A 288358-nucleotide genomic window follows, 5' to 3' on the forward strand; every position below is an offset into this window, starting at 1 on the left:
AAAAGTAGTGTTTCTCAGATAGATAATAATCTCAGTAGATAATAATTAACTTTATTGAATTATTGGTAATTAAAAAACAAGACTAAAAAAGAGATCAAATCTGAAAATAAGAAAAAATTACTTCTAGTTTAGAGCTAAGAATCCACAAACATTTTTTATAAATGTATATTTTATAAAAATAGAGAAGAGTACATTCATCTACCTAAATATTGGTGGTTTTATTTATTTGCTGTACTTTATTTTCGATTCCTAATACTGGAACTCTTAATTGTTGTAATCAGTAGTAAATTTGACAATTAAAAAGACACAAATATTCGGAATAAAAGTTAAAGAATCTACACCAATAAATCTATGTTTTATTTCAGAATATGAAATACGAAATCACTTAAGGATTCGTAGACAAGTTTAAAATAATTCGATAGAACCAGTATCTGGCAGAGTAGAGATGTGCACAGTTAAAAAGAAGTTCGATATTTAATTGAGTTATAAAAAGTGGACTGAAGGTGCTCATAGTCACCCAATCATAAATTATTTCAACTAGAAAACATCCATTTTATTAATCTCTTAGAACTTCAACAATCTGTCCGTGGGCAATAAGTATTATAATATGATTTCCGTTATACAATATAACTCTATTGACATGTAGAACATCGCTTCAGTAGGTGGTCTGCTGTACAAACTTATATCTACATCTTATACATTATATAAATATTATTCTAACTTATTTTAAAGTCAAGCCTAACTTATTCTAAAGACTGTTCTAACTTATTCTAGAGATTATGATATCTCACTCTATGAGTTTGTTAATCAGTTCGTATAGCAGTTTAGGTTTGACCCTACGCACTTCACTGTCATCGCGTGTATTTAACTGTTTGGCGAGTGCATTGGGATGCACTAGCAGTCGTTCAGGGTACTTGTCACCAACACTTCGAATCTAGGGTTCTAAGGGGATATCGCGCTGAATCAGTTTATTGGAGACAGGATATCTATGTTGCTAGTAGTATCTTACAGTTCAATACCATAGGTCCAAATGGGCCTAAGTCTAATTATACAACAAAACCTTGTTATCTAAGGATAATTTAGATTTATGCCCTATCAGCCAATACATTTGATTTAGTTTAAGTTCAAGTTGTTTGCGTTTTTTCACTATATGTTTTTTCCATGTTAACCGTCGATCAAAATACATTCCCAGATATTTAACATTATCTGCTTGCGGGAGTTTATAATTATTTTTTTTTTTACTGATAGAAAAGTTCTTCTACAAAGGATGAATGTCACATGGGTAGATTTTGTCTCATTTGCTTTGATACGCCATGTTTTCAACCATAATACGACTTTGTTAAGATGAAGTTGGAGGTTTCTTGTGGCTGATATTGGATCCTTCTGTGATGATAAAACCGCTGTATGGTCAATATATGTTGCAACAGTAGTGTTTTTGAGGTCGGTAGGTCAGCTATGTACAGTAGATATAACAGTGAACGAAGGACACCGCCCTGCGCAACACCTGAGTATATTGGATGAATAAATAATAAATAATGAGATAGTCAAGCAAGAGGTTATGTATTTTTTCCATGTTAAACGCCGAGCAAAATACATTCCCAGATATTTAACATTATCTGCTTGCGGGAGTTTATACTTATTTTTTTTTTTACTGATAGAAAAGTTCTTCTACAAAGGATGAATGTCACATGGGTAGATTTTGTCTCATTTACTCTGATACGCCATGTTTTCAACCATAATACCACTTTGTTAAGATGAAGTTGGAGGTTTCTTGTGGCTGATATTGGATCCTTCTGTGATGATAAAACCGCTGTATGGTCAATATATGTTGCAACAGTAGTGTTTTTGAGGTCGGTAGGTCAGCTATGTACAGTAGATATAACAGTGAACGAAGGACACCGCCCTGCGCAACACCTGAGTATATTGGATGAATAAATAATAAATAATGAGATAGTCAAGCAAGAGGTTATGTATTTTTTCCATGTTAAACGCCGAGCAAAATACATTCCCAGATATTTAACATTATCTGCTTGCGGGAGTTTATACTTATTTTTTTTTTACTGATAGAAAAGTTCTTCTACAAAGGATGAATGTCACATGGGTAGATTTTGTCTCATTTACTCTGATACGCCATGTTTTCAACCATAATACGACTTTGTTAAGATGAAGTTGGAGGTTTCTTGTGGCTGATATTGGATCCTTCTGTGATGATAAAACCGCTGTATGGTCAATATATGTTGCAACAGTAGTGTTTTTGAGGTCGGTAGGTCAGCTATGTACAGTAGATATAACAGTGAACGAAGGACACCGCCCTGCGCAACACCTGAGTATATTGGATGAATAAATAATAAATAATGAGATAGTCAAGCAAGAGGTTATGTATTTTTTCCATGTTAAACGCCGAGCAAAATACATTCCCAGATATTTAACATTATCTGCTTGCGGGAGTTTATACTTATTTTTTTTTTTACTGATAGAAAAGTTCTTCTACAAAGGATGAATGTCACATGGGTAGATTTTGTATCATTTGCTTTGATACGCCATGTTTTCAACCATAATACGACTTTGTTAAGATGAAGTTGGAGGTTTCTTGTGGCTGATATTGGATCCTTCTGTGATGATAAAACCGCTGTATGGTCAATATATGTTGCAACAGTAGTGTTTTTGAGGTCGGTAGGTCAGCTATGTACAGTAGATATAACAGTGAACGAAGGACACCGCCCTGCGCAACACCTGAGTATATTGGATGAATAAATAATAAATAATGAGATAGTCAAGCAAGAGGTTATGTATTTTTTCCATGTTAAACGCCGAGCAAAATACATTCCCAGATATTTAACATTATCTGCTTGCGGGAGTTTATACTTATTTTTTTTTTTTTACTGATAGAAAAGTTCTTCTACAAAGGATGAATGTCACATGGGTAGATTTTGTATCATTTGCTTTGATACGCCATGTTTTCAACCATAATACGACTTTGTTAAGATGAAGTTGGAGGTTTCTTGTGGCTGATATTGGATCCTTCTGTGATGATAAAACCGCTGTATGGTCAATATATGTTGCAACAGTAGTGTTTTTGAGGTCGGTAGGTCAGCTATGTACAGTAGATATAACAGTGAACGAAGGACACCGCCCTGCGCAACACCTGAGTATATTGGATGAATAAATAATAAATAATGAGATAGTCAAGCAAGAGGTTATGTATTTTTTCCATGTTAAACGGCGATCAAAATACATTCCCAGATGTTTAACATTATCTGCTTGCGGGAGTTTATAATTATTTTTTTTTTTACTGATAGAAAAGTTCTTCTACAAAGGATGAATGTCACATGGGTAGATTTTGTATCATTTGCTTTGATACGCCATGTTTTCAACCATAATACGACTTTGTTAAGATGAAGTTGGAGGTTTCTTGTGGCTGATATTGGATCCTTCTGTGATGATAAAACCGCTGTATGGTCAATATATGTTGCAACAGTAGTGTTTTTGAGGTCGGTAGGTCAGCTATGTACAGTAGATATAACAGTGAACGAAGGACACCGCCCTGCGCAACACCTGAGTATATTGGATGAATAAATAATAAATAATGAGATAGTCAAGCAAGAGGTTATGTATTTTTTCCATGTTAAACGCCGATCAAAATACATTCCCAGATATTTAACATTATCTGTTTGCTGGAGTTTATACTTATTTTTTTTTACTGAGAGAAAAGTTGTTCTACAAAGAATGAATATCACATGGGTAGATTTTGTCTCAATTACTCTGATACGCCATGTTTTCAACCATAATACCACTTTGTTAAGATGAAGTTGGAGGTTTCTTGTGGCTGATATTGGATCCTTCTGTGATGATAAAACCGCTGTATGGTCAATATATGTTGAAAGAGTAGTGTTTTTGAGGTCGATAGGTCAGCTGTGTACAGTAGATATAACAGTGAACGAAGGACACTTCCCTGCGGATCACCTGAATATATTGCATTAATAAATAATAAATAATGAGATAGTCAAGCAAGAGGTTATGTATTTTTTCCATGTTAAACGTCGATCAAAATACATTCAGAGATATTTAACATTATCTGCTTGCGGGAGTTTATAATTATTTATTTTTACTGAGAGAAAAGTTGTTCTACAAAGAATGAATGTCACATGGGTAGATTTTGTCTCATTTACTCTGATACGCCATGTTTTCAACCATAATACCACTTTGTTAAGATGAAGTTCGAGGGTTCTTGTGGCTGATATTGGATCCTTCTGTGATGATAAAACCGCTGTATGGTCAATATATGTTGCAACAGGAGTGTTTTTGAGATTGGTAGGTCGGCTGTGTACAGTAGATATAACAGTGAACGAAGGACACTGCCCCGCGGATCACCTGCGTATATTGCATGAATAAATAATAAATAATAAGATAGTCAAGCAAGAGGTTATGTATTTTTTCCATGTTAAACGCCGATCAAAATACATTCCCAGATATTTAACATTATCTGTTTGCTGGAGTTTATACTTATTTTTTTTTACTGAGAGAAAAGTTGTTCTACAAAGAATGAATGTCACATGGGTAGATTTTGTCTCATTTACTCTGATACGCCATGTTTTCAACCATAATACCACTTTGTTAAGATGAAGTTGGAGGTTTCTTGTGGCTGATATTGGATCCTTCTGTGATGATAAAACCGCTGTATGGTCAATATATGTTGCAACAGTAGTGTTTTTGAGGTTGGTAGGTCAGCTATGTACAGTAGATATAACAGTGAACGAAGGACACTGCCCTGCGGATCACCTGCGTATATTGCATGAATAAATAATAAATAATAAGATAGTCAAGCAAGAGGTTATGTATTTTTTCCATGTTAAACGCCGATCAAAATACATTCCCAGATATTTAACATTATCTGTTTGCTGGAGTTTATACTTATTTTTTTTTACTGAGAGAAAAGTTGTTCTACAAAGAATGAATATCACATGGGTAGATTTTGTCTCATTTACTCTGATACGCCATGTTTTCAACCATAATACCACTTTGTTAAGATGAAGTTGGAGGTTTCTTGTGGCTGATATTGGATCCTTCTGTGATGATAAAACCGCTGTATGGTCAATATATGTTGAAAGAGTAGTGTTTTTGAGGTCGGTAGGTCAGCTGTGTACAGTAGATATAACAGTGAACGAAGGACACTTCCCTGCGGATCACCTGAATATATTGCATTAATAAATAATAAATAATGAGATAGTCAAGCAAGAGGTTATGTATTTTTTCCATGTTAAACGTCGATCAAAATACATTCAGAGATATTTAACATTATCTGCTTGCGGGAGTTTATAATTATTTATTTTTACTGAGAGAAAAGTTGTTCTACAAAGAATGAATGTCACATGGGTAGATTTTGTCTCATTTACTCTGATACGCCATGTTTTCAACCATAATACCACTTTGTTAAGATGAAGTTCGAGGGTTCTTGTGGCTGATATTGGATCCTTCTGTGATGATAAAACCGCTGTATGGTCAATATATGTTGCAACAGGAGTGTTTTTGAGATTGGTAGGTCGGCTGTGTACAGTAGATATAACAGTGAACGAAGGACACTGCCCCGCGGATCACCTGCGTATATTGCATGAATAAATAATAAATAATAAGATAGTCAAGCAAGAGGTTATGTATTTTTTCCATGTTAAACGCCGATCAAAATACATTCCCAGATATTTAACATTATCTGCTTGCGGGAGTTTATAATTATTTATTTTTACTGAGAGAAAAGTTGTTCTACAAAGAATGAATGTCACATGGGTAGATTTTGTCTCATTTACTCTGATACGCCATGTTTTCAACCATAATACTACTTTGTTAAGATGAAGTTGGAGGGTTCTTGTGGCTGATATTGGATCCTTCTGTGATGATAAAGCCGCTGTATGGTCAATATATGTTGCAACAGGAGTGTTTTTGAGATTGGTAGGTCGGCTGTGTACAGTAGATATAACAGTGAACGAAGGACACTGCCCTGCGGATCACCTGAGTTTATTGCATGAATAAATAATAAATAATGAGATAGTCAAGCAAGAGATTATGTATTTTTTCCATGTTAAACGCCGATCAAAATACATTCCCAGATGTTTAACATTATCTGCTTGCGGGAGTTTATAATTATTTATTTTTACTGAGAGAAAAGTTGTTCTACAAAGAATAAATGTCACATGGGTAGATTTTGTCTCATTTGCTCTGATACGCCATGTTTTCAACCATAATACCACTCTGTTAAGATGAAGTTCGAGGGTTCTTGTGGCTGATATTGGATCCTTCTGTGATGATAAAACCGCTGTATGGTCAATATATGTTGCAACAGGAGTGTTTTTGAGATTGGTAGGTCGGCTGTGTACAGTAGATATAACAGTGAACGAAGGACACTGCCCTGCGGATCACCTGAGTTTATTGCATGAATAAATAATAAATAATGAGATAGTCAAGCAAGAGATTATGTATTTTTTCCATGTTAAACGCCGATCAAAATACATTCCCAGATATTTAACATTATCTGCTTGCGGGAGTTTATAATTATTTATTTTTACTGAGAGAAAAGTTGTTCTACAAAGAATAAATGTCACATGGGTAGATTTTGTCTCATTTACTCTGATACGCCATGTTTTCAACCATAATACCACTTTGTTAAGATGAAGTTCGAGGGTTCTTGTGGCTGATATTGGATCCTTCTGTGATGATAAAACCGCTGTATGGTCAATATATGTTGAAAGAGTAGTGTTTCTGAGGTCGGTAGGTCAGCTGTGTACAGTAGATATAACAGTGAACGAAGGACACTGCCCTGCGGATCACCTGAGTATATTGCATTAATAAATAATAAATAATGAGATAGTCAAGCAAGAGGTTATGTATTTTTTCCATGTTAAACACCGATCAAAATACATTCCCAGATATTTAACATTATCTGCTTGCGGGAGTTTATAATTATTTATTTTTACTGAGAGAAAAGTTGTTCTACAAAGAATGAATATCACATGGGTAGATTTTGTCTCATTTACTCTGATACGCCATGTTTTCAACCATAATACCACTTTGTTAAGATAAAGTTGGAGGTTTCTTGGGGCTGATATTGGATCCTTCTGTGATGATACAACCGCTGTATGGTCAATATATGTTGCAACAGTAGTGTTTTTGAGGTCGGTAGGTCAGCTGTGTACAGTAGATAAAACAGTGAATGAAGGACACTGCCCTATGGATCACCTGCGTATATTGCATGAATAAATAATAAATAATGAGATAGTCAAGCAAGAGATTATGTATTTTATCCATGTTAAACGTCGATCAAAATACATTCCCAGATATTTAACATTATCTGCTTGCGGGAGTTTATAATTATTTATTTTTACTGAGAGAAAAGTTGTTCTACAAAGAATGAATGTCACATGGGTAGATTTTGTCTCATTTACTCTGATACGCCATGTTTTCAACCATAATACCACTTTAAAATGAAGTTGGAGGTTTCTTGTGGCTGATATTGGATCCTTCTGTGATGATAAAACCGCTGTATGGTCAATATATGTTGCAACAGTAGTGTTTTTGAGGTCGGTAGGTCAGCTGTGTACAGTGGATATAACAGTGAACGAAGGACACTGCCCTGCGGATCACCTGAGTATATTGGATGAATATATAATAAATAATGAGATAGTCAAGCAAGAGGATATCTAGTCTACAATAAAAGAAGTCAGAGCAGGTGTACCACCAGGAAGTTCCCCAATTCCTCAATCGAAAGAAAATTATCGAAAATACTAACGTGATTATCGATATTACCCTAGTATCGATTCGTCGTGTGCATCCTACACAAAAAAAAAACTGGAGATCCGAAAAAACGAAAACAAATGTGCTAGTAAAATTCCTGCTAATCAGTGTTTTTCAAACAGGAGCTCGTCAGTCCATTTCTCATCGTAGCGTCGACAATAAATCGACGCCCGTTAATTTCTTCTACTCGTTCCCGTTAAAAGCCTCTTAAATTTCGGCACGCCATCAAAAGCCCATCGTTTACGGCGCGTCGCTTTATTTTTAGTTGGGCAGCGTGTCGCTTAGTTGTTTTGACATGTTTCTCTTGGGATACGCGTCAACTGTAAATCTCACGCGTTTAGAGCGGCTCGTAGCGGAAGCTGATAATTTTTCGGGTCGGTTATCTTTCTTCCGATGCCGATAATTCTTGTCGTTCGAATTTAAATGGGTTAAAATCGAGTTTACCTCGATAGGGAAGCGACGAGGAGGCTATGTTTAAATCATAGAGTAAATATAGAGGTTTAACTTAAATAGGCAAAATCGAGGAAATGTTTTGCGTGGTCCATTCAATGGCGGCTCTGAGACCACTTTTTTGATTTGAATTGGCCTACGAAGGCATTTGATTGGTTCATTTCTATAACGCGATTGTTTGCTTCAGTTTGTTTACGATGACATTTTTGTGTGCCTAAGATAAAATACGATTAGCATTCTTGTGTCTTAAATATAATCACTATTATTCGATTCTAATGTATCTTCATTCTCAAAAGTGTTGTGTATCCAGTGTTTGTGCGGAAATAAAAACCGAACGTAGTTTTCCTAGGAGGAAACACCCCAAGTTAGCAAGATTAAGGATTTGTGTGACTTAATATTGCTTTTACCTGGTATACAATTATTACATATATATTATTATTCACAGCAATATAACAAAAAAAATTATGAACATATTACCCACACTCTAAATCCAAAATGTGTCCAAATGAGACAATGGTAAAATTACATTGAAGGTAAATGTAATTGTACTACATGAAAAGATTTTGTTACCCTTTAAAAAGCTATTTGTAAAGTGCCATCAATTTAAAACTTAGTTATTTTGAACGGGTTCATTTACTTAAAACAAATGTATATTGGTCAAGATACTTATAGTTAATATTTTGGCTTAAGGCTCCTTAACCGAGATAACTTTTTCAACAAGATGATCTTGATTTTATAAACAAGAGATTATCATGCTTGTTTTATTATGTTGTTAATAGATGTCTAAGCTGTCATTTAAACTCCTCGATTTTACCATAATAAGAACACGGATTTTGAAATATATCATGTTTTATCCATTCTGACGTATAACATGCGATTTAACTGTTTTAATTATCCATTCCATAATTTTCAATCTATTCCATAGACTTTCAGTTGTGCTGCTTTGGTTTCAGTATGAGAGAACAATAAGATATAGATAAATATAGATAAACTTTAGTCAGAGGTTAGTCTTATAAAATATTGTCATTACAGATGCCTGTAAAGGTAATTTAAACTAACCAATGAGATTCAGCGAAATGATGTTCTCAGCGGCTTTCTGCTGAGACCACGCAAAACAATTCTGAATTTATTTGTATTAAGTTAACACTCTATATATTACTTTATGGTTTGAATCGGCTCGTGTCGCTCGGTACATGTGTATCGGACGACTTTCACGATAAAATTAATGACAACAACAATATTTCCACTTTAGCGTTATGGGTTTTTTGAAATCCTTCAACTAATATCCATTAGTTCGGATGGATTGGTTTGTTTTGAGAAAGTCTTTCGGGATTGATGTACTTTATTTTTATCGATACCGTGAAACGTGGAAATATTTCGAAGGAGACGATGTTAATGCTTTACTAAACGGATTAAGTAAATTTCAACTGTATTACTAGGCCTATAAATTAGTTTCAAAGTATATCCGGTATCCCAGTAGTATCCCAGCTTCTCCGTCTTCCAATCTTCCATCTCGAAAGAACAATGTATCTTTTGAGGTTATCCTCGGATCGGGGGAATACGGCGGGTGGGATAGCACTTTCCATTTTAATGTTTCCAAGTATGTTTTCGCCGGATTTGTTACATGTGGTCGAGCGTTGTTGTGTTGAAGAATAACAATGTCGTATTTTTGCTCGTATTCTGGTCGTTTCTCGGGTAGTGCTCTGTTTAAACGCGTCATTGTAGTCGATAGCTGTCCCTATAGATATTTTTAGGTTTAGTAGGACATAGTATACCATATCAAGATGATCCCATCAAATACAAAGCATTAGCTTTGACAGGATATTCGGCTTTGCCGTTGTTGTTGATGCATGACCAGGTGGTCTCCATGATATTTTCTCTTTGGATTATTGTAAAAGATCCACATTTCATTACCTGTAACAATAGGATGCAAAAACCATTCCGTTTTTGCCTCTGAAGCAGCATTTCTGAAAGCGATCAAACGCCTTTGAATGTCTCTTAGTTTCACTTCGTACGATACAAAATATCCAAGCTTTTGGATCATTACCACGTTCTTTAAGCGAATGGAAATGGTTTCTTGTACTACTCTCAACAATTCTGTATATTCCTCGTGTCTTTTACATGGATCATAATCAACTAATGCCTGCAAATATTCATATAAACTTTTTATTGCTTTACAGAAGTCTTGTCTTTCCTGTCAAAATTAACACATTTAAAACGTCGAAATTAGTATTCGCATGTTGAAATAAATGTAACATGATTACCATAAGCTTCAAAGAGCATTCGATGATCTTCAGCCGTTTTTTCTTCATTTATTTACTATTCAGACATATTCAATGTACTGAAAAAATATTCTGTTCACAATTCTACGAAATAACCCATACTGAAAAGCAAAACCTGTCACTGAGGCTTCAACATGAAGTTAGTTACAAATATATCCGATGAGATTTAATAACACAGTAATACCATCTCTTGTAAATATTTAAAAAATAATATTTAGGTTTAATGTATATATCAGTAAGAGTTTTAACGATTTTTCTCATTTAAACGACCAAACAACATATTTTTTTCTTTCTGCAATCATCATATATTGTCATCTTCAATCGTCTTCAATTTTACACTAAAATAAGAGCTGGTTTGCTTTACAAAATCTTCTGCTTAACATTAGGTACTTTCATTCATACTGATTAGCGATATTTGTTAATATGTTATCTCAAGATCTAGTATTATTGAGTTATTGAGTATATATCAGTCGCTAATCATCCAACACTCCAAATTGTATTTTCTATTTTCATTAATTTCGTTGCTACTAATCCAACATCGTTCTTTGGACATATTATCATCATGTTGTCCCAAAATATGGGAAAAAGTTGAAGGAGATAATGGAAAACACTTTAAATATTACATAGTACCAATATTTCTCAATAAAGGCCTTATTAATAGAAAAATGTTCACAACAAAAATCAACAAGTATCTGATATAACAGGTAAAACTTCTCGAAATTCTCGAAATAAACGTTAATCTAGTATAAAGATCATCTAGTGCTACCGACATACAAAACTTATTAGAGAGATTACAGTAAAATATGGTTTATATTTGTAATAAAAAAATATTTCTATAAAGAATTACGATTTTCAGTATCTATTTATAATTTAATAAATCTTAATGGTATATAATGATTGTCCTGTTAAATGTATAACGAAGAATCATATGGACTAATAAACTACAATACATTATAATAACATGTTAACAAACAATGGTTTTAATAAGAAAAATGCAAATACTTAATAATGTCCAGTTCTATTTTTATCCAAATCTACGAATTTTAAAGTTGTATAATTAATTTCAGAGGAAATTGCGGACCAGAGGCCTTGAAAATAACCGATAGTTCAGTCATATGTGTGAGTAACCATTCGTTGTATGTTTTAAATACTGTTTGACAGTTTGAAGTCTTGCGTTATTTGGTGTTAAATATTTATATTTACATGTTAACGATATGACGTGTTGTTATGTAGAATGTAGAAGTTATTTTAAGATAGATGTACTATTGATGTATAATGAAGTGCAGAAAAATGGGCGTGAATCCTTGTTCAAGTGATAGCGAGGATCATATCATTTAAAAGATCTCGTTTATTACTTATTTATTCTGGTATTCTGTTTTGACATCGGTGTTTCGATTCATTGTAAAAAATACTGTTTTCAATAATTCAATACAACAAACTAATATGACTGCTAGACAACACGTAGGAAGTCAAGAGATTGAAGTGAGTCAAACCACAGAAACTTATATTGGCGTGTATTTTATAAATTGAGATTGAAGCGTGTATCTAATGCAAGAAAATTACTACTTGCTATTCTGATTCGCTGAACTATTTTAGTTTTAGAGGTTACGTAATTCATGTAGATATAAAAAATTACATCTAATAACAGTCAGTTGAAAAGTCCCTGGCCTACCATAGAAAAACACATTTTTTTGGAAAAATTATTTTTTTTATTCCCAACATAATTCCCTTCAAGGGTGATACACTTATTATAGTGACCCTCCAACTTTTCGATACCATTTTTGTAGTACGATTTGTCCTTTGCTTCAAAATAGGCCTCAGTTTCGTCGATCACCTCTTCATTCCTTCCTTATTCAAGGCAGTTAATGAAAATTATTTCATGTGCATCCCGATATACAGACGCCATAACCTTGCCGGTAATATGTGATGAGTGTATTAGTGAAAAAAACTTGTTGGGAATGACTACAGGGGTTGCACTCATGCGATTTTTATGTGGTAGACAATGTCCCAGAAGCTGTAAAGAGTTTGAAATTAGAGTGGCTTCTAGACGAAGATTGTTGCCAAACTGTTGCAAGTACTTGCACAGTCATTAGGGGTTAGGATTTTTTTATTAATTATATCTTATTAGATATGCTTAGTAGGTCCATAGGTCCAGATTGGCTTTATGATCGACTGATAAACCAATCTCTTTAATTTTAAGTCAAGCTGAGACTATCTTCCGACTTACCAGTAGATTTGTTCGATTTTGATCTACTCTGCTTTGTGTTTAACATGGTATTTCCAACTTAACCTACTCTCGAGATGGATGCTGATGTATTTAGCTGATTCTTCTTGAGGAATCAGGCATCCATTAAGTGATATAATTAGGTTTTTGTCATTTCACCCCAACTCAAAATTAACATGGACAGATTTGGAGTTATTAAGCTGTATTTTAGAGTTTCTAATCCATTTGTAGATCTTGTTGACTGACATTTGTATCTTTCTGCAGCCCTAGGCAGAGATATATCTTTTGTCATGATAACCGAGTCGTCAGAAAGTGTTCCAAGTACTATTTCTCTTATTGTTGGAATATTATCATTGTAGAGCAGATACAGGAGTGGCCCCAACACTGTGACACTACCCTGAGGAACTCTATAAGAAATAGGTTTAAATGTTGAGAATACTCCTTCATGCAAACACAAAATTTTCACTCTCATGCTATATCCGGCCAAAAGCTTGTGAAACATCTAGGAATATTGCAGGGTAGTATTTCTATTTTGCAAATACCTTGTCAACAACCTCTGTTACTTTGTGCATTTAGTAAACTGTTGAGTGGTGATTTTGAAATCCACATTGTAAATCTGCTATTTCTATAAATGGTTTCTATAAACGTTTTAAGGTTTTTAAAATTATATTTGGGATTAAAGCCATTTTCTACAACAATAAATTTCTTTATTTCAGGGTTTCGGATACTCGTCAGAATCATCTCTGAAACTCCAACTCCGATCTCTGAAAGAGACAAAATAGATAGAGAGACGGAGAGAGAGAATGAAACAAGAAACTACGCCATGTTTAATCTCGTAAACGAAATTAACCCTGAAAGTTAAACCCAGCTACTGATTAAGCCGATAGCAGGACAATAATAATGAACCTAAAGGAGCGCTACGTATTGAACTGGTGTCCGACCACCGTGACGCAGGAAAACTTCGACAATCGCCAGCTTATAAAAAACAAATCTGGCTCGAGGAACCCGTCCATTATTGATATATGCACCGTCGACTCCATTAGCGCTGTTTCGACGAGAGGAAGGAGATTTGCGCTTTGATGGGGGCCCAATTAACGGAGGATTAGGTCGGTGGCGGCAGTTAGCACGTGCCCTACATGGGTGGCCACGTGACAAGATAGAGGGTCGCTCCGATCTATTATTAAATAGATTCCATGTGTCGGACCCGGTTAGAACGTATTGCCTTCCGAAATTTGTTGCGTCAAGATGATTTCGTTATTTTCTGTAGCCTATAGGATCAAGATATTATACCAAGAACGAAATAATTTCTGTTTTAGGAGTGCTGGTAACATTTTATAAGGAGTACTAAAGGTTTTTCAAATTCTAAAGCTTTATTGTACAGTAACATGTGATATGTATGCTTTCCTGGACATATTTTAGGCTTCTGATGAAGTATTACATGTAGGGTTATAGGTTATATTAAAGAAACTCCTCACCCATTCTCATTTTTACTTACTAGAATCTTATCTCACACATAGACATTTCACTATAATACAAGACGATGAATTCACTGAATTACAACCAATATATTCAGAAATTATGCAATGCAGTGTACTGTGCCTCAAACTGCAACTCCTATATACAGTCGATCTACCGACGACCAAATAATTGCTGTGGAAACATATGTAAACGACATAACCATCTTAGCATCTTAAGAAGATTCAATAACAGCAATAGCCTCTAAATACACCTTAAAAAAATACAATTGTGGCTGAAGACACGTCGTAGAAAAGCATTTTTTTTTTATTACTCTTCGTGAGTCCACAATCTGCCCTATTGGCAATAAGTATTTCTTCTGTCTATATTATATATACATGGCATGTAGAAAATCACTTCATTAAGCAATCTTCTGTATAAAATATTATCCTAATTAATTAGTCTTATTCTAAAGTCTACATATGTCCAGTAATCATATCAGGTGGTGCTAAACGTTTTAGTCTACGCACTTCACTATCACGTCGCATATTTAGCTGATTAGCGAGTACATTGGGATGCACTGACACTCTTTCGAAGTACTTCACACAAACACGTTGAATTACACTCGTTATAGGTTCTAGAGGAATATCGCGTTGTATCACTTTATTTGAAATACAGTACGGAACATCAACAATGGCACGCAACACCTTATTTTGAAACCGATGAATGATGGATATATTAGATTTGCTAGCGGTACCCCATAGTTGGATTCCATATGTCTAAATGGGCTTGAGTATAGATTCATACAGCAATACCTTGTTATCTAATGATAACTTGGATTTGCGCCCAATGAGCCAATACATTTGATATAATTTTAGTCCCAGTTGTTTCCGTTTAGAGAGTATGTGCTTCTTCCAGGTTAGGCGTCGATCTAAATGCATACCAAGATATTTAACATGCTCTGCTTGGGGGAGTTGACGATGATTGATATTCACTGGTGGACATGTTCTTCTACGCAGGGTAAACGTTATATGCGTGGATTTTGATTCATTGGCTTTAATGCGCCATGTCTTCAACCATAATTGTATTTGCTCCAGGTGGGTTTGTAGGTTTATTGATGCTGTGACTGGATCTTCATGGGATGCTAAGATTGCTGTATCGTCTGCGTATGTTGCCACAGTAGTTGTTTTTGTGGTGGGCAAATCAGCCTTATACAGAAGATACAGTACTGGACCCAGTACACTACCTTGCGGAACTCCTGAATATATGGGATTTAATTCGGTATGTTCATCGCCTTGATTTACAATAAAATGTCTGTCAGTGAGATACGATTTTAGTAACTGATAGTCCGGATGAGGGAGAAGTTTCTTTAGTTTAACCTGCAAGCCCGTATGCCATACTTTGTCAAAAGCCTGAGATATATCTAGGAAAGCAGCCGAAGGAAAGCAAATGAAAAAATCTATATAATATTCACTCTGCATAGAAGAACCCAGTGAATATCAATAATGGTCAACTTGATTCAAAATATTTGTGTTAAGCAATTTAAGAGAGTGTTACTGCACCTCAATGTGCTTGCTACCCAGCTAAACGTATCAATTGATAGGGATTATAGGATTATAGGAAGAATCATTAGAATAGAAAAATTGGAATAATTTAGAATAGGATCAACTAATTAAGATAATATTCTACATAGGAGATCACTTAGCTTTCTACATGTCATGTATATATTATAATCATAAAAATGCTGTTTACCCACTGAACAAATTACTGAACAACTAAGAGTAATAAATTAAAAAATTATTCGGGGAAACACTGTGCACCACTATTCACAACTTTGGCTCGAGCAACATGTAGAGTCCGTGCCATTCAAATTCCTCCTCTTCAGAGACTCTCCAAGAGTTAATATCTTCAAAAGTAGTCATTTGGTAACAGTTCAAAAAATATTGTAGATAGATAAATGGGTTTAAGTAATTATTGAGCTAAATTATGTGTAATTATATAGTAGAATATAAAATACGTGTAGTATATAGTGTAAATAAGTTTTTTGTTTATTTCTATTTAGTTATTACAACGATTATTATGTACATATTTTCTTTTAAAATGTGTCTTTTTGTGTTAAAAATGTTTGATTTAAATTTGATTATTTTTTACTTTTTAGTGAATTTCTTATTTATTTTTTGAAGCCGGTTCAATTATTTTGTTAAAAATATCTTGTGTTAGACTGAAATTATAAATAGTGGTAATTCTTGACTAGGAATTATAGGTTTTAGTAAAGCTGACGTAATTTCTATGATCAATATATTTTGATGTTTTTTCTTTGAAAATTCATCGCTATCCACTTGATTTTGAAGCTGTCCGAGAACATTCTGAAGAAAAACATGAAGAAATACTGTTATACGAGAAACAACGCATCGAAAATCAAGACGAGCGAAACAAAATCGTACGATTTTCGAATACATCTTTTTACACTGCGCTAACTCACAAAACGACCCCGTTTTCCGACGAAAAAAGGGTGAAATAATAGATTTCTCATGCCTACAATCCTTTACCGTCTCTACAATTTAATTTTTTCCAGTTTGCTGCCCTTGATTCCGCGCCGACGGCTTTAAAACGGGCGCGTTTAACTTAAAGGGCCCGCCACCCCTTCCGGCTATTGTGCCCATTTAATGTCTTGGAAAAATCACACCAAATTAATTATGTAGTTACAGATACAATGGCGAAGCTCCGGGCCCTCCCATATGGACCATTGTTACCATTTCTGTTTCTATTTTGTATCAGTTGATGAGCTTTAAACTAAAACGAACACATTGCTGAAGTTTTCGGAGATTAAACACACACATTTTTGAATAAGTTTCAATGAAATAGAATATTAGTAATCATTAAGTAAAAAAAACTTGTGTTAAAACAAGAACTGGTCGATTAGTAACTATTACAATATATTAAGAAACTTCTTGGAGTTAAACCTGTAAACTTAAAATTTAAATTACCAAAATAAGTAAACATGATTAACAATTATCTTTTATGTAGTAAATTATGTTATTAAGAAACTTAATTATTGTATTATGTTGATATTACTTCTCGCAGAACTGATTTGTTGAGTGAATTGCGTAGGTCCATATAGGTTTTATTAACTGCTTGTGCAGCAACAAAATATTAACAGTTTAATCGAAGTTCCCGTCCCACCATAGTAAAACACATTTTTTTGCAAAATTAGTTTTTGTTTATTCAACATAATTCACTTCAAGGGTGATACACTGATTATAGCGACCCTCCAACTTTTCGATACTATTTTTGTAGTACGATTTGTCCTTCGCTTCAAAATAGGCCTCAGTTTCGGCGATCACCTCTTCATTCGACAAAAATTTCTCCCAGCGACCATCCTTTTGAGATCTGAGAACAGGAAATATTCGCTGGGGGCCAGATCTGGAGAATACGGTAGATGAGAATGCAATCGGAAGCCAATTCATGGATTTTTGATATCGTTTTCACTGACTTGTGACACGGTGCATTATCTTGGAGAAGTAGCACTTTCTTTTTCTTCAAATACGGCCGTTTTTCGGAGATTTCGTGCTTTCAGCGGTCCAATAACGCTATGTAATAGTTGCCGTTGATGGTCCTTCCTTTCAAGGTAGTCAATGAAAATTATTCCATGCGCATATCAAAATACAAACGCTATAACCTTGCCAGCCGACTGTTGCGTTTTCCCACGCTTTGGAGCGGGTTCATTGTGTGCAGTCCACTCAAATGACTGTCGATTGGACTTCGGAGATGGAGCCATGTTTCATTCATTGTCACATATCGACGCAAAAACTCGGGTATATAACGCTTGATCATCTTTAAATACTGTTCTAAATCATCAATTCGTCGTTGTTTTTGGTCAAAAGTGAGCTCGCGCGTCACCCACTTTGCAAAGAGCTTTCTCGTACCCAAATATTCGGGAATGATATGATGTACACCTTCAGTTGATATCTTTAAAGTGTCTGCTATTTGATTCAATTTCAGTTTACGTTCATTCAAAATAATTTTGAGGATTTTTTAATGTTTTCGTCGGTAACAACCTCTTTGGGGCGTCCACTGCGTTCACCGTCTTCGGTGCTCATTTCACCACGTCTAAAACTTAGCATACCAATCCTTGATAGTTAATTTTCTTAGGACAGTGTCCGGAAACTAGACATCAAGTCAAGTCATTGCTTCAACTGTATTTTTTCCCTTCAAGAAGCAATATTTTATCAGCACGCGAAATTCCTTTTGAGCTCCTGAGCAGTTTTTAACTGGTCATCAGAGAAATATGTAGTCAAACATTCTCGTAAAGAAGACAACTGCTGTCTCGTTAACACTTCAAACCAACACTAAAATAAAAACATCGCTGAAAATTTCGGAAACTAATCATAACCAGAATAGTGTGAAATATTAGTAGATGCTGTTTTCTTTGTCTTTTTTTATCGTTTTAAGATAATAAATAGATTAGTATCTTAACGTAATTTACGTAACAGTTCGAGGAACTTTTGTTAACTTTATAATCCTTGATATATTATTGATTAATACCAAGAAACTTAGTTATCTTTGTATAAATTAATTTAATTAACGAAAAATTCATTTAGAAATAAGGTCTTTTATAGGGATAAAAGTAAGAACATAAATATTGAATCGACGAAAGACAAGAGGGTGGGGATACTTGGAGAAAGGTACAAGACAGGTGAAGATAATATGGGAAGTAAGGACAAAGGGAAGGAAGGAGAAGGAAAAGAGGACGACCTAAGCGAATCTGAGATGAATGTGTCAGAGAAATATTTCGGAAGAGAAGAAAACCCGACCGAGGCAAGAAGACTGAACACAGACAGAATGGTTGGAGCTTATACATGGAGCAAGGGAGAACAAACACTAAATACAGCACCCCTACACCACTATTTATCTCATCACAAGGCCCAAGACCGGGATTATAAGGTGGATGCAATGCAATGAAATTTCCTAACATAAGAGGTTTTGTACAGGAATACAGATTTTTATTGATGCTGCTGTTGATGTTAGGTTGACGCGTTGGTTTGATATTGATTAGTTAAAGAGTTAATTTTACAATACGACACTTGATATATAAAATAAGAAAAAACCTGAATTCTCTCGACAGACAAGGTCTTACCAACCGTATCGATACGCCAGCCTTAATCCAATTCGAATTCAACTCTTTGAATGAACGTCATCGTGTCTAACTGATCTTTTATTTTCGGTTGAACAAGAGCCTTACGACTGCTATTTGACACCTATTATCAGCGGACCTCTGGTCCTGGGCTTAATCCCCGGATGTTTTGCGATCCTGGGATTATAGGAGCCCCTTTAAATGCCAAGTTAGAACCTGGTGTTGTCAAACAGGCGTTCCTTCTGTTTAGCGAATAAATATCCGTTCTATTTATTAACTGAATATCGTAATGTGATCCTCAACAAGGTAATACATTAATTTATAGGTTTTTGGTAGTGTGTTTTATTAGTTTTTGGAATCGGATTTATTTTTTTTGATATAATGCAAAGATATAGCTTATATATTCTTTATATTAGTTGTTATACTTATGTCTTCAGAACAATTAATATTTACTAGTTATTCTTGTATTTCTTATAGAGAGAAAAAAACATTAAACCGACACACTACACACGACTACTGTAACTGAGAAAGCCCAAGAAGGTAAAAAGGTGTGTTCAGCTATATTCTTAGATATAGCACAAGTCTTTACACATATTTCTTTACCTACTTGTCTACACATGTGATATACTACCAATGGAAAATATCATGATGCCTATATTTACTGCGATTCTTGCTGTTGGAGATAATAACGAAAAAGTTACACGAAAATTACAACAGTCAAGTGACAATATATATAATTGGTCCCAGACCTGAAAAATAAAAATTAACGAAGATAAATCTGTGCATATGCAGTTCCAATATAATCAAACTGTACAAGCACCAAAAAAACACAAATAATAATTACGCTAACGCTAACTATCTCGAAATGCATCTTGATGCAAAGCTTCGCTAGGAAGAACATATCAAAGTAATACAACTATTGGATGCCACCAGAACGGGGCACAGGCTCAAAAGAATCAAACCATTTGATCTTAGGTATAGTGAGGTACATTTAATAGAAAAAAAATAGTGTTAATATATAAACCATATTTGAACAGAGACTAAAATAGAGCCGATGAGTCCTCCTAACAGGTCAATTGAAAAGTCCCCGACCTGACACATAGATGGCGCTACTAGAATTAAATCTATATGTTTTTTTAGTTATCCCTAACTCTCAAAAGATGCGTGTATTGTATAATTTGACAGCTGTCGGATCATGGTTTGTGAATTATAGCATTTTGAATGAAGCAACTTTTGTTATTGTGAAAAAAATGGATAAAAAGGAATTTCGCGTGTTGTTAAAATATTGCTTTTTGAAGGGAAAAAATACAGTTGAAGCAATGACTTGGCTTGAAGTCGAGTTTCCGGACACTGTCCTAGGAAAATTAACTATCAAGGATTGGTATGCTAAGTTTAGACGTGGTGAAATGAGCACCGAAGACGGTGAACGCAGTGGACGCCCCAAAGAGGTTGTTACCGACGAAAACATTTAAAAAAACCTCAAAATTATTTTGAATTACCGTAAATTAAAATTGAATGAAATAGCAGACACTTTAAAGATATCAACTGAACGTGTACATCATATCATTCACGAATATTTGGATACGAGAAAGCTCTTTGCAAAATGGGTGACGCGCGAGCTCACTTTTGACCAAAAACAACGACGAATTGATGATTCAGAACAGTGTTTGAAGATGATAAAGCGTTATATACCCGAGTTTTTGCGTCGATATGTAACAATGGATGAAACATGGCTTCATCTCCGAAGTCCAATCCACAGTCATTCGATTGGATTGCACACGATGAACCCGCTCCAAAGCGTGGGAAAACGCAACAGTCAGCTGGCAAGGTTATGGCGTCTGTATTTTGAGATGCGCATGGAATAATTTTCATTGACCACCTTGGAAGGAAGGACCATCAACAGCAACTATTATATAGCGTTATTGGCTTGATGCCGAGTTTCCGGACACTGCCTCAGAAATATCAACCATCGAGAATGTTAAGTTTAGACGTGGTGATATGAGCACCGAAGACGGTGAAAGCAGTCGACACCCACCCCCCGACGCAAAACATTTAAAAAATCCACAATATTATTTGAATGCCTATAAATTAAAACTGAATAGCAACAGTGCAAAATCCGACAAGAAAAATGATCCCAGTCACGCTAGTAACCAGGCTGGGTAAAACCGGATGTCTTCTGGGATAATTTCTAAGTTGGTTACTCGCCAGTCAGTAGGCTTAATGCCGAGGGCCGTGGTTCGGAGCCCACGTTAAACTGTTGGTCCAGTTCAGATTAACTTCTAGTTGATAAAACTTTAAACTATTTAAAAAAAATCTAAGGAATATAAGAGAGGTAAAGGGGAGTTATTATCACTGCAAAATATTTTCCGAAAATATATATATAAAGCATCTAACGATACAATATTACATTTAATATTTCTTGTGCGAACTTGATACAAACACATTCGGTTTTATTTAAACTAAATTCTATTCTTGTTTCTATAAATACAGTTCTGAAACGATTCCTAGACCGCAAACACTGATAACTCTAACATAAATAATAATCCGACCGATAACTCGTACGTCCAAATCACTAAAACCGAAACAGACATGAAATTGAAAATTGCTTTTTATTTGTTATCGATCCAGTGAGCTCTAGCGGGCATTACGGCAGTAATTGGATGTCTCTGCAGGCTCAGGTGTGGTCTCGTGATCGGGGGGAGAATTATATTACGCCCCACGTCGATTGGCATGGGCGACTTGATCTGAAGAGGACGATCATTGTTTCACGCTCAGCTGCCTCTGATTATTAGGGAGTAAACAACATTTCGAACATGTAATTACCTGACTTCTGGGCTGTCATCGAGTTCGCAGTCATAGAGGACGTAATTATATAGTCAATAATAACAAATGTGTTAGAAAACAGATAAATATTAAAAACACATTATAGTTTGGTACAATACACTATATTGTTAATTTATAAACTATACGATACACTACACTATACCAATACACTATAATGTTATCCCATTATTGTACCTAAATAACTGCCAATTACTTCAATGATGTTGTATATGGAATTCTACTCTTCACTCTCTATTCAAAAAATCCCAAAATGGTTTAAATAACAGGTCAATTGAACAGTGCCCGGCCTACCAAAGTAAAACACATTTTTTAGCAAAATTAGTTTTTTTTATTCAACGTAATTCCCTTCAAGGGTGATACACTGATTATAGCGACCCTCCAACTTTTCGATAACATTTTTGTAGCACGATTTGTCCTTTGCTTCAAAATAGGCTTCAGTTTCGGCGATCACCTCTTCATTCGACGAAAATTTCTTCCCAGCCAGCATTATTTTATGATCTGAGAACAGGAAATAGTCGCTGGGGGCCAGATCTGGAGAATACGGTGGATGAGAAAGCAAGATTTGAAGCAAAATTCACTAATTTTTTTCATCGTTTCACTGACTTGTGACACGATGCATTGTCTTGGTGAAGCAGCACATTCTTTTTCTTCAAATGCGGCTGCTTTTCGTCGATTTCGCCCTTCAAACGGTCCAATAACGCTATGTAATGTTGCTGTTGCCTTTTCCCACGTTTAGAGCGGGTTTATCGTGTGCAAACCACTCGGATAACTATCGATTGGACTTCGGAGTGAAATGATGGAGCCATGTTTCATCCATTGTCACATATCGACGCAATAACTTGGGTTTATTACGCTTGATCATCCTGAAAAACTGCTCCGAATCACCAACTCGTCGTTGTTTTTGGTCAAAAGTGAGCTTGCGGGGCACCCACTTTACACAGAGCTTTCTCATACTCAAATATTCATGAATGATATAATGTTCAGTCTATAGATCAGTTGTGGATCTTGTTGAATAGTACTTTTAGTAGTTTTATATAAATCTAGACAGATATGTATATGTTGTCATAATGCCTGTCTGCTCAGCAATGTTCCAAGTAGTGTAGAACAGATAGTGATAGTGGTTCTAACACATTACCCTGCAGAATTCTACCATCTATAAATGAATAAAAGTTATATTTAATTTTGTTAGTTTTGAATTTTATGTAAGCTTATGAAAAAAAGTAAAAATATGTAAACGTTCAATAAAAATAATTTCACTAGCCACTCTAGAGCTTCAAGCTCATCGACTCTAAACTCAATAGCCACGACCTCATCCGTTACGTATGGTTTTCAATTTCGAGCAGAATCTTTATTGATTTTAAATTGCTTCGCGGGCTTCTTGTTTCGAACTGAGCCGTCCACACTCATAAAAAACGACGATCGCTTCGAACCCGAGCTGGTTTTCTTTCGATACAGTTTGATTAATATCGTTTTTGTCGAGTCCCTTCGGATCAATCTTAATTTCCATTACGCTTCGGACCAGAACAACAGCAAAAAAGAATGAATGAGACAGAAACATCAATTCGATGGTGATGATTACTAACTTCGAAAGGCCATTCTATAATGTTTCTACATGAAAGAAAGTTTTTGTTGTTTCAAGATTTAAGTTCTCCAAATTCGAACTCTCGTTGGAATCATATGACGTCAGTGTGTGGATAATGAACAATAAACTTGGGCTCTAAACTGTCAAAATCTTTTTTGCCTTTAAATTGTGTATTCTAATGTGTATAAGTTATCTGTAATCGTGTACAAAAGCAGATAAATCGACCAAAATATTAAAAACTGTAGAAATTGTTGATGTTCTCACAGAAAAATAATGTTGGCATGGTAGGCTTTTTGAAAAAACATCGATATTTATAGTTCTTCAATAAAACAATTAATGCACGTCTTAGACAGCGTCAAATGTACAACGTCAAATGTAGTTAAAAAGAGATAGAATGCTGTTCTATGCATCGGAACCAAATCGGTCTAAAAAATTCTGTTTTGATGTGTACTGGTCGACCTTGTTGTCAAATGTCTCCAAAATTCTTTAAAACATTAGTGATAATAATTAGAGTTTACAAACTGTTTACGTGATGACACTTTGACGTCATACGTTTGACGACTATACGTTTTTTTGAATAAAGGTTGCTTTATTTTTGTATTGCATTTTGTATAAAATTCGACCTAAACCTATGTAAATTTGCAATAAATGACAGTTGATGACATTGGGGTCGATGATATTTTGCAAAACAACCAAATCACCGTCAATAAATATTCCTAGGGTCACTATTGATGCATGGTGATCCAACACTCCACAAAATCCTGCTTTTACTTTGTAAAAGCTAGAATTAATGGTTAAATTCATAACTATTTTAGAGTAATAATAAATAATTTGTTTTTACAATAATTACAAAACTTGGTATATGTCTACGGGAATAAGGATCGATGACTTATTTAATCTGTTACTTAATTTAGACCCGTTGCTTTTTCAGTGAAATACGCATAATTCAATATATAGTGGTGAAAAATTGCGAATTTTTGCTATTTTAAAGATATATGCTGTCACGCTCGTTTAAATAACCACAGGTTAATGAAAGTCAAAGGTTATGAAGAATTTTACTCTAAAATTCCGATAATATATCAATTTTTATACACACTTTAGTTTTAAACTTATACAATGAAAAATATTTTTATTTTTTTTTACTAATCTCCTAGCACGTCAACAATCTGTCCATGGGCAATAAGTATTATTATACGATTTTATTTATATAATATAACTATACTGACATGTAGTAGACCACTTCAGTAAGTGATCTACTGTACAACTTATAATCTAAGTCTTATTCTAGATACCATTCTAACTTATTTTAAAGTATATCCTAACTTATTCTAAAAACTATTCTAGCTCATTCTAGGGATTATTAAATCTCACTCTATGTGTCTATAAATCAGTTCGTATGGCAGTTTGCGTTTGAGCCTACGCCTACTTCACTATCATCGCGCATACTTTACTGTTTGTAGAGTGCATTGGGATTCACTAATAGTCTTTTAGAGTACTTCGCAGTACTAACACTCCGAATCTCACTCGTTATGGGTTTTATTGGGATATTGCGCTGAATCAGTTTGTTGGACACGTAATATGGGAATCAACGATGACTCCCAACACTTTATTCTGGAACTTCTGGCGGATATCTATGTTAGATTTGCTAGTAGTACCCCACATTTCAATACCATAGGCTCAAATGGGTCTAAATATTGACTTATATAGCAAAACATTGTTATCTAATGATAATTTAGATTTACGCCCTCAATATATCAGCCAATACATTTGGTTTAGTTTAAGTACAAGCTGTTTGCGTTTTGTAACTATATGTTTTTTCCATATCAAACGTCGATAGAAATGCATTGCCAGATATTTAACGTTGTCTGCTTGCGGAAGTTTATGATTATTCAATTTTACTGAGGGACATGTTCTTCTACAAAAGGTGAATGTCACATGGGTAGATTTTGTTTTATTTGTTTGATACGCCACGTTTTCAACCACAATTCGACTTTGTTAAGATGAAGTTGGTGTTTTTTTGTGGCTGATATTTAGATCCTCGTGTGTTGATAAAACCGCTGTATCGTCAGCATATGTTGCAACAGTAGTGTTTCTTGAGGTCGGTATACAATCGGAGCTGTATACAATAGATATAACAATGAGCCAAGAACACTTCCTTGTGGAACACCCGAATATATCGAGTGTAGGTCAGTGTATTCGTCACCCTGTTTGGCAATAAAATGTCTGTCTGTGAGGTACGATTTCAGCAGTAGAAAGTGCGTATGGGGCAAAAGCTTCTTCAATTTAACATGCAGTCCAGTGTGCCACACCTTGTCGAAGGCCTGAGAAATACCAAGAATATGAGGGAGCAATATTTTTTATCGTTCAAGTTTTTGTTAATTTAGTTGACTAATCTATATATTTGTTCTGTTGTTCCGTGTTTAATACGGAAGCCAAATGGATGGTCTGAAATAATATTTCTCTCTTCTGCGATTATTTTGAGTCCCTTAATGTATAGTTTTTTGAATACTTTAGAGATCACATGTAACAGGCTTATAGGACAATAAGAAGAGACGTGTTCTGATTTTTTCACAGGATTAAGAATCATAATGATTTGAGCCACTTTCCAAGTGCTAGGAAAGTAATGAAGTCTTAGCATCGCATTAAATATGATTCTTCCAGTTACTAGATCAAAACCAGGAGCTTTTTTAGAATTGATTTCTTTATGTATTGTTTGTTTTACTTCCTTAACAAAAAAAAAATAAAGTAAATTTCTAATGTGGCAGATCCATTTGAAACAAGTGAGTGTTAAGAAAGTCAACTATGTTATTTTCTGTTGCAGATATTTCAGAACGGTACGGATTAAATACTCTTTTTAAATGTTTAGAGAAAAGCCAGGTATTGCTGTCAATTTTAATGGCTGGATTATGTTGTTGAGGTTTTTTAATTGTTTTTTTTTTGTTACTTTCCAGAGGGAATATTCCGTTGCATCAGTTGGAGTTAAATTTTCTAAATAATATTGAATTCCTTGATTTTGTTCCTTATTTATTAGCTCTTTTAGCTCTTTTGTGTCCTTGTTGAATTTTTTATTGTTTTCTTCTTTCTATTTCTATTGTGTTCTGTTTTCGGCAATTTTTTGTTTAGTTATAGATTAAATATAAATAAACTTTTGATATGTAGCGCTATTAGGTGTTGCTTATCATGCGTCCTCTTTCTGTTTTGAGAGGTAAATTTAGAGGTATTAAACTGTCTAATTTCTGCCTAAATAGTGGCCAGTTGGTTTTGGTATTATGCAAAGAAGGTGGTTTTGTTTTGTTGAGAATACTTGGGTTCACTATTATAATAGCTGGTGGGTGATCAGATGATAGATCGAAGCATGATTCAGATTTGCACGTTCTGGTGTCAATATTTGTTGTAACACAAAAGTCTATGGTATCGGGAGTGTTATTTCTATCTGACGGTCAATATGTTGGTTTACCAGTAGAGATATACTGTAAGTGATGTGCCTTCATTGCTTTGACCAATTCTCTACCTTTTGGTGTTATTAATCTAGAACCCCACATAACATGTTTTGCTTTGTAGTCTCCTCCGGCAATGAATCTATTACCCAGAGTGTTAAAGAAGCCGTGGTATTGTTCTGCCTTGTTGTTGTGTTTAGGTGGACAATAGATAGCGCTCATTGTTAATGGACCGTGCACTTCTTCAATGGTTACACTTGTGGCTTGTAAATATTCCTGGCTGAATTTCTCTCTTTTACAGTGTTTTATGTTTTCACGGATCATTGTAGATGTTCCTCCATGTGCTTTACCATCTGGGTGTTTTGTGTGTTACAGCTTGTATTTCGCAATCCGTAAATAATTTCTATCAATGAAATGTGTTTCGGATACCATCATGATATCAATATTTTGTTCATATAATGAAAAATATATTTTCGAAAAATTATTGTATTTCTGTTTATGCCCAATATTTAAAAAATTATAAATTCTATAGTAATCTGGCATGGATATTTTGAGATTTTAGTCATGAAAATTAGCCATTCGAGCTTGTCATTAGCTGTTTATATAAATCTTCTTAAAAGAAACTATATAAGTAACTATATAAAAGCTCAAGAGAACACCTTTTATTAGACCGGAAATTTCTCAGTCCAAGTGTTAATTTTAATTAAAATGAGACTAGCGCAGCCTTCTAGATTTATAGCGGAACGTTGACGCACCTGCTTACGTCCGAGATTAATAATATAATCGGCCTAACATTTGCATTGCTTCATTGGTGTGGGGAATTCTGATTTGTCAGTGCATTAGCATATTTATTGTTGTCGTTTGTTGATTCATCGAATTTATAGCACTTTCGTGACAGTAACTCGAGTAATTTGCATCGTAAATAACAAGAAGACGGAGCTATAAAATCGAAAATTGGAAATGAAAGATCGCGAACAACTAGATTATCAACATTAGCCAGCAGATATTTGGTAGCGAATAATTCAGATCAATGTTGGAGTTATAATAAAAGTCATTATGGTTTCCTTTAAACAACAGTTCTTCAAACTATGATCATCATTATTCAGCAGTTATTTTGTTTTAATTTATGCGTAACTATGAAAAGAAGTTGGGACTCAATAAAGTGACTACTAATTACATACAGTTTTATTGATATTGAGCTCGATTGAGCTCGGCATCGACTTCAAGTTCAGTCAGTCAGTTGGTAGTAGTTAACATAATATTGTGAATAGATAAATAGGTTTAGGTACGTATTAAGCTAAATTGTTTGTATATAGTAGAATATAAAATACGTGTATTAGATAGGTGAAATAAGGTTTATGATTATTTTTATTTAGGTTTATTATGTACATATTTTATTTTAAAATGTTTTTTTTGTGTTAAAAATCTAAGTTTGATTATTTTTTAATTTTTTGGTTAGTTCCTTATTTAGTTTCTCTTTTTAGTGTTTGATATGTACTCAGTAAATTAGACAGTTATTATATTTAATATTACAATGGGTAGGCCAAGTAAAGGTGCAGCCCGTATGAGAAAAAATAGGAATTAAAAAACAATGATTGAAATTAAGAAGCGCTTCAGCCCCAGGGGTCCGCTACCTAGCCTAGGTGATTTGATAAATGTTCTAATTAAACAATAACAAAATGTTGTTATGCCCGCTGGGAATCGAACCTGCGACCTCCGCTTGGGAACTAAGCGTTTCAACCATTGCACCATAGAAGCAGCTGTCTACAATATCTCTACTAGGTCTTATATGCTTTAGTTAGTGCTTAAGACTTCCGATTTTTCGTTATATCAGCTCAGCAATAACATTATATTATTATAAAGATAAAATATATGTGAAAACATTGTACGTACCATTGAAATTTGAGCGTTTCCTTCGATTTCCCCCCCTTCAGCCGATAAACAGATACAGCCGAACATAGAACCTCCTCTTCTTTCGAAGTCGGTTAAAAAGACTCCATTTCCATGCCAACCAAGAGAACTCCAAGATAATCAAACCGTGTCATTTTGTATAGTGAAGTGTACTAAATGGTAAAAACACTGTAAAGACTTGTTAACTTTTATTTTATTAGAGACTAAGTAAAGGCCAAAGGATCTTCCTAAATAAGTACCTTTATTGTAAGTCAACGTTGACACAAACTGTAAGTTAATTTAAAAATAATATAATAAAAATAATAATTAAAAAGAATATTTTATATCTTAATGTTTTCATATATAATTTTCAATGTTGATATGGAAAATGAACTAAGAAAATAAAAATACTGTAACACTATATACTACAGTATGTCTGAATACCTGCAATAAATATCTTTCTAAATATATATATGTATATATATATATATATATATATATATATATATATATATATATATATATATATATATATATATATATATATATATATTGAACAAGCATAATAACATTTTGTTATTGTTATTATTATTGTATTATATATTGTTATTATATATATATATATATATATATATATATATATATATATATATATAAATAGTGCATCTATATTCAGAAAATATCAGCATATATGTAAAATTTCATAACAAATTTATGTTAGAAACTATGAAGATTAGTCACCGTCATTCTAGACGCAGACAAAAAAACAATTTAGAATTCCACACAAAATATACTGCGGGGATATAGTCGGTCTTCATACGAACTTTAAAGACAAAACTCCAACATAACCATAACAAGGAACCCACCTATTCGAATGCTTCCCCATCATTATTGGCTTCAAGCTTGGTCTATTCAAAAGGAGTCCTAATAAAATTATAACCAATTACCTATAATTTCCCTATTCATTCGGGTCCCTGTTTACAAAAGTTAATTGGCCTTGTCTCTGCGTTTGCGTGGGTGTTTGCCCGAACAATGACTGTTTTCTGAATGACTGAGAACCCTTTTTATCCGTACTAATAATGGGTTTTGTTGACCATTGATCGATTTGATCGACAACTACTCCACTATTATTATTTAACCTTCGCCGTTTGACGTTTTCGGAAGGGAGGGAATCATTGATTACGAATTGATTGTTATGACGGATGCTTCAGTCATTATTTGTAGTATTAGTTGGCGTAAAATTAATTTTAATTTAATGTTCTGCAAACGAATGTACTAATAACAGTGAATCAATTGAAAAGTACCTTATCTGACATATAGATGGCGCTACTAGAATTAAATCCATATGTTTTTTAGTTGGCCCTAAGCCTCAAAAGATGCGTATATAAATCTGACAGCTGTCGGATCATTTGTTTGTGAATTATAGCATTTGGAGTGAAGCAACTTTTCTTATTGTGAAATAAATGGATAAAAAGGAATTTCGCGTGTTGATAAAATATTGCTTTTTGAAGAGTAAAAATACAGTTGAAGCAAAAACTTGGCTTGATGCGGAATTTTCGGACACTTCCCCAGGAAAATCAAACATCAAGGATTGATATGCTAAGTTTAGACGTGGTGAAATGAGCGCAGAAGACGGTGAACTCAGTGGACGCCCAAAAGAGGCTGTTACCGACAAAAACATCCAAATACCATAAAAAAACCCACAAAATGATTTTGAATGGTCGTAAATTGAAATTGACTGAAATAGCAGACACTCTAAAGATATCAACTGAACGAATATTTGAGAATGAGAAAGTTCTGTGCAAAGTGAGTGCTGCGCGAGCTCACTTTTGGCCAAAAACAGCGACGAGTTGATGATTCGGAGCAGTGTTCGAAGATGATCAAGCGTAATAGATCCGAGTTTTTACGTCGATATGGAACAATGGATGAAACATGGCTCCATCATTTCACTTCGAAGTCCAATCGACAGTCATCCGAGTGGACTACACATGATGAACCCGATACAAAGCGTGGGCAAACGTAACAGTCGGCTGGCAAGGTTATGGCATCTGTATTTTGGGATGCGCATAGAATAATTTTCATTGACTACCTTGAAAAAGGAAGGCCCATTACATAGCGTTATTGGACCGTTTGAAGGACGAAATGAATGACGCATGAATTGGGCTTCGAATTGCTTCTTCATCCACCGTAGTCTCCAGATCTGCCCCCCCAGCAACTATTTCCTGTTCTCATATCTCAAAAGAATGCTTGCAGGGAAGAAATTTTCGTCGAATGAAGGGATGATCGCCGAAACTGAGGCCTATTTTGAAGGAAAGGACAAATCGTACTACAAAAATGATATCGAAAAGTGGGAGCGTCGCTATAATCAGTGTATCATCCTTGAAGGGAAGTATGTTGAATAAAAAGAATACCAAAAAAATGTGTTTTACATGGTAGGCCGGGGACTTTTCAATTGACTTGTTAAATAATATACTCTACATAATCGAGCTGTACGGGTGCATGTTCCTGATTGTAATTAAGTATCATAGATGCCCTAGAGAAGCAAAAAAAAACAGAAGAAGCTAGCCATTATAAATTGTTATTCCTCAGTTCATCAATCACTTATAGAAAAATATAATATTAGATAAAAGGTAGACCTGATCAGACTCAAAACCAAGCAGCTATAATGGTTAGTCGGAAGAGATTGTCTTATCAGTTAATCATTAAGCGAATTTGAACCTATGATGTGCAAATATGGAGTTGCGCTAAAACATCAAACCAATTAGCAATCTAACATTTCCAAAACATAGTTCTACAATTACTATCAATGTTGCTATGAAATCAAATGGATTTACGAAGTTATACAAGATTTCAACTTAAAGCATGAAATAAGGTTGCTAAATCACAGCAACGTGGAAGCAATACAGCTACTGCAGAGAAAATATTGCATAGTGTAATAAATAAGATTGTACTAAGCATGTCTACTGTAAAATGAGAGACACTTCAGTTCACTGTCAAGGGCCAATTTAATAGGAACTAAGATCAATAAAATACTTTTGTTCATTTAGAAAAAACCAACGAGTTCACAAATTTAGAGTTATTTTGTTATGAATAATATTAAAATAATCGCTATATACATTATATATTTATATAGAGAACAATAAAGAGAGAAAGAAAAAGAGAGAGAGAAAGAGAGAGAGAGGCCTATTTTAACACCTGTCTCTACGGAAAACAAAAAAAATCCAATAAGATCGACTTAGTCTCGCTTTTAAAACTAATCCTGCTGGCTGCGGGCGTTTTTTAATGCGTTCGGCGGCAGGAGGAGGTGCAGGATCATTATCCAGCTGCTGCCGATATGCAAAATACACTTGTCGCCGCGTCTAGATAACGAAATCGGGCGTGACGTGTTAATTTCGTTCCGACATCGGCGATTTGCATAAATTTTAATAAACGCTTTGCATAATGTTTTGTTTGGAACGGCAGGAGGGGAGGTAGCGCGTTTTTTAATCGTCCGGGATCCGGATCGATATCGGGTCATGAATATGTCTCGATCTACGGTGGGTGAGGGATTAAGGAATCAGTTAGTCGAATTATGTAAAGAAGTTAATGTTGATTGAGTTCTTTGGGGGTGTTCTGGTCTAGAGGCACACGTTTCACATGCTTTTTCAAGTGCAATAAAAGCAGACCAACAACATTTTGAGTATTTTTTAACAGATTCATTGTCTCAGGGAGTTTGTCGAATTCTAATTAGAGAAAAGCTGCTATTGGTGCCGCCAGAACTAGGCAAAATACATGGTTTGCTTTAATTAAAATACAAATTACAAAATAGTATCTTGCATGCATTTGAAATACGAAATACAAAATACTTCTAAGTCGTGTATTTAAAATTAAAAATACAATCAAATGTTAGGTTATATAAACAGAATAAAACTAATCCAACCAGCCTATTAAACAGTAAAAGAAGTAAATTTCCTTTCATGAACACTAACATAGAGCGTCTTGTTGGGACATGAAAACAAATCTCTTTCAGGTACCTTCAATCCAACAGGATTTCTTCATAAATTTGGCTATAGTTGGGGATTGGAGGTATTTTTTTTTATTTATCTTTATTAAGTTTTCTCGTTGAGTTTTTCAACCAAAAGTTCGATTTCGCTATATAAATCTGTAAGGTATGCGTTCGTCTTTCATTTTACAGACATGCACTATCAACTATGCACTGATTGTCAGTTCTTAACTGAATAACTTCGTTCTTAATACGATCTCAGAAGGAAATACACAGAATTTGTTTAAAGCATCACTTGTGAAGCTGATTTTTACTCTTGATTGTAATATTTCTTCTTTTTCAATACACCCTCTTTTAGCCATATTAGTTTCAACTATGGATGCTATTTTCTTCTTCTGTTTTATTGATTTCAATTATTTGAACTATGCACTTATTTTAACTGGATTCCGTTGAGATTTATAGTAGCAGATTATCCACCAGTTGTCAATAATATCTTGGTTCTCACAATGCAAACTATATCCCGATGAATGTCACAAGAATCAACATGTTCTGTTGATGTACAAGTTCTGTAAACTGTGTAGTACACATTCCCTTGTCTGTTGATCTATTTGGAAAATGAATTAAATGAATTAAAAGTCATTTTTAACTATCTTTTGAAGTCTCTAAATTGTTCAAAACTACTAAAACTAAGACCAATATAACAGGTCAGTTGAAAAGTCCCCGGCCTACCATAGTAAAACACATTTTTTTTTACAAAATTAGTTTTTTTATTCAACATAATTCCCTTCAAGGGTGATACACTGATTATAGCGACCCTCCAACTTTTCGATACCATTTTTGTAGTACGATTTGTCCTTTGCTTCAAAATAGGCTTCAGTTTCGGCGATCGCCGCTTCATTCGACGAAAATTTCTCCCCAGCTAACATTATTTTAAGATCTGAGAACAGGAAATAGTCGCTGGGGGCCAGATCTGGGGAATGCGGTGGTTGAGGAAGCAATTCGAAGCCCAATTCATGGATTTTTACCATCGTTTTCACTGACTTGTGACACGGTGCATTGTCTTGGTGAAGCAGCACTTTCTTTTTCTTCAAATACGGCCGTTTTTCGGCGATTACGTCCTTCAGACGGTCCAATAACGCTATGTAATAGTCGCTGTTAATGGTCCTTCCTTTTTCAAGGTAGTCAATGAAAATTATTCTGTCAGCCGACTGTTCCGTTTTCCCATGCTTTGGAGCGGGTTCATCGTGTGCAGTCCACTCGGATGACTGTAAATTGGACTTCGGAGCGAAATGATGGGGCCATGTTTCATCCATTGTCACTTATCGACGCAAAAACTCACATTTATTACGCTTAATCATCTTCAAATACTGCTCCGAATAATAAACTCGTCGTTGTTTTTGGTCAAAAATGAGCTCGCGCGGCACCCACTTTGCTCATATCCAAATATTTCGTGAATGATATGATGTACATGTTCAGTTGATATCTTTAGAGTGTCTGTTATTTCATTCATTTTCATTTTGTCGATTTTTTAAATGTTTTCGTCGGTAGCAACCTCTTTTGGGAGTCTATTGCGTTCATCGTCTTCGCTGTCCATTTCACCACTTCTAAACTTAGCATACCAATCCTTGATGGTTGATTTTCCTGGGATAGAGTCCGGAAATACGACGTCAAGCCAAGTTTTTGTTTCAACTGTATTTTTTCCCTTTAAAAAGCAATATTTTATCAACACGCGAAATTTTTAACCTTTTTTATCAATTTTTTTCACAATAACAAAAATTGCTTCACTCAAAATGCTATAATTCACAAACTAATGATCCGACAGCTGTAAAATTGAAACACGCATCTTTTGAGGGTTAGGGCTAACTAAAAAACATATAGATTTAATTCTACTAGTGCCATCTATGTGTCAGGCCGGGGATTTTTCAATTGACCTGTTATTAGTGAAATTTGAATTATTATCGTTAAAATTATATGCATTTACAAAAATTACGCGAATTGTATATTTTGAAAATTGTAAATTAAATATTGAATGAAACTAAATAGGATTTCGATTTCAAGATACATCGATATACCTCCGGTACACCCCAATCCTTTTTTGTCTCGGACAGAACACGAGGGAGACCAGAAAATGAGGGTGTGACAAAATGAGAAAAGAAAGAGAAAGGAAACGCTGCCCTGTATACCATTTAGCGTCAATGATACATCAAATTTTGATGAAAGTAAAAAAAATTGATCGATTGGCAACGCACACTTGATTTATATCAAAGGATTAAAGGGGAGTGTTAGACTGTTTACAGGTCCGGACTACGGTTAATGTGTGAAATATCATTGCACCAATATTGTTTCCTTATATACAATTTTGTTTTTTAATTGATTATGTCTAACATTAGATATGCTTAATATAATCTTAATTTACAAATTAATTTATTACTACTGTTTTGTTGTACTTGTATTATTACACAAGCAAAACGAATACGAATTAAAATAAAACTAATCTACTTAAGCTAAAGTTAAGAATACTTAGACACTAAACAAGTTCGTGTGGTTTGGTTCGCTTGTATCTTCTGATTCCCTGCGTGGTGTCCAGTAGCTATATTGCTTCCACGTTGTTATGATTTTGGCAACCATATTTTATGTTTTAAGGCGATATCTTGGATCATTTCGTATAACAATTTGCCTTTGAGGTCATCGTGCAAATCTCGTTGATTACGTAGCGATAAGCATTGGTAATTAATCGTAGAACTTTGTCTTGACTGCGTTGGATTACCAGTTGGTTTGATGGTTTAGAACAACCCCATATTTGCAACCCATCAATATCTTTGATTTTAGGCCAAGTTATCTTTCGAGAGTGTTCTTCGACTAACCAGTACAGTTACTTGACTTTGAATCCATCTGCTCTACTATTTGTTCAACATTATGTGTCCAACTTAGCCTACCATCGAGATATAAGCCGAGGTATTTAGCCGATTCTGCTTGAGGAATCGGGTACCCGTCAAGTGATATAATTAGGGTTTTGAAATGTTGACCGATTTGGAACTATTGGCTATATTTTCCAGTATTTAGTCCATTTGTAGGTATTGTTAGCTGCTACTTGTACATTTTCTACAGCCTTAGGCAGTGATAAGTGTCCTCGGCAAATATTCAAGTATTTTACTTAGTACTTTCATTTGTTGTTGGTATATCAGCAGTATAGAGTAGATACAGGAGTGATCCTAAGACACTACCCTAGAGAACTCCAGCCAAAATAGGTTTAAGTGTTGAGAATGATCATACGAGACTAAATTTTCTTTCAAAAAATATAAATGCAACAATCGACGGTAATTCCGTGGTAGCAATTTGCTGATTTTGTAGATTAACCCAATACCCGATCAAAAGCTTGTGAAACGTCCAGGAATACTGCAGGGCTATATTTCTTTTCTTCGAATGCCTTTTCAACAACCGCAGCTGCTTTGTGCACTTGGTGGATTGTTGAGTGGTAATTTGGAAATCCAAACTGGAAATCTGGTTCTTCTATAAATGGTTTAATACGTTTTAATGACAGTTTCTCAAATAATATTGATACCACAGGTAGCAGCGTAATAGGCCTGTAAGATTCAACTTGATTTTCCTTATATACAAATGAAATACACTAGAAATTAGTTATAAGTTTTTTATCATTCTGTTTGGAACATCTATTCGTCAACTGTAGATATAAAATGCCATTTTAATATGTTATCAGTTTTTTTAAGAGATAAAAGGAATTTTCCTCACGGATTACCTCCAAAACTGGCCAGTGTATAGAACGGACATATTATTCTTCATCGACACAATCCGCCTATTCATAAAGCTCATAAAGCCATCGCTGGAATCTAAACAAAATAAATTATAATTCGATTTTTTTCCATATCCAACGTATTCGGCAGATTTAGCTTCCTCTAACTTGAGATTTTCCTCACGCCATAAAATATTCTTCGGCGAATAAGAATTTATACGATTGCAAATGGTGCAATGTGCTTGACAAAATGATTTTGGACTCAGGCCGCAAAAGAACTACTGGAACGTCCTGAAATCCTCACTATTCACGTAAATCCACGGTTCAGCCCGATAGTTTCTCACTAAATCATCCAAAATTAACAAACTCGTGGAAAACATTGAAATAAGTGTCATTATTTCAACATGAAATTCGAAATGCCTTGAAAAAATGTAATCCTTTAAAATTAATTTACACTATATCAATTTTAACATTTTTGAAGCCAATATTAATTTTTATCGTGAATTAATGAAAAAGACTAATTGTCAATAGTTTTTCCCCTACATACGACCCTGTGTGTTCGTCTAATAGTTTCCCCATATCAGTATGAGATTCTGTTATGTTCTCCCGTTTTGTCATGTTAAAATCGTCCAGCGGCACCGCCCTCGTCCACGTGCAGTAAAAAACTGAACGACGATAAGAAACAAGAAGAAAGGGGCATATCTCGACATTTTCGGAAATAATATCATCGATATAATGGATCGCTTTTTTATCAACAATGACAACTAGCACAAAATGGTATAAAGTAATTCATCATTTTTTATCAGTTTTTTTTTACCGTACCGTAAGTATATTAAGCGAAAATATTGTAGTTTTGTAATTGGTGTGTAATAGTATCGACTAAAAATTCTAAAAATACAAATAGTATATTAATAGTCTAATTAATTTTAAAGGATTTAATTTTTTCAAGGCATTTTGAACTTTCAGTTTAGTAATTTAGCAAGATACTATCGGGCTAAACCGTGGATTTCCGTGAATTGGTGTGGATTTCAGGACGTTCCAGTAGTTCTTTTGCGGCCTGAGTCCAAAATCATTTTGTCAAGCACATTGCACCATTTGCAATCGTATAAGTCCTTATTCGCCGAAAAATATTTTACGGCGTGAGGAAAATCTCAAGTTAGAGGAAGCTAAATCTGCCGAATACGCTGGAGAAAAGAGTATTTTGAATATTAGCTTTTTATACAATAAAATATTTTTATACATATTTATAATTTGCAAACAATTTTATACGATAAAATATTTTTAATGAAAAAATTGAACCGACTTCAAAATATAAATCAGAAACTCTCTAAAAATTGAATAATAATCACACCTAGATTTTTCACACACAAAAAAATCTTTTAAAATAAAATATGTACATAATAATCGTTGTAATAACTAAATAAAAATAACCAAAAACCTTATTTAATCTCCCTACTACGCGTATTTCATATTCTACTATATATACACTATTTAGCTTAATACCTACTTAAACCTATTTATCTATGTACAATATTATTTTACCAACTACCAACTGACTACTTTGAAGTCAAGATTGTCGTTAATTCAAGACAATTTATTCCATTTACATTAATATTCTTCAAATATACGTATAATTTTCAACAACTGGCAACTTTGCAAATTGAAATCCGTGTGCTTATGACAGGATTCTCAAGAACTAGCCTCTTGTTATTATGACTGGCGATAAATCTGGATCTACTACGACGTACCTAAGCTTAAAAAGCCATGGGTTAGTCCAAGAGAGTCATAGCCATAAAGTATTGCTCTATATGGTAGGACTAATAAGGTTTAGTGTATTACAAGCTGCTAAAACCGTGTTAAATTGTTGATGTAGATATATACCGACATCAATTGAGTAAACTGAACAATATGTTGTTGCAAAAAAGCCCTGCAAGTAATAAATGTAATACTACGGATACACTTTCGAAATACCCAAAGAGTATTGTTCCTTCGATAGGACAGGGAAAAATGTTTTTTAAAAGTGAAATAATGGTTATAACATATTCAGGCACATAATAATACTACTGTAAACTCCAATATATATACTATCCAGAAATCCCCAGAACATCCAAATGTCGTTATGTATATTTTAACAAGATTGAACAACTAAAAATACTATCCAAGATGAGTGGTAAAAGTTAGATGAATCTTGATATTAAAAACCTAAATAAAACGCTGTCGAAAAGAGACTATTTCATCGAAAGTCGTTACGAATAGACGAGTATGTACTCTTTTTTTAACTAAATGTGCTATAGTTGTGTCGCGTCGTTTGGGTATCATAATCTTACGCGGAACCTATAAGTAAACAACAGCGGTCTCTTTGTAATGTTTACATGAATACCTCCAACTAACTCGTACTAACCGTCTTTAGTCATATGATCTAAAAGCTGCGGATTTAACAAATCAATTGAAAAGTGATTTTGATTAAGCGTAAATTGAAATTGAATGAAATAACAGACATTCTAAAGAGATTAACTGAACGTGTACATCATATCATTCACGAATATTTGGGTATGAGAAAGCTCTGTGGAAAATAGATGCCGCGCGAGCTCACTTTTGACAAAAAACAACGACGAATTGATGATTCGGAGCAGTGTTTGAAGATGATCAAGCGTAACAAACCCGAGTTTTCGTGTCGATATGTGACAATGGATGAAACATGGCTCCATTATTTCACTCCAAAGTCCAATCGACAGTCATCCGAGTGGACTGCCTTGATGAATCCACTCCAAAGCGTGGGAAAACGCAACAGTCGGCTGGCAAGGTTATGGCGTCTGTATTTTGGGATGCGCATGGAATAATTTTCATTAACTACCTTGAAAAAGAAAGGACCATCAACAGCGACTATTACATAGCGTTATTGAACCGTTTGAAGGACGAAATCGCCGAAAAACGGCCGTATTTGAAGAAAAATAAAGTGCTGCTTCACCAAGACAATGCACCGTGTCACCAGTGAAAACAATGGCAAAAATCTATAAATTGGGCTTCGAATTGCTTCCTCATCCACCGTATTCTCCAGATCTAGCCTCCAGCGACTACTTCCTGTTCTTAGATCTCAAAAGAATGCTCGCTGGGAAGAAATTTTCGTCGAATGAAGGGGAGATCGCCGAAACCGTGGCCCATTTTGAAGGAAAGGTCAAATCGTACTACAAAAATGATATCGAAAAGTGGGAGCGTCGCTATAATCAGTGTATCACCCTTGAAAGGAATTAGGTTGAATAAAAAAAAATAGTTTTGCCAAAAAAATATGTTTTACTATGGTAGACCGGCGACTTTTCATGTGATTTTACGCCAAACCAAAACCTGATATTAAAAGACCGCGAAACCATACAACGCGCCGTATCTTTCTCAACGGATCTCTGCGAAAGGGTAAACAGAACTCGGAACGTACGTAGGCACACATAAAAAAGAATCGACGTATTCATGGGCCCTATCTGCTTATTTAAATTCGCAGTTTAACGCCCCGAAAGTGTTTGCCTTTGGGCTTACGGCAATTTCTGAAACTGGAGCTTCGTTCATACACGGGGGATCGGGCGCGCGAAAGGGTACGGGATAGCATCGACCCCCGGGCTTCGATAAACAGCCCTTAATCACGTCGGCGAGGCAGTCGTCATATTTCACGCGATTAAAATATTAAAACTATCGGGATAATCTGAATAAAATCTAGGGCGGCCGTGCGGTGCTGAGCCGGCAAAAAAATGTGTTTGAATCAATCATGAATATATGACATAATTATAGTCACGATATAGTACCACTGTAGAATAACTACATCGATATATGACAACCAGTTTCGATAAATATCGAAAATGAAACCGAATAAGCGATATCTATTGGTGAAAATGCGAAGCAACAATGTAAACAAACTAATTTAATTATCAAATTAGATGATTTTGACATTTCTCTAGATAAAATAATAGTTTTTTATTTGATACTATTGAGTTGTTTAGTATATATAGACGCTAGCGATGGAACTCTCAAAATTGCATTATTTTTATAGTTTAATTTGAAGAAATCTGTTATCGAAGCACGTCAAACACTTACAAACTTATGATGATGCTGCTCTGTCATATTCCAACCGTGCGTTTTGCTTATTATGATTTAATAGTGATGATTTTGATGTTAATGTTTACCAGAAATGTTTGAAGACTCGGAAGGATCCAAAATTTAAATAAAATGGTTAGCATACGAATTGGTTGAAAATTCCATTTCAACATACCAATTTCATTGCCAGTCAGACAATAAAAGAAGTGTTTTCCGTGGCGTAGGTACTGTGACTGATGAAAAGTTGATATTTACGGAAAGCCCAATTGCAAGAGTCATGTATTTGTCCATGAAAGACATCCGGTGTTGAGTATATACATTGTACTGATTTGTCTCAATGCTGCCTTTATCATGCCTTCTTTTGCATGATCCTCAAGATCCATCTTAATATCCTTAGTAATATATAGTTGTTCAATATAACTAACATTATTGTGTACATATTTTAATATATCTAAAGCTAACTAGATGATGACTAGTTATTGATTACTAGTTACGTCGTGATATAAGAAATACCAATTAATAATTCCAAATATTATAGATTAACTACTTCGACAAACAAAAAAGGGCCGCAAATAAAAGGTAAATATCTGAAAAATATCTTTTGATATTGATATTTTAGAAATCCTTATGTTAACGACACAAAAATATTTATTTTTTAATGAAATATATCAGTTTCAACAGTTTTTAGTTTTGCAACAAAAATGATTAATTTACGAAATGTATAAGTTTGCTGAAAAGTATCGATATTTTCTAGATTTGATCTGAAAAAGATATCGATATTATTTGGACAAGCCTAGAAGTGAACGCGAGTTATTATTTACCCTTACTATATTTATCGAATATATATATTCTGCTTACCTTTCAAACCAATCATTTTCAACGAAAATCAGTTACTCAGTTACATTTTCACGTAGATCTCAAGAAGTCTGATTAGAAGTTACTGTTCTTTTTTATTTTGTTTTCTTTAAATTTGTTTTTATTTCAAGCCTAAATTAAGTCTACTAGGAAATATAAACTGAAAAAAATTATTCTAAATTAAGACAGTTGAAATGACCATTTCTCTTTGTTAATTTCTTTATTACTTTATTTATAAATATTACAGATCAATCTTGTGTTACAATACCCTTACGGCTAAATACAAAACTAAAATATTCTCGCGTTTAAGGAATAATTAAAAGTTAAAGTGAACCAACACGAATGGCACAAAATGGAGTATTGGTCGCTGTAAAACGAAAAAAACAAAACAAAACGTCTTCGTTAACCGGCAAGATACAATCAACAATCATTATCGAATCCTATTTACTTCCTTCGACTGTTTTCGTATAACTCGAACAACAGAACAACAAAGGTCGACGGTTAGTAGTATTTTATGGTATACATGGATACATGTCTTTGTGTGTGAAAATACAAAATCTACCAGATCCTTACTATGACGATACGTTTGGGGCACGGGAGGAGGGGATAGGGAATATGGGTGGGAGGTGTGTTACATCACTATGGACGGAACTTGTTCTCTTAAAATACTCGAAGTCTTAAAATACGCGGATGTCATGTGGATATAATCGGAAAAAATAAGTTTCCTTCCGTTCTAGCGACTCCGGTGGGGGTCCGCCTGGTCCAAGTCGGGCGGCGAGGCCCCAAGAACCTTCAGGTCTCGATGACTGTCGTATTCCGCGACGAAATACCCTCCGAGGTCCTTCATCAGTCCAGGGACAGTGCCATCAGCGACTCCACCTCCCTGAAACACAGGCTGGCGCGGCCCGGTAGCGATAGCTTCTTCGAGATGCAGGTGCGCAGCTGGGACAAGAGCTCGTGGCACTTGACCGACTTCTGGTAGCGCTCCTCGCGCGGTATGTCCACGCCGAACGATCCCACTGGAGAGTTGATGTTACTCCGGATCACCGGGCCGAAGTGTTTCAGTATCAGCTTGATGGCGTCGCAGCCCAATGTCACGTATCTGTAACAATATGGAATTGGATGTAATCAAAAATATAAGGTCGGAACACAAATCATGTTAGTTCTTCGTTTTGTTTGATCGCCCTGTGGTTGTTTAATCTATAAAGTTTATAAAGTTAATCATGTTCCCTCATAACAGAGTAAAGGGAATAATTTTAAAATGTATATATGTATGTATGTACAGATCAATATAAGTAGAGAAAACGACAATATTTCGTGAAACCTCCCTGTAGTAACAATTTTTAAGTCCAACACAAACTTTCCAGTTGTATTCTTACTATTTAATTAAGTAAAATTAGTTGCATTTTTTCATACGTTTCTTTTAAAATCACCGAATATGCAATAAGTAGTATGGAAGGATATCGACTGCCGTTGTGGAGTAATACAGCTTTTAAGCGTAAATAGTAGTGTTGGGAACTATCGACTGAAATTGACCATCGACTGTTTAGTAACTGACTACTTTTTACTATCGACTGTTTCTGTCGCTATTTTTGGTTCGACTGATTTTACTACTTTTTACCAGTGACTGTTTCAGTCCGCTGTTTTCAGTCGCTATTTTCGGTCCGATTGATTTTGTTACTATTTACTATCGACTGTTTCAGTCGTACTTTTAGTAACTATCTTTGGTTCTACTAGTTTCATTCGACAGATGTTTAACGTTCTGGCTCGGTCGTCCTAGCCGCGACCTTGACAAAAAAGTACCCAATTTATGCTTTTCGGTCGCTAGTTTTTTGACTTTCGACTGTTTTCAGTCGATTGTTCGCAACACTAGTAAATAGTATTCACACTATTACTAAGGATCGTAAAGTATTAGAAAACCATGTCAATAGACAATGTTTATAACTATGGAATAAGGAATTCAAAACACGTAATCTTATTTATGTTAGAAAAATTGTTATCACACGGTATTATCAACTTACATGCAAGCACCCACAACATCTATAGGCCTACACCTCAATAGATGTGTGTGAAAAATGTGGTTAACATTCGCTGGGACATTAAACGGTTCGGCCGTTGTCAGAACAAAAAATTAACAACTCAATCGAACAATTTCCATTATTAACCCCTTCAGCACCGGTTAGTTTTCATCCGTTAAATGAGCAGCGTCACGTGCCCGACCCACACACCCATGAATAACCCACGGAAGCTGACCGGACCCAGAAAAAATCGCCTCATTTACATTTAGAACCGTGCAAACCGATTCACCTTCCCTGCCCCGTCCGTTCCCATGACCGTGGCGCGATCGTCGATACCCCCTTCGTCACCGTCCACCGCGGCGAGAGTGTCGGATTGCTCCGATAACGAGTCGAGAGGACCTATCGAGAAAATATTTCAATAACGGCAACGACGGCCTTATGCAAATCCAGGTACGGCGAGGAAGGGTCTTAATGAGGCGTCGAGTGACACTTTTGAAGCGATGAGGCCGACGGGGGGCAAATAAAATGTGACAAAACATCGCGTCAAACTTTGAATGATAAATATTTGAAGTGTCAGTGAAGAGCGTCACGGGGATGACACTCTATTAAGGGTGAGACGGTGTTTAGAAACAACTGCGCGATAGTTATTGTAAACTTAGGCTCGCTAGGTGACATGAATATGTTAATATTCGCAACCCCATATGTACATTTTAGCGCAGATGAAATCCGTAAATATGTTTTCTGCAAACACGAAGGGAACATCAACGAAAAACTGCACATTTTGTTAAATTTCCTCATATTTACTCATTGAATAGTTTATTTTATTTGATATGATCGAAATACATATAGAGTACTGGCCATAACAGGAGAAATTTTCAAACAATAATAATTTATATGATCCAGGTTTCTTTGAAGATCAATAGAAAAATGTCTAATCATAATCAGAAGAAAACAACAGACCAATAAAATTATACCAGCCAAAGAAAATATAATACTAATACATTATACTTTATTGCTCTGACTTAATTCTCAATTTATGCAATCCTCTATATTTTAGGTCTTTCAAAACCAGACAACATCCTGAATACATTTTTATATTCGTTCTTTAATAACCAGATAAAATTTTGAAAAACCATTAACCTCACCCTGACCAGGAAGAAAACAACAACAGACCAATACCACTAAACTATCCAAGAATACATAAATACTGAAATAAAATAGAATCTCAGTGTTTATCTGATCTTATTATAAATTTTTATACACATATTTTATTTTACTTCTTTCAGAATTCGCTAATATCTTGGAAAACCATCAACCTACCAGGAAGGAAACAACACACCAAGAACAACAAACTGTCCCAAGTACATAAAAACCCAAATAAAATAGAATTCCAATGTTTATGTGACTATAATAATTTAATAACAATTCAACATCTTGAAAAACTAACAAACTAACCAAGGCCAAGAAGAAAACAGCCCAATAACACCAACTACCCAAAAACAGATAAATACCCAAATAAAATAGAATTTGAATGTTATCTGATTTTTATCTCAATCTACACATATAATTTTATAATAGTTCTTTCATAAGAGAAAACAACAGACCAATGACACTAAACCCAAATATACAGAAACACCTAATTAAAACAAAATTTCAATACTTATCCGACTTTTTCTCAAGTCTTATAGAAATATTTTTAGTACATTTCTTCCAGAAATCAACGACATATTGAAGAACCTAACTATGACCAATAAGAAAACAACAACAGACCAATAACTAAATCACCCAAATAAAAAAGAATTCTAATTTTTATATGACTTTTTTTCTCCATTTTTATATATATTTCTATTTTACTTAGTTTAGAAGTTGCCAACATCTTAAAAGACCATCAACTTAACCGTGACCAAGAAGAAAACAACGGTCTAATAATAATCAACCGTCCAAAATACATAAAAAGTCAAACAACATCGAATTTTTAATGTTTATTTGACTATTTTCTCAATATTCACATACATTTTTATATCAGTTCATTCATAACCCGACAACATCTTGAAAACCCATTAGCCCAACCATGACCAGGAAGAAAACAACAGCCCAATAACACTAAACCACCCAAAAACACATAAACACCCAAATAAAATAGAATTTGAATGTTTATTTCGGGCGTTTCGAAGGACCGTCAGCTGGCTGATCGGCACAGGAAGACCGAAATTACGTGGAAAAAACAAACGTCGAAAATGAACCGATACCGGAAAACAGTAATTAGGACTAGTCGGGCGCGGGGGGTAGTCATCGTCTCCACCGCCCTCCTGCCCCTGTCAAAGGACACCCAGCGTCCCTTTTTACGGGCCGAGAAAGAGTTGCGCGCCGGCCTGCTCCCGATTTATTTCCCCGTTCCAGTTCGTTACGGTAATGCCGGGGGCGTTCTATGTTGTTATCGCCGAATAATGGCCGTGCCTAGATGTACGCGTGTCGTGTACTTATTCAAATTGGCGGGCGGCTCAAATTGCGCCGTTTTAATGATATCCGACGCCTGCTCTTTCGTGCCGTTGGCACCAGAACTGATTAAAAGTTGACCGAGGAAACGTTCTTCTTCCAAGCAATTTTATGTTGAATATTTTCGTGATAATATGGTGGAGGTTATTATGATAAAATGGCGGAGGTTCCGCCGAAAACAAAGTAAAAAATCAGAACAATTAACACTGTAAAAATCTTATGTTGTACATTATATTGCTTTCCGTGTCCTAAACATTTTCCCCAAATGGATAAGAACAATTATAGAGTGGCTTGTCCGCCTCATATACAGACAATTAACGACATTTATTCAGTGTTTATCTCGAATCGGTTACCATATAGTCTGGAGCGCATTATGTTCAGTAATCTTAAAGGCACAATTAATACTGGCACGTGCTGTGAATCGTAAACCATTCGCAACCGCGACGGTATATCGAAAAAAAAAACAACAAACCAAGCGACCACCAGGATCTTGACCCCAGGAGCGATTAATAACAAGCAATTAAAGATTTGCGACAGAACAAAAGTTAAATACCGTGAATATCAATCGGGGTCTTGTTCGAACAAAATAATCTTACCAGACGTCGGTATGTACTCATCTCATCTGTCATAAATATTAAATTTCACTACCGCAAATAAGTAATTGGTATTATTACTTGCCAACAATCGATTCTTTTTCACTTCTTTAGTTTTTTTGTTTTCATCGAGGACGCGACGGGAAAGGAATTTAATATAAAATTCGAAATACGTCATAGCCGAGGAACCAATTATACCAAATATATAATAATTAATTAACACAAAAGGATTCCTTCCCTTTAAAATATATAATTCTTACTCACACCAAAATGTATAGCTCAGCGCCATCTGCCAAGTAAGATGTATATCAATCGAAGTGTGAATGTTCCTTCACCATAATATCATTAGAATTTCAACCTATAGTCATTACTGATTTTAATGTTTTATAATTTTCAGTCAGTTAACTGTCTCACTCATACGCAAATAATTTAGTACATGTGTACATCATTTTACATATTATTAGTTTAATTAAAAATTGAAAATAAATTATCTCCCTTCACCATAATAATTATAACATGAAATAATTAAGAATTCCTTCACCATAATATCATTATAACCCCACCTCTCCTCTCGACCTTATCACATGTCATTCTAAATCCAACTTTATGCTGCATAATATATTAAGACCTCTCATTCCAGATAAATATGTTTCACTTATATGCAAAAATAAATATCTTTACTTAAAATGTTAAAATGCTACTCAAAGAGTTAAAAACATTTTATACTTAAAAATATTTTTAATCATACAGATATGCTTTCATTCCTAATAAAGCAAAAATAAAAAAAAATGTATAATGTTTTACTCATTTTTAGAGACATGCTTTTAACTGAGATAAATACTTAAAAATAAATTGACCCAAATGTAAAAACTTGCATAAAAATATTTTCACCAACAAATACATACTTTTCACTCAAGAATAACAAGGATTTTATAAAATGATTGATATGTTTATTAATTTGATTACACTTAACACAACAAAAAATAAAAAATGGTTTGTACTTACTGTTCATATTTGCTTTGGATGAGCTCCATCAGTTTTGGTAAAATGATAACACATATATCCAGGTTCCAGTTGGACCTAACCAAAAAATCACATCAGTGAGTCATCAGCCTTAATTTCTGCACATAGAACTTACGATTTTCCGTTCAAAACGCCAAGGATGTCCACCAAAGCGCTGACGTCGTCCATTGTAACCGCCGTCTCCAGGGCTCCTTTCATACCCTTGCTCCGGAACTGGGTGAACATCAACTTTAAGTTTCTCATTCGGTTGTTCACGATGCTGACCATGGGCTGATGACCCCGCATCAGTACTCCCAAGCCTTCAGCTTCCGACATTTCCGGTAGATGTTGACCCAAACCAGGAATATCGTTATTTTTCTGTAAATAAAAGAGTACAAAATCAACCAAACAAAATCTAAACTCAGGTGAAAACTTACCGGTAAAAAATCATCGAATTGAATTCCAACAGGTCGATCATTGTAGACCGGTATGAATTCGTTCTCGTCTACCGGGAAATCGTCCGGCGATAACTTGGTACTGGAAAATAGCTCCGCGGGAGGCGACGTCTTCTCCACCGTAATCCGTGGAGAGCTCTTTACCGGAGCGACATTGGGAACGCTAGTGTTGCGAGTCGGTTTCGAGAAGGAATTCTTCCTCGACGCGTTTCGCGAGTTGTAACCGCCTTTCGTTATGTTCGCCTCCGAGGAACTGTGTTTGATGCCGCTGTTCAGCGACTTATCGCGAGTCCTTTCCGAAGCCTCCTTGACGCTAGTCTGTCGCTGATAACCGAATCTCATTGTAGGCTTGACCTTAACCGTGGATACATTGTTATCCTTGTCTTGTTGTTTGGCTAGTCGACTGATATATACCTAAAACAACGCAGAACTTGATAAAACTTATCAATTATGATAATCAGGTAGAGGCTCTGATGATATTATGGCGAAGGATCCTAGTTATATTCATTTTATGTTATTAAGATGACAATACTTAAAATTATTAAATATAATAAAAACATCGATCCCTCAAATAGATAAATTTACCTAGATCTTGAGCCAGAATACTGAGAGTTTTACCATTTTAAGTCATTATAGAGTTATTATTTTAATGACGGTATGGCGAAGGAACTTATTTGTATATTTTTAAAATCTAATTGACATTTACCTGATCCAAATTAGATTTGGAACGTGAATATTGTACGGGACTCGAGACTATCTGCTCCGAGTTACGGTAATTGTTCACGCTTTCGTCCAGGGAGAGGGCCTCGAAATTTTCGATCGGCACGTTGCTCAGTACCTGCGGTTCCGACGGGTCTTGGTAGATGGCACTGGTGTCGGGAATTTCTACAAACAATATAGGATACAATTACAAGAGAAAGACAAAAAAAGCGTATTTCTTAGTTCGAAAAAGTAATGGATTTATGACTCCGTGTTAGTTGGAACTTTTCAGACTCGACCTTGAGCTTATCGTATTGTTGGGTAAACCAGACCGTGAATAATTAACTTTAAAGGGGAGAAACGATAAAAACAGAACGAAAAACGGGTAATCGTGTTACGAAAGTTTCGTGCATTTTAGTACCTGGTAGATCCCTTTCTGGTTCCTGGAAAGGTTCAGGCTCAGGTGGAGGTGTACGAGCAACTGTAACAAAATTTAAGTTTAAATAACTTAAATTATTATTCAGTTTATTATTTCGACACAGAATTGTTAAGTATGACAAATGCGATGTAATATTTATATTGTTAACAACATTAAGGTATGTGAATATAGAGTAGTAAATATAGAGAGAATACATTAAACTAGGTCAATCTGTCAATTCCAAAACAAATTCAAGTATAACAAAAAGTTCTTATATAAAAACATGGAAAAACTGCTTCACAATATCTGATGTGATATATTATTGTGATTATTGTGATATATCCTATAGTGCTAAATAATTCAGTGGTATTATTGATCATTAACTATGATAAAATAGTGAAGATAATGTGAGAGAATCTGCTCAAAGCATCACATCTAACAATTTATTATTATTATCAGTAGAGACAATTTCATAACTAATGAAAATCAGTCAAGGCACAAGGCATCAACATGGATTTGAGAGCAATGGTTAATAAAACCCCTGAAGAACTAATCTATCAATAATCAATTATTCTTCGGATTCATTACCTTATTCTTATAACTCAACAATACATTTTCTTTTGAGACACCCTGTACTTTCAATTTTTACCCAAACCTTCATTAAAAAATTAATATTAATAATAAATGTGTAGCAACAAAAAGAACCGTTATATTCAAGTTGAAAGAGGTACGTTAAATTTACCGATAACACCGTATCAATCCCGGCAAGTAGCAGCTGGTTCCACTTTTTTATTGTTTAAGATTACGTACCATCGCAATACGATTATAACAAAATATGCTACGTTGTTAAAACATTATTACATCAAAGGTTAAAGCGATTTTACGTCACAAGAAGTGTAAAATTCGGTTTTATCAACAATTAGTTCGCGGATATATGATAAGAAAATAAAAATAGGTCAGCTGATAGTATGTCTCCTAATTACTTCCAGTTTTGTGAAACTACTGTTGTGTTCTAGGTTAGTTTTATAACAAAATTTAATATTTCAAAAATCAGTTCGAACATTAGGGTAAATTAGTCAAATTGCATACTCACTATCAGCTATTATCAATTATTAATTTGTGGATTCTAGATATGCGAACTCATTGTTTTATTTTTAATCCAAATAAAAAATATTTCATTCAGGGCAAATATGCCGCAATAAACGCAATTTAATATTTATCTGATTAAAATGTGATTCATACAATTTGAAATATTTAAATCAATTGAATTTAAAAAAGACAAAATTATTTATATCCCTAATTGTTTCTTAATTTTTTGACTCTAGACTTATAAACTCATTGAAATAGAGATTTTGTAGATTTTATATATAAACCTAACTATTTAAAAATCATTTCTTGGTACGTTTACTTTTTCTTTTAACAAAAAGTGATACGAATATTAAAGAAGATTGAATCGATGATAACAAATGGATATCTTTTTGTTTTCACTCTACGGCGTCACGTTAATTAATACAAATCGTTTTGCGATTTACTGCGAATAACTATTAACAAGCCACCTCTGTTATTAAATGTAGATTTATTTAAATCAAAATGTAATTTTTCGCTACAGTTATCGTTTGTTTTTTTTTTATTGAAATGAAAGTTAATTTCGATTTCTGCCTACTGACATCATTATCCCGGTAAAATGATGGCGTTTTTATGCTTTTTATTCGATCAAATTTGTTGAATTCCGATGATTTTCCTAGGTAATTATTTATATATATATATATATATATATATATATATATATATATATATATATATATATATATATATATATATATATATAATTTAAGTCTACTTTTTACCAACGAGGTAATTTACAATTACAATCACAAACATAAAGTACATCAATGACCCCGGGTTCGAACCTGCGGCTATCACGACAGTAGGGGGACCGTCCTGTCGCCTTGACCACTGCGCTAACGAAATCGGCCGGCTTAATTATTTTTTGTTGTGCGAGATAATGGATAAAATTTCAGATATGTATTAGGCATCGAATATTCAATATTTATATTATATTATTAAAAATTTAAATTCATGCAATTTAAAATTTATTAAAAAAATAATCCGTATATAGCCGATAAATACTAGAACATATAGTGTAGTTCTATGACAACTTTAATACAAAACGTATACACGAAATGTATATTTTTAACAAAACATTTTTTTAACTCTAGATCTATAAACTCGTTGAAACAGTTTGCCAAAAAAAATGAAAAAAATTAAAATATCACAGGCTTATTAGTTAAATATTCAACTAGTATATTTCTACTTGTTCATCACTGTTTATTGCTCAATGTTTTTATGAATATACGGACTATATTGTGACACTACACTGCTGGCATTAACCATATCTATTTTCGATATATAATCGTCGAACCAAATACGAAATCAAACGCGCCGTTTTGCATTAAGAAAAGGCAGTGCCGATCGCATTTGCATATCGATAAAAATTGAAATGATATTGTTCTGCGTCAGGTGATGAACGGTCGGCAATCGACCATCGGCAGAGCCAATACCGAAATTTTCTGATGGAGCGTGATCGGTGAACGTTTGGGCCATGGCTAGTACTGGTACAACGCGCTAGATTATCGCACGAGATAGATAGTAATCGTTTGATACCGATTGCTTTAATGCATATCCAGTGATATGCATACCGTTAACAATGGAATCACGGTTCTTCTTCCTTTTATTGTTCGAACGGTTTTAATTTCGGTTGTTTCGACGTAAAAAATAGTGGATCCCATCAATGGCTATTGTTTATTACGTGAAGTTCTATTTACTATGTAGCGTAGTAGAGTACTACGGGATAGGAATTTAATTTCTATATAATAAAAATGGATTAAATTTTCGAACTCTAGATTTCTGAGCTCGTTGGTATTTGTTTTCGAATTCAATATTTCCTTCATCCATCCTATATTTAACAATTTTCATATATATTTATATAAATATTTTTTAGCCGGTTTGGTTGGCCCAGTGGTGAAGGCGATAGGACGGTCGTGCTAATGTTGCGACAGTGGCAGGTTCGAATCCTGCTGGGGCATGGTCGTAAATTTATGTTTGTGAATGTTTACAATTGCGATTGTCCAAAAGGCAAGAGTACAAATAAGGTCCAATCCAAATAAACCTTAGTTCGTATAAAGAAGTCTTTAAAATACAATAAAAAATAACAATTTTTATAATCTTAAATATTTCTATGCTGCAATTTAATTGAAGTACTGAGGAAGATTAACAATAAGAATCAGATATAGCATATACTGGCTCATTTTTGAACCCTGTAAATATTTTAAAGTTGTTATTGTTTTATGCAATAGAGCGATTTATTTTGGAAATAACATTTATTAATGTTGGTTAAGACTAAAATAATTGAATTCGTACACATACAATGAGACAGACTCGGAATATTTTTCCCAAAAGAGAGCAATTTGTGCATTTTTATACATAGCTCTGATATATATCGACATAACCTCTCTATTTAAACGTTCTGCTTGAACAGGCGCTTTAAATGTCATACCGTTGACCGTTACGGTAAGCGATTGTTTCGCGTCCACGCCAGGCCAGATTTCTGAGTCTGAAATGCCGAACGCTACTCGAACGGGAAAAAGTTCTAAGGTACGAGAGGCGCTATTATCGCAGCACGAAAACTCCTGTTAAAAACGGTACAAGAGTACAAGCGTCCTCGAGTTTAAACAGTTTTTTTTACAGAAACGTCACAATTGTATCGTTTTCTTGGTAAACCGTGGAGACGTAACATCGGTGCGACACGCAATGAGAAAATAAATGTCAAAGAGTTCATACACCTAGAGTTCACAAAATTATAAATATAAGAATGCCCGGAACTGTTGTAATTATAAAACAGCTTTTAATGTCATCCTTCATAAACTTTAATTGGTTATTCAAGTAATATTTTTGAATTCGATATACAACCTCATCATTCGATTTCCCGGTCCCAACAGTTTTTGATTAAACGATTTTAAATATTTAAGAAACAATCTTGATGGAGAAGATATTATTAAATTAGTTGGAAATTTCCGTTTCATGTACGAATTTTTATATTATAAAAATCGTCTAAAAATAACAACACAGAAAATATTTCTAAATGTCAGAACTCGTTGGTTTTTTTCAACGACTTTCCGGTTACAATACCAAACTAGCAGCCACCACGGACTATTGTCTGCATACTGAGTAGCTGCAGGCTACCAAAACTCGAGGAATTGATGATGGCACGTCGGAAATGTGGTTCTAGGTACGCTCTAGGCGCAGATTCCGACTACACGAAACCGATTTGTGCTTCCACCGATCCCATCGATTAGCATAAACGCCTCCATGGAGGTTTTTACGCGCCAAACCACGGAATTAGGTTAGATCGGCGTGGGTAGGCGATTTTGGACCGATTATTCCGATATGGAACGGTTTCGGTTGTGCAAGAGACGTCGCTCGAGAACTATCAAACAGGAAACGATAGCTAAATCGGAGACGAACGTGGGAGTAAAAATATTTACTTCAACACAAAATGAACAAAATAACTGTCACCAAAGAACAGAAAAACTTTTTATTCTGATTTTTGAAAATTCAGCGAGTTAAAAAATTTAGAGTTCCAAAACAATGTATCAGCTTGGATAAAATAAAATATGATGAATTTTACGTCATTTTAAAATTGTGCAAATATTGTAAATAATACCAAACCGCCAATCCAGTAATACTAAAATACCAGATAAACCTGAAAGTTAAATTGTTTATTTTAGAAGATAGATAGATCAACGAGATTATAAATCTAGGGTGATTAGATATTAATACTATAATACACCATTTATTTTAATTTAAAAATTTATTATCAATTTATATAATGTTTTGTTTTTAAATAATAGAAATATCAGAATACTACTTTCAAAACTTTTTTTTATAAAGAATTGCTCATAATTTAGTAAAATTAAACAGACTGCTTTTAATAACTAAAAACACTAGATGCAACAAATGCCGGCTTAGTTGGCGCAGTGCTCAAGGCGACTGGGCGTTTGGAGATTCTCAACTTTCATGTTATAAAGATTGTCGAATGGTATACTATTGAATATATCACTGTACGTGTAAAACAAAATTCCAGCTGAAATAATTAAGCTATTTCATTACCAAACATGACCCTGATGATATAAAACGGAAGAAACAACCACCATAAGTTAAACATCCAACTATAAAACCAAAAGTTTTACCACGATCATTCAAGCAAAAACATTTAATTGCTGTGCGTTCGAAACAGATCCCTGTTAAACTGTTACTGTTTTACCGATATATGGTTGAAAATTTATTGAAAAACAATCCAATTAAAAGTCGAATCAAAGTTAATCGCCTACCATTTATTTAATTCAATAACAGAAACAAGACATCGCTTATACAGATCTCGTTCTGCCATTTTAAATCATCAACGACGTTAATTATTCATATTAATGCAACAGAAAGACAATAATACGATAAATAAATGATTATAGAAACATTTACGTGATTCATCAGTTCAGCAAATTACACAATATGTTCAATAGAAAATGTAACGTCTACAGATGTGACATTAGAACGGTAGACTTTCACCATATAAAATTGAGAAAAAAAACCATTAACACCTGCTATCGGTTGTAATTTACGCAACCCGATGTTTTAATCACTAAAAAGGTGGATGCTTCAATCCCAATCCCAATTTTTTTATGTACGTCATTCGACGAGTTCGTATAACTAGAGTTCGAACTAATTGAGATTATTGGATATTAAATAATATACGATGGGAAGAATAAAAATGAACAGGAAACGGGTTATAATGACGGCAAAACGTCGATAATGATGCTGAATCGGTTGCCATTTACCTTGCACGCCCAGAGTGTTTTCTTTGTTTGCCTTTTAGAGTTCCTCGCGTTCTAGGTCGATGGAGATCGAGCCGAGCGTCTGCGTCTGTTGTTGAAACAAGAGAAAAAATGGCGTTTTGCGTAATGGATAGGCGGCCTACGGCTTTTACTCACGAAAATAGCCGACTTATGTCTTCCAACAGGTGACGACCTTGAGAATTGATTTTTTTTTAATGAAATGAAACTGATATTTTTAGACTACAGCGTCAGGTCAGCTATGCATATGTAAGTGTTTCTGTAGGAACGACGAAAAATGAAAAAATCGTTCACTATTTAAGTGGACTAAAAGAACTGGTCGTTGTTTTTGAGATAAATGCACCAGGCTTCGAAATATGTCAATAAAATGGCAAATAAAAGGCCAATGAGATTGAACTCTCGTTATTTCACGACACGACGTTAAGTAATACCAGTGGACAAATGATTTTACGCTAAGAAAAAACAGTAATCGCGATTTTACGTTTCGAAGCCTTACAATAGGCTATTCGATCTATGGTTGGTTCGCAATAAATGGTAAAGTTTTCGGACAAATTTTAACGTTTCTTCGCAATTTAGTTGTTGCAACACCACGCAAAGCTAAATAAGTTATTAACCACGCAAGTAATGAAACAATATTTATAAATAACTGCTAGTAATATTATTGTATATTGGCAATCTCTGTCTGATGGCTTATTGTAATACAACATTCAACAAATATTTCATCTTCTAATTAATGAACTATTAAATTGTCGTATCTGCCAAGAAATGTTAAGAAATGAGAACCGGCTAGGTAAACTTTTTAATGCACTTGGGAAAATGGAGGGCTTATTATTATTAACTATTTATTATCTTAAATATTGTATTTTTTTCAAATTTTTAGTTTGACTACTCAGTTTTGTTTTGATATGATAGAAGGTTCACGCCAAATTTCGAGCATCAACCATCTCGAAAAAAGTACTTTCAAGAAAAGCGCGTTAAAAGTTTCACTTTAACAAATATATATTAAAAATCGATTTTTTAAAATGCCTAGACTAGAATACCCACTTATCTTGAAGCGATATTTTAAGTTTGCACTAAAATACTAAGATTTCAACCTATAGTCTATTAAAAGTTATTTTGTTCATACATCATCTAAATTTGGAACGTTAAAACGTCCCTATGTTGCCGAATTAACGCTGAGTTTTACTTCATTTGGCATTGATATGCAACAAAATTATAATCTAAATAAAATAATTGAACAAAAACATTATCAAATATAATTTATTTTAACACTATAGTACGTCTAAACGCTACAGTTAATTATACAGCCACAATAGTTTATAGGTTAGAGTTATAACCTCTTATCACTATTGCTTTCAAGAATTTTGTGTACGTGTGACAACCGGACGACTTTGACAGGCTTACTCGTTTATGTCTTCGAATTAATCAGATAGCATTGTGTCCCTTTTTAGCTAGAATAAAATGCGAAGGAAAATATTATCTGATTCTAAAACGAATTTACAAATTGCGACAGGCAATGTATTAAACATCTTGATCACGTATATATACAAAAACATAGAACAGACTATATATGAATCAGGGAACCGTCTCATTTCCTTGATTTAGCTCCATCGCTTCTTCCGGCTAAAAACTAAACTCAACAAACGCGTCGAGCTTATCGTTCTAAATCGATAAATGATGTTCAAACCCTATTTATATATAGAGAAGAGGAGTGACGGGAGACCAGGTTAGTTTCTATCACACTGACAACACATCACAAAACAAAACAAAAAGAAATAATGGAATTCATTAACTGAAATAAAATATTAATATGTGATATGAGCATCCGTTTTACAAAACATATCAATCCGCTACCGATCGATTTCCTCTTGACATATTTCACGTATTCAGCCGCTATCCGATTCTCATGGCGGCAGCGCGAACGCTTTAGGTAGAACCGACCGTTTATTATGCAACGCGGGATCAAAAGGTCCCTGGGCACCGCTTCCTGGGCGCTCCTCGTGGAGTTGAACACGAGAAACTAGTACGGAAGCGGCCCAGCCAACAGGGTTTCGTAAACGGCTATTGTCGATGCACAATTTAGTGTTATTATAAACGATTATTCGGATTACTACGTGTCGCGAAAGGCCCATAGCGCGAGAGCGATTCAAAAATAACTTTGGCTGCAATTTTGTTCAAACCCACATTCGAAAGCTGCTGATTCTTTGAGTGGGCCGGGAGTGCACGGTATCTCAAGCGTTATTGGAGATGATTCCATCCAATTATCTCGATGTGACGATACTCTGATTACTTTCTAGGTTCCTGTTTCGTTGCTCGTTGCCACTCAATATTGTAAATATCAAAATAACTTTTCGAAAAAAATTAACCATATGCCTCGTACAAAATAGCAGTAACCTCACGTCATTACTTCGTCGAATTTATTGTCCATTGCAGTTTGTAAATTCGTTTTAAACCAGACCCTATTTTTCGTTCTTATTTTACTCTAGCTAAAAAGACATAAAATAAAAACCTGATGCTTGCGAACATGTAACCAAATTGGCTTATGAAATTCGCCTTGTTGTCAAATGCCGTGAAAATTCTTCAAAACTTTAATGGTAATAATTGGAGGTTATAACCGACAAACGTCTTGAACCTTTACAATAGTCATAGTCAGTCACACTCATAATATAATATAAATATTATTTAGCACAATTACTTCAGAGAAAACCGTTAGTATGGGAAGTATCCATAAAAAACTCAAAGACATGTGATCCCTTCATACACTGTTAGGAAACATAAGACTTAAATGGTATAAAGATAACTCACTAAAAGGTCTAATGGAAATTTAAGACATTGTTTTTTTAAAAAATACCATTCTTAAAAGCATACAATAAAATTAATTGAAAGAATGGAAGATATTATTGTTTCAATTTATGTACCTAGATGGAATATATATATATATATATATATATATATATATATATATATACATATATATATATATATATACATATTAGAAACAACACTGAAAAAAGTTACCCTGTAGAAAGGAGCACTATCTACATTAACACCTTCGGTTAGGAAAAACCACATCAAACAGACAGGAAAATAAATGGACGGATGGTGGTATGAGTTTAATATTCGGTAATTGACTTGAAGAGTGATTCTGATAGTGAAAGTAACTGAATGAACCTTTTTTGTTGTGTGATTATAGCCCAATGCTGATAATTACCAACAGAGTGATAAGAGCAGTAGCTACCAAAAATTAGTATATAATAGTTTAGAATACACATGAGCATTAAGTCGGAATGAATAGAGATAATTAATAATAACTATTTTACAGACATGGCAAATGAATTAGGGATAATGTAGTGATTAATTCTAATTTTATAAAGGAAAATGTAGACAGGCAGTACCAGAGAAATAAAGAGATATCAAAATGACTTAACAAGGAAAAAAGAAAAACTAAAAAAAGGTAAATATGCTCTCTAATTAAATTAAAATACATTACTTGGATATACAATTGTTGATAAAATAGATTAAGCCTCCACCAGACACCACTAGATAAAATAACGTGTTTAGAACTCTACCTCATAGGTGGCGTGGAAAAATATAACAAAACAACTCTAATCTACAAACTATTGTGGCTGTTAGATACATTAGATGTACTACAATGTTAAAATAAATCATACTTTATAAATTTTGATGACGTGTGTTGGTTGTTTTATTAGAAGGATTATATTAATATTATTACTTATTGACACTTGGTCCAAAACTACTGGTTTAGTCTATTAGCTATGAAATAAAGATGAATTAAAATGACAATAAAGAAAACACCCATCATTCCACCCAATTATTAAACGTTACCATTTCAAATGTGCTATGACACATCATAAATGACTGCGAAATAATTTTACCGACAAAAACTGTACGATCTTCGACGGATGGGCATTGAACTGTCAAGACTCACATCAACGTGACGTCATCGCGGTGAAAAATAATCCGGCACCCAACAATTTTGGCGCTGATAGTGCATGTGTTTTTCCTCAAACGCGAAAATCTATTCGTTCCTTCCAATGATCTTGTGCCTACAATAACAACGGCGAATGATCTGTAGGAAAAAATCATTCATTCGCCGTTGTCTATTACAATCGATTCGATTTTTTTGTTTGTATCGAAGAACTTTCACTAAACCCGAGTTACGGTTTTTTTTTGGTATATAAATATCACGATTTCTATATCAATTACTGATATCGTTTTTAATCTCGCGCGAAATTAACGTATCTGATAAAACAAAGCTTCGCATTGTTTATTTCGCAGGTTTGATAGCGATAATTAGTGGTCGAATGACCTTGCTTTAAAATAAAATCTACCATGTATTTTCGTGAGTGAGCTTGACTCGCTACCATCATATAAAAAATCGTTTGGATAGACTAACATGCTGTATTTGCTAATTTGACCTTAGGTATTTGACCTTATACATACTTGGAGTAATTTTTTTTCAACTCTGTTTTTTTTGTTTATTTAAACATTTGTGGTTCATCAATATGTCCAATGAAAGTGGACGCTTGACTCACGCATCAATCTTAAAGAGAAAAATGCAGTTGTTAGGCCTATTAATTAGTTTTTAGAATTTCTTTAATTTGTACTGTAGCAAGCTTGAGGCATGTCGAATTTTACATCGTGGAATAATGGTCAACGCCAACTATTATGTGATAAAGAATATCTGGCAACATCGAGACATTTATGTATGAGATTATGGAAGGGTACTTCATTGATCACCGTTCAGTTCAGACGTGCCACTATCGCATCGACTGCCCAAGCCTCGTCTCCACGGACTTTTATCTATTGTATTATTCACTTTTTTATAGAACTCTAGAAGATCTGGAAAATACTTCACTTCCACTGGCATTTCCTATTTTAGTGTTTCCAACTATGTTTTCTCCGGTTTTGCGACATGTGGTCGGGCATTGTCATACTGGAGAATAACACCTTTGTATTATATAAAACCAATCGATGGAGCATGGTTGCCACAGAGCATTCGATGACTTTTCAGCCGCCTTTTTATTCAAATTGAAGCTAATAGTAAAGCTTCCCGCAAATACGATTTACTCGGTACAAATTCAGACATTTTTAGCTTAATTTACAAGTTTGCAAAGTGGAAAAGACTAAGAAATGTGTAAAGAATAAGAAGTACTTACTGCTTTTTCCCCTAAATATTTCATTGTAGTCCGTGACGTTGGTGATGTCGGCCAGCGACTCCTCCTCCGGGTCGGTGCCGGAGGTGTTCTCCTCGATGGTCTTCACGTCCGGGTTCGTGGACTTGAGGCTGATCGGCCTCTCCGCCTTCGAGAAACTCTTCCGCAGGGTGGAATGCTGGCTGAAGGAGGTGTCCATGTCGGGCGACTCGGGCACGGCGATGCCGCCCATTGGTCGGCATTTTTTCAGGTCCACCACGTAAACCAGGACTTTGGTTAAGTGGAACGACGCCCCAATCTGAAAAAACCAGCGTCAATAATCATCTAATATTGAAATAGGGAGTGTTTATTCAGCATTGACAACGCTGCTATGCTTGACATTCGCGAATGCAGGCAATCCAATAAAACTGTCAATGAACGTTATCAAAATTTATGACAATGTTGCCACATCAAATTGGACTTTTGGTTTACAACGTTTGCCGGTTTATAACACGTAATTATTATCACAAATTAGGATTTTGTAGACATTTGACAACAGAGTTGCTTCGAAAAATATATTATATAAGCAAATTAAGCCCGGAAGCAGACAAAGACTACTCGCTATGGAAATCAACTCGGATATTTAAAAGAGTAATTATTAGAGTGCCGCCTATTAAAAATGCTCGAAATGAATGGATTCGACGCAATGATAAAAAAGCTAAATTTATCGCAGAACATTTAGCTAACGTATTCCAATCGAATGATATAGAATCTACATTAGATATAAATCCTGTTTATCAGCCCGATGTTCATGTAAAACTGATTTCTCCAATGAAAGTTGTCAAAGAAGTTGACAACAATTTCAATCCTAAAAAGGGTCCAGTAATTTATGATATTTCATCTGGGTTATTGAAAGAGCTGCCATGAAGAGCAATAATCATGTTGACATATATATTTAATGCCTGTTTGAGACTGAAGCATGTTCCGGAATGTCCTAAGGTTGTTCGAATAATTATGATTAAAAAACCTGACAAACCGGCAGGATAAGTTGCATCTTACAGGCCTATTTGGCTGTTACCTGTGATATCACAATTATTTGAGAAACTGCTGTTAAAACGGATTTATAGAAATACGGTATAGGCACCACGCCACTCTGGTCCCACCAAACACACATTATTGTCTTGCAACCACAACGATTTGGCCTTGGAAAAGCCAAAAGAATGCTCGCTGGGAAGAAATGTTCGTCGAATGAACAGGTGATCGCCGAAACTGAGGCCTATTTTGAAGCAATGGAGAAATCGTACTACAAAAATGGTATCGAAAAGTTGGAGGGTAGCTATAATCAGTGTATCACCCTTGAAGAGAATTATGTTGAATAAAAAAAAACTAATTTTGCCAAAAGTGTGTTTTACTATGGTAGGCCGGGGACTTTTCAATTGATCTGTTATATACTACTATGTTAAAATAAATGGTATATGTTATATCGATAAGTTATTATTTAAAAACCCCTATAATTAACGCCAAAAAAACTTTTATTTCGCTCTACAAAAGACGACCTTGAATCCATTCATATATTCGGTCCCATAGCCCATTTTCTCAATGAAAAATCAATTCCTATCACGGGCCATCACAATGCATTAACCCCCTTTTCACTGTCACCATTTCCGATTTTTTCTCCGCGTACTTGAAAACGAAATAACGTTAACCTACTTGGAAAAGTGATAAAATCGTCTAGATTCGAAACAATTTGCCTTGGAAATTAACCGGGGTGGTGTCCTAGTTAGTAGCGCGTATTTTTTTTTAACATTCGATAGTTGTGCAAGTATCGGAAACAATGCATAAAAGAATGCGTCGTTATTTTGTTTCTTTCGTCTAGAAATGTTGCCCTAAATATGATTTTACGATGCATAATGTTGGAAAACGACATCCTGTATTGGTAGAGACAACATTTTATCAACATCTAGTACAACCAGCATACTTGACTGTTTAAATTTTCACATAATTATCATTTTGATAGAAAGTGCTCACTATAAATATTAATTTAAAATTGTAATTCATTCAATTGTTTACGGATTCTCTCCAAGCTAACGCACGTTTCTTGCTATAGTAGTATTTAATGTATTTTATTTCCTTTAATGGTAATTAAACGACCTTGGATACTGATGCAACCATTAAGCCTAAATTCATCTTTTATGATAATGAGCAAAATGGTAATGGTAAATTTTTCGTATAGTTAAAGCTAGTATATTAGTAGACCACACAAAAATTATATAGGGATTAAACACACACAGCGTTGTTAAATGTTGTTCTGTAAATTTTAGATATGTCCGAAAGCATTTTTATTATAATTAAGTAAGTCCATGCGGACAAAGTCGTCATTGAATCACTAGGATTTGCCAATTCACACAGGCCCTGTGTAACCATATATTTTTACATAAACGTATTACTAGAAAGACTACTATGTGACTCACAAAAATATACAAGTACAAAACATATGTACAACATCAAGTTCTCCAACAGTCGAAGACCACAAGTTATGTAAGACCATCACTATATAAAAATATGTATTTTTAATTTAAATACTTATAATATTAAGGCAAAGAGTGCCGTGAACATATTCACCTAGTACTATGTCGAAAACTTTAAAATTTTGGAATAACAGTGTGAAGTAAAAGTAGAAAACGATCAACAAAATATAATTATCGAGAGTAGAAAAATCCCTACAAGTTTCCAGAATGTTTTCTCTATCAGCTGTCTTTCTCTCGCGACTGTTTGTATACAAATGAGTTAGTGAATGTCGTGAAATTTTACTTGAACTCCTCGGCAATATTCACTGCAACAATATCTTGGAAGTTAACTAGAGGAAGTCCACCGAACAACTGTTCTTTCTATTATCTACTTTTTGAACAAAAAAACTACATTATCACAAAAACACGTTTATACATGAGTTATTTCTCAAAAAAATATTCACTCTAATTTTACAAACTAAATACGAGCACTGACAAATAAAAAATTACTTAGTTTAATAAACAGCAGTTTGTTTGTCATGTTTGTAGAGTAGGAAAAAGAAGACAAAATAATGATCACTAAACAATATAAACCAATACGTTACATAAAAATGTACAGGAAAACCATTAAAATACTTGGTTAAACCAAACATAAATATGAATTCATAAAAAAGTCGCTAAAAATATCGATTATCGGTAACATAGAATGAAAAAAACCCAGTGACGTAGTCGATTTTTCTGAACTGTATCAAAAGTTGACTGGAAGAAGTTTATTAAATACATTAAGTAGCGATTAAATGTCGCAAATTAAATTCACAGTCATTACGTTTATACGATTTTCATTCAGTTTTAACGAACTTATAAAACAAAAGAAAACATTAGCGACAGTAAGAAAGTGTCCTTGAGTTTCTTTAAAAAAAAACATCTTCCATTTTAAAATAGTCGGTAATCACACCTAAAAATAAAATATTCGCGAAAAAACATTCTAATTTATTTTTATCTACTAAAAAAATTTATGCAACTTTCCTGGAGTTAAGATGATGTCAGACCGATTTTTTTCCCGAGCAGCCTGCTGGAAGGTTCAACAGCTTTTAAGCATTGTTTTAAAGAAAGCCATAGAAAACAATGCCGGTTTCAGGATTTACATCTAACTTGTGTCCTGTAGGTGATTTCAAGGTTGTCTTACATTACGGGCTAAGATTGGTGAAATATTAGCGGTATACATAGCTAACAAAGTTAATATGATAACGTAGCTATATATAATTTATTTTTACCTTATCAAAAAACAATAAATTTTGACGGCATTTAGAAGTGAATTAAAAAGAAAAACTATGTTTTTTTTTTGTAATTCTGTTGAGATAGTATTACTTAATGCTATAAAATAATATTCAAAAAAACTACAAGGTAATTTTCAAGGTAATGAGTTATGATCTTTCGAAACGAAATAAAAACATCTGAGCAGGAATAATGATAACCTTGTGCATTACTCACCAACTGATTTTGAGCAATGGATATATCACAGACTCTGCCCCAGGAAACAGGCACTGAATCATGTAATCTGCTGGGTTCCCAACCTATGATTTTCAAATAGTCTTTTACACCAGCAAATATTGATTCACCATCAGGATGAAAACATAGAGATCTTACTGGTCCTAAATCACTTTCAGTGGACACTAAACTGAAATGTTCCAAGTCAAAAAAGTGCACAGAACGATCCACACTACCACTTGCCAAAAGGAACTCTTGCGGATGAAACTCTAGACATGTCACAGCCCTTTGATGGTCGCTAAACTCCTTAAGCACTCTGCCAGAGCGTAAGTCCCAAATTTTTACAGTGCAATCTTCACCTCCAGAGGCAACCCACTGTCCATCTGGACTAAATTTAATACTATTCACTGTACCTTGATGGCCGTTGTACGTACATATAACACCTTTCTTTCGGGCATCCCATACTCTGATGGATGCATCACCACTTCCAGAACCCAAAATGTCGCCATAGGGATAAAAATCTACACATTTTATTGCATTCCTATGGCCATTCAGGGTACGGACAAGTTTTGCTGCTTCCAAATCCCACACTTTAAGAGCACCAGCTCTTGAACCGGCACAAACTAATTCTTCAACTTGATTAAATTGTACACATTCAATAGGAGTTGTGTGACCACTAAGACTCATAAAGCAGCTTTGTTTGCCGACAGCCCAAAGATTCACTTTTTTGTCGTCGCCGCCCGTCACCATGACTCGTCCTGATTTGTGCCCTAAAGCAACGCAGTTTACGTTGGCATTGTGGGCTTCTAAATCGTCTGAAAATCATTACACATATATAGTTAAGGAGATTTAAAATCATAATAGCGACATCACTTACGAAGCTTCCATGATCTCTTGTTTAAAGATGCCATTGTAACAAAAATCTTGTCTTAAAAAAATCTTTATGAACACGATCATTTTAAATTAACAAAAACTCGTATCGTTATTTTCTTAGACCACATTCTGTGGGAAAATAAAAATAGAACTGCATTAAAATAAATATAGTTAAAGTTCTTAGGCAAAATGATGCTTGATTATTCAAAATATAACGACAAATCAAATACGAATGGATCCTTTTCGACGTGAACTTCGTAGACAATAAAATGATCACGTATCACAACAGAACCAAAAAAAAATTACGACACGAAATTCAAAATATTCTTTTTTCCGTAAAAGACATACCACACGCACCACTTGCACTTGAAATTAATATGACAAATGACAACACTCTAATAACAAAAACAGAAGATAGAAAAAGAACAAAACTATATAATTTCAATTCCTTTTGCCTCATTGGTGATTGCAGTGGCAGGCACAAGTTAACGCAAATCATCAGAGGTGTCACCACTTACAATTATATGTCTACAGATTAATATTAAAGTTATATTTTTTAATATAACGCAAAACTATGTGCTGATTGTTAAAAAGATTTATATAGAAAATAATTTGAATGTTTACTATATTATTTGAATAATTGTAAATCGTGATCATTATTATCAAGAATTATAAAGAAGATTAAAAACATTAATGTCAAATGGATAAGACAAGGTGCTTGACCTTGATTATTTTGATTAGAGAGAGGTTACGTGTATAATAATTTCTAATTTATCTTTCTAAGTAAGTTATGACTATTTTCTAATTCGATTTACTTAGCATTAGTTAAAAAGCAACCATAATGAATTCTACAGCATATAATATATTTCGACAAGCTGCTCTTTTCATTTTAACACCAAAATGCTTTGACAATTATTTTATAGATTTCAATTTCACTGATGGTAAGTTAAGATAATTTGAAATACATAAATATACAAATGTATGAAATTCAAATTTTTAGGACCATGTTTTTCGGCCACGTTAAGTAAGGCCCTTGGGGTCTTTCTAATTTTGGGCTCCCTATTAGTTAAAGTACCTCAAATACTTAAAATATTTAGAAACAAGAGTGGGTCTGGAATAAATATGTTTAGTGTAACATTGGACCTTGCTGCTATAACTATCCATATGGCATATAACTTTGTTAAAGAATTCCCTTTTAGCTCATGGGGTGATACATTATTTTTAGCTGTTCAAACGGTAATCATTGGAGTCTTAGTATTGTGGTATAATAAGGCAACAATTCAATCTTTATTGTACCTTATAATATATGTGATTGTTTGTTATGTATTGATGGGAGGGTTAACTCCTATTAATGTTTTGTGGTCATTAACATCTGTAAATATTGTGATTGTGGTAGCTGGAAAAGGCATACAAGCTTGGACCAATTACAAAAATGGCAATACTGGCCAACTGGCTGCAATTACCTTAATAATGCTTTTTGGAGGCTCTCTAGCCAGAATCTTTACATCGATTCAAGAAACTGGCGATCCCATTGTGATATTTACATATATTGCAAGTTCATCAGTCAATGCCTTATTGGTATTCCAACTTGTTTATTACTGGAACTCTAATAGCAAACAAGAAAAGAGGAAAAAGAAGAAGAAGCAATAGGTATTTACAATTGTCAATTGTAGTAAAGCTAATATATTCCAATTTAAAAGGACTGAGGTTTTAGACACTCAACTTATTGTATTGTTAATTACATCACAGATGTATGGTTTCTTTAGGAGTTAAATATGATTTTTGTTATAGTATTTTTTACAATTAAAATGCTGAATAGAGTTTGTTGTTTTACTTTAATTTTATATTAAGTAATGTTATAATAGATATTATTTTGTTATGGTGAATGCGCAAGACACTTCCTGGTTAATGTTTTTATGTTCTCATGTTACTTGATAGAGATATTGATTTTGTTTCAGTTTTATATATTACTTATAGATTTAAATGAAAATTTTCAAATGTAACATGAATTATGGGGATTTTGATTAGATACAAGAAACTACGTGCTGTAATACTTACTAGAGTCACGTCCGTTTTCTATTTGATTTTGTGTTAATATTAGTGCAGGTACAAGTGCAATGAATGCAACAACATACAATATCTTTCAGGAAGTGCTACTTTCGGTGCTCACACCGAAATGTTTCGATAATTATTTAATAGATTTCAATTTTACTGATGGTAAGTTTGTTCTTTTAAACTTGTCGATGTACTATATCAAAATTATATTTTAGTGTCATGTTTCTTAGTCGTGTTAAAGAAGATATTTTGGATTATCTTAACTGCTTGCTCTTTGTTGGTAAAAATACCTCAAATTTTGAAAATATATCGGTGCAAGAGCGGGTCTGGCATTAACGTGTTAAGTGTGACATTGGATCTTGTTGTTATCACCACCAGTATGTCATATAACTTTGTCCTGGGGTTTCCTTTCAGGGCATGGTGCGGCACGTTCTCATTGGCTGTACAGACTCTAATCATTGCAGTCTTAGTATTGTGGTTTAAAAGGGCAAAACTGCAGTCGTTACTATACCTTGTAACATATTTAGTTGTTTTTTTCATGATGATGAGTGGATTCATACCAATTGTTATCCTATGGTTGTTAACTTCGAAAAATATCGGGATAATAGTGATTGCTAAACTGCTTCAAGGTTGGACCAACTACAGAAACAAAAACACCGGCCAGCTTTCCGCAGCCACCTTGATAATTCAGATGTTCAGTTCTTTAGTGAGGATCCTTACATTGATTCAGGAAACTGACTATTCAGGCGTGATACTGACATTCGTTGCTAGTTCATTGGCCAATACATTTTTGGTATTCCAACTTGTTTATTATTGGAAATGTGACAAGAAAAAATATAAGAAGGAAAATTGATGCAATGTTATAATTTGATATAATTTTAGTTTTGTTATATAATTTTTTGCTATTAAATTATTGAATAATATTTATTGTCTCAATGTAATTTATTAATGCATTATAAATGTTTAAAAAGTGTTTAAAAAATGACGATTTTCAATAGAGATGGTTCGATGTTGAAAACCAATGGTTGTTTATTAAATAGTTACTTAATGTATTAGTGTATATGTATTTTTAGGAACAGATTACACGGACAAGTAAAATTATCACACTTGGCTCTCGCGGAAAGTCCTAAAACTTGTTGTGGACTGTTCTAAACACCTACAATTTATTGGAGGTTTATACTAGTTTAGAGAACACTTTAAATAAATATATTTATTTCCATTTTGTTGACATTTATTACTCAAAATTTATAAAATAACGGTATAGTCGCATTGTAGTAGGTGCATAATACAAAAAAATAGGTCTGCATGTTTCACAATAGTAAAATCAGTCAAAATAAGAATTTCTACTTTTGAAGTATCGTCAGAACTATGCCAAGTTAAATCGGATATGTATAGGGAGTAAAATATGCATTAAATTCTATAATATCTACGGAAACAAATCAATCAGGAATGGAAAAGGTATTAGTTCAACATTTTTGACCAGCTGCACTTCAAAATTCGCGAGAAGGGTGTGTCGTCGATGAAAAAACCGGATTTGGGATATCACATTCTTCTTATTCTCCTGATTTAGTATCCTCAGATTAAAAGAAGGTTCTAATGTTGTTGCTGCATTTCTTAGTCTGTCTAATCGCATGTAAAGTTGGAGACATTGATTAATTGTCAACTGCTAAGCTGTCGGAACGTTCATTGATACTTCGTATTTTCACCAACAGATACCGCTAATCAAAATACAGGCAATCATCTAATAAATAATTCGTAAATAAAATCAAAAAAACTCAATAAAACATTAACTAAAATCTCATAACTTCCAACTTTATTTCAAGGGAACCTTTTTTTTACAATCTAGTCTACGAAAACTTGTAGAAATAAAATATTATAATAGCTAATAACAGGATAAGTAATATCTAGTAATTTCTATTCAAGGCTAAGTTGACTAGATATATTGGTGCTCTGACGAGTCGTATGACGATAAATAGGATAACGTGTTCATGCAAGAAATTATTGTTAATTATTAAGTATACAATTGAGTCATCTTTATATTCAGCAGTGCAGTCTAATTATATGTACGCCACCGAACGTGAAATGAAAATAGTGTTGAATTAATTAGAACAACAAGATAATCAATTGGGAGTCTGCCCATTGACTATAATTTGATTTAAACCATTGCCATCAAAAACATGCTGTAATAAACTACGTTTTTAATTATTACTCTTAGTGGTTTAACAATCTGACAATAAAGATTTCTTATGATTGTAAGTATTATCTGAAACGTTATCATAATTAAGCTAAGATAACTGTGTCCTTTGTATATATTGCCACAATAGCGATTTTTTTTTGGCCTGAAACCGAGAAGAGGAATATTGTTACGGATACCTGGTCGGGGAGACTCGCATGAATAAGCGAGTTGGACGGGTTATGTGGAGATTGCCTCTGGGCTACCCACCAAACCCCACCCTATCAGCTGATCCAATGACCCTAACTGATACTTCAGGCAAGGACATGGCGTCGTTATCACACCACTCAGCTTGCGGAATGAGTTGGCTTAAAATATCGACCATCTCGGTAATACATCTATTGTCCGAGAGACGAACAGTGGAGAAATATCTCGAGTAAACATCGGATATAAAATCGTGAATTTGGAGGACGTCTGTTTCTCTATGAATTTGATTATTCCTGACGAACCAGGGGGCGATTGATTATTCTCCTGAGAATTTTGTTTTGAAAGACTTGAAGACGTTCCACCTGGCTAGTTGAGACTTATTTTAGATAGACACTGGAGCTGTATAGAACAACTGATCGAACCAGCATCTTGTAAGGAGAGATTTTATAGAGAGTAATATATAAATAAATAGTCTTGTTTGAAGAACTATTTTTAAAAGTAATTTTGATAAGGATATGGTGACTGTGATATTGTAACCTTTTTAACATTGCGGATACATCGCCTGTCCGACAACAAAGAAGAGTTTTCTGTATCATATTGTGACCGATGATGAAAAGTGGGGTTACTATGACAATTCCAAAAGGAAGAAGTCGTTAGTTAGTTCTGGAGAGCCACTTATTTCGATACTGATGCGGAATATTCATGGATATAAAGGTTTGCTGTGCGTATGGTGTGGTCAGGAAGGTGTAGTTTATTATGAACTGTTAAAACCCAATCAAACGGTGAATGTAGGTGTCCACCAACGTCAAGTCAACAAAATAAACGACGTATTGTTGTAAGAAAGAACAGAAATATCGAGAAATAAACGCTAAATCATTCTTTTGCAACAATATTGCAGAGTTATGGATTGTTACTCGAAGGAGAAGTTCTGATGTAACCAGCTTTATTCACCAGACTTGGCGTCCCTGACTACCATTTGTTCAGGTTGGTACAGTATGGCTTGGCTGGCGTACAGTTTCGAAACGCTAAAGGCGTGCGAATATGGATGGATGCTTTGATCGCTGTCAAGAAAGTCGGCAAAAAGTTGTAAAAATACTAATTTTTCTCAATAAATGCCTCTCAATAAAAGCGAAAAGATGACGAGAATACATGAAAGCCCTTAATATTTTCCTATTTTCAAGCATACTACCTTAGAGAAATGAAAGCTTTTGATAAGTTTTCAATACGTACTTGAAGTTGCAACAAAAATTCTTTCAGCAATGCCAAAACGGAACACCTAAAGAATAGACGTCAGTAAAAGGACCTAAATATACGTTTTGATTGGCCACAACTGCTCATGCGAATTTATTATAAACTTGCTTGATAGATTTAGCAGCCACGCGTCGTTGTTTTGTTAAGGTAACATAGTTATAGTCTGTCCGAAGTTATTTTGTACATACGTCATCTAAATTTGTGACGTCAAACCGTCGCAATGTAGCCGCATCAACTGTGAGTTTTAGTTCAGTTTGGTTTTGACATAAAACAAAATTCTGATCTAAATAAAATAATTGAACAAAAATATTATCAAATATAATTTATTTTAACATTATTGTACATCTACAAACTACAGTTAATTATACAGTCACAATAGTTTAAAGAATTTGCAAATTGCGACAGGCAATACATTAAACATCTTGATGATGTAGGTATAAAAAAACTTTAAATAGACTAATTATATATATATATATATATATTATTCGGACAGACACTTGGTTTATGTTCTTGCCGAAAAATTTATAAAACCGAATCCATACACCTATCATTTAAACCATAATTACTTTTTCGCACTAACATTCATATCAGGTCGGTAAAAACACGACAGACAAAAAACAAATGAAGAACCGTCCCTATATTGGGTATTGTGTTATTCACCGCGAACGAATTTCCATTTCTCAGAACTGAGTGGGCTTTATTGCATTTGCCTGTATGTCTGAAACCACAGCCCACTGCGACTTCCCCTTTTTTTTTGTCTTAGTCCGTCGCAAATGTATAAATCTCTGATTGTTCCGTAAAATAAAGAGACTACGATCTACCATGCATAGAGTTGTAGTAAAGTTTTGTCCATTTTAATCACATGAGGGCGCTCCCTGACGAAATATTTGTTACAAGGGCAAATTAAAAAATAGGATTTTAATAAAATCTTTTATATAAATACAACTTAACATATGTATAAAACATATATATAAAACATAATAAAAATACATCAAGAAACACTAATTGATAATTGTACTAATACGGACAATAATGTATGTAACATAATTGGACACTATCCATATTATATGCAGCCATGCAAAATTAAAGTCAAGAAAAAAAAAGTCATTTCTGCTCTTTGTAACCCTATTAATTTTTTTTATCTTCCAGGACAAGCAACACCTATTTATTATATTTCTTGTTACCTTTATCTTGCTTAGTATGTTGTGCGCTATTAATCGTTTTAAAGATAACACCACGAGCTGACATAATATCTGAATGAGAATTTTCGTTAAATTCGGTTTTCTAAATTCTTTACCAATAAATACGAAAGTCTAAACATAACTTCCCAGAGAAATGAATTAAAATAGATTCTTGGTACCGTTAAACTATATTTTGATAATGTAACACGATAGAATCACAAAATATCTGTAGTTTTCTTTTTGGGCCTGATTTACCAGCTGAAAAGGTTTCCTTGCTGATGGTAACTCAATTTATAAGAGAGGATTGCCCGTAAAGGCGCTTTTTTTTGGGGTATGAAAACCTTTGGGGGCTTAAAGAACCGCTTTTGGGGGGATAGTCTTCGGGGTTACCTGATTGGAAGAAACCAGAGATGCCGGATTGTTCTTCATCATGTGAGCTCTCACACATCGACTCAAACAACAAACTACTTGAGCACTCAAAACATCGAATTGATGGGTCTTCCGCCGTACAGCCCTGATTTGGCACCCTTTTTGTTCGCATCCGTGAAGAATAAACTGCGTGGTCAACGATTTTCATCGCCCGAAGAAGCTTTTGAAGCGTTCAAAAATCATGTTTTGAAGATACCTCATTCGAAATGGAATAAATGCTTTGAAAATTGGTTTGAGCGTTTGCAAAAGTATTTCGATCGTGGCGAGTATTTTATAAAAATATATTCGCAGCTTAACTATTCGTTTTTTCCTATTCCCGAAGTATAAATAGTGACCCTCGTATGAAGTGTGCTACGATGATGGTTCTTTCGCGTATCGCCATTACTTTCGCTGAAGAAAAGTGGGTCGCGCTCAAGGAGCTTGATTAAATTGGCCTTTAAACGATTCCTTTTTAATTTAAAATTAATGATGCTGGGTCTGGTCGAACGGACTTGATGTGACTGGAAAAGCTATGGGGTCTTACTGCACGGCCAATTAGTTTACCTGATACATACAAGGGTACAGCTATAATGATTGAAAATAAATATATTGCTAGGTTTTCTCTGATTCTTAATTTTTAAATAACTTGTTAAATAACCTAACCTAACTGCTTTCCATTTAGCATAATCGAGGTTATTGTTTCAACGATTGAAAAGTAGTGATTTCGATGTTCAAGAGCAAACTGGAGGACCAAAATATTTCGAAAATGTTCAACGTTTTATAGGGATTAAATTCGACAAAAATCTAGTTTAAACTCTCAAAGAATTTTCAGACAGTTTAACTGCTAATTAATCAAGTGTTTAAGCACATTTACGTGTGATGAAAGAGATTCAGAATGAGGCAAAGTGGATATATGAGACGAATTGGCAGGGAATTCTATTTTGAACCGTTTTAGCATTGTAGTTTCATCGCTTGTCAGACAAAAAATTCAGACTTTCCTGTGCAATATTGTGACTCGAGATAAAAAATGGATCTACTACTACTAGAGCCATATTAATTTACCATTTTTTTCTAACTTATTCTAAAGATTATTATATCTCACCCTAATAGGTAAATGAAATAAAAGCCTATAGAGCTATATCACTGCTGCCGGTAATATCTAAGGTTTTTGAAAAACTCCTGTTGAATAGAATAAAACCGATCATAGAGAGTAAAAACCTAATACCAACACACCAGTTTGGGTTTATTAACAAGCACTCAACAGTTCACCCGGTTCACAGAATAACAGATGTTTTTGAAAAAGCCTACGAAAGTAAAAAGTATGCTCAGCTATATTCTTAGATGTAGCATAAGCCTTCGGTAAGATTTGGTATGAAGGCCTTGTTCATAAACTACAGAAAATGCTACTAAAACAACACACCAAACTATTAAATTCATATATTACAACCAGAATGTTTAGAGTCAAACAAGAACAAGCTTACTCTACAATAAAAGAAGATAAAGCAAATATACCACAAGGAAGTGTACTGGGACTAATGCTTTATCTACTCTACACTTGTGATATACAATAAATGGAGAATATTACTATGACTACATTTCCTGATGATACTGCGATTATAGCTGTCGGAGACAATAGTGAAGAAGCCACACGAAAATTACAACAGGCAAGTGACAATATAATAAATAACTGGACACAAGCTTGGAAAATAAGAATTAATGAAAGTAAATCTGTACATGTGCAGTTCACCTATAAACAGACCGTACAAGCACCAATAACATTAAATAACACTATCATTTCATATAGCAATAACGCTAAATATCTCGGACTGAATCTAGATGCAAAACTTCGCTGAAAGGAACATATAAAGAAGAAAAGAAAAGAACTGGAATTGAAATATAGGAAAATGTACTGGATAATTGGAAGAAAATCGCAATTATCAGTACATAATAAATTGCTGTTATATAAGCAAATACTGAAACCTATATGGACATACGGAGTTCAATTATGGGGATGTTCTGCAAAGAGTAACATAAATAAAATACAAATCGTTCAGAACAAAATCCTGAGAGTCATTGTGGGCGCACCTAAATACTATAGTACTGATTGCCTACATAGAGACCTTTAGATACCCACAGTTAGTCAAGAAATCAAGAGAATTGCAAGGGGGCATGAGGAAAGACTCCATTCTCATGAGAATATTGAAATATAGCAGCTTTTGGATACCACCAGAACAGGACACGGATTCAAAAGAATCAAACCATCTGATCTTGTGTAGTGTTGTGTAGTAAGGTGCAGTTAATAAAAAATACAGCAGTGACATGTATAAAAAATATTTCACCAGAGACTGAGATTGGACCGATGGGTCCTCCTAGGTATATACCTAGATTTAAGTTATCATAAAGACAAATTGTAGGTTAGACGTAAACGACTAGTGACAACGTAAAAATTATATAAAAAAAAGATTAAAATTTTATGTCATAAAATCCATTAATGTTGTGAAATGCTACTAAAGATTTTAGATCATCTCCAGGGCACACATTTATCACATAAACGCCCAGTAAAATACGAATTCCTCGTAATCGAAAGGAAACCAAACTTAGCATGCATTAGACCAGTGTGTTTTAGTTATTGTCATCTATTAAAACTATTTGAAAAAAGATATTAAACATAATTACAATGGTTCAAAATTTATTCTATTTGTCCCGTTGTATCACCAGTACAACTAAAACAGTTAATTTCTTTTGCGGAATTGTAATACCGATCACAATCCTGGGTAATGATTCCTTCTGCTCGATTCATACTAGCTTGGTGTAAGCCTCCCCCATACTATCTATCTTCCACTCATTTCTCTTAGCGAACAACAATATTCGGTTCAGATTGTGTTGGCTCGTCGCGACTTGCGTTCGGCTTTCAATAAGTGGACCGGTGAGGTAGCTGTAGCGTGTGGCGAGATCGAAATTTTCGGACGATTTTGTTTTGAACTGGTGTGCCAATCGTAATGCAGATCGATGATAATTAAAACAGTAAGTCTTAATGGAAAACAATTGATTAAATTCAGTTTTGAACGCTTCATTCATAATTATTATTTTATTTTTGTAATAATTGTTTTATTTTAATGTATCAATTTTTAATTAGAAATGAATCAGAGCTTAGTAATATATTAGTTACTTTTTAGACACAAACGATTTATTTATTTTCCTAAATTTATTAAGTTGCGTCAAAGTATTAGCAATGTTTTTCATTTTAATTTTTCTAAGCAGTCGTGTTTTGTATGTTTTTATGTCTCCTTTTACCAACAAGGGTTTATCTGGGCTGGACCTACAGTTTAACGTGGGCTCCGAACCACGGTCCTCTGCATTAAACCTTCCGACAGGCGAGTGACCAACTTAGAAATCATCCCAGAAGACATCCGGTCTTACCCAGCTTGGTTACTGGAGTGACTGGGATCATTTTCCTGGTCGGATTTTGCTGCACTCTTGCCTAAAGACATTCACAAATATTAAACAGTCACAAACATAAATTTACGACCATGCCCCAGCAGGATTCGAACCCGCGACCATCGCAACAGTAGGTCGACGGATATTGGTCGTTTTTGATTTGTTTGAAAGATTTCATTTTGTTTTGAACTCGCATGCGAATCATGCAGATGGAGATCTGTGAAAATTAGAAAGGGAAGATTTAAGGGAGACAAATAATGATTAACTTAAAATTTTGGGCGAGTTTATCCTATAATAACGTTAACAAAAAATTAATAAAAATGTTTAATTTTTTTTTCTCTTTTCTTTTTTATATCTTTATAAGATACGCTTAGTACAATCTTAATTATACATTAATTTATTACTTTTCATTTGTACTTGGATTAAATCACAAGCAAGATGAGTGCGAGAAAATACATCAATATGTATTCGTCAATTATAAAATTATAATAACGTTCGTATGGTTTGGTTCGCTTCAATCTCCTGACATCCTGCGTGCTGTCCAGCAGTTGTATTGCTTCAACGTTAGTATGATTTAGTAATCTTCTTTCGTGTTTCGAGGCGAAATCTTGGATGACTTCGCAAATCCATTTGATTTCCAGGTCGTCGTGCAGTTTTTCGTTTGTTAAGTAGCGATACGCATTGGTAATCAATCGAAGAACCTTGTTTTGACAGCGTTGTATGACTAGTTGATTTGAATTTTTAGTGCAACCCCATATTTGCACCCCATAGGTCCAAATTGGCTTTGTATTGTAGATCAACCTCTTTGATTTTAGATCAAGTTGAGAGTATCTTCCGACTAACCAGTATAGTTGTTTTATTTTGGTTCTAATGTGTTTTGCTTTTTGTCTAACGTGATGCTTCCAATTTAATCTACCGTCAAGATGGATTCCAAAGTATTTAGGTGATTCTGCTTGAGGAGTCGAGCATCCATTGAGTGATATAATTAAATTTTTATTATTTCGCCGCAATGTAAAAATAACTTGGACAGATTTGGAGCTAGTAATTTGAATTTTCCGATCTTTCGTCCATTTGTAGATTTTGTTGACTGCCACTTTTACTTTTTCTATTGCCCTAGGCAGAGATATGTCGTTTGCCATAATTATATCGTCAGCAAAGGTTCCAAGTAGTGTTTCTTTTATTGTTGGAATGTCAGCAGTGTAGAGCACATATAGGAGAGGGCCTAAGACGCTTCTTTGTGGAATTTTTTTCAGCTATCAAAACAGTTCGATTTCTGCAATACCTGACTGTCTTTGAAGCTGATGTTTTTTTATGACATTTTATATTTTTTTGGCAAAAATTAATCGCGAATTTCTTATTTTATTGCGTATTGCCATTAACTTGTTATCTCGTAAAATATTATAAGCATTTGCAGTAGTAAAACGAATTTTTATTTCGATATGTTGGTTCTATTGCCAACTATTTTTATGTGTGTCATAACAAAATAATTTGCCTATAAATAACAAATTCACATTGTCTGGAGAAATGTGCAGCAAGTTTCGCGCAACAGAAACATGTCTCTACTATATATTTGTCACGTTTTTGTTCGTATTAATCTGATCTTCTGTTGGTTTCTTTCAGATTTATATCTTATTTTTCAAACAAATTTCAAATACTAATTAGTTACATATGCGCCACTCCGATCGATTACTTTTTGCCATTTTTCTAGTAAAGTCATATGAACCAAGTTATTTTCACAAGTCTCTTTTCGAAGATTGAAATAAATGGTTGTCTAACGGGAGAAGTTCGAAGCTGTGGATACGTCAAAATTTCTCCACCCGTTTTGGTTGGCGCGGTGGTAAAGGCGACAGGACTGTCCATCTACTGTTGCGATAGTCGCGGGTTCGAATTCTGCTGGGACATGGTCGTAATTTTATGTTTGTGGTTGTTTAACATTTGTAATTGTTCTTAGACTAGAATTCAAAATCCGACAAGGAAAATGATCCCAGTCATTCCAGTAACCAGGCTGAGTAAGACCGTGGTTCGGAGCCCACGTTAAACTGTAGGCCCAGTTCAGATAAACCCTCGTTGATAAAATGGATACTTTAAAATATATATAAAAAAGCATACATTCTCTTTACTGAGTCACTAAAAATGTGTGTGGTTTAGCGTTGACATGATGGAAGACAATACCATCCCTATTGATAATTTTTGGGTGTACCCGCGACAAAACTTTAGCACAATACACATTTCTTATTACATCTGTTAGTAAAAATAATTGTTCAGCTTTTATATTCAACAATTAAATTATTTTTGTACGTACGTATACTCATGTAAGTATTGTTATCATAATTAAGAAAGGATCAAGTGATTTTAAGTCTCAGACAGTCGTCAAAATTTCGGATGAAGGAAATGTTATGTTATGTCTTGGGCTGCTATAGGTTTTGAAGCAAAGGCAGAAATAAAATTTATTACTGAGAAAATTAAAGTGCTAAAGTTTTGTCGTGTTGTGTAGTAGTTGATAGTAGATTGACGATGCCGACGCGGACTTCTCAACTGTTTTTGAAGCTTTTTTAAGCTGCGACCGAGATTATTCGATTCAAAAGTGGATGGATCTCGATTCAGAATCTATTTAGAGAAGGAAACAGATTCAGACAGTCAAAAAAATTTGCACTCAGTCTTATTTAAATAGTTTAAAACTGTCTTATGACCGATAGTTAATTCAGTAGTTATTCCGCAAGATGAAATATGTTAGCTAACATTGATTTGTTTAATTGTTTTATCGACTTTATATTAACACATAATTTTCGATATATCTTTTAACAATGTGACCTTTCGGCTTCATTGAATAAATACTTCTAGAGAAATGCGACTCCCATGCCAGCTATCGAAGTAACTGAAATAACATTTGACGAAACTTTTGTGAGTATTCCTCCCTATCCGTTTCTGTAAAATGGATTTCATCTTTTTTAGATTATTTCTAGATTACTTGTAGTTCTGGCCATATATATATATATATATATATATATATATATATATGTCAAATTTTCTCTAATTAATGTAAAACTTACAGTGACAGAGCGGTATAATTAAGTAAAAGCTAGGTCCCATCCAGATAGACTATCGTTATTAATCGATAGAAATTAAGGCGTGAATGAAGATATGAAAAATATTTAAAAACCTGGTTTACATTTACTCAAGAGTACCAGCATGGATTTGTATATTTTATTAATCTAACTGCGCCTTGTCTTTCACCTTGAATGGTTGGGATTAATAAATATTTGCTAGACACTTATTAATTGTTCATTGTCCTATATATTAAAAATTTGCAAGGATACGTCCTTATCAAATGTCATTTAGTATACCTCTGTGCTTTCTGTTCTAGCTTATAGTCATTATTTTTTTATGTACTTATTAAATACCAATATATCTATGTATCAACGAACAGGTTTAACATTATGTCCAGAGACTAAATCTAATATATATTTTTTAAATTAATTATCGATTATTTTTAATCACATTTCAGTTAATTTATTGAATTCTTCAAATCAAATTGTTGGTCTTATGTTGATCATACAAGTTGCGATATGTTGTTTCACTATTTTATTTTCTAAATGTTAGACTCGTTACTAGAACATGGTGACATTTTTTAATACAATCAGTTGTGTTAGACCACGTTGACTAGGATACTGTTATAATAAAAATAACAATTAGGTTTTGCTTGTTTTTATATAGTGTGTATTACACTGAAGTGTTGGCACTTTAGAATATTAAAATTATTGAATTAAATTTATGGTAATAACAATGTACAACTAGGAAATAAGTTCACAAACCAAATTACATATTCATATAAAATTTTAATAGCTATGACTCTCTGATTCTCGTATAATACCCTATATATATATATATATATATATATATATATATATATATATATATATATATATATATATATAATATTTTTCCCTGCTAATGAAAAAAAGCTATTTGTCATGAAACATATTTTGTTTTAAAGTTGCTAGGAATTTTCTTACACCACGTCAGTAATATAGACTAGTAGAAATAGTGGAAATAAGTCCATATTGATGGCAGTATGAAGCCTGTATAAATATTTGAAGACATTTATTTAATTTCCATATATCCTTGATCCCTTAATTAACTTTTTTCTTCAAATAATTCAGTGAAAATATCCCAATAAACAAATTTTAACTGGTGACGAGACATGAATGAATATTCAACAAAGAGATAGATACAAATCAACAGATATCCAAATGAAATATTAAATATTAGTTCCAAACCATCAAAAAATACTTTGAAAAATGTATTTTTCAGTTTTTTTTAACTCATCTTCGCTATGAATCGGTTTGGAATTAGAAATTATTCTTTTTAATCATACAGTGATAGTAGTTCAATCATCTAAATATGAATATAAAGTGACGTTAACGTCGGCATTCGTCAAGGATATTTTATTTCTTTTCTGTTTTTTTAACATAGAATGGTCGAAATTTGAGATTTTGAAACAATATAGTGTTATATATTGCGAGCCGCTGATGGTAGGGTTATATTTCTAACACAGATGACAAGAATTCGAGCATTATAGACGACATAACAGGTCTATTGAAAAGTCCCCGGCCTACCATAGTAAAATAAATTTTTTTGGCAAAATTGGTTTTTTTTTAATTCAACATAATTGCCTTCAAAGGCGATAAACTGATTATAGCGACCCTCCAACTTTTTGATACCATTTTTGTAGTACGATTTGTCCTCTGTTTCAAAATAGGCCTCAGTTTCGGCGATCACCTCTTCATTCGACGGACATTTCTTTCCAGCGAGCTTTCTTTTGAGATCTGAGAACAGGAAATAGTCGCTGGGCGTCAGATCTGGAGAATACGGTGGATGAGGAAGCAATTTGAAGCCCAATTCATGGATTTTTGGCACGGTACATTGTCTTGGTGAAGCAGCACTTTTTTCTTCAAATGCGGCCGTTTTTTGGCGATTTGGCTCTTCAAACGGTCCAACGGTAACGCTATGTAATAATCTATTGATGGTCCTTCCTTTTTGAAGGTAGCCAATGAAACTTATCATATCCATCCCAAAATACAGTCTCCATAACCTTGCCAGCCGACTGTTACATTTTCCCACCCTTTGGAGCGGGTTTATCGCGTGCAGTTCACTCGGATGACTGTCGATTGGACTTCGGAGTAAAATGATGGAGCAATGTTTCATCCGATGTTACACATCGATGCAAAAACTTGGGTTTATTACGCTTGATCATCTTCAAACACTGGTCCGAATCATCAACTTGTCGTTGTTCTTAGACAAAAGTGAGCTCGCACGGCACCCACTTTACACAGAGCTTTCTCATACCCAAATATTTGTGAATGAATAGATATATACGTTCAATTGATATCTTTAAAGTGTCTGCTATTTCATTCAATTTCAATTTACGGTCATTCAAAATCATTTTATTGATTTTTTTAATATTTTGGTCGGTGACAACCTCTTTTGGGCGTCCACTGCGTTCACCTTCTTCGGTGCTCATTTCACCACGTCTAAACCTAGCATACCAATCCTTGACGCCTGATTTTCCTTGGCAGTGTCCGGAAACTCGGCATCAAGCCAAGTTTATGCTCATCAAGCGAAATTCTTTTTATCCATTTTTTTCACAATAACAAAAGTTGTTTCACGCAAAATGCTATAAGTTCTCAAACTAATGATCCGATAGTGTATAATGATCCTAACTAAAAAACATATGGATTTAATTCTAGTAGCGCCATCTATGTGTCAGGCCGGGGACCTTTAAATTGTCCTGTTAAGTGAATAACCGAAGAAAGGATCAAATTATTGATCGCAGATAGGTAACTAACGATTTTAATTTTAAAAGATCTAGACAGAACTTGAATTAGTACACTTTGTTGAAGCTGTGGGAGCTTTTGAGTTTTTAATATGACAAGAATGGAAGAAGAGCAATATTACAACTGACGTACTGATGTACTATAATTCGATGACAGTGTCTACTGAAACTCTTAAAAGAATAATATTCTTACCTATTTTTATTGCGAAGAATATTTTAGACATTTTAGACGGGAATGACATTGTTGAATGCAGGAACATATGGATAAATACGATGCATTTATTATTCCATTTTAAATATTGATTAAAACTGTATACTATAGAATCCATTAAACTTGTGAAATGCTACTAATGATTTCAGATATTTGATCCACTATTTATAACATCTTCATGGCATACATTTACCACATAAACATCCAGTAAAATAATCGAAAGAAAACTAAACTTAACACGACGCACTAGACCAATGTGTTTTGAGTATTGTCAGCTTTAATTTATATTCATTCTCATTAAAAAAAATAGTTGGGAACCAATTTAGTCGAAATTTGAGGCGATAACTAAACGGTTTCTGTATATGTGTTGTAGCAATCCGAGTTAAGAAGCGTGACGCCATAATATATGCTTTATTTAATTTCCGAAAAATATCACATCTAAATTCGGAAATTACTCAGCTCGGTCATATACGAATTGCTTTATTTTTGGTTATGGGTTTTAAATTGGTACAGTTTATTGATGATTCTTTATTATTTCCACTCATTGTGTACGCAGCTTATTATATAGTGACGATTTTTATTAAAATAATTGACACTAGCCAGATATTGTTGGTAGTAAATACGTATAATGCAGGTTGATCCAGTAATAATAGGTCTATTGAATAGTCCCCGGCCTGGCACATAGATGGCGCTACTAGAATTAAATCCATACGTTTTTTAGTTAGCCCCAACACTCAAAAGATGCGTGTATAAATTTAACAGCTGTCGGATAATTAGTTTCTGAATTATAGTATTTTGAGTAAAGCAACTTTTGTTATTATGAAAAAAATGGATTAAAAGGAATTTCGCGTATTAATATTGCTTTTTGAAGGGAAAAAATACGGTTGAAGCAAAAATTTGGTTTGATGCCGAGTTTCCGGACTCTGTGAAATGAGCATCCAAGACGGTGAATGCAGTGGACGCCCAAAAGAGTTTGTTACAGACGAAATCATTAAAAAAATCCACAAAATGATTTTGAATGAACATAAATAGAAATTGAATGAGATAGCAGACCCTCTAAAGATATCAACTGAATCTGTACATCACATCATTTACGAATATTTGGATATGAGAAATCTCTGTGCAAAGTGGGTGCCGCGCGAGCTCACTTTTGGCCGAAAACAACGACGAATTGATGATTCGGAGCAGTGTTTGAAGTGCACATGATGAACTCGCTCCAAAACGTGGGAAAACGCAACAGTCGGCTGTCAAGGTTATAGGGTCTGTATTTTGGGATGAGCATGGAATAGCTTTCATTTAATACCTTGAAAAAGAAGGACCATCGACTGCGATTATTACGTAGCATTATTGGACTGTTTGAAGGACGAAATCGGCGAAAAACGGCGGCATTTGAAGAAAAAGAAAGTGCTGCTTTACCAAGATAGTGCACCGTGTCACAGGTCAGTAAAAACGATGAAAAAAATCCATGAATTGGGTTTCGAATTGCTTCTTGATCCACCGTATTCTCGAGATCTGACCTCAGCGACTATATCCTGTTCTCAGATGTCAAATAAATGCTCTCTGGGAAGAAAATTTTATCAAATGATGAGGTAATCGTCGAAACTGAGGTACAAAAATGTTATCGAAAAGGTGGAGGGTCGCTATAATCAATGTATTACCCTTTAAGGGAATAATGTTGAATAAAAAAAAACTAATTTTGCCAAAAAAATATGTTTTACTATGGCAGGCCGGAGACTTTTCAATTGACCCGTTATGTATATAACATAGTTTTATGTCACTGTAGAGAGAAATTGTATTAATTTTTTTTAAATGACTTAGTGTATAATAATTATCATATGAAATATTGATTGCTCATTGGGTAGATTTTTAAAGCACTAAGGGTAGTAAAAAAGTTACATCCATTATGGAATTAGTCTAGCTTCTTAACAGAATAAGTCAAACTCAAGAACAAGTAAAAAAGTAATTAGAAATCGAGTTCTTCAAAGAACACCAGGGTTTTATCATGTGTTGCGACATTTACGTAACACACCGAAATCTAGATATCAATGAACACCCATATTTCAGCGGTCTAATGCATAATTTATTCTTTTGTTTTTTTTTTATGTGCGAGTGTTGCGTGTAGTTTGGAAATGAGTTAAAAATAATTTTCAAGGCAAGAACTAAATTGTTTTAATATGTTTTATAGCCATTTTCGTCACAGACCATAACAATTATCGCGCTTTTCGTTTGCTGAAATACTAGATCCCGCGTCGCTTCTCTATTATATGTATATAAACACTTCATAGTACTATATTAAACCGATTTGAATCCTGTCATTTGTTAATACGGTCTACAGTTAGGCAACTGTCGTTGAGTGCAGCTATTTAAACGTGAGTAGGTTGCGATTTTTGTCTAGATTTTTATCAGAAATGGTACTGTTAACAGAAATTGTCGATTATATTTCGGAAACCGCTAACCTCCAACGCTAAACACAAACTTGCGGTTTTATTGGTTATATTTATTGATAATTAATTCAATTGTTTCAATTACTCCTCGTTTGAAGCTTTGTTCAGTTAAGGTTATGATCCTCATGCTCTATCAACTATATTATTAATTATTGTAGTAGATCGGTCACTTGACAGGTTTGGAGACAAGTAAGATTGAGAAATATGCGAAATATGTTGTTTTTTTAATGAAACATCTTTTGTTATTGTGAAAAAAATGGATAAAAATGAATTTCTCGTGTTGATAAAATATTGCTTTTGTGAAGGGAAAAAATACAGTTGAAGCAAAAACTTGGCTTGATGCCGAGTTTCGGGACACTGCCCTAGGAAAATCAAGTATCAAGTATTGGTGTGCTAAGTTTAGACGTGGTGAAATAAGCACCGAAGACGGGGAACCCAGTGGATGCCCAAAAGAGGTTGTTAGCGACGAAAACATTAAATAAATCCACAAAATAATTTTTAATGGCCGTAAATAGAAATTGATGAAATAGCAGACACTTTAAAGATATCTACTGAACGTATACATCATATCATTCATGAATATTTGGGTATGAGAAAGCTCCGTGTAAAGTGGGTGCCTCGCGAATTCACTTTTGACCAAAAACAATGACGAGTTGATGATTCGGAGCAGTATTTGAAGATGATCAAGCGTAATAAACCCGAGTTTTTGGACAGAGACATCCGAGTGGACTGCACACGATGAAATCGCTCCAAAGCGTGGGAAAACGCAACAGTATGCTTGCAAAGGTTATGGCGTCTGTATTTTGGGATGCGCATAGAATAATTTTCACTGACTCCTTTGAAAATGGAAGTACCATCAACAGCGACTATTACATAGCGTTACTAGACCGTTTGAAGGACAAAATCGCCGAAAAACCGCCGCATTTGAAGAAAAAGAAAGTGCTGCTTCACCAAGACAATGCACCGTGTCACAAGTCAGTGAAAACTATGGCAAAAATCCATGAACTGGGGTTCAAATTGCTTCCTCATCCATCGTATTCTCCAGATCTGGCCCCCAGGGTCGATTTCCTGTTCCCAAATCTCAAAAGAATGCTCGCTGTGAAGATATTTTTGTCGAATGAAGAGGTGAACTGAGTCCTATTTTGAAGCAAAGAACAAATCGTACCACAAAAATGGTATCGAAAAGTTGGAGGGTCGCTATAATCAGTGTATCGCTCTTGAAGGGAATTATGTTGAATAAAAAAACTAATTTTGGCAAAAAAATGTATTTTAATATGGTAGGCCGGGGCCTTTACAATTGACCTGTTACTTCATTTACTTACAATAAATACAACTATAGTCAATTCGAAGTAGCAGTGAACTCGAGTCATTTCAATTTAACACGTCAAGACGTCGTAATGTTCCCTCTTTCAACTCTGTCTTTTAGTTTATTTTATAAGATATATTATTACATTTGCATCTAATAGTATTTTGATACAGAATACTGTAACATTTGGAGACAGGTAATAACTCCTGCTGGTTTGTATATACAATTGGATCGATTGTGTCTTGGGTATCTGTAGAGAAGCCCGTATTATGTATTTATGCTCAAGCATGTATGTTGTCTGTAACAAAATAACTATTTTTCTGAATTACATATGAGAACCCTATTTTTATTAAATAATGCTCTTTCACCGAATGCAAATATAAATTAAAAATCTATATAAGACTGCATGAAAGACTCTTAATTTTTCGTAAAATTTTACATTAGATATTCTTAGTACAATAAAATTTTTAAAAGACAGCATTTTAAAAGCTATATTTGAACTATAGATCAATCCTTATTACAACCTTTAAATCCTGTTAAATTATATTTGAATCATTTTGACTGCAATTGAAATAATATTACTTGATGTGACGCTGTTAAAAATTCTATTAGTATAAATAATAATCAGTAAAAATAATTTTGAATCCTAACAAAAATAAATTGGTTTTTACGCCAAATATAAATGCACTAAACCCTTTCATAAAATGACATTGAGAGGAAACGTTATTTACTTATTTCATCCTTATGAAAATTATCACTTACTTGTTGATATGTATGGTAAATAAGAACGGCATAATATTTCAACAAGTGAACAGTGGTTTTGGATAATTAGACGTGATGGTTTCGTTGTCTCAATACAAGAACAGTATTAATTATTAGTCGAGATGGTATAGGTTGATTTAGATCGATAGTCACCGAAAGCCATAAAATTATTAAACGTGATATTGGAAGGTATTTTCTGAATATTCACTCGGAAACTTACTGAGCTCCATCTTGTTATTAATAAAAGATAAAATAGTATCATTATTATTTCATTTTCCATAACAATATAATCTGAATTTTATAATTAATAGCTCCAAATCTGTCCACGTTAATTTTCCATTGCGGTGAAATAATAAAAACTTAATTATATCACTCAATGAATGCCCGATTCCTCGAGCAGTTAAATACCTTGGAATCCATCTTGACGGTAGATTAAATTAAAAATATTTAGACAAAAAGCAAAACACATTAGAACCAAAATAAAACAACTATACTGGTTAGTCGGGAGATACTCTCAACTTGATCTAAAATCAAAGAGGTTGATCTATAATACAATTATAAAGCCAATTTGCACCTATGGGGTTGGACAAAAAATTCAAATTAAATAGTCATACAACGCTGTCAAAACAAGATTCTTCGATTGATTACCAATGCCTATCGCTATGTAAACAACGAAGAACTGCACGATGACCTGGAAATCAAATGGATTTGCGAAGTTATCCAAGATTTCGTCTTGAAACACGAAAGAAGATTACTAAATCATAATAACGTGGAAGCAATACAACTGCTGGACAGCGCGTAGGATGTCAGGAGATTGAAGCGAACAAAACCATACGAACTTATATAAAGTGTTTACATTTAGTGTAAACTATAGCTATAAGTTATTATAATTTTATAATTGAGAAATACATATTGATGTATTTTTTCTCACTTGTATTGCTTGTTAATTAATCCAAGTACATAGGAAAATTAGTAATAAATTAATTGTAAATTAAGATTGTACTAAGCGTATTTAATAAAGATGTTATAAAAAAACTATAGTGATGGAAAATATAAATTGGATAATGGATGGTACATCATTTGTGTTTCTGCAAATCTTCTAATTACATTATATTTTCTAGTATATATATTTTCTAAAAATAATTGCAGCTGAAATCAGTTAAATCATATGAAGGGGTATTAAGCCTTTGAGGCGTTTTCAGTGTAATAGTACCATATGTTCTGCCTACGTATCAATTCTTAGAAGTAGAAACACGTACGTAATATAACAAGATAATTGTCCATCATTTATCTCGCAAATGTATACTTTTTCGTTTCATTTATAGTGTAAATACTTCCGTGGCATGACATTAACTTGAAATCTCTGTACAGGTCAAAGCATTTTAACTAATATTCATTTTTGCCTAATAATTTTGAATCTACTTTATTTATTTTATTAGCTTATTAGAAGTACTACAATGAAAGCAACTTTTTTATGTCAAAATAATGTCTGATAATGAGCTGTCTTTAACAGAGTCATTGGAAAACTATATTATACATGCCAATGTTAACTCATGACATTTTATCTTCAACAAACACATTTTTATTGAACCACAAGCAACACTTTTGTGAATTAGAAAAATATAGTGGATAAAATTTGTTTTACATTACAAAATTGGCATTGAAACAACTTGATAGTCATATTTATCAACGAATTAAATTCATTGATCCATGATAATGATTATAATAAATGTTTAGAACATCTGAGTCGTGTAATTTAGCTTAAACGCCGTATCTCAATTGTTTCAATCACTATACAATACATCACTGGAATAACCAATTAAAAAAACTGTCTAAATAAAATTGCTTAAGTATCTAATACTTATATTATTTAAATTGTATGTAAATAGTAATTGTGTTTCTTAAATTCAGTGACACTCATTCGATTGTATTTATTTATTTATTCTTATTTTCCCTACCCTATTTTGTTTTCTCTTTTAATTGCGACATTTATATAATTAAATGGGGTAGGAGCAGAAAAAATACAGGTTGTTTTTAGAAATGAATTACGAACATATCACTACATAGTATAAAACAAAGTCACCTTTTCTGTCCCTATATCCCTATGTGCGCTTAAATCTTTAAAACTACGCAGCGGATTTTGATGCGGTTTCTTTCAATAGATAGAGTGATTCAAGAGGAAGGTTTATATGTATAATACATGCATAATATACTAAGGCAACATTGCTAATTTTAGAGGTTTCTAACGCGATGTCGTAAATTAACCTATTTTTTTAGGCTTATTTAGCAATTAGTAAAAACGCTGCCTAACCCTACGAGTTAGATCAAATTAATGTACTACAGTATTGTACACCATAAAAAGGTCTACAAAAAAGTCCGCGATGGTATATGTTTATCTTTTAGGGATAACCCACATTAACCATTTTTATTGTTTACTTTTTACGTGAGAAAATGGCTTATTTACGAAGCTATTTTAAGCAATACGGCATTAATCCTTATCGAATTAAGTACCTTAAATACAGTGTGCAATTAATATAGATCAATATGGTTCCTTACAGCATGTAAATTAAACAAATATTTTCGGAGATATTACAAATTTAAAATTTGCGTTTAAAAATGTGTAATGTACTAAAAATTATATGAATTTAGATATTCCAAAGATAGCAGGAAATCTTCATAGTAAGTATAGGGGAAGAGGAATTGTTTTACTCCAAATTTAATGCGTGCAGGCCAAGGGCAATAATGAATGAACCAAAAATACTGGATCGAATTTAATCATGTTTTCATTGAGTGACATAGGCATATATATTTTATGCCCGTGCAAAGTCGGAACGGGCCGCTATGTTTTTATATACAACGTTCATATTTTTTCTGTAGTGTATTTAATTTAGTATCAGCATTGCACCCGTGCGAAGCCGGGGCGGGTCGCTAGTAATGTATAAAAGCACAAAATTCTCGTTTTTATTTAAATTTATTTTAATAATTAATTTAATATATTTTCATTTAGTTTTGTTTTGTTAGTGATTTTTTTCAACTGCCCTCTGTCAACAGCTAGCTAGGTAATTCAATTTGTATTTGACAGCCTCTTGAAACTTCACGAGACTTGAAAAATGTTTTTCGTATGCTGAATAGACGTTATATTTTCCCAAAATAATCATCACTGATACCAAAACTTGATAAATATTATGAGACTGTCCACAAAGATCCAACAGATATACAGCTATTTGAGAGATGTAGAACATCCGTTCATACATTGTTGGATAATTAGAAAATCCTAACAAGTTTAATATATAAATAATAAGAACTATTTCAAATTATTCCTCGGTAAATATGAATGAAATATTTAATTGCATTTTATGTAATTTCCTTTTTTTGAAATAAGCCTGAGAAAAGATACATAGTACATCAGATTACTGAATGTTATGGCCACAGAGTATTACATCTTCCTCCTTATCACTGCATTTTTAATCCAATTGAGTTGATACGGGTATTGCAAAGAACTATTACAGTAGATATTCAGGTCGAGGAATATATTCATTGTTGAAAAAAGCACCTTCTCTTTGTGTGAGCTCGATCAGACACATTGAAGAAGAAATTGACAATGGCAGAATCTTGAACAAGTTTTTGATGGATTGGAAATAAACAGCTTAGTTATTCACTTGATTAGTATTTATGAAAGTAACAGTGATTGAATAATGTTGGTTTATGATTCAATGCTGACGATTACCTAGACAGGGTGATGAAAGAGGAAACCACTAAAGGTCGGTATACAGTTGATATAAAAGTGTAAAAGCTTTATAAGCATGTGTGTTATTGTTCAGAATATACATGAACCTTTGGTTAACATGTATGGGGAGAGAAATTACACTAATTGTTTTGTAGATGTGGCAAATGCATTAAGGAGAATGCAATGATTAAATGTAGTTTTATCAAGAAAGATGTATACAGATATAGGATAACAGAACAAACTAAAGGGAAATATAGTAATATCATAATGACTTTACAAGAACACATTGCCTCGAAAGAAACAAGAACTAAGCATAAAACATAAATATGCTCTCTAACGAAAGTAAAATACATTACTCAGATCTACGATCAGATATGTAGATTAGGCCTTCGGGGGATACCACTACATAAAAAATCGCGGCTAGAACCCTACCTATACTAGTGTGGAAAAAAGTTTAATGTATATATAATAAAACATCTAACCTAGAAATTATTGTGGATATATAATTAATTGTAGTTTTAAGTTCTTCGATAACATATACATTAGATGTATTATAATGTTAAAATAAATTGAATTTAATTGAATATTTGTTCAATTATTTTATTTATATTAACGTTTTGTTATATGTCAGAGCTAAAATGTACTAAAACTCAGAGTAGCTGCGGCAACATTGCGACGTTTCCCGTGTCATCGCTATTTTGAATTGACTATATGTAAAATTTTATGCTACGTAAAATGATGCTACTAATTTTTATTTGAATCTTCCGAGTGTCTTCAATGGAAAGTGTTTATAAATAAAATTTTTATTTTTAATAAATAACGAAATCTACGACAAATAGTTATAAAGTATGAAGGTCTAGCTGTTTAAAGTTATAAATGGTTTTTCCTGAGATAATCTACAGAATAAATACATTTTCAACAAACCACTAATTACTTTCGGCAGTATTTTTCTCTGTACATAAATACATTTACATATTCTCTTTTACATAAACTGCAGTTGGTTAAAAATAAAATGACCCGAGTATTACGTGTAAATTTAAATGATCGATGATTCACTGCCCTTGATGGTATAATCGTTGTCAGACAAACGTCTTCACCTTTCTTTGAGCTCTAACAGTACCATATTGACATTTCGATGATTAATATCTTAAATATAGCTGACAGTACTGGACAGAATAGCGTAGTCTAGACGTAAAATTTGCATTAACCAGTTTCTCATGATGTGAAAGTGTTATGTGGCGTGATTGATGCGAAAAAATATGTTACAATGTCAAGTAGATAGGCGCCAGCTGGTTTGTCGTATTTGGCGATGTATATCGAATATCTACTAGATTCGCAAGATTAATAGGCTTATTCGGCTTAGACTGGGAAAGGTGTAACGTCTAAAATCGTTTTATTTCGCAATAACGGACTCTTTAAGCATGTAAATCTGATTTGTAGAGCCAGAGAGATTATATCTTATCGTTAATATATTTGGATGATCTCCAACTTTTTGATTGCGGTAATTGTTTATGCTTAGATCTGTTAACAAATCTGTTAATACATCATCTATTCTAATAAACGGGCTGAAACGTTCCTAGTGTAATTAATACATTTTTATCAGTAATTCTCCAAGTGTGGTCATGTGAGCATTGTCCTAGAGCATTAACAAATTTGTTTTTCCTTGGCAGAGCCCTTTTATAAGTTATGTAGTTTATTTATTTATTTATACATTTATAAATGATCATCTTAAATTTTTAAATATTATAAGAGAACTGCTATTTATATTTTTGGAAGAATAGTAAAAATACTACAATTCCAAATGGAAGATAAAATGTGTGCTGATATTGAATCGCTAATATTCAAGGTTATATTGTAGACACATGTCCCATCTTGTGATATGCTTCTTTAAATTGTTGTATTCTTTTGTAAAATTGTATTGTACTGAAAAACTTAACAGGTCAATTGAAAAGTTCCCGGTCTACTATAGTAAAACAAATTTTTTTGGTAAAATTAGTTTTCTTTATCCATCATAATTCCCTTCAAGGGTGATGCACTGATTATAGCGACCTGCCAACTTTTCAATACCAATTTTGTAGTACGATTTGTCCCTTGCTTCAAAATAGACCTCAGTTTGGGCGAGGACCTATTCATTCGACGAAAATTTCTTCCCAGCAAACATTTTTTTGAGATCTGAGAATAGGAAATAGTCGCTGGGGGCCAGATCTGGAGAATACGGTGAATGAGGGAGCAATTCGAAGCCCGATTCATGGATTTTTGCCATCGTTTTCACTGACTTCTGACACGGTGCATTGTCTTGGTGAAACAGTACTTTCTTTTTCCTCAAATGCGACATTTGTTGATGATACTGCGATATTTACTATTGGAGACAATAGAGAAAAAGCAACCAGAAATTAGAAGCATATCATAAGGAACGATAAAAAAGGAAAGTTTCTAAATAATTAAAATGATTTTGTGTGACTGTCCATGAGACTTGGGACCATTATGATTCAGAATGAAAACTTTAGGCTAAGTAGTGTTATATATACTCAGAAATTTAGTCAAGAAAGTGTTAGCAACCAGATTCGCTAGATACAGGAAATATTGTTGCTAAACTACATCCAAAGTGGTAAAACAATATATTCAGATTATTGTGAGCTTCAGACTAGTTGGATACAAAAAACTTCCGCGAATATATTGTATATATTTTCTCATTTCTTATTTATCAGATATCCAATGTCGTCTACGCAGATAGCATTAACATTTTTTCACAATGTACACAGAACTAGTAGACAAAAATAAGTATTAAACAGTATATCACGGAAGCAACATGTTACATCTGTTAACAACAAGCTATACCGAGCATTTACTGAATATATCAAAGCCAGAACGATATTAAAACTTAAAAAAATCAGCACTGTAACAAAGTTATTTGAATTATTATCGTATTTATCCACGTCAGTCTGATTTTTTTAAAAGAAACGCTTTGATGCCAAGTGTTAAGATTAATTTAATCTTGTTTATTCCCAGGCGTCTATTATATTTGACCCAGACAAATGGGTGGCACATAACGACAATTCATTATTTTTATTATATAACGGCTTTCCTTTTTCAACGAAAGAACAATGATACCAAAAACGGTAAAATAGTCTTTGGTGTATTGAGAATACTTAGATGCAATGTAAAGATAGATTTTCTATTCATACAGCTGTATAGGCTAGATGCTTAATGGTGATTATTCAGTCAAGAAGATGTAACTATGTAGTTAGTGATTATATCTTCTTTTTTTAATTTAAAAAGTATATGGCACACATTACAACCAGCCACCTTCACTATCTAGTAGTTTTCTCGTAATATTAGAGCAATAATAGTGTTTTATGGATGTACTTCTATAATGATGGCACCTAGTACTTTATTTTGAAATATCTGAAGGATGGCTATGTTGGATTTGCTATTAGATCAAACCCATGAGATTTTTTTGTCACTAATGTCATTTATTATTGTTCGTTTTACATTTCTAACTTTCTTGTAAATTCTTCATATGGTAAAACTATTTGATATGAAGTGTTAAAAGAGTCAGTTAAATAGTTTAGAAAAAACATCCTCTTTGCCATTCATGGCCTAGGTTGTTGGGACCATTTGACATTACTTGTTATTTTATAGAGAGAATATTCCGTTTCTGTGAGATTTTCTAAATATTCTTCTATTGCTTGTTATTGTTTAATATTAACTAGCTCTTTCAGTTCGTTTGTTGCCTCGTTGAATTTCTTCTTGTTCTCTTCTGTTTGTATTTTTTAGATACCATAGAGTTATAATAATCTTCCTGATAACTTTGTTCCGACAAGTTTGGCTTGATGAGATTAATATTGGTATCTTTTATGATACCTCACAGTTGTACTACTTAGGTCCACAATGACTTCACAATTTTTCGTTCAATTCTTTCAATGTAATTTGCACAATTTTTTGAGCCTCATATAAAATTCTGCACCAACTGTCACTGGCAGGTAATCCATCTTTTAGTATGTGAAATCTGTTCAGTAATGTGATTTAGGGCTCTTGGTAATCTATTTACATTTATCTCAATATTACTCGTAACTAGTAAGACTAGCATTTAGAAATATCATTCAAATCCAATGATTTTCGTTGATACATTACCATCTGGTGAATTTTATGCTAGTTGGCTCCATTTCATACACATAAATTAGGCTTGTAAAATAGTTGTTTATCCAAAATTGTACTTTGTTGCTAAATACAATTTTTCTGACAAAAATCCTTATGCTTATTTTCTTTATTTCAATGATAACGTTCTATTATCGTCGAGACAACATAACTAATTATTGGATATCATAATTTTTGAAATACTACTGCACCAAAAGAAAATATTTCAATAAAAATAAGAGTATAAATGTATTTTTTTTTCAATTTTAATCTTGTTTTGTTCTTAGCAACGTTGAGTTTAATAACAGCAATAAAAGAAAGTTATATTTTAATGCCAGTTCTCGTTGATGTTCCTGCAGTACTGCAAATCAGTGTCATGCCGGTATTAGTCCGTTAAAAACCGCCATGACTAATTGATTTTATCTGCATCATTTCATTAATTAAGACTTTTAACACTACGTTGACTCTCGGATCTACTTGAATGGATAATATTGAATGGCCTCTTAGTCTGCGACATAAAGAGATGGTTTGTTTCAAAATTGATGTGATTAACGTATATTGTGGATGAGATTAGAGTTTTTTGATGTAGTTATGTATATCGACTGAGAAATTATGGGTTTAGTTAATTATGCATCTTTTTGTTGATAATATAAAGAGATATGCAATCAGTCTTGTTTTTTATTATTATTATTTTTAGGACCCATATTTTTTGCTGTGCTTTCCTTATTCGTTTGTTAATTGGTTATATTAATCTTGGTGTCTTTTATCTAAATTTGGAACTAATCTTTGTTTCTATATGGTTTTTAAACATTGTTAAGCAAATGAAATTAAATTTTCGAAATATAGAACACCTTCTGGAAGTTGCTTTTTTTGGATAATTACATGTCTAATCAAGTACAAACCATTTTAATTTTTAAATATGTTTCCAACAATGGGAATTCTTAAAAAATCAATATTTCGAATCGAAGATGTTGACTTTAATTGTTTACACAAGTAAATCCTTTTTGTTGTTTCTTGAAAATCTTTTAAAACTTCCTGAAATTTGTACAAAAAATATAGGTCAATGCCAAACTCTGTTGTTTCTTGTTAAAATTGGCAACAAAAAAGATTTAAATCAGTAAAAAACATTCCAGTTTTCCTAACTTTATTTTGTGATTTTTAATATATCTGTTAATATAGCCCTTTAAAGAGTAACGTTTTAAACAAACTTTTAAAACTAAACATCATATCCATTATGCCATAGAAATTTTACGAAAGAATCTTAATATTCTAAAGGAATTCGACTGCTTCGAAATATTGAAAAGCAATAAATTTATTTTAAGCAACTTATACGTTATGTACTAGTGAAATTCTTACATAATATGTTATGGCAGCGAGTTCCTGATTGACATAACAGTAAACATAGCATAAAAACAGCTCAAGAGTAAAAGTTTCATTGTATTTTATTTAAAAAGTATCCTATATAAAAATAAACAAAGCAGAATTATTAATCGTTGTAATTTGTTGAGATAGGTTTCATTCTTTTGACTACTTTTATTTTCGAACAACAAAACAGAATACAACAAAATTTTATTTTACGGCGCCTACAGATTTTTTCACAAGAGTACATGTTAATCATAACTATACAATAAACTCATATTATCATATATATATATATATATATATATATATATATATATATATATATATCATGTCAAAATGTCCCAATGTTTCCGCATCAATTCTGAGTTTTTGCTTCAAGCTTTCATCATTCATTGCTTTCAAAAAATTTGCATACGTCTGACAACCGGACGATTTTGACAGGCTCATTCGTTTACGCGTTCGAACTAATCAGACAGCATTGTGTCTCTTTTTAACTAGAATAAAATGATAAGGAAAATATTGTCTGATTCTGAAACGAATTTACAAATTGCCTCAGGCAATACATAATATCTTGATGACGTATGTACAAAAAACTTTGAGTGGACTATATATTTGTTTATTCTCAATGATTTAAATATTAATTTACCAAATATTATTTTTTAATACAATTTTGAAAAAAATTGCTTCATTTGTTATAATTATGTCAATAAGTAATGATTTATTATATGTTTCCGCTAATTTATCTTCATTTATGTATTTGCAGTTTTTCCTGAGAATATATTTAGTAGGTTTGTTCCTGATTTTATCACTAAACTCTCTATAACTGATATTTAAACCATAAAATGTATATTGGCACAGAAAAGGAAGTCGTTAAAAATATCTGTCGCCAAAAAATTCCTGCTGAGACCAACACGCGGAATTTGTATTCTATTTTCGGTTATTTTATGGTAATCCGCTTGGGTTGTTGCTTAGTTTTGGTTAAAGCTTAACGGAACAACCATTTTTACCGTTGTGTACAAGAATTAGTTGCTTGGACCTGCTCATTTTCTCTTACAATTTTTTAGTATTCAATATTCTGATATCTGAGTGAACAACAACTTTTTTTCGCAAGTAGAGTTTAGGTTTTTAAATTTTATATTCTACTATATACACACAATTTAGCTTAATACCTTCCTAAATCTATTTATCTATTTACAGTATTATTTTAACTACTACCAACTGAACATTTTGAAGTCAGTGAAACAGTTATGTTAATTTAGATTTATTTTGTTGGTAATTCAAATTTTATGTATGTATTATAATTATATTATTATTTTTGTATTATTTGGACTTGGCACTGACATCAAAGTGATAAGTTAGTAGTAGTTAAAATAATTTTGTAAATGAATAAATAGGTTTAGGTAGGTATTAAGCTAAATTGTGTGTATATAGTAGAATATAAAATACGTATAGTAGACAGGTTAAATAAGGTTTTTATTTATTTCTATTGAGTTATTAGAACGATTATTATGTACATATTCTATTTTAAAATGTTTTTTTTTCGTTAAAAATCTAAATTTGAATATTTTTTAATTTTTAGTGAGATCCTTATTTATTTTTAGAAGTCGGTTCGATTTTGTTGATAAAATATTTTAATGTTATGTTTTTAGTGTTAAGATATTCACGCAATAGCTTGCGCTGTTATTTTATTTAATATTACAATGGGTAGGCCAAGTAAAGGTGCACCCCGTATGAGGAAAAATAGGAATAAAGAAGCAATGATTGAAAACAAGGAGCGCTTCAGGCCCCGGGGTCCGCTACATAGGTGATTTGACAAATGTTCTAACTAAACTGGAACAATAAAAAATTGTTCTACGTGCCGGGAATCGAACCCGCGACCTCCGTTTGGAAGCTAAATGCGTTAACCGTTACATAATAGAAGCATTGGTACAATATTAACAATATTTCTTACGACGAGGTCTTATGTGCTACAGTTAGTGCTTAAAAAACGAACTGCAATTCAGCTTGCACTGAAGGACTTCCGATTTTCCGTCACATCAGCCCAGCAATAACGTTGTACACAAATATCTGATTATTTTGGATTAAAATATGTGAAAACTTACTGTACATGCCTTTGAAATTTAAGAGTTTTCCTCGATTTCCCCCCTTTCCTCATTGACAGATATTGATAGACTTGTATTGATAAAAATTGGCGCAACATTAAAACAAAGAAATAGTTATCAGAAGGCGCTATGTCTGGCGAGTATTCTGGGTGCGACAAAAGCAGTTTATTCATCAATTTCTGAAATCAACTATCTGAAACTTTTTGGTCTCTCAGACCATTATTTTTTAACAGTTAGGTTCGTATGTTCATCAATAGAATTTTCTGATTAAAATGCAAGCATATAATATAAACTCCTTAACCTTTATACTACACTTCACATAGTTGTACATTAACACAATGGTAGTTTCAAATTTGTTTAAAACCATGTTATTTACTTTTGTATTTGGTTTGGTTTGGGTTTGTTTTGAGCTCTGAATGGGTACGTGTTACGGTGTAACTGATAATTTCATCATCTCCTAATGATTGATTGATGTTGATTTTCTTTTAAGTGCTGGCTAAAGGTATCGTAACAAGTGATCAGATGGAGAAACTTCTGGAGAATATTGCGGATTGGGTAGAATGTTTTAGATAGTAGAGAAAATCGCAGTTTGTGCTAGGTCACGCCCTTCTGATTCTACTAGAATATATATTTAAAGGCAATGATACGTGAGTAGTTTGTTGGATTTGACTTATTGCTTCCTGAGCTTAGAAATGTTTCAACTGATCCTCTTTATAATTTTTTTTATTTCATAAAATATTTATTTATTACATTGTTACTAGTCGCTGCCTACTAACCTACAATTTGTCTTTTGTGTAATAACTTAAATCTAGGTATCTATCCAGGAGGACCCATCAGTTTATCTATTCTGATTCTTTTGAGTCTGTGTCCTATTCTGGTATTATCCAAGAGTTGTATTACCTCGACGGAATATGTCCTAATATCCCCTTGAAATTCTTTTGATTTCCTGAGTGACAGACGGTATCTGAAGGTCTCGGTGTAAGTAATCAGTCCTGTAATATCTGGGTGCATCTTCAATACTTCTCAGAACTATATTTTTATCCTGTACGGTCATTCAAACCTTACGGAAAAATTTTCGCTAAAGGATTGACAGTGGTATTTCATAAATACTCATTAGTTATTTACATTTTGCTTAATAAACCGTAAGTAAATAGTTTCCGTATGCATCTAGTCTGCATATAAAACGGACACGCATACTTGAATGCGTGAGTGCCTAGCTAAATTAGGAGAGCTCGGAACTCGTATTAATATTAGATCGTGATTAATCAACATAATTACAACACCAAGAAAAATTAAACTTCACAGTTTAAATAACAAAATATACACCATATATATGTATACTTGATTGATTATTATTACATTTTCTTGATTATTAGAATTTGTTTATAGAAAATGACATATATCTGAGGTGGGCGTGATTCTTTAGGTAAAATATCAGCTGTTCAATGCCGAAGATAGAATATTATGTAGACTTTCTGAAAAGTTATTTTCATCCGTGTCTTACCACAAGTTGTTGAGCTCCCCATTTTCATTGATGACGCATATGTAGTATGCTATATTGTCACCATTTAAAATGACCAGATGATACTAAATGTTACTTTAACAAAACAACATTGTGTTGATATTTCTTTAACCAATAACAATGACAACTACAGGGCTAGTAATTTGAAACTTATTACTATAAAAAGAATATGACTAAGCAAGTTAATAATTACTGAGACCACTTCATGGGTCAATTGTTTAAATGCATTAATAACTGTCAGCAATAGTGTCGCAGATTTTTCTTTCGCTTAAAAATACTATATCGTGACAGCTTGTGTGGTAATCGATAGCCGTAACTTATTTATATTGACTGTGGATCGTTATATAGTCAGTTCTGAACTATTTTTAGTACTCAACATTGCAAAACTGTGAGATATCGTTACAATTAAGTAGACTCCATATTCTAAACTAGATCTATTTGATGCAGTACCGGTCATATATAAAGATATATGTTTATACGATGTTACATTTAAAATAAGAAATATATCAAATATTCCTTCTTGCTATCATATATAATAATCAATTGAATTAAAATGTGTTGTTTTGACAGACAAGATATAATCACTATAAGATAGGACTTTTTTTGATACTATAGTACTGTTGGTATAGTACATTAAAATCGTAATTTCTGTTAGGTATATTAGAAGGCGTTTGTTGGTTACTGTCATCATCCAAAGATTCATCATCCATCATTCAAATAAGGAAAATATTTGAAATATGACATTACAATATATATATATACATATATATATATATATATATATATATATATATATATATATATATATATGCTGTATCTGATATGTATATGCTATATTCTACATCTCATGTAATTATTAATAACGACTGATTCAGAATTATTCAGTTTTGTGCAATAGTAAATAGAATATTAATAGGAATCATTCTATTTTTGATGACCTAGAAAATGTATTCCAACACAACTTATTAAACATTAATAAATAACAGCCATTCATTGATTTAACATTTTTCAAGGGATTTCCTTCGCATTAAATACTTTTTTGTTACGCGTTAGTTGTATGTGACTTACCGAGCAAGCACCAGGTGGTACTTAACATATTGTGTGACCTTATAAGACTTATCTGGGTTATACAAAATCCCTCCTGTATATTTTGCAATTTTTCAGTAGAGACATGCGTTCAAAAAGATTTATGTCTTTAAAATGGTATACGGCTGCAGACTTACAATATTTTAAGAGCCAATAATGTTTTCGTATTTATGCGATAATAAATCAGAACAAAACTAAACCAACTGTTGGTGTATTTGCTAATGGTTTGGTTTTATTTGCTAATACATTATAAGTTTGTTTGGAGTGATTGTACTAAATTTTAAATGTAGTCATACCATATAACTATATTTATTTATTTTTAGCGAGTTTTAATAAATAATTGAGAAATTGACAACGTACTTTGGTACAGGAGTTATATTGTGAATCAAATAAAGATATAAGGCAAAAATTAAAGCTAAACAGAGGCTAACTGGAATAGCATGGTTACCAATTTCGAAGTTGCTGTTCGAAAGGACAATGTTCAGAAGTTGGTTGGAACTGGTTCTTCATGGTTAATGGAGGAAATATGAGTCAATAATGGACGAATTGTAAATATTATATTTGTTTATTCAATGTAAAATTATTTAAACAACATTAAAACCATTTCATATTCGTAGTTTTTTTTCGTAAATACTTTCTCTTTATATATATTTTTTTGCGGTTAGTTCTCTAAACGTTAATTAGTTATAACATATCAACTATCGGTTTTTAAAACCAAAGTTGATTGATTCGGGTTAAAACCAATGATCATTTGGTTACTTTACAAGTAATTAGTCATATAATTTTAAGATTACGTGATCTTGGACATCGTACGGTTTATGTCGTTGCTTTAAATGTTATAAATATCAAAGAAACTTTTTATACTTAATATTTAATCTATTTAATCAATTATGGTATTATTTGGACTGGACTAGCTTAATGGTTAACATGAATCACGTTATTAAGTTTACCAACTGGCGAATGATCAACTTCCCAGATACCACCTTTCGAGAGATACCATCCCAAGACATCCGGTCTTACCTCACTTGATTGCTGGTGTGATTAGGATGGTAGTTTACTTGGATGATTGTCTATGGATACAATCACAATGACAAGAATTATAAATTGTTTTGTCCTAAATGAACTAGAAGGTGAAAACAACATGGGGTAAAAATGGTACTACCATCGACACAATTTCCGCTGAGTTGCAATAACGGAACGATTATTTTAATTAAATATTATCACTATTTCCGTTTCTTGTGACGTATACTTATGACTAAAATGGCGCGCAATCAAAATAGTAGCGGGAATTTTGCCCCGTCCAATACCTTCAGATTATTAGCAAATTTGGCTCTAGTTTCAAGTTTCGAAGGTGACGAGACCAAATGTTTGGACTTCACTATTATTACTAAATATTTCTAATAAATAAATGTTCTGACAGGAAAACTCTTTAATATTCAACAAGAAAGCCTAATAGCCAAGAAAACAAATTTTCTTGGCTATTAAGAAATACAAGAAAATAATGATGGTCGCGACACTTTTTAGTTAAGATTTATTTTATCAGCAGGTAAGTTCTGTAGAATGATGCATTCAGCTAAACGTTCTATGGTTTGAGAATATTTTGAAAGAGAATATTCAACTAGTGCTATAAAGTATTTGGTATTACAAACAATGCTGAGACGATACAAGAAATTATCACAAAAGTTCTATCGACTGTTTCGACTGTTTTCAGTCGATAGTTCCCAACGTTAGTTATAAAGAACAAAGAGGTGTAAGTAATACAATTGTAAAAAAATCACAAACCTTCAAAACTATTGCATAATACGTAAATATCAAAACAACTATTGGGAAAGTTTTTCCCCCTATCAAACATAAACGATACGGAATCTGTCAATGCCCTGTTAATATATTCAGGTGACTGTTATTTCTCATTTGAGAATCCGCATCTTAATTAATTCGCTTAAAATCATGAGCTTTATAGTCCTTGGCTTGATTTCGTCGTTTTAACAACAGTGACAATCGGAACGAAGAATTTCTTGAAATCATCGTATATTTTTAACTTCGCCCGATTGTTACTTCGCCGTTGGCAGTTGTAAAAATATCCTTGAGTGGTGTAACTATTACGCTTTCAATCAATGACCATTGACGGAAAACAGATTCGTTATAATTCACGCTGGAATTAATTGATATTCGTGTCAAAGTTGTTAAAGAACGTGCTACATGTTAATTGATAAACTACTTGACCGTTTTGTCGTTGAATATTAATATTATAGATTAAAGTATCAAAATAATTTTAATTTACCCAATAAAAACATTGTTTATTATTCCGTTCAAATTGTCCCTATTTAACCAAAATTACAGACATCGTAAAGAATTTTACGCTGAATCGAATGATGATATAAATATTTTATACTGCCCTTTGTTTCGAAGTTAAAAAAACGAAGAACGTATTTTCAAAAAATGTGGAAATTTCTATTTCTGTCGCATATCTTAAGAAATAGATATTTTACTGCAATTTAACAAGGATTTTCATTTTTTTCGGCGCAAAATGCACATATTTTGAGGTTTTTATCTTAATCTGAGAGATAAAAAAATTTGACACTTTTTCCATGTATATAGTCGTGAAAATTTGCGATTTTCAGCCATTTTCAATATTTTTGCTGTCATTTCCGTTCAAATTATCCTTATTTAACCAAAATGACAGACATCGTAAAGAATTTTACGCTGAATCGAATGATGATATAAACATTTTATACTGCCCTTTGTTTCGAGGTTAAAAAAACGAAGAACGTATTTTCAAAAAAAGTGGAAATTTCTATTTCTGGCGCATATCTTAAGAAATAGATATTTTACTGCAATTTAACAAGGATTTTCATTTTTTTCAGCACAAAATGCACTTATTTTGAAGTTTTTATCTTAATCTGGGAGATAAAAAAATTGGACACTTTTTCCATGTATATAGTCGTGAAAATTTGCGATTTTCAGCCATTTTCAATATTTTTGCTGTCATTTCCGTTCAAGTTATCGCTATTTAACCAAAATTACAGACATCGTAACGAATTTTACGCTGAATCGAATGATGATATAAACATTTTATACTGCCCTTTGTTTCGAGGTTAAAAAAACGAAGAACGTATTTTCAAAAAATGTGGAAATGTCTATTTCTACCACATATCTTAAGAAATAGATATTTTTCTGCAATTTAACAAGGATTTTCATTTTTTTCAGCGCAAAATGCTCATATTTTGAAGTTTTTATCTTAATCTGAGAGATAAAAAAATTTGACACTTTTTCCATGTATATAGTCGTGAAAATTTGCGATTTTCAGCCATTTTCAATATTTTTGCTGTCATTTCCGTTCAAATTATCCTTATTTAACCAAAATGACAGACATCGTAAAGAATTTTACGCTGAATCGAATGATGATATAAAAATTTTATACTGCCCTTTGTTTCGAAGTTAAAAAAACGAAGAACGTATTTTCAAAAAATGTGGAAATTTCTATTTCTGGCGCATATCTTAAGAAATAGATATTTTACTGCAATTTAACAAGGATTTTCATTTTTTTCAGCGCAAAATGCACATATTTTGAAGTTTTTATCTTAATCTGAGAGATAAAAAAATTTGACACTTTTTCCATGTATATAGTCGTGAAAATTTGCGATTTTCAGCCATTTTCAATATTTTTGCTGTCATTTCCGTTCAAATTATCCCTATTTAACCAAAATTACAGACATCGTAAAGAATTTTACGCTGAATCGAATGATGATATAAAAATTTTATACTGCCCTTTGTTTCGAAGTTAAAAAAACGAAGAACGTATTTTCAAAAAATGTGGAAATTTCTATTTCTGGCGCATATCTTAAGAAATAGATATTTTACTGCAATTTAACAAGGATTTTCATTTTTTTCAGCGCAAAATGCACATATTTTGAAGTTTTTATCTTAATCTGAGAGATAAAAAAATTTGACACTTTTTCCATGTATATAGTCGTGAAAATTTGCGATTTTCAGCCATTTTCAATATTTTTGCTGTCATTTCCGTTCAAATTATCCCTATTTAACCAAAATTACAGACATCGTAAAGAATTTTACGCTGAATCGAATGATGATATAAATATTTTATACTGCCCTTTGTTTCGAAGTTAAAAAAACGAAGAACGTATTTTCAAAAAATGTGGAAATTTCTATTTCTGTCGCATATCTTAAGAAATAGATATTTTACTGCAATTTAACAAGGATTTTCATTTTTTTCGGCGCAAAATGCACATATTTTGAGGTTTTTATCTTAATCTGAGAGATAAAAAAATTTGACACTTTTTCCATGTATATAGTCGTGAAAATTTGCGATTTTCAGCCATTTTCAATATTTTTGCTGTCATTTCCGTTCAAATTATCCTTATTTAACCAAAATGACAGACATCGTAAAGAATTTTACGCTGAATCGAATGATGATATAAACATTTTATACTGCCCTTTGTTTCGAGGTTAAAAAAACGAAGAACGTATTTTCAAAAAAAGTGGAAATTTCTATTTCTGGCGCATATCTTAAGAAATAGATATTTTACTGCAATTTAACAAGGATTTTCATTTTTTTCAGCACAAAATGCACTTATTTTGAAGTTTTTATCTTAATCTGGGAGATAAAAAAATTGGACACTTTTTCCATGTATATAGTCGTGAAAATTTGCGATTTTCAGCCATTTTCAATATTTTTGCTGTCATTTCCGTTCAAGTTATCGCTATTTAACCAAAATTACAGACATCGTAACGAATTTTACGCTGAATCGAATGATGATATAAACATTTTATACTGCCCTTTGTTTCGAGGTTAAAAAAACGAAGAACGTATTTTCAAAAAATGTGGAAATTTCTATTTCTGTCGCATATCTTAAGAAATAGATATTTTACTGCAATTTAACAAGGATTTTCATTTTTTTCAGCGCAAAATGCACATATTTTGAGGTTTTTATCTTAATCTGAGAGATAAAAAAATTTGACACTTTTTCCATGTATATAGTCGTGAAAATTTGCGATTTTCAGCCATTTTCAATATTTTTGCTGTCATTTCCGTTCAAATTATCCTTATTTAACCAAAATGACAGACATCGTAAAGAATTTTACGCTGAATCGAATGATGATATAAACATTTTATACTGCCCTTTGTTTCGAGGTTAAAAAAACGAAGAACGTATTTTCAAAAAAAGTGGAAATTTCTATTTCTGGCGCATATCTTAAGAAATAGATATTTTACTGCAATTTAACAAGGATTTTCATTTTTTTCAGCACAAAATGCACATATTTTGAAGTTTTTATCTTAATCTGAGAGATAAAAAAATTGGACACTTTTTCCATGTATATAGTCGTGAAAATTTGCGATTTTCAGCCATTTTCAATATTTTTGCTGTCATTTCCGTTCAAGTTATCGCTATTTAACCAAAATTACAGACATCGTAAAGAATTTTACGCTGAATCGAATGATGATATAAACATTTTATACTGCCCTTTGTTTCGAGGTTAAAAAAACGAAGAACGTATTTTCAAAAAAAGTGGAAATTTCTATTTCTGGCGCATATCTTAAGAAATAGATATTTTACTGCAATTTAACAAGGATTTTCATTTTTTTCAGCACAAAATGCACATATTTTGAAGTTTTTATCTTAATCTGAGAGATAAAAAAATTTGACACTTTTTCCATGTATATAGTCGTGAAAATTTGCGATTTTCAGCCATTTTCAATATTTTTGCTGTCATTTCCGTTCAAATTATCCTTATTTAACCAAAATGACAGACATCGTAAAGAATTTTACGCTGAATCGAATGATGATATAAACATTTTATACTGCCCTTTGTTTCGAGGTTAAAAAAACGAAGAACGTATTTTCAAAAAAAGTGGAAATTTCTATTTCTGGCGCATATCTTAAGAAATAGATATTTTACTGCAATTTAACAAGGATTTTCATTTTTTTCAGCACAAAATGCACATATTTTGAAGTTTTTATCTTAATCTGAGAGATAAAAAAATTGGACACTTTTTCCATGTATATAGTCGTGAAAATTTGCGATTTTCAGCCATTTTCAATATTTTTGCTGTCATTTCCGTTCAAATTATCCTTATTTAACCAAAATGACAGACATCGTAAAGAATTTTACGCTGAATCGAATGATGATATAAACATTTTATACTGCCCTTTGTTTCGAGGTTAAAAAAACGAAGAACGTATTTTCAAAAAAAGTGGAAATTTCTATTTCTGGCGCATATCTTAAGAAATAGATATTTTACTGCAATTTAACAAGGATTTTCTTTTTTTTCAGCGCAAAATGCACATATTTTGAAGTTTTTATCTTAATCTGAGAGATAAAAAAATTTGACACTTTTTCCATGTATATAGTCGTGAAAATTTGCGATTTTCAGCCATTTTCAATATTTTTGCTGTCATTTCTGTTCAAGTTATCGCTATTTAACCAAAATTACATACATCGTAAAGAATTTTACGCTGAATCGAATGATGATATAAACATTTTATACTGCCCTTTGTTTCGAGGTTAAAAAAACGAAGAACATATTTTCAAAAAATGTGGAAATTTCTATTTCTGGCGCATATCTTAAGAAATAGATATTTTACTGCAATTTAACAAGGATTTTCATTTTTTTCAGCACAAAATGCACATATTTTGAAGTTTTTATCTTAATCTGAGAGATAAAAAAAATTGACACTTTTTCCATGTATATAGTCGTGAAAATTTTCGATTTTCAGCCATTTTCAATATTTTTGCTGTCATTTCCGTTCAAGTTATCGCTATTTAACCAAAATTACATACATCGTAAAGAATTTTACGCTGAATCGAATGATGATATAAACATTTTATACTGCCCTTTGTTTCGAGGTTAAAAAAACGAAGAACGTATTTTCAAAAAATGTGGAAATTTCTATTTCTGGTGCATATCTTAAGAAATAGATATTTTACTGCAATTTAACAAGGATTTTCATTTTTTTCAGCACAAAATGCACATATTTTGAAGTTTTTATCTTAATCTGAGAGATAAAAAAAATTGACACTTTTTCCATGTATATAGTCGTGAAAATTTTCGATTTTCAGCCATTTTCAATATTTTTGCTGTCATTTCCGTTCAAGTTATCGCTATTTAACCAAAATTACAGACATCGTAAAGAATTTTACGCTGAATCGAATCATGATATAAACATTTTATACTGCCCTTTGTTTCGAGGTTAAAAAAACGAAGAACGTATTTTCAAAAAAAGTGGAAATTTCTATTTCTGGCGCATATCTTAAGAAATAGATATTTTACTGCAATTTAACAAGGATTTTCATTTTTTTCAGCACAAAATGCACATATTTTGAAGTTTTTATCTTAATCTGAGAGATAAAAAAAATTGACACTTTTTCCATGTATATAGTCGTGAAAATTTTCGATTTTCAGCCATTTTCAATATTTTTGCTGTCATTTCCGTTCAAGTTATCGCTATTTAACCAAAATTACAGACATCGTAAAGAATTTTACGCTGAATCGAATGATGATATAAACATTTTATACTGCCCTTTGTTTCGAGGTTAAAAAAACGAAGAACGTATTTTCAAAAAAAGTGGAAATTTCTATTTCTGGCGCATATCTTAAGAAATAGATATTTTACTGCAATTTAACAAGGATTTTCATTTTTTTCAGCACAAAATGCACATATTTTGAAGTTTTTATCTTAATCTGAGAGATAAAAAAATTTGACACTTTTTCCATGTATACAGTCGTGAAAATTTGCGATTTTCAGCCATTTTCAATATTTTTACTGTCATTTCCGTTCAAATTATCCCTATTTAACCAAAATTACAGACATCGTAAAGAATTTTACGCTGAATCTAATAATGATATAAAAATTTTATAATGCCCTTTGTTTCGAAGTTAAAAAAACGAAGAACGTATTTTCAAAAAATGTGGAAATTTGTATTTCTGTCGCATATCTTAAGAAATAGATATTTTACTGCAATTTAACAAGGATTTTCATTTTTTTCAGCGCAAAATGCACATATTTTGAAGTTTTTATCTTAATCTGAGAGATAAAAAAATTTGACACTTTTTCCATGTATACAGTCGTGAAAATTTGCGATTTTCAGCCATTTTCAATATTTTTGCTGTCATTTCCGTTCAAATTATCCCTATTTAATCAGAATTACAGACATCGTAAAGAATTTTACGCTGAATCGAATGATGATATAAACATTTTATACTGCCCTTTGTTTCGAGGTTAAAAAAACGAAGAACGTATTTTCAAAAAAAGTGGAAATTTCTATTTCTGGCGCATATCTTAAGAAATATATATTTTACTACAATTTAACAAGGATTTTCATTTTTTTCAGCTCAAAATGCACATATTTTGAAGTTTTTATCTTAATCTGAGAGATAAAAAAAATTGACACTTTTTCCATGTATATAGTCGTGAAAATTTTCGATTTTCAGCCATTTTCAATATTTTTGCTGTCATTTCCGTTCAAATTATCCCTATTTAATCAGAATTACAGACATCGTAAAGAATTTTACGCTGAATCGAATGATGATATAAACATTTTATACTGCCCTTTGTTTCGAGGTTAAAAAAACGAAGAACGTATTTTCAAAAAAAGTGGAAATTTCTATTTCTGGCGCATATCTTAAGAAATATATATTTTACTACAATTTAACAAGGATTTTCATTTTTTTCAGCTCAAAATGCACATATTTTGAAGTTTTTATCTTAATCTGAGAGATAAAAAAAATTGACACTTTTTCCATGTATATAGTCGTGAAAATTTTCGATTTTCAGCCATTTTCAATATTTTTGCTGTCATTTCCGTTCAAGTTATCGCTATTTAACCAAAATTACAGACATCGTAAAGAATTTTACGCTGAATCGAATGATGATATAAACATTTTATACTGCCCTTTGTTTCGAGGTTAAAAAAACGAAGAACGTATTTTCAAAAAAAGTGGAAATTTCTATTTCTGGTGCATATCTTAAGAAATAGATATTTTACTGCAATTTAACAAGGATTTTCATTTTTTTCAGCACAAAATGCACATATTTTGAAGTTTTAATCTTAATCTGAGAGATAAAAAAAATTGACACTTTTTCCATGTATACAGTCGTGAAAATTTGCGATTTTCAGCCATTTTCAATATTTTTGCTGTCATTTCCGTTCAAATTATCCCTATTTAATCAGAATTACAGACATCGTAAAGAATTTTACGCTGAATCGAATGATGATATAAACATTTTATACTGCCCTTTGTTTCGAGGTTAAAAAAACGAAGAACGTATTTTCAAAAAAAGTGGAAATTTCTATTTCTGGCGCATATCTTAAGAAATAGATATTTTACTGCAATTTAACAAGGATTTTCATTTTTTTCAGCTCAAAATGCACATATTTTGAAGTTTTTATCTTAATCTGAGAGATAAAAAAATTGGACACTTTTTCCATGTATATAGTCGTGAAAATTTGTGATTTTCAGCCATTTTCAATATTTTTGCTGTCATTTCCGTTCAAGTTATCGCTATTTAACCAAAATTACAGACATCGTAAAGAATTTTACGCTGAATCGAATGATGATATAAACATTTTATACTGCCCTTTGTTTCGAAGTTAAAAAAACGAAGAACGTATTTTCAAAAAAAGTGGAAATTTCTATTTCTGGCGCATATCTTAAGAAATATATATTTTACTACAATTTAACAAGGATTTTCATTTTTTTCAGCTCAAAATGCACATATTTTGAAGTTTTTATCTTAATCTGAGAGATAAAAAAATTGGACACTTTTTCCATGTATATAGTCGTGAAAATTTGTGATTTTCAGCCATTTTCAATATTTTTGCTGTCATTTCCGTTCAAGTTATCGCTATTTAACCAAAATTACAGACATCGTAAAGAATTTTACGCTGAATCGAATGATGATATAAACATTTTATACTGCCCTTTGTTTCGAGGTTAAAAAAACGAAGAACGTATTTTCAAAAAATGTGGAAATTTCTATTTCTGGCGCATATCTTAAGAAATATATATTTTACTACAATTTAACAAGGATTTTCATTTTTTTCAGCTCAAAATGCACATATTTTGAAGTTTTTATCTTAATCTGAGAGATAAAAAAATTGGACACTTTTTCCATGTATATAGTCGTGAAAATTTGCGATTTTCAGCCATTTTCAATATTTTTGCTGTCATTTCCGTTCAAATTATCCTTATTTAACCAAAATTACAGACATCGTAAAGAATTTTACGCTGAATCGAATGATGATATAAACATTTTATACTGCCCTTTGTTTCGAGGTTAAAAAAACGAAGAACGTATTTTCAAAAAAAGTGGAAATTTCTATTTCTGGCGCATATCTTAAGAAATATATATTTTACTACAATTTAACTAGGATTTTCATTTTTTTCAGCTCAAAATGCACATATTTTGAAGTTTTTATCTTAATCTGAGAGATAAAAAAATTGGACACTTTTTCCATGTATATAGTCGTGAAAATTTGTGATTTTCAGCCATTTTCAATATTTTTGCTGTCATTTCCGTTCAAGTTATCGCTATTTAACCAAAATTACAGACATCGTAAAGAATTTTACGCTGAATCGAATGATGATATAAACATTTTATACTGCCCTTTGTTTCGAGGTTAAAAAAACGAAGAACGTATTTTCAAAAAATGTGGAAATTTCTATTTCTGGCGCATATCTTAAGAAATATATATTTTACTACAATTTAACAAGGATTTTCATTTTTTTCAGCTCAAAATGCACATATTTTGAAGTTTTTATCTTAATCTGAGAGATAAAAAAAATTGACACTTTTTCCATGTATATAGTCGTGAAAATTTGTGATTTTCAGCCATTTTCAATATTTTTGCTGTCATTTCCGTTCAAGTTATCGCTATTTAACCAAAATTACAGACATCGTAAAGAATTTTACGCTGAATCGAATGATGATATAAACATTTTATACTGCCCTTTGTTTCGAAGTTAAAAAAACGAAGAACGTATTTTCAAAAAAAGTGGAAATTTCTATTTCTGGCGCATATCTTAAGAAATAGATATTTTACTGCAATTTAACAAGGATTTTCATTTTTTTCAGCTCAAAATGCACATATTTTGAAGTTTTTATCTTAATCTGAGAGATAAAAAAATTGGACACTTTTTCCATGTATATAGTCGTGAAAATTTGTGATTTTCAGCCATTTTCAATATTTTTGCTGTCATTTCCGTTCAAGTTATCGCTATTTAACCAAAATTACAGACATCGTAAAGAATTTTACGCTGAATCGAATGATGATATAAAAATTTTATAATGCCCTTTGTTTCGAAGTTAAAAAAACGAAGAAAGTATTTTCAAAAAATGTGGAAATTTCTATTTCTGGCGCATATCTTAAGAAATATATATTTTACTACAATTTAACAAGGATTTTCATTTTTTTCAGCTCAAAATGCACATATTTTGAAGTTTTTATCTTAATCTGAGAGATAAAAAAAATTGACACTTTTTCCATGTATATAGTCGTGAAAATTTTCGATTTTCAGCCATTTTCAATATTTTTGCTGTCATTTCCGTTCAAATTATCCTTATTTAACCAAAATGACAGACATCGTAAAGAATTTTACGCTGAATCGAATGATGATATAAACATTTTATACTGCCCTTTGTTTCGAGGTTAAAAAAACGAAGAACGTATTTTCAAAAAAAGTGGAAATTTCTATTTCTGGCGCATATCTTAAGAAATATATATTTTACTACAATTTAACAAGGATTTTCATTTTTTTCAGCTCAAAATGCACATATTTTGAAGTTTTTATCTTAATCTGAGAGATAAAAAAATTTGACACTTTTTCCATGTATATAGTCGTGAAAATTTGCGATTTTCAGCCATTTTCAATATTTTTGCTGTCATTTCCGTTCAAATTATCCCTATTTAACCAAAATTACAGACATCGTAAAGAATTTTACGCTGAATCGAATGATGATATAAACATTTTATACTGCCCTTTGTTTCGAGGTTAAAAAAACGAAGAACGTATTTTCAAAAAAAGTGGAAATTTCTATTTCTGGCGCATATCTTAAGAAATAGATATTTTACTGCAATTTAACAAGGATTTTCATTTTTTTCAGCTCAAAATGCACATATTTTGAAGTTTTTATCTTAATATGAGAGATAAAAAAATTGGACACTTTTTCCATGTATATAGTCGTGAAAATTTGTGATTTTCAGCCATTTTCAATATTTTTGCTGTCATTTCCGTTCAAATTATCCCTATTTAACCAAAATTACAGACATCGTAAAGAATTTTACGCTGAATCGAATGATGATATAAACATTTTATACTGCCCTTTGTTTCGAAGTTAAAAAAACGAAGAACGTATTTTCAAAAAATGTGGAAATTTCTATTTCTGGCGCATATCTTAAGAAATATATATTTTACTACAATTTAACAAGGATTTTCATTTTTTTCAGCTCAAAATGCACATATTTTGAAGTTTTTATCTTAATCTGAGAGATAAAAAAAATTGACACTTTTTCCATGTATATAGTCGTGAAAATTTGCGATTTTCAGCCATTTTCAATATTTTTGCTGTCATTTCCGTTCAAATTATCCCTATTTAACCAAAATTACAGACATCGTAAAGAATTTTACGCTGAATCGAATGATGATATAAACATTTTATACTGCCCTTTGTTTCGAGGTTAAAAAAACGAAGAACGTATTTTCAAAAAAAGTGGAAATTTCTATTTCTGGCGCATATCTTAAGAAATATATATTTTACTACAATTTAACAAGGATTTTCATTTTTTTCAGCTCAAAATGCACATATTTTGAAGTTTTTATCTTAATCTGAGAGATAAAAAAATTGGACACTTTTTCCATGTATATAGTCGTGAAAATTTGTGATTTTCAGCCATTTTCAATATTTTTGCTGTCATTTCCGTTCAAGTTATCGCTATTTAACCAAAATTACAGACATCGTAAAGAATTTTACGCTGAATCGAATGATGATATAAACATTTTATACTGCCCTTTGTTTCGAAGTTAAAAAAACGAAGAACGTATTTTCAAAAAATGTGGAAATTTCTATTTCTGGCGCATATCTTAAGAAATATATATTTTACTACAATTTAACAAGGATTTTCATTTTTTTCAGCTCAAAATGCACATATTTTGAAGTTTTTATCTTAATCTGAGAGATAAAAAAATTGGACACTTTTTCCATGTATATAGTCGTGAAAATTTGCGATTTTCAGCCATTTTCAATATTTTTGCTGCCATTTCCGTTCAAATTATCGCTATTTAACCAAAATTACAGACATCGTAAAGAATTTTACGCTGAATCGAATGATGATATAAACATTTTATACTGCCCTTTGTTTCGAGGTTAAAAAAACGAAGAACGTATTTTCAAAAAAAGTGGAAATTTCTATTTCTGGCGCATATCTTAAGAAATAGATATTTTACTGCAATTTAACAAGGATTTTCTTTTTTTTCAGCGCAAAATGCACATATTTTGAAGTTTTTATCTTAATCTGAGAGATAAAAAAAATTGACACTTTTTCCATGTATATAGTCGTGAAAATTTGTGATTTTCAGCCATTTTCAATATTTTTGCTATCATTTCCGTTCAAGTTATCGCTATTTAACCAAAATTACAGACATCGTAAAGAATTTTACGCTGAATCGAATGATGATATAAACATTTTATACTGCCCTTTGTTTCGAAGTTAAAAAAACGAAGAACGTATTTTCAAAAAAAGTGGAAATTTCTATTTCTGGCGCATATCTTAAGAAATAGATATTTTACTGCAATTTAACAAGGATTTTCATTTTTTTCAGCTCAAAATGCACATATTTTGAAGTTTTTATCTTAATCTGAGAGATAAAAAAATTGGACACTTTTTCCATGTATATAGTCGTGAAAATTTGTGATTTTCAGCCATTTTCAATATTTTTGCTGTCATTTCCGTTCAAGTTATCGCTATTTAACCAAAATTACAGACATCGTAAAGAATTTTACGCTGAATCGAATGATGATATAAACATTTTATACTGCCCTTTGTTTCGAAGTTAAAAAAACGAAGAACGTATTTTCAAAAAATGTGGAAATTTCTATTTCTGGCGCATATCTTAAGAAATATATATTTTACTACAATTTAACAAGGATTTTCATTTTTTTCAGCTCAAAATGCACATATTTTGAAGTTTTTATCTTAATCTGAGAGATAAAAAAAATTGACACTTTTTCCATGTATATAGTCGTGAAAATTTTCGATTTTCAGCCATTTTCAATATTTTTGCTGTCATTTCCGTTCAAATTATCCTTATTTAACCAAAATGACAGACATCGTAAAGAATTTTACGCTGAATCGAATGATGATATAAACATTTTATACTGCCCTTTGTTTCGAGGTTAAAAAAACGAAGAACGTATTTTCAAAAAAAGTGGAAATTTCTATTTCTGGCGCATATCTTAAGAAATATATATTTTACTACAATTTAACAAGGATTTTCATTTTTTTCAGCTCAAAATGCACATATTTTGAGGTTTTTATCTTAATCTGAGAGATAAAAAAATTTGACACTTTTTCCATGTATATAGTCGTGAAAATTTGCGATTTTCAGCCATTTTCAATATTTTTGCTGTCATTTCCGTTCAAATTATCCTTATTTAACCAAAATTACAGACATCGTAAAGAATTTTACGCTGAATCGAATGATGATATAAACATTTTATACTGCCCTTTGTTTCGAGGTTAAAAAAACGAAGAACGTATTTTCAAAAAAAGTGGAAATTTCTATTTCTGGCGCATATCTTAAGAAATAGATATTTTACTGCAATTTAACAAGGATTTTCATTTTTTTCAGGGCAAAATGCACATATTTTGAGGTTTTTATCTTAATCTGAGAGATAAAAAAATTTGACACTTTTTCCATGTATATAGTCGTGAAAATTTTCGATTATCAGCCAATTTCAATATTTTTGCTGTCATTTCCGTTCAAATTATCCTTATTTAACCAAAATTACAGACATCGTAAAGAATTTTACGCTGAATCGAATGATGATATAAATATTTTATATTGCCCTTTGTTTCGAAGTTAAAAAAACGAAGAACGTATTTTCAAAAAATGTGGAAATTTCTATTTCTGGCGCATATCTTAAGAAATAGATATTTTACTGCAATTTAACAAGGATTTTCATTTTTTTCAGCGCAAAATGCACATATTTTGAGGTTTTTATCTTAATCTGAGAGATAAAAAAATTTGACACTTTTTCCATGTATATAGTCGTGAAAATTTTCGATTATCAGCCAATTTCAATATTTTTGCTGTCATTTCCGTTCAAATTATCCCTATTTAACCAAAATTACAGACATCGTAAAGAATTTTACGCTGAATCGAATGATGATATAAATATTTTATATTGCCCTTTGTTTCGAAGTTAAAAAAACGAAGAACGTATTTTCAAAAAATGTGGAAATTTCTATTTCTGGCGCATATCTTAAGAAATAGATATTTTACTGCAATTTAACAAGGATTTTCATTTTTTTCAGCGCAAAATGCACATATTTTGAAGTTTTTATCTTAATCTGAGAGATAAAAAAATTTGACACTTTTTCCATGTATATAGTCGTGAAAATTTTCGATTATCAGCCAATTTCAATATTTTTGCTGTCATTTCCGTTCAAATTATCCCTATTTAACCAAAATTACAGACATCGTAAAGAATTTTACGCTGAATCGAATGATGATATAAATATTTTATATTGCCCTCTGTTTCGAAGTTAAAAAAACGAAGAACGTATTTTCAAAAAATGTGGAAATTTCTATTTCTGGCGCATATCTTAAGAAATAGATATTTTACTGCAATTTAACAAGGATTTTCATTTTTTTCAGCGCAAAATGCACATATTTTGAAGTTTTTATCTTAATCTGAGAGATAAAAAAATTTGACACTTTTTCCATGTATATAGTCGTGAAAATTTGCGATTTTCAGCCATTTTCAATATTTTTGCTGTCATTTCCGTTCAAATTATCCCTATTTAACCAAAATTACAGACATCGTAAAGAATTTTACGCTGAATCGAATGATGATATAAATATTTTATATTGCCCTTTGTTTCGAAGTTAAAAAAACGAAGAACGTATTTTCAAAAAATGTGGAAATTTCTATTTATGTCGCATATCTTAAGAAATAGATATTTTACTGCAATTTAACAAGGATTTTCATTTTTTTCAGCGCAAAATGCACATATTTTGAGGTTTTTATCTTAATCTGAGAGATAAAAAAATTTGACACTTTTTCCATGTATATAGTCGTGAAAATTTTCGATTATCAGCCAATTTCAATATTTTTGCTGTCATTTCCGTTCAAATTATCCCTATTTAACCAAAATTACAGACGTCGTAAAGAATTTTACGCTGAATCGAATGATGATATAAATATTTTATATTGCCCTTTGTTTCGAAGTCAAAAAAAACGAAGAACGTATTTTCAAAAAATGTGGAAATTTCTATTTCTGGCGCATATCTTAAGAAATAGATATTTTACTGCAATTTAACAAGGATTTTCATTTTTTTCAGCGCAAAATGCACATATTTTGAGGTTTTTATCTTAATCTGAGAGATAAAAAAATTTGACACTTTTTCCATGTATATAGTCGTGAAAATTTTCGATTATCAGCCAATTTCAATATTTTTGCTGTCATTTCCGTTCAAATTATCCCTATTTAACCAAAATTACAGACATCGTAAAGAATTTTACGCTGAATCGAATGATGATATAAATATTTTATACTGCCCTTTGTTTCGAAGTTAAAAAAACGAAGAACGTATTTTCAAAAAATGTGGAAATTTGTATTTCTGGCGCATATCCTAAGAAATAGATATTTTACTGCAATTTAACAAGGATTTTCATTTTTTTCAGCGCAAAATGCTCATATTTTGAAGTTTTTATTTTAATCTGAGAGATAAAAAAATTTGACACTTTTTCCATGTATATAGTCGTGAAAATTTTCGATTATCAGCCAATTTCAATATTTTTGCTGTCATTTCCGTTCAAATTATCCTTATTTAACCAAAATTACAGACATCGTAAAGAATTTTACGCTGAATCGAATGATGATATAAATATTTTATATTGCCCTTTGTTTCGAAGTTAAAAAAACGAAGAACGTATTTTCAAAAAATGTGGAAATTTGTATTTCTGGCGCATATCCTAAGAAATAGATATTTTACTGCAATTTAACAAGGATTTTCATTTTTTTCAGCGCAAAATGCTCATATTTTGAAGTTTTTATTTTAATCTGAGAGATAAAAAAATTTGACACTTTTTCCATGTATATAGCGTGAAAATTTGCGATTTTCAGCCAATTTCAATATTTTTGCAGTCATTTCCGTTCAAATTATCCCTATTTAACCAAAATTACAGACATCGTAAAGAATTTTACGCTGAATCGAATGATGATATAAATATTTTATATTGCCCTTTGTTTCGAAGTTAAAAAAACGAAGAACGTATTTTCAAAAAATGTGGAAATTTGTATTTCTGGCGCATATCCTAAGAAATAGATATTTTACTGCAATTTAACAAGGATTTTCATTTTTTTCAGCACAAAATGCTCATATTTTGAAGTTTTTATTTTAATCTGAGAGATAAAAAAATTTGACACTTTTTCCATGTATATAGCGTGAAAATTTGCGATTTTCAGCCAATTTCAATATTTTTGCAGTCATTTCCGTTCAAATTATCCCTATTTAACCAAAATTACAGACATCGTAAAGAATTTTACGCTGAATCGAATGATGATATAAATATTTTATATTGCCCTTTGTTTCGAAGTTAAAAAAACGAAGAACGTATTTTCAAAAAATGTGGAAATTTGTATTTCTGGCGCATATCCTAAGAAATAGATATTTTACCGCAATTTAACAAGGATTTTCATTTTTTTCAGCGCAAAATGCTCATATTTTGAAGTTTTTATTTTAATCTGAGAGATAAAAAAATTTGACACTTTTTCCATGTATATAGTCCTGAAAACTTTCGATTATCAGCCAATTTCAATATTTTTGTTGTCATTTCCGTTCAAATTATCCTTATTTAACCAAAATTACAGACATCGTAAAGAATTTTACGCTGAATCGAATGATGATATAAAAATTTTAAACTGCCCTTTGTTCCGAAGTTAAAAAAACGAAGAACATATTTTAAAAAAATGTGGAAATTTCTATTTTTGTCGCATATCTTAAGAAATAGATATTTTACTGCAATTTAACAAGGATTTTCATTTTTTTCAGCGCAAAATGCACATATTTTGAGGCTTTTATCTTAATCTGAGAGATAAAAAAATTTGACAATTTTTCCATGTATATAGTCGTGAAAATTTTCGATTATCAGCCAATTTCAATATTTTTGCTGTCATTTCCGTTCAAATTATCCTTATTTAACCAAAATTACAGACATCGTAAAGAATTTTACGCTGAATCGAATGATGATATAAAAATTTTATAATGCCCTTTGTTTCGAAGTTAAAAAAACGAAGAACGTATTTTAAAAAAATGTGGAAATTTCTATTTTTGTCGCATATCTTAAGAAATAGATATTTTACTGCAATTTAACAAGGATTTTCATTTTTTTCAGCGCAAAATGCACATATTTTGAGGCTTTTATCTTAATCTGAGAGATAAAAAAATTTGACACTTTTTCCATGTATATAGTCGTGAAAATTTTCGATTATCAGCCAATTTCAATATTTTTGCTGTCATTTCCGTTCAAATTATCCTTATTTAACCAAAATTACAGACATCGTAAAGAATTTTACGCTGAATCGAATGATGATATAAAAATTTTATACTGCCCTTTGTTTCGAAGTTAAAAAAACGAAGAACGTATTTTAAAAAAATGTGGAAATTTCTATTTTTGTCGCATATCTTAAGAAATAGATATTTTACTGCAATTTAACAAGGATTTTCATTTTTTTCAGCGCAAAATGCACATATTTTGAGGCTTTTATCTTAATCTGAGAGATAAAAAAATTTGACACTTTTTCCATGTATATAGTCGTGAAAATTTGCGATTTTCAGCCAATTTCTATATTTTTGCTGTCATTTCCGTTCAAATTATCCTTATTTAACCAAAATTACAGACGTCGTAAAGAATTTAACGCTGAATCGAATGATGATATAAAAATTTTATACTGCCCTTTGTTTCGAAGTTAAAAAAACGAAGAACGTATTTTAAAAAAATGTGGAAATTTCTATTTTTGTCGCATATCTTAAGAAATAGATATTTTACTGCAATTTAACAAGGATTTTCATTTTTTTCAGCGCAAAATGCACATATTTTGAGGCTTTTATCTTAATCTGAGAGATAAAAAAATTTGACACTTTTTCCATGTATATAGTCGTGAAAATTTGCGATTTTCAGCCAATTTCTATATTTTTGCTGTCATTTCCGTTCAAATTATCCTTATTTAACCAAAATTATAGACATCGCAAAGAATTTTACGCTGAATCGAATGATGATATAAACATTTTATACTGCCCTTTGTTTCGAGGTTAAAAAAACGAAGAACGTATTTTCAAAAAATGTGGAAATTTCTATTTCTGGCGCATATCTTAAGAAATATATATTTTACTGCAATTTAACAAGGATTTTCATTTTTTTCAGCGCAAAATGCACATATTTTGAGGCTTTTATCTTAATCTGAGAGATAAAAAAATTTGACACTTTTTCCATGTATATAGTCGTGAAAATTTTCGATTATCAGCCAATTTCAATATTTTTGCTGTCATTTCCGTTCAAATTATCCTTATTTAACCAAAATTACAGACATAGTAAAGAATTTTACGCTGAATCGAATGATGATATAAAAATTTTATAATGCCCTTTGTTTCGAAGTTAAAAAAACGAAGAACGTATTTTAAAAAAATGTGGAAATTTCTATTTTTGTCGCATATCTTAAGAAATAGATATTTTACTGCAATTTAACAAGGATTTTCATTTTTTTCAGCGCAAAATGCACATATTTTGAGGCTTTTATCTTTATCTGAGAGATAAAAAAATTTGACACTTTTTCCATGTATATAGTCGTGAAAATTTTCGATTTTCAGCCAATTTCAATATTTTTGCTGTCATTTCCGTTCAAATTATCCTTATTTAACCAAAATTACAGACATCGTAAAGAATTTTACGCTGAATCGAATGATGATATAAACATTTTATACTGCCCTTTGTTTCGAAGTTAAAAAAACGAAGAACGTATTTTCAAAAAATGTGGAAATTTCTATTTCTGGCGCATATCTTAAGAAATAAATATTTTACTATAATTTAACAAGGATTTTCATTTTTTTCAGCGCAAAATGCACGTATTTTGAGGTTTTTATCTTAATCTGAGAGATAAAAAAATTTGACACTTTTTCCATGTATATAGTCGTGAAAATTTGCGATTTTCAGCCAATTTCTATATTTTTGCTGTCATTTCCGTTCATATTATCCTTATTTAACCAAAATTATAGACATCGCAAAGAATTTTACGCTGAATCGAATGATGATATAAACATTTTATACTGCCCTTTGTTTCGAGGTTAAAAAAACGAAGAACGTATTTTCAAAAAATGTGGAAATTTCTATTTCTGGCGCATATCTTAAGAAATATATATTTTACTGCAATTTAACAAGGATTTTCATTTTTTTCAGCGCAAAATGCACATATTTTGAAGTTTTTATCTTAATCTGAGAGATAAAAAAAATTGACACTTTTTCCATGTATATAGTCGTGAAAATTTGCGATTTTCAGCTATTTTCAATATTTTTGCTGCCATTTCCGTTCAAATTATCGCTATTTAACCAAAATTACAGACATCGTAAAGAATTTTACGCTGAATCGAATGATGGTATAAAAATTTTAACAGCCCTTTGTTTCTCAGAAAAAAATACATATATTTTGAGAGTTTTAACTCTATCCGAGAGGTAAAAGAAATTACAGTGTTTTCCATATATAGAGTCGTGAAAATCGGTGATTTTTAGCCATTTTCTATATCTTTACCGTCAATTACATCATCATTACAATTACATTGTGGTTTCTACAAAGAATTTTACGCCGAACTGGATGGCTGTATAAAAAATTCAGTAAAAATAAATATTTTCAAAAAATGAGAGGGTTTCTGTTTATCTTTCGCCTCTTATAAAATGTACATTCACAAAGCAGTTTAACACGAATTTTCGTTTCTTTCGGCCCAAAAAACCTTTTTATATAGAATTTTGTCTCTATCATATATATAGTCGTGAATATTTGTGATTGTTTGCTATTTTCAATATTTTTGCTGTCATATCAACTAAAATAATCATAGTATAATTTTTTTGTACATTGATTCGAATGGTAGTTGAATCATTTTCATACAATTTTTAATTTATAAATTGTATAAAGAAAAATTCATTAAAACTAATTATTTTTGTTTATCACTATTATCGAAAAATCCTATATAAAATATTGGCTGTTCGTTTTTTTTTCTGTCGCTCTACGAAACAAGCGAGAATAGTACAATAAGGATAAGTATAAAATAAAACAAGATTAGAAATATAAACACATTTTTTACAAGCAAAATAAGGGACCTTAATATCATATATTACTAAGATTATAATAGAAAATATACTAAACATTCTATATAATTGCCTTGTGGTAAGTTTTATATAACATTATTTTAGGAAGAATTAAAACGCAACAGTGAAAATTTACATGATCAATAGCTTCATTATAGTCCATGACAACCTTTAATCCCTACCCCTCCAGTTATATTAACTAGATATAGCTCCTATCGACCATCATATACTTGTTTCAGCAATTGAATTATTTGGACTTTTACCATAGAACTATCTATATCTTCCGTCGATGTATCGAATGACAGAGGCATCTTTTCGTCTCGGTTCTATTTTTTTTATCACGTAACATATTCATCGCATAGTGATACTCCACAATACTGCTCCACAATGCGGCTTTATAGGCCAACTTCCTTCATTGTTTCCTATAAATAAAATGCCCATTCTATCGGCTAATAGATTATTTCAGTGCAGTAGTAAATAAACGGTGACGGCACAATAGAAACACACACTCGTTCTATTATGAACGTATGAGATAATTGATACGTCAGTTGAAATTAATCTGGCTTAATTTTTTATTATTTTTTATATAATATTATATAAGCGTTTGTTGTAGTGTGTGATAAACATTTGTCACTTGAACGTGCAATTAATTACAGGTATCTGTGTATGATCATGGAGGACACAAGACAGGCAAAGAGAATATGGAAAGCAAAGCATCCATATTTTCTTTACCAGTCGTGCCTTCTCTATGGAAGTAAGTATTTCCACTAAATTAGTTGTTTTCTTTTTATGTACTTGTCCAATGATTCTATATTTAGGCCTTGTCTTATGAGTCTTTACTTTTTATCCTATCCATCTTTGTTACACTCCTGACTTTTCTGTTGCTTGTATCTTGCTTTTTTCTCTCCTTGAAAATGCTTATGTCCCCCAACCAGATGTTAGGGTTAGTCTGTAAATTCTTTTGTACCCTTCCATTTCAGTTTTTGATCCATATCGATTCCTCCTTCGAGTCCATATCATTATACCCTATATGTGGTCCTGTTATTTAATTTTTCTATTCTTCTAAGATGATTAGGCGTTCAAAACCTATAATTTATTTTACAGTAATATTTAGGAGAGAGTATAACAAAATTATATTATTAATAACTAATATGAAGTTTTGTTTGATACACTTTTTTTCTCCATCACTAATCTCCTATACCACTAGGTGAATTCTGATTAAATTGTGAGCACATTCAAATATGAATATCATGATTTAGATCATATAGTTGTCCTACATAACTGATAGAAGAAACGAAAATCATTGAAACATTGTTTTGGTAGAATATGCGCGTACATTATCTTACTTTACTAGATATCTGTTATTTATTCATTAAATAAAAATTAAAACAATATATTTATTCATATAATTATTAGAACAAGATTTCAAAACTAATATTTCACCGACATTTCTCATAGTTCACCAGTAGTGCACAAATTTAATTATATGTTAAGCCTTCTAAAGTTTACTTATTTCTATTTACGTTAACAGCGGGTTTTTTCTTGATTTGTTATTGATTTTGGATAATTAGAGTTAATTGCATAGAGATTTCTGATATCAGACGATAATTCCTTGAAAGGTTATGGCATGCTGTCTCTGTATAGTAGCTGATTTAAGGAATATTGAATTGTAGACTTTGAATTTCAGTGTTGCGCCAAAGACAATGAAAAATAATGATGATAATGATTCATTATATAAGCGAAATTAACATACTAAAGCTGTTACTTGAACATTTATTGGGAAAAAGGTTCCAGTCACAAAAAAAGACTGTTAAGTTTCCTTTTGACAGTGTTTTTAACACTAAACTTTTTTAGGTAGGGAACAAACAGCGTATGAGGTGAATAAAGACTTGATTTTAGTTAAAAAATATATTTCAATTTTTAGTTTTATTAATAGATAGTGTTGGTTATAATTACTATTGCATTTTAACAATAGTACAATTGTCACTTTTTCTTATTTTTTTATATTTTAAAGTCTGCTTTTATCAACTAGGGATTTATCTGGATCGGACCTACAGTTTAACGTGGGCTCTGAACCACGGCATTCTCGGCATTAAGCCTACCGACTAGGGAGTAACCAACTTAGAAATCATCCCAGAAGATATTGGGTCTTACCCAGCCTGGTTACTGGCGTCACTGGGATCGTTTTTCTTGTCGGATTTTACCATACCCCATCGGGATTCGAACCCGCGACTATCACAACCGTAAGTGGACCGTTCTGTCGCCTTTACCACTGCGCCAACCAAGCCGGTTTCTTATTTTTCTATAAATATATGAATTTGACTTGCATCAAGGACACAAATATATCTACAAGACTTGGAAAATGAATTATTAAGTTATTTTCTATGCTCACTAACCATGTAAAGTAAGCATTTAAGGATTTGAAGGATTAAACAGAATCCAATCGGATTACAGATCATGTTATATCTGACAAATTACTATGTATGTATGTTTGTTCCCTTCCTAGTTTCAATTTCCACTTATTTGCTTTCATGTATGCCAAACGATTGCGATTATATTATTTACTTTTGAAAGGATAAAGGTGAGGTAATTTCGTATTTAACACTGTATTCAAATAATTTCTTTTATCTTGGAATTAATTGATTCATATTTATTTACTCCATTAATAATGGATTGATGAGCTATATATTTAATTAATTTAGTAATTAAAAAAATTCCAGAAAACTTATATTAGAAATAAATATATACGTGATAAGATTTAGTGAAAGTAAAATAAACCGCAGGTTTTAAACCGCATTGTTTAAACATCAATATATTTTCATAGGAAAAACAGTTTTAACTATTACGAAATATCGGCCAGTCCGAGCTTTTTGAATGGTTATAAATCATGACGAAACTGTTAAATAAGCTCAGTTAATATTTTTTTCAGCATCGCCGCTAAAGAGACCATGTTCAAGCCCATGTGAGTGATGTAACCCAGATCTGTATTCGAGCGAGTCCCATTATTTTCACCATGTCTGCCAGTTTGGTAAACTGTGTCATCTTTTGTTTTGCGTTAGTGAGCGGTAAGTAAAGGTCACAGCTATAATAAAAAGACGTGTTTGTGGTAAAGTTGTATTTGCATTTAAAAAGGTTCGACGCCACGAATAGGTCAGACGACGTTTAGTGTTTTGCGTGGCCGGAATTAACATTTTAAATTAAATTTTAGGGTGAACCGCTGGTTTATCACAGTTTTCTGAATAGGTCTGGGTACTTTATGTAACTTTGTCTCCAATAAATAAAAAAATTTATTCAACATTTTAAGATTTATTTAAAATATTGAGTGTATGAATAATTTCCATTGCAATGTTGTCCCATTTTTCTGTTGTAAATCTTTCCATAACGAATCAATTGTGTTGATGTTTCACTATTTTTCTGACCGGAGAAGATGCTTGATGCTATTTTGATTCTCCTAAAACTAAGATTGAACTGTTTTAGCTGGGCGAATAGGCGTATTATCCCATAGCTTATCACTTGGCCGGCAATATCGTGCTATTCAACTGGTTATCACCTTAACATCACTAGTCGGATTACTGCGAGTGCACATCACATGCTTGACTGTAGGAGGCAGGCTTGCTTTGTGATACAATACAGACTAACCGAGATAGAATCTATAGTCTATCCAAAGTTATTTTGTCCATATGTTATCTAAATTTGTGACGTCAAAACGTCGAAAGGTTGCCTTATGAACTCTGCGTTTTAGTTCGGTTTGGCTTTGACATACAAGAAAATTCTAATCTAAATAAAATAATTAAAAAAAAATACTGATATCAAATATAATTTAATTTAACAATATAATAAATCTAGTGTATATATTATCGAAGGAATTAAAACTACAAGTACATAGTTATAATAGTTTGTAGGTTAGGATTATGTTTGATTATATTTACATTGAACTCTTTTTCATACCACCTATGAGAGTTCTAGGAGCTTTCCTAGTTGTATCCTCTGGAGGCTTAATCCACCTAATTAACAATTGTATATCCAAGTAATATGTTTTACTTTCATTAGAGAGCATATTTACCTTTTACGACTAGTTCTTGTGTCGTTCTGTACAGTGTTTCCTTGTGAAGACGTTTTGATATCACTGTATTTCTCCTTCGTTTGTTCTGTTAATACTAATACACTTCATTCTCCTTAATGCATTTGCTATATCTGCAAAATACTTACTATTCTTTCTGTCCTGACACATTTTAATCAAATGCTCATATATATTCTGAACAATTACACACATATTTGTGCACATATATTTTACACACTACAATAACATTTCTTAGTTATCACATATTAATTATATACTCACCTTTACTTCTTTCCACTCTCATTACCCTATATTAGAAATTGGCAGCATTTAATCATATTCAGAAAGTTTCATTCAAGTGAATAACTAAGATGCAAATACAATACAATAAACATTTATTTTGGCTGCATTGGTTTGCTACTAGTCAATTTGATGACTTAAAGTAACCCCCATATTTACACCCCAAAAGTCCAAACGAGCTTTACTATTAACCATTAAATCAATCTCTTTGACCATAGGTCAAGCTGGACGTATCTTTCGACCAACCAGTACAGTTATTTAATTTTGGTTTAACAAGATGGTTCTAATTTAGTTTCTCGTCATATTTTGCTGATTCTTTCAATTGATATAATTAGTTTCAAGCGTATCTCCATAAATCTGACGCACAATTTCATTCACTCATCAGTAGTAATATATCGTACACATTGTACGACGAGATTTTAAACATATATTGTTTTGACATTTTTAATCTCATCTAATCTCTTAATTTACTCCCAGTGCATTAAATATATTTTATTGTATTAAGTTTTCCAATAAATCTAATACTGGCTGTTTATTTTTCTTATATTATTGTAATTGAGGATTTGAAACGTATATGAAACAACAATTTCACAAGAGGTTCTATAAATATTCTAGAATATGAGCGTACACCTGCTTTAAATGATTACCCAATGTTTGTTATGAATATTTACTTTCATTTTTTCTTGTATTGATAGCGATATAATGTAGATATCTTTTAATATACGGGTACTGTTCATCATAGTTTCTTTTTGTGTATGCTTTAATATGTTTTTTTTAATCCAATATAATAATCGGTGTTTAAACTTGGAGCAAAACAGGTCCCATTGAAAAGTCCCCGGCCTACCATAGTAAAACAGATTTTTTTTGGCAAAATTAGTTTCTTCAAGGGTGATACTCCGATCATAGTGACCCTTTAACTTTTCGATACCATTTTTATAGTACGATTTGTCCTTTGCTTCAAAATAGGCCTCAGTTTCTTTGCTTCAGTCCTTCCTTTTTAAATATACGATTTCATTCGTTGTCACATATTGACGCAAGAACTCGGGATTATTACGCTTGATCATCTTCAGACACTGCTCCGAATCATCAACTCGTCGTTGTTTTTGGTCAAAAGTGAGCTCGCGCGGCATCCACTTTACACAGAGCTTTCTCATACCCAAATATTTGTGAATGAATAGATGTACACGTTCAGTTCATATCTTTAAGTGTCTGCTATTCCATTCAATTTCAATTTACGGTCATTCAAAATCATTTTATTGATTTTTTTAATGTTTTGTTACCGACCAACAAACTCTTTTGGACGTCCACTGCGTTCATCTTCTTCGGTGCTCATTTCACTACGTCTGAACTTAGCATACCAATCCTTTCCTGGGCAGTGTCCGGAAACTCGGCATCAAGCCAAGTTGTTGCTCATCAAGCGAAATTCTTGTTATCTATTTTTTTCACAATAACAAAAGTTGTTTCACGCAAAATGCTATAAGTTCTCAAACTAATGATCCGATAGTGTATGTATAATGATCCTAACTAAAAAACATATGGATTTAATTCTAATAGCGCCATCTATGTGTCAGGGCGGGGACTTTTCAATTGTCCTGTTAAGTGAATAACCGAAGAAGGGATCAAATTATTGATCGCAGATAGGTAACTAGCGATTTTAATTTTAAAAGATCGTGCGAGCTGGCACCCATTTTGCACAGAGCTTTCTCATACCCAAATATTCGTGAATGATATGATGTACACTTTCAGTTGATATCTTTAGAGAGTCATTCAAAAATTTTGTGGATTTTTTATTATTTTCGTCGGTAACAACCTCTTTTGGGTGTCCATTGCGTTCACCGTCTTCGGTGCTCATTTCACCACGTCTAAACTTAGCATACCAATCCTTGATGTTGTTTTTCCTGGGGCAGTGTTCAGAAACTGGGTATCAAGCCAAGTTTTTGCTTCAACTGTATTTTTCCCTTCAAAAAGCAATATCTTATCAACACGCGAAATTTCTTTTTATCCAATTTTTTCACAATAACAAAAGTTGCTGCACTCAAAATGCTACAATTCACAAACTAATGATCCGGCAGCTGTCAAATTTATACACGCATCTTTTGAGGGTTAGGGCTAACTAAAAAACATACGACTTTAATTCTAATAACGCCATCTATGCGTCAGGCCGGGGACTTCGATTGATTTGTTATGCATCGGTGTATTAATCCCACAATAATCTTGCTTGTAAATTGTTGCTAGTACAACAGAACAATAGTATTAAATTAATTTGTCAATTATGACTATACTATGAGTATCTAACATAATTTTTTTAATTACAACTTTTTAAATTGGTGTCGGACATAGCTAAGGCTGATGGATATGTAGTGTACAAGGGAACTTTCTATCCCAAGAGGGCTTCTGAGTTACAGGAGCAAGCATTTGGCATTTTTGGTCTAGTCCTTCGCTCACTTTATTCAGTTGGTAGCGTAACCTTCTGTAGTTACCTTAGTTGCAGTAAGTTGTATGTTCAAGTTTTATTAATTTTTTTGATCTACTTTAAACGCCTAGTTTTACCTAGGTTAGCAGAACTGGGATCGTTCTTCTTCGTCGGATTTTATACCCTTATCTGAATTACCAAGCTGGAAAAGATTTGTTTAATAAAGTGATTATTTTAGAGCAACTATTAACTTAGGATATTACGTTATATATTGAAAAAGGACATAAGGGGGTCACATATACTCTATTGTCTATAGCATAAAAGTGCTATAGATATTAACTATAGCTTGTTGATATGTTATTTCGATATTAAAAAGAGTACCGTTCAGGATATTGACATATACGTCAAACGGTTATGTAAATATATGAAGCTGTTGGCTGTAGATTTCTCAAAATCCGTGAAGAAACCATTGAAACCCAAAGGAATGGCTGTTAATATTTGGTTTTGGAATGGTGACACTACTGGCACCTATTTATATCGAGAGATAGATGGGTAATAGTTGTAAAACCATTAACCTTTACGCATTCATGTTGGACATCACGTTCTCAGTCGTTTTGGACACGTTCATTGGGTTGGACTCAGCTATAATTTGACGAACTCCTAAGACTGATGGTCTCCAATGAACCACTAACGAGTATTTAAAGAAAATGTCTTCTGGTGAAAAGGAACCACAGGTGTACTAAGAAATTGAGTTAAGAAGCACCTTATATTCATTCGACAGGACAAGCTATTATAAAAGTAAACATATTTTGATTAATATAATATTTCTCACATATATTTGCTTATTTTGCAACTTGCTTACACTTTTATATAAATTACTGGCCTTTGATGCTGCTGCGTCATCAGCTAAAACGACAATGGTAGCAACTTCTATGACATATCACATTCCAAATATCTGAAACAACATTTTATTTAAGATTTTTTAATAAAAAAAAAAAAGGTGTTCTATATCATCACAACAGGGAAAATGTTCGATAATAAAATAATTTATTTTAATTTTACATAAATACACAAGTATATTTATACGAGGGTCGTTCGATAAGTTTTAAAAATTTATTTGTTTTTCATATGACCTTCTAAATAACTAGTATAGTTTTTAGCTAAAGTTTTTAGTAAAGTTTTTAACTAAAGTATAGTTTTTAGCCAAACTTTTTCAACAATTTTTATTATTTAAAAGAAAATGTTCGAGTTTTGAGCCGTATTTTAATACCGAAAAGTTCGAGGAAACGAAGGGAAAATGTTTTTTACTCCGAAAAAAGATCAAAACTGAGTTAAAGAGATTAAATTCATGAGACATTTGATTTTGTATTTCGGACTGCTTGCCATAAATCATTTAGAGATCAAAAGGTTGATCAGCTGCTAAGCTGTCTGAAAGTTCTTGGAGAGTTTGAGCGCAGTTTCATTCAGTGTTTCATTTCATTGTTTTTTTAGTCCTCCAGATCGTTTTTTGTCATTGGCATTTAAATCATTACCTTTAACAATATATAACAATAGGCCAAGGGCACTGCCCAGCGGAATACTTGAATATATTGCATGTGGTTCAGTGTATTCATCACCCTGTTTCACAATGAAATGTCTGTCTGGGAAATATGACTTTAGTAGTTGAAAGTGCGGAACATATCTAGTTAGTATTAGGCAGAAAAGTCGCTTTAATTTTGTTGATAATATTTAAATTAACGGTTAAGATTACTGGTGAATGATCAGATGACATGTTAAGCATGATTCAGATTTACATATTTTAGTATCAGTAGCTTTGGGGGCACCGAAATATACACGAACGCGAATTTTGTTTGTATGTATTTTTTTATTAATTACATCTTTCATTCGATATGCTTAGTACAATCTTAATTTACATAAAAATGTATTACGAGTGCTCTGTTATACTTGCATTAATATACAAGCAAGGCATGTATGGGATTAATACATCGGTATGTATTTCCCAAATTAGAATAAAACTAATCTACTTAATCTAAACTTAAAATTACATTTATACATTAAACTAGTTCTTGTGGTTTGCCCTTCGATACTCTGATTTTCTGCGTGTTATCCAGGTTGGTTTATAGGTCCAAATATGTTTTATGATTGACTGATAAACCAATGTCTTTGATTTTAGATCAAGGTGAAAGTATCTCCCGACTAACCAGTACAGTTGGGTCACTCTGAGCCTAATTAGCTCTGTTTTTTGTCTCACATGATGTTTGTATTTGAAGGGCAATATGGTGATTTGCCAGGAAAAATATTCCGTAAATTATTTGCCTTCCTTGCTTTAACTAGTTCTCTGCTAAAGAAACATTGAACGACTCTCGTATATCTGGGAAATTACGTAATGTTATTTTTGCCCGATCAACGGTCTATGTATATTTTGATCGCGAACTTATTATAATAGAGAATAATTTGGACATTGCAAAAATAATCTAACTTGTGAGATTCCTCGAGAAGGTGGGTTTAGTGTTTACTGGAAAAATTAGGTCGATTCCGTTTATTATAATCGTAAAAAACGTAATATCTGTTTATATTAGATATCCATCGGTGCTTGTGGAAGTCATTTTTAAACTAGGTCACGTTACTTTAATTTTTTCTAAAGAATTAATGTTGTAGGTATGGCTGTGCCATATCATACGTTTCATAGTTGGGCTTGTTTATCTGCTTTTGTATTAATTTTTTTAACGTTTAACGATGTCTTAAAAATATAGTGTTGCTAATTTTAACTTGCCGGTTTCGCGGTAATGGACCATGCGATCTGATCTGATCTGGGATGGTCTCTAAGTTGGTTAATCTTCATTCATCAGTCGGAGGGCTGAATGCTGATGATCTTGGTTTGGAGCCGACGTTTAGTAAATGACTCAGTCCAGATGTACAGATAAAAATGAGATTCTAAAACATACTAGGTGTTTCAAAAGATATAATAATATTTAATGGATTTTTTAATTATTAAATAATAAAACGAAATAAAAGCCTATAGACCTATATCACTGCTGCCAGTAAAATCTAAGGTTTTTGAAAACCTCCAGTTGAAAAGAATAAAACCGATCATATAGAGAAGAGAAATCTAATACCAACCCACCAGTTTTGGTTTATTAACAAACATTCAACAGTTGACCAGGTCCATAGAATAACAGACGTTATTAAAAAAGCTTACGAAAGTAAATAAGTATACTCAGCAATATTCTTAGATGTAGCACAAGTCTTGTCGATAAGGTTTGGCATGAAGGCCTTGTTCATAAACTACAGAAAATTGTACCAAAACCAACACACCGAACTATTAAAATCGTACGTTACAGCCAGAATGTTTAGAGTTAAACGAGAAGGAATAAAAGAAGCTACAGCAAGTGTACCACAAAGAAGTGTACTAAGGACAATGCTTTATCTACTCTACCAGAGCAGGACACAAAAGAATCAAACCATCTGATCTTGTGTAGTGTTGTATAGTTAGGTTCATTTAATAAAAAATACAGCTGTGACATATATAAACATTATTTCATCAGATATTGTGATAGGGCCGATGAGTCCTCCTAGTTATATACCTAGATTTAAGTTATCATAAAGACAAATTGTAGATTAGTCGGAAACGACTAGTAACAATAACAATTAATTTTTTTTTTTATTTATTACTCTTCGTGAGTCCACAATCTGCCCTATTGGCAATAAGTATTTCTTCTGTTTATATTATATATACATGGCATGTAGAAAATCACTTCATTAAGCAATCTTCTGTATAAAATATTATCTTAATTAATTAGTCTTATTCTAATGCTTATTCTAAACTCTACATATGTCCAGTAATCAGATCAGGTGGTGTTAAACGTTTTAGTCTACGCACTTCACTATCACGTCGCATATTTAGCTGATTAGCGAGTACATTGGGATGCACTGACACTCTTTCGAAGTACTTCACACAAACACGTTGGATTACACTCGTTATAGGTTCTAGAGGAATATCGCGTTGTATCACTTTATTTGAAATATAGTACGGAGCATCAACAATGGCACGCAACACCTTATTTTGGAACCGTTGAATGATGGATATATTAGATTTGCTAGCGGTACCCCATAGTTGAATTCCATATGTCCAAATGGGCTTGAGTATAGACTCATACAGCAATACCTTGTTATCTAATGATAACTTGGAATAACAATTAAATAATAAAAAAAAACTCACTACATACTCGTTACATTAGCTCAACGTTAACATATTTCTGCCAAATAGCCAATACACTCTTTTAAATATAATATATATAGTTCTAGTATGTCTCCAGTCGCTAATCCATTTGTGAATCTTCTTGACTGCTACTTGTACTTTTTTTGTAGACCTAGGAAGAGCTATTTCTTTTGTCATGATAACTGTGTTGTCGGTAAATGTTCCAAGTACTTTACTTAGTACTTTATTTTGTCGTTGGGATATCCGCAGTGTAGAGCAGATATAAGATTGGTTCCAATTACAATCCTGGGGAACTCTAGCCGAAATAGGTTTAAGTGTTGAGGCTCAAAAGCGAGACTCTAAAGTTTCGTTTGAAAAGATATGTTTCTAGCAGTCGACAGTATTTTTGCGGTAGCAATTTGCTTATTTTGTAGATTAATCCCAAATGCCATACCCAAAAGCTTGTGAGACGCCTAGGAATATTGCAGGGCAGCCTTTCTTTTCTTCGAATGCCTTTTCAACATCCACTGTTACTAACAGTAACAGTAACTGCTGTGCTCTGATAGGTCTGTAAGATCTAACTTATTCTGCAGGTTTGTCAGGTCTCTAAGTTATTTTGAGGCATATTTTTGTGTCCTGCATATCTTCCGTAAATTTCTAATTGGTTTGTTCTGTGAATTGGTTTATTTAAATGTTTGGTTGCCTTTCAAAGGGAACCGTTGGTTGGCTTTGCTATTATTTGAATATATTTATCAAGAAAGATGTTGAAAAATACTTTATTGTCCTACTTAAGAAGCCTCCGATTGAAATCAGGCTGTTATTTTTGAACCTATTGAATTTTGTGGTAATCTAGCATTAGGTCTTTGTTTAAAATATGGTGTAATGATGATTTATACACTTTTAAAGCACTTAAGCTCTTTTGATTTTAAAAATTCGGATTGTCATGAACAAATACGTTACGTTTCCTACTATACTTGATGAATATAGTCTAGACTAATGATTGATAATAACTAAAAAGCAATATAGTTTTAATTAAAAAAATAAGTCTTCGTTACTATATATTAATATTTTATACACCTACTCACAGAATTTTAAATTTTGCATTTATATTTGTTGTTTTTTATTATGATTAACTTGCAGGAAATTTTATTAATTAATTGAGTCCCATAAAACAGCATCATGCCACCCATTAGTCAATTTTCCAATGTTGCTTTAGAATAACTATAATATATTATACAAGTAAAATTGTACATTAATTATTTTTATCCTTTTGACTTCACAATTGCCATAACAATTTTATTTGTTCAACGCCTCCACGATTTAGTCATTAATCTTGGTATTATTCATTTGTTTACTTGTTGTATGGATAGGAGAGGGGAGCAGAGTTATCTCATCGTTTATCAGTGTGATGGTTAGTAAGTTCTATTTTTTTATATTACGTTTCAATTGTAAGAAGTACTGAAGAATAGTTTAACCGTTCTTCAGTCATTCAAACATTAATTCTTAATTATGAAAACTTCGTCAAGTCCGGAATAACGATATGTTTTAGAGTGATCCATTTTTATTTTCTTCATTTTCATTTCTATTGAAGATGAAAAGGCATAAAAGTCCAAACTAAATGTGTACATATTGTAATTGGTAATTATTTTATTCAGACTTTTCACTGATACATGACTCAAATTGATCACTTGATTGGTATGCGTTTCTAGCTTTTAGATCAAGAACAAATTGTTGATATTACTTTTAGGCCCATTTTTATGGACGCGAATTGAGTCTCACCCCCAGAGAACTAACTCTTTAGTGTTGACAGTTTTTGGCATGAGTTTTTTCATCACTGAAATTTGTCGCCTATGTAGTTCTCTTTTTATGTTGTAAATTAAATATAACAGGTCAATTGACAAGTCTACCATAGTCAAACACATTTTTTTGGTAAAATTAGTTTTTTTTTATTCAATATAATTTCCTTCAATAGTGATACACAAATAATAACGACCCTCCAAATTTTCGATACAATTTTTGTAGTACGATTTGTCCTTTGCTTCAAAATATGTCCCAGTTTTGGCGATTATCTTTTCATTTGACGAACATTTCTTCCTAGTGAGCATTATTTTGAGATCTGAGAACAGGAAATAGTTGTTGGGGACTAGATCTGGAGAATACGGTGGATGAGGAAGCAATTCGAAGCTCAATTAATGGATTTTTGTCATCATTTTCACTGACTTGTGGCACGGTGTATTGTCTTGGTGAAGCACCACTTTGTTTTTCTTCAAATCCGGCCGTTTCTCGACGATTTCGTCCTTCAAACGGTCCAATAACGCTATGTAATAGTCGCTGTTGGTGGTCCTTCCTTTTTCAAGGTAGTCAATGAAAATTAATCTATGCGCATCCCAAAATACAGACGCCATAACTTTGCCAGCCGACTGTTGCGTTTCCCCACGCTTTGAAGGGTTCATCGTGTGCGGTTCACTCGGATGACTGCCGATTGGACTTCGGAGTGAAATGATGGTTTGATGGAAAGGCCATGTGTCATCCATTGTCACATATCAACAAAAACTTGGGTTTATTACGCCTGATCATCTTCAAACACTGCTCCGAATCTTCAACTCATCGTTGTTTTTGGTCAAAAGTGAGATCGCGCGGCATCCGCTTTGCACAGACCTTTCTCATACCGAAATATTAGTGAATGATCTGATGTACGCGTTTAGTTGATATATTTAGAGTGTCTCTTATTTTATTCAAATTCAATTTTCCGTCATTCAAAATCATTTTGTGGATTTTTTAAATGTTTTCGTCGGCAAAAACCTCTTTTGGGCGTCCACTGTGTTTACCGTCTTCGGTGTTCATTTCATCACGTCTAAACTTAGCATACCAATCCTTGATGGTTGATTTTCCTGGCGCGAAATTCCATTTAATCCATTTTTTTCACATTAACAAAAGCTGCTTCACTCAAAATGCTATAATTCACAAACTAATGATCCAAAAGTTGTCAAATTTATGCACGCATCTTCAGTTTTTCTAATAAGAAAATATGATTTTTTCCAAGAAAATGACAAAGTGTTTCTTTATATGAACCCTTCACTGATAATGCCATCAAAATTTAATCGATTTTTGCCAGAAAATATCGTTATTGTTAGTTAATTAATTACTGACTGAATTATTGACTATACCGAAAGCTGACAAGTTAATTATGATGAAATTAATGTTAACTATAATTATGTTTCAGTATTATCCGCCAACAGTAGCGTAAACGTAAAGAAGAAGTACATTTGTCCATCTGGTTTCATACGACTAAGCCACAGGTGCTATTACATCAGCAATGATACAGCAACGTGGCATGACGCTTATTTCCAATGCCAATCAAGACGCAGCCATCTGGCCATCATTAAGAACACCAATCAAGACAAACTGATCAGGAAAGCGTTAAGTAGCCCCGATGCAAGTACGTATCTGTCATCAATAGCTTTCGTTCGATAATTCGTGGTTTCTTGAACTAGAACCTATGGAACGATGGATCGGAGGCCGATTTGATTGGCAGAAAAAGCAGTGGAAATGGGCTGCCTCTGGAAGAAATGTCATTTTCAACGGCTTCCATCAGTCGGTCAATAAAACATACGATTTACAGTGGAGCTGTATCATCATGGATCCTCAGTTTCAATACAAGTAATTTGCATCATCATTTCTAATCAATTAATTAATTATAACCATTGCTGATTGTAAATATGATTGTACTTCATTAAAGAATCTTCACTAAAATTGAAATTTATCAACAATCTCCTTTAAACTAAACGCTAATGATTTTTTAGATGGAACCACAAAAGTTGTTTGGAAGAGAAACACTTCATATGTCACAAGAAGACCCAAACGGTAACCAGACCAACCATGAGGAATTCGCGACGGGATCAACTAAGAAACGATATACCGATCCCCGACATCTCCAACGATATTCAAGCAAACTCGAGTATATCAAAAGATCTGCGGAAGGTGTTGCCGGCTATGTCGGTAGCCAGCATGTTCCAGGTGGAAGTTAACACCAATTTGGATCCGAAATTCTCTCAGATAAAGCCGAATAAACGAAACAGGCGGAAGAGGAAGAAGGGTAACGTGAAGAAGACCCTGCAACATCGTAAAGAGTATAATAACAACAGCAATCATTCTACTGGCGAATATAAAAGAGACAGAAGAAATAAAAGTAAGCATACATCTTAGTTAAGCTATTATGAACATATATTTAAAAAAAATAAGAAGTTTTTTCTAGCAGGAGTGTTTATTTTGTGCAATAATTATTATTTTGCATTAATATATAGTAAATTGTTTAAGAAGTTCATGTAACTAAATCGAGAAAACGATATGAAATAACAGGTGGGACAAGAATACCGCTACCATGTGCTTGAATGCGCCCAATCTTGGTTATGTAGTATTTAGCTCAATTTTGCCTAAACCATTGTGTTGTCTAGACGTTCAAAATGTTATTACGTTACAAGAACGAGCATAAATAGCGAAAATATTTAAAGAAAATAATCGTTTCATTATTGCCACTCAGCCGAAATTGTGTTAAAAATATCCTAATCGGCCAGTGCCTCACAAAACCACAATTTATCGTTTATATGCGAATTTTTGGCAGTACGGTACGACAGCCGACAGGACTTGTTATGGAAGACAACAGACGTCTCGTAACACTGAAAATGTGGCTCTGGTGCACGATAGTGTTGCAGAATCTTCAGAAACATCAATTCGTAGACGTGGTTACCAGTTACACATTTCTGCACGCAATTTAAGGCGAATTTTGAAAATTGATTTGAAAATATTCCCATACAAAATTCAATTATTTTAAAACCTATTGCTGCCAAGAGATCCTGATCAATTAGTTAAGTACAGTAATGTAATCCTACGGCTCTTTGGTAAAATTGATTATTTTTCTTTTAAACTAATAATTAGCGAAGAGGCCCATTGCCTTTTCAATAGTCACGTCAACAAACAGAACAGTCGGTTTTGGGGAACATCATTACATCCACTAAAAACAAATGTATGGTTTGGTATTCATGCTGGAAACATCATTTTCCCTGTTTTTTTGAAAATGACCGGGGTGTTGCAGTTACTGTTCCTGCTGAACGGTGTCAAGACATGATTGGACATTTTCTTGTGCTTGAAATGGAAGAGCAAAGACTAGAAGTCAAGTAGTTTCAGCAAGATAGGGCCATAGCACACACATATCGTTTAACAATTCAATTATTGAATGACATTTTTCTACGAAGACTTATTTCGCGAAGTTGCGATTTGGCATGACTAGCCAGATATTCGTCACAAAATTGAGGAAATTCAGTATCAGATGTTAAAGCCATGAAAAAAGCCTTAAAAAGAGCTGAAAATTTCATGGCGAATTGACATCACCATTTAGATATAATTTTTCAATCATAACGAAAAAAAATATATAAAGACCAAATAAAATATTTATGGAAACCAAACTTACTTATCTTTTCTTTGAGCAAAGTTATAGGCAATCAAAATTGTAGCGGTACATTTGCTCCACGTTGTATTAATAAAATGTAGTTTCTTTAAGGAACACTTTTTTGTGGTGCCAAGATAGTAAGAAGGCAATGTTTTTTTGGACTGTGTGAGTAATTTCGTTCTTTTCACGATTTTTTTTATAAATCTGTTCTTTTTCACGAAGTCTTGCATCCAATGGAACCATGAGGCGATAATAACCCTCTGAGTTTATTTTTTACTAGTTTGGAAGTAATCTACGAACACAATTGCTTTCATATCTGCCTTTTTCTTCAAAATCTGGGGACCTGATACCAAAGAGGTATTCACTATTTTGATCGAATCTCTTATTTTGATTCAGAACAATGACATAAATCTAAATTTCATTTATGCTGTTTACTGACACAGAGATATTGATATTTTACAACTTTACGTATTTAACGTCACTTTCTTGCTATATGACTTCTTAAGCTAGTTTGAAAGTTGTTAAATTTCTAAAGATAATGGCAATCTTCCGTAACACAAGATGATTATACCAGAATGTTAAAGGAATTCGCTGGACAATAAAAAGAAACATTTTTAGGAATGAGGAAATGGTATTAGCTAAATGTAAATGTGACAAAAAAACACCCTTTTCCATTGTTACTGCACTAGTTCGTAACTAAAATCATTGTAATAATATCTGACAGATCGAAATCACAATTTGCTCAAGCTCTCATGAAAGATAACACTATTAATAGTTGTACTGGTGAGATATATATGTCCCGGGCAATCATTGAATGCACTAAGACATTCAAACATTACAAATATTAGATTTAAATTAATTTTAAGGAAAAAAAACAGGATTTTTAGTGTTGGTTTTTCTTTCAGTTAAGGATGATGCGTTAGGGGTACCGGTGGTACCAATGAAGATCCACTACAGAACCTACAAAGAGCGCAGCAAAAGCCCCTTACATCCTAGACCTATCGTCGAGGAATTTAACTTCGACAGACCTTAAGAGCTTTTTAAATATTATGATAGTACGGGTTTAACATATAAAGGCCAAACAAATTGTATAGTCTAACCAAAACTTAAATTGAAATGAATTGAATTCAATGCTACTTTTGATATACTATAAATTATCAGTTTGGCACCTAGATGTGTATACAGTTTTTTTTATCACTCGTGATTTTCTTACAGCGGGACGTCCAAAAGAAGGTTTTCCAAATATCATTTCACTACAACAATAATATTATATTATTAAACTACTAGTGTCGGGAAGTGTTTATTTCTTCTATTTCCTTTTTGTTTTCTACTATGTGATGCGTTTTATTGTTCTCCTTGAATATATTTAATGTATTCTCTATTGATATCCCATTCTCTCTGGCATCATTTCTCGATCATCTTCTATGTTCTGAAGAAACCGTTGCTTTGCTCTTCAAGGACAAGGAGTGGACATTAAGGCTCATTAGACAAGGAGGTTTCACATGGTTTATAGTTAGGATCTAGTAATTTAGATACAATTTCTCTAAACCATATCCAAGAGTGCTTTTTGTCTTGATAAATGAGAAGTTTTTTTAATATACTTTTACAAATTCTTTCGTTAATCAAACTTTATATGTAGTGGTGACAGAAGAATCTTATGATGGTCTTCTAAAACTTTAAGCAACATTTTCTTTCTTCAAAGGTACTCTCTTTGTCTGCTGCTCTTTTGTTGGCCAAAAAGAATGGAGACAGCATGTTATATCCCACACAGCGGATGGTATACTTAATTTTATCTAAAGGTATATTAATATCTTCATAAATTTATCTTACTGAGTTTATTGATTGAGCAAGAAGCAATGCATCATATCTATTTCCAATACTTAATAATATATGTTTTAAGCTTGTTTTTTATATTGAAATGTTAAAATGTGAGAAAATTAGTGAGTGATGTAACTTTCTTTCATCATTGGCCTCTGTTATTTATATGAGTATCTCAAATATCAACGATTTATTTTATGTGTATTGTTATTAATGTTACTGTATAGGATAAATTGTACAGCGGCATTAAAAGCAACTAATTGATGTATTTATTTGATATACATTGGCTTTAATTTTCGTACTTGTAAACTTCGTGTAATCATGTGTATCACACCAGTTTAGTATTTAAATAATAAAATAATTTATTCAAAATAATTAGAATATATGTGTTAAGAAAGAAGAATTATTTATTATAAAAAGGTACAAGTTTGGAATGTATATCCAACTATAAAACATACTTAGTTTTAAATAAATCCAGTATGCTTTATCAATTTTACTATATGTATTTGGTCCTTCTTGCAGTACCTTACTCGGATATAATAACAATCTTTATACTTTTCGAAACACTTGAATTTGATATAGAATATATATTTGAAGCCTCAGTATCGTTTTGTATCAACAAGTCGCGATTTCCATTCATAACTAGCACAGTCGCTATGATTCCTGAGACAGTATATGGCTGTCTTATTTCAAATTCATTCAGGTATCCGTATAAAATTACTTATCAAGAGATGAAGACAAGTTAACGTTGGATTGGCAATTGTTTGCAGTTTGTTGAAACATTTTTTGGTGTAGCTAAGTAGAGAAAAGTATCGCTGCTAATGGATAAGAAGCTATATGGTCGCAAGAGGTGGATTGAGAGTATTCAGAGGCAACCAAAGGTACCAGTAAGAAACACTGAAGCTTTATAAAAGATCCCCAGTCCCATTACAATTCAAGTTGTAAGACTACCAAAGAATTGAAGCTTGCAGCTGAATAACCGCCAAGGACAAATTGTAGTATCTACTTTCTCAGACATAGATGTATTTGGAATCAATGCCTATTATTATATAATAGTAAAAACAACATAAATACTGTGTTGGTGATAATAATAAAAGTTGATATATTGGATTTATATTCATTTTTATTCTTTATGGCTTTGATATAAAGCGTGTAATATATAGTCATAATTAAAAAAAATATATAACATCGAATTACATAAATTAATATCTCTACATGATTCATTAGAATATGGTTGCAGCATTTATTTACAGGGATAGTTTTAAAAAATGGCAGTGTTACACTAGACTACTATTTTTGATAAAATGGTGAAGTTGCTAAAAAAATATAAACGACTTTTTCTTTTATAGAATACAACACACAATAAATTATCAAAGAACTACTAACTGGTGGTTAAGATGAGTTGAATAAACATTTAACAGTACATAAATAAAAAAAACAAGCGGCTTTGTATAATCAAAGAAAATTTATAAAAAATGTTTGAGGCACTAATACTGTTGTTACGGTATAACTCGATCAAAAAATCATCGGTAATAATTAATTGTCATAGTTTAGTTCGATATTTCAATGTCGTTTGTTGCGTTTTGATCTTTCACCGACCGTACTTCGTATCTTGTATCTGGGGTGGCTGGTGATTTCTATGGTGGTACCTCTGGGTTGTCGCAGCTTCTTCACCATTCTGCCTTTCACCTGGCAAATGTAGCAATGCTCCTCCATCTCATTTCGAAAATTCCATCTGTCGAGAGAAAATTAGAAGTGTATAAAATTCAAAAACTTAGAACTTACTGATACGAATATTGAGGATCCACGATGAGGGCTTGCCATTCCGTTGCAATGGTACTATTTTGTAACACTTCCTCTGCGAAACCTTTGAACTGTAAAGGTCGTGCATTTAATGCCCATACCCATTCGTTGGTCTTTCCATTGTATCGTCCACCAATCCACCGTTCTTTTCGTTCTAAATCAAAATATTGGTTAAATATCATCCATAAATAACAATGTTCTTACAAATATATCAATTTCTTCATTTAGAATCATCATAAATTGACTCTAGAACATTTTTAGCTTTAGAATAGGGGCACTGTTTTGTTTAAAATAATTCGTCACATAACTTCATTTATATCGCTGAAAATGTTACTGAAAATGCAACTCATATAACTTTTTTATATAAAAATATTAAAATAACATGCCATTATGATAGTAATATAATAACACATAAATAAATGCTTAAATGCTTTCAATCATCTGGTTATGAAGATCTAGAATAATGGAAGGAAATAATGAAAAGGAAATAATCAACAAGACAATTTACAGAACAACTTTAACATTCGGTTGCGAGATGTGGATACTGTCAAAGATAAATAAAAAGTAATATATAAGTAACGGTAAGTAAATGAAAGGCTTCAGAAGAGTCAAGGATGTAACAAAGTATGAGAAGTAAATTAATAAGAGAATACAGAGGATAACCTATGGAAACCTGGAATGAGTGTACCAGAGGAATACTTCAGGAAAAACTACAGTAAGAAGACTGAGCAGAGACAGCAATTAACCAGAAAAATATATGTGGAGTAGGAGAGATAATAGACATTAAACATAACACACTTATACTACTATGTGGTACCAAAGGTGTTTTTTCCACAAGGAAAGTGTTGGTGCTAAATTAGACTTGGAACTATTCACTAGAAAACTACAAAAGCAACTCACCTGTGAATTGGTTCAGATATATCCTCAATTTTTTGTCCTGTGCTTTAGTCTTGATGATAGCCAGGTGGGCGTTGATGCTGGCACAGTTGAAATGGGCATCAGACCATGTGGCGTTCTTCGTGCTGAAGAGATAGCATTGATTCCCGAGCAGCATCCAGTTTTGTGGGCACAAGTAGCTTATTCCCTTAGTAGTTGGTTTGCTGGGATAGGCTGCTTGTGTTTTCTGTACTGAACAAAGTTGGTTATAATAATATTTTGGCGATACCTAATTTAGATTTTGTGATGATGTTTCTTGGGCAGCTATTTTAAGAAGTTTCTGTAACAGATAGCCTAGACGGTTTTAACGGCAGCCACCTTAGTATCAATCTATACTCGCACCATGGATGATGTCCGAGTATATCAGACAGAAGCTTTAGGTAGAAAGAAACTCTCGAAATGGTACAGCTGCTTCCAAAATGATTGCAAGTAGACAATGGCTTTCGGAGCTCTATTACTTTATTAAGCAAACAAATGGCTAAAATTTTAATTGCAGACACTTTGTTACCTATCTATACTTGCGCTTATGGATGATGTCCAAATATGTCAGGCAGAAGTTTCAGGTAGAAAGAAGCTCTCGAAATGATATGGCTACTTCAAAAATGGCTGCAAATAGATACTGGCTTCCGAAGTTCTATTAATTTATTACGCAAACAGATAGCCCAGTACGTTGTAACTGCAGGCACTTTAGTGTCAATTCATACTTGTACCCACGGATGATGTCCAAATATGTCAGATAGAAGTTTTAGGTACAAAGAAGCCCTCGAAATGGTATGACTTCTTCAAAAATACTTCTTGCAAATAGATACAGGTTTTCGAAGCTTTATCACATAGGAGGATCATAGGACCGTAAAGGATAGTAACACAGTGTTAAATGTTTAATATTGACAAGAGATGTTAACCTTGGACAGAATGAACATGTATAAAGTAAACTAAAAATTCCAGAATACGATATAAGCAGTTATGTTGGTTTTTAGAAGAAGCTACAAAATACCAAGGCATACGATTCAGCAAAAGATGAATACTAGTATAGCTAGTATAAGGTATACAACATAAAAATTCTATTTGAACAAGGCACTATGTGATATAGCTAATGCTGGCTCACATAGATATCCAGCTATCACAACATTTAAAAAAGAGATCAAAAGAAGAAACTCCAGACCAACCTATACTTCTATAAAAATATAGCTCTTCGGATACTAGATGAACCTCATCCTCAGAGTGAAGAGGGTTGAGCTCAGAGTACAAACGTTAAGTGACTATGCAGAAAGAACGCGCAACTTTCGACTAAGAAAGGTTTATGAATTAACTTTAAGAAACGTGTGCTTAAATGTTACAGCAGCAGCAGCAGTGCTTAAATGAAGCAGATGGAAAAGAAAAGACAGAAGTGGCATGACGAAATAATATTTTAATACGAGAACACGTTTCCAGAATTGGGCTGTATTTTAATTACTTGTAATTAAATGTTATGTTAATATAATTAAATAATATGTTGAAATAAGTGCAATAAAACTAACAGGGGCGACTGTTGCAATACGGTTGTTTCATTCTATGTTATCAAAATTATCAGGAATAAACAAATGATACTTGTTTATGAGAACCTAAAATAAAACGATAGGATATTTACCGTTAAATTAGTTGCATTTCCTACCGATTACAAAAACAAGTAACTGTTGGATATGAATATATTTAGTTATCAATAACAAACAATTCATAGTAATAACATATGTATAGTGCAATATTTACGATATAGCGTGAATGAGAAGCCTTGAGTCTAATTTTACTGTAACAGACGGGAGATTATTCAATTATATTTCTCAGAAACATCCAAGAAGTCCTAAGAACTAATAATAACAAGTAGACATTGCCCAAATTAATGGGAACGTTAAATTTTGTTTGCCACTCACTCACCTTGGTTTTATTTGTTAATTTGGTTTTATTCGACAATATTGCAATATAAAATCGGAACTAATTATATGAAGGTATTCGTTAACGAGCAATAACGATATTTGATAATATATGAAAGAGTAAAAATATGAACATCGTTAATGAAAAGTCATCGAAATCAAAATAATTTGGGAACAAAATGCTGGCAGTTGTGTGCAAACCAAAAACCAAGAAGTTCCTTTTAGGGTTGTTGGCCGCCAATTTTTAAGGTTTGTTAAAAATTACATTTGATTTATTCTGAAAAAATATCGAAAAATATCGATATTTTTTTCACAAAATATCGATATATCGATATTTTGTTATTATTAACAATATCAGCTAAGAAACTGTCAGCGTCAATTGTTTTTTTTTTCATGGATCACTGGTAGAACAAGATATATAATAGTTTTTTATCCATTTGGATAAAGAAGAATTAGTGATACAAAAAAATCAAAATCCCTAAATCCTTTAAACTCGTTCAATATCCAGCTTATCCGTTAGATTTAAATTCCTCTGACTTTGGTATCATTTCATACCTTAAGAGATTCCTTGGATGGTCGTTTGTATTACTATATATTATTATTATATATTTATTATTTCCCCGTATTATTGTTGAACGTCCTATTATATTAAAGTAATCCTTGTTGAAAATGCTAAAATTTCAACATCATTAGAGCAGAAAAAATATGTGTAGTGAATATTTACTTTTAAAATCCTATCGAATGTTGACTTTACGAGATTGTTTCATATAAGATAAGTCTTTGGGTATACGTTGCCCAAAATTACAAGCAAATATGTTAGTTAATAGTGTAATAAAATACGGATCTACATAGGTTTTTTAAATGTTTCTCTGATATGTTATAATAGTACAATATAATATTAACTAAAAATTGGTATATCTTTCTGTAAATTTACTTTTTTTTCATTGCTGACTACTGTTCTTTTTCTTTGGTTTCTGCTAGTGTTTGAATTAATATAAGAATAACGTCGTTTTTTAAACTTATCTAAGAGTTGCTTCACTCGCGATTATTAAAAGAATCTTCATCAATAACTGTATAGAGCTTCAAGAAATTTCCATCAATATAAATATTCAACATTATAGTCAAAATTAAAAAAAGTAGTTTAAGTTATAATATAACTATAAATAGAAAATTATTGGGACAAATATAAATTATATATCAGGTGGAGATTATTATTATTATTAAGTAGTACGTCCAATATATCACACATAAAATATCTAGTGTTAAATATGATATCAAAAAGATTTAATCCCTGTTGGAATTTAATAAAATTGAATGAACGAATTTGAATCCTAGAGCCCTTAACCAGTATAGTTCAAATTGTTAGAGTTAAATACTTCGAAATAGTATCAGCATATCGTAATAGATGTATTAACTAAAGTGTATATAGTGCTTTCAATAAAACAGCCAATACACAACATGGTTGACGTCGAATATATTGCCAAATGCAGTTTGTAAAAATGTAAAATTCAAGATTGCAGCTCGAATGTTTCTCAAAATACTTGTTCTGCATTCAAATCTTGATTTGTCTCCCAGAAATCTTACGCTACACGAGCGACTAGCAAGTAGAACAGCTACACCAAAATATAAGGAAAACAAATGCCAAGCAGAATAGAAGACTCAGCTCAATATCCGTTCATTGTATGATTTGTACTTTTTAATTCAATAAATGGCCCTTAGTGAAAGAAACGTGCTGCTAATTATTATTCGGCTCTCTAATTGCTTGGATCCAAAACGATGTGTGCTTGTGTTATAAGAAGGTACAACGTAGGGCAAAAGTCCCGTTACCATTTTGATTGCCTATAACTTTTGTTCAAAGAAAAGATAAATCAGTTTTGTTTTCATGAAAAGTTTTTATAGTCTTTAGATTTATCGCTCATTGTGACTGAAAAATTATATCGGCTAACTGGTGACCGCGATTTGCTATGCATCTTTCGGCCTTTTTAAGGCATTTTTCATGATATCCTGCAACATCTGACGCTGGATTTCTTCAATTTCGTGACGAATATTGTATTTAAGATGTTGAATCGTTTGGGGCTTATTCACATAATCTTTTGATTTTAAAAAACTCCATAAGAAAAAGTCTGGTTCTGTTAAATCCGGAGATCTGGCTGGCCATGCTAAATCGTGAAATTAGTCTTCGTGGAAAAACGTCATTCAATAATTGAACGAGCTGTGCATCTTGCTGAAACTACGTGTCCTTTAGTCCTTGCTCTTCCATTTCAGGCGCAAGAAAATTTCGAATCATGTCTTAGTACTGTTCAGCAGTAACAGTAACTGCAACACCTTGGTCATATTCAAAAAAATAGGAATCAATGATGTTTCCAGTTGTTTTTAGTGGACGCAATGATGTTTCATGAATTAATGGAGGATTCTGTGTTCCCCAAAACTGACTGTTCTCTTTATTAACGTGGCCACTGAGAAGAAAATGCTTCATCGCTCATTATCAATTTAGTCGAATAATCGAACGATTATTTTTAATATATATTGTCACTATTTTTGCTTGTTCTTCTGGCGTATATTTATCCATAATAAAATTTGGACGCCTACACGACATAATGGACTGCGAAACTGAGCTAAACATCGCATAACCAAGATGGTGCGCAATCAAAATGATAGCGGGACTTTTACCCCACCTGCTATTTAACTAAATTAATTTTAAGCACTCACTTACTGATTCTGAATTCGTCTGGGCCATCTTCTTCTTCAGCTTCTGGCATTTCTTCTTCTGCTTGTCCGTCAGGGAGTTGTACCTCTCGACGCAGCGGTGCACGTTCGATCTGCGATCGATTTTCTTGTCGGTGGTTTTAAATTCCACCGACATCTTGGCTTCGGTCTCGCATACGAACGGTATCGAGTTCATACAGTTTTCCGAACGCCACCTGAAAAACGCAGCCATAACAGCATCAGACGGTCGTCACACGTTCCCGATACGTGACCACGTGAGCTGGGTCTTGAACAGCTGCGCAATCAATGGGAAACATCTTAATAGCCCCAGGCTTGTATATCTGATAAACAACGGCTATTACTGCAGTTTCTGGTCTGCAATAATAATTGCGGGAATTGTTTACTGGATAATGTTGTCTGTACAATGAAGGCTAGACAGGGCGTGGGACCTCTAATGAAATAATTTAATGATATTTAGAAAAGACCAATATTTATTGGGATAGCTCTCAAAATTTCATCATATTTAGATCATTATATATCATATATTAGATAAGTTAAAGTTATAGACAGCTACTGACAAAATAAACATGTTAAAATCTGGTTATTATTATTTTACAACTTACATAATTATAACCGACTCATTATAATTACGCAAGTAACAAATTGAATCGTATTTTTGATTTTGAGCTCATTTGGATTATTGAATGTTTATAAAGAGTCCTTCATTTGGTGGATGTAACAATATTTTGGTACAAGGTTGTATCTTTAATACGTTTTGATGAATGATTGGTTTAAACATCCCAATATTGTCTGTTTCACAAGCAGCTCTCTAGATCAGTGTTTTTAGTTCTTGATTGTTTCTTTCTTCAATTCTTTCCTTTATATTAATCCTTGGCTTGGCATTATATTTTTATTTTATATTTGGTTTTGTGCCCGTTTTTCTGTAACCATTTTTTGATTCCTTTTCATACTGTCATATTCGTTTATTTCTTTCTACATTTTTAAGTTTTTTGAAATTTCTGTACTCTTGTCTTCTCTTTGTCTTACGTTACTTTTTCTATTTCTTTCCTTAATTTCTCTTTTCTTTCTTTCTTTTTTCTTCTTTTTTAGTAATTGTTTTAATTTACATCAAGTAATGTTTATTGTTTAATTTTATATTATTTATATTAGTGAATTTTTTGTTTTTTTCTCGCATGTTGTTATTTTAGTTTACCTCCTTCTTTTTTTCTGCGTTGTTTGTGTCTTTTCTTATTTTCTCTTTGTTAATTTTTCTTTATTCCCAATATCCCTGTTTTATCCATCTCCATAATCCTTGTAATTTTCATCCAGTGCTATTTGTCGTTTAATTATTTTGTGAACGTAACCAATCTTTGTTGTTCAAGCTCATTAAATCTATCGCTAGTATTCTTATTTAGGTCCTTGTGCTAGAATATAGAATGTTAGATTGAAATACTCAAAGGCTCTTCTTATAGATACTGGCTAATATACATGATTACAACCTTGAGGAGGGAAACATGTCTCTTTTGCTTCTTTTTCGAGTTCTTTTGTTAGCTGTGTTAATCTAACTAGTTATTTATTGTAGTGTTAGTGTTATCGTGTTCCACTCGCAAAGCCCTTAAGTAAAATGTAAATATTTAAATCAAAAATGCTTTTTTATCAAACATTTTGTTTTCTGTCTCAAAAACTTTTAATGAAAGTTTATCAAGTGCTCTGACAGATTTTCAAGGAGGATTTTATAAGCTGATGATAAGTGCCCGAGTAATTTGTGTAATATGAAGGATTCAAGAAATGAAAACTAACTATTAATTCATAAACTTCCGCGAAAGGCTTTGGGGAGAGAAAATCAGCAATCAGATGACTAGCTCCTTTATTGCGACAATCGTACATTCAGTTCTATAAGAGAATCACTATTTCATTTCGCGGGGATACCTTGCCGTTCCGAACCCTTCGTATTCTACACAATTTACCCAGTGAGACGTTCTACTGTCTTTCAGAGTGATGAAAAAATAAAAACGGTGATCTTCTGATGGTTTAAATATGGTAAGCCAACTTCAGAATGGGTACTCGACATTTCTAACGTTGAAGAGTTAGAGAGCGGCTTCAAATAATTGAAAAAATAACTTGACAAGTGCACAGAATTTAATTAAGGGAAAAGTTGAAGCCATTTTGCAAAAATAATATATTTTAATAACAAAAATTCCATCCATTCCAGATTGTACAAAGAACACATGAAGTCAGATTCAAAAACATACATTATTTTGGATAGATTACGATGTCACGTGTTTACAAATTGCTGCACTGTATGAATACTCATCACTATATGAAGCTTGAAGACTCAGCTAGATGATTAATCGAAGCTACAGATTAATCGAAGCTACAAGAAAAACAATTATACATAAGAAAACTTCATACCTATTTCTTTGGGTGTCCACCAAAAGGCATGTCCAGTTATCGTGTCCATTCTTGCTGAACTCTCGCAACGACAGGTACTTAACGGGAGTACCGTCGGTATAAATCCACTTCTTCTGCTGCCAGTCTTTGAACGCGCCTACCCAGAACGTCCTGTTTTGACCTAATAACATGAGACGCTTATGTCAGTCGAATAATATCGGGGGCAACCTTTCCGTCTGTCGTAAATATGTCTATTTGCGTCCTGCCTTATTTTGAACGCCCACGGACATAATGACCGAGAAGTATTTGACAAAAATGATCCAACAATTATTTATTTCTCAATTATTCTTTGGGATAAAATGTAAAGCTTAACACCGAAATAAATAACAATACAGTTTTATTTGTTTGTAGTGTCCATGTAGTAAGTTATTACACTATTATGAAAAAATATAGATTGAAACTAGAGGCATGTAAATTAATTGTAAAGGATATACAATAGATGATGTTAATGTATATTAAATCGCATCTGATACATTTGCAACTAGCTTCATATAGAAGCTTCACTCTTCAGTATGTGTCATTTCATTGAATCCTAAATGAAAATGTTTTTAGTGCATTGAAATATCGCATTTTGGGAAGTTTTACTTTTTTGCTACGCTACCATTTTGATTGCCTATAACTTTGCTCAAAGGAAGTAATAAGTATGTTTGGTTTTCACATAAAGTTTATTTGGGTTTTAGATTTTTTTTCCTTTATGATTGAAAAATTATATAGACTATGGCGACCACGATGCTCTATGAAATTTTCGGCTCTTTTTAAGACATTTTTCATGACATCCTGCTACATCTGAGCTTGAATTTCTTCAATTTCGTGACGAATATTGTCTTTAAGATATTGAATCGTTTGGGGCTTATTCACATAAACATTTAATTTAAGAAAGAAACGTAAGAAAAAGTCTGTTAAATTCGGAGATCTGGCCAGCCATGTTAAATCGCCACTTCGCGAATTTAGTCTTCGTGGAACGTCATTCAATAATTGAATTGTTGAAGGAGCTGTGTGTGCTGTGGCCCTATCTTGCTGAAACCACATGTCCTCTGGTCCTTGCTCTTCCATTTCAGGAACAAGAAAATTTCCAATCATGTCTTGGTACCTTTTAGCAGTAACAATAACAGCAACACCTTGGTAATTTTCAAAAAAATAGGGACCAATGTTGTTTCCAGCATGAATACCACACCATACAGTTGTTCTTAGTGGATTCAATGATGTTTCATCAATTAATTGAGGATTCGGTGTTCCCCAAAACCGACTGTACTTTTTATTGACGTGGCCACTGAGAAGAAAATGGGCTTCATCGCTCATTATGAATTTAGAGGAAAAATCTTCAATTTCACCAGACAGGCTTAGGATTGCTTTACTGTACTCAACTCGCTGATCAGGATCTTTCGGTAGAAGTTTTTGGACTAAATGAATTTTGTACGGGAACATTTTCAAATTAGTTTCCATAATTCGCCTTAAACTGCTTGCAGAAATTTGTAACTAGGAACCACGTCTCCGAATTGATGTTTGTGGAGACTCACAACACTATCGCGCACCAGAGCCACATTTTCAGCGTTACGAGACGTCCGTTGTCTTCCAGAACGGGGCTTGTCTGTTGTCAGACCGTCCTGTCGAAAATTCGCATGCAAACGATAAATTGTGATTTTGTGAGGCACTGGACGATTAGGATATTTTTGACGCAATTTCCGCTGAGTGGCAATAATGGGACGATTATTTTTCTTAAATGTTGTCACTATTTCTACTTAATCTTATAGAGAATATATATCCGCAATAAAATTTGGACGCCTACACAACACAATGGTTAAAGCGAAACTGAGTTAAACGTGACATAACCAATATGGCGCGCAATCAAAATAGTAGCGGCACTTTCCTGTTTTTATCTTAAGCTGATAGACTCCATCGATTTCAACATGTAAATGCTGGTTTCGATGGTTGAAAAATGGCGATTTTGACACCGAATACAAATAGCGTCCTGGACAACCAAAAAATCAAAGATATTATAGATTGTGATCCATAAAAAAACCAAAAAAAATATACAGAATTGTCGAAAGTAACACATGAAAATGATCTAAAAACTTGGATATATTGTGCCGAATGAAATGAAAGAGACATTGAAAGGCGTTTAGTCATGTGTGAAATTTCACTTCAAGGGTAATATTGGCAAGTTTTTTTTGCATGGTATTGTTACTGGGGATGAAAAAGCGAAAAATACCACTTGGCGAAGCACGAACATCAATGGCAAGGCCGAATAACTATGTCTACAAACTAATTCTCGGTATTTGTGGTGCTAAAACCTAATGAAACCATCAATAGAGGCCTCTATCGACTACAATTGATGCGTTAGAGCTAAGAACGAAAACATGACCGGAATACAAACAAAAACACAACAATGTTATTCTTCAGCCAGCCAACGCTGAACCACATGTCGCAAAACCGGTATACCAGAACATTAAAATGCGAAGTGCTTCAGACCTTGCTCCTTCTGATTACTACTTATTCCGACATTCAAGAGTCGTGGTCTGTATAAGCAGCGCTTCAGATCTTATGAAGCAGAACAAAAAATCGTTTCGTGGATAACTCCAAAAAATACATTTCTTCCGAGGTGTTATCCGTAAATTGTATGAAAGAAGGACAAAAAATAGTGTTATATATAAATATTTTGTATTGTTAGGTGTTAATATTATTTTGTCTCCGCATAATAAAAAAAGTGTTTTTGTTGAGCGTGATTATATATAATCCAAAACGAATCAAATTAAATAGAGTTTTTATTCGAGATAATTTCTACGACGACCCATTATAGTTCTTTGTCCTGTAATAAAATAAAAAGAAGCCGCCTAGATCTACATAAAACGCCTACTATTAATAAATAGTAAACTGGGTTACTAACACTAACATCTACGAAATTGATATTAATAGTAAACCACAAAATGTCACCTCATTATATAATATAAATAACAGCGGATTACGTATAGTTAAAACGGGACAAACTTAACGAACTCAATGTACGTACCAACTGTCTTCAATTTGTCTTTGACGAGGAAACTCTCGAACTGCAGCAGCTCCTGCCGGTTCGAGAATATCGTTAGGGTGCTGTCGTTCAGGTTCTTGCAGGCGTAGAACGCCTGAAACCAGGTGGAGGTACCCCCGTAGAACCGGTAACACTTCCTACCGATGGCCGTGAATTTGTCCGGACAAGCATATCGGTAGTTGAGAGATTCATTATGATTGGCAAAAACACCTGAAACAAGGAATCAATCGATTAGTTATACATTTTTTTTACTATTTAATTATTACATTGTTACTAGTCGTTTCCGACTAGCCTCCAATATATATATATATATATATATATATATATATATATATATACATTCTCATGACAATGGAGTTTTTTCTCATGCCCCTTGCAATTCTCTTGATTTCTTAACTTACTGTGGGTATCTGAAGGTCTCGATGTAGGTAGTCAGCCCTGTAGTATTGGGGTGGCCCACAATACTTCTCAGGACTTTGTTCTGAAAAATTTGTATTTTGTTTATATTACTCTCTGCATAGAACATACCCATAACTGAACTCCGTATGTCCATATAATTTTCAGTATTTGCTTATATAATAGCAATTTATTATGTACTGATAATTTTGATTAGCCAATACGTTCTCCTGTATTTCAATTCGAATTATTTTCTTCTTTATATGCATCAAGATTCATTCCAAGATATTGAACGTTGTTGCTAGATGGAATTATGGTATTATTTAATGTTATTGGTACTTGTACAGCCTGATTTTAGATGAAGTGCACATGCAAATATTTACTTTCGTTACATTTTTTTAAATGTATTTTAAAGTCTCCTTTTACCAACTATAGGTTTATCTGAACTGGGCCTAAAGTTTAACATGGGCTCCGAACCACCGTCCTCAGCATTAAGCTTATCGACTGGCGAATGACGAACTATAGAAATCATCCCAGAAGACATCCGGTCTTACCCAGCCTGGTAACTGGCGTGACTGGTATCATTTTCCTTGTCGGATTTTATACTCTTGCCTAGAACAATCACTTTTTCAACAAGAACAACAATCAAATTTTAAACAATCACAAACCTACATTTACGACCATGTCCCAGTAGGATTCGAAGCCGCGGCTATCGCAACAGTAGGAAGACCGTCCCATCGCCTTTACCACTGTGCCACCAAGCCGGCTCGTTAATTTTTATTTTCCAAGTTTTTGTCCAATTATTTATATTATCACTTTCCTGTTGTAATTTTCGTGTGGCTTCTCCGACAGCTATAATCGCAGTATCATCAGCAAATGAAGCCATCGTAACATTCTTTATTTGTGGTATATCACAAGTGTAGAATAGATAAAGTATTGGACCCAGTACACTTTCTTGTGGTACACCTGCTTTAGCTTCTTTTATTGTAGAGTAAGCTTCTTCTTGTTTAACTCTAAACATTCTGGCTATAATGTACGATTTTAGTAGTTCGGTGTGTTGTTTTGGCAACATTTTTTGAAGTTTATGTACAAGGCCTTCATGCCAAACCTTGTCGAAGGCTTGTGCTACATTTAAGAATATAGCTGAGCACACTTTTTATTTTCGTAGGCTTTTTCAATAACATCTGATCACGTGTGTTGATATTAGGTGTTTTCTCTCTATGATTGGTTTTATTCTGTTACAGACAGGAGCACTTCATAAACCTCAGTTATTACTGGTATCAGTGATATACTTCTACAGTTCTATATCTGGGACATATTTTAATTTACATGCTGTATTGATCAAGTTGATGAGTTTTATAATTCCCTTTCTTGGTAGTCTTTGCAGTAACTCTCTTGTTATTAAATCATAGTCTAAAGATTTGTTATAAATAAAAATTAAGAAATGGTCAGTTCATTTTAAAAAAATCGCCTTGATAAAATACAATTCTTGCTGACGTCATGCTATTTTAAAGCAAGTTAAACAAATTATATTTTTGTTAAACAAATTAAACAAATATATATATATATATATATATATATATATATATATATATATATATATTCTAATGAAATGATATAATGTAATATTCCTCTAGAATCCATAATGAGTGTAATAATTAGTTTGATTTGGTTAGCTTTTAGTTTTGGATCGTTTATGTTATTTAAAAAAGGTTTGATAGTTAATGTAAAGGAACTAGGCGGGATTGCCGCTTCTTTTAACTGTAGGATTTGTCGCCTTTGAGATTACGTAGCAATAAAAATAGTTGTATTTTCCAGATTGTGATATCTTAACATATCCTAGGGATGTTAGAACTTTATAAGTGTTCATTTCTAAAGACGCGGTGGTCAGACAGCGGGCATCATTGCTATCATTACCATTATTGTTTGTTTCATGGAGATAGAAACAATGCTATTTTGAAGATCTTCAAAGGAAAACTGGCGCGACGAAGGTCCAATCCATGCCTAAAAATGTTTTATAGCAACTATAAACTGTCGAGACGGATTAATTACTACGTATATCCCTGTGGCCATTTTTAGGAGGGATGTGTAATACGGCCCCGACTATCCCGACTATCGGAGTGAGACGAGTTGGTCTATTTTCTAATAGACCCTCAGTATCAACAAGTCCCCTCTTCTTTCCGTAAAATAAAACAGATTATCCAACTAAATTAATAGTTTTAGTGATTAAAAGTCCTTTCCAATTAATAACTTATATTGCCTATTAAAATCATAAGAAATGTTTATTGCCCACTGGGTTGCTATTTTAAATAAATGCGAGATATTATTTTGTATTTTGTATTTAATTAAAGCAAATTATGTACCTTTCCCAGCCCTGCCTATAACATAGTTTAACATAATACTGTCATTTTCAGCGATGATATGCCTGGTAAGCGTTTTCCTTGTTGTATGTACCTGGTAATATTCTAGGATATCAAAAAAATAGATCGGTGTACAGTTAGGTGCCGGCTCTAAGGTATTCCAGTTCGGATATCACGGTTTTGTTTAGCGTGAAATATCATTAGAGAAAGTCGAACGTATAAAGTGGCGTTGGGTGTCTTAGATTACTGACGATAACACCGGTAACTTGATCCCTCGTAAAATCTTAGTCAGAAAATATTGTTGTTTTGTCGGATTGCGTGCTTGTGTGTAATTGTTCACATACATATTCTATTTATTTTATGTAGCTCAGTCAGTCATTAGTTGGAAAAGAAACGTCTTATGAATGTTGATAATGAGATATGCTTTTCATTATAAATTGTATTTAATTAGCAACACTAACAATAACGTCGTATAATTGGATGCTATGGTATAATTATGTGGTAACATGTGGCAAGCTTTAATAGTTCTTCTGGTAATATAAAATTATAACAGATCAGTTGAAAAATCCCAATATTTGAGTATGATAAAGCTCTGTGCAACGTGGGTGCCGCACGAGCTCACTTTTGAACAAAAACAACAATACGAAACAACAAGTTGATGATTCAGAGCAGTGTTTGAAGATGATCAAGCGTAATAAACCTGAATTTTTGCGTCGGTATGTGACAATGGGTGAAACATGGCTCCATCATTTCACTCCGAAATTCGGTCGACAATCATCCGAGTAGACTGCACACAATGAACCCGCTCAAAAGCGTGGGAAAACGCAACAGTCTGCTGGCAAGGTTATGGCGTTTGAATTTTGAAATGGGCATGGAATAATTTTCATTAACTACCTTGAAAAAGGAAGGACCATCAATAGCGAATATTATATAGCGTTATTGGATCGTTTGACGGACGAAATTGCCGAAAAACGGTCGCATTTGAAGAAAAAGAAAGTGCTGCTTCACCAAGACAATGCACCGTGTCACAAGTCCGTGAAAACGATGGTAAACATCCATGAATTGGACTTGGAATTGCTTCCTCATGCACCATATTCTCCAGATCTGACCCCCATCGACTATTTCCTGTTCTCTGACAAATCGTACCACAAAAATGGTATCAAAAAGTTGGAGGGTGGCAATAACACTGATTATCTTGAGGGGAATTATGTTGAATAAAAAAAAACTAATTTTGCTCAAGATATGTGTTTCACTATGGTCGGCCGTGGATCTTTCAATTGACCTGTTACATACTTGGAAGAAACATAAAAATAACTATCTGCGCTACACTATCTGCCGTATTATCCTAAGCTTAATCTTTCTGATAACTACGTGTTTCCACATTTGAGTTGTGAACTATCTGAACGGCGCTTCGCTTCTTATGAAAATACAAAAAATTGGTCGATTTGTGGATAACAACAAAGGATACATCGTTCTTTCGAAATGGAACTAGTGATTTGCGTTAAAGACTTTACATTTTACCGATTTTTTCAGAATAAAGCTTCAAGTTTAAAAAAACAACTCATTTAAAACTAATTTATAGGTCTTAATATCTCGTAAATATTTCAAGGATTTCAATTTTTTGATGCATCTATGATTCTAGTTTTTATGTGTTAAAATCCAGGAAACCCCTTTCTTTAAACGAATAGTATAGTGCTGGCCATATGTATTGTAATTTTTATTTTACGCCCATGGTTAAATTTAGCTCGATATATATCAAGCAAGTTTCTCCCCAAATCTTTAATTCAACAGTTCTCTTCCTTGGTTCTATTATTTTTACTCGGCTATCGATAATAAATAACCGCGGCGAACTGAAAGAACGAAAAACAATTACATACTATCTATATATAGACGTGGCTGCTGTCAGTTTGCCTCGTTTTTTTCTCTTCTCTTAATTTAAAAACGTTTGGGCTCCCATGCCTCGTCTGTCACGGATATGTCAAAGAATGTTAAGGAATGCGCCATTTAATTCTATCGCTTAGGCACGCGTACACAGACCAGTAAAAAATGTGGCAGCACCTCTCGGACCAAGATCGGGCCTGAATGAATCACGTAATCGTGTAATAAAAGTTGTTTAATACCGGTGTAGACGGAGCCTGTGTACGTAAAATGGAATTCAAACAACCCAAAGGGGAATTATCATTGGCCGATGTGATTTAGATCTAATAGAGAGACGGAACGATATGGTAATGTCATTTGTGTATCGATAGATCAATTATTCATCCGTTGTTTTGTTGTATGCTATTGTTCTGCTGTCTCGATGTGTAATTCTTTTGTTATTTAAAGTTGTTTTCCGATGAAAAAGTATCGTATTGATGGTTATGATGGAAAAACGTTTAACAAATTGTCATTTTAGATATTACAGGTATAAGTAAGCCATTTCCCTTTCAATAAAAGAGACGGCACCACTTGAGTAATGCGACATAGTCTTATTTAATTTTAAAAGTGCAGATATATCAGCAACAAGACCCTCAAGTAATAGTTATAGAATATTCCCTTCTTTTTTTCGAGCTTGGAGTGGATATGACGTACCTTTTTCATTACATCGTACATTAGATATGCTTAGTACTATTTTCTGTTACATTTTCATCAGTACACAAGCAACACATCACTTACGGAAAACTTCCTGTTCTGGAGTAGAGAAATGAAGCACCACTCTTCTAGAATATTTAGACATATAGACCATCCCAGATGGGATTTAATAGAAAACAACACGCTTTGGGAGGTGAAAAAAACTATTATCAGAACCTAAATACCTAATGCTAATGTTTAACATTAGCAGCAGAAGCAAATGGTTACTGCAAATAGACCTATGAGTTTTTCATTAAGGGAAGAAGTCCACCACTGTGCATCGAATGTAGTTCCTCACAGTCCATCAAACACATCAAACTGAAGGCCGAATATATAACACGCAAAGACGGTTGGTCAACCTGGGAGAGACGATGGACCAGTTAGACTGGAGGACCTGGACAAGCTAATTAGTTTTCTAACCGTAACAGGACTATTACTAGAAATATAATAGCTTGCATCTATTTAATATCATGCATGTGTAAGAATATATAGAACGGCATTGTTGAGGAATTACGTAAAGGACACCTGATTACTCATTCGCTAGTCAACGCGGGCGTGATATCGGGACGGGGCAATGGGAATGCTGAGATGTACACTTTTGGATATAAGGGCCGGCTCCTTGACTAGAAATCATATAGTTTCTTAGAGTTTCTCGAAAAGTATCTTGCTGACGTACTTGATAGACGATTGTTATTGTAATATCGTTGCAACACCTTGTATATTATCAAGATAATGACCATTATAAGGTTTGTTGAATATTTATATTTTATCTACCAAGACATAAAAGTATTTCTTACACATGTTGGTTTACATTTTTTGTATCTTGTATCCTTGCCACTGTCATGATTAGGCAATATGTACTCTTCATCCTACACATATAACTCTAGACTTTATATTCCTTCCTTTTATATTTATTTATTTTCCTCTTTGTATTCCATAATTTAACTGATGTTAATGTGTTGTATACTGCATATCTGTAAACAGACCCTAAATAATCCAAGAGGCTGATGGGTCTATAATATATAAATAATAAAAATATTCTTAGTTCTAACTCTGCACTTTTGTTTTTTTAATCATTGTGTTTCTATATTCTCTTAATATCCTGTGTGGTTCCTCACAGTCCATCAAACACATACAAACTGAGGGCGAATATAGAACACGCAAAGACGGTTGGTCAACCTGGGAGAGACGATGGACCAGTTAGACTGGAGGACCTGGACAAGCTAATTAGTTTTCTAACCGTAACAGGACTATTACTAGAAATATAATAGCTTGCATCTATTTAATATCATGCATGTGTAAGAATATATAGAACGGCATTGTTGAGGAATTACGTAAAGGACACCTGATTACTCATTCGCTAGTCAACGCGGGCGTGATATCGGGACGGGGCAATGGGAATGCTGAGATGTACACTTTTGGATATAAAGGCCGGCGCCTTGACTAGAAATCATATAGTTTCTTAGAGTCTCTCGAAGAGTATCTTGCTGACGTATTTGATAGACGATTGTTATTGTAATATCGTTGCAACACCTTGTATATTATCAAGATAATGATCATTATAAGGTTTGTTGAATATTTATATTTTATCTACCAAAACATAAAAGTATTTCTTACACATGTTGGTTTACATTTTTTGTATCTTGTATCCTTACCACTGTCATGATATATGCAATATCTACTCTTCATCCTACACATATAACTCTAGACTTTATATTCCTTCCTTTTATATTTATTTATTTTGTTCTTTGTATTCCATACTTTAACTGATGTAAATGTGTTGTATACTGCATATTTGTAAACAGACCCTAAATAATCCAAGAGGCTGATGGGTCTATAATATATAAATAATAAAAATATTGTTAGTTCTATTCTGCACTTTCGTTTTTTTAATCATTATGTTTCTATATTCTCTTAATATCACATTCCAGCTGTTTAAGATTTTCTTTATATGTTCTAACCTTGTGAGTATTGACATCAATTTGTGAGTATAACATCATCTGCAAAAGCTCGTATCGACGTTTCTATTTTTTCCCATATCTGTATACCCTATGTAGTCCTGTTTTATCTATTTAACATTATTTTCTCGAACATTAACATTATAAACATTGGATTTAGAGGTTGGAAAGGTTGGATTTAAGCTTCTACATTGTCTTAGTTCAAATAAGTCTGAAATACGCTCAACTTTGATATTTCAATTACAATAAAAGATTATGCTCTTTCGTGGAAATATTATTGTGTTAAATAAATTGATATTGATAAAAAGGATTTCGTTTGATTGTGTTATTTCATATAGTACTGCAATAAAAATGATATATAATAAACAAATTAATTTCTAGACATTTTTTAACACCGTTACTTATTATTTCTCGAAATTAGTAGGTCATATGTCCAGTATTTAATATATTTCTGACATTTTATGATACGATACATGTGATAGAAATAGTTTAGCGCACGAACAGTTGGAACATCTAAATTCAGACGGTTTTAATTTCCAGTCGTGTCGATATGACTCAAATTACATCATCTGAATGTGAATTTATTGTAGTCTTGGCATCATACCCACAAAGACCAGAAATAAAAAGTTCCGTTCCAACGATAGATCGTAAACTCCAAATAAACATAAATCTACTGAGCATCATTAATTTTCGCTAAAATTTTCCGAACGTTCAGCCATTTATATTTAGAAATGGGGCAATGTCAGTGCTAACCAAATATTTATTTGAGAATCGACATTATGAGGAATAGTTTCCGATTCCCTACAATAAAACAACAAGAAAACGAGCTTAATAACAGGTCAATTGATTTTTTGACAAAATTAGTTCTTTTTATTCAACATAATTCCCTTCAAGGGTGATACACTGATTATAGCAACCCTCCAACTTTTCCATATCATTTTTGTAGTATGATTTGTCCTTTGCTTCAAAATAGGCCTGGATTTTAGCGATCACCACTTCATTCGACGAAAATTTCTTCCCAGCGAGCATTTTTTGAGATCTGAGAATAGGAAATTGTCGCTGGGAGCCAGATCTGGAAAATACGGTGGATGAGGAAGCAATTCGAAGCTCAATTCATGGACTTTTGACAAAAATATGACACGGTGCATTGTCTTGATGAAGCAGCTCTTTCTTTTTCCGTTTTTCGGCGATGTTGTCCTACAAACGGTCCAATAACGCTATGTAATAGTCGCTGTTGATGGTTTTTCCCTTTTCAAGATAATTAATGAAAATTATTCCATTCGCATCCCTAAAATACAGACGCCATAACTTTGCCAGCCGACTTTTTCGTTTCCCACGTTTTGGAGCGAGTTCATCTTGTGCAGTCTACTTGGACAACTGGCCATTGGACTTCAGAGTGCAATGATGGAGTCATGTTTTATCCATTGTCACATATCGATGCAAAAGCTCGGGTTTATTACGCTTGATCATCTTCAAACACTGGTTGAATTGCTGTAAAAGAACATTACTATGACTAGCATATTGCTGCTGAATATTGTCATATTCCAAGATGATAATGCGCACATAGTGAAAAAGTTCAGCCTTAGATTGATTGGCATAATATCATCAAAAAACTTCCTTGGCCAACACAATATAACTGTTACGAGGATTTGTAGAGAAGACAATGAGGAGTAGATTTCCATCTCCACTATCGTTAAAGCAATTGGCTGTTGTTTTGGTAAAATAATCGAACAACCTTTCGTTAGAAACTATTCCTACGAAGAATTGCAACTTATTTAAAAGCAAATGGTGACCCAACATCTCATTAATAAATAAATATTGCAGGGGTAGTAATTGAAATTGATATCACTGGATCAAATAACTATAAGATCATCTCTATTTTTTATCATAATATTAATGAAACTGATGATGTAATAGTAATAATATCTATTAAGCTTAAAATAAGCCTAATTTTCACACATGGCCCGTTATGTATAATTAATCCAAATTTTAATATATTTCCACATATTTAATGCGGTACATATGGCTAGAAACACTTCAAAAAATTATCCTAATTCGGCCGGAATTATAATACACCCGTTGGCTTCTTGCCATTAAAAAATGTCGTAAATATAACAAATTACATCATCAAGAAAAAAAGAAAATTGGCAGTGTTATGGAAAAAGATCAATATGTCTCAGATATATATTCGTTTTAAGAATTATGCTTAGACGTGGATCTTAAATGACTTTGGGACCATGTCTGTATATGCCTGAGGAACACCAGAGGGCCTGATGTATAATTTACAGATTTCTCTTTTTTTCTAACATGCTTTGGTCTGAAATTTTACCGGAGATACTTATAATTTTGAGATATTTCGAAGTATCTAATAATTTTAGTTTTTTATGATTAATTTTGTAGCTTTTACTAGAAAATTATTCCTTATTAAAACTTTGTTATTTTAAAATATATTAAGTGATTTTGTAAGAAATTGTTTTTTTAGGGGTTAGCAGCTTTTTATCATATGCTATTTTTGCAACAGTTACGGTAAAAATAATATATTTAAATGTAAAAAATGAAAAAATATATTCACATTAGTCAGTAGTCATTTGCAAGAGCATTGCTTAATAAATGTATAACATCGTTCTATATGTTTCTAAGTTCTAAGCGGTTATTCCTATTTGTTACTAGAACATGGTGACATTTTTTAATACAATCAATTGTGTTAGACCACGATGAATAGGATACTGTTATAATAAAAATAATAATTAGGTTTTGCTTGTTTTTATATAGTGTGTTTTACACTGAAGTGTTGGCACTTTAGAATGTTAAAACTATTGAATTAAATTTAAGGTAATAACAATGTACAACTAGGAAATAAGTTCACAAACCAAATTACATATTCAGATGAAATATGAAATATTGTGAAAATATTATAAATAGATATGATGCTCGTATAATACTCCATATACTATATATAAATATATATATATATATATATATATATATATATATATATATATGGCGCCCTCTGTTGTTCCGAAACGTATAAATTAATTACAAATTTTCTGTGGGAGAATGTCTTCGGTGTCTCACTATTCTATGACAATATTATTATACGTCAACGTCAATGTCATATTTAATTTTTTTCTCTGGATTTTAACGCAATTATGAATAATCCATTCGGTAAAAAAGATGAAATATACGGGTTCCAGACTCTGCATAGGGAAATCGGATACTACATCTCCCGACTGGAACAGTACGAAAGATCTTTGAAGTTCTTCGACGAAGCCATCAACAAGACCCCCAAAGATAAGAGAGCCTTGATCGGGCGGTCCAGAGCCCGAGCGAAGGCAATACAGTATGAAGGGGCTTTGGAGGATATCAATAGGGCGCTGGAAACGGACCCCGATGACTTGGTGGTCCTCGCCGACAAAGCGCTGAACACGTATCTATGCAGTGAGTTCGAAGAGGGATTGGTACAGAACTCTAGGTTAGTTCCGGTACGTCAGAAACCGGACAACTTCTCCATGGGAGTGATGCACTGTACCAACGCCATCGAAAATTGTCTTGGTGAAAGAGCTGGACGACCCCTGAGAGACCATTTCAAGATAATCAGGAAGCTAGCCTGGAAAAAGAACTATGCAGCTCAGAAACCCTTCGAGCCCAAGCCCAGATTGAAGAGCAGGAAGAAGCACGTTCCCCAGTTTCTGAAGCAGATACAGCGCGAGGAAATGAAAGAACCCATACAGCCAAAGAAAATGAAAGAAAAGAAAAGTAAGTAAACACCAAAAGTTAATAAAAATTTAATATGTGTCTATGTAGAAATCAGAATCCAGAAATCAGTATATATTTTTGACTTCCAGAGTATTTTTGAACCGAAACTGTCTTGGTTAAGCAGTCTTATGTCACAACATATTGATTTTGATACTTAAACAAATTGATGCTACTTTAATAAGCATTTCTTTAAATGCAATGCAATTGAAATATACATTACCTTCATTTTTTGACTTTGTTCCATTTCAACACATTTTTGGTTTATACTCCAGCCAATATTTTGTACAACTATTGCCCAATTATTGGTAACAAGGTGAAAAATTGGTTAACTTGTAAAGACTCTAACTAAAGCTTGTAAAAAAGTAAACGTTCAAATACGATAAAGATCGGTTAAAGCCTTTTGTAGAAAAGCGTTCATAGTTTTCCTTTCACCACGTAATAATTATACACAATATCAGAAACTACATCTTCGAAAACCATTGACCGAAGCAGGTGGTCTGCTAGAACAACGTTGGTTCTGCGTACAAGAATATTGCAAGAATCTTAAAGAAGTGATATATGTGACAAACCTTCTATGGATAAAGATAAAATTGAAAGAATTTCTGTACGGTGAAAGCTCTGACAAAAGTTTAGACAGTCCACGTCTTAACCAACACATTTCTATCAATGCCATTTAATTTTGGTCAATGTTCTTTTTGAAGCCTTTCGTCCAAACGCTCCATGGTACCACAAACAATGATTTAAGTTATTTAAAATGTTTCAGCCGCTTGTCCGGACAGTAACCTAGAAATCAAAGATTCCCTACACTCCAGGAAATCCAACGATGAACCTATACCCCCTTTCACCCAACCCTTCCCTTTTAAACCGCTGCAGAACTACACCACCAATATCGAAAACTATATGGCGGAGAAATACTTAGATTCCATGTACCTGGACAAAATATTCTTGAAGAAGTTACGAAACGAACCAGGTGCGAACTGTCCCAATGAGAAAGGCTCGAAGAAAATCAAGCAATTGGCGAAGAACTGTTTCAAAACGGTCTCCTACAAGCAGGAGCTGCTGAGAACTCGGCGACCATTCTATTTCATCAAATACCAAGAAGCCCGTGTGTCTGGTACCCTGAAGGAGCGTCAGAAAGCTGAGCTGGAGCTTCAGCAATACAATGTAAAGCGCGAGGCGGACACCATCCTGGGCAAGATGCTCGATGCCTACGAGGCGAAAAAACTGAAGGACTTCTTGGACATGGTGGAAAAACTGAAACGGTATTGTGACGTGAAGCCCAAAAAACTTCTCCCGGACAAGGATGTGTACATGAACGAGATTTACGATAAAGTTTGCAAGGCCTTCTACGAGGTGTACCGAGTCAATGAGGATCACAGCAATTTCGAACAAAATAAACGAATCTACGCTTTGCTGGGCCTGCCACTGAGTAGAGCGCCATCCAGGGACTCTGTGGTGGCACAATTCAAGGACGTCTTCTTAGATTACAACAAGGAGATAGCGGAGTTTGAACGGAGACTACAGAACGCCGTATCACCACAAGAAGTTTGTTGGTTCTACCACGAGTTGTCCAGGTATCACTTAGAGGTGAAGAAATTGGACCTGGCGAGGGTATATGCAAGGAAATGTATTCAGGAAGGCAGAGCCTATAAGAACCTCCAGTGGGTTTTGAACGGTACCATGCTACTAGCTAAGTGTAACCTACAACAACACAATAAAAACGACGCTAAGAACGATCTCCTTAGTGCCATTAAATGCGCTGAAACTTTAAAAGACGATGATAAAGTCAACTTCTTGAAACAATGCCTGGACGTCGTGGAATACGTCGAGTTCGACGACATCTTCGGCGCCAAAGAACTAGAAAAACGCGAACAACGCATAATTCAGATGATGGCCAGCACGAAGATGAAAGACGAAGTCGCCCATCTCTTCCGCAAGATGTCCGCCATGCCGTCCACCAGAAGAATGACCGTCATACCGGGCATCATGGTGTCGAAATCGAAAATGGACAAATCCCCTAGGTCGAAGAAGATGTCCATATTACCGACGCGACGGGATTCCCGAGGCGATTCAGGCTCGGAACTGAAGAGGCCGTCCAAGAAATCGGACGCCAAGGAGGGATCCAAGGGCGTGGAATTTATGAACTTGATTGAATTTCACGTTTAGATACCATTAAATCTACCTACTTTCAGTTTTGTAGCTTTCTTTGTATTTGTGTTGTTTAGATAGGGTGGTGGCAAAAGTTCCGCTACTATTTTGATTGCGCGCCTTTTTGGTTATGTGACGTTTAGCTTAGTTTTGCTTTAACCATTGTATTGTGTAGATGTCCAAATTTTATTATCGATAAATATACGCCTCAAGAACTAGTAGAAATAGTGACTATATTTATTGAGAATAATCGTTCCATTATTTCCACTCAGCGGAAATTGCGTCCATGGTAGTGGGACCTTTGCCGCACCCTATCTATAGTCTAATCAAAGCTTTTTAACTAATGCATCATGGATATTTGTGACGTCCAATATTGCAATGATGCCGAATTAACTCTGAGTTTTAGTTCAGTTTGGCTTTGACATACAAAAAAATGTGACAAAATGTGACAGTCATTGTCATCAATAGTTACAAATGACCGACATTTTTAATGGTTGTCCAATAAGTACGAATGAATTAGGAAATATATTTTGGGACTAAAAATATATCAATGACAATTGTTTCAATTCAATTCTTACAAATTCATTCAAGAACTACAAGTTTTTCTTCATCAGGAAAACGATTTAGTTAAAATGTTCAAAATAGCAATGGATTGGATGACATCTGATAATATCGTCATCAGATCTAATCAAACATCTACCGGTGAGCTTAAGAGGAGTTTTATTACATCGACAATTCATAAAAAGTGTAATTACTTCATAGTTTAATGGATATAAAAATCGTTACCTATTCTAGACAGCTAGGATCGAAGAAATTTAAAAGAACTGGAAAAAATATAATTTTAGTAAAATAAAAGACCAGAATATTGTTAAAGTACCTCCATCAATTTCTAAATTCTATAATCATCTTTTTTTGGTAATAAATTAAAAGCAAGAATAATGCTTAAGTAATGCTTATACTATTTAGTGTTGATATTGAAAAGTTCTATTATTGATGAAGAATCTTTTATATAGAAGTTTACTAAAAGGCAGGGATTGTATTGAAATGGAATTAAGCCGTTTCAAGGTATTAGTGAAATTATTAACCTGTTTTCATTTTTTGAATGAAAATGAGTTAACAATGTATATTCTAAAGAAAAGGGGCAACGTTAAATAATAAGCTCGAAAGTAGATCAACTATGATTTTCAGCCACTAATGTCACACTACGAAAGACTTTTGTTGCTTACTAAGGAAAGTGAGCAGGAGGTAAAGGAGGCAATAGAGATGCTAAACAATTTTTAGATATTATTATACAGTCCTTTAGATGTTTTTTTATGGGCAGTTCATGAAGCTTTCAACGTTTTTTCACAAACCTTAGTTTTTCAGATTATAGCTGGATGAATTTTCATCACACTGCTGTAAAATATGGCGATGTACATATATACACTATCAACAATAAAAATAACCACTGTGGAGACATATGCAGACGATACGGCAGTCTTAGCTCCTCATGAAGATCCAGCCATAGCCTCAATTAACCTACAAACACACCTAAATTAAATCCAAATATGACTGAAAACATGGCGAATAAAAGCCAACGAAATAAAATCCACTCGTATAATTTTTACACTCCGTAGAAGAACACGTCGGCCAGTCGATATCAATAATTGTCAACTCCCGCAAGCAGAGGATGTTAAATATCTTGGTATCTACCTAGATCGACGCTTAACTTGAAAGAAGCACATACTCGGCAAACGGAAACAACTTGGACTTAAACTCTAACAAATGTATTGGGTTATTTGGCGTTAATTCAAGTTATCATTAGATAACAAGATATTACTGCATAAACTTATACTCAAACCTATTTGGTTATATGTAATCCAACTATGGGAAACCGCTAGCAAGTCTAATATATCCATCATAGAACTGTTCTAAAATAAAGTGTTACGTGCCATTGTCGATGCTGCGTACTAAGTTTCAAACGAAGTGTTACATTGCGATATTCCTGTAGAACCAATAACGAGTGTAATTTAACGTGTTTGTGACAAGTAATTCGAAAGAGTGTCAGGGCATCCCAATGTAGTCGCTAATTACCTATATTTCCGAAGTGATAGTGAAGTGCGTAGACTAAAACGTATAAAACCATCCGATCTGATTATTGGACATATATAGACTTTAGAATAAGCTTGGGAATGAAACCAATTAATTAAAATAGTAATTTATACAGAGGATCACTTAATGAAGTCATTATGGAACTAATAAGAGTAATAGAAAAATTGTGGACGTCAATTTTTTCCTTGGAAATCAGGACCCTATTTAGTATTTTAAATTAATATAAATGTATCTTCTCATACCCTCCAAATTTCATTTAAACGCTTTGAGTAGTGAGTAGTGAAATTGAAAGTGATCCCCAAAAAATGTTTGATTTTCACGATTTCAAGTCCAAGTATAAAGTTCATTCACATTCCTCATAAATAAATCAACATTATTCTCAACATTTAAAAGTACAACAATACTTTAAAATTAATTCACAGTTGCTAAAAACAGAAATATCTTAAAAATAAAATGTGTAAAAAAGGAATGTTAATTTTTTGAGGAGACACTGACATTGGCAATGGACGGTCGTTCTCCAAAAATAACGCTAACCCAAAACAAAACGAGAAAGGAAAGGCGACCCGAGGACAGGCGCGGTGATGAATGGTTTCCTTTTCAGACTGTTTAGAGGTGTTACCGAGACCGTTATCCGGATTTTTCTCCAGAAATACGCGCGAGATGGCGCTCTCCAGAGATAAATTAGGATATCCTGTAATTTCGACGAGCCGACGAGAAGCTGTCGTATGTAAATTTCGGTTCAACCACCCTGTAGATGGCCCGTAATCCGTATTTAAGATAATTTAAAGCCACTCTAATTCCACTGTTTAGTTAATTGTGTGATTTATGAGCCCGTCGTGGTCCATGTTGGTGTAGTTACCGCGGAACTATGACGTTAGGCTGCTTGTACATATTTTTATATAGGAATTTAAGGTGTCCCAGCCAAAAAATCATTTGTTTTGCGTTTATTGAAAATGTATCTGTTAAATATAGATAAATATCATGTTATTTTAATCGTGTATTGTAAATAAATGTACTGGCAGGGGTCCAATAAAAATATTTCAGTTATTTTCATTCATTACGTGTAGTTTAAACTGACGGAAGAACCATTAATCCGATCAAATATACATTTGCAAAATACATTCAGTTAATGAAGCATATTCCGGATTATCTGATCTGATCTGATCTGACAAATATAAATAGTGACCCTCGTATATGATATATAGTCATAGACAAGTGCATTAACAATGTGCGAATTTGCACACACAGCTTCTTTCCATCTCAACATCGAAAAAACAAATAGAACAGAATTATTTTTACCAAAATTTATTTCTTATATATGCTCGACATGATTAACTTTATAAATATATAAAGTTAATATATTAAAGCACTTAACCAATAATTAGCATTTTTTACTATTTAAATATCATTTCAATAGTTTTCAGTTATAACAATTTAAATATCCGTTATTATTTACCAATGTCATACCCCAATATAACTATATATTAATATATTGCTCTTACAAAATTGTTTATTAATTCGTTAGCACCTTAATAGTGATTAGTAAGTATATATAGTGACACGAAAACCTACAGTTAAAATTTTTCGAATGTTTATGCAGCAAATTAACTAAAATTACTCAATATATTCTGTTTATTTACGTGTACCTAGACCTTTCTATGATGGTCCTACAATAAAACAATCTATTTTGAGTTAATCATCAGTTACTTGGCATGTGAGAGTGAATCAAGTCAATGACTTGGGTTTTTAATTACTGCTGACTTTCCCCTGCTGATACCCATTGAAATATTAATATTTGTGGAGAATCTGTGCATCATCAATGCGGATATCATCATTTCAGCCAAACCTTTCAAGAAAATAATGGGATGGAGAATTTTTAGGTCCAAAAATCCATCAGTCAGGACCGAATTATTCAGCTACATTCGAATGAATTAATTTTGAGTAAATATTTAATTTCTAACATTGATTTTTAACATATGACTATAATAATTTTATTAGAACTAATTGCTAATGCGGCTAATAAATAATGCTGATAATACAATTTCGGTTTTACGTGAATAATACAGGAAGTTTCAGTAGATATGTGAACAACAGCTTTCTGAAGCTTTTCTATATTTAAAGTAAGAAATTTGTCAATTTGTCATTTTTTTATCTCTTTTAAAGTAGAATTAGTGTTGTGTCATCAAATATTTCTCCTTTAGATATGACCTCAGAAAAAATTTCCTACTATATTAAGTCTAATTAGACTTCCACCATATTAATTACCCGACTAATGTATATGATTATCAATACCATGATTCCATAATACAGTTATGTGTTTTGCTTAACTATTGCCAAATTGTTTATAAAGTCATTAACACCTTAATGATTGGGATATAATTAGTCATTCGTTGCACAACGTACGTGTATTTCGCAACATTTTTGGAGTATTTAGTAGACAAGATAACTAAGATTTTGGGATAAACCCTATAGAATAAGTATAAACAACCATCACTTATCAGTCTGCATATGAAAATGCAACTGATAGATATCCTGATTGGTTATCCTATTATACTGATTATCTTGTTATTAATACAGTTACAAAATTGTAAAGAAACAAAGAAAATATAAATATTAATACGAACACAAAACATATCATGGTATTCAGCTTGGTCCCCTCCTCTATATCACTGGCTGGATTGTGGGTAATTAATATAACATCCTCATTGATGAATTTCTTACTATGATAATGCAACCATACACACGGTCGAAAAGGTTCTGTCTTGGTTGAGGAGCACCAAAATATCACAAAATATCTTTCCTGGCCAGCACAATAGCCAGATATCATCATAATTGAACAGTTATGGGAAGCTTCAGATCAGAGAGTGAGCTGTAGATTTCTATCTCCAACATAATTGAAGCAATTGTATATTTGTTTTAGTAGAATAATGTGACAATATTTCGTTCAAAATATTTAGATTAATTTTTTTTTTAGATTTTATTTATTAAAGGCCCATCAGCCTCGAGCGCTATTTAGGACCTATGCATTATGTACATTTTAATATTACTGAACAAACAATATAATAGACAAAACAAACAAGATTATAGTTTATTTAACCTAAGTATGAGAATAATATGGGGTGAACAGTTTAAAATTTATGAGTTAACAGCAGTAGTATTCATAATCTATTATATGTTTCGGAATACTCTCATGGCAGCCAAATAGTTCATCAGTTGTTCAAGGTTCCCCAATTGTAGAAGTTGTTTCATGCATTCCTCCAGGCCAGAGAGTCGTCTTTGGAGTTGAAGAGGTCAATTTTTAATGTTCTTCCTTCAATGTTGATGTATATGCAGCTCCCGTTTTTAGATCCGTCAGTGTAAATCTGATAATGATTAAGGTACTTTTCGAAGATCAATTGTTTGAAAAGGGAGCGTGCGCTAAAAGAGTTAAGAGCATCCTTAGGAAGAAGACTCATTGAGAGATCAATGGCAATAGGTGCGTTCTGTCAGGAAGCAACAACCAGGCCCTTTTTATGTTTCTCCTGTTATTTTGATACTGTGGTTGATGGGGAAAAAGTGGAACGCTTCACTATTTTGCGTGTCATTCTTACACAGAGGCCATGCTAATATTTTCTGTATCGTTCCAATTTTAGTATATGTATTGCCGAAACGAGTACTAAAAGTACTCTTCATCAATCTATTCTACGAAGAATTTCAACTATTTTAAAAGCAAATGATCGCCCAACACAACACAATATATAGTATATTCAAAGACTTTTTAAACTTGCTCTATCAAGATGTTTAATGCATTGCCTGCCTGCATCAGTAAATCTTTTGATTCTCATTTTATTCTAGTTAAAAAGAGACATAATGCTGTCTGATTTGTTCGAACACGTAAACCAATGAGCCTGTCAAAATCGTGCGGTTGTCAAACGTATGCGAAATTCTCGAAAATAATTGTGATAAGAGGTTATTAATCTAATATATTATAGTTATAACTCTAACCTATAAACTATCGTTGCTATATATTTAAATGTAGTTTTTAAATGTACTATAATTTTAAAATACATCATATTTGATAACATTTTTGATCAGGTGCACTGTATATTAGTACAGACATGGTCAATAACAAATCTCAAAAAATCAAAAGCAATATAACCTTAAATTCGCCAAAAAGAAACTGTGTTTATGCGAAACAGGTGACGAATCAAGATCAATCTTGGTATTTCAGAGATAAAATATACGAAATGTATAAAACAATAAGTAGTTTTTCCAATCGAAACATAATTTAATACAATTATTTCAGAGGAAATTCTTAGTCTGGAAAGTATCCGCAAACATCCAAAAGATATATAGCTATTTGAGGGATATAGAACATCATATTTGTTCAATCATTTTATTTATATTAAAATTTTGTTATATGTCTGAGGCAAAATATACTAAAACTCAAAGTAGCTGAGGCAACGCTCATTGTGACGTTTTGACAAGTCTCCCGTGTCACTGCTATTTTGAATTGACTATATATTTTATCTAATACGAGTACGCCAAACTTATTAATGCCAAACATGAATCCGACCATAGGTTCTTGTACTACATTAAGATTGGCAGTGATATGACAATACATGTCTTAAATATTAATCAAGCCTGTTTTCGATTATTTTGCATCAAGCTTGATTCATTAAATAGTTGGAATAATTTTGACCATTGAAGTTTTGGCTTCTTAGTATTTTGTGAATCAGAACCCTCATATAAAAACCAGTCACATCATTTGCTATTAAGTATTTCATATTTTAGATAGTTGTACGTGCAATTTCATCGAATAAAAAGACGTCAAAAAGTCTAACCGTTTATTTGTTTTAACCAGAACACTTCAACAACTACTCGTTCCTCATTTAAAATGTAAAAAAGCTTAATATGATCGCCTCTACATTGCCATGTCATTAAAAAGATAAAAATATAATTCTCCTTAATTGTTTTTGAATAAAGAGAGGCATAATTACTATATTTATTGACCTATCGCTTAACTTATGGTTTTTCCCGATGACCTCTATATCCATCCCATTTAAATTAATTAAATGTAAATATCCAATAATCAATATATGTATGTATGAATCGAAAACAGCAAGTTATCATTGTATAGATATATAATTAAAGGTCGTTCTTGTAATAAATTAATTAAGATTTTTCTATATCAATTTGTTTGTAAGTGATCAAAAACAGTTAATTGTTTTTCATTATATTTTTTTTCTTGTCAGGGCCTTCAAATGTTATATAATATGTTTTTATTAATTGAATTCAATCGACACTTATTACTATAAATATGATGAAAAATTATATTTTAGGTATTGCTTAATATTATCAGGTTGTTCAATAATATTTTGTCACTAGGGTTAAGAACATAATGGTTTGGTAATTTATGATACAATTTATCTTCACTTGTCTTTTCATTTGACTATCCGGTTCCCGGCTTTCTTCGATCAATGGATTTAAAAAAAAATCCACTGGAATAGTGTGGATCTGTCAACAATTCATTAATTTATTGATTATTGCTATAGTTTCTTAAGCTATATAAGAAGTTGACGTTTATAAAACTGTTATTTTATCATTATTTTACATTCAACTGTTCCAAAAAGTTACAGGTTTCATTGGACGCCAATTACGCTCCAGCGCGTTATATGTGCGATGGTCTCTCTAAGCCTTGTATTTAGTTCGTTATTAGTAATGTGCCCGTAGAGTTGTATCGGCATTATCTGAAGACAATAGCTGAGTCATTTACGTGCTTGCTTTCGATTTTTTCTTTTTGATTCGTATGTATTACAGAATTATATATGGCGGGAAAAATATCCATATGTCAGGGCCCTCTCGTCCTAAAAGTGGAAAAAATAGATATGAAACTTCTGATGTGTCCTATCTTTACAATAAGTATTCAAGCAATCGTATTCCAATTTAGGACTTTCGTTTGTCAGTCATAAAAAGCTTACTAAAGGCTCCGTCCAAACCTACATCCAGAGCGGTTATCAGCGAACATATTTTGAAAATACGAGAGGAGAATAAAGAAGGAAAGGTAATGAGAAAGCAACTGTGATTTACAAAAAAGAAAAGAAAAGGCACTATTTATGTATGCAGTTCATGTGCTGGATATCCTTGTTACTGTTTAGACTGCGCAAAAATTAGTCATGAGTGACCTCTTATGATTTATCTGAATAGGTTTTTATTTATTTTGTGAGTTTTAGTGAAAATTTGTATTAGCTTATGACCGTTCATTTATTTCTATTAACTTGTTGTTGTTTATTAATAATTTACTTGAATAGATAGTTTGAACTAACATTTACTTAATTATTTTTTTGTCATTTTTCTGCTGAATATTCTTTTAACTTATTTTACTAGTTTATTCATTCATTCCCATTATATGGTATATTAAAATATATCTTCTAATCAACAATGTCTTTTCCTATTCTGTCCATTTAAATTCTCAGTACCGATTACGCTCTGGCGCGTAACACAAAAATATATTAATTTTTGTTGAAAAATATTAAAATATGGACTGAAAATACGTTAAGAAACGTTATTAAGTATATTTTATTGTTGTAATTAGAAAAAAAGTAGCCCGCTTCTAGTGTAAGTATTTAATCCCAGATCGGCAGCGAAAGTGTTACAATACAATTTTACATCTTGGTGAATTAATGCTAACACCTTAACCAAGGGGGCAATTCACTTCGAACCATGCAGCCAATACTTTTGATCCCTCCTAAAATGACCCACTGTTTGATAATATAGATTTTCTACAAAGTTTTTAATCAAAACCATATCTTGAATTGCGGTTACTACTCTTGTTGATTCAGTTTTTACTCTCTTCCACGATCTAGAATAACATTTAAATCCCCTTAATATTCTAGTCCCTGGTGAAAAAACCTATTATACTTCTAACGATTTAATAATTTGTATTTTTTTTTATCAGTGACGATATTATTAAATAAATAGTATATGACAGAAAATGCGTTGGGGAACTATACAATAGAGAAAAGATTCAATGAACAACTCAGATACTAAGTAATAATATATGTAAGTAATTGGTCAATAAAGCAAAGCCAATTCCACAAAACAGAAAGAGATTTATTTAATATAAATTATTAAAAGTCAAACTTAAATAGTACCACTATTTGTGGAAAACATTATGAAAGTTATAAATTGTTTGGTAGTCCACTGTTAATTATCCGTTCACAGTCATCAAGACACCAAAAAATACAAGAAAATCAACTAGAATTCATTTAAAGATTAATTGTTGTGGGATACTAAAATAGCATAACCCATGTATCATTGACTTAGTGCTATTTAAAGCATTATATAATTTCTGTTGGTGTGGAATAATGAGGCTGACTGTAACATGGCAAGAGGCCAGTACACCAGGCGAAAACTACATAAAATTACGAAACCTGCATTTTCACTTGAAAAGTTGGCAGGAACTGAAAGTGTTACAATTTCTGTTACAAATTTGGAAGCGTGAGTGAGAACACTCGACGAATCAGCAGTATATCCGGAAATCCAAGTATGTGGTAGTTACGGATTATTCGGCCTGGAAGATCCCAAATGTTGAATTTAAAAGAACCATTCTATGAACAATTCAACCCTATCTATCTTTAATTAATATTTGTACAACACAATATGTTGATAGCTTATAGCTTTCGGTCGCTATAATAAAAAATATTTGGTATATACAGAACAATAATTCCTAGTCTTGTGATCTTTTATAGCAATCTAAAAAACACTATCTACAAGTTCGAAGACAATCTGTAATTTTATACGTCTCACTTTCTTAAGCTAATCAACATCTTCATATTGTCTGCTGTCAATTTATTTCAAAATGATATAAACGTAAAGTTAACCTATATAACCAACGAAGAGCTACACGATGACCTCGAAATCAAATCGATATACGAAGTGATACAATATTTTGCCTTAAAACGTGGAAGCAATTCAGTTACTGGACAACACGCAGCAAATCAGAAGATTGAAGCGAAACAAGCCACACGAAGTTGTTTAGTGTCTAACTACAATAGAACAGTGGTAATAAATTAATTTGTAAACTAAGATAGTACTAAACATATCCAATGTAAGATGTAATTAATTGAAAATTGTTTATGAATTAAATATACTTTTTTAACTATACTGATTACCTAGACTGACATTTCCTTTCCAAACTAACACTGAACAGATGAACTGAAAGTGTACACAATATTAAATCAAACCGAAAAATACACGACTATCGTGTCATTTTCAAAATTAAATATTTAAATAAATCGACAACCGGTGTACGTAAAAAAATCTGGTAAATCGTCATTACATATAAATATTGCACATGCCGTCAGCTGTTTTTGCAAAGATTAAATTAAACTCCGACGTCGGGATCAAATAACAGCAGTGGGGACGCTCTAAAAAAATAAATTATTCAATTAATCAGACATTCCTTAGGTACATTTCGCTATTCGATAGCCTCAAGTCCGCCGTCTGTAATAATACAATTTATGTTAATCGTTTGGTAAGGTTTAAGTTTTTTTTTTACTTCATACGATAGGAAATTATCCAATACGCATTACCTTGTGATCGGTAAATTGTTTAGTTAAGTAACCGTCACCAATAGTTACATAAACAGCGTGTTTTAAATTAAATACCTAGTTAAAATGGTTTAAATTGTGTCGATTCTACTTAAATTGATATTTATTGAATGTAAATGTATTATGTTTTGTTATATAATAAGCTCATTTTGATGATTCTCCAATGCAATCCTCAAAAGAACTTGATGGAGGAATTTTTTTGTTGTGAGAGGAGCCAGAAGTCAGTAGTTTTTGTAGCCAAATGATCTGAAAGGTCATCACAATAATTAGGCAGCGAATGGGGCGAATTTAACCACTTCTTAGCCGCCTGTTGTGATTTGTAGGTCCAAGCCTCATTCATAGCGATCAAAAGTAAGCACAAAGTCGTTTCTGATAAATTTTAATGTCTTAGTCGAATGTATATTTCTAATAATGTTTGAGAATATGGCCCAATGATGGGCACTAAAATGTTCTACTTGGTAATATCAATTTTATTTAGCATTAGGCGATATATTTTAATTTCATTATTACTACTGATTTATTAATTGAATGAAGGATAAATCAGTATATTTAAAACTATTTATATTTTAAATAGCTGATTTATATTATAGTTTTAGTAGAAGTACTGCAGATAAAATTAACTGCTAACTCAAATTGCTGATCCACTTTCTTAGCACTCTAGATTATAATGTTTATTACTAAGAGAAATAACATTTTTTATTACAAGCATTTTTTTGAAATTGCTGATTTTTTTGAAAAATAAATTTCAGCTCACGTAGTAATATTTAATAAATCCAGTAAGGATTACAGCCGAAATAGTTTATATGATATAGCTACATTTATTGGCATATTGCTGTCTGATTTGCTGATTTATAAACACTTTAAATTTAACTTACACAAAAAATTTGAAGTGTTTTTCGAATTTTTGAGTGTGTGAAGGGAAAATAAAAATAATATAATAAATACCGTTGCCATATTGCTGATTTATAAACAATTTAAATCTTATTTATACCAATACAACACTAAAAGCGTTCTTTCATTTTTATGTAGATGCAATGTCATTTATATTGCAAAAATTGCTGATTTATTTCAAAAATATATTTCAGTTTACGTACTAATGTAACTACGTGTTAAATACCAACAATAATTAAAGTCAAAATAATATAGATGATATTATTGGAATATTGCTGACTAATTTAATGATAAATCAGCAACAATTTAAGTATAAGTTATACACAAAAAAATGCAAAGCTAAAGTAAAAGAAACAATGTAAAATATGTATTATGAAAATTGCTGATTTATTCAAAAATATACTTCAGCTTACGTACTAGTGTTTAATACCAACAAGAATTAAAGTCAAAATAATATAACTGATATTATTGGAATATTGATGACTGATTTACTGATAAATCAGCAACAATTTAAATATAAGTTATACACAAAAAATACAAAGATAAAGTAAAAGAAGCAATGTAAAATATGTATTATGAAAATTGCTGATTTATTTCAAAAATATACTTCAGTATATGTACAATTAAATTCAAAATAATATAGCTGATATTATTGGAATATTTATGACTGATTTACTGATAAATCAGCAAAAATTTACTCTGATTTTGACAATTGGTTTGATTTTCAAAAAAAATTAACCCAGAATATAAAGAAACATTTATTATTCATTTAAATAATATTAAAATTACTCGTTTATCTAAATTGCTCTTTTATTTAATTTAATATATATATATAAGAAAGTTATTTATTCCCTGTTGAAATAATATTAAATTCATAAAATAAAAATTGTAATAAAATTTACTGACTTATTTAAAATATTCTTTAAGTTAAATAATAGAAATGTAATAATATATAAACAAGAAATTTTAATAATGTAATTATAAAAAATTAAATAAGCTATATACACTGTTTTATATCAATAAACATCTATTAAATACTATATTAGTTTTTTTATATAAAATAACATTTATAAGCATATACTGAAATGATTATTTACGTTTTATATTAAAAATTAATGTCATTAACCATTTTTAAGTCGTTTAAACATGCATATTTTTCGTGAGATGATAGTACATAATGCGAAAATTAATTACAGTTTGAGACATCAGCATTATACGTTTAAACGACACAGTATATCATAATAAATTCCGACTGTCATGGGACAATTAATTCGTTCGACTTTTTCTCTTATTTTCCATCTTAAGGATATCGATAAATTAGCCCCAATAAATTCATAATCCTTAACATTTTGCAACATTTCAAACCGATCAATTTAAATTAATAAGACAAGGGGATATAGAGCGTACAGTTTCGGTGAACTATTTATCGACGGGTCAACTAATTTATTTGCATCTATTTCAATTAAAAAAAAATGTAGTGATAAGAGGATTTTAATGCATTTTGGAATTAGGATTATACATCATTACAAATAATTGATGGTACTTACTGTATGTAAAACAGAGAAGGACAAGGAATATTTTATCCATGATCCTATAAAAATGTAACACAGCACTAAAAAATAAAACACAGCTCACTTCATTAGTAGAACGACAATAGCAGCCGAATTGTCTGGCGTGGAAGGACCCGTTGTATAACAAAGAAAGTATTTTCGTTTCAATAGGTTATCACGACGGATTCTAGGAGTCGCAACTCTAGTAACATCTTCCTACCAACACACGGCGCGGACAAGAGTGGTATACAAGTATACACACGGGCAACTAGGCGAGTTTTATTTTATTTCTTATGGCCGCGTTATAAAAGCAAACGCGCGCGCGCCGTGTTGTTCGCTCACCGAATTTCTCAAAAAATAATTACTGATAGTCGAAAAGATTATCGGGAAAAAGTAATCCGCGCTTTTCAAGATTTTTCAGAAGTTATTGCGTTGGAAAATAAACCTAGATACTAATTGGTTTTGAACAAGGAACTAGCGACACTAAAACCTTCTACTTGATTTAGATTAATTACATTGATAAAACCTGATGATTATCATTTGGTATCACAGAATGTAGACAATATCAGTCAGTTACTAACTGACATGAAATAGCAACATCCAAGTCCCCATGGAGACCAAAAATAATGCTGAGACTCCTTTCTTAGTTGTTTTATTCACCCCAACAGCGGAGGAAGTAGAAAAAATAACACCAGATATGTTTTCCCAGCAGTTCTACCACTTTCAAAATACAAAAATCATATTCAAACCACAAAAGAAGATGTCTCATGTATCGCTTAATTTCTGATTTAGATTTTTAATAGTCTAAGTGTAGGAAAATGTGATTTCTGATAGCAGTTTAAGGCGAATTTTGGAAACTGATTTGAAAATGTTTCCGTACAAAATTCAATTATTCCAAAACTTGCTACTGAGAAATCTTTATCAAAGAGTTGAGTACAGTAATGCAATCTTAAGGCTTTCTGGTGAAATTGAAACGTCAGTAAACAGAACAGTCGATTTTGGGGAACACAGAGTCCTCAATTAATTCATGAAACATCATTGCATCCACTAAAAACAACTGTATGCTGTTGTATTCATACTGGAAACAGCATTGGTCCCTATTTTTGTGAAAATGACCAAGGTGCTGCAGTTACTATTGCCACTGAACGGTACCAAGACATGAGTCGAAATATTTTTGTGCCTTAAATGCAAGAAGAAGCACTAGAGGACATGTCAACAGGCTCGTTCAACAATTCAATTATTGAATGACGTTTTTCCACGAAGACTAATTTCGCAAAAAACAGTCACGAAATTGAAGAAATTCAGCCTAAGAAGAGGTAGGATGTCATGGAAAATGTCTTAAAAATAGCCGAAAGTTGCATAGCGAATAATAACGAAAAAAAAAATTAAAAGGCCAAATAAACTCTTTATGAAACCAAAACTTACTTAACTTTTCTTTGAGCAAGTTATACGCAATCAAAATGGTTGCGGGACTTTTGCCCCACGTTGTCCTTTAACAGAGTCACTTGACGTTTGGTAAAATTAATCTTGTTTTTTATCAACATTTTCTTTCACTGAAAATTAATAAAATTAGTGTTATAATAATCAAACTTACTATACAGAACGTTTTGTGAATTTTATTGCTTTTTGTAGGCAATTTGACGTTAATTTCAAACAATCATCAAAAATTGCATCCTCAGAAATATACTCTAAAGTATGAGTTATATAATAAGACATATTAGGACTTTAATGGCCTTATATCTCAGAAAATGAGACTAAATATCTTCAAATTTAATTTATACCAGTTATATTTCAATTGAAAATTACAAAATTACTCTAAAAGAAGTACGCTTAATTAAAACTAAACATAGAAAAAAATTATCATACCATTAAATGCAAAATAACCGATATCCTACCAACTTGAGTTCAAAGAAACATAATGAAATTTGTTAATTAATTTTGCGCGCCTACTGCGATACCATTTATATACCCACGAGTGAATGCACTATATTATCGAGCTTGCCATGTACTTCAAAAGATCGTGGACTTTCCTTCGAACAGCAGCATCGTCTGTGTTGGATCAAAATAAAAACAAAACTCGGATACAGAAATGGCTCGAGACGATTATTTGGGTCAGGGATACAAAACGGGAGCCCTCCAAAGAGAATGGAAAGCTCGCCGACTCTCGAAAACAACGTAATTTAGTTAAGATAAAAGAACATTTTTTGAAGAGCGCAATTGATTATTTAAGTAAGGAATGAGACTGTATGGCAGACAAAGGAAAAAGAACATAGACGATAATCACGACAAGAAATAAACACGTCTACTTAAATCACAGATCAGATTTTTATCAATAGTTTGTTTATAAAGTCAATTGTAATTAATATATTTGTAACTTATCCATACCACCATTTTTCCATCTATAATACAGGGTGAAAGGCAATAACATTACGTTACATTACGTTACCTACGAAGTTACATTATTAACGAGTGTAGCTCCAAGACATTAATGAGATTTAACTCAATAACATTATTTAGTACAGCATAGATCTGTTACCTATGTAAAGCACAAAACATAGAGAACATAGAAAAGGAACTTAACCAGACGACAGTAAAGGACAATGGCGTGCATGCGGATTGGCCAGAACACACTCTTGCAAATTAATTTCAAACTAGCTTGACCTATTTCACAGTCACTAGTTTTTGTTTACGAGATTTGTAGTTATGAAGCAATTTTTAGCTTAATATAACTGTTAGAACTTCAACAATCTGCCTGCGGACAGTAAGTATTATTATATGATTTCCGTTATACAATATAACTATCCTGACATGTAGAAGATTGCTTTAGTGAGTGATCTGCTATACAACTTATAATCTAAATCTTATTCTAGATATTATTCTAACTTACTTCAAAGTCTCTCCTACCTTATTCTAAAGACTATTCTAAATTATTCTAGCGATTATTAAATATCACCCTATGTGTCTATTAATCAGTTCGTATAGTAGTTTGTTTTGAGTTTATGCACTACACTGCACTAATAGTCTTTCAGAGTACTTCTAGGATATCTATGTTAAAATTGCTAGTAGTACCTCACAGTTCAATGCCATAGGTCCAAATGTGCCTAAGTATTGACTTATAGAGCAAAACCTTGTTATCTAATGATAATTTAGATATACGCCTTATCATCCAATACAATTGGTTTAGTTTAAGCCCAAGCTTTTTGCTTTTTTTGTCACTAAGATCTCAAATAAAGGAAAACCAATGCAGGAAGAAAATAAAACTACAAGCTTAGCTTTGGAATCAGGAGAAGTTGTCCTGTCTACATTAGGCAACTAGAAATCTATAAAAACAGTAATTAATAAGGCAAGTAGGTTGACAGACATCCAAATTTGAACTGAAATATGTGTTTCTTGGCATATTATTTCAAAACAGTTCTCAAAATCTGAAAGTATTATAATTTATATGACTTTTTTATTGCAAAATAACGTATAATACTTAATATAACAAAACATCAATTTTTTTTTCAAAAGGATCTTATTCACTTTTTTAATTTAATCTCATTGGAATAGAGGCGTCTGAGGCGTCCTCTGTTGATAAAGGGCAAATCTTAAACTTCTATATTTTCTATTCTTAAATATCAGAACAAATTATCAGAAATTTTCTGAAAGGAACTTGTTGAAGTTGGAGAGGTTTATAATGTGGTAAGTCCTTTCGTGGTTAAGGCTTATTCCACATAACTCAAGAGCTCCTTATTCCTATAGGACAGTTGGACATCTTTATCAGTATATTTCTCCTGTGGTCAGACCATATCAAGAAACATATTCGCCATGGTTTGTGTTGGAAACACTAATCCGATAATTTCAGAACATTAGAAACAAAATATTTGACAGGATGTGTTATATGAAAGTTACGGGCAGTATGACAATACTGTTTATTCCTTAAATTATATGTCAAAGTCAGTTATCCTTCATTATTTAAAAAGTAAATATAAATTAAAGAGAGCTATAATATATAATTACTGAAACCATTGGACAAAGTCTACACCATCTTCATAGCAAACATGACTGGTGTGTAGTATGGCCTATAAAACTATTTTAATATACCCAACAAATCGTTCAGTTTCAATCAAATTCAATAAAATATTTTTATGATGCTACAGATGATCTGATATTGTTGAAATGCCCGCTTGTGTTTCGGTTGGAATTTTGTCAAAAATTAACGAAAAATATATCAAACCAGTTTTTTTTTTGCTGAATATTAAAATAGGCCTCGACGATCTCTCATAATTATTAATCAGGTTTTTAATAGAGATGGTTATTAAAAGAAGCCAGCGTAATTATGACTATAAATAGCATCGTTTTCGACCAACGACTACAGGGTGACCATATAAACAATAAAATAATTGGATAACTGATCTCGAACTATTTTATTGTTTAAATATTGGCTTACATAAGATACTAATAGAAACGCCTTTGATGTTGGTAGAAATATGATTTTCGTAGAAATAAATAATGGCTAAATTGTTTTTATTGACTCCAGATTTATAATTGTGCGAATTCCGAACGACACTGAACAATAAAAATAGATATGCGACGTTAAAAATTCTGTTAGAATAACTTAGAATAACCAACTAATAATAGATAGTTTTTTTTGTAAACATCAATAAAAGCGAGACAACTTGTCATTAGAAATAACACATTACATTTCTTTTTCCTTTTCATGGCACTCGGTTGATTTAAAATAACTGAAAGTAGTTTTGCTGTTGTTTTTTTTTCATAATTTCTCTGGATACTTGATTTCTGATATTATATTTGGCAAACTGTAGAACCTTGAGAATATTTATTCATCATTTGCAATCCATAGCTTCGCTCAGGAAAAGTGAAGTGAAAAGTTTTGAGTGAAGAAACTTTTTTTATTGTGAAAAAAATTATAAAAATATTGCTTTTTGAAGGGAAAAAATACAGTTGAAGCAAAAACTTGGCTGAGATGTAGAGTTTCCGGACACTGCCCCAGGAAAATCAACTATCAATGATTGGTATGCTAAGTTTAAACGTGGTGAAATCAGCACCGAAGATGGTGAACGCAGTGGACGCCAAAAATAGGTTTTTACCGACGAAAACATTTAAAGACTCCACAAAATAATATTGAATGACCGTAAATTAAAATTGAATGAAATAGCAGATACTTTAAAGATATCAACTGAACGTGTACATCATAACATTCACAAATATTTGGGTATGAGAAAGCTCTGTGCAAAGTGGATGCCGCACGAACTCACTTTTGACCAAAAACAACAACGAGTTGATGATTCGGAGCAGTGTTTGAAGATGATCAAGCGTAATAAACCTGAGTTTTTGCGTCGATATGTGACAATGGATGAAACATGGCTCCGTCATTTTAAGTCCAATCGACAGTCATTCAAGTGGACTGCACACGATGAGCCCGCTCCAAAGCGTGAGAAAGCACAACAGTCGACTGGCAAGGTCTGGAAATGGCGTCTGTATTTTGGGATGCGCATGGAATAATTTTCATTGATTACCTTGAAAAAGGAAGGACCATCAACAGCGACTATTACATAGCGTTATTGGACCGTTTATAGGACGAAAACCCCGAAAACGGCCGCATTTGAAGAAAAGGAAATTGCTGCTTCACCAAGACAATGCACCGTGTCACAAGGCAAAAATACATGAATTGGGCATCGAATTGCTTCCTCATCTACCGTATTCTCCAGATCTGCCCCCGAGCGACTATTTCCTGTTCTCGTCGAATGAAAGGTGATCGCCGAAACTGAGGTCTATTTTGAAGCAAATGACAAATCGTACTACAAAAATGGTATCAAAAAGTTGGAGCGTCGTTATAATCAGTGTATCACCCTTGAAGGAAATTATGTTTAATTAAAAAGACTAATTTTGGCAAAAAAAATGTTTTACTATGGTAGGCCGGGGACTTTTCAATTGACTTATTATTAACATTTCAATCAACAGATATGCCCTAACCATTGCTATATACGTCTTAACCATGATAGATATTCCATAATGCTATTGACTACCATCAGTCGGTACATTTATTTCTTAGTACTATGATTCGTCAGCATAATTAATTACCCGTACTAGTGCTATTATAATATTTTTTTATTATCTGATATTTGAAGTAGCTGTCGTGATAATCCTTGGTATAGTTATTGTGTATGCAGCTGTTATATCATTTATTTTGATCTCTGTTTTTATTTCTTTAAGATGTTAATTTGCTTTATTTAAATATAGTTTTTATATAACGTCCTGGGTTCCAAAATTAATTCCTTCACAAATATTAAACTATAACAGTGTTCGAATCCATACTGAAGGATTTTCAAAACAAAAAAAACTGGGTTTGAAAGAACCTTATTTCAGTTTTCAGTGTAAGATTTTCTCCATATGTGGTATTTGAGAACCGGAAATTGCAGCAACTAGGCCGGCTTGATACTTCTGCAGTAAATACCATTTTTCCGAACATCAAGTTGGCCAAGAAATTTGTAGCATAACATTGAAGGCCATATCTTTTTAACACCATTCGTATCATTAACTACTCTGTATGCAGAAAAAAAATTAGAAACATGAATGATATGAATCGAATATGATTATAAAAAAACATCATCATTTAAATCGACATTTTATTCCACAGCTCCTAGTAGTTTACGTATTTTTAAAAGCGTTATATTTTTAAAACATTGCCAAATTATATTTTATTATGAAAACAACTACTGTGCAACTATATACTGAATCAACCATTTTAAAATTTCATAGCGTTAAATATAGCGCTATGTAAATAAGTTTTTAAGATAACATTAATAAATATCCAGTATTATATTTGTAACAATTTATGGCGAAAAATTCAAGTGAACCTTATATATTTTTCGTATTTATGTATATTTCACTCGTAGTAAAGCTACATCGTTATAATAGATTGCAGTATTTCTAAAGATCTGTAGAGATACACATTTATGTATTTTAGTTCGTCTTGGAAACTTGAAAACAAAAATATTTGCTTTATATATAAAAGTTTATTATTAGATTTACACTTATTTCTTATTGCTTTTGAATAATTCCTATGAAATCAGTAATGTGTTTGTTACTAGTATTGAACTGCCTCTTTTTTGCGTAGTAACAATTTTTGCCCAGTTTCCGAGTAGAACTTAGTAGATATACTATTTTCTTATTCTAGGAGCATCTTACTGAAAAAATATATGTTACCATAAGCAAAGGCGTACTATTTAAAATATAGATAAGAATCATATTTTTCTTGAGGAATGTTCTTCCGCATTTAAATCTGTATCCCTACTAAGATTAATTGTTTTTAAACCGCATATATGGGGTAGAGGTAATCCAAAATCAGTTTTCTGAATATTCTACCAAGTTGTTCAGTAACCTAACTCGGATAAAGAGGCGGCAGTTACTGCTATTTAAATATTATCCGATGGTGCTATTTAAATCTGTTTTCTATATTCTCTATAGTTTGTGTCATTGATCGTTTAATGGCTATTTACATGTAAGTTTTAGTATTTATGAATTAGATGCCAGATTCTGAACTGTTTTATTGGTTCAACATTGACTTGTATAAATTACTAATAGAAATGGTTTTCTCTAAAAATAAATGTCTACATTTTTATTATTTATTCCAAATTTTTTATTGTGCGAATCCAGACGACACACAGCAATAAAAACACACACGCAATGCTAAAAAATTATAACTCCCATCCGTTAACCGATCATTTTTTTTGTAAACGTCAATAAAAATGGAACAGTTTTTCACAGAAAGAACAGAACGGTTTTCGAATTTATTTTTAAATGAAAACACATGCCATTTTTTCATTTCTAGTACGTTATGATGAATTAAGATACCTTAAAATAAACTTGGCATCTGAAAAAAAAAACATAACTTTCAAAATGTTATTATCATTTGAATATGTAAGCCGAAAATTGTAGAAACCAAAAAAACTACTATTTGGAGTACAATCAAGCATGGTATTCAGTTGGTTATGACCTATGACATCTTCAGTGATGAAGTTCTTACTATGATAATACACACGGTCAAAAAGGTTCATTCTTGGTTCCAGGAGCATCAGAATACCATCTTTCCTGGCTAGCATTATCTCCAGACCGCAACATAATTGAAACGATATGAGGACTGAGGAGTATTTACCATCTAGGTAATACTACTGAAGGAATTGATGGATGTTTTGGTATAAGAATGAAAACATATTTCGTTGGAAACCATTCAGGCACTTTTTTAAGCTATTCAGTGAATAATTGCAGCTATTTTAAAAGCAAATGATGGCGACTCCAGAGTTAATTAATTAATAGATATTGTGTATTTGGCCGATGTTTTGTATATTAGATGATTTAAAATATTTATATTTATTCAGAATGCACATGATAATAATATTTGTTTTTGTTCAGGCTCTTCAGGCCATATTTTAGCCTACCCTCGTAAAAATGGTTTGCAATAACAATTTCACGCGTTCGGCATGACCATCAAGAAAAAATTACTTCATCAAATCCTTCACGAACTCTTAATTTAGGACATTAATTAATATCCATTAAAAAATGGATCAAATTGTATCGGCGTTACCTTGACCTCTGTAGAGAACGCAGCAATTCCTTGAAACACTCTGTTTATCTGCATCTTAAAAGTCATAAATGTCTACGAAAAAAACATCGAACAAATGTCTGCATTATTTACGATACCAGTTCAGAGATTCTATTTCGGTCTGGTTTCCAATAAATAAATGTCTGATCTTAAATAGGTAATGAAACTGCAAGCCTTTTGAAATGTGTCGGGTGATATACAGTTAAATTGCAATACGTATACCGGACAGTGAAGTCTAGCGATTTGCAAAATGTATACGGACTGTTTGAAATTCAAAAAACATTGTATTCGTTGAATTTCAATTTCGTCTAGCCAATGATTTCGTCATTTTTAATTAAGTATTGTCCGAAACAAGCGTGAAATAAAGTGAAAATAGATAAACTTCCATGCAAATTAATTAAGTTTAATTGTTCATCTTGAACTTTCTAATGATATTAAAGGATAACGGCAGAATTATAATATTCTCCAGACATCTTTCGTAATCCAATCTAGTAAGGTTTTCAGTTTAATTAGACCTTGAGGGCAGAAGGACAGAAGGATTTATGTCGCAAAAAGACTATCTGAAAATGTTGAGAATCATATTAGGTACTTGCACGTATTATGATCGTTTTTCAGTTTAAAAATGTCTTTATTCAAAGAACGATATCCTTGTTAGTTTTATAAGTAAGGTTTGATATGTTAGTTTAAGATGTAAGGTTAAGTGGAAACAGATAATTTACTTTAGATATTTAACTTTATAAGCAACTTTGTGCAAATGTCTTGCGACGTCCATTATGTAGATGACACTACAATCGCCATTTCGGCCCATTTTATTGATTTGTTTGAACAGCTATTTTAAAAGGCGAACCATCTGATTTTATTTCATTTCTTTTGAGTATATTTAATTAAAAAGGCATATATTTCAACAGCATTAACAGTATTTTAATATTTCAAATGACCCAATCGTCTATCAATTTGCGAAACAAATAAAACCGCCTTAAAATACATAAAACATTTAAGTTTTGACTTTAAAATTAACTTAACCGAGACCATCTTCGTTTTCATTCATTTAAATACAGCATAGAATGGTTTAATTCAGTAATATCATGGATATTCTTGTTAGAGTAGATAAACATAGTTTGGTAAGTTGTATCACCTTGAAATAGTTGTTATATTAGTATTTTTAAATTTGATAATGAAATATGGTAATCGATTTTGTTAATCAAAACACACCAATCTGGTCTAAAGAGCTAATATTAAAAATCGCCCCTAGAAGATATGGATTGTGATATATTCAAAATGAAGATATTCGCAACAATTTAAAAGTAACTGTGGCTTAAGATGCTAAAAAGTTCACAGCAAGACAATAAAATGTTACAGAGAAGCTCATAAAATATACAAAACAATTCATTTAAACCCATACTATTTATCATAAATATTCATAAAAAGAATCTGTAAAATACGCAAAATATTCGGTTACCTTTCCCAATATTTCTCATGGTCTCCAATTAAATTAGCATAAAAGGAATTTTCTTTTAATTTTAATATCAGAAATTCATGGTTATACGCTAAACAAAAATGTGAAAATATTGAAATCCTCGAGGGGTATTTCAATAATTTGTATGTATTATTATTTAAACACCTGATGACCATGGATGTACAGATCTTATCTTAAAGTATCAAAAATTATCGCAAGATAAGTATTCAAAACATAATCTTATATCATATATTATCATATACTATCATCATATACTAAATGATTAAGGGATACTAATTTTTATCATAAAATTTTAGTACAACTAAGTCGCTAACTTTTATTCTCCTGAGTTTTTTGATTCTGCTTCTTTTTTTTTAATTAATTTTGGTTGTGTTTGAGCGATCACCATTTCGAGACTAGATTGGAATAGCCAGTGTATTTTTTGTCCCTTCCTTTTGCCTTGAGAGTCGTCATATTGCGAGGCTGAACTGTCCCTATACCTTCTATTTTTTCTATAATTTTCTATAAATTATATCCTCTTCCCGTATCATAACACTTGGAATCGTATTTTTTAAGACACATGATGGCTCTTCTTTTATCTTTCCACCTGCACATCTTACTCTCATCAAGAACCTTTTCGACATATCAACAATAAGACTACATAAAACTTAGACTTTGATTTATTGTATATTTAGAAATTATAAATTATTTTCTTCTCAATCTATTAATATATTTGTACCAAAACTGTTGACAATTGAGAGAGAGTTACATGAAATTTTATTTTTTTCTCACTAAACTTTATATCGTTGCCATTACTTTCTAACACTCGTGTCGTCTCCTTCTAGGCTATATCATTCTGGATATTCTTGACTTTATTTAAATTATGGCCAGCCTTCTTCGCATGTGTATGAGCAATAGGGCTTTTTCTTCAGGTTCAAGGATTATTTGAAACCCTAGCTTCCTAGTACATAGACCAGTTATATATGGAGTTGAAATCAAAAGTTTACTTTATCAACACACTCAGATAGAGAACCTTCCAAGACGAAGTCTCATTTTACTTACTGAACCACGTCTGGGTCATAGTTATTTAACCGATCTTTATTCTGTCTACAACTACCTCCTGACAATTTTGACAATGACCAAGTTAAGCTAGCTTGCAAAGTGTAAGTACTAAATGCTATACTTTATATTTTTATCGGATGGTTGATCCAACAAGTCCTTTGAGCCGTGCGATAAAAATGCTTGACTTACTTTTAGATAGTCTAGATAAAGATCGAGGTTTAGTCTTAGATAGATGTTGGGTAGACACTCTCTATTACTTCTGATTAAAATTTATTAATTATTTGAGTGTCAAGTGAGTGTATTTATTTGTACATGGATATTATTTATACAGTATTATGATCACTTTTATCTGTGTGCATTTGTTGTAGATTCAATTAATACTATTCAATGCATTCTGCTACTAATTCTCTATTCATTAACTAATAAATGGCCTCCTGGCATTCCTTCCTGCAGTGAAGTTTTCCTTCATATATTTGATCTATACTTTTCTTATAACCGTTCATCAAGTCATTTTATTGAAATCATCATATAGACAGGAGTGTGAAATAGACAAGTATTGCTTCTGTTAATCATAATGCAGGTGCTGTTTCACGTTTTGCTGAACATCCTTTGTGTTAATGCCTTTTTTTTAATAACATTTTTCCCAAATAATTACTGTTTTTTATTTTACTTTTATAGGGGGCCACATGAGTTATCATAGCATTTCTACCATGTTTATCACCATAACATTACATTATCACTTATCACCTATGATGATAATGATGAATAAGACTGAATCATAAGAATATACACAATTTTCAATATTAAATTCATCTTCCTGATATTTCCAACCAAATCTCTACTTATTCAAACCAACTTTCCATATTACTCTATAAAATTATCGCAAATAAATCAAATGCGAAACCGTAATTAATCCGTAACATGAATAATTTAGCAATTACTCATCTGAGTTTGGTTTAAAATTAAATTAAGACGTCAAGACACGTTCTGATAGTACTTCGATTTCAATGAAGCCGACGTCAAGCGTCGATTCTAATCAATTTTTTTGATTTATTTCCACCACACGTTCCCTGTCCTGCCTTTGTCAGTCGCCGTTTGGTTGGGTGGTCATCGCCGTCGTTTCTGGGAATTCTTTAGGAAGCATCAAGCCGAAATTACAATTAATATCGCTCCCATGTCTCACCATTAACTTCACAGTTTTAATTGTCCGAGGCGGTACGAATTATAAGCCGAAATTTGCTAAACTGAAGTGACAACACGAATGAGTATTTAGTAGGTTCAACGACCATTTAATATTGATGATGTTTAAATAAGAGAAATGTAATGAACATTATATCGAACGTTATATCAACTATATATCGAATGCTAATTTAACATTTTGAACTTTATAAAGTTTGACTGCGACCTATTTCTAGATATATCAAACAACAGGAAATTTTGAAAGTGTCATTTCCTGCCTTATATGAGAATGTATATATTATTAGATGGCCCAGTGAAGTTCAGTGTTTTGTCAGGACTGATGACGATATTATGGCGGTCAGATTGTGATGAAGAAACATTTGTAGTTCTTGGACAATAATCACTTCACTGTGTTCGCAATAGACATACCAATACAACATTACCATTTTCTGTATCTCACTGGTCATCAGTGCGGTTAGCACATGAGGTAGCTCGTCACACATTTGACTGACTTCAAAGACCCAAATCAGGTCGTTTTCTGCTTTTCATTGCTAATAATAAAAGTAAAAAAAGTTCTCGCATACCGAATTTGCCACCAACTAACAACTACTGCGAAATACATTTACAAAGTATACATTACCATTAAGGGACATCATTACATCATTACATATTCCAACTCTATTCTTGGCTCTTGGTCCTTTGTGACTTGGTTCAGTCATTTCCAGGTTTTAGCGAGACTAACGATCAGCGTTTCAAATATATATGTATATTTGCAAATTTGTATTCGGGTTATCCCCACAATTACATATCATATCAGCATTTACTTGTTTATATAGTTTAATGGAACAAAAAAGGAAATTGATTATATGATGTGGAATGTTTGTTAAAAATGTGAATGAGAGAGTTTATCTATAGTGGAGTAAAAAGGTAGATCAGCAGGTATTGTCTGGATCATAAGCAAGGAACTGAAAAAAGAGAACTTGAAAGCTGGACATTGTATTCAGAAAAAATATTACTATTAGGAATGAAATGGAAAAATTAAATAAAAATTATTATAACGGTATACGTTCCAGGTTAAGACGATAGAATTTTTGACAAAGAAAAGTTCTGGGAGGATCTAACACAAACATCTGATGAAGTTGAAGGAATAGTATACATTCCGGGAGATTTTAACAATAAACTAGGAAGGGCAGATGGTACATACAATGTCATATTGAACATGTGAGAAATGACAACAAGTAATGGATGAAAAGATTTTTCATCACATCAAATAAAAGCTAAAAATAAACTAAATGCGTTTTACGTCAGTTGCCCCTCGTGAGAATTCTTCTTCGCCTCTGTTGTCCATAGAATAAAAAGTCACAATACTGCACTATATTGCTGGATTTTTATGTTCAAAATGAACGTCTATAACAGGTCAATTGAAACGTCCCCGTCCTGACACAGACATGGCGCTACTAGAATTAAATATATATATATATTTTAGTTAGCCCTAACCCTCAAAAGATGCATGTATAGATTTGACAGCTGTCGGATCATTAGTTTGTGAATTATATGATTTTGAGTGAAGAAACTTTTGTTATTGTGAAAAAAAAATGGATAAAAAGGAATTTAACGTGTGGTAAAATATTGTTTTTAGAATAGAAAAATAGAGTTGAAGCAAAAACCTAATTTGATGCAGAGTTTCCGGACACTGCCCCGGGAAAATCAACCATCAAGGATTGGTATGCTAAGTTTAGACGTGGTGAAATGAGCACCGAAGACGGTGGACGCCCGAAAGAGGTTGTTATCGGCTAAAACATTAAAAAATCCACAAAATAATTTTGAATGACCTATCACACATTTCAGTGAAAACGATGGCAAAAATCCACGGGCTTTGAATTGCTTCCTCATCCACCGTATTCTCCCGATCTGGCCATCAGCGACTATTTCCTGTTCTCAGATCTAAAAAAAAAGCTCGCTGGGAAGACATTTTTGTCGAATGAAGAGGTGATCGCCGAAACTGAGACCTAGTTTGAAGCAAAGGACAAATCGTGCTACAAAAATGGTATCGAAAAGTTGGAGTATCGCTATAGTCAGTGTATCACCCTTGAAGGGAATTATGTTGAATAAAAAACTTATTTTGACAAAAAAATATGTTTTACTATGGTAGGCCGAGGACTTTTCATTGACCTGTTATGTTGACTTATGGTATCTTGTTATCTTTGATCTCTGTATTTATTCATAGATATCAAATTCTTCACTTTTCTTCCTTAAAGTGTCGTCAATTCTTTTTGTACGAAATTTTAATTTTATCAATAGTTTTCATAAACATTATTTGTGATATAGATCATATTTGCCATCTGAAAATAATTCTATAATAATAGAATGACAATAATATAGTTAATCATAATAGATTAAAGGCTCTAGAATAACACTGTAAACTTGAAATTATTCATTGTAAATATGGATATTTCCAATTTCGGTTAGAATTAGTTAATTGAACTTACCTGCAATCCCAGCTGAACCTGTTGATTCCTTCTTATAATAAACGACGATTTACGCAAAAATTGCAATAAATATTAAATTTATTGAACTTGAGATGCGAAATACTCTTGTTATATTCAGCAGACTTGGCTAATATCCATCAGCTTAACTAATATTGTTTTATAATAATTTGTAAAATATTACTAAAGATACATTTTGAAAAATAGCTTTCGAAATAGTCAAATAACAGTTAATTATAGTAAAAATTTTATGAAAATCTTCATCAAATAGGGAAATACCTGAGTTTATAACGTTATAATCTACTAGACTTCTATTAAATATCACAAAAAAATGGTAGCATAATAGATTTATTTTAGGTTAACATAATTATATTTTTATATCTATAAATATACCGAGGAATGTTCAATGACTCAAGCTGCAAACACATTACATTTCGAATTCCCAGACGAAAGCCTGAAATGATATTGGTTTTCGTTCAATTTATAAAATAACTATGAGAAAAAAGGAGAACACTCCGAGATAACGTTAATATAGTTAATTATTGGTTTTGAGGCCAATTAAAATTTATCACTTGTTATGATTTCTGTTCGAAACTGAAAAAAACACGTTAGCAATTGTGTAAAATACTTTATACTAATATAAATCAGCGGCTTGTGCTATATTAATTTGAAACTATTTGATCTATTGCGGCCATATACCATTATAGTGAGAAGCCACAATGTTTGAATTCTGGTAAATCTAATATCACTATAAATCAATAAGAGATAGTTTGGAAATAGTGTTGATATGAGGGTCAAGTTTATTGCATATTTTCAGAATTATTATTAGATCTTAGAAAAGAAAAGTATTTTTGATGGTTCCTAATAGATGTTTTAAAGTCATATACAAGGACGGTTTGATAAGTCAGTAACTTTTTTAATAGAAGATATTGTTTTCGCCAAAATTTCTTCCAGTCTTCTCCATTTGATTATTTGTTCCAAATCACAGATCTCTTCAAGGTCCTCAAAATAGGCGTTTGTTTAAGAGATGACCTCTTCGTTCGATCCAAATATCCTTCACTGACCGAGCTTTTCGGGTTTGGAGTCGTAATACAATGGCTTTGGACTAAATCTGGAGAATATGCTGGAAGCGGTAGCAGTTCGTAACCCAACTTATGGATTTTGATGGAACAACACTTTTTTCTTCGTCAAATGCGATTGGTTGTACTTACCGCCTGGATTCCAAAAAACTGTGGCCAACCGACAGACTCAACTTTGCCTTCTTTGGTGCACGTTTATCTAGAAATTACTTGAGGAACCAACTGCTTTGACTGGTCCTTGGCTTCCAGTATTTTGTGATGTATCCATGTTTTAAAATTGTGCAGAAGCTCATTCGAATTGTCATTCGAATATTGCCAAGCAATCCTTTGAAGAGATCAAACGATAACACTTATGGTCAAGTAGCTTTTATTATATATTATATCCAAATATCCATCTAAAATTGAATGTTCCCACTAAATGAGATACCTGCAGCGTCCTTTGCGTAATCAGGCGTAATTTCATTCTTCGATAGGCGCATATGAATCCATTCATTTTATCCATGTTTTTGACGCAATGACCTCTTTTAGGCGATCTAAACGTTCATAGTCATTTCTGCTGGTAAAATTACAACGGAACTTAACTAACCACATCTTAACAATTGAAATTGTTGGTGAATTGAATTGATTTTTTCCGTTTTTATTAAAATTTCAGAGGTTGTCTGTTCTTAACAGATATTAAACACAATATTAGATAGACCCAATTAATAGATGATTACACAGAAAATTATTGACGAAACTAACTGCTCTTATATCTTTAGTAGTACTTATTAAATGAATCCTAAGCCTAGTGCATTTGAAAGGTAGCAGTTCATAGAATATTTTAGAAATAAGGTAGTACCATTCGTATATTCAGCTAAAATTTATGAGTCTTTGAAAATAGAATTTCCAGCAGCTGACACCTTAAGGTATAGGTTATATGTACTGTGTTTACAAAAGGTACAAAAAACTTTCAATGTTTGTCTCACATTTGAAAGAGAACAAATGCCATTCCTGATTTTACTGGGGGACTTATTAAGTGCAATGTTACCTAAATAAATGAATAGTTTATAACATATAGATGACGCTAATTTTGTTACATTCACTACTTTTTAGGTTTGTACTAAGCTTCAAAAGAAACCTGTTAAAATTTAATGATATTCTACTTATAAGTTTGTGAGTTATTGTTCTAAGTGTGTCACTACTTTTGTTATTTTCAAAATAGTGAATCAAAAACAATTTTGGGTATTAATTTTACACTGCTTCTTGATGAAGAAAATACCGTTCAAGCGAAGCAATAGCCTGAAATGTGTTGTAAGGACTCCGCTCAATCAGAAACAACAATAAAATGTTGGTTTGCTGACTTCAAACGTGGTCGTAGAGACACTGATTGCTGCAGAACGCAGTGGACGTCCAAATGAGGTGGAAACATCAGAAAACATTCAAAAAAATCCACCAAATCGTCTTGAATGATCGAAAAGTGTAGTTGCGTGAGATAGCTAACATCGTAAATATATCAAAACGTGTTGGTGTTGATCACTGTTGACCAAAAACAAGAACGCATTGATGATTCTGAGCGGTGTTTGGTTATGGTTAAACGTTCGGAATTTTTGCCTCGATATGTGATAGTGGATGAAATATGGATCCATATAGCAACAACGCTAAATATCTCGTAATGATTCTTGATTCAAAAGTTCCGTGGAAAAAACATATAAAGAAGAAAAGAAAAGAACTGGAACTGCAATATAAGAAAATGTGCCGGCTAATTGGAAGAAAATCACAATTATCAGTACATTATAAATTGCTATTATATAAGCAAATACTGAATCCTATATGGACATACGGAGTTCAATTATGGGGATGTTTAGCAAAGAGTAACATAAATAAAATACAAATTTTCACCATCATCGGGACCTTTAGATACCCACAGTCAGTCAAGAAATCAAGAGATTTGCAAGGAGGCATGAGGAAAGACTCCATTCTCATGAGAATATTGAAGTATTGCAACTTTTGGATACCACCAGAACAAGACACAGACTCAAAAGAATCAAACCATCTGATCTTGTGTAGTGTTGTGTAGTGAGATGGTATTGAAATGTTAGAACGACGCTAGAATGATTGAGTGACTCTTGATGGGGATTACGTTGATGAATAAAGTCAATTTTGAACAAAATAACGTGTTTTCTTTATGATGCCCGGACTTTTCAGCCCATGTGTTAGACGATAAATGATCTAAAAACGCAAATAATCCCAAGAACTTTCTTTTACAACACGCAGTAATTATGAGATAATAAATTATTTCGGCAATATTTAAAGAGAAACTATTTTAAACATTGCGATGCCCGTCGCCTTCGTGTAAAATAACGTATTCACTTCGAATAGACCCCATTTATCATCGGCCAGCAGATGCATTTTGAATAAATAGCACGTAAAATACGTGGCATGTAATTTATTTGATATAGATTGGTACAATAACAAGGTCCGACGTAATTTATAATGTAATCACAATAAATTTAATATTCATACCAAATTTTCTGACGTTTTCATACGTTAGCCCGCATTGTTTTCTATATGAATGCAATACGTGATATAAATCAAACAATTATAAAAGGCAACGGGAGACTTATCAGATAAAAGAACGGTCTTAACTTGAAGCAACATAATTTCAAAGAAACAAAAGTATAAGAAATAATCCGTTATATAGTGTATGATTTATAAATAATGCGTTAGTTGAAAAGTCTCCGGTCTAGACCTATAAACAAATCCTCGCATAAGTTTCATTAATGTTACACTGCATAACGAGTCTAAACAATGAAAACAAAGGAGTTTTAAGCAACACCCAAAGATTCATAATATATTATATGACGATTTTATAGTGCCAGTTCTCGTACAGCGTCAATATTCAATGCAATAGCAATCAATTTTGAATGACCATCAGGAAGTTTGTTTTAGTCAACTACTTCTACAAAAATTTGATTGATTTAAACATGAATATCCTCAATCAACAATAGTTCTTGACGATATTTCATGCCAACATTATCATGGCATCAGTTTCATTAAGTTAGTTAATGCTTCGTTGTTCAGGTAATCTACGTTGAGTACGATGAAGTCGTTATAAATTCGTATGTTTTGTATGTATTCTGTGACAATAAAATTACTGGAATAGTTGATCATATACTTGTGAAGATTTATGAGATTGAGATTGATCTCGACGCTTGGTGGTCTTTAGATATTAGTCACAAAAATATGGAAATCAACAGATTTTCAGATGTTAAAAAATTATTTCAAGCATTATTTCTAAATGTGAATTAGTAACAATGGCCATAGTTACTGGTGACACTGTACTATTCACAAAAAATCCTCACTTCCGAGTATATATATATCAACAATATTGAGAAAACTAAGAGAGAGAGGGAGAGAGACAGAAAGCTGTTTAAAAACATTTATTATTATGAAATATGTGATCAATAATATATTCTCAATAATAAATGTTGCATTAAACAATTATCTAAGGATTATTGAACGTCTACAACAATAAAGACAAGGAAAAATATCCGCACATCCTGTCTCCACCCTATCGCCCATAATTCTTGAGATGTTCCTAGTCAGCTTCTCGCTTAATTATCTCCCATTGTTCGTTCTGAACGTACATTTTATAGACTCCGACGCCACGGCAATAAAATAATGAGCACAGCATAAATAATTGCAAGGCACATGCCTAGCCCATCACAAAATAAGGAGCTTGTACCGAGGGGATTGTTTAAACAAGAAAAATCGTTTTCTATATCAGATTAAGAAGTTAATTTGGAAGAATATTTAAGCATTTTATGTCGAGTATCTGATATATATTCATATTTATTCATAGATATTTCATCTTGTCCGGAAAAGAAACTTGCAGGTTTCAAAATGATAAACTCATCCACTCATTGTGGACATCCTCTAGCGTGAAGGCATCTTGCAATGCCTGACACTAACGGTAGTTAGGTGAAACTAAGTTTGGTGAATATACTGAGCATTGGGGAACTTGGTCCAAGAACACCCAAACTTCTACGTCGCTATTAAAGGTCTTTCCTGTTATTAGTTGTTCCAAGACATGGTACATGATGGCCCAAGTAATCAGCTTATTTTTCATGAAAAATTAAAAGAATTGATACCTATGGATGGAAAAAGAATGTAAGAAATAATAATATTTAACATTTTTTGGTATTAAGTAATTAATTTATAAAAACCCTCAAAATCAGTTAATATTCTTTTAAGAATAAGTATATTAAAACCAGACTGCAAGTGTGCAAGGAAACTAAACATCAAATATTTATGGATGAATAATTGTCTATTTCAAAAACTCTATTAAATATATATAACATCAAAAAATAAAGAAACAAGAGAACATTTCGCTAGAATCGATAAACTATTTCAAGAGAAATTAAGAAAACTTGAAGAGTTTATGTTATAATATCCAATGACTTGTAACAATGAATGAATATGTGTATATGTTATACTATACTACCAGTATTACCCTGGTTACTGGCTGCACCGTGATTTGAGGGTTGATTTCCATCTGTTTTTACCTTCAGTGTTGCTTTGTACAAACTTTTTTACATTATATAACTTATCCACCTATTGTTGTTTATACTATTACTAGCGACCCGCCCCGGCTTCGCACGGGTGCAATGCTGATACTAAATTAAATACACTACAGAAAAAATATGAATGTTGTATATAAAAACATAGCGGCCCGCTCCGACTTTGCACGGGCATAAAATATATATGCCTATGTCACTCAATGAAAACATGATTAAAATCGATCCAGTATTTTTGGTTCATTCATTACTGCCCTTGGCCTGCACGCATTAAATTTGGAGTAAAACAATTCCTCTTCCCCTATACTTACTATGAAGATTTCCTGCTATCTTTGGAATATCTAAATTCATACAATTTTTATTACATTACACATTTTTAAACGCAAATTTTAAATTTGTAATATCTCCGAAAATATTTGTTTAATTTACATGCTGTAAGGAACCATATTGATCTATATTAATTGCACACTGTATTTAAGGTACTTCATTCGATAAGGATTAATGCCGTATTGCTTAAAATAGCTTCGTAAATAAGCCATTTTCTCACGTAAAAAGTAAACAATAAAAATGGTTAATGTGGGTTATCCCTAAAAGATAAACATATACCATCGCGGACTTTTTTGTAGACCTTTTTAGGGTGTACAATACTGTAGTACATTAATTTGATCTAACTCGTAGGGTTAGGCAGCGTTTTTGCTAATTGCTAAATAAGCCTAAAAAAATAGGTTAATTTACGACATCACGTTAGAAACCTCTAAAATTAGCAATGTTGCCTTAGTATATTATGCATGTATTATACATATAAACCTTCCTCTTGAATCACTCTATCTATTGAAAAAAACCGCATCAAAATCCGTTGCGTAGTTTTAAAGATTTAAGCGCACATAGGGATATAGGGACAGAAAAGGCGACTTTGTTTTATACTATGTAGTGATATTACAGTTTATGTTACTGACTTTGCAATGGTCTATGGATTGAAATATAAAAGGCCTATTAAATTTGCATTATATTAGTTGTTAGAAGATGATTTTAATGACAAAGTCAGAAAATTTCGATTTTTACTGACTTTTTATCGCAATCCTTATTGATTGATTGATATTATAAATATAATAATACCTATTAATGTCAAAATCGAATTTGATACTGTTCCTATATATATATATATATATATATATATATATATATATATATATATGTAACGCAATATATATAATCAGAATAACGCAATGTTCCATAGACTAATATATTAAAAGCTGTTCTAGCTAAAAGTCTCTCTAAAAATATAATGATGAGGAATTGTGGACAAATGTTTTGTAAAATGACAATTTGTACCCCATATACCATTGACTAGTTTATTTTTAGCGTGTTTCGTTTTAGCACATCGTACCAAAGACATTGTTTGGAACTATTCAAGGGAAACAAAACGGGTTTCTTATGTTTGTATGTAGAAATATATAAAACATGGATCAAGTGCAATATATTTGAATTATAGAAAACGGTGGCTGAAAGTATATGAACCAATAAAAGTAGCCAAAGCTAAAAACTAAAAAGTTACAAAAACAATAATTGAATGATTGGATAAAACGAAAAATAAGACAAAAAATATTCGAGAAGCGTTGGATTAAAAAACATTTTATTCTCTTGAGTGGCTATAGTGGAATCTGTTTTCTTATTCAGAACAGATACTTATTAAATGACGTGCTATTTTGAGATAATATGTTGATTGTTTTTCAAGCGGTTTCTAGAAAATCTGTAACAGATAATTTTCCATCGGAAATTTCTTGGTACCCAACTAAAATAGTTGAATGGATTTTTTTTAATTAGTGTTACTCATACTCGTAAATCGGTTTACGGTTTACGTCAAAACAAACAGTGGCCGTTGTATGCTCGAAAGTTGTAAGGCGTAATTTACTACCTTACCAAAATAATCAGGATGAATGTACAATTTAATTATTGTACATAAAACTGTAAATAGTGTTAAGCGATCTTGATGACGCTTAATATTGTTTCCTCGTCATTATATTATACAAAATGTTTTTTTTTGTAAAACACACAGAGTATACAAATAGGTAGTAATTGTTTTACCATTTCCTGAGGGCCTAGATAGATTTGGCAAACATGCACACTTGGATTCAATTAGAACACTATCGTTCCCTACATCAGATTTAGTAGTTAATTTGAAAGCGTATTTAAGCAATTTATATAGGGTACAAATGTTATGTTTAGATTTGATTAGATGCATGACTAAATTTTACTGATATTTCTGATTTTGATCTGATACTTCTGAAAATTCATCTTGCGTGAGAAGAGTTCTCAGTAACTTGCTGGTTTCAAGACAACAAACTCATTATGGGCATCCCCTAGTGTAAAGGCATCTTGCATTGATCGAAACAAATGGTGGTAAAGTGGAGCCAAGTTTGGGAAATATGCGGAGTTTTGGCGAGCTTGATCCAAGAACACACACAAGACAAGTTCAAGAGGGTCTTCTAAGTCATTTGAGGTCGAGCAATGCAAAAAGGAAATGTTTATTGCTAAAATAATATATACAGTTTGGGAGTTTTTAAAGAATATCAAATTAATGTAAGTATGGCCCGTAACATAACAAACAAATTTATGATAATGAAGAAAATAAGAATACTATTGAAATCCAATTCGTTAGAAGATTACGATAATATATCATAAAACTCTTATGTTGATACAAGTTTATTATTCTATCTATAGATTACTGAAGAGATTTCAAACACTTACATTATGTAATGACTACAAAATAATCCAAAATCATCAGAATATATGTTCAGCCACAAGAGAAAATACTGTATGTATGAAGACTGTATATGTGGAAATTTCACTATGATGTACACATAATAAAACCATAAATTAAAAATATTACCTTTATTTGGTGGCACAAAATGTATAAAGGGAGTCATCAGGCAATCTATCCGTCAAGGACAGATACAAGAATTCTATAAATAGGTATGAATTTGTATTTACTATATGGTGTATGATTATGTTCTAGAAATTGTATTACTATTTTGAAGGTGAAATATTTGTTAACTGTGTTTAAATTATTTCAGACACAACGACTAAGTAGTTTGAAAAATTAAAGGCTGACCAGTATAAGATTATTTGGATCGAAAAGTCCCAGTCGAAAAGGTCGTTGATCGAAAGCTTTGGAAACCTCTAAAAAGATGGCTCCAGTTTGTCGATCTTTTCTTAATGCCTGGTGGATTGTTGCTACTACGCGAGCAGCTTGATGAGGGCTTGAGTGAGTGTTTGACACGGAAACCGAATTGTTCGTTCGGGATTATGTGGTGTGTGTCAGTGAAACTATTTAAAGCGTATAGTATCGCTTTTTCGACAACTTTGGAGAGTGAACTAATCAAGCTGATGAGACTATATAGTCAGATGGATTGGACTTGGCTTCCTTTTTAGGAATGACAGCGACGAGCGTATGTATCCAATTCTTCGGGAAATGCTTTAACCTCAGGATGCAGTTGATGATGTTGGCAAGCTCTAATAGTTGCTTGCTAGTGAGGTTTTTCAGATGGTTTACTGTTATACCATCTGGGCCTGGAGCTCTTTTAGAAGACGGACCTTTTATCGAGAGCTGTAGATCTCTGGGAGAGTCTATGCTCTTCAGGAGACGGACTGATTAGAAGTTTTTCCTCTTTAGAAAAGGTATAGTATCATTTATGATGGACAGCGTCTGTTGGGATGGGCCAAGAGATGGAGATACATTTCATTAGATTCTCGAATAAATTGGCGAGAAGCTCGGCTTTTTTCGTGTTTGTTAAGACGAAGTCCGTGGAGGAATCGGCCTTTAGAGGGGGATTGCATTCCAATGTTTCCCAATTACGCCTTGGGCCAGAGGTCATAAGGGGCAGTGGGGTTGCCTAGACTTTGAAGAAATTATTCCCATTTTCACTAGTTCCAGACTTTGTCCCTGACTTCTCTGACTGCATGCTGTTCCATAAGTTTATTCTCAGGATCCAGAGTGGCACCCTACCCTACCCATCCTTAAACCTCGGTAGTTAAACTAAATACGACAGTCCCAGTCGTAACCCAGACATCAGCAAAAGACCATTTGGTTCTAGAAGGTCATCTTGGAAAAAAAGAAAAAAATAGTTTTCGTTTTATTTGATTCGTCCTCGTATATAATAACGCTGCGCTAACAAATTTTACGGCGGTTCAGGTTACCGTGTTTGCATACCGTCCAACAACATGATACCTAGCCAATAATCGGCGACAATTGCTACATGTTTTGTTATAAACACGTTTTCGGCTTGGCATTGAATACGCCGTGCCGACCGGCTGTAATAAAAATTTCACCGAAATTATTTCATTAACATTTTTATTTTTTCTGATGATGCCGAATTTAGAATGGGAAATCCTTGGGATTTCCTTCTAGCCAACTATGGCAGGTTTTTTCGAGTATTTATCTCGGTATCAATTGGCTTCGTAAATTATAATTTAATTTTTTTTGCTCTATTCACTACATGAATTTTCAGTTACGCTTAATACTTAGTTAAAATACTTAGTTATATTATAAAGCCGGTACAATTTTTTTTTAATTAAAAGTCACATAGTTACGAGAGATTACTGATCAAACCTCGTGTTTTAATATTTTTAAATAAACAATAAAAGAAAATATTTGACCTTAGATCACCAGTAATACTCAGTTTACTTATATATAGTTTAAGTAATAAACATTGATTTAGTTAGTCATAATTAAATCGAATTTATATCTAGAAGAAATAAATAAACTCATTCCCGTTAATTTACTACATGTGATTTTTATAGATATACAGACCGCCAACTATACTCCTATGTTCATTGTAAAATAGAATTATTTTTAAGGTCGCCATCTAGCGGTAAATTTTTAAAGAAAAAGTATATCTTTAATTTACTTTAATTATAACTTTAATTTACTTTAATACTAACTTTAATGTACTTTAATAATATTGGTAGAAATCAATTTTATTTGAGTTAAACTGATGTTTCTATTAAAAATAGTTTCAGTATATTTAAAATAAATTTTATAACACTAATATGGCGAATGCGTTAGGTAACGATATAAATTATGTTTTAAATGTACTACGTACTTTATAGAACCATACATTCGTCATTTATAGAACTAAAAAATCATTGCCGTTTTATTATTAGTTTGAAATTGATACAGATACATAAACTGTGCACATGATGGATGATACAAGCTGTCACAATAGTACAAAAATCGTATACGAGTGCGATATAAAAAGAATTTATTTTCAGTATAAAATGAATTTTGATAAAACATATCTCCGAATAGGTTATCAAGTAAGCTTGGATAATTATTACAAAAATTAGATGCAAAAATCGTAAGACTACAGGGGTTAAATCGATCTACTTATTTTCCAATATTAGCTTTCCTCTGAGTTTGAGTAGGCCTGTTGGATAGGAGAAAACATATACCAAAAAATAGCCATCTTTACAATATGAATCTTTTTGTTTCCGTATCCAAAATTTTGAAAATTACAAGTGTACAAATACCAAATATCCTTTAAAAATAAAAAACTTGATTTTTGGATGGTTGTCTGAGAATATATAGGACAACCTAAAACCAGTCTGGTCTCTTGATGACAAATAGAACTTGTACGCATTATCAGATGCAATATTTAAAAGTGGTCTAATGAACGGCAGCAGCTCAATACTTTCTATTACACATTATTAAATTCTGAATAGTGTAATTTATTATCTTATATCAATAAATGACGGGGGTTTATTTCAATAAAAGATCCTCAATATCACACGGGCTCTTGAGTTCAATATGCTTTGAATATAGGATAAGGAGGACTTGGACAATCCGCACCAATAAATTTAAATTTTGTATATAAAGAACTTTTGAACAAACGTCATCTAAATTCGCAAAACGTCGCAAAGTTGCCGTATCAACTCTGAGTTTTAGTTCAATTCACAAAATTCTAATAAAAATAAAATAATTAAACAAAAATATTGTTCTCAAATATAATTTAATTTTACATTATAGTAATCTAATACATATATTATCGAAGGACTGAAAACTACAATTAAGTACAGAGTGATTATATTTACAATGAACACTTTTCCATGGCACCTATGAGTTCTAGGAGCGTTTTTTATATATTTGTATCCACTGGAGGCCTAATCCACCTTATTAACAATTGTATATCCAAGTAATATATTTTACTTTCATTAGAGAATATATTTACATTTTACGCTTAGTTCGTCTGTCCTTTGGTACAGTGTTTCCTTGTAAAAATATTTTGATATCACTGTATATCCCCTTAGTTTATTCTTTTAATACCTGTATATACTTTTCTTGATAAAACTAGATTTAATTATTGCATTCTCTTAATGCATTTGCCATATTTGCAAAACAGTTACTATGTTATTCATTCTCTCCTGACACATTTTAACCAAATGATATGTATATTCTGAACAATTACATACATATCTGTGCACATAACATTTTTGCGATCTACATTAAGATTTCTTACATTTGTCATATACTAATTATATATATATACCTTTAGTTGTTTCCACTCTCATCACCCTGTCTTAGAAATTGCAGTATTGAATCATATTATATTCAGAAACCTTCATTCAAATGAATAACTAATTCCATTATCTATCAATTTCTTCTTCAATGTGTCTGTTCCAGTTCATCCAAACCGAAGGTGTTATAAACCACCACCTTTCCAGCATAAAATACAATATGTCTGCAATGAATTATTAATAAATATTATGACTATTAAAATCTAATCAATTGTTGTTCCAACGTTTACCTTTTCCATCAACTTTTGGTATCATAACATTATTTTTATTATCATCTTGCCATGAGTGACGATTGGGTATGTTATTAGACAAAGACAAATTAAAAGACTAAAAAGCAAGAAATCAACGAGAGGAACATTTTCCTGATGACTTAAAACCTGTCTTGGTCCATCCACTACATAAGAGGGAAAACAGACAAAACTGATATAAATAATTACAGAGGAATTTCTCTTTTGCCTTAGTCAACTACAAGATTATCTCGCAATGTCTCCTGGACCCAACCCAACAGTAACTTGAATGCAGAATTGGTGAATATCAACGGGTTTTAGTCCAAGATCTTGGCCAGAACAAATATTAAATTAATTTAAGTTTAATTATTGGACCACAGAAACTTTATAATCAAAAAGTGGTCCATAAATTTGTAGATTTCAAAAACACCTGTAATGACCCAGTAATCCAAGAGAGCACAAAATAAAATAGGATATTAAAATTGACCAACCAATCCAATAACCCATGTGAAATATCATCAATTCCAGAAGCATTTTTGGGATTTAGGTTGTTGCCAATTTCTATGGTAACTTACACTCGTGAAATCAGATTTACAGCAACATAGGGCTGATAAACATAATTTGTATCTGTTGTAGATTTTATATCAATCAGTTGTAATACGTTAGCTAACAGGTCAATTGAAAAGTCCCCGGCCTACCATAGTAAAACACATTTTTTTGACAAAATTAGTTATTTTATTCAACATAATTCCATTCAAGGGGGATACACTGATTATAGCGACCCTCCAACTTTTCAATGCCACTTTTGTAGTACGATTTGTCCTTTGCTTCAAAATAGGTCTCAGTTTCGGCGATCACCTCTTCATTCGACGAAATTTTCTTCCCAGCGAGCATTCTTTTGAGATCTGAGAACTGGAAATAGTCGCTGGGGACCAGATCTGGAGAAAACGGTGGATGAGGAAGAAATTCGAAGCCCAATTCATGGAATTTTGCCATCGTCTTCAGTGACTTGTGACATGGTGGATTGTCTTGACGAAGCAGCACTTTCTTTTTCTTCAAATTCGGCCGTTTTTCGGCGATTTCCTCCTTCAAACGGTTCAATAACGCTATGTAATAGTCGCTGTTGGTGGTCCTTCCTTTTTCAAGGTAGTCAATGAAAATTATTCCATGCGAATCCCAAAATACAGACGCATTAACCTTGCCAGCCGACTGTTGCGTTTTCCCACGCTTTGGAGCGGGTTTACCGTTTGCAGTCCACTCGGATGACTGTCGATTGGACTTCGGAGTGAAAAGATGGAACCATATTTCATCCATTGTCATATATTGACGCAAAAACTCTGGTTTATTATGCTTGATCATCGTTAAACACTGCTCCGAATGATCAACTCATAGTTGTTTTTGGTCAAAAGTGAGCTCGCGCGGCACATAACTTTCTCATACCCAAATATTCATGAATAATATGATGTACACGTTGAGTTCATATCTTTAGAGTGTCTGCTACTTCATTCAATTTCAATTTACGGTCATTCAAAATCATTTAGTAAATTTTTAAATATATTCATCACTAACAACCTGGTTTGGGCATCCACTGCGTTCACCGTCTTCGGTGATCATTTCACCACGTCTAAACTTAACATACCAATCCTTGATGGTTGATTTTCCCGGGGCAGTGTTGGCAAACTTGGGATCAAGCCAAGTTTTTGCTTCAACTGTATTTTTTCCTTCAAAAAGCAATATTTTATCAACACGCAAAATTCCTTTTTATCTATTTTTTTCACACTAACAAAAATTGCTTCACTCAAAATGCTATAATTCACAAACTAATGATCCGACATCTGTCAAATTAATACACGCATCTTTTGAGGCTAAATAAAAAACATATGTATTTAATTCTAGTAGCGCCATCTATGTGTCAGGTCGGAGACTTGTTTCAATGGACTTGTTAAATGTTCCGCGAATAATTCAGCTTTTTCATTACAGTTGCGTCGAACCCATTCACTTCAACCATTTTTAATGGGGAATACTCTAATAATTGGTCTTTTATTTTTCAAATAATTCGGCGTTTTTTTTTTCCTGGTAATATTTTCGAATAAAAATTGTATTCGTTTATTCTCTTAAGTCTACCTTATCAATAGTTCTTTGGCGAATTTTGTGTTTACATTAACGTACTATTTCCATTATCGATCGTCTTCTGTAGTTTTATATTGTTTTATTTTATTGCGAAACAGTGAAAACCAACCAATGGTGATGCGTGATGAAGCTTACTATAATAATGAGGGTATTGGTGCGGAGTGTCCGCTACCACCCATAGCAAGTATCCCGTAGCTTGGAGGGTTATCATTGCAATTTATAACAGATTAGGGTGTAGCACCAGATAATACGAAAACCCTTGACAGTGCCATCACCCGGACGGTAATATATTTGACAAATAGATGTTTGTTATTAGTTCCTCAACTTTCCCGGGGTCCCCCTCTGCCGATACCGCTCGTTCGGAAATGCTCTTATCTTACGCTTGGCTTCTTAATCGAATTGAACACATCATTTCGCCTGTAAAGCAAGTGTTGTTCTGGGTATAGAGCGGTTTCAGGCAAAGGATAAGGTAAAGGGAAAATATTATGGGGGGTTCTGTTGAATTTTTTTGTCAAAAATTGACTTTCGAAGTACTACGGCTATGTTATAAGTTTTACAACGTCTTCTGGTACTCAGTAATAACTTAACAACAATACTACTTCGACAAAATCCGTTAGTAATTAAACACTGCCAGTTAATTGTTTTGATATTAAATTGTGAATGTTTAAAATTATATAATACTCTGTGAATATGTCATTAGTAACAGCAAAAAATGTAATATTTATTATATTTATATAATGTATATAATTATAAATAAACAGACCAACAAATTTACAGCCCATTCAAAGTTTTTTTGTACGTACGTCATCAAGATGTTTAATGTATTGCCTGTCGCAATTTGTAAATTCCTTTTTGGGATATGACGATATTTTCCTTTTCATTTTATTCCAGTTAAAAAGAGACACAATGCTGTCTGATTAGTTCGAACGCGTAAACGAATAAGCCTGTTAAAGTTGTTCGGTTGTCAGACGTATGCAAAATTCTTGAAAACAATAGTGATAAGAGGTTATAACTCTAACCTATAAACTAAATAATTAACTATAGCTTTTAAATGTACTATAATATCTGATAACATTTTTGTTCAATTAATTTATTTAGATTAGAATTGTTTTGTATGTCAAAGCCAAACTGAGCTAAAACTCAGAGTTGATGCGGCAACATTGAGACGTTTTGACATCACAGATTTAGATGACGTATGTACAAAATAACTTTGAATAGACTATAAATTTGAAGCAATACATATATTATTTACAAAAATATTTTAAAAATTATTAAATATTTACAATTATTTCAACATATAATATCTTTCAAAGTTCGGAATCCGAAGTGTAGAAGAAACATTTGGTATAATCATCACCATTACTGAATCTTTTATAAAAATGAACAAATATAAATTAAGGATGAGCTTCACAAGATCAGAGAAGAAAATAAAATAACAGAATAATCAAATTAAGATGAAAATGAAAGAGAAATATCATCAATACTATGGATAGAAAAAAAGGGATGCAATGTGGTCGTATAGAGATTGGCTGTAAAACTAGAACGTAAGAATGAAATAAAAAAATATATGGAGACTTTCCAGAAATACGAATTTGATATTGAAGTGCCATTAAAAAATACCAGAAAATTTGGAGAAAAGTCATCCCTAAAAGAATTAAAAAACAACAATGATAAAATACTAATAATGAAAAATAAAATATATCCAAATTAAGAGAAATAATGTATATAATGTGGACATGGCTAAAATCAGATTCAGTGAAATTTAAGAAATAAAGGGAAGGAAGAGAGGAAGAAATTCAAAACAATAAAAATAAAAAAGTAGAAATAACAGGACAGGATAGGGGAGACATTAATTAGTACTACAAAAAATGTAAAATATGTAAATAATATAACTATGTTATTAATAAATTCATCTGCCTTATACTAAAGTTTTATAATATTTAAATTATATCTAAATTGGTTTTTCTTTAGTGAAACAACATAGTTAGTTTTATATGTATCCAAATAAATTGGATATTTACTGAAAATACCATAAAATAGTTTTATTGACTAGTGTTTCAAATATATTCTTCAACATATTTAGTGATAAATAAAAAATAATATATGAAGCTCCTTCACCATATATTTTTAAAATTCAGATAATTGTAAATGAGATCTAGAAGATTATTAATGATAATTAAAATATATATGAAGAATATTTAGCCAATTACGTTAGAAAATACTTCTGCTATCATTACGAATTATTTGTTTGATCTTTATGGTACTGTTTAAATAAAAAGTTTCCTTCACCATTTTTTATGATGTTGCTAATATAATTTTTCTGTTCGTGTATATGTTACTGAACTCGTCCTAAAACTTTGGATCGATTTTAACGAAACATCTTGAATATATTGGCCTGAGTTTCAGGATGGTTTAGATCTGAAATTGAATCCGCTAGGCGCTGCCAGAGGATTCCAGAGGTGCTTTATTTTAAAAAATTCGAATAAAAAATATATAAGAACAAAATTTCAGGATATTCCAAATGAAAAGACTGAGCTGGGATAGGACAAAGTCTGCCAAAGTCAGGATTTTCATTTATATTTAAATAAGACAGTATTGCCTCTACAGTAGCTCCAGCAACTCAGCACTTGTCACCGTTAACAAAAAATAGCTCTAAAATAAATTAAAAGTTTTATTTTAAACCCTACACGTTTCATAACTAACATCATTCGCAATTAAGTACTTTTAAAATTATATGTAAAAGCGCCTTCGCCATATTGTTTTAAAACCTTACTGGTGATTGTGTATGCGTGCGTGTAGAGAGACAAGATTGAAAATCGTTTTGGGCAATAGCCCCGTACAGTGTCACACGTGGCCGTAAAAAACGTCAATTTTCCAGTCGAACGGGCGACTAGTAGGCCGAGGAAAACAGAGGAGAATCGTCAAACAGAACAATAAAGGTGGAGGAGGGCGCCCCCCATACGTTATTAAAAGTCATCTCGGCGGCGGACACAAAAGCCTCTCGTCCCAGCGCCCCGTTTCCCCTTTATTCGGCGGCATATTAAACTGTTTGAACATTTATTAGTTAGGGGTGACCAGTTACCCTGTCATTAAACCTGGAACGGCCAGGAATTTTAATATATGTCAGAGATAATTAATGTCCTCGAGTCTTCAGCGTGTCACTAATATGTAGAGAGTCGTCGTAATGTAGATGTGAAGTACTATATCTAATCATCCGAGTAAGAATAAACATTTATTAATTGGGATGATGGCACTTATCAAGAATGACAAAGATATCGTATTTATCTAATGAAATCGGATTGCTAGATTTATAAAAACACATTTGTTTTCATTTTTAGGTCAAGGTTAATAATTTATTTGATAAAATACATAGAATAGTTAGCCATTGAAGGTGCAATATAAAAAGTTGTGACTAAATTACATATTTCAACGTTTAGTGACAATTTTAAAGACTATATTAACAAGTCAATTGAAAAGTCAACGGCCTGACACATAGATGGCGCTACTGGAATTAAATCCATATGCTTTTAGTTAGCCTCAACCCTCAAAAGATGCGTGTATAAATTTGACAGCTGTCGGAACATTAGTTTATATCATTTAGATTATATTAGTTATCGTGTAAAAAAAATGGATAAAAAGAAATTGATTAAATATTGTTTTTTTGAAGCGAAAAAATACAATTGAAGCAAAAACTTGGCTTGATGCCGAGATTCCAGACACTGCCACAGGAAAATTAACCGTCAAGGATTGCTATGCTAAGTTTAGACTTGGTGAAATGAGCAACGAAGACGAAGAAATCCACAAGATGATTTTGAATGGCCGTAAATTGAAATTGAATAAAATAGCAGACTTTCTAAAGATATCAACTGAACGTGTACATCATATCGTTCACGAATATTTGGGTATGAGAAAATTCTATGCAAAGTGGGTGCCGCGCGTGCTCACTTTTGACCAAAAACAACGACGAGTTTGGGAGCCGTATTTAAAGATGGACCAATGGGTATTCTTGGAGGACTATCTAGGTTTCTAGGTCACTGTAGATACAATTTGGAAGTTAGACGACAACGACTAGTAATAATATATTAAAAAATAAAAAAGATGATAATATTCGAGTAAAATTTCCTTTTACACCCCCAAAATAGAGGTTCTAACATCTTCTTGGTTGACTTATTAGCCTAAATCTCGTTATATAATATTAAAATCACATTCAGATCTACTATACCTAATTCGCTTTCTTACCGAATACATAATTTATCGAAGAACCCATTATATAACATTTATAATTTATACGTATAACTTAGAAAGGAAAAAAAACTGTCAAATTGACCACAGTCCTCGAACAGGCCGAAAAATATTCCCTGCTTAAAATTCGCAGGTTCTCGATACAAAAGATGTTGGCCGAGGAACCGAGAGCGATCCTCGTTTATTTTTTTTGGGCTTGTGCTTTTCGCGGCAGAAGTACCCGACCGGTAATTGAGTGCTTGCTTCTGGTGCGGTTTCTTTGATTTCGTGGTCAGTGATTGATGGGACCGTGGCCGTGCCACGTCGTCGAATTTATAGCGACTGATTGATTGAACTCCGATCGTTCGGCTCCGTTCGGTTTTCTTCGATTATCGGGTAACTTGCAAATCGCGAAATTAGATTTCGGTGAATTGATGGTTGATAAGGGAACTCCTGTAGTAAGTTCTGGGGAAATGGTTTGGATATATTATTGGTTAGTTTAAATTGGTGTAGATACTGTGATTAGTATTCGTTGACCAATAGAATTCAATTTTTTCAAACAAAAATAAAGAAATATAATTAAATAAATAAGAAAAAGTTAGGAGCTCAGCAGTCCAGTTAATATAATCAAAATATTTTTCTAAAATTCCTTCGCCGTTTTTCATATTTCATATAAACGTCGCTGAGAACGACGAAATCGTCAGGAAGACCCACTCTGTTCACCTTCAAGTGCCTCCAAGTTATCTATTAGACCACCTAGTTACTCCTGAAATACTCACGTAAGTGATCAGCAAGATTCTGAGTAGTTCGTCGAACTAACTAATATCATCAACTCCATTTTAAGGCTTCAACACTTCCTATCTACCTGGAAACAAGCTTTCATGGCAGTTACCCCAAAAAAGGAGTCAAGTCATCACCTTCTGACTACAAACCTATCAGCTTATTAAGTTCCATCTCCAAACTTGTTGAAGGAGTATAAAAAACAATAAATCAATTCGGATTTCACGCCAAAATTTCAGCCGTTCATCAGGCCCATCGGCTGTTCATCAGCTGAAAAACCATCGACGTAGGACGTAAGTTCCACCCGCTTTATTAGGTCTTTTTCTTTCAGATAGTTGAAGCAGTTTTTTACGCGGACGACATTGCTTACTTTGCTTTTTTAATGGTAGTACCGCATATCTAAGACTCCGGAAACAACTCGATATGGCCCTAGGCCATCTTCTTTTGCAAAGAGCGTTTTACACTGAGCATCTGGAGTCTTAAAATCAAGAATGCCCAAATTCCATGGTCAGAAGAAACCACCTATCTCGGTCTTCTCTTCGACCGGAAGCTTAGGTGGAATTCCCAGATTCAAAGGTCCCTCCAGAAAGGTCAAGGTGTCGTAAATCTGTTGTTCCCGTTCAGTAATCGGGCCAGTGGGCTTCCTCATTTCCTTTCAAGTTCACGATATTGTTTATTTCTGACCTCTACTCCAGATATTCCTCCATTCTTCATCTCTCAGATAATAGATGTATACCGAGTTGGTCAATAGTTTAGGCAATTAACCTATTCGGTGTTTCGTGGCTTTATTACATCGCGACCGATGCTACCCCCTTTTATTTTTATTATATTACTTATTTATATTATTAATTTCGTACTTATATTTCTGTAATTCATGAAATTTATTAGTATTTGGTTATATACCTCTCATACATTCAATTGTACAAAATTAATTACCTTGCTAATTTTCTCTATTAAACAAAAATTAATTATATCACCTCAACAGTTCCTTGCAAAAATAAAATTAACCATAACTCAACAACAACGTGCAGCTGTGACATCTGTTAAGCCAGTTTAGAATAAACATGCATGAGCAGTTCTGGCCAATCACGCCTGTGTCCCCTTACTGTCGTCTCCGTTGTTGTTCAATTCAGGCAAATTTGAAGTCAAATATTACAACAAAATATCTGTCAAATCTGCGAGAATAGTTGTAAAACTTTGTATGGTAGAGTATGTAAGATTTGTGGGTATAGGTGTCTGTAGCTTTCCAGAGTATACGATAAAGAATACTCTGTGCAAGCATGTGCATTTAGTATATATGTATAAGAAGATAATGAGCACTAATTCTTTTGCAGATAATGTAGCTAGTGCTCGGAGAGGGAGGAAAATGGCATCGTTAACAGAATAGACAATGTATCTACAGATTCGAAATCAGTCAATGAAGCCTCTCAAATCCAAACAAATTTTTTAGTTAATAACATAGAGATGGTGCTCATAAAGTATAAAGATAGTGTTGCTTATTATTTATATGGTTTGTGTGTATGTGTCTAAATGTGTTTTGCTTAGATTATCACAATAAAATTTGTTAAATGATGTAATATTTCGACATTATTTTTCTGCTCTGCGAAATTATAAATCACAAGCCTTCATATCCTATGTTATCAATTTATTCCAACCACTTTCTATTAAGTACACCATTACATTTGCACTCGGCTGAAAATTCATGACACTTTGTTTAAACATTTAGCTTTTTTCATTGGAAATATCTGTAAAATCGGAAAGATATAAGTATTGTAAAAAATATACAGAAAAGGTATACAAACATAACCATATTTCATTCTTACCTTTACTATAATCTTCAAATAAGTTCTGTTTCCATATTATTCAAGATATCCTTTGTTCCATAACAATCTACAAAATTAGTGCTATAACATGATAATATTTTATTAATAATTCATACCTTATACACTTATTTTCCCATTATCTGCTGCTAATTTTGCCTATGAAATAATTATATTACCTCAACAAAATGTAAATACAAAATTAACCTAAAAATGACATCTAACCACAACCAAGACTGTGGTACGAAATGCGTGGAAGAAAATGACGCGAGTTGTGAAAACTGTCAGGTTAGATTAGAACAAGTGCGCATGTGCAGTCCTAACCAATAGAAACTTGTATAGGCTGTCGTCTTTAAACTGAGCCGTTGAAAAACCGACTTCGGGACAATACAGGCAACCCAATATATTACGGGATCGTAAGATGGGCCTTAAAAGAGCACCAACCGAAATAAAAAGAAATGGCGGAAGAAAAACGACGACAGTAAAGAGCACTTAGCGGCGCGATATCAGCTGCCGAGGCGAACGCCGGCCGTGGACAAGACGCGAACCGAAAACCGTGGCCTGCGAAACGAAAATAAAGGAAAAAAAAAGGAACAGGGACGCGAAAGAGAGGATAAAAAATGGGCGGCTATCGGTACCCATATGTCTTGAAGATGATTAAAACAGTTTCAGCGGGGAAACGTCCAGTGGGTAAATAGGAACATTCTCTGGGTTTTTAAAATTTGCGTTTGTCAGATCTCACCTTATAAATTATTCAGCATTGTATCGCCGCGATGGCAATAAATATCTGCTAACTCCTGTAATTTACGTTTCGGCCGTGGCAAAATAAAGGAAACGACGTGGGTAGTTATCGGAGAAACTGCTGTTTAACATCACTGCTTAAGAAAAGCTCGGGTATAATCCTCGCACCATTGTTTGAAAAATAATTGTACAATAGATTACAGGTAAATTAATAAATAGAACTTCAAACTCTAGGTAGATATTAACTAGAGTTTATCTGAACTGGATCTATAGTTTAACGTGGGCTCCGAACCACGGTCCTCGGCATTAAGCCTCAACTAAGCATTCGCCTTAAAGTTTCTATAACTTCTCATGATATTGTTAGTGGATAAAAAACACAATGAATGGGTTTCACACTGAACTACTTCCGATTTTTCGTTACATCAGTTCAACAATAACAATATGCACAAATATCTTATTATTTTAGATAAAAAATATGAAAACATTGCGGACTTGGTTAATGGCGTGACTGGGATCATTTTCCTTGTCGGATTTTGCCGTTTTGCCCCAGCAGGAATCGAACCCGCGATTATCGCAACAGTAGGACGACAGTCCTGTCGCCTTGATCGCTGAGCCAACCAAGCCGGCTTCTTTATTTTAAAAAATAGTCAACAGCTTGTTAACCATCAAACATAAATGTTTTAAATGGGATCTTAAACGGGCTGACATGTAATCATGTTTTACGCATCTGAATCACTAGACCACCGGAGGTAAAAAGATGACCGATTTCTTTTCTTTCTTGTCATTTGATTTTAATTAAATTGTATAATCATTAATTGGGTCCGATGATGGAATCAGCAATAGCCAATCAGCATTAATTTACGCAAAGAACAGAGAAAATAAATTCTACTTTTTTCATACCTCGGTCGAAAGTACGTACTTTCGTCCTTAATAACAGGGAAGAAGGTTAAACATTTACTCCCTGTGAGAAGTACACCCGCGCCCTCTATAACGGCGGGAGAAAAAATTTCTTCTGCGTATATATACTCGTAACTAGGGACTATTTATTCTGTCGCTGCAAATACCGCTGTCATTAACGTTGCTACCTCTAACCTTAAAAATAATCATCAATGTTGTTTTGTCGTCAGTCGATTTTTTCGCATATTTTTATCGAAAATAAATAGATATATGTGTATAATGTTATTTCTGAGCTGATTTGACGCAAAATTGGAAGTCGTTCAGTGTTAAAGCCATTCAGTTTGCTTTCAAAGCACCTATAACTACAGCTCATAATACCAACTGCTTCTATGGTGTAATGGTTAAAGCCTTTAGCTCCATATCGGAGGTCGCGAGTTCGATTCTCGGCGCAGAAAATAATATTTTGTTGTTCTAGTTTAATTAGAACATTTGTCAAAACACCTAGGCTAATTAGCGCACCCCTAGGCCTAAAGAGCTTTTTATTTTCAATCATTGTTTCTTTATTCCTATTCTTTCTCATTGTAATATTAAAGAAAATAACTGCGTAATTTATAGAGTATATATATATATATATATATATATATATATATATATATATATATATGTATATATATATATATATATATATATATATATATATATATATATATATATATATAGAACCTTATGCTTTTTTGAAGACGGTAAAGCCGTATTCGAGAGAACCACCCGAACGCTAGCAGGACTCCCGTAATTTACGTTTCTCGAAAGCCTCACAAAGAATTCGCAAATACTGAGAGCGGATCCTTTGGTTGGTACGATGTGAGCGGCACATTAGCCACATATTAATATCCTGTTGGACATGCAGGGCTCCTGCCGGCGTGACTTATGGCCGGGCGAGGAGACGGCCGCGGCGGCTGCCGACCGTACTTTGCCTCGTTATCTGCCGCTGCCGCTCGATCGAGACGCCCTTTTACGCCCGCAGGGTACTCGGTACGTCATTAAAATGACGCCGTATAAACCACAATAATCGTTTCGGCAGAGCCATTAAGCCGGCGTTAATAAATCCCATCAAATCCCTAGCCGCGTCGCTTAATATATTAGCTATGGGAATTAGCAACTTTTTCACTCAAATTCGAATGCTGATATATGTACATACATTGTCCCCTAGTTTGTCTAATCTAACTAATGTATTTTTACTAAAATAACACCTGTTGATCACTACGAAATACTTATACACCCGGTTTCTTCAATGAAGATTGCCCTGAAAATTAGTAACAACCTCAATCCCAAAAAGACTGATGATATTTCACCTGCATTAGTGAAAGAGCTGCCATGAAAGCAACCAACATGCTCACCTACGTGTTAAATGTGAATCGAAATACAAATTAACTTTTCCTATTTGTTTTTATATATATAGTTTAAAGTCTCCTTTTACCAACTAAGGATTTATATGGACTGGACCTACAGTATAAAGAGGGCTTCGAAGTCTTCAGAAGACATCCGGTCTGACCCAGCCTGGTTACTAGCCTGACTGGGATCATTTTCCTTGTTGGATTTAGAACTCTTGCCTAGGAAAATCACAAATATTAAACAATCACAATCATAAATTTACGACCACGGCCCTGCAGGCTTTGAACCCGCGACTATCGCAACAGTAGGTGGACCATCCTGTCGCCTTTTCACTGTGCCAGCCAAGCCGGCGTATAACTAATTGTCAAATCATTTATTTTGATTTTCTCACCAAGAGGTAACATTATTCGAACCCAGCCAAGTTACTGATCACGTTCCCGCTACCAACATCGAGTGACCGTATATTTTTTCCACCCGCCATCATCATCCTGCGGAATCCGCAGCCCGGCATTTTTTGTCCCCGTCACGTCACCGTATCATATCACCGGCTCGCTGCTCATTATGTGCCGCGCAACCAGGCCAGATTTTATCAAAGTCGCGCGCGAAATTGGCCTTTTTGCGCCGCATTTCGGTCTAATCGGTTTAATGAATGACCGCGAGAGGGAGCGGTATTGGTTCAGGCTTGGCCGACATTCCGCATCGCTGGAATAATGATGGACCCGATCCGGCTCTTTAAGAGATCGTCTTCTTCGTCGTTTTTTCTTATCCATACGGACGGAGGCAGATATATAAGTTTTGATGCTCCGCAGGATGGGAACAAATGTTTTTACTCACTGTAGAAACTCTTTTTTTAACGTTGGTAACTATCGACTGAAAATAGTCGGAACAGTCGAACTAGTCGATAATCAAAAAGCTAGCGACTGAAAATAGTAATTACTATTTCATAGCGTTGGGAACTATCGACTGAAAACAGTGGAAACAGTCGATAGTCAAAAAATAGCGACTGAAAATAGTTATTACTCTTTCATAGCGTTGGGAACTATCGACTGAAAACAGTGGAAACAGTCGATAGTCAAAAAATAGCGACTGAAAATAGTAATTAATATTTCATAGCGTTGGGAACTATCGACTGAAAACAGTGGAAACAGTCGATAGTCAAAAAATAGCGACTGAAAATACTAATTACTATTTCATAGCGTTGGGAACTATCGACTGAAAACAGTGGAAACAGTCGATAGTCAAAAAATAGCGACTGAAAATACTAATTAATATTTCATAGCGTTGGGAACTATCGACTGAAAATAGTGGAAACAGTCGATAGTCAAAAAATAGCGACTGAAAATACTAATTACTATTTCATAGCGTTGGGAACTATCGACTGAAAACAGTGGAAACAGTCGATAGTCAAAAAATAGCGACTGAAAATACTAATTAATATTTCATAGCGTTGGGAACTATCGACTGAAAACAGTGGAAACAGTCGATAGTCAAAAAATAGCGACTGAAAATACTAATTAATATTTCATAGCGTTGGGAACTATCGACTGAAAATAGTGGAAACAGTCGAGAGTCAAAAAATAGCGACTGAAAATAGTAATTACTATTTCATAGCGTTGGGAACTATCGTCTGAAAATAGTGGAAACAGTCGATAGTCCAAAAATAGCGACTGAAAATAGTAATTACTAATTTCAGTCAAATGCACGGTTCGACTGTTTTTTTTCCATTCGTGATGTCAGACGAAGATGTAGGAATTCTTGTCTCTATAAATTGTGAGGTAGGAAAGGACGGAGATAATTGCTTGGAGCAGTTAAATTTAAAGGTGTTTTTATTTTCCAAGGGTAGTATAAGCGAGAGATGTATATATATTCATCCATGTACTAACTTTAAAAAAGTGAAGGAAAAAAATTACTAATTTCTATTAACATGTAATAAATATTATAATTTTAAAGAAACTAGGATTACTTTTATACTGAATGTTCTGTGGATTTGTAAAAAGGAATAGAATAATAACACCACAAATGTTTTATCGTGTTTTAATATATTAATTGCTATTTTTAAATAACATGGTATAATAAATATGAATAGAACAATGCAACTTAAACAAAACCTTAAAACTAAAGATGTTCAATACTTTTAGTTCTAAAGATATTCATGATGAATCTAAAAATGTAAAATTACTACCAGACCCTTTTTAAATAAAAGTTTTATTTATTTTTAAACAGAAATATTTTTAAATTAGGCGATTTCTTCGATCGTTAATTATTTGCCCAGATTTTGTAAAAACTGGTTCCGTGGGGACAGATGCAGGTATAGAGGAATATTTCACATGTAAGTGATAATCATTCAAGTAGTGTCATTTTATGGGCTTGTCAAAAATCCAAAGATGGGTTTTCTAAATGTCCAATAAATGGCATTTTCAAATACTGCTTAATCTGTTACTGCACTACATGCGAGTAATTACTTCTTCCTTTCTAGCCATTTTTTAAAATCTCACCAGATGTCAATACATTCTTGATCAGTAGTTGTGTCTTGAATTTCGAGTTGTCGAACTATATTTATATTTTTTGAAGTTAAAATGGAAGATAACTCTTTTGTGATAATTTTTTTTATCGCCTCAGCATTATTTGCAATACCAAATCCTGCTTTTTTAAATCTATGATCTAAAAATGTGGATTTCCCGCATATCGTGTTCTAAAATTGCCAGTCTTTTATTGATATTATCTAATAGAAAATTTTGTATTTTTCCCCATTCACATGTTAAAATTCTGGATTTGATGGAATGTTATGGTCCTCTTATTAATGGTATAATTATGGGGGATATTTTTCACCAGATAACTCGGTCGTCATTATTTCAATGGGCTTTAAAAGTTGAATACATTCTGTTAAGATAGTCCATTCATCAACAAATAAAAACTGTGGTGCTCTTCTTAATAGCCGTCAAAATAAATTGTTGAATATTAAAGTAGAGTTTTCCTATCAGAAAATGTATTTATTACAAATGTGTAATATACTTTAATCACTTCTTTACCGTTAATATTTTTAAAAGAAATTTAACAACTGCTACTGCAAACACTTCTTCAAATCTTACGAATCTGAAGGTTAGTACTGAAACAGTGGATAGAAAAAAGTAGTCACTTACTAAACAGTCGATAGTGCCCAACGCCATTAATTTTTGTTATTTAAGATTGGCGTGATTTAAAGTCCATTGCACTAAATTTTTATATGATTATATTTGATCACTTTTCTAATTACGTTTATTCAAACTCTTCATACTATTTTATCTGTTATAAGGTAACAATCACGGAAAATAGGTTTCAATTGATGCTTTTGGGTAAATTCAGGAGAAGAACATGGTAAAATACAAAAACACATTAGAACCAAAATAAAACAACTATACTGGTTAGTCGGAAGATACTCTCAACTTGATCTAATATCAAAGAGGTTGATCTATAATACAATTATAAAGCTCATTTGGAGCTATGGGATGCAAATATGGGGTTGCGCTAAAAATTCAAATCAACTAGTCATACAATGCTGTCAAAACAAGGTTCTTCGATTGATTACCAATGCCTATCGCTATGTAACCAACGAAGAACTGCACAATGACCGGGAATTCAAATGGATTTGTGCAGTTATCCAAGATTTCGCCTTGAAACACGAAAGAGGATAACTAAATCATACTAACGTGGAAGCAATACAACTACTGGACAGCGCGCAGGATGTCAGGAGATTGAAGCGAACCAAACCATACGAACTTACACTCGTCTTGCTTGTTAATTAGTCCAGGTACATAGGAAAAGTAGTAATAAATTAATTGTAAATTAAGATTGTACTAAACGTATCTAATAAAGATGTTGATATCTACATGTCGGACCAAAGGCTTATCAAATGATATTGATGTATTCAAACCTATGATCATAAATATAATAAGAAATTAGTAGTAACATTCATTCAACTGAAACTTGTTGACGAAAACTCTCGCGTAGCCCAAAGAACGAAACTATGTTCCAATCACGTATCGGTCAGCGTTCCGGCTTGAAATTCATCGGCTGGAGGACGAAACGAAAAAAAGGCACGCGGATCGTTAAAAATATACTCAACAGGGAAGTAATTCTATTTAAATCTAAATTTATTGTAATTAAAGGCGTGTTTTCCTTTTAAAATTCGTCGTAAAACTGCGAGCCTTTACCCGCCGATTATTAATACCACTATAAAAAGCCTAATAGCTCCGCTAATATTACACGAATGGGTTTATACAGACCTAATACAAAGTAATAAACTCGAGTCTTAGGCTGTTCCATCAGTATATCTGCACAATGATGCTAATCAGGACCGTACCTGTTCGTTGGATAAATTTCTAATGATCGTATAAATTAATATGGTATTGACGTAAACTAAATACTTACATGGGGTACAGTTAATATTAATGGGCATGAACGCGGTAATAAACAATTAAAAAAATATTGATACTATATCCTATATTATAAAGAGATGTAATAAAACTATTTGTTTGCCAGCTAAGCCAAACCCCAATCAAAACGGTTAAGAAACATTGACGTCACTCATTGTTTCCATTGGAAGTTTGTACATGTTTTCCTTTATTGCATTTTACATTAAATATGCATCAGTTGACGTTAAATATTCTATATAGTTTTGACCTCCTTGATTTTGTTCGTTATTTATTAGCTACTTCAACTCTTTTGTGGCCTTGTTGAATTTTCTCTTGTTTTCTTCCGTTCTGATTTGTTGCCAAGGTTTCGTCAGTTTTCACTTTTCAGCAATTTTTTGTTTAATTGTAGATGATATATAATTAAACTTATGAAATGTTGGGCTTTAGGAGTTGCGTACCATGAGGCCTCTTGTAGTTTTTGTTATATTTTTTTCTGCTATTTCTGTATGTCTTTCTATTTTGAGAGATTTACATCAATAAAATTAATAAAATTAAAAAAATAATTAATAAAATTAAGGGCGACATATACACTATACAAGTTCGTGTAGTTCAGTTCGCGTTAATCTTCTGATGTATTGTATATTTTCCAGGAGCGTTACTGCTACCACCTTGATGTGATATAGTGACGTTAATTCATGTTTAAGGCAAAAAAATTAAGAATAATTTGGTAGATCCATTTAGTTTCGGGGTCAATCTGCAGTTCTTCGTTGGTTATGTAGCGATAAGCTTTGGTAATTAACCGAAGAACTTTGGTTTGACATCATTGGATTACTGATTAGTCTGATGGTTTAGAGCAATCCCATATAAGTCCAAGTAGACCAAATAAGTAGAAATATAATTGACTGATATATACAACCAATGTGAATCTAATAATATATTTAATGAGTAACTTAATTTTAAATCCCATATCTATAGGCACATTCATTTTCGTTAAAAAAAACATAAGTTTTTCAAACATCTTACGTCTAAAAGACATCTTACGAAAAGGAGTGAAATTGAAAATGCTAGAAAGCTCATTTTTGAATCCTCACTGAATTTTTATCTTGTAATGGGAAAACAATAAGCAGTGAATATTATTTATTATGGAAGGTACTCTATTTTAAGATATTGTTATAATAAAATTGGTCCTTGATCTTCATCCATTTCTTTATCTTATTTAGAATGGTATCAGTTTAGCCCATCCAACTACATCAAAAGCTTTTCTGTTGGAGACAACAGCAAAAAACAACAACAAAAATTATAACAGGTGAGTAACAGTCTTGTTAGTGAGACTCAGACCTGGAGATGAAAATTTAACCAGAGCCAATTACTGCATATAAAGATTACATATAATATCATCCCATATAGTAATATTTAAGTATCTTAGGATAAATCCCGATATAAATCTCCGTTTAAAGGAGCACATTATAAAAAAAAATAAAAAAAACAGTATATGAATCGTAGAAAAACTCTTTGTTATTGAATGAAAATCGAATTCTTCTTCGAGATCGATCTTTCAAGAAATGTAATATTAATAAAATACAGTTTTTTTTAGAACAAAGTCCTAAAAGATATCGACCCATATACTATAGGAATGATTACCTACACCAGGAAATCACTTAGGAGATCAAAATAATCGCAAAGGAACATTAGCACAAATGCCACTGTCATGTTAATAGCGATTCTTGTAGGAAGTTACAATCTGAAAATGATTAAAAAGCGCCGAGAAATGTATATGAAAGAGAAAAACATAATGCGTGAGCATTATTACTATAAATATAAAGTAAGCACTGATGGGCTTTTCTAAATATATGACATGGGAACATGTGATCACACACAGTCCCAGGCATAACAAAGAAAACGTTTTTTTTTTCTCAAAATTGACTTTATTCATCGACGTCTCCATTAAGAGCCACACAATCATTCCAGTGCCACTCTAACATTTCAATACCACTTTTGTGGTACGATTTATCTTTTGTGGTCCCAAAATAGGTCTACCACCAGTTGCTGTCCACTCAGATGACGATCCCTTTGATTACAAAGTGAAGTGGTGGATCCGTGTTTCAAACATGGCCAAAAACTGCTCAGAATCATCAATATGTATTTGTTTGTTGTCAACAGTGAGCAAACACGACACGCACTTTGAACAGAGTTTTCTCACAGTCAAATGCTCAGGCAATTAATTTATATTCTACTTACGCTACACGTTCTACTACACGTTCTTTTGATACTTTAATTATGTTAGCCTGCCCATACAACTTCACTTTTTGATCATTCAAAACGATGTTTTCGATTTTTTTATGTTTTCAGGTGTTACGATCTCATTTAAAGGCCCACTGCATCGGTGTCTCTACGATCATGTTTGAAGTCAGCAAATCAACGTTTTATTGTTGTTTGTGATGAAGCGGAGTTCTCATAACACTTTTCAAGTCACTGCTTCGTTTGAACGGTATTTTTCCTCATCAAGAATCAGTGTAGAATTAAAACACTCAATTGTTTTTGATACATTGTTTTGAAAATAACAAAAGTAGTGTCACTCTTAGCACAATAACTCACAAACTTATGGGCAGAATATTATGGAATTTTAACAGCTTTCTATTGAAGATTACTGACTGAAACAGTACTAACTGAAAAGGCGGCGAATGCAATTAAACTGGCATTATTTATGTGTCAGGCCAGGTACTTTTCAGCTCATGTGTTACAACTAATTTTTAGGTTATTGTAGACACAATTTAGAGAACGAGGAATGTACTAATAAATAAAAAATTCGGACATAGGACGAGAAAAGTGATGTAGAATTATGTGTCCCACGTGTAAATAACAAACAAAGCACAAATAATGGTAGGTACAATATCACTAGTCCCAGACGAATGATAAAACTATCCAATTTCAAACTCTAGACCATTATGCCTTTCGATATCATTACATATCTTTAAAACATCAACCTATAGATGACACTGATAAGAATGAATTCCTAGTCCAATAATATTTGATGATTTTTATCAATAAAATATGATAATTTTATGGTAGCTTGTTACCAGTAGCATTAGGAACATTTTTATTACATTTTTAAAGCTCAACGAACGGCCGTTATCGATCCCCGTATCTTTCCCCCGATGTCCTCATTGGGATTGGACGATATTGACTGCCGTGCTATAAAAATTCAAACCATACCGATCCGAATCGAAGAAGTGTTCGTCCTCTCGACCGTGCACCGTTTATATCTTGTAACGAGGTGAGAAAAATCATTAGGCCGACGGCAAAAACCCACCCGTCCGTCTCTCCACGACGAAACATCCCCCTAGATGGCGCTGCGGCGCGTTTTAAAAGCGCCTCGCTAATTTTCCGATTCGTCGAAGGGCCTAGCGCGATCTTCAATTAAACGAAACCGAATCGAGCCGGGCGCGGGGTCGGAGGGGAACTGAAAAAAGACGATCGCGACCGGCGACCGACCGATACGATTCCCAGAATGCGGCGTAAAATGTTCAAAATTAGTCGGGAAATTGTTATAAAACGTAGCGCTTAAAATATCATTCGGTTTTAAAATCACTTAAAAGGCAATCGACGGGACTCTACCTGTGTGGCATCGGCCCGATCTTGAAATTTGCCATGAGCAGCGGCGGCGGCCGCCATAAAATATTTTATCGTTTAGTCGTGTTTTGATGAAGTTAATATCTTCTTCTTTTTGTCCGGTTGCTTCTTCGTATTATCCGTCGTTTTCGATGTCGTCTCGTTATTTTTTGTTGGGCATCGGTCGTGTCTTTTTTCTCTTTGGGCATTTTAAGTAGTGATCTAAATGGTGCGATTTTACTAACGGGATCGAACCTGTAGTCTATCCAAAGTAACATTGGACTCACGTCATCTCAATCTCAATGCCTAATACAATCTTAACTATAAATGAATATAATAGATATAAATACATCAATATGTATTCCTCAATTATAAAATTATAATAACTTAAGCTACAGTTTACACTAAAGGTATACACTTTATATAAGTTCGTATGGTTTGGTTCGCTTCAATCTTCTGACATCCTGCGCGTTGTCCAGCAGTGGTATTGCTTCCACGTTAGTATGATTTAGTAATCTTCTTTCGTGTTTCAAGGCGAAATCTTGGAAAACTTCCCAAATCCACTTGCTTTCCAGGTCATTGTGTAGTTCATCGTTTGTTACGTAGGGATAGCCATTGGTAATCAATTGAAGAACCTTGTCTTGACAGCGTTGGATGACTAGTTAATTTGAATTTTTGGTGCAACCCCATAGGTCCAAAATGGCTTTATGATTGTCTTATAAATCAGCCTCTTTTATATTCAATCAAGTTGAGAATATCTTCCGACTAACCAGTATAGTTGTTTTATTTTGGTTCTAATGTGTTTTGCTTTTTGTATAGAATTATGTTATCTCAATATATGACGTCAAAACTATGTAATGTTGCTGCGTTTAACGTTGACATTTTACGCATTTTAGTTTACCTTAGCTTCGATATTTAACAACACTCTAAAATAAATGAAATAATGAAACAAACAACAACATGAACAAAAAACAATAATGAACAAAAAACAAGAAATGTTATCAAATATAATTTATTTTAACTTTACAGTATATGTAATGCATATATTATGGAAGGACTTAAACTATAGTTAATTAAACAGCTACAATGATTTATTTATTAAAGTTTTAGAGTTATTTTATTCAATTTACATTGACCTTTCTTCTAAACCACTTTTGGTATCTCCTTTTCTTGTCAAATCATTCTCGTATCACTATATTTCTCCTAGTTTCTTTGTTACTACCTATTACTGCATATTTGTCTTAACAAAATTAGATTTAATCACTGTATTCTCCCTAATGAATTTCTCATATCTGCAAAACAGTTAGTATACCTTCTCTCCTCGTACATTTTAACTAAATGCTCATATATATTCTGAACAACTACACACATATCTATACATATACATTTTTCACACTCTGCAATACGATTTTCTACAGTTATTCTATATTAATTATATACTCACCTTTAGTAGTTTCCACTATCATCGCCATATCTTGATATTGTCAGCATTGAATCGTAATTCCACATCCAGAAAGTTTCAATTATCCACTCTGACATGTTGAGCTACTATTCAAGCTGTTAATTTCCAATCTATCTAACATTAGTTCATAACTCCACCATTTATCAATGTCTTCTATGTACCTGATGGAATTCATCCCAACCGAAGGGTGTTCTTGTAGAGAGTGTATTGATTTCCATATATCCAAATAGATTTTGCCTGTATAGTATACTGGCATATTCTCGGTCTGTATATCAACTGTAGTAATTCTTTGCCACATCCCACAACAATTCCATTTGATTGAATATGCAGTGATAGGGAGGAAGCCGTTACACTCTGTGGCCATATTACTCATTCATCTGATTCATTTTGTACCTTCTTTTCAGTAACAATTGCAAATACTTTATTTTCTAATATGGTATCTTCAAAACAAAATTTATGTTTTTGAAGTCAATCCTTAATTACAGCCTTTGCCGAACACTTGTTGGGATCTTTTTATTTCTAGTATGAATACACCTGCAATGAATTATTAAAAAATATTATAATTCACAAAACCCAATCAAATGTTATTCTAACCTTTACCTTTTTCCATCAGCTTTTGTTTTCTTTACAATCTCTTTATGTTCCCAAGATGGTTTAATGTTCCATTTTGAAATACTTGTGTCTGTACACAAATGATGACTTGATATCTCTCAAACAGCTCATATCCCTAAGTTTTCTATGGATACTCTGCATAGTAACAGTTTTCTTTGTATTAATTGTATTAAACTATGTTTATTTTGGTAAAACTATTTACCACATTTCATAAATTTAATCTTGAATAGAGATAACATCAAGCTATGTCGATATTTTCTTAATTTTTTTCGGTTAATCCAAAATTCAATCATATACCAAGGCATTTAATACGATTAGAGAGCAGAAGTGAATAAAATTACAATAATAGCAATTGAAGGACATCCCTATCATATATATATATATATATTGATATGTAGAAAATAGTAAATGTTAGTCCGGATGAGGGAGAAGTTTCTTTAATTAAACCTGCAAGCCCGTATACAATACTTTGTCAAAAGCCTGAGATATGTCTAGGAAAGTAGCCGAACAATATCTTTTGGCATTTAGGTCCATGTTCATTTTGTTTACAAGTCTTTGCACTTGTTCTATGGTTCCATGCTTGTTACGAAATCCAAACTGATGTTCTGGAATAATATTTATTTTTTCTATTATGTAGTTTACCTTCTTTATGTATAGTTTCTCAAAAACTTTCGAAATAATCGATAGTAAACCTAGTTTGAGTATCATTAATGTCTTAGCTACTTTCCAGATGCTAGGAAAATAATTAATTCGTAGCATAGCCTTATGTATCAATGTTAATAGCTTTATACTCTTTTCTCAATCATAACCAGGAGCTTTTTTAATATTAATCTCTCTCGTTATTGTTTGTTTAACTTTTTATCAGTTAATTTTTCATGCGGTAAGTCCATTTGAAATGGCGAATTTGGAAAGCTAGTAGTTTTATTTTCGTCCTCTTGATGTTGCTCAGACTGGAAAAAGCAACAATATGAGTTTATTATTTAACCAATTTGGTGGTCTGTGAACAAAATTTCTGTTCTACCTTTTCACATCGCAAGGATGAATAGTTCAGAGCTGTGTGAACTTATCAAGCAACATGATATTCATTGATAACTAATGCACAGTTTATATCATCTATCGATCTATAAATAGTAATTTATATTCTGTATCTCTATATTACTATTATTTTAAATTTTCAATTAATATAAAAATGGAGATTTTTGATGTTCTTGAAATTCCTGTTTCCCTGTTATCGTAGTTTAATTAAAGCTTTCTGACGACTTGGAAAGTAACGAACAAAAAAGAATTTTAACACCCCCTCCAACCAAATAAAAATCATCATTTACATACTGATGGACACCGTCGCGCTATGAATTAATTTGTCCAAATCAAACATCCATTCGAGAGATTCCTCAACGGCATCAGTTCGAATTGAAAAACCGTTCAAAATTCTAACGAAAATCCATATCATTATCGACCTCCAGCCCCTTCCACCGCAGCCCCTCGCAAGCCCAAGACGCGAGCGTCATAGCGGTCACCGATTCCACCGCCATCGCGGCGGCATTTGTTTACGTTCGGAGTTCTCTCAGCCGCTTCTTCTTCCCGACTTCAGGACTGGCGAGATGTTCTCGGATCGGGTAATTGACGCTGGATAAAATACGGGCGTCGTCCGGACCAGGCCGTGGCTAATTATTTGGACGCGGACTGATTTAATTGCGATGTTTCCTGCCCCTGCGATGTAACAGTAGCGTCGGAGTTTCGAAGATATGTGCCTCTCTTCGCCAGTAAAAGATACTACAACAACGACAGTAAAAGACCTCGCCATTCATGACTATAAAAAGTTTCTATTGGCTAAGACGGCACATGCGCAGTTGCTCTAGTCTAACCTGACCGTTTTCACAACTCGCATCCTTTTCTACCACATCTTCGGTACCACAGTCTTAGTTGTGGTTAGATGTCATTTTTAGGTTAATTTTGTATTTACATTTTGTTAAAGTAATATAATTATTTCATAAGCAAAATTAGATAATGCGAAAATAATTGTATAAGGTATGAATTATTAGTAAAATATTATCATCTTATAACACTAATCTTGTAGATTGTTATGGAACAAAGGTGATGTAAAATAAAATGGAAACATAACTTATTTGAAGTTTATAGGAGAGATAACAATGAAATATGGTTATGTTTCTGTGCGTTTCTGCCTATTTTTTATTATTCTTCTTTCTGATTTTACATATATTTTAAAAGAAGAAAAAAGCTATAACGAAGCTAAAAGCTAAAGAAGTATCATGAATTTTCAGCATAGTGTAATTATAAGGTATATTTAATAGAAAGTGGTTGGAACAAATTGATAACAGAGTATTTGAAGCTTTATGATTTATTATTTCTTTTGGTTTATACAACTCCTCGGGGCAGATAAATCATGACGAAATATTACAAAAAGAAGAATATATATTAAAGGAGCCATAACAAAAAAGACAGTAGGTTATTCATTTGCATACTTCTTTATTATACCTGGATTGAAATCTTCTCCACACCACCTATGAGGTAGAATGCCATTGGTGTTTTTTTTTATATTGTGGTGGTGTCCCCTGTAGGCCTAATTCACCTTTCCTGAGTATTCATTAATATTCCTGACTGATATTTACTGTTAACAGTAAGAAAAACAATGAAATAATACATTGCACTTTTATTAAAACATATTTACTTTTTTACCTTTGGGTGCTAGAAAGTATTGCTGCGTTTCCATCTTTCGTTTTCCTTTTAAATCATTTTTTTTTTGAAATCTCTGAAGCATAACCTCTACGTTCTTAAGTATTTGGCTTTGTGATTGTTGATCGATTGATTTCAAAGTGTTAATCGTACTGAAAACTCTGTTGTCAAAGTCATATCCTGTCATTGGACAACTTTGCTAGCTGGGTTTCACATTCGAACTTATCAGACAGCATTATGTCTCTTTTTAACTAGAATAAAATGAGAAGGAAAATATTGTCTGATTCTGAAACGAATTAACAAATTGCTGCAGGCAATACATCAAACATGTTGATGACGCATATACAAAAAAACTTTGAATAGACTATATGTTACAGCACTAGGAATAACACAAAAATTTAGTTATTACTGATATAAACTTTTTAATTCATCACAAAATCTAAATATTCTATATATTTTATTGTTGTTTTGTTTGTTCGTTCGAACGACAGTAAATTTTAAAATTGTGGTTTATGCATACTGTAAACAGAGATTGAGCAATAGCAATATATAGTGAAAATCCGAAAATTATCTTCCGGTTATTGTGTGTTTGCTCTACCACCCGTATGAAGCGCAACGTTTAGAAGATGTTACCGGATCAACATACTGTACCGAGCGAGACAGGAGGTTATATAAAAAAAACGAATTAGCGAAGAGGAAAGGATAGTTAAGACGATAGTTAACCTACAGCGCGACCTCTAGCGCCTGCTCGACGACGCGAACGCTTGCATGGAATGGGGGGGACCGTTTTCGCGACATTAAAGCCGTCCATAAAACGCGCCGGTCCTTTATCGCCCAATAAAACCGATAATATATCGGCGACGGCCGGGGCGGACGGGCTGGGTCCGACCCTGCTTCCCACGGAACTGCGTCGTGGTCGGCCGCGCACTAAACTGTTCCTCTTAATTACCGGGCCGGCTCAAACGGGCCGCGGCCTTTGATTCGGCCCGAACGGCGATCCGCACCCGATACGACCGCATTCCTGCATTTCCATAGAGCCGGTCGGTCGGTCGGGCGGCGATTTTCAGGAAACGCGGAGGCAGGACAGCGCCGTGATTTTTACGCGGCGGAAAAGCTCGCTGTCGCGGATTGAAACTAATGACTCTCGCGGCTCATGCTCCCCAATATCCGCTAATTAGAGAATTTGGATATGGAACATAGGATTTTACCCTATAAAGTTTTCCATTGAATTAGAAAAATAGTCTACAATTTTTGCGTCAGGACCGGACTAAAACAAATGTCAATTTACAGGAGCTTTCAGAATTTCATCATAGAACAAAGAATCATATAGTCTATTCAAAGTAGCAGTGAATTCACGTCATCAATATGTATAGTCTATTCATTACAGCAGTCATACCACGTGATGTCACAATGTTGCCATATCAACTCTGAGTTTTAGTACATTTTGTCTCTGATATATAACAAAATTCTAAACAAAATAATGAAACAAAAATGTTATCTAATAGTATTTATTCCAACATTATAGTACATCAAATACATATATTATCGAAGAAATTAAAACTACATTTAATTATACAGCCACAATAATTTTTGGGTTAGAGTTGTTTTATTATATTTACATTGAACTTTTATCCACACTAGTATAGGTAGAGTAAAGGCGCGTTTTTATGGAGTGGTATCTCCCGAAGAGTAGTAGTGGTATCCCTAATCCACCTAGTTAACAATTGTATATCTGAGTAATGTATTTTACTTTCATTAGAGAACATATTTATGTTTTAAGCTTAGTTTTTGTTTCCTTCGATGCAATGTTTCGTTGTAAAGTCATTAAGATATTACTTATTTCTCCTTAGTTTGTCCTGTTACTACCTGTATAGATCTTTCTTGACAAAACTACTTTTAATCACTGCATTCTCCATAATGCATTTACCATATCAGCAAAACAGTATTATTTCTCTCCTTATACATGTTAACCAAATGTTCATGTATATTCCGTTGTTTGAATATGTTTGAATATACTTCTCAACGTGAACGTCTATTGTAATAGTCCTTTGCAATACCCCATATCAACTCAATTGGATTAAATATACAGTGATAAGGAGGAAGACGTAATACTTTGTGGGCATAGCGTTCAGCAACCTGATCAACCATGTATCTTTTCTCAGGCTAACTTTTAAAAAAGTAAATTACATAAAATGCAATTAAATATCATTTATACTTACCAAGTAACAATTTAAAATAGTTCAGTATTAAACATAGTTTCTTCAAAACTTATTTTAAGTACTTTAAGTCATTCCTTAATTGCAGCCTCTGTTGATGCACTTGTTGGGATCTTCTTCACTAGTGTACTATGATATGGTGCATTGTCTATAACAATAACTGCTGGTTCCTCCAAGTTCTTTAATAACTGATTTTCAAACCTTTGCAAAAACAAGTTATGGTTCATATTATGGAAAACTCTAATTCTGCTTCAGAAATAAAACCATTCCTGTTTCCTGTTTCCAGTGTAGCGACCTTGCGGCATGTCGAATTTTACATAGTGGAATAACGGTCTACAAAATACCCAGAAATATAATTAATCCCAGATGTTGAACACGGGCGGGGTGCCAGCAGCGCCAACTAGAACCCGATAACGAATAGCTGGCAACCCCGAGACGTTTATCTGGGATGTTATTGAAGGGTATTTCCAATCATTCAGTAACCGACCATCGTTTGGTTTAGACGTGCCACCATCGACTGCCCAAGCCTCGTCACCAGGTAACTGCCATCCGTTTTATCTCTTTTGTATTTTTCACATTTTTTATATAGTCAATAAAGAACGGTCACATAATGTAAACACCCCTCTTTCATTTCGATTTACCTCCAGTCACCGAGCCATATCAGTTTACCCTAAACCAGTACGAAGATATGAATGGTTTCCTATATGTCTGCAATGAATAATTAATAAATGTTATGACCAACAAATCCTAATCGGTAGTTATTCCAAAGATTACCTTTTTCAATCAACTTTTGTTGTTTTTACACTATATTTATTATCATTTTGCCATAAGTGATCCATTCTAAAATATCAATGTCTCATTTAAATATACAAATTGATATAATAATTCTTCCTTGATTTTGTTGAATTTTGTTGCAATAGAAACAGCAGCAATTAATATTTAAGAGTAAAAATGCTTACCTCTCTAACACAGTGTACTGTACACTGGCAAGAAGAGGCCTTCATTATATCGTTTCTGGTGGTTAGTTATTAAGTTATTCTTTAGAAACGTGATTAGATAAATTGTACTTCATGCTGGAAACAGGAATCGTTAACAGCACCTTTGGTTTGGTTTGAATGGAATTGTGAACAAATGTTAGATTGGAAATTAACAGCTTACTAATTCACTTGAATGAAACTCTCAATGCTCATGATTCAATGCTGCCAATTTTTAAGACAGGGTGATGAGAATGGAAGCAAGTAAAGGTGTGTATCTAATTAATATAAGATAGCTGTAGGATATCTTATTGAAGAGTGTAAAAGGTTTATGTGCACAAAGATCTGTATAACTGTTCAGAATATATATGAGCATTTGTTTAAAATATGTCAGGAGAAAAGGTGTAGTAACTGTTTTGGAGATGTGGCATATGTATTAAGGAGGATGCAGTAATTAAATGTAGTTTTATGAAGAAAGATGTATACAGGTATTAGCAGAACAATCGAAGGAGATATACAGTGATATCAAAGTAGCTTTACAAGGAAACATTGTACCGAAGGACACAGGAACTAAACGTTAATGATAAATATGTTCTCTAACGAAAGTAAAATATATTACTTGAATATACAATTGTTAACTAGGTGGATTATGCCTTCAATAAATACAAATACAAACGCGCCTAGAACTCTAACTCATATGTGGTATGGAAAAGAGTTCAATGTAAACATAATCAAAAACAACCCTAACCTACAAACCATTATAACTGTGCACTTAATTGTAGTTTTAAGTCCTTCGATAATATATGCATTAGATTTACTATAATGTTATTTTTGTTTAACTTTTTTTATTTAGACTAGAAAACTCACTGTTGATACGGCAATATTGCAACGTTTTGACGTCACAAATTTAGATGAGATATGTACAAAGTAACTTTGGATAGACTATATATAGTTTTTTTACTTTAAAATTCGTCATTGTTTGCCATGATATTAGTGTACGTTGAAATAACAGCAACTTCCACAGATGCCGCACTCTATATACGACACCATATAAGATATCCATTTTAAATAAGAAGAAGAATCGCAATAACAGTTGGATCCAGCCAGCCAGGGATAGCGCACCATTTTTTACTTCCATCATACGGGGACGGAGTCCCGAATAGGGACACTATAATTTTATCAATGAAAAATAAAAAGTACGCCATTAATAGCGACAACATAAAACCTTTTAATCCAAGACGCCAATAAAAATAAAACCGAATCGGTACCGAAGCCGACGAGCGAGACGGAAGACCGGCCCAGGCCGACTGAAAAAAAGGTAAGGTCATAAAATCGGCAACGATTTAGCTCCTGGAATGCTAGACACTTCTGTAGAACCAACGAGTGTCAGGCATTTTAGGAATTGTCTTAACAAGGCCACCCAGCGCGCCTGTACCCCTCTATCAGGGTCCCCTTATCTTTATTGCTGGTACCCGAGCTTCTAAAACCGATAACTTTAATATACCGGGTACTCTTCGCTGGTTTAATTTGGTACCGCTTCGGGAACCGTCCGCTTTTATGGGACGTTGATCGGTACCATTTTTAAGGGACTCTCTCTGGGGGTCAGAACCGTATTCTAATTAATTCGGTATGTTGAAAATATACATTTTTTGCGTGTATTTTCATATGCGATATCTAACGGGTCAATTGAAAAGTCCCCAGCCTACCATAGTAAAATACATTTATTTGGCAAAATTATTTTTTTTATTCAACATAAATCCTTTCAAGGGTGATACAATGATTATGGCGACCCTCCAACTTTTCGATACCACTTTTGTAATACGATTTGTCCTTTGCTTCAAAATAGGCCTCAGTTTCATCGATCCCCTCTTCATTCGACGAAAATTTCTTCCCAGTGAGCATTCTTTTGAGATCTCAGAACAGAAAATAGTTTATGGGGGCCAGATCTGGAGAATACAGTGGATGAGGGAGCAATTCGAAGCCCAATTCATGGATTTTTGTTTTCATGGACTTCTGACATGGTGCATTGTCTTGGTGAAGCAGCACTTTTTTTTATTCAAATGTGGCCGTTTTTCGGTATATTTGCGAATGATATGATGTACACGTTCAGTTGTTATATTTAGAGTGTCTGCTGTTTCACTCAGTTTCAATTTGCGATCATCCAAAATTATTTTATGGTTTTATAAAATGTTCTCGTCGGTAACAATCTCTTTTGGGCGTCCACTGCGTTCACCGTCTTCGGTGCTCATTTCACCACGTCTAAACTTAGCATACCAATCCTTGATGGTTGATTTTCCTGGGGCATTGTCCGGAAACTCGGCATAAAGCCAAATTTTTGCTTCAACTGTAGTTTTTCCCTTCAATAAGCAATATTTTATCAACACGCGAAATTCCTAATGAACTAATGATCCGACAGCTGTCAAATTTACTCACGCATCTTTTGAGGGTTCGGGCTAACTAAAAAAACATGTGGATTTAATTCTTGTAGCGCCATCTATGTATCAGGCCGGAGACTTTTCAATTGATCTATTGTTCTTTGGGATTTTTATCAAAAATTCGTTTTATTCCTCAACGTTTAATTCCAGTGGGCTTGGCGCTACGCTCTAAGTCCAAACCAAAAATAACCATTCGATGATATCGTTTCATAAATCGCATTATAAACCAAGCAGACAACTTAAAATATATACTGTTTTCGACTTATTTAAGAAAATTTACCATAACTTAATAGTAACAATACAATCATGTCAAAGTTATAGCTACCATTAGGCGTTGGAAATGTTGGAACTATATAAGCATAAAAGTTTAAACCGATCCTTTCTATCCGCAAGAATTGCTATATTTGCAGAATTGAAGTCAAATTTAAGTTAGTCTAAGTCAATACTTGAAAGATAATCGACTGAGATGGGACAATTGTTGTACAGTGTGGCTACAAATGCAGTAAATATAAGTCTGTCCAATGAAAGATAACTGGAAATGAATTCCTCGCATATTTCTGTGACGAAATCGATCTTTTAGATAGAAGGCGCAAGGCGCTACTCAAAAAGTGACAAGTGTAGTCTGACAAAAGTAAAAATATCATCTTAGATCAGAATTCGGCAATGTAACCATTTACACGGTACCAGCAACTTTATATTGTCGATAAATAGAAATTAGAACAACACGCCATAAAATTCTAGTTTTAATATGTTTTATTTTAATTCATCAGATATATAATTATTGTCTAGATGGTGAAGACTATTTGAGATCCTGCAGTAACAACGGCAGTGTGATGGTCGAGAACTAGACGTAATTCCCAAGTACCTTCTGTGGATTGATATTATTGGTCTAACTATCAACACAGATCAAGAAATGTTAACGACCACCAAGGAGTTCCAAAACAATTACCCAATTAACAGCTACAATGGATGGAAATAGATTAACAACCAAGCCTACACAACAAACATCGAGATAAAACAAATATCTGGACACACAAATAAATAATAACATTTTGTATGGATAAAAGCCATCTTAAAATAAGGCTATGCGCAGGTTAAAATTAGATTATAAAATACAAACCGATTTCTTTGAGGTAATCAAACAATAAGTAGGTTTTGAGGCAAGAACACATCCTTTAGCGACTCAAGTAAGTCATGAATCCTTCTAAGAGCTAATAAATGTCTGCATTTCACCAAAACATGGGAGACTGCTATCCTTCGGTGGATTGATAATGATACCAAATACATGCTAATTAGCGTTGGGAACTATCGACTGAAAACAGTCGAAACAGTCGGTAGTCAACAAACCAGCGACTGAAAATAGTAATTACTATTTGCAGTCAAATGCACGGTTCGACTGTTTATTTTCAATTCGTGATGTCAGGCGAAGACGCTCAAATGCTTTTCTGTATAAATTGTGAGAGAGGAAAAGAACTTAAATAAACAAAAAGGAAAATATAATTACTGAATAGTATTATAATAATATATCTAATACATAACAGGCAATTTATAATTTAATTTTAAACGAATTAAAATTATTTTCATATTTTAATATTCTGTGGATCTGTAAAATGGAATGGAATAATACCCCACAAATGTATTAATTGCTATTTTTAAATAATATACTATAATAGAGATACACAATTGGACCTAAACAAAACCTAAAAACTAAAGATGTAGAATAACCATAAATACTATATAAAAAATAAACGTATGCCTAATCTTAGAAAAAACACTGTTCCATGACATAATTAAAAATGGTGTGAATAAATGATATATATGATTTTAACAAAAATCGATAGAGTAATCGAAATAATAGGTAATATTATTACCATAAATACAGTCAAAATATTTTACTATTTATCATTCACAGTTTTAATCTTTTTACCATATTACATTAACAATCTTGAAAAATATCATAACAAAATGATATAATATTAATATACAATATATTGTAATTTACAAGCAAGCTACCAAAAAATTATAAAACTACATATATTACATATAAATCTATGTACGCATAAATTTTATAAATTTTTGTCAAGGTCAGGCAACTAGGACGACAGAGCCAGAACGTTAAAAATCAGTCGAATGGAACAAGTAGAATCAAAATTAGTAACTAATAGTACAGGACTGAAACAGTCGATAGTAAATAGTAACAAAATCAGTGGGACCGAAAATAGCGACTGAAAACAGTCGATAGTGAAAAGTAGTCAATTACTAAACAGTCGCTTGTCAATTTCAATCGATAGTTCCCAACACTAATGGTAATAATCACACTAAAAATTATTATTAAATATTTTGATACGTTTACAATTATTCTTCTTTCTCGTTTGAATAACTGTACGCCGATCTTCTTAAATTCTAACGTTGCATTTGGTTATAAACAATCGTTGAAAAAAAGCCAATTCTGTTTTTTTTTCAAATCACAGTATCGTGACCGAATTCGACGTCGGTGAAGTATAACCAGTCATCTTTAATATACGGTAATATCCGAGATATTATCCAGTATTTCAATCTAATGCCGAATCCCCCTCGCGTAATATATTCATCCGTTCCGTCCCCTGTCGTCGAAAACCGAACCCCCTCCTGCCCCGCGCTCCTCACCCGCCCGGAACCGTTCTACGCTCATTCCGGGTGGAGTACACACACACACTCTCACCTACCCGTACACGCACACACACATACGCACGTCGGACCGCGCTCCCCACCCTCCCGACGGCCTTTACACCGCGTCCCGCGGACCGAGAAAGGGGCGTTGCCATGACGACGGAATTCCGCCAATCGGCGGTTCCGTCGTTACTCGTGGCAGTCCGCGATGCCGGGCACCGGGAAAATACGGGCTGCAGCACGGGGTACATTATTTCTGGAATCGGGGAAAGGACCGCTTTATAAATGAAGCTTTTGATGGTTTTCGGGTAGTCGGTGGCGGCGTCGAGGGGCGGTTGACGGCGGAGGGCGAGGGAAAGGAAGGGTGGAGGTCTTTGTTCTTCGTCGTCGAAACGTATACCGAAATGTTTTCGTTGTTTACGTTGGTTCTCACTCTTCTAGCTTCGGGTATTGTTTGGGCAAATGCTGGCTGTGCTCGTAAATTTTGGAAGCGATCACTACAACGATGAAATATCGGCATTATCATATAAAACTTATTTTTTATATAATAAGAAAGAATTCTCTTCGTTTCAGGTGTTACATAGTTATGTTGTTACAGCTGTTACGTCGATAGATATCATTCAATATTTTTTTGTAAACATGTAATAAAGAATGGGTAGAGTAACAAATGTGTGAAAACATATACTATAACTGTTAATAAAAGAAATTGAACCGACATAAATAAATTTTCATTTTTGACACACAAAACAATGTTTTAAAATAAAATACGTACATAATAATCGTTATAATAACTAAATAAAAGTAGACAAAAACTTTATTTAACATATCTACTACACGTATTTTATTTTCTACTATATACAGGTAATTTAGCTTAATACCTACCTAAACCTACTTATGTATATGCAATATCATTTAAGTGCTACCAACTGATCACTTAAAATAATATTGTAAATGAAGTCCGTACGAGCAACAACTTAGATTTCTTTTGTTGGCAATTTAATATTTTGTAATGTCACAAAATTATATTATTATTTTTGTATTATTTGAGATCAGCATCGACTTCAAAGTTTAGTAGTTAAAATAATATAAAAAAATATTGTTTTATTTTGATGGTATCATTATGAACCTCCGGCTTGTTCATGAATAATTTGTTGGTATCAATACATCATCAAAGCTCGTAGTTTGAGCTATAACATAAAATAATTGACAGTTGTGTGTATCATTATATAATCATAAAATCTATAAAAATATCGAAAATATAGCAAAGGTATTGTTTTAGCAGGATCTCGTTATATTGCTGATTTAGACACCTTAAAATATGCAGTATTTTCAAAAAATATTGTACTTAGACTGTGAAGGTTTATATTAGAACATGCTACTTTAGTGGCACTGTTTCTTTTGTAACTATATTTGTTATTTGTATTATTTGTAAAGATATTTACGCAACTATCTTAACTTCAAAACTATAGCGGAACGTCTGTTATTGTGGCTTATTTTTTCGCATCTTGTCGTCTGAAAAACATGTTCTTCATCAGGTCTGAAGACATCTGATGGCCTGGTTAACCAAAAAAAAGTAAAGATGAAGAATTATGCAGGTCAAATTAAATGAATTCAGACCTGATCGCAACTGATTTCCTGCAGATTTCTCACCGATATCGTATCAGAAGACTAGAAGTTATTCTATTAACATGCAACAATCAATATATATATAATCAGTATAATCAAAATACTAATCAGAGATGTAGATTACAACAACATGCAGGGGTAATTGGGATAGCAATCTGGAAAATGGCCAGCTAACACTTTCCTTGGCCAGAATCTAGCCATTTAATAAACAATATTCGAATTTCCACGACACGAACAGCACCGTATTCCCTAAGAAGTAAAAACTAGAACAAATTAAGCTTCTTGTTTTGGGATATTTTAATTTGATTCATTATGCAGCATCAATAGCAGAACGCCTACTATGGATTAATGATGAAGATAATAATTAGATAGCAACAATTGCGCTTAAAATTACTTGTAATTATTACAGTTGTGAACTACTACAGTTCTTTATAGTATGTAAGATATTAATATCTACATTTAAGATGTCTGAAAACTACTACGAAGTTAAAAGACCAGAAAACAATATCGCAGATCTATGATGTCAATCAGATTTTGATATAAACTCCAAAACATCCATGACATAGTCAATAATTTTTAAAAAAATACGTAAACTATTATTAAGAAACATGAAAAATGTACTGGATATTGAGATGTGTCTAAGGCATGCATAAATAAATAAACAAACAAACAAAAGTTTACCAATAAAATTTAATAAAATACGTAGTATGTGAAACTTATTTTCAGAGATTAATTATTTTATATCGTTTATTAACAGGTGGACTATCGTGTTACAAATCAAATAATAGTAAGAGAAAACAATTTAAAGAAATATATAATCGACAGTTTTTGGAAATATTTCTCCAAGACACTGATATAAAATGCTGATACAAATGTTGTTAAGGTCGCAATAGTGTTAATGTGCTAACCTGTTAACTAATGTAACAATAATTACATTAACTATCATAATTTAAGGGCAATAATCAAGGGCAATAAAAATATCTATAATCAGATAATCAGGACCGAATATTAAATAATTTCAAATTTTTCGCAATTAAATACAGTATATAGATTCTTTGAATCTCAACAACAAAATGGTGAATGCGCGAATTATTATATTTTTTAATTAAATTTTTTATTCAAAAATAACTAACATTCCTTGTGGTGAATTAGTAGTTACTATAATAAAAAATTCATTTGAAAAACTTGATTAACCGCGATGAAGTACTCCTAATTACTAAGAGTGCAAAGAAAATGGTGAATGCGCTTTACATTATATATGTTATTGTGACCATTAAATAATAAGTCATATAATTAAAAATATATTTGCCACATATATTTGTAGATAGTGGCTGAACATAAATAACATATTATGTCAATTTTCGTCACTTTTATCCGAACAAAATGAAATGGCGAATGCGACATTTTTAAACAGATATAATTAATTTATTGTTTGAACAACTAATGCATTTGTTGATTTTTCTAACTGTGCTTTGAGTATTATACATGTATATAGTATGTTTAGAAGTAATTTTACTTATTAATGTCTTTTTCTTTACCGGATCAAACAAATGGTGAATGCGCCACGATTTATTTCAAAAACGTTTTCAACCCCGTAATGTTATAGTTTCGCCTTGCATCCGATGCCAGGAATGCCGGTTTCGATTAAATGTTAAGTATTGTTTATTTGCGTACGGAATTGTGACGACGACGACGGTCCGTCGCGACGCTCATTTCCAACGGATTTATGTCGGTCTAATAATGGCGCGGATCGGGGCCTTGATGGGGCCCTGTGACCCGGTCCCGAGATTAATTGAAGGTGCGGCTTAATTAATGTCCCATTTTAATGTCAGGCCGGCCTCGAGGATGAAAACGCGACCATCGATCGTGGAAATCCGCTCGCGCGGAGTTTAATTCGCATTCCGTTCGGCGGAGAGCGTCTCGGATGGGCGAGGATGGCGTCGATGGCTGGGAAGTTTTCAGCCCGCGTCCGTTTCGTCGATAGAAGGTTTTCTCTTTGAAATTTGACGTCAAAATTTTCGTAAAAAATCGACAAGTATCATGCCGAAATCATTATTGAACTTATTCGCCTGATTTTGCTCCGTTAGACTTCCAGCTTTCTGCTAAATTCACAAACTGAAGTAATTGAGTAGATTGGCATTATTAAAACTGATGAAAACAATTTAAGTACAGACATTTTAAGTAAATTTCGACATATATAATTTACAAACCTGTAGTGATCTTATTCGCCCGATTTTGCTCCGCCAGGCTTCCAGATATTTCCTAAATTCAAAAACACAAGTATGTTGTGCCGATTGAGACAAATAAAACTTATGGAAGGATGTTAAGTGCTCTAATAATAATACTTATTCAATACAATGCCATACTACAAAAATATATATATCATACCCAAAAGATGCGTGTATAAATTTGACAGCTGTCGAATCATTAGTTTGTGATTTATAGCATTTTGAGTGAAGCAACTTTTGTTATTGTGAAAAAAATTGATAAAAGGAATTTCGTGTGTTGATAAAATATTGCTTCTTAAAGGGAAAATATACAGTTGAAGCAAAAAGTAGGCTTGATGCCGAGTTTCCGGACACTGCCCCAGGAAAATTAACCATCAAAGATTGGTATGCTAAGTTTAGACGTGGTGAAATGAGCACCGAAGACGGTAAACAGCAGTGGACGTCCAAAAGAGGTTGTTACCGACGAACACATTTAAAATATCCCCAAAATTATTTTTAATGACCGTAAATTCAAATTGAATGGAATAGCAGATACCCTAAAGATATCAACTACATCATATGATTCACGAATATTTGCGTATGAGAAAGCTCTATGCAAAATGGGTGTCGCGCGAGCTCACTTTTGACCAAAACAACGACGATTTGCTAATTCGGGGCAGTGTTTGAAATGATCAAGCGTAATAAACCCGAGTTTTTCCGTCGATATGTAACAATGGATGAAACATTGCGTCGTCATTTCACTCCGAGGTCCAATCGACAGTCATCCGAGTGGACTGCACACGATAAACCCGCTCCAAAACGTGGGAAAACGCAACAGTTGGCTGGCAAAGTTGTCTGTATTTTGGGATGCGCATTGAATAATTTTCATTGACTACTTTGAAAAAGGAAGGACCAACAACAGCAACTATTACATAGAGTTACTGGACTGTTTGAAGGACGAAATCGCCGAAAAACGGCCGCATTTGAAGAAAAAGAAAGTGCTGCTTCACCAAGACAATGCACCGTGTCACAAGTCAGTGACAACGATTGCAAAAATCCATGAATTGGGCTTCGAATTGCTCCTCATCCACCGTATTCTCCAGATCTAGCCTCCACCGACTATTTCCTGTTCTCACATCTCAAAAGAATGCTCGCTGGAAAGAAATGTTCGTCGAGTGAAGAGGTAATCGCCGAAACTGAGGCCTATTTTGAAGCAAAGGACAAATCGTATTACAAAAATTGTATCGAAAAAAACAAACTGATTAAATTCCTAGCCATCCACAAACCTCGGTAGCTAAACCAACTACGACAATCCCAATCGTAGCCCAGGGTCTCTGTCGCCCTCAAAACCTTTCTATCCTGAACCCGAAGTGACATCAGCGAAAGACCGTTTGGTTTTAGCTGGTCATCTTGGAAAAAGAAAAAAAAGTTCCTACACAGACCAATTCCCCAACAAAATACATTTTTTTTTATTTGAATAATAGCGAATGACTCCAAATCAATCGGCATTCAATTTGTTTTTCGACCGGCGATCGCGTAGCAGCCTCGAAATGAAATCGTAATCGACAGATATCCGCACGGCCAACACGTTTGACATTTTAGTTGACATTCTCGGCCGATCGCACTTGCCAAATGGCGTTCTATTATAAACTGTTAGACGTCGGTAATTCCGTCAGCAGCAATGCGCGGCAGTAAATCTTCGCCGGGTCGGATTGATGGACGAATAAATAGGCATCCGACGCGCACAACAACAAAACAACCTTATTTTCGAACTGAAATGTTATGGTACGTAAACAATATTCCAAATAAAGAGAGCGCTTCCTCGGAATTCGTCACAACGTTCAGTAGAGTTAAGGCCGCGATTACTTGGGGATCTTGAGCGATTCGATGAACGCACATTCTTCGAGAAAAAGAGGCATGTCTACTAAAAAAGAGACATTTCTTTTTGTCCTTAAATACTGGCCGTGGTTCATGAAGTGTTCCTTGCGAACACAGAAAAAAATCTCAGTATTTTTTCCCGAAATGTATCGACATATATTACAGGTGTGAAGAGGATTCTCTATAAATTCGAGATATCATAATTTTCTTCAAAATAACTGTTATAACTCCAATATAAATAATACTTTTTTCTCTTTTGATGTAATTTTATTACTTAATTATTACATTGCTACTAGTCGTTTCCGACTAACCTACAATTTGTCTTTATGATAACTTAAATCTAGGTATATAACTAGAAGGGCCCATCGGCCCTACCTCAGTATCTGGTGAAATAATGTTTATACATGTCACTGCTGTATTTTTGAATTATATGTACCTCACTACACAATACTACACAAGATCAGATGGTTTTATTCTTTTGCGTTTGCATCCTGTTCTGGTGGTATCCAAAAGTTACAATAATTCAATATTCTCATGAGAATGAAGTCTTTCTTCATGTCCCCTTGAAATTCCCTTGATTTCTTGACTGACTGTTGGTATTTGAAGGTCTTGATGTAGGTAATCAGTCCTATAATATTTGGGTGCGCCCATAATACCTTTCAGGACTTTCTGAAAAATGTGTATTTTATTTATGTTGCTCTTTGCAGAAGATCCCCATAATTCAACTCCGTATGTCCATATAGGTTTCAGTATTTGCTTATATAATAGCAAATTATTATGTACTGATAATTGTGATTTTCGTCCAATTGCCAGTATATTTTCCTATATTTCAATTCCAGTTCTTTTCTTTTCTTCTTTATATGTTCTATCCAGTGAAGTTTTGCGCAGTTACACATTTCTGCACGCAATTTAAAGCGAATTTTGAAAACTGATTTGAAAATGTTCCCGTACAAAATTCAAGTAATCCAAAACTAACCCTACGGCTGTCTAGTGAAATTGAAGACTTTTTCGTCTAAATTGATAATGAGCGATGAAACCCATTAGTGGTCACGTCAATAAACAGAACAGTCGGCTTTGGCTGGAAACACCATTAGTCCCTATTTTTATTTGAAAATGACCAAGTTAATGTTACTGCTTAACGGTACCAAGACAATTTCGCGAAGTGGCGATTTAGCATGGCCAGTCAGTATTATGTACTAATAATTGTGATTTTCTTCTAATTAGCAATACATTTTTCTATGTTTCAAATCCAGTTCATTTCTTTTCTTCTTTATATGTTCCTTCCAGCCAAGTTTTGCGTCAAGATTCGTTCCGAAATATTTGGCGTTGTTGCTATATGGAATGATAGTATTATTTAATGTTATTGGTGCTGGTACGGTCTGATTGTAGATGAACTGCACATGCACATATTTACTTTCCTTAATTTTTATTTTCCAGGCTTGTGTCAAATTATTTATATTGTCACTTGCCTGTTATAATTTTCGTGTGGTTCCTTCACTATTGTCTCCGACAGCTATAGTCGCAGTATCATCAGGGAATATAGCCATCGTAATATTCTCCATTTGTGGTATATCACAAGTGTAGAGTAGATAAAGCATTGGCCCCAGTACACATGCTTTAGCTTCTTGTATTGTACAGTAAGCTTCTTCTTGTTTGACTCTGAATATTTTGGTTGTAATTTCCAATTTTAATAGTTCTGTGTGTTGTTTTGGTAACATTTTCTGTAGTTTATAAACAAGGCCTTCATGTCAAACCTTACCGAAGGCTTGTGCTACATCTAAGAATAACTGAGCATGCTTTTTTACTTTCGTAGGCTTTTTCAATAACATCTGCTTTTCTCTGGACCTGGTCAATTGTTGAATGCTTGTTAATAATCTCAAACTGGTGTATTGGTATTATGTTTTTTTCTCTCTATGATCTCTTTAAAAATAAATCCTTTGATATTAATAGCAGCGGTTATATAGGTCTATAGGCTTTTATTTCGTTTGGTGCCTTCCCAGGTTTTGGGATCATTATAATTTCCAAATGCCTGGGGCATGTTTTAATCCAAATGCTGTATTGATCAAGTTGGTGAGTTTTATAATTCTCGTTCTTGGTAGTTTTTGCAGTATTTCTCTTGTTATTAAATCGTAACCCTGATTTCCTGGGTTTAATATCAGTTTTAATAACTTTGGTTAGATCTTTTGGTGTGACTAATTCAATCATCGAATTTTCAACTTCTATGTCCGACAAATTATATTCATTATTAATTTCGTTCGGTTTGAAAGTTTTTTCTAGATATTCAGCAAATGCTTCTGCTTTTTGGTGATTGTCACGTGCCCTATTCCCACATAGGTCTCTTATAGGTGGACTGTATAGACATGAGCCCTTTAGATATTTCGTGGCTTTCCAGACCGAATAATCAGTTTCTTTATCATGTGTTAAATTTCTCAGATAGTCATTTATAGATTTGTTTTTAATTTCCATTTTTTTCGTAATTTTCGTGTTTCAGCTACCTACTACTAGATAGACTTTAAAATAAGTTAGAATAGTATCTAGAATAAGATGTAGAAGTTATACAGCAGATCACTTACTGAAGTGATCTTCTTCATGTCAGGATAGTTATATTATATAACGGAAATCATATAACAATTATTGCCCGCGGGCAGATTGTTGAATTTCTAAAATACTAATTAAAAAAAAACGTTGTAAATATTTTTCTTTCTTTTTTCTTTAACAGGGTATGTTTGACGTTTATTATTGACACTATGCGTACAAAATATTTTAGTTCACTGGACGAGGGCACACCATCTTATTCGTAACAAATTTTACACTGTTTCTCATATTCGATACATCAAGAGATTATACATTCCCATTCACATAAACCTCCACCTGCTACAGATTCCTTCATTACCGTTAATCCAAACAAGCCGGACATTGACAAAGTCGCCGATAATTCACCACCGGAGGAAGAATAAAACTCGGCTCGGAGCAAAAGCCTCGCGTACTCTTCCCGAGAATAAAGAGCCGAATAAGAAGATTTAAGGACTGATGATGGGCCTAATCAATAATAACAATTCTACGGCCGGTAGTTGCCGGCAGGGGGCGCACCCTCGTTAATCGCTCTTGACAGTTTCGACTGTCTCGCGGTCCCCGTTCGCCTCAATTTGGATGCTACGGCCCCGATCCCATGCCTCGATAGAGGAGACGCGTTTCGTTTGTACCGTTGTCAGCGCACGTCCAAATCGAAATTATTAATCGTCGCCGCGTCCATCTTTGACTGCCGAAGGGAACGGACATTAGAATGGACGCATGTCGTCGTGTACTGGTTAGATATCGCACCGTTGTCGAGATAAGATACGGATACATCTCTGTTAAAATGACAAGGATCATTCTGAATGTCTGTACCAGATATACCGGAAATAAATTACCGTTTTCTTTTTGGAAAAATCAACGTAATATTCAACAAAACGGAAAAAATGCATTTAATCAAAGTATTGGACATTTGATTCTATACATTTTGTTTGTCCTTCGAGCCAAACCATTCATCAAGCCATTTTCTAACTTATTCAAAACTAGCGAAGTGCTTTGTTGTACAAACGCGTCTCCCACTATCGGACGGGGCTAAGTCTGGAGAGTGCAGCGGATAGGAAAATATGTCCCATCCAAATGCCTTCAACGCTTCTTGACTGGTTGCTTAATGAAATGGCGCGTTATCGTGTCATAAAATTACTTTATGGTGTCTTCGGGTCTATTCTGAACGTCTTTCGACCAACCTGTGGTTCAGATTAATCATTTAATGTCGGTAGCTACCATTATTAACTGTTTCACCAGGGTTGAACAGTTAGTAATAGACCACGCAACCCTGGACCCATCAAACATAGGGTATTGTCTTGCGATCAAAACGATTTGATCTTGGAGTCGATCGGTCGGCCTCGCCAAGTTAGAAAAATGGTTTTCGAGCGTTTAGGGTTTTCAAAATTTCAATTAAAAACACACTTTTCATCGCCCATCACTATTCGATGCAGAAATAACTTCCAATCATACAAAAACCAGCATTTAACAGATTCTTTTTGGGTTGGATTTGGATTTTTCTTGAGTTTAGGTTGGAATCCATCACTTTTGAATTTTTGAAACCACACGTCACATGTACTTAAGGTTAGAGCATTAGTTTCTAACATTTAGTTTTTAAATTTCTACCAGCCCACGATAACTATCAGCGGCTTGTTTCTTTTGGTTATATAAGAAAAGATTCGTTAAATATAACATGTATAGCTTTGGAGCTTGATATTAGAAGAATTAAATGACATATGTATGAAATCATAACATTGTATACTTAAGCCTGGCAACATGTGTTAGAAGCACTGATAATGACTTTCCTGTACATCTGGTATATTGGATTTAGGAACAGTATTGCTATTTTATAACAGTAAAGCAGGTAGATGAAGATGCACATTTTTGCTTTTCGGTAAATACCTCAAGTATTTTCCAAAATAATTGTTGAAATGTTTCAAAAGAAAACAATCCACGGTTAATATTGGAAATTAGATGGATAGAAAAAATAAGGAAAGGTATTACAACTCCATTATTGATACTTGCATAAACCAATCTGGATGTAGAACAAAATACATATAGGAAACAACAATTGTTAACAAGATAATAGATAAGGAAGATTTTTATTAATTTCAAAAGGATTTTTGAAATAATTTATAAAGTGAGATTTTTTTAATTTTCTTATGCTTAGTACAATTTTAATTTGCAAATAAATTTTATTGCTACTGTTCTGTTCTGTTGTTCTTGCATTAACACAAGCAATGCGAGTACGGAATTAATATATCAGTATATATTGGTCCAAATTAATATAAAAGTAATCTACTTATTCACTAATCTAATTAAAAATACGTATAAGTGTATTTGCGCGGTATAAGTGAACAATCTGTAAGGGTAATGCAGCTTGGTGTATTTATTGTTTTTGCAATATAGATTTTAGGCGAGAAATGTGAATAAATGATAAAGATTATATGAATAGATAATTATATAATGAAAAGATGCAGCAGTTAAAGTGAAACTAACAGCATAATTTGCGCAGATGAAACACACAGGATAAATAGAAGTGTAGAAATGTTCGTCTGGTCGGTCGGAATGTGTGTCTGTCGATGCGATTGTTTGTCTGAACGCTCACTACTATTGTGTGGAAGGAATTCGCACGGGAACTGAAAACACTGATTGAGTAAAAACTTGTTTATTGCGATATTAAATGATATATGTAGTCGATGGGAGAATTGACAAAATATTAGGTTAGGTAAGGCAAGCACGTTAGCGCTGTGGAATTGGTACTGTTACAAGGGGTAGAGAAAAGAAAAGACAACGAGACGTTTTTGTTTTCTTTTTCCATGATGACCAGTTAGAACCAAAGGGTCTTTTGCTGATTTCGCCTCGGGTTCGGGGTAGTGAGGGTTTTGCGGGTGACAGAGACCCTGGGTTAAGACTGGGATTGTCGTAGATGGTTTACTACCGAGGTTTGTGGATGGGTAGGGATTTAATCAAGGCGTTGTCGTGTTCTAAGGCGCCTATGGAGAACCTTACACTGAACATGTTCAAGCGAGCAAATTCTTATAAAACAGCAAGCAATTCTTCACAAACGGGATGCCTGAAATAACGAGACGTCCTGGCGGTGGCCTTTTACAGCCGGGAACCGCATGATACCAATCCACCAGCGTTACCAACCTTTGAACTTGGTGTAGGTGAATACGTGGTGGCCTAAAGAGTCGTAGCGGTCGCTACATCACTCCCCTGTTAATGGAACTGCCGTGGAACGTACCTCTATGTAGTGCAGGTTCTAGAGTATACCCACAATCACGCAATGAATCGCCCAGTTACTGATTATAAGATGTGGATCCCAACCTGAATGAGGAGTTTTACGGGTTCAGCTGCCATCGAAGCAGCAGGACATCGTTCGTCTTGGGTCGATCCGATTTGTCTGAGGGTACCTATAAGTGTGGTGCCTTACGTGTCTCGTTTCGTGATGTAAAGATGTTCATGTGTTGATATTATGTATGATGGGCATCTGTGGTTTTCGTCCGTCGCGTTAGTCTCGTGGGATAACGTCAAGCATGTGATGTTGATCGGTTCCATTCCTCGTGCTATCCTTCTATGCACGTGTCAAGCACCTGTTAGATACTTTGATCACGTCGGGGTCACCAATTGTAGGAATGTTCGTCTGGTCGGTCGTCGGAATATATGGCTGTCGATGCGTGGTTGTGCATTTGTAATTGTCCTAGGCAGGAGTGTAAAATCCGACAAGGAAAATGATCCCAGTCACGTCAGTAACCAGGCTGGGTAAGACCGGATGTCTTCTGGAATGATTTCTAAGTTGGTTACTCGCTAGTCAATAGGCTTAATGCCGAGGATCGTGGTTCAGAACCCACGTTAAACTGTAGGTTCAGTCCAGATAATCCCTCGTTGGTAAAAAGGAGACTTCAAAATATAAAATAAGAATAATATAAAATTAAATTTATTGAGTACTCATGGTAAAAACTTCCGTGTCGGTATCTAGAACTAAATTTCATCATCGGTACAATAATAATTATCTTATCGACGATAATTTCATCTATTAAAATTCGTTTTCATCGAGCTGCCGGCGTCTCGTTACTTCGTACGGACAAATCGCCGTCCAGCTGCCGCTCGTTCTAATCAGGATCTTTTTTTTTCAGCGGCATAGACCGCCTTTTATGTGACCCGAACTACGAAATTATTTCTGTAATAGCCGGGACGGCCGCGGAAAAAGTTGGAAAGCGCCATTAGACGACGCCATTTTGAATTAGTTGCGAGCGAGTATAGGCGGCCGTAAGCTGACCAGATTTTTAATGAGGATTATAAAGATTTTTCGCCGGATCATAGCGTCGACCTGGACGTATTGCGACTTGATGCCAACAACTTTCATCGGTGGCATACCGTGATGACGGTGGCGCTCTTTTTCTTCCATTAAACGTTTGGTATAGAATTATTCGCATGATATATAAAGAATAAGCTTTAATGGATAATATTCATTCAACCGTTAAGAATTTATTATATAACTCACAAAATATTTAGTAAAATCAGTCAAAAACAAAAGAAAATTGTGTTTTCGATAGTATCTATAACTAAATGTTATTTATTTCAGATAATGCAGGCGTTAAAACTATATAAACAATGTACAGCAATGTTGAGAGTGTTGAGAACTATCGACTGAAAACAGTCGACACAGTCGATAGTTAAAAAACTGCACGGTTAGACTGTTTTGTTCAATTCATGATGTCAAACGAAGATGTACGAACCCTTTCCTGTACAACTTTTGAGAGAGAAAAGGACGGAGATAATTGCCTGAAGCACTTAATTTTATATGTGCTTATATTTTCCAACGGTAGTATGAGCGAGATGGAGATATATATTCCTTCACGTACTAATTTTAAAAAAGAAAAAAACAAAAATTACTGTATACTATTAACATGCAATTAATAATTTCATTTTAAACGAAGTAGAATTATTTTATAATCAATACCACACAAATGTTTTATCGTATTTTAATATGTTAGTTGCTATTTCCAAATGATATAGTAATAAATTAGTAAATATAGACAATACAATAGAACTTAAACAAAACCTAAAAACTAAAGATGTACAATAACCATAAATACTAAATAAATATTAAACATATACCTAATCATAGAGAAAAACTATTTCATGGCATAATTAAAAATTATCGCACACTAACTACTGGAGCTCTTTTAAATAAAGTAAATGCTTTATTTATTAGTGAACGGAAATATTTTAAAAACAATCAAAAAACTCATAAAACTATATATATTACGTATAAATCTATGTAAGCATAAATTGGGTACATTTTTGTCAAGGTCGCGGCTAGGACGACAGAGCCAGAACGTTAAAAACAGTCAAATGAAACTAGTAGAACCAAAAATAGTAACTAAAAGTACGTGACTGAAACAGTCGATAGTAAATAGTAACAAAATCAGTCGGACCGAAAATAGTGACTGAAAACAGTCGACTGAAACAGACACTGGTAAAAGTAGTACTGACTTGTACTCGAACCAAAAATAGCGACTGAAACAAATAGTAAAAATTAATCAATTACTAAACAGTCGATAGTCGATTTTAGTCGATATTTCCCAACACTAGTGAAAATGTAGAATTCGTTTTCTTATTTTATCATAATTAAAAATATCGACAAAATTCTTCAAAACGTTAGTGGAAGTAATTAGAGGTTATAAACCTATAATATATAATACATAATAATGGCTCTTTAAATCAGTTAATTTGAACAGAAATGAGATAATACCTATATTATATGATATCATTTGATATTAAAGGATTGATAAATGTCATTCGTTAAGATTAAGTAACTAATTAAAAAATATGATTCTTTAACTAGAGCTAGTAACATATTGTTCAATCAATCGTGCACATTTTGGTTATTTGGTAAATATATGGCTACTTAAGATCAAATAGATTTGTTTACGAATCAATATAGAGCTGCACTAAAACATCAAACCGACTAGTAATCCAACGCTGCCAAAATTAAGCTTTATTGCAATACTATGCCTTTAATTTTGTTCAGTTAACGTCAGTAGACATCTGCAGTAATAGACTCTTTCGGTTTTATTAGCTCGCATACGTTTTAGCAACCCTATATCCTTTTTTTTGCCCATCATATGTAAAGCAAGACTCTATGGCCATGGATGTTCCTCTCTAAAATCATTGTGGATGTGTCGTTAAGATTTACATAACACTTTTTGCGCTTAGAAATATGGCTGCGCTGAAATGTAGAAACTGTATGAAATGACATATCCACTCAGTCAACTCGTATGTTGGCAAGTTGTCTGAAAGTTTTTTCTCATTGACATCCGAATTACCACTTTTAAATAAACAGTATTTTCAACTGAAGTAATATATACCCAAAAAGCGATGTTGAGCATGATTAGAATGTATTTACAATAAATAACTCAATAGTACTAAATGGACAACTGTTATTTAATGTAGACGAATATTAAAATGTTGATTTACATTTGTTTACATTGATCATTATGATTATTTTAAGCATTATATATATCATATTATATAATAAACAGTATTTTCAACTGAAGTAATAAATATCCAAAAAGCGATGTTGAGCATGATTAGAATGTATTTACAATGAATAACTCAATAGTACTAAATGGAGAACAGTTATTTTATGTAGACGAATATTAAAACGTTTATTTACAATTGTTTACATTGATCATTATTGTTACAATTAAATCATATATATATATATATATATATATATATATATATATATATATATATATATATATATATATCGGATTTGAGGATCCTAATATATGCAAGCGCGTAATAAAATGGTCAATATCCACTTAAGGTGTTATCCATATACCATACCCTTACTAGATAACATTTCAGTTTTTGTCGACAAGCAAATGCTCTCCTTATCTTGATTTTGCATATTTAACACAATTTTATAACATAAACTTCATATATATCTTTATGAACACCAGCAGAAATTTAGTTACAACAACTTATTGATATGTGGATGTGTGGTTGACACAACAAAGGGTTGGTACTAATAATAAACCATCCAAACAAACGGAAAAATGATAATTCTTCTGGTTCCAGTTCGCGAAAGGGCGGCATATTTACGGCCACCATTACCCAATCATTAGATATGCAAAAACGCCTCGTTAGCATAATGCGTTCTGTCTTGTGTAGCGGGTGATCTAGCTACCGTCACATGTGGACGCGCATATGCCCATACGAGGCACTCCGTACGCCTGTCATTTTAACGGTTCCAGGTATTATATGCAAATCGGGAATAATGCGGGCCAACGTTTCGCCGATAGAGGACGCGTCGTTCGCCTCTGCATTTACCATCAGCATGCAAATATTATGCTAGAATTCTGAATTTTAATAATCGCTAACTGACGTATCTATTGGGCCTGGTCGACAGCAGTCCTCACACACCTGTCACGTCGACTTTTAATTGTTCCATTCTGTTTTAAACAGTATTTGTATCGGTCGGTTCGGTCCGTCTTACAGTAGAGAAGATGTAACTATATCGATTAACTGTTATCGAAATAATCTTCATAGTAGATCTAGTAATTATTCTGACATTGTAGGATGTAATTCATGAAGTGTTACAATAGATACCTTTACGCTGGTTACATTTTCTGATGATACTGCGATTGTAGCTGTCGGAGACAATAGTGCAGAAGCCTCACGGAAATTACAAGAGACAAGTGACAATATAAATAATTGGAAATAAGCTTGGAAAATAAGAATTAATGAAAGTAAATTTGTACATGTGCAGTTCACCTCTAAACAGACCGTACAAGCACCAATAACATTAAATAATACTATCATTTCATATAGCAACAACTATAGCTAAATATCTCGGAATGAATCTTGATACAAAACTTCGCTGGAAGGAACATATAAAGAAGAAAAGAAAAGAAGGTCCTGTTCTTCACTTACTCTATACATGTGACAAAAATAGAGAATACTACCACGGCTACGCTTGCTAATAACATTAGTATAGTTTCTATTGGAGACAATAGCGAAAAAGTAACCAGAAAACTGCAACACACTGGTAATAATATAAACTAGAGTTCGCTCTATGGTCGAAATTCGACCGCAAATTCTTATTTTAATAATGTTTCTCACATAATGGGGTAAAGAGACATGTTAAGGTACTAAAAGATGTTTTCACAATATTTTCAACATAAGATGAAAAATATATTATAATATTGTTAATAAAATTGCATCATTTTTTGTTTATTTATTCGATCTTGTCAAACAGGGTGACGAATACACTGACCCACACTGAATATATTCGGGTATTGTTATATCTATTCTATACAGCTTAACTACCGACCTCAAGAAACACTACTGTTGCAACATATGCTGACGATACACCGGTTTTATCATCATACGAGTATCCAATATCAGCCACAAGTAATGTCAAACTTTATCTTAACAAAGTCGAATTGTGATTGAAAAATGTTAAAACAAATGAGACAAAATCTACCCATGAGACATTCACCCTTTTTAGAAGAAAATGTTCATCAGTAAATTGGAATAAGCATGAACTCTCGCAAGCAGACAACGTTAAATATCTGGAAATGTACTTTCATTGACGCTTGACATGGAAAAAACATATAGTGACAAAACGCAAACAGCTTGGGCTTAATCTAATCTAAACTTATTGGCTTATAGGGCGTAAATCTAAATTATAGTTATATAACAAGGTTTTGCTGTATAGGTCAATACTGAAGCCCATTTGGACCTAAGGTATTGAAATGTGGAGTGCAACTAGCAAATATAACATAGTTATCATACCAAACAGTTCTTAAAGTATATACATAGCGCTAGAACTATATCAGAACGTATATTCTTGTCTGTAAAAACTATTAATACCAATACCAAGACAAGGTTTTGAATACACGACTTTTAGTTGGTTCGACTAATAAATCCTTAAAATTTTTTATATCACAAATCCAAATCTAAAAATAAAAATTAACTGAAAAATCTGACTCAAATATAAACGAGGGTATAATGAAATAATGTTCCTGTAATAAACCGGATCTTCTAACGGCACTCAGGTGGAGCTTTCCACGTCGGCAAAGACGGGAGTTTATTAAATTCAAAAATTTTAATATATCGGCACTCGTTTACCTAGAGCCAGTCATTAAAAGTTTTAATACAACCCTAAAAGGATATTAATCTCGAGGCCCCATCTTCGTTCGGCTCTCAAAAACTTACAAATTGAGAACGTCTTGTAGCAATTTACGTTGGCTGCCTGTTGGAGAGATTGTATTAACGAAGAAACAGTTAATTAAATGAGTGTTTTGAAAGTTGTTTATAAATTAGACAGCGTATATATTATTTTTGTTTATAGTAGTATACATTTTTTGAAATAGTTCACGCTCTTGAAGAGTTAAAAAACAGTTCCAGTTATGTTTTAACAATAACCCCAAAACTTTAGACATGGCGTTACTAACCAATGGAAGATTCTCAAGAAACCGATTATAAAGAAATCACCATCTTTTATCACAGCAGTTCATTTTGGCAGTATAAATATCACCTATTATATTAACTAACTAGTTATTAATATCATTGAAAAGTATCTTTGAGGACTTCTGTTTACAGTATGAGTATATACCATGCCTTACCATAAAAACTGTTTTATAAGAAAATATACATTTGAAACTATATTTTCACCAGTCATTAACAAAAATTATCAATTGGGTTATGAAATTGGAATAACCAGAGAAAACTAAACTTTCAAATTTCCCAGAATCAGCAGCATTGAAAGTATAGTGTTAAGGTTGCGATGAAAGTATTGAAAAGGAATAGTCGCTGGGGGCCAGATCTGGAGAATACTGTGGATGAGGAAGGAATTCAAAGCCAAATTCATGGATTTTTGCCACCATTTTCACTGACTTCTGCCACGGTGCATTGACTTCGTGAAGTAGCACTTTATTTTTCTTCAAATGCGACCGGTTTTAGGCGATTTCGTCCTTCAAACGGTCCAATGACGCTATGTAATAGTCGCTGTTGATGGTTCTTCCTTTTTCAAGGTAGTCAATGAAAATTATTCCATTCGTATCCCAAAATACAGACGCCATAATCTTGCCAGCCGACTGTTGCATTTTCCCACGCTTTGGAGTGGCTTCGTCGTGTGCAATCAACTCGGATGACTGGATTGATTGGACTTCGGAGTGAAATGATGGAGCTATGTTTCATTCATTGTCATATATCGACGCAAACACTCCGTTTTATTACGCTTGACCATCTTCAAACGTTGCTCCAAATCATCAACTCATCGTTGTGTTTGGTCAAAAGTGAGCTCGCGCGGCATCCACTTTGCACAGATCTTTCTCATACCCAAATATTCGTGAATGATATGATGTACACTATCGGTTGATATCTTTAGAGTGTCTGCTTTTTAATTCAATTTCAATTTACGGTCATTCAAAATCATTTTGTTGATTTTTTAAATGTTTTCGTCGGTAATAACCACTTTTGGGCGTCCACTGCGTTCACCGTCTTCGGTGCTCATTCCACAACGTCTAAACTTAGCATGCCAATCCTTGATGGTTGATTTCCCTGGGGCAGTGTCCGGAAACTCGGCATCAAGCCAAGTTTTTGCTTCAACTGTATTTTTTCCTTCAAAAAGCAATATTTTATCAACACGCGAAATTCCTTTTTATCCATTTTTTTCACAATAACAAACGTTGCTTCACTCAAAATGCTATAATTCCCAAACTAATGATCCGACAGCTGTCAAATTTATACACGCATCTTTTGAGGGTTTGGGCTAACTGAAAAACATATGGACTTTATTCTAGTAGCGCTATCTATGTGTCACGCCGCGGACTTTTCAATTGACATGTTACAATGATCCCGAAATCAAATGAATCCATAATTTATAAAGTAAAACATGAAATAAATTGACTAAATCGCGCAGGAGATCAGAATATTGAAAGGAATAAAAGATTGTAAACAAGCTGTAGAGAACAAAAATAATAATTAAATAATAATTATGTCATTTCCATATATCGATAATTATAAAATACCTGAGCATATCAGACTGATTGAATGATACACATTTTTCGAACCATAATTGAAGAACATTATTTACAAAACTAATTGCTCTTGCCTCTCGCAACTGGTTGCTAAGGTATTCAGGAACAGGAACTTCTTTTCACGAAACACTTCTCCTGCTGAATATTAACTACAGCCCGGAAAATGTCTCAGTGGAAAACATACCCCTTAAGAACCGTTTTCCTTTTAAGGAAATGTAACGTGTTAATTAGCCCGGAAAAGTTCTTAATTGAAATTTCAAGCTTAGCAAATTAATTTTTGGTTTCTGCGTTTCATGTAGAGCGTCGTTCGATTTTCTGAACTCGGAGAATAGATAATTGGAGCTAAATTATGTAATTATGTAAAATATGTGAAAAATTAGAGAAACTGTAAAGAAAGAACGAACTGCCTTTTTAAATATATTGAAATAAAATAGAATGCTCAAAGGAATAAGTATACAAAGTCGTTCAATATATTTTGTCGTTGTATGATCTGAAACACATTTTCAAATACGTTACGTTAGGATTGTTATTATATTTTATCTGATGGGGAGCTTCAAATGATAACATGCCATGATAATAATAGGTTATTACATCTTCTTTCTTTAAAAATAGGTTTTTTGAAATTTTGAAAACAGCCAAAGGGCTACATCTAATAAATAGCGTAGATGTTGCGGTAATTCCTACCTCAAATCGTTGACTGGTCACGATGGTTCTTGAACTGTGTGCCAAAGCACAAAGAATTACATTTTCTTGAAATCAGATATTATCTTAATTTTCCCTATTACCTTAGTAAATTTTTTGGTATTCGGGAGTTCTCGCGACATCTTCCCGTGTGGCTAGAAAGTAAAAAACTTTGGTATAATGCTTTCTGACAGGTATAATGCGGTCGGTTGTTCCCCGAAAAAAAAAGGGAGGACCTCTAGGAGAACTTTTCTGGTCTTATAATGTTTCCTGGACCCTAACTAACTTCTAAATTAAACCACCTGTGTTCTACTACCTTTTGTTAACAACATATCAAGACCAATTTCATGTTTTCAAATCTATCTTCCCTAATCAAACATCTGACGATCATTCGAGAAATGAGAATACAAAAATCAATAATACCATAACTTCACAAAACTTTAAATCATTCCAGAGGACATCCGGTGTTACCCAGCCTGGTTTCCGGCGTGATTGGCATGATTTTCCTTATCGGATTTCACAATTTTACCTTAAGGCCAACCAAAAACGATCACAAACATAATATCACAATCCTGACCCAGCAGGATTCAATCCCTTAACTATCGCAACTGTAGGAGGATTGTCCTGTCACATTGACCATTGCGGCAATACAGTTGGCTCTAGAAGTACTAGGTTTGCAGTTTTTTGTCAGTCTTTTCAATTTAATGAACGAAAGTAAACTGTGCATGTGCAGCTCACGTAAAATCAGACCGCACAAGCACTAATAACAATAAGTAATATTAGCATTTCATATAGCAAAAACGCTAAGAATCTAGGAATGAATGTTGATGCAAAATTTCGCTGGAATCAACATATTAAAAAGAACAGAACAACCTCTATCGACATGTGAAATCCAATTATAGGGATGTTTCATAAAAAATGATATTCCAGAAATGTTCCAGAACAATGTTTCGAGAAATATTGAAAGTGCACCGAGATACTACAGGACTGATTGCTTACACTGGGACCTTCAGATACCGATTGTAAGGGAAATCAAGAGAATTGCAATAAGACAAGAGGATACACTCCATTTTATTTCAATATCAAAATAATACAACTCTTAGGTAACACCAGAATAGCAGTCGGTAACAATTCAATAAATAAATTAAAAAGTTTGCAATGTATTATTGAAGAAAGCTCTAAAAAACTAAGATCCATGTTTATCTTCTAGTAATCAGTTCAGCAAAAACTTCGTTACGTTTCTTTTTGTGCAACATCTGTTTCTTTTCAATATTCAGCTAAAAGACGTTATTTATAAATGATACTTTTTAAATTAATCTCCTAGAATGTCAACTATCTACCCGTGGGCAATCACTATAATTATATGATTTCCGTTATATAATATAACCATCCTGACATGTAGAAAATTCAGTAAGTGATCTGCTGTACAACTTATAATCTAAATCTTATTCTAGATACTATCCTAACTTATTTTAGTTTATTCTAACTTATTCTAGAGATTGTTAAATCTCACTATGTGTCTATTAATCAGTTCGTATGGTAGTTTGCGTTTGAGCCTATGTACTACACTGTCATCACTCAAAATTAACTGTTTGGCGAGTACATTAGCATGCACTAGTAATCTTTTAGAGTACTTCGCACTAACACTTCGATTCACACACCTTACGTAATATGGGGCATCGACGATCACTCGCAACACTTTATTCTGGAACCTCTCGAGGATATCTATGTTAGATTTGCTAGTAGTTCCCCCCAGTTCAATACCACAAGTCCAAATGGGTCTAAGTATTGACTTATTCAGCAAAACCTTGTTATCTAATGATAATTTAGATTTACGCCCTATCAATCAATACATTTGGTTTTGTTTAAGCCCAAGCTGTTTGCTTTTGGTCACTATATGCTTTTTCTATGCCAAACAGATATTTAACGTTGTCTGCTTGCGGAAGTTCAGGATTATCCAATTTTACTGAAGGACATGTTGTTTACAAAGTGTGAATGTCATATGGGTAGATTTTGTTGAATTTGGAGGTTTCTTGCGGTTGATATTGGATCTTTGCGTGATAATAAAATCGCTGTATCGTCAGCATATGTTGCAACCGTAGTGCTTCTTGAGGCTTTGGTAGATCAGCTGTATAGAATAGATATAACAATGGGCCAAGAACACTTCCCTGCAGAACACCCTAATATATTGGGTGTAGGTCAGTGTGTTCGTCATCCTATTTGATAATAATATGTCTCTCTGTTATGAATGATTTCAGCAGTTGAAAATGCATATGGGACAAAAGTTTTTCACTTTAACATGCAGTCCAATGTGGCTCACATTGTCTAAGGCATTTATAAATGATATGAGCTTTCAATTTGTCAGCATTTAATTATTCTGCATAAACAAACATTTGTTAGTCAACTACGTCGATTTTCGATATACAACTTCGAAGATATTGAACTCAAGCCGAAAAATATTTATATGATTTTTACGAGTATCCAACAGTCCTGGATACTTTTTAGCTATAAGTTTTCTTTGACTTACGATAATAACAATATAATTATAATCCAAAACATCTGTGGACATTTGAGCAAAAAATAAATCCCAGAGAAATTAATTAGTAAAATAACCGGTGGAACTAATTCTTAACATTTTAGCAGTTGAAATTGTCGGTTGTACGCGCGCCAAAGATTGCGTGAAATGAAGATTTAAAAATGATTTTCCGCCTCCGCTGCTGGAAATTGCTGCCATTTATAAAAGCGTCACCCGCGATTTATACGGCCAAAATACTGCACTAATTACTAATGTAAAATTTGCCAGATAATTTAGATGGATATTATAGTTGACTTATTTATTTTGAAACAGATGTTTCTTATTAAATTACATAAGTAAATCTGATTCAATACGTACGAGTTATTAAGGATTTTTTTAATTTGTACTTTATTCATCATCACATTGCAAAGATTCATAGATAGAAAAAACCTAATACCAACATACCAGTTTGGGTTCATTAACAAACACTCATCAATTGATCAGGTTCACAGAATAACAGATGTTATTGGAAAAGCCTACGAAAGTAAAAAAGTCTGCTCAGCAATATTCTTAGATGTAGCACAAGCCTTCGATAAGGTTTGGCATGAAGGCTTTGTTCATAAACTACAGAAAATGTTACCAAAACAACACACCGAACTACTAAAATGGTACATTACAGCCTGATCGTTTAGAGTTAAACAAGAAGAAGGTTACTCTACAATAAAGGAAGCTAAAACAGGTGTACCACAAGGAAGTGTACTGGGGCCAATGCTTTATCTACTCTACACTTGTGATATACCACAAATGGAATATATTACGATAGCTATATTTGCGATTATAGCTGTCAGAGGCAATACTGAAGAAGCCACACAAAAATTACAACAGGCATGTGACAATATAAATACTTGGAAACAAGCCTGGAAAATAAAAATTAACGAAAGTAAATCTGTGCATGTGCAGTTCAACTACAATCACACCGTACAATCATCAATAACGTTAAATAATGCCATTATTCCATATAGCAACAACGCTAAATATCTCGGAATGAATATTGACGCAAAACTTCGCTGGAACGAACATATAAAAAAGAAAAGAAAAGAAAGAAAATGTATTGGTTAATTAGAAGAAAATCACAATTATCAGTACATAATACTGACTGGCCATGCTAAATCGCCACTTCGCGAAATTGTTTTGATACCGTTCAGCAGTAACAGTAACTTGGTCATTTTCAAATAAAAATAGGGACCAATGATGTTTCCAGCATGAATACCACAAAATTCAGTGGTTTTTAATGGATGCACTGATGTTCACCAAAACCGACAGTTTTGTTTATTGACGTGGTCACTGAGAAGAAAATGGGCTTCATCGCTCATTATTAATTTAGACAAAAAATCTTCAATTTCACCAGACATCCTTAGGGTTGCATTACTATACTCACCTCGTTGGTCATGACCTCCTGGTAACAACTTTTGGACTACTTGAATTTGTACGAGAATATTTTCAAATCACTTTTCAAAATTCGCTTTAAACTGCGTGCAGAAATGTGTAAATGGGAACCATGTCTCCGAATTGATGTTTCCGGAAACTCTGCAATACTATCGCGCACCAGAGCCACATTTTCAGCGTTAGGAGTCGTCCGTTGTCTTCCAGAAAGAGGCCTGTCTACTGCCGTACCATAGTGTCGAAAATTCGCATGTAAACGTTAAATCTTGGTTTTGTGCGGCACTGGACGATTAGGATATTTTTGACGCAATTTTCACTGAGTGGCAATAATGGAACGATTATTATCAATAAGTATTATTACTCTTTCTGTTGGTTCTAGTGGCATATATTTATCCATAATAAAATTTTGACGTCTGCACAACACAATGGTTAAAGCAAAACTGAGCTAAACGTCACATAACGAAGATGGCAAGCAATCAAAATGGTAGCGGGATTTTTGCCCCATCTTATATATCACCGAACTTTTATTGAAAATTTTATCAAAATAAATTTTATTTATATAACTTATTATTTCTAAAGTAATTTCTTTAGTAATTTATTATGAGAGTGGCATAATTAACTTAATAAATAATGGTCGAATTTCCGCCACTGGGCGATCACTAGTAGTAATTAAATTAAGTGTTACTTTGTTAATTATGTGGCGACCGCCACGACCCTTTAGGCCACCACCAATTCACCATCAACAACTACAAAGGTTGGCAACGCCGGTGGATTGGTACCATGCAGTTCTGGAGTATAAAAGGCCATCACGACGACGTCTCGCTCTTTTCATATCACCGTCCCCCTGTAACAGTACCACTTCCACAGCGCTACCGTACTTCCTTCACCTTAACCTAATATCCTGTCAATCCTCCCATCGACCACATGTATCAATCGCAAGTTGAAATAAACAACTTTGATTCAATCAGTGTTTTTAGTTCCCGTGCAAATTCCTTCCAAAAATAGCAGTGAGTGTTCTGATAGATAACCGCAGCGGCAGCCACACGTTTCGACCGACCGACCGATACGACGAACATTCCTACAATTGGTGACCCCGACGTGATCAAAGTGCCTAACAGGTAAATCAACTCAACATAAGCCACTCGACAGGTGCTTGACACGTGCATGGAAGGATAGCACGAGGAACGGAACTCATCAACATCACGTGGTCGACGACATCCCACGAGACTAGCCCGATGGACGAAAACCACAGAAGCCCATCATGTATACCAGCAACACATGAGCACCCTCGCATCACGAAACGGGACACGTAACACATTTACAGGTACCCTCAAACAAAGCTAAACGCCTCAAGACGAACGACGTCCTGCTACAGCTCCGATGGCAGCTGATCCCGTAAAACTCCTCGCTCAGGTTGGGATCCCCATCTCATCAGCAGTCCCCGGGCGTTTGTTTGCGTGATTGCGGGTGCATTCCGGAACTTGCACCACATATAGGTACGTTCCACGGCTGTTCCACTAGGAGGGGAGTTATGTGGCGACCGCCACGACCCTTTAGGCCACCACCAATTCACCATCAAAAACTACAAAGGTTGGCAACGCCGGTGGATTGGTACCATGCAGTTCTGGAGTATAAAAGGCCATCACGACGACGTCTCGCTCTTTTCATATCACCGTCCCCCTGTAACAGTACCACTTCCACAGCGCTACCGTACTTCCTTCACCTTAACCTAATATCCTGTCAATCCTCCCATCGACCACATGTATCAATCGCAAGTTGAAATAAACAACTTTGATTCAATCAGTGTTTTTAGTTCCCGTGCAAATTCCTTCCAAAAATAGTAGTGAGTGTTCTGATAGATAACCGCAGCGGCAGCCACACGTTTCGACCGACCGACCGATACGACGAACATTCCTACAATTAAAAACTTGTAAATCAAAAAAATCAAATACATGTTGCCCATTGGACAGATTGCAGAATGCCAAGAGAATAATAATTAAAAAAATACTTCTGTGTAGTACAAGAGTTAATGAATCGAAATACCGCCCAATTACACTACGAGACGACAAAAACTTTGAAGATCCGAAAGAATCTAATAATAATTTCAATTAATTTCCCCCGAACTGGACCCTAGAAAAAAACCCGAATGTGTATCGGACCCCTTTGCGGTCCCGCTGTCCCATATACCTGGACGGTCGGCCGTTTCCTTTTTGTCTTTCTCCCTCCTCGAATTCCTAATTAATTTTCTGTAATTTGCACCCGAAACAAAAAGGACGCGCCAACAAAAAGAGACACACTCATATTACCTGGGCGGAATTCATAATTTTTGCGGCGAATCGCGAATATGATCGCGACCGTCTGGATCGTTCGGAATCCGGGTTCGATGACGGGGCCACATCCCGAACGATTATGGCGGAATATCATGGGTATATGCGACGCTAATTATGTAGCTAACGTTTATACGTGACGTATATAGTCAACGGAATGATAACGTGCCGTATTCGGCGTAGATATTAATAATAATACACGGTAAATGATCTGTTTCTAGGTCTACTGAATAATAATATAAGTATACACAACTTTGGATCTAAGTAAATCAGCAAACTGTTAATTAAAATTAGTCATAATTCTCTAAATATCCAATAAATTCATTATTTTACTATACTTGAGCAATAAACCCGAAATATAATTGAACAATTTCGGTCTGCTGCAAAAGAAGCTGCACCGACATCAAAATAATTCAGCATATTAGGTAAATTAACCCCTTGAAATTAGGGAATTGATAGAAAGTAGATGAAAATGCCGGAATGGAACCTGAAAAACCGACAGAAGTTCGATTTTAAAGGCCTGCTACCTGCGATATAAATATTATTTGAGCAACTGCTGCTAAAATGTAATAACCATTTGTAGAACAACCAGAATTCCAGTTAGGATTTCGAAATCACCATTCGACAATCGACCAAATGAACAGAGTAACAGAGGTTGTCGAAAAGACATTCGAAGAAAAGAAATACTACCCTGCAATATTCCTGGACGTCTCACAAGCTTTTGACCGGGTATGGCATTAGGACTAATCTAGAAAATCAGCAATTTGCTACCGGGGAATTATTGTGGACTGTTGGAGTCATATCTTTTCGAAAGTAAATTTAGAATCTGGCCTGAAGAGGCATTCTCAACACTTAAACCTATTTCGGATGGAGTTCCACAGGTTAGTGTCTTCGGACAACTCCGTTGCCGAAAATGTATTTTGAGAGTCATTCGAGCTTTAGTCTGTGTTTCTGATTTGTGTTTACTGAGTAAATTTAAGAACAACACATTGAAACATTTAGTAAACTTTGCATCAGCTATTCGTTTTCGTATATCAGGTCGGACAAATATTCTTTCTTAGACTTTTGCGTATGTCAGTCTGGGAAACAACTTGTTCAATATTTTTTGTAGATATTTTTTGGACTTGTATCTGGACAAAATGGTAATTGATCTCAATTCCATACGTGAAATTGGCTTCGACACTGATGATTCAGGATATTTATACTGTGTCATCACATGATATTTCTGTTCTCTCCAAAACTTTGGCACATAAAACGAAAAGTATATATTTTCACCAAAAACTCTTCTACAGTTTTGTTCTGCACGTTATCGTTATTGTTTTACGTTTACCAAGCATATGACGTTTATAAACGTAACGTAACAAAAACATTTTGAACCCGAACAAAGTTTGGCAAATAACAGCAATAACAAGAGCTGAGTTTTTTAATGGAAAGGGTGCAAAGAAGCAATACAATATGAAAAGGCATATTGTAATGGTGAAAAATACAGGAGATAAGTTTACCGTTCATGCCCATAGCACACAACTTAATTTAAAATCGGTTAACTAATTATACACTTTTATTAAATTGGTTAAAACGAATAAGAGATAATACTATGGCAAATCAATTAGGAGCTAGAACTCAACATATCTGGTATGATTACCTCTAATGTTCTAAGTACTAATATTTTTAAATGTGCGTTTATTCCACTCTACACTTGATTCAAAATATTTTATATCATTACAATTTGTTACTATTGGTCGAACTACATTATAGCGATTCGAATTTTTTCAGCGAATAAGAATTTGAAAGTATGACAACATAATGACAGCACGGGCACGTAATTTATAATGTATCGGATGCTTTAAACCAGAAGCTTCAAGCACTAAACATATTTCCTCGATAATTTGTATTTATTAGAATTCCCGCTAATTTTAAACAGGCATCTCGAATAAACTGCCGCTGATTAATTGCAGATATCCGTCTACTAGTAAATAGAAAATATGACCGATAAAACATAATCAGAATAGTTTAAATGCTCAAGTTGTTAAGTTCGTATTAATGATAAAATAGCTATTTTTGCGCGTTAATGATAATAGTTTACTTGACGCTAGTTTTGATGCTGCTTATTGATGACGTATGCCTTTGATAAGAAAAAGTACAGTTAATAAAAATAATCAGTATTGTAGTGATTCCACTGTTTGAGCATTAATGCTAACTAATAATTGGTATGTTATCATCGCATCATTTAAAAAGTTTAAAAAATAATTCAGAATGTGGAAAGAAATGAGATAAAAGTTGAATTGCTTGTAATAAAAATTAATGTTAATACAAAAATGTTTTATTTTATTTAGCAGACCGGGGATCTTTCACTCGTGATATTGCGCACTCTCTGTAATATAAATTTCCGTCTCCGCACTGTTGTTATTTTCGTAAAGCTTTTATTTTCAAGATTTTAGTTTAAAGAAGTTATCACGAAAATGCCCTTTATTTTGTATCCTTGATTCTTTACTACTTTGTCATCAACACATCAAGTTATAGAATCAATTTAGCTTCATAAGGCTTCTGGCGATTTCTCAAACTAATAGAATGATAGTTTGAATCAATTCCTCGACTTAATGGGTTAGAACCAAGTCGTACTTGAAGGTTATTCTATAAAACAGTTTCAACACTTAGTCTTTTTTTGTAATTTCTCCTTTGTAAGTTATTTATTGTAGTACAATAATTACTTATTTAGGTTATAATTAAACATTGATTTTTTGTATGGTGTTTTCTACAAATTTAGCCTGTAGCAACAAAGAATTATAATTATGATAAAATGTCATTTAATTTTATGTACCTTCCTTGATTTTTGCATATAACAGTTTTGGAAACAACTCGGTTAAGTAGTTGTATGCACTTTTTACACTTACATATGGACATATCACCAATAGATCTGACGCTTTGATGCTGATGATACGTCAGAATATTTATATTGTGTTATTTTTTTGCACTTATACCGCCGACATTCATCGGGCAAAAGGAGCAATCATCTACATGATTGTTCTATTATCTGCACATAAAATGAAAAATACACATTTTTATCAAGTGACCACTTCTACAGCTCTGTTCTGCATACAAGCGCGTTACAAAACAGTTTCGTCACCCATGGATTTTTAGTGTTTACTACAACAAAATCAAAGTACTGCAAAATAGTTTGAATCGACTTTACAATGCTGTCTCTGCAATTACACACGTTCTGAAGGAGAATCGGAGCAAAAAATAAGTTCCAAATGATAAATGATTCAGGGCATCAAATTATAGCACGTCAACAATACTTCCTATCTGATTTAGTCCCAAAATTGTTCCCGATGTTTTTGAAAACATGTCGATACATTATCGAAAATATTATATTGGTTTTATATATTCAAACTTCTAAAGAAGCGTTAAACGTAAATATTTTATTAATTTTTATATGTTTGAAATGATTTGTTTTACAATAGTTACATAACGTCTCTGAATAATGGAGATAAATAAAGTTATAGTGTTTTTGATGCTCAAGATTTTACTGAATGTATAAAAAATAATTAATTCTGACAACCAGATGCCCTCAAAATTTATGCCCCTTACTAATTTATTCAGAATGCGGCCTAACTAGAATACCTTGGTACTCATAATGGTTTTGATAAACACAAATTTGACTTATTTATTCATTGGTTATTGCCAACAAATACTTGAGCAATGAAAATATTGTGAAACACTTGCCAAAATAATAGCTGAAAAGAAACTTGATTGAAAACTAATCTATATAATCTATTAAGCCCTATAATTATCTGATATGGCTATGTGTTCTTTTATTGATACTAATACTAAAAATTAGTGTTCGAAATACTTCGCACAAGATCGCTACGGAACTAGAAATCTACCATAAAATAGTTTTAGGCCATTTAGACAATACTGGGTGTCAAAAGAAGAAAAAATTCATGGGCTGATTATAACTCTTCATGTGCGAAATGTTGCTGAAACGAAATCTAACCTGTTTTGAAACAAATGATTAGTGATTAAAATAGATCGTGATGGGATGAAGGTGATGGTAAATCTTAGTTAAACTACTGAAACAATATGGTTATTAAGAGTAGCGTGACTTTAGTTGATTAGAAAGCAATTTGCGGCTTGGTGATAGCTCCAAGTTTTGTTTTTAACTATTAATAAGTAACATATGTAAAAATTTTTCAAGCTGACTACAAATATACAGAAATATGTACTGTTAACATTCCATAGCGTTTCATACGTCTCTTAAATTATAAAATAAAATAATATAAAATTATAAAATATACAGTACTATAAAATAAAATTATAAATAAGGCGAAAATATAATATATGTAAACCATAAAACGATTAGAGTACATTAACTCAATATTATCACATTAGGTACTAGTATATGTTATAGTACAAGAATAACTATCGATATTTAGTCATATATATATATATATATATATATATATATATATATATATATATATATATATATATATATATATATATATATATATAAATATATCTGGGAATGCATTTCGATCGACGTTTGACACGGAAAAACATATAAGGACAAAACGCAAACAGCTTGGGGTTAAACTAAACCAAATGTACTAGCTAATAGGGCGTAAATCCAAATTATTATTAGATAACAAAGTTTTGCTATATAAGTCAATCTTAGGCCCATTTGGACCTATGGTATTGAACCAGGTTCCAGAATAAAGTTTGCGAGTCATCATCGATGCCACATTTTACGTGTTCAACAAACTGATTCAGCGTGATATCCCCATAGAACCCATAACGAAAGTGATTTAGAGTGTTAGTGCGAAGTACTGTGAAAGACTATTTGTGCATCCCAATGTACTCGCCAAACAGTTAAATGTGCGCGATTACAATGAAGTGCGTAGACTCAAACGCAAACTGCCATATGAACTGATTAATAGACACATAGAGTAAGATTTAATAACCTCCAGAATAAGCTAGAATAGTTTTTAGAATAATATACGATATACTTTAAAGTAAGTTAGAATAGTATCTAAAACAATATTTAGATTTTAAGTTGTACGGTAGATCACTTACTGAACTGATATTCTACATGTCAGGATATTTATTTTATATAACTGAATTCATATAATAATAATTGCCAACGGGCAGATTGTTGACTTTCTAGGAGATTAATAAAAAAAAGTTATCTTGATATAAAATACTATCGCTGAAGAACGTGAGAACTGAATCTATAAAAGGCGTAGAAATATATTTGCAAGCATAATTATTTTTCTCCTGCACACTGTTACACAGAATGTTTAGTCGTACATCAAAGATTTCTTAAAATATGAAAATAAAACAAGTCGTCGTTCACCACTTTGTTACTGTTGACTTTACACAATTGTATGAAACAGTTCAAAGGAAGGAACCATATTTATATCCCGTTAAAAACAAATTAAAAATGATCAACAACATAAAGATCCACGAACGTTTCTGCCATCAGTGTCGCAGCTATGCACATCAGGAAAAAAGGATGATTTATACGGGACGTTAGGGTACAACAAACAGTCATTAACGTCAAAACATAATGATTTAGATCTGATTGCATTTCCGCGCATAATTCAAATTTTCGAATTTTTTCGCTTTGCAAGTGTTGAAAGCCAGTGTCAAGTAACATTTGTTTTAAAATATATGGCTGATATTTTTTTTATATTACCCATTAAATGACTTCAAATTATTAATGTACTTTTGCAGATCGATAGTAAATACTAAAGTTAAAATTAAAATGTCTTTAGCATTTATATTGTTAATAAATAATTAAGTAATTTACAATTAATTTTCACCTTACCACCATAGATATTATAATAAACATTTTTAGGTTTGAGGTGGACCTAAATTGTTTTTAATTAAATTAGTTTTCCAAGAAAAAAAGTGAGAATACTTTGTAATAAATTCTCTACGTCACCTGGGACAACAAAAATGTTGTTCTTAGTTTATATTAGATATATGAAAATTCACAGATTTTTTCTCTTTCTTTATGTATTTTTATTTTTATAATTAAAAATTATTTGATTGCTTGTTCATTGTTGTAATATTGTAAGTTATTCCAAAGTAAATCTTGTAAATTTTGGTGTCTTCTAATTTCCCATCTCATCTCATCATTATATGACTATATATGTCAAACTTAAGTAAGCTTAAGTTCCACCCATATGTAAAAATAGTTATTAACCTGAACTTCAAGAATGAAACATACGTTCGTATGATATAAATTATAAGAAATGAATTCCCAAATTGTGTATTTTAATTAAAATAATTTAGTCTAAATATAAATTATTTTATGACACATTGTATAAATATCGATAGTTATTCTTGTACTATAACATATACTAGTACCTAATGTGATAATATTGAGTTAATGTACTCTAATCGTTTTATGGTTTACATATATTATATTTTCGCCTTATTTATAATTTTATTTTATAGTACTGTATATTTTATAATTTTATATTATTTTATTTTATAATTTAAGAGACGTATGGAACGCTATGGAATGTTAACAGTACATATTTCTGTATATTTGTAGTCAGCTTGAAAAATTTTTACATATGTTACTTATTAATAGTTAAAAACAAAACTTGGAGCTATCACCAAGCCGCAAATTGCTTTCTAATCAACTAAAGTCACGCTACTCTTAATAACCATATTGTTTCAGTAGTTTAACTAAGAGTTACCATCACCTTCTTCCCATCTCGACCTATTTCAATCATTAATCATTTGTTTCAAAACAGGTTAGATTTCGTTTAAGCAACATTTCGCACATGAAGAGTTATAATCAGCCCATGAATTTTTTCTTCTTTTGACACCCAGTATTGTCTAAATGGCTTAAAACTGTTTTATGGTATATTTCTAGTTCCGTAGCGATGATGTCTTGTGCGAAGTTTATTTTCATGGCACATAGGAAATATTAAGTATACATAGGAAATATAGAGTATTGGCTAATTGGAAGAAAATCACAATTATCAGTACATAATAAATTGCTATTATATAAGGAAATGCTGAAACCTATATGGACCTATGGAGTTAAATAATGGGAATGTTAATAAACAAAATACAAATTTTTCAGAACAAAGCCCTGAGAAGTATTGTGGGCGCACCGACATACTACAGGACTAAATACCTACATCGAGACCTTCAGATACCCACAGTCAGTCAAGAAATCAAAAGAAAAAGAGGGTATGAGGAAAGACTCCATTCTCATGAGAATATTGACGTATTTCAGCTTTTGGATACCGTCAGAACAGTCTTAAAAGAATCAAACTATCAGATCTTGTGTAGTGTTGTATAGTGAGGTGCATGTATAAAAACAGCGGTAATATGTATAACATTATTTCATCAGAGACTGACATAGGGCCGATGGGTCCTCCTAGTTATATACCTAAATTTAAGTTATCATAGAGACAAATTGTAGGTTAGTCGAAAACGACTAGTAACAATGTAATAATTAAATAATCAAAAAAAGTGTACTATGGTTTCATTGAACAAGTGTTACTAGAGTAATACTTTTTCACTGAAGTTATATATTTATTTTATAATTATATTCATTATACATGACTGTCATTAATTTTACTGTGAAATGGAAAAACTATCCGATTTGTTAGCGTTAGGATATGCATTAGTTCGTTATAATGGTAATTAAAATTGTCACATGCCTGTAACAGTTGTTTCAATTATGTTCTAGCTCGCCATCACAATTATGCGATTTCCTCGATATATTTGGTATTATCTTCGTGTACGGTTAGAGAATAATGAAAATATTATATATAAAAGTTATTTCTGGGGTTAGCGTGAATACATTAAACGTTACCGTATTAAAGAAAAAATGTCCTACGTCGCTGGTAGTTGATATTTCAATCGGTCCTTATCTGAACAACAAACAGCCTCGTACGTATTATACCAGAAAAGAAAACACCATTGTTCGCCGGCTATCGCGTATTTTTCTTCCTCTCCTTTGTCTTAATCGAGAATCAATCGAAGACCGGTGCCCAATCTCTGTAAAATCGCGATTTTATTTCCCAATAAAAGCGTCAGCCCAAACCGGCACGACACACATTTATACGGGTGGGTTTCGGTAAGTACCGATGCATCAGATCAGACAAACCATGGGACTTTTAAGATTGAGGAGCTTATTTTGGAAAACTTGAAGCCGTTTCGCTTGGTTGGGTGTAACAAATTTGAAGTAGACATTAGATCTATAGAGGAGTACGGACCGAATTAACATCTTGTAAAATAAGGATTTGATGGAGATAGGAAGTATGCTAGAAGGGCAGATCAGAGAAGATAGCACGTTTATTATTCCTGAACCTTTCTGGATTTGGGAATGCCAACCGAACCGTCGGTCGATGTAGACTAGTGATTGATTCAATAGTAAATTACTGAATTGTTAAACAGTCGATCGATGTTAAACAGTTAAACGTCATTCTTGTGGTCGATTTTTCTTCCTAATAAAACTTCACCTAAGAGTATCAAGAACTAATCTCTTACCGGGTGTTATTGGTGAAGATGACGATGAAAATTTACTGATTCACCCTTATAAACATGTTCGATGGCCTCCGATGCTAGCCGACGTCCAAGGACGACGGTACCGAGATGGTACCGCGATAACGGATCGTGACAATGGCGGTGTCCGCGGCGCGCGGTAAGCGGGGGGAAGGGGTGGCGGCCGATAATTTATTTCGGTGTCGAGAGGGGCAGCCTATCAACGTAAACGAATCTCTTATCGCTATTTATTATGCCGATTGTCGGCTCGATTGTGGAACCGTGTGAAGCTCCTTTAATTCGGCGTACCGTTTCTCGTTCGCCAATCGATCCGATCTGCCGTAGTGCCGCCGCTTCCATTTATTCTTTCCGATATAAGACAATGTACGGGGCCTTATCCTCTGCCGACGTCCTCGCGAGATTATTTCGTCGGGAATTTGCCGTTTTCGGCGGGTTCTTTTGCCTTAGGACCGGCGATTTTTCGTCCATTCGCTCTATCATTAGTCATATTTGTTCTTGTATATTTTGTTTTTGTTTTGTATGGAAAATTTATCAAATTATCACTCAATTATTTTTTTCTGTCAGTCTAAAATCATTAAAAGGCTTATTAGGTTACAAGGCATTAACAGGTAAAGTCCCTAGCCTGTCAGAGTAAAACACATCATTCGGCAAATTTTTTTTTATTCAACATAATTCCCTTCAAGAGTGATACACTGATTATAGCGGCCCTCCAACTTTTCGATGCCATTTTTGTAGTACGATTTACCTTTGCTTCAAAATAGGCCTCTGTTTCGACATTCAACGAAAACTTCCTCCCAGCAAGCATTCTTTTGAGATCTGAGACAGGAAATAGTTGCTGACGGCCAGATCTTGAGATACGGTGGATGACAAAGCAATTCGAAGCCCAATTCATGGATTTTTGCCATTGTGTTCACTGACATTGTGTCACACGGCGCATTTTCTTGGTAAAGCAGCACTTTCTTTTTCTTCAAATGCGGCCGTTTTTCGGCGACTTCGTCCTTCAAATGATCCAATAACGCTATGTAATAGTCGCTGTTAATGGTCATTCCTTTTTCAAGGTAGTCAATGAAAGTTATTCCATGCGCATCCCAAAATACAGACGCCATAACCTTGCCAGTGGACTGTTGCATTTTCCCACGCTTTGGAGTGGGTTTATCGTGTGCAGTTCACTCTAATGACTTTCGATTGGACTTCGGAATAAAATGATGGAGCCATGTTTCATCCGTTGTCACATATCGCCGCAAAAACTCGGGTTTATTACGTTTGATAATCTTCAAACGATGCTCCGAATCATCAACTCGTCATTGTTTTTGGTCAAAAGTGAGCTCGCGCGGCACCCACTTTGAACAGAGCTTTCTCATACCCAAATATTCGTGAATGATATGATGTACACTTTCCGTTAATATCTTTAGAGTGTCTGCTATTTCAGTCAGTTTCAATTTACGGTCATTCAAAATCATTTTGTGGATTTTTTTAATGATTTCGTCGGTAACAACCTCTTTTGGGCGTCCACTGCGTTCACCGTCTTCGGTGTTCATTTCACCACGTCTAAACTTATCACACCAATCTTTGATGGTTGATTTTCCTGGGGCAGTGTTCGGAAACTCGGCATCAAGCCAAGTTTCTGCTTCAACTGTATTTTTTTCTCTTCAAAAACTAATATTTTATCAACACGAGAAATTTCTTTTTATCCATTTTTTTCACAATAACCAAAGCTGCTTCACTGAAAATGCTAAAAGTCGCAAATTAATAATCCGACAGCTGTCAAGTTTATACACACATCTTTTGAGGGTTAGGGCTAACTAAAAAACATAAGGATTTAATTCTACTAGCGCCATCTATATATCAGGCCAGGGACTTTTCAATTAACCTCTTATTTTAAATAGTTTTAACATATCTTATTTTCGTTATTAGCGTGTAGTCGTAATTTTACGACTTATTAAAAACATTACTGAGACTACTTTTGAAAAGCTACAGGTGGCCAAATTATTAGGGGCAGTACTGATAGTTATGTAAGTTATAGTTTGTTATATTGGTTTGAATTAAATATGTTATCTTAACAACATGTTAGGGTTATTTTATCTTAAATATTCTTTTGAGACCTTTTTTGATATAGTGTAGTGTTAGTGTAAAAGCGGAGCACAGCCCCAGTGTACCCATTAACATTAATGTAAACAAGTTGATGGAAACTAATAGGTTTAAATGTGAGAATTTTTAATTTCTTAGTACTTTAGAACTGTATAATATTACTTATTGAACAATAATTATTCACTCAAATATTATTTAATAAATCGGTACTTAAACTTAAGATTTCTCGCAAAATAATTATTAGTAAATTTGTATTTTTATATCTCGAAGGATCCTTCAGCAATACTTCACAAAACAATCCTATCCCTATCCATAATAAAACCATCGACACCATCAAACAAATATAGCTCGGAGGGGAGCTTTTGTTCGAGAACACGAGCCCGACGAGTCACGGGGTGCAACGTCCCTCTCGCCCCTACGTTACACCGAATATCTCTGACGAATTATTCGGATTTTTCTTTCAGATGGAGGAGCATCGGACCACCGGGAGGGTAGCGTATTTGCAGACACCTGCTTTATTTGATATTTAATTATGCCGGAACATCGAGCCAGAGCCGGGAAGGGAGTTTAATAAAACGAGATTAAAAAATTAACCCCCCCACACAGTCGTAAATAATTAGATTTGTCGAGAGTGTGGAATAAGGGTTGACCGTACATCGAGGCAGGTGATGATGAGGTCTTACTCAATATTGTTAATCTGTTCTTATAGCTCTGATATTAATATTAACTCTAACATTTGATATATCACGTATTAAGGTCTATTCACTAAAACATCCTGTAGAGATCGCAAAAAATTTTAATCGCGTGGAACCAAGTCTGGTGAATATGGCCTGTGTGAGGAGAAAATTTCCCCTCAACCCCACGCATAACATACGATCATACGAGGGTCACTATTTATAATTCGGGAAATGGAAAAAAAAGTTAAGCTGCAAATATTTTTTTTTTTTTATTACTCTTCGTGAGACCACAATCTGCCCTATTGGCACTAAGTATTTCTTATGTCTATATTATATATACATGGCACGTAGAAAATCACTTCATTAAGCAATCTTCTGTATAAAATATTATCTTAATTAATTAGTCTTATTCTAATGCTTATTCTAAACTCTACATATGTCCAGTAATCAGATCAGGTGGTGTTAAACGTTTTAGTCTACGCACTTCACTATCACGTCGCATATTTAGCTGATTAGCGAGTACATTGGGATGCACTGACACTCTTTCGAAGTACTTCGCACAAACACGTTGGATTACACTCGTTATAGGTTCTAGAGGAATATCGCGTTGTATCACTTTATTTGAAATATAGTACGGAGCATCAACAATGGCACGCAACACCTTATTTTGGAACCGTTGAATGATGGATATATTAGATTTGCTAGCGGTACCCCATAGTTGAATTCCATATGTCCAAATGGGTTTGAGTATAGACTCATACAGCAATACCTTGTTATCTAATGATAACTTGGATTTGCGCCCAATGAGCCAATACATTTGATATAATTTTAGTCCTAGTTGTTTCCGTTTAGAGAGTATGTGCTTCTTCCAGGTTAGGCGTCGATCTAAATGCATACCAAGATATTTAACATGATCTGCTTGGGGGAGTTGACGATGATTGATATTTACTGGTGGACATGTTCTTCTACGCAGGGTAAACGTTATATGCGTGGATTTTGATTCATTGGCTTTAATGCGCCATGTCTTCAACCATAATTGTATTTGCTCCAGGTGGGTTTGTAGGTTTATTTATACTGTGACTGGATCTTCATGGGATGCTAAGATTGCTGTATCGTCTGCATATGTTGCCACAGTAGTTATTTTTGTGGTGGGCAGATCAGCCGTATACAGAAGATACAGTACTGGACCCAGTACACTACCTTGCGGAACTCCTGAATATATGGGATTTAATTCGGTATGTTCATCACCTTGATTTACAATAAAATGTCTGTCAGTGAGATACGATTTTAGTAGCTGATAGTCCGGATGAGGGAGAAGTTTCTTTAGTTTAACCTGCAAGCCCGTATGCCATACTTTGTCAAAAGCCTGAGATATGTCTAGGAAAGCAGCCGAACAATATCTTTTGGCATTTAGGTCAGCGTTTATTTGGTTTACAAGTCTATGCACTTGTTCTATAGTCCCATGCTTATTGCGAAAGCCAAACTGATGTTCTGGAATAATTTTTCTTTTTTCTATTATATAGTTTAGTTTTTTTATGTATAATTTCTGGAAAACTTTCGAGATTATTGGTAATAAACTTATAGGTCGGTAGGAGGTCACATCTTCTGGTATTTTTCCTGGTTTAAGTATCATTAATATTTTAGCTACTTTCCAGATACTAGGGAAGTAATTAATTCGTAGCATAGCATTGAATATATATGTTAATAGTTTTATAGCCTTTTCTGATAGTTCTTTTAAAATTTTGCCAGTAATTAAGTCATAACCAGGAGCTTTTTTAATATTAATCTCTCTCATTATTGTATGTTTAACTTTTTTGACCGTTAATTTCTCGTGCGGTAAATCCATTTGAAATGGCGAATCTAGAAAGCTAGTAATTTTATTTTCGTCATCCTTATGTAGCTGAGACTGGAAAGGTTTAAAAACATTTTTTAGGTGTTTTGAGAAAATGTCGGCCTTCTCTTTATTGCTTCTCGCCCAATTATTTTCGCTTGTTTTAATAGGTGGATTATGCTGCTGGGATCTCCTAAGCTTTTTTGTTGCTTTCCACAACGAATAGTCTGTAGTCTCAGTTGATGTCAAGTTTTCTAGGTATTCTTGAATGCCTTGGTTCTGTTCGATTTGGATTAGATCTCTTAGTTCTTTTATGGCCCTATTAAATTTTCTTTTATTCTCTTCAGTCCTTTGCTGTTGCCAATTTCGTCGTAACTTTCTTTTTTCTGCTATCTTTTTCTGTATTGTACATGATATATGTGTATTTTTTCTTGGAAATGTTTCACTGTTGGGAGTCGCGGAATATGCTGCCTCCTGTATATTTTTTGTAAGATTTATTGCTGCTATTTCTATATCCATTTCAGTTTGTAACGGTAAATTTAGAGAGATATTTTGGTCTAAGTTTTCTCTAAATGAGGGCCAGTTAGTTCTATTATTGCATAGAGAAGGGGGTTTATCTTTGATGGTAATTTTTGAAGAAATTGTTACTATTATTGGTGAATGATCAGAAGACAGGTCGAAGCATGATTCTGCCTGACACTTTTTTGGATCAATATTTTTGGTAATACAGAAATCTATTGTATCTGGTTTTTTATTTCTGTCAGAAGGCCAATATGTTGGTTCACCAGTAGAGATATGTTGTAAGTTATCTTTCCTTATGGCTTTGAGCAGTTCTCTACCTTTTGAGGTTATTATTCTTGAACCCCACATTAAATGTTTTGCATTATAATCTCCTCCTGCTATAAATCTATTACCTAGCGTACTGAAGAATTCTTGAAATTGTTCTGCCTTGTTGTTATGTTTGGGTGGGCAATAAATCGCAGAAATTGTTAATGGTCCATGGGCTTCCTCTATGGTTATACTGGTGGCTTGCAGGTAGTCTTTGCGGAATTTTTCTTTTTCGAAATGCTTTATATCATCTCGAATTATTATGGCTGTACCTCCATGTGCTTTATCATCAGGGTGATTTGTATGATAAATCTTATATTTAGGAACTTTCAGATAATTCTTGTCCGTAAAGTGTGTTTCGGAAGCCATCATAACGTCAATATTTTGTTCATTTACGAACATTTTTAGTTCCCTGGCGTGTTGTTGGAGCTCATTGGCATTCCAGACGGCGATTTTGTAGCTATTGGTTTCAGGCATTAGGCAAGTTTGCTTACGACGGTTGTGAGTAGACCAAGCATCGTACTCATTTGATCCATTAGTTTGGCCATCATATTTTCTAATCTTGAGATGTTGCTAGTTTCAGTAGGTTGAGATATTGTCTCTCGTTTTTGTGCTGAACCATTTTCAACTATTTGGGCATAAGTTATGTCTGGTTGACTTGTTCTGGTGGGTAGTGGTAGATTGGTAGTAGTGGATTGTTTTTGTTGATGCCTTTTTTCCCTTAAGGCAGGATAGAGTTTCTGCTGTAGTTGCTTGTGAACTGCGCAACCCTTGTAGTTCGCTGGATGATTTCCATTACAGTTAACACATTTCACTTTTTCATCGCGAACTTTACGAGTACAATCTCCTGTCTTATGTTCTCCTGCACATTTTACGCATCTATATGATTTGCGACAGTAAGTCTTTGTGTGCCCGTGCGCTTGACACCTTGTGCATTGTGGTATAATTCTCTTTATATGTGGTGGTTCGCATTTAATAATATTATTTTCCAATTTGGTGATTTCATACACCGCCTTATTATTTCCATTAGGTTTTATGTCTATATAAAACATAGGCAGAGGTTTTTTTGTCGTGTGATGTCGTATATTGTGAATATTTACGACCTCGTGGCCTTTTTCAGCTAGTGCTACCTTGATGGTGTTAAAGTCCGTCCCGTGATGTAATCCTTTTAATACGAATTTAAATGTTCTCTCGGATTTTGGCCTGAATGTATGGTATTGGGTGTTTCTTTCATCTAATTCTTTTATAAGAACTTTAAAGTGATCCGCTTCGAACAATTGGATTTTAATTGTTTCATAGCTCACTGTTTTAATTGTGTAGTTCGTAGTAATGGTTTTCAATAAGTCATGGATGTTTTTTATTATTCCTACCTTATAGACTGTTATTGGTGGTGGTTTGGGAACAACTTTTTCAGGGCTTGGTTGTATGTTCTCTTCAATTTCTTCCGACAGGTTGCTAAAACTGTTTTTTGTCTCTATCGGTTTCTGCAACCAATAGTCACTGATTCTTGTTTGTTTCCTCGCGATTTCTTCTTCTGGACTTCTCAATCGTTTTTTGTTAATGACTGTAGTCCATTCTGATGGTGGAGTTTACGTTATTGCTGTTTGTTCTAATCTTATATCAAAGTGTGCAGGTGATTTGGTTGAATCGCTATGGTTTGCCATTTTTTAATTTTTAATATTTTATTTAATTTACTTCCAGAGGATAAAAAAAATAAAATAAATACATTGTTTATTTCACGCACTTCATTTTTCACTTACGTTATTTTAGCACTAGTTTTTTACTATAAATACTATAAATGAATTTCAAAAGGACTGTTGTAAAATAAGATGAAATAATTTTAAACACTAATAAAAATGAGATGCAGTCCTTTTGTCTGGTCACGTAAACACGTATTCACTACACTTTAGGTCCACTGAGAGACGGATAGCCGCGTCTGTTATGCGTTTTTAACACTCAATTAAATAACCGTAATAAAATACTGGGTTTTTTTAAAGAAAGGTATCTTTTTATAGCTTGGACCGTATTGAAAATACGTCTTCACCCTACGAAGGTTGGAACTGAACTTCAAGCTGCAAATATATTTTTATTTACACGTTTGCATACGCTTAAACCTATTTTCAAAGAATTTATTCCATTCTGAATGAGAAAATTCTATCTTTAAAACAATATAACTGCATATATTTAAGCTTTTTATGGATGCTTTCCATACTATCAATTTTCTCTAAATAATTGTGTTAAAATAAAATTCTGATTGAAAAAACTACTTACTATTTTTATACATTTCGTATATTTGATCTCTAATATTGAGCTAATACCAATCTGATCTTGATTCGTCACCCATTTCGCATAAAGACGGTTTCTTTTTGATAAATTTAAGGTTTTCTTTGAGATATTTTAGTGACCGTGTCCCTATTACTACTAACATAATGTTATAACATAACATCATGTTATAACATCATGTTAGACCAAAAGCAAAAAAACATTAAAACCAAAATAAAGCAAGTATACTGGTTAGTCGGTCTAAAATCAAAGAAGTTGATTTATAAGATTTATAAGAAAATTGAGGTGCAAATATAGGGCTGCACTAAAAATTCAAATAAACTAGTCATCCAACACTGTCAAAACAAGGTTCTTCGATTCATTACCAATGCCTATCGCTACATAACCAACGAAGAACTGTACGATTACCTGGAAATCAAATGGATTTGAGAATTTATCTAAGATTTCGCCTTGAAACACGAAAGAAGATTACTAAATCGTACTAACATGGAAGCAATACAACTGCTGGACAGCGCGAACTTACTTAAAGCGTATACCTTTAGTGTAAATATGCAGCTTAAGTTATTATAATTTTATAATTGAGGAATACATATTGATGTATTTTCTCGCACTCGTCTTGCTTGTGAATTAATCCAAGTACAAATGAAATGTAGTAATAATTTAATTTATAATTAACATTGTACTAAGCATATCTAATAAAGATGTTATAAATAAATAAATAAATAAATAAAAACCGCGGCGATTTGAATTTTTTTTTCTCCATTTACCAACTATGAGTTTATCTGGATTGGAGCTAAAGTTTAACACTGTCCTCAGCATTAAGCCTACCGATTGGCGAGTGATCAACTTTAGAAATCATCCTAGAAGACATCCGGCCTAACCCAGCCTGGTTACTGGCGTGACTGGAATCATTTTCCTTGTCGGATTTTACACTCTTGCCTATAACAATCACAAATTTTAAACAATCATAAACATCAATTTACGACCATGCCCTAGCATGATTCGAACCCGCTGCTATCGCATCAGTAGGAAGACCGTCCTATCGCCTTTACCATTGCCCCACGAAGTATGTTTATTTCTAAATCTACACAATTCCTAACAGAAATGTTTCGCCATCATTTGACAGTGAAGGAAAAATAAACACACGTTGTCCTTGGATCGTGTGTGAATGCATCCATACGCGAAGACATTAAGACAGCTGCAGGGAACCGAAGAGGCGTTCGGTTTCCGTTTCCGATGATTTAGTGCCGCGTACAGCGAGGCAGACAACACATCTGGGATCGTCCTCCTGGACAACACGTCTGCCACGACTCGATAGCAGTCGATTCCAACCCTGATTCCCATCTCACGGTCCCGATCTCTAAATTTACCGATATTTTCGGGAGACAAAAGAAGCTGTTTCTTCCGACAATCGGCGAGCGGCTACTATTAATAGATCGGGAGTTTTCCTTTACGGTGGTTTAAGTTTTCGGTGAATGCAAGACCGGCATTGAGTTACGGATAATTAATAGTATTTATTAGATGCTTAAAGTTACCGGTGTTTAGTCGATTTCGTTTTTCTCTGGGTCGTGTTTCAATATAACAATAAAGCGGTTTCTTATTTCTGATATTTTACTTTATGGTTCCTCGTTAAATCATATTTATTCGTCTCATCTTATTCCAGTTAAAAAGAGATATAATGCTGTCTGATAGGTCTGAACTCTTGAATAGTTTGGCTCATGCATTCTTTTTTATATATAATAAATATACGTAGATTTACGTAGAACAAAACCATACGAACTATAGCTATAAGTTAATAATTAATAAATAATTATAATTATATGATTGAGGAATACATACTGATGTGTTTTCTCGCACTCGTCTTGCTTGTTAATTAATCCAAGCACATAGGAAAAGTAGTAATAAATTAATTGTAATAATAATAATAATTAAGATTGTACTAAGCGTATCTAGTAAAGATGTTATAAAAAAATTATTTTATTTATATTAGAATTTCCTTATATGTTCAAACAAACGTAAACTAAAAATCGAAGTTGATGGGGTAACATCGCAAGGACATATATTTACGGGCCTGTAGTTAAATTTTATATCATTTTACTCTTATTTATCGTATATTTTATGATGCGAAATAAACAGTGGATGTTACACTGAACTTGAATATGTCGTCTAGTAAGTAGGGGGTGGGGGAGTTTGTGTGACACAAACGAAAAATGTACATTCGTCCCGGACGACGTACAAATCAAGTAGGCCGCGACCAAATTCCGATTCTAATCGGGCCGCCGACCAGAAACTAGAACTTGTCACATCGATGCCGGGGACACCTGTACCCCATAACAAACCGACGGTCGATTTGTCGGAATTTCTCCGATAAAACAACGATCAGTATGCACATTAGGGCCGAATAATTGACAGGACATTAAAAGAGGCGACGGCCCAAGCCGACTAATAAAGATAAAAAGCGATCCCGCACCTGCTGAATCTTAATGGTCTTATTAAATGGCTACTTTGTCCGTTCTGGTACTGTCCAGTTTCATCGGTACAATTACAAATCGCGTCCAATTTGGAGCACAGGAATGGTGCCGGTCCTGCTTCAGATACACAAACAAATACGCTCACATTCTCCGAGCTCCGGACAGGAAAAAATTTATTCTTCTCGGCTCCGAACGACCCGAGGATCATTCGTTAATTTTAATGTTTATTAGATCCCATTATATATATATATATATATATATATATATATATATATATATGGGGATGAACTAACGTCATCTAGTTTTGGTTAGTCTAATAAAATAAGGAAACCAAACGAGTATTATCAAATATACTTTATTTTAATACTATAGTACATCTAATGCATATGTTATCAAAGGATTTTAACCTACGGTTCATTTTACAGGCGCAATAGTCTATAGGTTGGTGTTGCTTTATTATTGTTACGTTGACCTCTTCTAAATTACCTATGAAATCCCCTGGAGGCCTAATCCACCTAATTAAGGACTTCATTGCTGTCTTCACTTGTCAAGTCATTTATATATCACTGTATTTCGCCTTAGTTTCTTCTCGTACTACCTGAGTATATTTATCTTGATAAAATTAGATTTAGTCACTGAATTCTCTCTAAAGAATTTGTCATATCTGCAAACATTTTAACCAAATGCTTATATATTCTGAACAACTACAGACATATCTATATACACAAATCATTTACCTATATATCCTATATTAATTATATACTCAGGTTTAGTTGTTTTCACTCTCGTTACCTTGTCTTGGTAATTGTCAGCATTGAATCATGATCTCACACACCACTATTCTAATAAATAATTAAGCTGTTAATTTCAAATCTACCACTACTTCATAATCGTACCATTTGTCAATTTCTTCTCCTATGTATCTGATGGAGTTCATTCAGATCGAAGGTATAGAATGTATAGTGTAGAATCCTTTAGTTGTATAGAATCGTCCTTTCCACATTCCAAATAGTTCTTGCTTTTATATCTTTCTCGACCTGCATGTCTATTGTAGTAATTCTTTGTCACATCCCATAATTCGTTTTGATTAAATATGCAGTGATAGAGAGGAAGACGTGCATATTGCTCAACTATCTGGTTTACTGTGTATCTTTTTGCAGGACTATTTCTAAAAAGAACATTACATCCAAAGCACTTAAGCTTTTTATTTATATTTATCAAGTAACAATTACTATTAAAAATAAATATTTTACTGTTTAACATGGTATCTTATCCACTCGGGATCTTTTCCACTATGGTATGATCCATTACAATAACTGATAGTTCATTCTAGTTCTGCGTGTTTGTTATCTTTACATTCTTTTTTATTAGTGCCTTGCCAAGGGTGGCCTAATGTTCCATTTTGCAATATCTATGTCTAAACACAGATTTAAATAAGAATTCTTTCTTAATTTTACTATATACTTTCGAAAATTATATGAATTTAAAACGAATGTCTGAAGGTTTTGTTATGACTCTTTGTGGGATATTTTTACACTATTTAAATCATATGTTCCCTAACTTTAAATATATATATATATATATATATATATATATATATATATATATATATATATATATGTATATACAGACTTATACATTAGATTTATTGTGAAAAATCGGTAGAACGTATTTTACCAAGGTATTGTCCGTTAACAGCCGCTACTTTTTCCATCTTTCCATCATTGAATCATGTATTAATCATAAGGATTAGGGTCTGGAGAATACGACGGGTCGGGTAACACTTGCCATTTTAGTGTTTCCAAGGATATTTTGGCCGGTATTGCAGCATGTGTACAGAACGGTCTTTGTCTTTTGCATCAAAAATCACCACGTTTAAAACATCGAATTCAGTCTAAACGCAATGAAAATATGTTTTGTTTACACCTCGACGAAATGACTCCTAATGAAGAGGGAAGTCTGTCAGTGAGGCTTTACATGAAGTTGGTTATAGATGTACCCGATATAATTCAATGCACAATTTATTATTCCCTTATAATAATACTAGCTGACCCGGCAAACGTTGTTCCGGCATGTATATAATTTCTAGTGAATATCTAAGGATGTGGTATATGAGTGAAAAAGGCATGGAGCGCTGTGATCATTAATTATTACATAATATTAATCTGTTAATGTTAAAGCGTGAACAATATTTTTTGTTAGCCCGTCTTTAGCTAATACAAACAAATTTGATGGTTTACCCCCTTAAAGGCATGCAACGTATGATTGTCCGTGTGAAAAGCATGGTGTGCTCCTAAGCCTAAGCCTAAGCCACGAACAGACATTGTTTGGCCCTGGTTTTTATTAATAGTCATTGCAAATGCCATTCTAATCGGAAATTAAATACGCTTAAATTGCATTGGCACATCTGTGGGTATAACGGGTATTCGTGGTATTAATATATTTTCACCTCGAAACTTACCATTTAAAATAGTGGCTTCCATAACTTTTTCATTAATTTTTAATGCCTAATCGCGTACTGTTGCACAGCCGTTGCACATAACCAAGTGATAATAATTGATGTTGTCGAGCGGGATAAAAAATGATAAGATTATTAAACTGACTATTAAAAAGCAGGGGTTGATGATAGAAAAGTGAAAATTTAGGGTTGTATGTATTTTTTAATGTCGCATAATACAAAAAAATTAAAAAAAATAATTTTGGGGTGGACACGCCTCATCACTTAGGTGTGTGAAAAATAAATAGTAGCCGATTCTTAGACCTACCGAATATGCATAAAAAATTTCATAAGAATCGGTCAAGCCGTTTCGGCGGAGTATGACGAACATTATGACATGAGTATTTTATAAATAAAATAAGGTAGTAAATATACTATAAAGGTTTTTAAAAATGTATTTACATTGGCACATTGATACCTACTAATCTACACTTTGTTTTAAAAATTCTACAATAATCTGGACAAAATATATTTTATATAGATATTTATTTAGGAGAACCCATCGACCTTATTTTAATTTCTGATGTAATAATTTTTATGTATTAACATTTCTGTTTTTTTCTATTAATTGCACCTCACTATTCTACACTAGAATCTCGGTGCACCTAACAGAGCAATTGAAAAGTCCCCGGCCTAACACATAGATGCCGTTACTAGAATTAAATTCATATGTTTCTTAGTTAGCCCTAACCTTCAAAAGATGCGTGATAAATTTGACAACTAGTGGGATCATTAGTTTGTGTGAAAAAAATGTATAAAAAGGAATTTCGCATGTTGATAACCTATATAGGGTAAAAATAGAGTTGAAGCATAAACTTGGCTTGATACCGAGTTTCCGGACACTACCCTATAAAAATCAATCATCAAGGATTGGCATGCTAAGTTTAGACGTGGTGAAATGAGCACCGAAGACGGTGAACGCAGTGGACGCCCAAAAGAGGTTGTTACAGACGAAAACATTTAAACAATCCACAAAATAGTTTTGCATGACCGTAAATTGAAATTGAATGAAATAGCAGACACTCCAAA

The 288358-nt window shown here is 33.2% G+C and overlaps 6 protein-coding genes and 1 non-coding gene across 12 annotated transcripts; 4 read left to right on the top strand and 3 right to left on the bottom strand.

The window, feature by feature from the left end:
• Positions 1–41949: 41949 nt before the first annotated feature.
• On the bottom strand, positions 41950–65796 carry kat80 (katanin p80). Of its 2 annotated transcripts, XM_076415210.1 has the most exons (9): positions 65364–65796; positions 64490–65301; positions 60516–60810; positions 49433–49492; positions 49019–49197; positions 48295–48726; positions 47994–48235; positions 47861–47935; positions 41950–42850 (listed from the first exon to the last, which is right to left on the bottom strand). In XM_076415210.1, the coding sequence occupies exons 1-9, from the start codon at positions 65395–65397 to the stop codon at positions 42595–42597; spliced, it is 2385 nt and encodes a 794-aa protein (XP_076271325.1). In that variant the 5' UTR covers positions 65398–65796; the 3' UTR covers positions 41950–42594. The 2 variants fall into 2 exon arrangements, with proteins under 2 accessions (XP_076271325.1, XP_076271326.1); XM_076415211.1 differs by lacking the exon at positions 49433–49492 and having other exon boundaries at positions 65364–65748.
• Positions 65797–66074: 278 nt separating this feature from the next.
• LOC143203093 (mannose-P-dolichol utilization defect 1 protein homolog) lies at positions 66075–67180 on the top strand. Its single transcript, XM_076415212.1, has 2 exons — positions 66075–66300; positions 66360–67180. The coding sequence occupies exons 1-2, from the start codon at positions 66201–66203 to the stop codon at positions 67007–67009; spliced, it is 750 nt and encodes a 249-aa protein (XP_076271327.1). The 5' UTR covers positions 66075–66200; the 3' UTR covers positions 67010–67180.
• Positions 67181–67424: 244 nt separating this feature from the next.
• Positions 67425–68337, top strand: LOC143203095 (mannose-P-dolichol utilization defect 1 protein homolog). Its single transcript, XM_076415213.1, has 2 exons — positions 67425–67576; positions 67630–68337. Exons 1-2 carry the CDS (start codon positions 67477–67479, stop codon positions 68265–68267), a joined length of 738 nt encoding a protein of 245 aa, XP_076271328.1. The 5' UTR covers positions 67425–67476; the 3' UTR covers positions 68268–68337.
• Positions 68338–75497: 7160 nt separating this feature from the next.
• On the top strand, positions 75498–140892 carry LOC143201948 (uncharacterized). Of its 4 annotated transcripts, none has more exons than XM_076413176.1 (6): positions 75498–75658; positions 125096–125231; positions 136361–136576; positions 136632–136797; positions 136941–137326; positions 139489–140892. In XM_076413176.1, the coding sequence occupies exons 2-6, from the start codon at positions 125180–125182 to the stop codon at positions 139614–139616; spliced, it is 948 nt and encodes a 315-aa protein (XP_076269291.1). In that variant the 5' UTR covers positions 75498–75658; positions 125096–125179; the 3' UTR covers positions 139617–140892. The 4 variants fall into 4 exon arrangements, with proteins under 4 accessions (XP_076269291.1, XP_076269288.1, XP_076269289.1 ...); XM_076413173.1 differs by having other exon boundaries at positions 75510–75658; positions 125096–125230; positions 136354–136576; XM_076413174.1 differs by lacking the exon at positions 75498–75658 and adding an exon at positions 84369–84485 and having other exon boundaries at positions 125096–125230; positions 136354–136576.
• Positions 140893–141506: 614 nt separating this feature from the next.
• Positions 141507–179847, bottom strand: LOC143201947 (secretory phospholipase A2 receptor). Of its 2 annotated transcripts, none has more exons than XM_076413171.1 (7): positions 179578–179847; positions 153212–153439; positions 150166–150325; positions 147761–147968; positions 143105–143327; positions 142187–142358; positions 141507–142136 (listed from the first exon to the last, which is right to left on the bottom strand). In XM_076413171.1, the coding sequence occupies exons 1-7, from the start codon at positions 179615–179617 to the stop codon at positions 141965–141967; spliced, it is 1203 nt and encodes a 400-aa protein (XP_076269286.1). In that variant the 5' UTR covers positions 179618–179847; the 3' UTR covers positions 141507–141964. The 2 variants fall into 2 exon arrangements, with proteins under 2 accessions (XP_076269286.1, XP_076269285.1); XM_076413170.1 differs by having other exon boundaries at positions 143105–143332; positions 147757–147968.
• Positions 163671–166500, top strand: LOC143202629 (outer dynein arm-docking complex subunit 4). Its single transcript, XM_076414283.1, has 2 exons — positions 163671–164309; positions 165073–166500. Exons 1-2 carry the CDS (start codon positions 163703–163705, stop codon positions 166473–166475), a joined length of 2010 nt encoding a protein of 669 aa, XP_076270398.1. The 5' UTR covers positions 163671–163702; the 3' UTR covers positions 166476–166500.
• On the bottom strand, positions 172098–172204 carry LOC143203276 (U6 spliceosomal RNA). Its single transcript, XR_013007302.1, has one exon. It is a non-coding gene; the product is annotated as a U6 spliceosomal RNA (small nuclear RNA).
• Positions 179848–288358: the final 108511 nt, after the last annotated feature.

Source organism: Rhynchophorus ferrugineus, unplaced genomic scaffold, assembly GCF_030347505.1.
Source record: "Rhynchophorus ferrugineus isolate W39M unplaced genomic scaffold, kcgeb_rfMv2 rfM9, whole genome shotgun sequence".
NCBI classification, from domain to species: Eukaryota; Metazoa; Arthropoda; class Insecta; order Coleoptera; family Curculionidae; genus Rhynchophorus; species Rhynchophorus ferrugineus.

Excerpts from the sequence above, each read along its gene's own strand:
- LOC143203095 (XM_076415213.1), top strand. The coding sequence starts at position 67,477 with ATGAATGCAACAACATACAATATCTTTCAGGAAGTGCTACTTTCGGTG. Across the intron at positions 67,577-67,629 it reads AGATTTCAATTTTACTGATG|TGTCATGTTTCTTAGTCGTG; the intron begins GTAAGTTTGTTC and ends ATTATATTTTAG.
- kat80 (XM_076415210.1), bottom strand. The coding sequence starts at position 65,397 with ATGGCATCTTTAAACAAGAGATCATGGAAGCTTC. Across the intron at positions 65,302-65,363 it reads CAAGAGATCATGGAAGCTTC|ACGATTTAGAAGCCCACAAT; the intron begins GTAAGTGATGTC and ends AATGATTTTCAG. Across the intron at positions 48,727-49,018 it reads CCAAATCTAATTTGGATCAG|GTATATATCAGTCGACTAGC; the intron begins GTAAATGTCAAT and ends GCGTTGTTTTAG.
- LOC143202629 (XM_076414283.1), top strand. The coding sequence starts at position 163,703 with ATGAATAATCCATTCGGTAAAAAAGATGAAATATACGGGTTCCAGACT. Across the intron at positions 164,310-165,072 it reads GAAAATGAAAGAAAAGAAAA|CCGCTTGTCCGGACAGTAAC; the intron begins GTAAGTAAACAC and ends AAAATGTTTCAG.
- LOC143201948 (XM_076413173.1), top strand. The coding sequence starts at position 125,180 with ATGTCTGCCAGTTTGGTAAACTGTGTCATCTTTTGTTTTGCGTTAGTG. Across the intron at positions 136,798-136,940 it reads GATCCTCAGTTTCAATACAA|ATGGAACCACAAAAGTTGTT; the intron begins GTAATTTGCATC and ends ATGATTTTTTAG. Across the intron at positions 137,327-139,488 it reads AAGAGACAGAAGAAATAAAA|TTAAGGATGATGCGTTAGGG; the intron begins GTAAGCATACAT and ends TTTTTCTTTCAG.
- LOC143203093 (XM_076415212.1), top strand. The coding sequence starts at position 66,201 with ATGAATTCTACAGCATATAATATATTTCGACAAGCTGCTCTTTTCATT. Across the intron at positions 66,301-66,359 it reads AGATTTCAATTTCACTGATG|GACCATGTTTTTCGGCCACG; the intron begins GTAAGTTAAGAT and ends TCAAATTTTTAG.
- LOC143201947 (XM_076413170.1), bottom strand. The coding sequence starts at position 179,617 with ATGGATAAAATATTCCTTGTCCTTCTCTGTTTTACATACA. Across the intron at positions 153,440-179,577 it reads CCTTCTCTGTTTTACATACA|GTGTTTTTGCCAATCATAAT; the intron begins GTAAGTACCATC and ends TCCTTGTTTCAG. Across the intron at positions 142,359-143,104 it reads ATATCTGAACCAATTCACAG|AACGAAAAGAACGGTGGATT; the intron begins GTGAGTTGCTTT and ends ATTTTGATTTAG.